General features: G+C 40.8%; 7 protein-coding genes and 1 pseudogene across 28 annotated transcripts; 2 read left to right on the plus strand and 6 right to left on the minus strand.

Moving 5' to 3' along the window:
• Positions 1-420: 420 nt before the first annotated feature.
• On the minus strand, positions 421-10,565 carry SUMO2 (small ubiquitin like modifier 2). Of its 2 annotated transcripts, XM_077163838.1 has the most exons (4): positions 10,371-10,560; positions 8,706-8,837; positions 3,039-3,110; positions 421-666 (listed from the first exon to the last, which is right to left on the minus strand). In XM_077163838.1, exons 1-4 carry the CDS (start codon positions 10,389-10,391, stop codon positions 604-606), a joined length of 288 nt encoding a protein of 95 aa, XP_077019953.1. In that variant the 5' UTR covers positions 10,392-10,560; the 3' UTR covers positions 421-603. The 2 variants fall into 2 exon arrangements, with proteins under 2 accessions (XP_077019953.1, XP_077019954.1); XM_077163839.1 differs by lacking the exon at positions 3,039-3,110 and having other exon boundaries at positions 10,371-10,565.
• Positions 10,566-21,435: 10,870 nt separating this feature from the next.
• Positions 21,436-52,406, plus strand: NUP85 (nucleoporin 85). Of its 3 annotated transcripts, none has more exons than XM_077163804.1 (19): positions 21,436-21,835; positions 26,375-26,468; positions 28,676-28,838; positions 30,889-30,959; positions 35,804-35,847; positions 37,310-37,379; positions 39,299-39,420; positions 41,620-41,754; positions 41,861-41,983; positions 42,205-42,336; positions 42,575-42,681; positions 48,333-48,416; positions 48,551-48,616; positions 48,819-48,970; positions 49,827-49,944; positions 50,048-50,148; positions 51,342-51,493; positions 51,793-51,894; positions 52,220-52,406. In XM_077163804.1, exons 1-19 carry the CDS (start codon positions 21,812-21,814, stop codon positions 52,319-52,321), a joined length of 1,962 nt encoding a protein of 653 aa, XP_077019919.1. In that variant the 5' UTR covers positions 21,436-21,811; the 3' UTR covers positions 52,322-52,406. The 3 variants fall into 3 exon arrangements, with proteins under 3 accessions (XP_077019919.1, XP_077019917.1, XP_077019918.1); XM_077163802.1 differs by having other exon boundaries at positions 21,436-21,777; XM_077163803.1 differs by lacking the exons at positions 21,436-21,835; positions 26,375-26,468 and adding an exon at positions 27,977-28,190.
• A 517-nt stretch (positions 52,407-52,923) lies between these two features.
• On the minus strand, positions 52,924-71,167 carry GGA3 (golgi associated, gamma adaptin ear containing, ARF binding protein 3). Of its 6 annotated transcripts, none has more exons than XM_077163799.1 (18): positions 71,064-71,167; positions 70,263-70,349; positions 63,280-63,364; positions 63,084-63,159; positions 61,530-61,628; positions 60,715-60,838; positions 60,310-60,413; positions 60,069-60,149; positions 59,550-59,687; positions 57,776-57,857; positions 57,552-57,668; positions 56,994-57,239; positions 56,577-56,647; positions 55,948-56,240; positions 55,498-55,721; positions 55,006-55,175; positions 54,783-54,893; positions 52,924-53,773 (listed from the first exon to the last, which is right to left on the minus strand). In XM_077163799.1, exons 2-18 carry the CDS (start codon positions 70,300-70,302, stop codon positions 53,609-53,611), a joined length of 2,226 nt encoding a protein of 741 aa, XP_077019914.1. In that variant the 5' UTR covers positions 70,303-70,349; positions 71,064-71,167; the 3' UTR covers positions 52,924-53,608. The 6 variants fall into 6 exon arrangements, with proteins under 6 accessions (XP_077019914.1, XP_077019911.1, XP_077019912.1 ...); XM_077163796.1 differs by having other exon boundaries at positions 52,924-53,776; XM_077163797.1 differs by having other exon boundaries at positions 52,924-53,776; positions 71,041-71,138.
• Positions 70,108-73,634, plus strand: MRPS7 (mitochondrial ribosomal protein S7). Of its 3 annotated transcripts, XM_077163821.1 has the most exons (6): positions 70,108-70,414; positions 70,549-70,674; positions 71,214-71,405; positions 71,521-71,584; positions 71,966-72,133; positions 73,012-73,634. In XM_077163821.1, the coding sequence occupies exons 2-6, from the start codon at positions 70,592-70,594 to the stop codon at positions 73,231-73,233; spliced, it is 729 nt and encodes a 242-aa protein (XP_077019936.1). In that variant the 5' UTR covers positions 70,108-70,414; positions 70,549-70,591; the 3' UTR covers positions 73,234-73,634. The 3 variants fall into 3 exon arrangements, with proteins under 3 accessions (XP_077019936.1, XP_077019937.1, XP_077019934.1); XM_077163822.1 differs by lacking the exon at positions 70,108-70,414 and having other exon boundaries at positions 70,491-70,674; positions 72,068-72,133; XM_077163819.1 differs by lacking the exon at positions 70,108-70,414 and having other exon boundaries at positions 70,493-70,674.
• Positions 71,269-79,361, minus strand: MIF4GD (MIF4G domain containing). Of its 6 annotated transcripts, none has more exons than XM_077163818.1 (6): positions 77,552-79,361; positions 76,356-76,487; positions 75,384-75,493; positions 75,027-75,182; positions 74,816-74,908; positions 71,269-74,328 (listed from the first exon to the last, which is right to left on the minus strand). In XM_077163818.1, the coding sequence occupies exons 2-6, from the start codon at positions 76,441-76,443 to the stop codon at positions 74,101-74,103; spliced, it is 675 nt and encodes a 224-aa protein (XP_077019933.1). In that variant the 5' UTR covers positions 76,444-76,487; positions 77,552-79,361; the 3' UTR covers positions 71,269-74,100. The 6 variants fall into 6 exon arrangements, with proteins under 6 accessions (XP_077019933.1, XP_077019930.1, XP_077019932.1 ...); XM_077163815.1 differs by having other exon boundaries at positions 76,356-76,661; XM_077163817.1 differs by lacking the exon at positions 77,552-79,361 and adding an exon at positions 77,254-77,364.
• A 114-nt stretch (positions 79,362-79,475) lies between these two features.
• On the minus strand, positions 79,476-94,811 carry SLC25A19 (solute carrier family 25 member 19). 3 transcript variants are annotated; one of them, XM_077163810.1, is made up of 9 exons: positions 94,618-94,807; positions 94,043-94,158; positions 92,337-92,417; positions 90,388-90,557; positions 90,048-90,203; positions 88,838-89,008; positions 82,295-82,478; positions 81,466-81,596; positions 79,476-79,890 (listed from the first exon to the last, which is right to left on the minus strand). In XM_077163810.1, the coding sequence occupies exons 4-9, from the start codon at positions 90,517-90,519 to the stop codon at positions 79,708-79,710; spliced, it is 957 nt and encodes a 318-aa protein (XP_077019925.1). In that variant the 5' UTR covers positions 90,520-90,557; positions 92,337-92,417; positions 94,043-94,158; positions 94,618-94,807; the 3' UTR covers positions 79,476-79,707. The 3 variants fall into 3 exon arrangements, with proteins under 3 accessions (XP_077019925.1, XP_077019926.1, XP_077019927.1); XM_077163811.1 differs by lacking the exon at positions 94,043-94,158 and having other exon boundaries at positions 94,618-94,808; XM_077163812.1 differs by lacking the exons at positions 92,337-92,417; positions 94,043-94,158 and having other exon boundaries at positions 94,618-94,811.
• A 9,331-nt stretch (positions 94,812-104,142) lies between these two features.
• On the minus strand, positions 104,143-105,300 carry LOC143686569 (N-acetylneuraminate-9-phosphate synthase pseudogene; annotated as a pseudogene).
• Positions 105,301-115,308: 10,008 nt separating this feature from the next.
• Positions 115,309-211,760, minus strand: GRB2 (growth factor receptor bound protein 2). 5 transcript variants are annotated; one of them, XM_077163827.1, is made up of 6 exons: positions 211,548-211,760; positions 206,017-206,216; positions 130,215-130,312; positions 121,143-121,265; positions 118,432-118,600; positions 115,309-117,581 (listed from the first exon to the last, which is right to left on the minus strand). In XM_077163827.1, the coding sequence occupies exons 2-6, from the start codon at positions 206,092-206,094 to the stop codon at positions 117,396-117,398; spliced, it is 654 nt and encodes a 217-aa protein (XP_077019942.1). In that variant the 5' UTR covers positions 206,095-206,216; positions 211,548-211,760; the 3' UTR covers positions 115,309-117,395. The 5 variants fall into 5 exon arrangements, with proteins under 5 accessions (XP_077019942.1, XP_077019938.1, XP_077019941.1 ...); XM_077163823.1 differs by having other exon boundaries at positions 206,017-206,236; XM_077163826.1 differs by lacking the exon at positions 211,548-211,760 and adding an exon at positions 210,855-210,979 and having other exon boundaries at positions 206,017-206,236.
• Between the last annotated feature and the right edge of the window lie 33,482 nt (positions 211,761-245,242).

A 245,242-nucleotide genomic window follows, 5' to 3' on the forward strand; every position in this document is an offset into this window, starting at 1 on the left:
AAACAAGAATTTTATTTAAACAACAAAGACACTTGACTTGAAGGGAAAACTATCTAGGATTCATTTCTTTTAGAGTAATTTATCCCTACTTAAAGACAGATTGCCCTACATGTAACAGCTACGTACAAAAAAGTTATAAAATTGTCCTTGGTTTTACAATGATAAATGAAAAACATTAAAATTCTCCAATCGAACAAGATATGCAAGGATTTTTTTTATGTTGTTGGTTTTTGTTAAACAGTGAGAGCAAAATAACTTACTGGAATATAAAGATAAGAGTTGAATGAGCATGCCACTAATGGAGAAAGGGGGTATTTTCACAGAACCAGTATTTTTCCCCATCCCATCTCCATTTGATGTCGATTAAAACATACCATTGGCCATTTAGTTAAAAAAAAAAAAAAAAAAAAAGCAATATGCTTGTGCACATACACCAGTTACTTTATGTACAATAAAGGAACAGGGAAGGGTAAAATAAAAGAATAGAGAAAACTATACTGTAGTAGTCAGGATGTGGTGGAACCAAATTGCGGTTTTTCTAATTGAGAATGTATTCTTGGTCTGTAGGAACAGAGTTCTGGAGTAAAGTAGCAGGCTCCCTTTTTAATAGACACCTCCTGTTTGCTGCTGGAACACATCAATTGTATCTTCATCCTCCATTTCCAACTAGCATAAAAGAGAAAACACAAATTTAGGACCAGACTCACTAATTACTCAGTTCTTAAAACTTACAATTTTCAGACTTAAATATCTTAAAGAAAGGCAAGAGATCTACTAAATTCCAGCATTCATTACTTCAGAAGACAGACTAAGCTTAAATAATTTTCCACTTAGCCTCCTTCTTTATGATGGATATAAAACACTAACTTATTGAAAACAGAAGGATGATGTGTGCAAAGGATCTCACTGAAATATTTTGATTAGTAAGACTGGAAATAACCTAAATAGCTCTAGCAATAGAACCCAAGGAAATAAGCATGGTATACCCATATATAAAATATCATGCAGCTGTTAAATAAAATTTACAATTGCAAAAAGAGAAATATCCATAGGAAACAGTGTTAGGCTAAAAACACAATAAAACTAAGCTACAAAACAGGAAACAGTATGAATACATTTGTGTTTCTAAACGTTTACATTTATGTATATGTATATATATGTGTATGTATATTTATGTGTGTGTATACATATCTATCTATCTACATATATATGTCCTTGCCTATACACAAAATATGGCGGTAATACAGGCAAGACTTGTGAACTGTTTACCACAAACATGGTTTAATTCTAAAATAAAAACTAAATTTTTAAATGCTGTTTGAAAACAAAGTTTTCAAGGTTCATTACCCATGCATTATACAAAAAGCAACTATTTTGGTAGTAAGAAGGTTGTGGAACATATGGTAACACGGCAAAATAAGTCAGCTTTGTAACAACAATTCACTATGCTGATAATTAACCTTGAAAAATTGTTTGAAAAGTGGTCATTCTGAAGATAAAACAGCAACACTGGGCACCTAAAGACAAAAAGAAAAGGAACTTTGTTTTGAACTAAGTTCAAATATACTAAAAGTAGGACTATGGCACTAAAGTATTCTAAGTTTCTTCATTTTCTCTTTTGTAATGGAAATAATATAATTTTCAATTATAAGAATTAAATGGATGGAGAAAAGTAAAGCATTTAGCAAAGTGGAGGGCACATACATTTTCTGCAAACCTATATAACATCTCTAATACATAATTTTTAAAAAGGATGCTAAGATGTTCTAATTCATCACAATTCTATTTAACAAATACTAGGAGAAAAATTCTAAAATTTTTAGAAATCTAAAAATAGAATTTTTAGAAAGTTTCTTTGAAGATCACAATTTTGAACTAATCTTCATGTTTCAATATTTGAAACTAGCATAATAAATAACCAAGAAAACTTTTTAGGTGGGGAATAGGTAAGGAGAATTAAAGACATGAAATAAATTCTAATTCTTTGAGAATTTAGCACAAATGGATTCTTTTACTTTAAAATCATCAAAACAAATCTATCACTGCATCAACTAAAATAAACCTACTGGAATGTTAAGTTTTACAGTAAAACTTTTTACATGCCTTCAAAGGACAGAACATTTCTTTCATTTATCAAGGGAGTTCAGCTCCTCCTTGTGGCTATGTACAATAATGCTTCTTAGGGACTCAACCAGTGGAAGTATCTTGCAAATATTCTTCTCTCAAACACAACTCAAAGGTTTCAAATCTTCGAAGATTTAACAAAACTACAACCTGGACGTGTTGCTTCATTCGTGCCATTATTTATCACCTAGTTTTTGGTGATAAAATTGAAATTAAAGTCTAAAGGCCTCCAATTTAAATATCTGCTTATCAAAATATTTTTAAAAATACATTTTACAAGACTGGAAGCCTTAAATTAAGTTTGAAAGGGTAAAAAGAAGCAAGGATAAGGAAGTTTCTGTCATAAGAGAAAGCCAAGTCTATCCCATACAAAGAAGTAGAACAAGTAAAGAATAAAAACATTAAGGGATCAGAGAACATCATCACTTTTTTTGCAGGTAAGGGTTTGGAAAGCCAGGTATTAGCAAGAGCACTCCCCATCAAACTAAGCTATCAATTGAGTAGCAGTTGGAGAACTGGACATGCGGGTCTAAGACTCAGAGACAACAGCCAATCACTTGTGGGTAACCTGATACGATCAAGGGCTACAGTAACAAAAACAAAAGGAAAATTTCACTCTGAAGAAACAGACAGGAATTTTAGTAATGTTGGTCTACAGAAAAAGTGGGACTTGATAAACTAAACAACCTATTCATTTCACAAGTGACAATCAAGATATTTTAAACCGCTGACACATCCTGAATCTCTTCCTATTTTTTTTCCTTTCTTTTCCCCTTTGGCCATATTTCACATAGCTTTGAATGCTGGTAAAGAACTATTTTCCAACATATAAAAGTTCACAAATTCTTAAAGAAAGCTGTTGAAAACAATACAAAAAAAATATTATTTTCTAATTAGCATGAAAGGATCTTTACCTGTGCAGGTGTGTCTGTTTCATTGATTGGCTGCCCATCAAATCGGAATCTGATCTGCCTCATTGACAAACCCTGAACAAGAGTTTTAAAAGTAAGAAGCATGTAAAGAAATGCTAAGAAGCTCACTTAAATAAAGCTACACGCATATTCTGCCATGAACATATTAAGTGAATTCTGAATAAATTATCACCATTACTTTAACATTTCTACACGGGTAAAAAAGAGTTGAGTGATTTTCACTTTCTTTGAACTATAACTTGTTTGATTTTTGAGGGCAAATAAAAGTCACACTTTTTAAAAAGTGTTCTTTATAAAGCCCTATTGCTTTTGAGACCACAGCTACTCCAATAATGAACAAATCATATCTTGAGTCAAATAACACTCTATTCAAATGAGACAGAAATTCACTGAAAGGAAATGTAAACACATGCAGAGCTACATTCCTCAAAAAAAAAAATCCTTAATAATAAAAAACAGAAGTCACCTAAAAAAAGGTGTAAATAAAATAAAACTTTAAACCAAAATAAAACTTTGCCTAATGTTACCTTGCCTTCATCTCTATACAGCAGTTCTACCACTATCCAATAGCAGTTGATGTCCCATTCCTAGCACGATGTTAGGCACACCACAGACATCTAACCAGTACATACTCCTGAGCAGTCAGGACATTTCCACCAGATCAAGACAAGAAGTAATTATTGTTCTAAAACTATCCATAGGACTACAATCATTACCCATGAAATTGCTAATATAGCTCAAAACCATATGCCTGTTTATTTACTTCATAGTACTTACCAAAACCTGTTATTATTAATTATTTGTCAACCTCTCACTAGAAAATAAGCTCCAGGAGGAATAGGAACCGGGCCTATCTCTGCTACACTGTACATAGTAGGTACTCAGTAAGTTCTGATGAAATAAATAGATGAAAAGCAATACCTGTCTAACCATGATGCACTTTTTAATTTAAAAGCCAAAAATAAATCTAAGGGTATTAAGAAGTTTGGGAGAAGTCTTACTACAAAAAATAATCTAAAATGCAAGTGAGGGGTAAGGGGCATGGTATGTATAATCTTTTTTTTTCTGTTATTGTTTTATTTCTTTTTCTGAATTGATGCAAATGTTCTAAGAAATGATGAATATGCAACTATGTGATGATATTGAGAATTACTGAACAGATATGTAGAACAGAATTATAAAAAAAATCTAAAAATTACATTTATTAGCGTTCAGCCTCAAGAAACTTTTATATGCATTTAAGGAACCTGAACACGTCTCATCTGCAAAAATAATTAGTGCTTTACTTAGCAAACATTATCTTACAGAGGGGTGGAGAGAGAGAAAAAGGGGAAAAAGTGTTGATAACTTTGTTCAGTACAGCCAAATGAACAAAAGATAGGAAAACAAAGCAGCTCTGGAGGTATGATGTGAATTATCTAACTTGAAAAATAGCTTTCTAGGAAGCATCTAACAAAAAGGCACGCTAATGCCATGTTCAAATTATAAACTATAAATATTGTTCACACAAATTTCCTGCTTCAATTGATATTCAAGAACAAATTGAATTGAGCTCCCAAGACTGACAAAATGAAAACAAAGCTCCCAATGAACACCTGTATAACACTTATTTAGCAAAGATTCACTCTGTCTTTAAAACTGCCCCCTTAATGTGAAGATCATATTGCCTTTTTAAAAAAAACTCTAGTAACTGACACATAACATGACACAGACAGTCCTTGCCAGAAGAATACAAGCAATCCTCTGCCAGGCAGGTGAAACCCATAATCTTAATCCATTGCTCGTATCATTCAAATTTAAATGTGGGACTACACAAAACCACCAACTATTCAAAGCCAAGCCATTAATTAATAAATATTACATACTGCAAATACTCCACTGAAAACTCCTTGCTTGAACAAAATACTAAGCATCTCCTAAATACAAAGTTCTTCTTTCACTACATTCACTGGTGAGGTCACTACTTCACTACATCCACTGGCCATCCAAAATAAAATAAAAGGCAGGGCCAGATGAATTAGAGGACCCAGGAAAATCTTATTTCTTTGCATATATATTTCGAAACATCGTAAAAATGTATGCATACACACACACACACACACACACGTGAATTACTAGAAAAGCTATGTTGAGAATTCTGAAAGCCCCAAAATGATAAAAATGTATCCTCAATAAGTCACTATACAACCATCAATTTTCTCTAACTCAGTTTTGTTAAATAATGCAACACGTGCTTTTGAGGCTTTTTCTTATCAATAAAAGCTCTTCAAACAAGAATTGCTAGAGATCAAAATCCAAAATTCAGGAAACTGGCCTTTAGGATTTTACATTTACATCAAACCAGTATTTGGGCACCTCTTCTGTGTAAATGACATCTCTGAGATCTAGGGCCACCACTGCCTCATGAGAACTGTGTGAGGTATTTGTGCTCATTTCTTCAATTCACATGTACCAATGAATCTGTGAAACTCCATGCAATGTTGGGTAAAGCCACACTAGAGTGGAACAGTGTGCTCTCAGCCAAAGGTTATGTGGTTTGTATATCATGGCCACACCAGAGACTTATACACACAAATGAAAAACAACCTCTAGGGATACTAGTTTACTGAAACTAATACTGGTTCTACATCTTTTTTTACAAGCATTTATTAGCACATTCTGTTGTCAGGGATTGGTCTATATGCTATAGATTGTTCAATATGCTGAACAACAGTGAACAAAAAGTCTCTCGCTTCATGGAGATTACATTTTAGTGGAATCAGATAAAAATAGTGATAGATGTAAAATAAAAAAAAGGAATGAGAGCCATGGGAACACAGGCACTTTGACTTAGACATACAGAGGCTCCAAGGGAGCAAGTGAACAAGACCAGAATAAAATGGTTGTAGGACAAGTGATTGTCTAGCTCAGTGCTGTCCCAGAGATATCTAATGCAAGTCACCCATGTAATTTTAAATTTTCTAGTAGCCTTATCAAAACTTAAAAAGTAGATAAACTTTTAATAAAACATTTGAGCCCAATATATATTTAAAACATTATCAATTCAACACATAAACGTTAAAAATGAGCTATTTTACTTTTTTTAATTACCAAGTTTTCAAAGTCTGATGTATATTTCACTTACATCAATCTCAATTTGGACTGGTGACATTTCAAGTGCTCAAAAGTCATATATGGCTTGGGGCTACTGTATCAGATAACACAGGTTTAGGTAAAGAATAATTTGCTGATAGATTCAGTGAGCTATGAGCATCAAGGATGACTCCAAAGCTTTTGACCTCAGCAACTGAATGTAGAATGGTGCCATTTACTGAGTGAGGATGCAAGAGGAAAAATAGATCTCGAAAATCAAGACTCTTCCTTTGCATGTTCAGTTTGAGATGTTTTATTAGACACCCACTGGAACTCCTCCAGAAACAGGATGCCAAGTGAGTTTCATTAGAAAGTAAATATGAAAATTCAATTAACCTTAATCAGGTGTCCCTGTTTATGAATTTTCAACTGCCAAAAAAACCTTTAGCTATGCAAAGTAGACTGGATAAATATTTAAGTCTTTCGATAGCCAGTATCCATTCTTCAAAAAGCAGAATATCAGCCCAATTATGTGACAATTTCTTAGACTTAGAGAAACCCTTCAAAAAGTAAAAAGGCATTTTGGTTCACTCAGAACTCCAGGGTTATTCCCAATTCAAAAGGAAAATGTGGATAGATAAAATCTTTCCAAGCTCTTCCTAGATAAGATCTTCAAATCATATTTACATACCAACAGATAAGTAGTAGACTTACATTTTTGGGGACTACCAGTATTTTTTCCTCCAATAGTACAGAGAATGGCCACAAGTTATTAATCAAATATAATCCCAATCTTAAACTTAATAAATAGTAAAGTTAAAGGAAAACTTTACATTGGGTCACACTGAATTGATTTTATCACAGCTGGAACATGTAAAAAAATCGTGATTGATCTGACAGTTCTTCATTTTATAGGACAATCCCCCGGAGCAGAGGATGCGCTGTCTTTTTTCTGGCACCTAGTACAACAGCACAAGCACATGGTAGGCACCTGGTAAGTCAATATCAGATAAATAAAAAGCTCCCTTGGGCACCCTAAAAGTAACAGGGAAAGTCTTAAAAAAGTGACCGTTTTAAGGAGGAGAATACCATAAAATGTATAGTAAAATATTAATGGTTAAATTTAAGTGGTGGGCAATGAGTATTTACTGTAAAATTCGACTCTGCTATACATTTGAAAACTTTTATAATATATTTTGGAAAATATAACCACGGATGGTAAAATTTTAGTAGAAATCAGTGAAAAGTGAAACAAGATATATTGAGAATTCTGTTAAAAAATAACAAATCTGAGTTTCTACTTTTATAAAGTTTTACTACATTATCTTTTAAAACATCCCCAGTAATCTGAAGGGGCACTAGTGTTCAAATACAGTAATATACAGATTACTTAGATCAAGAAGTACATATTTACTTATTCTTAGAGTGATTTCATGAAAATTCTTCAAATAATATATTTAAGATTCTATCCTTATAAGGAACTATAAGCTAACATGAAGATAGGGAATTACGAACACAGTATTCTCTTACTACAATTTATTTAAAACTAGACATAAAGTTTCAAACACACACCCCAAAAAGGTTTTTAATTTCAATATCTTCACTGTTTCTTTCATATGCCCTTAAGTTTCGTGCAGTATGCCCAAGTATCAACTCATCAACTCAGACTCAATTTCCGATTTATATGCTTAAGCCTTAATCTATTTTGAATCTATTTTTAAGACAATTCATATAGTAGATAAGCTTTTCCAGTCTAATAAAATAATTTTCCTAACATTCATTCAGAGTAGAGCAAGAAAAATATTTCTGCCAAGTTATGGAGGATTAACTAAGTTATCAGAGTTTTTGCTATACTTGCAAAAAGTCATCTTTAAAGTTGCCTTTGTTTTGTTATAGTCAACATCACAAAAGGGAACTCCTTTGTCTTAATAAAATCAGGATTTTACCTTCCAGAATCTGCTTAAAGAAAGAGGGCTGGACTTTCTACTTCCTCCCCTCAAAATCTACTTACTATTTTCTGAGTAAAAAAAAAAAATCCCTATAACATAGGAATGTTTATGCCTAGCTCAGTGCGGTTAAATTTTTCTGACCTCAACTAATAGTGTAAAATAGAAAAAAAAATTACAATTTGTGTGCAAGATGATAAGTGAAATGCCATTAAACTCATTTAAATTTCCAAGTTGGCTACAATACTCAAATCTGTTTTGACACAAGACAAATTTCAAATTATTAAAAAGAATCTGACAAGAAATTTTACCAAATTTACTCATTTTCTTACAAAAGTACAATAACATTCCCTTGAAAACAAACCAAATGTTGTGAATATAATTTGATACATTCCTGGCATAAGACTAGAAAATACATAATACTAATCAACCCATTATTGAAAAGGTTTTCATGAGGAATCGATATGCCGTGTATAATAAAACTGATAGGCCAAGTATGTAAGTACATATTCAGCCTACTAAAGATCATCATTATAATCACGCTAGTCTAGTTTCTATTCTCAAGAAAATAAGGTTTTGTTGGTTTTTGATATTGTTATTCAGTGGAAGTGTACATATATCAGTTCCTCACCTGTCGTTCACAATAGGCTTTCATTAGTTTACTAAGTGGTGTATGCCTCTTAATCTTAAACTGCACCACAGAACCATCCTGCCCCGCCACCTTCAAATTAATATGATCGTTGTTCTCAGTCTTGACTCCTTCCTGTTGAAAGAAAAATAAAAGTATAATTTGGAAGATGTGAAAAATAAGCACCTTTTAAAGCAGTAGCAGCCAAAGTTGCTTCAGAAATCAACAGGTTTCTCATTCTGCATGAGAAAACAGCACAGAACTGTTTTCAGCCTCAGAAAACCATCTGAAGGCTGAGAAATCCTGAAGCAACAACATTAAATAGCTGTCACAGGAACGGAAGAGTAGCCAAGACGCAATACTGTCAATGGCAACAATAGATTTTAAAAGATGGGTCCCACCCAATTCATCGCAGCGTTCTCTTGAAGCTTAATTTTCTAAAAAGGCATATTTTATATCACCCTCGAAATAGTTCCCCCCCCCAAAAGTTAAGAACAAGTGTCCTTTCTCTTTTGAAAATGTCTTAAATACAACTGCTGAAACCAGAGCGCAAGGAAAAAAAAAAGTCTAGAACGTGCAAGTCAAAACTCATTACAACTCTCGTTAAAAAGTTACCGAACTAAGTTTAATAATGTCTATCGCAATTTACATGAAACAAAATCTAATTGAAGAGTATTCTGATTCTCTCCAGAGCAGCGGTAATAACTCAGAACCACAATGAAATGTTCGCTTCTATTAGCAGCTTCATTTTTGTTTATTTTTAGTTAAGAGCGCTTATTCCCCTCTTCCCTTTCTCATGGGTCAAAACACTGTTTTACTCCGTCTTCCCTGTAGATTTCGATCCAACCAAGAAATTGACCATAATTTTTAAAAGGAACTCTTTACCCCCCAAACCACTTTGCAGAGGAACGGGGCTCACAGAACAAACCCAAAGAATGCGTGTCCTAATCCTCACAGGAAAAGCCTCCTGGTACCTCAAAAACCGCGTTATAAAGTTAAGCCCTACAACGTCTGCCTCCAACTTCTCGAACCACATGGTCTACTCGGCTTAGGGTTATTTGGCACGCAGGGAAAAACCGCGGCTTCTCCCCGGTCGGGCCCCGAGGCCAAAGTGGAAAATGCACCCCGGGAATTCCCCAACCGCCCAGGCCCCTCACGATGGCCCGACGGCCATCCGGCCTCCAACCCCAACGCACCTCATTGATTCGTCCTGCGTCGCCGCGGCTCTGGGCAGGGGTCTCGAGATGCGCGCGGCCCCCATCCCAAGAGGGGAAGCCCCGGACGGAGGAGGCGGCAACAGCAGGTACGGCGCGGGGTCCGCGGAGGGCGGGGACACCGCGCGCCCTAACGCCTCTCCTCACGCGCGCCGGGAGAAGACCCCGCCCGGGGCCGGTGGGCCGCGGGCGCCCGCGATCTGCCCGCCCAACTCGCGCCCGGCGCGCACTCCGAGGCAGCTGGGGGCGGGGGAGGGCGGCGGGGCCTCCTTCGGCGCGGGAGGGAGGAAGAGAGGGAGGGAGGAAAATGGCGCGGAGCGTCCGGGCCTGAGCCGCGGCCAGCCCCGTGGGGGGCCCGGGAAATGCCGACAGCCCGCGGAGGGCTCGGGCCGGACCCCTACCCGGGCCGTGACCCGGCCGCAGGGGGAGGTGAGAAGGCCGGCGCCGGACTCACCTTGGGCTTTTCGTCTGCCATAGCGAGAGCCGGAGTCTCCTCAGCTACCGCTTCACAAAAGAGGTACCAGGTCCACACCGAACGAGCACACAAGCAGCACCAGGAGCGGCAGAAGAAGGAGGCGGCAGTGGTGGAGGAGGGAGAGGGCGCGCGCACGTCGTGCGCTCTTTCCCCCCGCCTTGCGTGCGCGAGCACGAGCTGCCAGAGTTCCTCATTGGCTGCCGTCTCGCGGGAGCGCGCAACGCTTACATAACCACCCCCTCCCCCCGCCCCGCGCCGCCTCTGCCGGGGCCTAGCGCCCGCCAGGTCGGCGGGAAGAGGCGCGGACACGCGCACCCGGCCCGCCGCGGGGGCGCGCCTGGCTCTGGGCGGGGCTGTATTGTCCTCCTTCTGTGGTGGAGTATAATCAAAATGGCTTCCAGCTGGTCCTCAGTGGGGACAAGGAGGTTTGAGGTTTTAGACGTGAGACACAGGGCGGGGAAGACAGACTGATGAGAATAGAAAGGGGAAACCTAAATCAAAGGCCCAGCATGAGGTTCTGAGGAGAAAAAACCCTTGTTCAGTGTCTTCCGACGTGGACCAAACTAGGCGTTAGAGGAACATCACACTTCTTCTCAGACGGCCTCATCCTTTGACTTTCAAAGCTTCAGTGTAACTGGCTGCCCACTTGACTCTATTCTCTAGTGCAGTGACTGCCTATGTCCTGCTGAGAATCCTCTATTTTTGACTAACTGAGTAATATGTTCATGTATTTATTCAACCAACTCTTAGTGATGGCCTGGCTTCCAGCTTTCAAGAAGAAATAGAATCCATTAGATGAAAATTCGCTCAACTCCCCAATATGACGCTTCCAAACCATTCTGTCCTTGCCTCTTTCCATCCGCTTAAAAAAGAGAAGCAGGTCCCTCCTGTCTTAAGAACAATCTCAACATCTGTGTCCTGGATTCCATCAGGCCCCTATCAGTCACCTTTATTGAGAATTCCCATTGTTCCTGTATTTTCTTCCATTCCTTCTGTTAGCATAGAAAAAATTTTAAAGGACACTCCCTCAATTCTATTTCTCAACCCCCTGCCATATCTCTCTCCATTCTTGGCCAAACATGTTGAAAAAATGTCCATGCCAGCTGTCTCCACTCCCTCACCTCCCACTCACTCCTCAATCCACTGCAATCTGCTACTGTCCCCATAACTCCACTAAAACTGCTCTCCGCAAGGTCAGCAGCCTCCTTTGCTGAATCCCGTGTGCTTCCTAGATCTGCCCTCCTTTGATTCACTCCCAGTGACTTCTGTGACTTGCAGGAGGTAGGTTTTCTTCCCACCTCTCAGGCCTGTCCTTCTCAGTTCTCTTTGCAATTTCTTTTTCCTGAGCCTTCCCTTAGATATTCCTTGGGGTTTTGTTCTAGATCTTTTTCTTATTCTATTCCTTCTCCAGGGACAATTTCATTTCTTTACCATCTAAGACTGTCTCTAGTCCAGACCTTTCATCTGAGCTTCCAATCAATATATCCAACTGATTTCTAAACATCTCCACTTGAATGTCCCAGAGATACTTCAAAATCAGCAAATCCCCACTAAAATTCCTCAATTTACCTCCTTCTCTGACTTACTCCTCTTCCTCTTTCCCTGTTTCACTGAATGACCCACCATCGTGTCATTTGCCCCAAGCCAGAAAGCTGATGGCCACCTAGATTCCCTTTTCTTCTTCACAAACTCCCCATCCAATCAGTCTTCAAGTTTGGCCAATTCTACTTTCCAAAGGACTGTCAAGTCTACTTCTCTTCGGCCTCCAGCTCTAGAGGGGTCTGCACTGGCAAACTTCCACCTGGTCTTCTGTGGGGATGAGGAGGCTTCAGGCTTTGGAGGTGAGACAGGGGAAGGCAGATTGGAAGAGGAATCCTACCTCAGCCCACTACCTAGTTCAGGTCAGTTCTCCCCAAGGCTACTGCCATAACTTCCTAATGGGTCTTACACTTTCAGAGTATCTGCTATTCCTCTGAGTAAGATAAGTGAATCGGAATCACCTGGGGTGCCAGTTTAAATGCATACTCCTGGGCTCCACTACGGAGTGTGATTGTGGAATCTGAAATTTAACAAGCTTCCCTGGTGATTCTTATGCATACTAAAGTTTGAGGCCTGCAAGCCATTCTAAATACAAAGATGTTCCTGCCACTCCCTGGTTCAGTGGCAATCTTCTTCCTTGCAGGATAAAGTCCAAAGTTCTGATAAGACCTATAAAGCCCTCTGACAGATAATTTAGGCTACCTCATTTCTCATCATTTCCTCCTTGAACACACTACTTCAGTTATATTTGGTTCCTTGAGGTTCCTGAGTGTGCCTGCTCTCTCTCAACTCTAAGCTCTTGTCCACTGTGCGTTGCTCAAAGATTGGCTGAATGAGTGAATGACTCAAAGTGACTACTATGTAGAAGATCCTGTGCTATAAGGAATACAAAGAAGGATGGACGAAGTCCCTAGCTCAAATAATTTGTAAGCGGGGTGAAGGAATAGGAAGTACACAAGAAGTGAAAGGGAAACAGAACTAACATTTGTCAAATATGTTTTGAATTTTTGGACCAAGCTTCACCAATGTTAGTTCATTTACTCCTTATACAAACCCAGGTGGATTTGTCTCCTACCGGGACTCAGAGAGGTTAAATAACTTGCCAATATCATATAGCTAGAGGTAGTGTTGACTGATGTCCTGCTGTGCCTGGGAATGAATGCCCTGGCTGGTGTGCTAGGTAGAGGAGAGAGAATTTAACAAGATGCTATCCTTGCCCTTGAGATACTCCTGAACCCTGGCCCCTCTGTCACCACCACAATGCCTTTCCAGCTTTGTAAGTCTGCAGAATCTAAGAAGAGGAAAGTGCTGTGTTAGACTTACTCCAATAATCGAATGTTTAATTGTTGGCTTCTGGATGACAGGTGTATCTTTTAATATCCCACTTCTCTCAAGGTATGCTAAATTACAAAGTCACCTTCAAGCATATGAAGAGTTACATTAAAAAGCAGTTAAGTCAGTGAATAAAAAAGTATTTGCGAAGTCCCCTTGGGGGAATAGTGAGAAAGGGGGAAAATTCAACTTCCCCAAATGGAGAATTCTTGATATTCTCAGAAGCAGTGGGGACAACCAAAGCAATAGGCTGAGCCCCCAATCTTGGGGTTTGTTCATATGAAACCTGCAAAGGATAGGTTAAGGCTACTTAAAATTAGGCTGAAGAGTCACCCCCAAGAGAACCTCTTTTGTTGCTCAGATGTGGTCTCTCTCTCTCAGCCAAAATGACAAGCAAACTCATTGCCCTCCCCCTCTCTACATGAGACATGACTCCCAGGGGTGTAGACCTTCCTGGCAATGTGGGACAGAAATCCTAGAATGAGCTGGAACTCAGCACCAAGGGATTGAGAAAACCTTCTCGGCCGAAAGGGGGAAGAGAGAAATGAGACAAAGTAAAGTGTCAATGGCTGAGAGATTCCAAACAAAGTCGAGATGTTATCCTGGAGGTTATTCTTACGCATTAAATAGTTATCACCTTTTTAGTTAAGGTGTAACAGAGAGGCTGGAGAAAACTGCCTGAAAATGTAGAGCTGTGTTCCAGTAGCTATGTATCTTGAAGATGATTGTATAATGATACAGCTTTCGCAATGTGACTGTGTGATTGTGAAAACCTTGTGTCTGATGCTTCTTTTATCTACCTTATGGACAGATGAGTAAAACATATGGATTAAAAATAAATAATAAGGGGGAAAAAAGCAGTTAAGTATGCTCAATGTGTGAGCAATATATATTCCAGTGGCAAAGTGGAATTTTGTGAGCTGGGCCTCTGGATTCTACTATCGTCTTTTCTGTGGGTGGAGGGTGTGTGAAAGATGGACCTTTCCCAATATTAAAGTTCTTCCTCCATCATTTTTATGAGTTGGGGGAGGGGGGGGCTATGCATTGGAAAAAGGCACTTTGAAAAAAGAAAGTGCAAGTGGAAATATATATAGAAAAGAATAGCAGTGGCAGACATTTATTGAGTGATTAATACATATAAAGTTTGTACTAAACTTTTAATCCTCACAAAGCCCTATTATTATTATCCCTATTTTACATTGAAGGAAGGGAGACTTGGAGAGATTAGGTAACTTGGTCATTCAGCTTGAAAGTGGCATAGCCAGTAGAATTCAGGTCTTCTGACTCAGAGCCCAGCACTTAATTATTGTAGCATTGCATAGAGGCCTCTTGTAGAAGGCTGCAGAGAGGAAACATGCAGAAAAAAATCCTGGGATACTGCCAGGAGCACCAGTCAAGTTGTTTTGACTCAAATTTTTGTTTGTCTCTCCCAGAAGTATAGAAGTGCTGTGAAAGCAGACACCTGTATGTCTGGTTCATAGTTTTATTCCCAATACCCAGCAAGGCTTTCCCACATCCTTACCAATATATACAAGTTTTTTTTTTCCCAATGCAGTTTTATTGAGATATATTCACACATCATGCAAACTATCCAAAGTATACAATCAGTGGCCCACAGCCTTATCACATAGCTGTGGATATAACCCCATGATCGATTTTAGAACATTTCCATTGTACCAGAAAAGAAATAAAAATAAGAAAGGAAACCCAAATCCTCCCAAACCCTTTATCATCCCTATTATTGACCCATAGTGTTGGTGCAGTACATTTGTTACTATTGATAAACGATTATTAAAATATTACCGTTAATTATAATCCATAGTTTGCAATAGGTACATTTCTCCCGTAAACTCCTTTATTATCCTTGTAATAGTTTCATATATTTGTTCTAGTTCATGAAAGAATTTTAAAATATTTTTACAGGTAATCACAGACATCATCTACCATAAGATTCACTGTTTTATACATTCCCATGTCTTAGCCTCCAACTCTCTTTCTGGTGACATATAGGACTCCAAATTTTCTCTTTCCACCACATTCACACACCATTCATCACTGTTAATTACTCTCACAATAACATGCTACTGTCACCTCTGTCCATTTCCAAATGTTATGCAGTTCTTTTAAATAGGTGAATAGTATTTCATCTGACCTATTTACTTAGCCACTCCTCTGTTCCTCTTTGGGATATGAATATATAAGCCAGTGGTTCTCAACAGAGGTGATTTTGCCTCTAGGGGACATTTAGGACTATCTGGAGACATTTTTGGTCCTCACAATTGATGAGGGGTGCTGCTGGCATCTAGTGGCTAGAGGCCAGGGATGCTTCTAAACCTCCTACAATGCCCAGCACTTAAAACAAAGAATTATCCGACCCAAGATGTCAATAGCATGGGTGGTTAAGAAACCCTGGTCTATGATTTTGTTGTTTTCTTTAATTTTGGGTTGTACATAACACATACCAAAGTGTATCTTTTGACTTTTGGAAATTGAGATACATTTTAAAGAGAGGACTTATTGGGTCAAAGTGCATAAACATTTCTATGGCTCTTGATAATAGTTTTCTATCTTGTTTTCCAAAATAATTATGTCTCATGAAATGACTATGTATTTATTTCTCTGCAGGCTAGGGAGCATCGATTTTTTTATTAGAATATATTAAAATGCATGAAGTTAGCTATCCACTTAGCACTTCATCAGCCACATCTTTAGCACAGTTCCTCTGGCCTGATCCAGGACTGATTCTAAATCTGACATTGGAGTGACATTTTGTGCGATAGGTATGATTTGTTTTAGAAGATTTTTATTTGATTCCATTAGTATTTTACTCTTTTGACTCCCTGAGGTTCTGGTATATCTCAAACTATAGTCTGAAGACCTTCCAGAGTTACATACAGCAATTCAAGAGCAAATCAACAAATCCAGGGATAGAAAGAGGAAGAAGGGAATTAAGGAAAGGGAAGTGGAGAGAGAGGAGGTAGAGAAGTTGGAGGGAAGAGAATAAGAATTTGTTTGCTGATTAATTTAATTTGTTTTCCTAAAGGCATTCCTTTAGGTTTAGTTGTAAAGAGGAGGATACAGAAACGACTTCATTGAAATCTCATTCTAGTAAGTCCCAAGGGAGGGAAGAGAAAAGTCAGTATATAGAATCCTATACATGCTCAATATATAGAACCATAGCGGGTCCATTAGCTGTAATTTTCCCTTTTTAAAAAAATGAGCAAGTATTCAAATGACTGCGTAAAGTTTTTGGTATACAGTGCTATTTAGACCAAAGAATATTTCCAATATTTTTTCCAATATTATCTATGTCTTGGTCAGACAATTTCAGTATCTTTAAATAACTTTTGTCAGCCTTAAAACATCAATTAAGAAATCATAGCAGGGTGCACAGGTGGTTCAGTGGTAGAATGCTCACCTTCCATGAGGGAGACCCGGGTTTGATTCCTGGACCATCCACCACCAACCCCCCCCCCAAAAAAAAAGCATTATTGATGGATGAATGGATAAACAATATGTGGTATAGTCATAGAATGGGATATTATTCACCCATAAAAATGAATGATCTGATACATGCTACAACATGGATGAACCTTGAAAACATTAAGCTAAGTGAAAAAAGCAAGACACTAAAGGACAAATATTGCATGAGCCCATTATTCCAGATATCTAGAATAAACAAATTCACAGAGACGGAAAGTAGGTTAGAAGTTAACCTACTGGGATGGGGAGTTATTTCTCAATAGGTGCAGAGTTTCTGTTTAGAGTAATGAAAAAGTTTTGGTCATGAATCATGGTGATGGTAACACAGCATTGTAAATGTAATTAATACCACTGAATTGTACACTTAAAAATGGTTTAAAAAGCATTTTTTATCATAGTAAAAATGCTAAGAAAACCCACAGCATTGGTCTCCTGTTTTAGAAAAAACAACGTTTTATTTTGAAATAATTTCAAACTTATAAACAGTTGGAAAAATAAAAACTCATGTAGAGAACTCTTACCCCTCACCCAGATACCCAGATCCATCAACTTTTAACATTTTGCCACATTTACTGTGTCACCTATCTATCCATCTATTTTCTAAGTATTTGAGTTTAAGTTGTACATATCATGCTTCTTGAACACTTTATACTGCCATGTAATTTCCTAAGAACAAGGATAATCACTTATGTAATCACGCTAAGTAAAATTATTAAGTGCAAGAAATTTAACATGGATATAAAGCTTAGTCTATATACTAATTTTTTCATATGTCTCAATAATGTCCTTTTGGGCCTTTTCTCCTCCATTATTAGATCCAATCCAGGAACGTGTAATTTGGAACTGTACATGGAAGTATAAAGTGTTCAAGAATCATTATAGGTACAACCTATACTCAAAGGCATGTGTTTAATGTGATTTCCACATTAAATACATTAATGTGGAAATAGATATGCAACCATATGTAGTGTATATACTTTAGTGGATTAAAACAAATTCCCAGTGTTGTGTTACCCTCACCACCATTCATCACGAGATCTTTCTCATCATTCTAACAGAAACCCATTAACTCCTCATCCCTCCTTCCACAACCTCTAACCTGTATGTGCTGGTTTGAAAGGCTTTATGTGCCCTAGAAAAGCCATGTTTTAACCTTAATCAGCCTTGTGGGAGCAACAGTTTCTTCTAATCCCCATTCAGCACTGTATGTTGGAGACTTCAATTAGATTATCTCCCTGGAGATGTGACTCAATCAAGAGTGGTTGTTAAACCTGATTAGGTGGAGACGTGTCTCCAACCATTCCGGGTGGGTCTTGATTGGCTTTACCGGAATCCTTTAAAAGAAGAAGCACTTTGGAAAAAGCTAGAGAACAAGAAAGTCGAGAGATTCTGAGAGAGCAGAGAAGAATGATATAGCCAGGAGAAGCAGAGTCCACCAGCCAGTGACCTTCGGAGATGCAGAAGGGAAAGGCTTCCCGGAGAACTTCATGAAATAGGAAGCCGGAGAGAAAGCTAGCAGATGACGTGGTGTTCACCATGTGCCCTTCCAAATGAGAGAGAAACCCTGACTGTGTTCGCCATGTGCCTTCTCACTTGAGAGAGAAATCCTGAACTTCATTGGCCTTCTTGAACCAAGATATCTTTCCCTGGATGCCTTTGATTGGACATTTCTATAGATTTGTTTTAATTGGAACATTTTCTCAGCCTAAAAACTGTTAGTTTGCAACTTATTAAATTCCCTTTTTAAAAGCCACTGAGTTTCTGGTATATTGCATTGTAGCCAGCTAGAACACTGTACTCTACTTTCTGTCTTTATTAATTTGCATATTCTAGTTATTTTATATATCTCTCTAAGCTCTTTTGTTTTCATTTGTTCAAATTAAATTTTCCTTAAGTTATGTTTTGCAAAGGATGGTTTTTCTTTTTGGTCTTTTGTCCTGTGATCTTTTCCTTTCCTTCTACGCCCATCTTGTCTCAGAGAATTTTCTCTGAGGGAAATCAGGAATGATTTCTAAGTATCAATGTCTTATCAAACTTGGCTTTAACTTCTACTTCAAGAATTTTGAATAGCCAAAGCAGATACAAAAGCTATTTTAGGGTAAGCCATGGTGGCTCAGCAGACAGAGTTCTTGCCTGCCAGACCAGAGACCTGGGTTCGATTCCCCATGCCTGCCCATGCAAAAAAATAAAACAAAAAAAATTTCATCTATCTGCTACTGAATGTTTATTTTCCTTTTGGAAACATTGGACCTCTTTTTTCCCCTTTAAAACTGGACATAAATATATCATGCTCATACTTCATAAGCCCCATTGTGGTACCAGTTGTTTCGGAGAGGTTAAGAGTTAACAAATGATTATGATGACTGAATCATTATATAGATACCTTTTTACCTTCGAGTAATTGTAGAATAGCCAAAGTAAATATCTGAATCTACTGAGACTCCCTGAACCTTAACCCAGATGCCTTGATTTTTTTTATTAATTTAAAAAAATTAACAAACAAAACATTTAGAAATCATTCCATTCTACATATATAATCAGTAATTCTTAATATCACATAGTTGCATATTCATCATTTCTTAGTACATTTGCATCGATTTAGAAAAAGAAATAAAAAGACAACGGAAAAAGAAATAAAATGATAATAGAGAAAAAAAAACTATACGTACCACACCCCTTACCCCTCACTTTCATTTACCACTATTTCAAACTGAATTTATTTTAACATTGTTCCCCCTATTATTTTTTTTTCAGATGGGCAGGCACCAGGAATCGAACCCAGGTCCTTGGGCATGGCAGGCAAGCACTCTTACCTGCTGAGCCACCGTGAACTGCCCTGTTCCCCCTGTTTATTTTTATTCCATATGTTCTACTCTTCTGTTGATATAGTAGCTAAAAGGAGCATCAGACATAAGGTTTCCACATTCACAGAGTCTCATTGTGAAAGCTATATCTTTGTTCAATCATCATCAAGAAACATGGCTACTGGAACACAGCACTACATTTTCAGGCAATTCCCTCCAGCCTCTCCACTACATCTTGAACAACAAGGTGATATCTACTTAATGCGTAAGAATAACCTCCAGGATAACCTCTCGACCCTGTTTGGAATCTCTCAGCCATTGACCAGATGCCTTGATTTTGATGATTATCTCTTTATCTTATGATTGTAAAAGCCTTGTGATAATTTGTAACTGGCCCCGCTTATACCCCTTTATCCTGTTTTATAACATTTAAGTCTTGTGATAACTAGACAGCCTCTTAATGTTTATTAAGGAAGTAACTTAAGGAGCCCAGAACCCACCCCAATTCCTAAGCTATTTTACTAGACAAAACTGGATCTAACTAAAATTGGCCCATTTGCCAAGTGCAGTAGGGTAAGCCTTAACCTATGTGACCTATACCTAATGATAAAACTAAAAGTCATACCCATCATCATGTTAAAGCCACCACCTTCTTATATATATATTCTCTATCTAGGCATGTAATCAACTTGTGCATGCTTAATTAGATCATCTCTAACTTTGTCATTGTGAGCCATTCTACTCATTATCCTAAAACCTGCCTTTGATACTATAAAACTCTCAGAGTTATTGTAGTTTGGAGACAAAGATTTTGGGTACACAGGCCATCTGTTCCTTGCTTCGCACTTGGCAATAAATGCTTTCTCCCAGTGAAACCCTCGTCTCAGGAATTGCTCATTTGTGTAAATTGGGCAGAGAACCTCCCACCCCACCCCCCGGGTTTGATCACTAAGGCAGTCACAAAAAGATCAGTGAAACTTTGTGAACCATTTGGAATATGCAGCAAAATACAGATGGTAGAAACGCTGTGGAGTTTTGTGTAAGGCTATGCTAAATTTCTTCCTACAGATGTCTGACCTCAGTGACAGGGCTTTTGATGACACTGATTTTCCTTCTCTTAGTTAACAATCGTGTTCAAAACAAAAAACCCTTAAAGTTTTATTGGGGTGAGAGGATTTTCCTAACTCTCGAAGTCATCTTATTTCCACTAATACAAATAGATTATTCGGAATAACCTCAGGGAAAGAAGTTTTCCAGGTAGGGCACTCATACATTTGTCTGGTTTTCAAAATAATTTCTTTCCTAAATAAAGGAAGCTGCTACATTTTCAGGCATTCTTAAGTCTTTCAAATTTCAAATATCTTTAGTTCGTTCGAAAAGTCCTTTACATAAGAAATTCAGAAAAAGTACTATTCTCTTACTTGACAACTGTTATATGGCATTGAAAATAAACCAATTTCACAATTTGAAGTTATTGGGGGCACTTTTAAGTTTTCTGTAACAGAGGCACGGATTCCCTGATTGCTATTGTTTGGTCCCGGCCTTTATTTGCAGAAAGAAAACCAGTGTTTGTGCTTAATTAAACCAGCCTATCTGTCTCTGTTTCAGCGGCATCAGTTTCGTTCAAGTACGTCCTGTGTTTTGGGGTGGGAGTGGCGGCTACTGCCTTCGAACACAAGTCCGTTGGGCCGACGGGGCTCCCTTTCCTTGGACACCGCCAGGAGAAGCAGCGACTGTATCAAGGGGACTAGGAGGAGGCGAGCAGAGCCGGCCACGCGGGAAACCGCGCGCTCCACACGGCGGGGCCGGGACCCAAGCGCCAGGAGCCGCCCCAGGCCACGCACGCGCACCCGCGCCGCCTCCGCCCGGGGTGCCGCTCGCGCCGCGCTCGCGGGGCTGTCCTCGGCGGCGCCTGATCGGTGCGGAGAATTACTGTGAGGACAGAGTGGCCTTGGCTGTTTTCCCTGATGTGTTGTCGAGGCCAGGAAGGAGCGATAGTTTTAGAAGGCCGCAGAAGACGGGTTGTGACTGAGAAGAGAGGTGCCTGCCGTTTTGGAGGGTTTGGGCCTGAACGGCAGTGCAGGAGGCGCTCAGGCGGGGTCTTCTCTGCCAGCCGGACTGCGAGCAGGCGGGTCGAGCGGGAGCCTTGGAGCTTTGGCGTCCCTGCGAGTTCCGGGCGGCTGGGTCGCGGCGACATGGAGGATTTCGATGGCGAGCCAGTAGTCACTGTAAGGGCATCCCCGAATAGGCTTGTTTGCCCTCATGGTCCGAAGGCTGTGCCTGCTTGTACGTTTTGGGCTTTTTAACCTACGTACCGCCCTCGAGAATGTCGGCTTATTGGCCACGGTCGGGAGGTCTCGACACTAACTAGATGCCAGAGTTGGGTTTGCAGTGGTAACTGGGTTTTTGCTCTTTTATTCCCTCAGAAACCTGTCCCCTGAGGGCCTGCTCCCTCCCTAGGTCTCCGGTCCTTCCCATTTCCCCTGGCCTTTCCTCTTGGGTATTAGAGCAGGCTTGGACCAAGCAGAAGGAAGATTTTTTCTTCCAGCCGAACTAAACTCCACATCGTAATGCCGGGAGCTTGGACTCTGTCAGCTGTTTGTACAGTGTTGGCCCGAGGTTTATTAAACTTATTCTCTCGGGAGACTATTGCTAGTTTCATTGCTCTGTTTGCATTCAACTCCGTTTGAACTCGAGAACAGTGTCAACTGCGGATGATCTTAATGTTTATAAATAGATTCCTAGGTTTTAGATACTATTTAGTTACCGCTTTCTCTGCTTGGAATAGTCCCCCCTTTGGTTTTGGTTTATCTCTTACTCACTATTCAAATCCAAGCACCAGCAGCTTCATTTTCAGGAAAGCCTACCCTGACCTTGAGTAGGTGAACTATCTCCTGTCTGTTATAGGCTTTCAGAGTTCTGTACTTCTTAGCTGTTAACAAACTGTAATTAACTGAGCGTGTGTTTTTGCTTTTTAGAAAGTTGAAATGACAACAGTTTTCATCTAAAACCACCAGATTGCAAAGCAGTCTATGACAAACCAAACATTGAAAATAAGGATCTTTCAAAGCTAAATAGACAGAAATAAGACATGAGATATTAAGTAGGAGCAAACTAACATGGTTATTACTTTCTATTGAGCTTACTGCTGTAAAGTTTAAATATTTAATATGTATCAAGTATTTATATCAATGTTGGTGGTGTATGTAAGAAGAAGAATTAGAAAACCAGGATTACTGATATAACTTTTTGAAAGTATATGTCGTCTTTTCGTTTCACAGTCCACTTATGTCAGAATCTTTGAATGAGGGAAACTTCCCTGTCAAACCCTGGAGAACCTTTTCTCTGATACTGGGATATGCATTTTCAAAAGGGACAAAATGTTCAGCTAGGCCCCCTTCCTCCCCCAAGTGATGATGATTAATTTGTGGTAACCACATTCTGCATTGGTATTGGGGAGACCCGCTAGGAAGCTGGTTTGCCTGTGGACAGAGCCTCACTGCATGGCACCATCTTGGAAGAATTTCATAGTCCAAACTCTAAGCCTGGACTCTGCAAATTCAAATGAAACTGTTTTCTGTATTTGAGAGTTAATCTGTGCTTTGGGTTTACTCTAATCAGACTCTCAAGAGAATGATAAATAACCCTGAATACCTGAATAACATTTTATTAATATACCTCTTATAGTAGTTGTCTGCTGTTCAGGCAACTGCTTCTTATCAGGGCACATGAAGGCAATTTGGTAATTAGCACATTCAGTGATGTCTCAGCATAGATTAAAGAGAGTAGGATAGTCTTGGGTGGGTAGTTCATCTAGACCAGTGGTCTTAGCCTTTTTAATTTATTTTTGGGGTCAAGGACGCTTAAGAAATGTAAGTTATAGTCAAATTTTCCCTCCAAAAATGCCCCATGCATGTAATTACATGTAGTTCAAGGACCCATGGAAACCCAGACATGAAGCCTCATTTCCCTTTCCAGTCAGTTTCCACCATCCCACACATTGAGTTCTAGCACCATACATTAATTTTGCCTGCTCTTGAAATTTAGCTCAGTATTTGTTTTCTGTGTGTGTTTTTCAAGAACTCATTGTTTTTAGGATTTGTTATGTTGTATGAATCATGTTTCTTGTTGATAGATACTTGGGTTTCCATTTTTGGCTACCGTGAATAAAGCTGTTCTGTGTTCCTGTACAAGCTGGTAGTTTTTGTTTGTTTGCACATACACGTTCCTTTCTTCTGGGTAAGTGGAATTGCTAGGAGTTAGGGTAGATGCATATTTAGCTAGAAGAAGCTCAGTTCTTCTATACCATTTTTTTTTTCACCTGTACCAGCAAATTGTGAGAAATGCAGTTGCTCCATACCCTTGTCAACTCTTGGTATGATCAGTCATATCATTTTAGCCATTCTAGTGGGTGTGTTGTGGTATCTCAGTGTCATTTTAATTCATATTTCTCTAATGACAAATGATATTGAGAATCTTTTTACATGCTTATATGTCATTTGTATATCTTCTTTGGTGAACTGTGTTCAAATTTTTCTCCCATTCTATCTGGTTGTTGTTTTTCTTGAGTTGTAAGAGTTCTTTATATATTCTGGACCGAAGTCCTTTATCAATTAGATGCTTTACAGATATTTTCTCCCAATCTATGGCTTGCCTTTTCACTTTCCAATATCTTTTTAAGAGGGAAAGTTTTTAATTTTAATGAAGTCCTTTATAAATCTTTTTCTTTTATGCCTTCCATGGTTTGTGCTTTTTGTGTTCTAGGAAATCTTTGTCTCATTCAGAGTAAAAAAGATGTTCTCCTTTGCTTTGTCTATATGTTTTATAGATTCTGCTCTTACTTTTTAATTTTTATCCCCCCCCCCCCCCAGTGGATATCCATATGTTCCAGCACTATTTGTTGAAAATATATCCTTTCCCCATAAAATTACCTTGGCACCTTTGTTAAAAATCAGCCATATGCATGTGGGTTTGCTCTGGACTTTCTGTTCTCTTATATCGACCTCTATGTCCTTCGTCAGTACCACACTCTGACTTTATTATTGTAACTTTACGATAAATCTTGAATAAGAACAGAGTTCTCTAACTTGTTCTTTTTCAAAATTTCTTTCACTCTTCTAGGTCTTTGCATTTCCATATAAATTTTGAGTCAGTTTGCTAATATCTACCAAAAAAGCCTGCTGAATTGTTTATCTGGGATTGCAGTCAGTGGATAAATTTGGAGAACAAGGGCATCTTAACATTTAGTTCTCTCCACCATGATATGGTCTAGTCCAGTTTATTTAGGTGTTTTAATTTTACTTAGCAGTTTATTTCTAGTTATCAGTGTAAAGTTCTTTTGTTAGATTTCTTCCTTAGGTATTTGAACAGTTTTGATGCAGTTGTCAATGGTATTGTTTTTTAAATTTCTCTTTCTGATTTCTCATCACTAGAATTTAGAAATATCATTGCGTTTTTTATATATTGACCTTGTGTGCTATGACCTTTTTTAAAAGTGGATTTTATAGGGTTTTCTATATTCATAATCATGTCTCAGAGTGATCTTTTAAAATACTTATCTGATCACATGTTTCTTGTACTCCCCACTCCTGCCATTCTTAACTTCTGCAACTTTTCAACTCTAAACCTTTGCTTATGCTGCTCCTTGTATACAGTGCTTCCCCCTTGCCTGGCTAACTCCTATGTTTCCATTAAGATTGACTAAAGCAAATCTCCTGTGTGTCAGTATGTGCCTCTGCCTTAGCACTTACCCACTTTTCCCACAGCCTGTGTACCTATTGGTCTCCTTCAATAGACTGTAGCTTTTGGAGGACAGAGAGTGTTGTGTATGTTGTCATATTCCTAGAGCCCAGCACAGAAAAAGATTCAATAAGCTTTGCTTCGTTCTTGAATGGTTGCATTCATCCTTCCAAAGAACTGAGTATACTTGCATTAAGACCGGACTGTTTGCCAGCCAAATTTATTGTCTGCCAAAAATATTTATGGAGTGCCAACTATGACCCAGGGTCTCTTCAAGGCAGTGAAGGAGAATACTAGAGTCCCCCCTACTCTGTGAGCTTTCATCTATTCATGGGCAGGTAATCACCATGTAACCACAAAAGAAAATCATTTCAGGCACTGATAAATGCTGTTGCAGTAGTCCAGAGTTGATGCTGGTTTGGATTAGGTTTGTAGAAGTGGTAAGTAGTTGATTTGAGGCTTTAGAGTAGAGCAGGATGCACTGATAGATTGGGTATATATGGTGAGGAAAAGAGAAAATCAAGGATTACTCCAGTTGAGGAAGGCTTTGTCCTTGAGGGAGGATCTTCCTGAGGATGGGCATGAAGAGTTCTCTTTTGGCCCTTTTGAAAAGTTTGAGATGACTGTTAGGTTAACCTATGGAGGTGTGGATTAGACAGTTGAATGAATGAAATTGATGTTCAAAGGAATTGGTCTCATTTGTAAAGAAGAATTTAGTCATCAACATAGAGATGGCACACAGGCCTTGGGATTCGATATCTGTCTTTTCAGTTTTTAAATAAGATCTGGATTACAGATCTCTAATTTGCAATATACTGTTTAGGGTGTACTTTCTTTTTCATCAACCCTGGAGAGATGGTCAGTGGACTGAGGAGCCCAACAAAGCTCACTTGCTTATTCAAGGACTGCTGGTAGTCTGACAGACTGGGCTGATCTCAAAAACACATAGCTGTGTACATAGATGAGTACTTTATTACCTTCATTACCAGTGATTTCTAGGATTGTATTTGCAGATCAGTTGAAATGCAAAGCCTTTAGGTGTCTTACCTCAGTAAAGAACAGTTGTTATGCCTTATTTCTTACTAGATGATTCCAGGAGTTGATTCCAAGAAGAAGCAAATGTGTTTTGACTGGGGACCTGGGGAAATGCTGGTGTGTGAAACCTCATTCAACAATCAAGGTAGTTTTTTTTTCCTTCCAGATTATTTTGGCACATTGTTGGTTATTTTCTCTTTATTCTCTCAGATTTGACAAGCTGAGGCATGAAACAATTGAACTTATTTTGTACTGTTAGCATTTTTTGAAACCTTAGCTATCTTAGATTTTCATAAATTTATGAGGCCTGGAAGATACTGAGTCCAGGGAATAAAATTAATGGCATTCCACCTGGTGTTAAAGAAAAGTTTTCTTCATATTTAAACGTTTTATTTTTTCCCCCTTTCTTCTTGTCCATAGTGACTAAATTCCCTTCACAGCACAGTACCTTTCATATTGTGAAAATTTCCGGATTTCATGGCCGTTATTGTGTTTGCAGTGTGGACTCAGTTGAATGATAGTTTTGTACACTGCATCGATCTAGAGGAACAGGCAGGAAAATGAAATGGCTTGTCCTTGTCTTTTGTTCTCCTAAGCTTCATCAACTATTGCACATGGGTCAATTTTTTCTCATAAAGACTCCCTTTAGGAGCAAAATAAAACTAAAATGTTGAAATTCGATTTTCCTTTCTCTGTTTCAAAAGAGAAATGTTGGGAAATGTTGAAGAGATCTTGCAAATCCTTGATGTGTTTATTTTTCAAATGTGGAAGTTTTCCTCCTTTTATAAGAAGCAGGTTGAACTAGTGAAAGTCTTATAATATTGGCAGATTATGTGGTGTGCCGTTTATATAATTTTTTTAAAGAGATGTAGTTTTTCTTGATTTTATAGTTAAGAATTGTCCCTTCTGGTGCTAAATTCTTAAGGAATGTACAGGTGTCAAAGATCCCAAATTTTTACAGATGTCTAGGGATGCTCAGGAGAGACTCTTTGGTGAATATATCCAGATGGCAGTTTTTCATATTGAATGGGAAAGCACGCTGACATTTCTAGTTTGTCATAGATTGTTGGAAATACAAGGTTGTATTCATTTTTTCTTTATATTATGTTTTATTGAAATATTTTGCAGTAAATATTTTCATTATATTCATTTGAAATCATATTTAAGATGGATCATTGAACATCTTACCTGTGACAAAAACTATCATGTATGAAATTTCTACAGATTGGCTATTTATAATTTATTATTATAGAGTCTTTTCATTGCTCTTGAAAAATAATGATCAGTTCTTGATTTTTTTTTTTAGGGGTAATGGTAATACAAAGTAATATGAAAATAACTTTTATTTTGACTTTGAGGTTATATAAAAGTCTGTAGGTTTATCTTACTCATTGAGTTGACATAGGCTCATATTAATAACTGTATATATTTACATTATCATTCAGTTGATGGAGGTGACACATAGTCCCAAAATATCTTAGTGAGTTGAGGAGTGTTCTAGTTTGCTAGCTGCCAGAATGTAATACCAGAAATGGAATGGCTTTTTAAAAGGGGAATTTAATAAGCTGCTAGTTTACAGTTCTAAGGCTGAGAAAATGTCCCAATTAAATCCATAGAAATGTCCAATCAAAGGCATCCAGGGAAAGATACCTTGGTTCAAGAAGACCGATGAAGTTCAGAGTCTCTCTCTCAAGTGAGAAGGCACAAGGCAAACACAGTCAGGGCTTCTCTCTCAGCTGGAAGGGCACATGGCAAACACGGCATCATCTGCTAGCATCTTCTCCTGGCTTCCTGTTTCATGAAGCTCCCCCGGAGGCATTTCCTTCTTCATCTCCAAAGGTCGCTGGCTGGTGGACTCTGCTTCTTGGTGCTGCAGCATTCTCTGCTCTCTCTGACTCTCTCATTCTCCTCTTTTATAGGACTTCAGAAACTAATCAAGACCCACTCAAATGGGTGGAGACATGTCATCCCCTAATCCAATTTAACAACCATTCTTAACTAAATCACATCAACCAGGGAGATGATCTCATTACAGTTTCAAATCTACAGTATTGAATAGGGATTATTCTACCTTATGAAATGGGACTTATATTAAAACATGGCTTTTCTTAGGGGGCACACTTCCTTTCAAACCAGCACAAGGAGGAAAGTCTGAAATTGAACATTGTGTTTGAAAATTCATTTGTGGATAATTGATAAATGATATTCCATATCACTTATTTTTTTAAATGAAGGAAATTAGTAACAAAAAAACTAAAGTTTTTGTAATTAGGTACTTAATTAAAAATTTTGGAGTGGGTTCGTTTTGGGGGAATTGTGATGATGTTAAAATTTTTTCCTGTTTTATTTCAGAAAAATCAGTGACAGTGCCAAGCTGCCCCTTTATCTATATCATCCGGAAAGATGTAGATGTTTACTCTCAAATCTTGAGAAAACTGTTCAATGAATCCCATGGAATCTTTGTGGGCCTCCAGAGAATTGAAGAAGAACTGACTGGAAAATCCAGAAAATCTCAGTAAGTAGACAGCTGATAGGTACAGGAGTTCACAACTAAACTGAAAAGTCAAATGAAATGTGTCCTTGTCCTTTTGCATGGTGTGAATGACCTGGAGAAAGGGTCCCAGGTTCTAGTTTGTGGCCTCAGGACTGGGCAGTGTAAGTGGCCAGGGATGAAAATGGCTTATAGGGGTCATATGAATGGCTGGTGATTGACTGGATAACTTGATAAGCTTTCTTTGTTTCTATTCTCAATTATCTTTAAATAATAATTTTCAAGACCTTCTTTGGCAAGCAGTCAGAAAACTAGTGTTCTGTTTATAGACTAGGGTAATTCAAAGTGTGATTCATGAGTTAACTTCATTAACATCAGAGTAGTGCTTGTAACTGCAGATTTCTGAGCTCTACCTTAGAACATCAAAATAAATTCTTTGGGGTGAAACCTAAAAATCTTCAGGTGATTCTTAAGCACACTGTAATTTGAAGAACTCTTTGTTAGATTTTTTTTTATCAGTGTCCATTCATATGGTTAAGGAATGATAGTGCTGGTATTTTAATTCCTTGATAAGCTTTTTACAGAGTTATGATCCCAGACTATAACCCTGGTTAGCTTCTGTGTTTGTCCAATCATAGGTTTCAAGAGGCTCAGGTACAAAATATTGGAGACTGAGAGAAGTCTTTTGCCACTTACAGGAAAAATCAAGTCAAAAGTACTATATGTGCCCTGAAGATGGGGACCCTATTTCCCCATCACCATCCCTAGTGCCTCTGTATATAAGTGTTCTAAAATGTTTGTTGAATGAGTATGTGAATGTTTTCCTAATTGTGGAATGGTAGCTTAACTTCTTTTTGTGCATTGAGACAGCATATCACTTTGAGATTTTTTTGGCCAGGTGAACTACATATTTGGGCCTGTACCCTCTACTATAAGATGAGGTAACCACATTCACATTAGGCAGGGTTGTGAGGATTAGGTGAGATAGTGTGTACAAATGCTTAATGTCCTACCAGTCACTAGTCTAGGCTATATGCAGAAAGTAGCTGATTTGTTTTAAAATGTGGGTGAGGTGGCCTTTGGGTCTTTTGTCTAGGGTAAATATTTTCTTGCTAAAAGTCTGCATCTTGGTAACTAATAACCAGTTACTTTCTTCTGGATGTTTGTTTTGCTCTGTCGTTTCTAATTTTAAAAACTTTTCTGAACTAATTTTAGACTTACCGAAAAGTTACAAAAATAGTACAGAGATTTTCTGTTTATCTCTCACCAGCCTTCCCTGATGTTAATATCTGACATAAACATATTACAGTTATTATTAAAACTAGTAAATTACTATTGATGCTGTATGATTTACTAAAGACCTTATTAGAATTTCACCGATTTTTCCACTAATATCCTTTTTTCTTCTGTAATTAAATGAGTTTGCATTAAGGTTGTTCTGCCTAGTTTCTTGCAATCATTACTCGTCTTTCATGACCTTGCAACTTGAAGAATATTAATTAGTTATTTTTTAGTGTTCCTCAGTTTTGGTTTCTGTAATGTTTTCTTATGATTGGACTGTGGTTATTCATTTTTGGCAGGACTCCCACAGAAGTGATTATATGTCTCAGTGTGTCAGGTTATAGGATTCATGATGTCAATATTTTGACGATGTTAACCTTCATTATATGATGAAGGTGGTTTCTGCTGTATACGCTCTGTCCCTTTGTGTTATTAAGTATCTTGAGGGATACTTGGAAAATATCCAAACTCTATTGCTCCTCAAATTTTCACCCATTAATTTTAGTGTCTGTCAATGGATCTTGCCTGCAGCAATAATTACTGTGGTATTGGCTGCTGGTGTTTTCTATTTCCCTCTATCCTTCTGTGTATCAGTGTTGACTCATGGATATTTATTTTATTCTGTGGGTTATATTTTATATTTTGTTGTTCAAATTGTTCTGGATTTGAATACAGTTTGACTCCTGTATTTTTCCAACAGGCTCCTATCTATTTTGAGTACCTCCTTACTTTCCTTTCCTTCAGGAACCACTAGGTGTTCTAGGCTCATATTATGTCATTTCATTTTTTATAGATTGGTTCGAGTGAGTAAAAACTACCGATCAGTCATAAGAGCATGTATGGAGGAAATGCACCAGGTTGCAAGTAAGAATTTTTTGTATGTGTAGTAGAAATTCAAGTACTTATCTGACTGTAAATACTGTGTGGTAAAATCTGATCAACATTCCAACCCTAGACTCTTACTTTTCCATTTTACGTAATCCATAATTTTGGCAATTGTCTTCAGTATGTTTTTCAAGTTTAAACATATTGAATTGCTTGACTATGCTACTGTCTCTTCCATTTGTTACATGTTTTCTCTTCCTGTAGAACTGAATCTCTTTGGAGAAAGATTCCTGGGGCTGGAGTGGTGCCTTGTTCATTTCTGCTTTCCCTGCCACATATTCAGTACTCTGTAAATGTTAAATGAATGAGTAATCCTTATTTAAATACTCCTTTATTCCATAGAGAGTTTAAAGAGGCTGGAAAACAATCTAAAATGAGGGACAGTCGATTATTTGGAAGAAAATAAAGTTAGATTTCTGTATCAGATTTTATACAAAAAAAAGACCAGTTGAACTTCATCAAAATTAAAAACAGTTTTGCTTCAAAGGACAGTATTAAGAAAATGAAGAGAATGAACAAAATGGTAGAAAATATTTGGAAATCATATATCTGATAATGGTTTAATATTCAGAATATATAGAGAACAACCCAACAAGAAGATGGCAACCTAATTCAAAAATAGACCAATGGCTATTTCTCCAGAGAAGATATACACATGGCCAATAAGCACATGAAAAGATGTTCAACATTGTTAGCCATTAGAGAAATGCAAATCAGAAGCACAATGAGAGGATTGTGGAAAGAGCCTGGAGTAGGAATCTTTAGGAATCAGCCCCTCCACCAAAATAATCATTAAACTGGCAGGAACTGAGTCAACTATTTTGAAACTGTGGAATACTTTGCAACATCCAGGGAAGAGCTGGAGGAAGAGGCTGATAAATTGTAGTAAATGTGGGTGAATTTCACCCTGGTGCAGCGGCTACGAACCCCCATTTCCCAACCATATGGCAGGAAGCAGTGAGGACTGCAGCCCAGGCTCTTAGGGTAGCTTGCTAGTGCCAAAGTGGGCTATAAGGACCTCGTTCTCCAAATCTGGGAGTGTGGGGTCTGATCACTGGTCACAGCATTTGATCAGCTTTGTCGGATGGTGTGGCGCTGGCCCTGAGGGCTGTGTTTGTTTCAACACTCCTCAGGCAGAAGCGACTGAGGAATCTTAAAGAGGCAGTACTTATTTTTGTCCCCTCTTTTCTCATTCCATTCTTCGATTGGGAGCAACAGTAATTTGGAAAAGTCACAAATTGACAACCCCAGTCCTCAACAACAAAAACCCTAGCAAATTCAGAAGAGTGGCAAAACTAGATTTCCAGAATTAAAACAATATAATACTCAGAATTACAAAACACACAAAGAATCAGAAAAGTATGGACCATTCACAGGAAAAAAAGAATTTGCCAGAAACTGTCCCTGAGGAAGAGTATACATTGGAACTATTAGTCAAAGATTTTATTTTTATTTTATTATTATTTCATTTTTTTATTTAAGAAAACAGTACACTTAGAAACACCAGAAATGGATGTCTTAGTTAGCTTAACCATAGGCATATTTAAATAAAGTATCCATATAATCATTGTAAAGCCTGTGTTTGTGCAGTAAGTTTCATAAACCAATTTAAAATTAGTCAAAGATTTTAAAACAGCTGTCTTAAATGTATTCCATAAGCTAAAGGAATCCAAATACAAAGAAGTAAAAGAAATTGGAAAACCATTGTCTAAATAAAATTAAGAGGATGGAAATTATAAAAAAGGATCCAAACAGATTTTGGAGCTGCAAAGTATAGTAATTGAAATGAATAATGTATCAGAGGAATTCACCAGCTTATTTGAACAGTCAAAAGAAAGGACCAGTGAATTTGAAGATAAGACAAATTAAATTATCTAATGTAAGGAGAAGCAAAGAAAAAAATAATAATGAAAAAATGAACAGAGCCTGAGGGACCTGTGGGATACCATCAAAACATACCAACATACACATCATTGAAGTCCCAGAAGGACAAAAGAGAGGAAAAGATATAGAAAAAATACTTTAAGAAATAATGTCTGAAAACTTCCTAAATCTGATTAAACACATGAACATACACTCACTGCAACAAACTCTAAGCAGAATACACTATAAGAGATCTGTACCTAGACACATTATAGCAAAATTGTCAAAATCCAAAGAAAATGAGAGGATTTTGAAAGCAGTGAGAGAGAAGCAATTTATCATATAAAAAGGATCCCCTATAAGATTAATAGCAGATTTCTCATCAGAAACCATGGAGGCCAAAAGACAGTGAGATGGCATATTTAAAGTCCTTACTTAGGAGAAAAAGCTGCCAACCAAGAATTCTGTATCCAGCAAATTAACTTTCAAAAATGGAGAAATAAAAAAACAACAAACACCAAAAAACAAATAAAAAAATGAAAGAGAAATTAAGACATTTATAGATAAACAAAAGCTGATGGAATTGATTACCAGAAGACCCGTCCTACAAGACATTCCTAGGGGCTTCAAATTGAAATAAAAGGACACTAGACAGTAACATGAATCATGTAAGAAATAAAGGATATTGGTAATGGTAATTACATAGGAAAATTTAAAATCCTATGTTTTTTGATTTGTAACTGCTTCTTCCCTGCCCATATGACTTAACAGGCAAATATGTAAAATAATATTTTAAATCTGTGTTAATGGATGTATAATGCATAAAAATGTAATCTGAGACAATAACAATTTAAAGGGAGTGGAAGAGAGATATATGAAGATGTAGAGAGCTTATTTACTACTGAATCAGGTTGGTACTAGTCAAACTAAGTTCTTATTAGTTTAAGGTATTTATTGTAAATAAAAAAGTAATTATGAAGGGTGGGCCACAGTGTCTTAGTGGCAGAGTTCTCTCCTGTCATGCCGGAGACCTGGGTTCGAATCCTGGTGCCTGCCCTTGCAAAAAAAAAAAAAAAAGTAATAATGAAGAACATAACCAAAAATATAGAGAAAAGGAAGGAAGGGAGTAAAGAACATTATCAAGAAAGTGAAAAGACAACTTACAGAATAGGAGAGAATATTTGGAGACTATATATCTCATCAAGTTTTAATATCCAGAATATATGAAGAACTACAACTCACCAACCAAAGGACAAACAGACCTCATTACAAAATGGACCAGGCATATGGACAGAAATTTCTCCAGACAAGGTATTCAAATGGCCAATCAATACATGAAAAAATGGTCAACATCATTAGCCATTAAATAAATGTAAATTAAAAGTAAATTGAGTTATCACTTCACACCTACTAAGATGGCTATTACTAAAACAACTGAAAATAACAAGTGCTGTTGAGGATGTGGAATAATAGGAACCCATGTGCGTTGTTGGTGGGAATGTAAAATGGTGCAGCCACTGTACTGTGGAAGACAGTCTGACGTTTCCTCAGAAAGTTAAACATACAATTGCCATACGACCAGGCAATCCTTTGTCTAGTTATATACCCACAGGAATTGAAAGCAGGAACTCATACACCAGTGTTTGTATGCCAGTGTTTGTCACAGCATTATTCGCAGTAGCCAGAGCATCCCAAGTGTCCATCAACGGATGAATGGTTAAGCATTCATTATGTTTATGGTTAAACATAAAATGCAGTATATCCAATGGAACAATATTCTGCTGTAAAAAGAAGTGAAGGTGCTGGTACATGCTACAACATTGATAAACTTTGAACACATATTGAGTGAAATAAGACCGATACAAAAGGACAAATATCATAAGATTTTTCTTATAGGAAATACTTAGAACAAGCAAAGTCATAGAGACATAAAGCAGAATAATGATTACCAGGGGTCAGGTGGAGGTGTGGAATGGTGCGTTAGTGGTAAATGGTTTGGGATGATGAAAATAGATGGTGAAAGTCAGTGTATTTAATATCTAAGAATTGTTAACTTTAAATAGTTAAAATGATTTTTATGTTACATATATTTTCCTCAATTAAAAATAAATAATTTGGGGAAAAAACCCCACAAAATATCACCATACCCCCACTAAAATGGCTATTTTAAAAATACAAAATAACAAGTATTGGTGATTATGCAGAAAAATAAGAACCCTTGTACATTGTTAGTGGGTATGTAAAATGGCACAGCTGCTTTAAAAACAGTTTGACGGGGCCTCAAAAAGTTTAACATAGAAATTACCTGATGACCCAGCAATTCCACTTCTTAGGTACATACTCAAAGAATTGAAAACAGGTACTCAAACAGATATTTGCATACCAATGTACATAGCATTATTCATGATAGATAAAATCTGGAAGCACCCCAAGTTTCCGTCAACGGGTGAATGAATAAACAAAATGTTTTATATACATGCAATGGAATATTATTCAGCCATGAAAAGGAATGAAGCTCTTTACATATGCTTAAAATGAATGGATTTTGAAGATATTATGTTGGGTGAAATTAGTCAGACACAAAAGGAAAATATTATATGATTCCATTTAGACGAAATACCTAGATTATACAAATTCAAGAGACAGAAATTAGATTACAGGGGTGAAGGGTTAAGAAGTCAATGCTTAATGGGTTCAGAGTATCTGTTTAGGGTATCAGAAAAGTTTGGGTAATGGATTGTGGTGAAGGTAACATAACATTGTGAATGTAATTAATGCTACAGAATTGTATGCTTAGGAGTAGTTAAAATGGGAAATTTTTTTATGTATATTTTTTGCCACAATTAAAAAAAAAACTGGAAAAATAAAGAAATAAGGCAAAACCATAGCACCTGTACATAAGTTGTAACAGTAAGACTAGAAGTTCCACGGCTGACTTGGAATGTTTTGTGTTTTGTTAGTTGCTGCTAAAGATCCAGCCAGTGGCCGCCAGTTCAGCAGCCAGGTAATGAGGACCACTTTTGTTGCATTGGCACCACTACCATACCCTTCTGTGGCCTGGGCACCTACTTGGGCGGCTTTGCAATAACTCTTATGGCAGAAGTCTCTCTTCTTTCCAGACAGGCAGGTTCATGGAGTGGCAAGATTGTCTTGAGCTTCCTGGGCTCCTTCTAGGCCTAGCTCATTAGAGCATAAGGATGTATTTGATAATTTCCTGTATGAATTTTCAGTTCTTACAGGAAGTATATGTCCTAAACACATTGTGCTGATGCAGTTGTCACCTGAGATAGAGAGTTGAGCTTTTGGAACCACTGCTTAGTCTCATAAACCCTGTGAACACAACATTTTTGAGCTGCAAGTTTGTTGTTTTTTTTTGTTTGACATATTCCAAGTTTATTCTCGAATGTTGGTTCACATCAGTGGGACCATACAGTATTTGTCCTTTAGTTTTTTGCTAAGTTTGTTGTTTTTAAACATTTTTTTAAACTTTTTTATTAATTGAAAAAATTAACAAACAAAACATTTAGATATCATTCTATTCTACATATACAATCAGTAATTCTTAATATCACAGAGTTGCATATTCATCATTTCTTAGTACATTTGCATCGATTTAGAAAAAGAAATAAAAAGACAACAGAAAAAAAGAAAATGATAATAGAGAAAAAAAGACTATACATACCATATTAAACATTTTTTTGGTGAAGTATAACATGTTAAAAACAATTAATTTCAAAGTACATTGTAACTTATAGAACAGATTTCACAGTTTGGTGTGGGTTACAGTCCCACAATTTTAGGTTTTTCCTTCTAGCTGTTCTAAGACATTGGAGACTAAAAGAAATATCAGTATAGTGATTCTACAGTCATACTCATTTGTTAAATCCTACATTCTCTGTTATAACTCCTGCTTCTCCTTTGATCCTTCTCGCAGTCTTTAGGGCTATTTAGGCTATGCCCATTCTAACTTTTTCATGTTGGAAAAGGGTGTTAGAACTGCAAGTTTTTTTTTTTTTTTAACATGGGCAGGCACCGGAAATCGAACCCGGGTCCTCTGGCACGGCAGGCAAGCAGTCTTGCCTGCTGAGCCACCGTGGCCCACCCAAGGAACTGCAAGTTTTAATACTTGGAGCTGGAAGATGACTTATAGAACTCTCTTTGGTAGAATCTTGGTAATTTTCAAACTCAGTAGTAAATATAACAAATATACTGGCTCTGAAGGCAGCAAAGCATTTAATTTCCCCTTACATTCACAACCATTACAATTTTAACAAGGTTAGTCTGCATACCACCACTAAAATTCTCTTGCCTGCTGCTCTGTGGGAAGCCCTGCAGTAGTACTACCCAATAAATGTTGGCTTCATGAGTAAATATCAGGTGATTCAAGCTTTGCTTTGTCCTTTTGCTTTGAGAGCAGATCTCAGAAATCTTTGAAGACAAAACCTGTTCTCCATTTTTTTCCTTAGGTCTCCATTTTGTCGGCAATGGAGCTCATTTGGAACCTGTGTGAGATTCTTTTTATTGAAGTAGCTCCAGGTGAGCATGAAGTAATCCTGTCACAACATCAAAGGTGCCCCCTTGCCACCCTCTGCTCTTCTTTTTGTCTTTCCTATGTTGTGACAGATTTTTGTTGACTAGAATGCTCTTTTTGGCAGTTTTTATCAACGTAACTGTTATGCTTTGTTAATGGTACCAGAAGTGCAATATATTAGAAATGGGTTGGCTTTCATAAAGGGAATTCATTAAGTCACAAGTTTACAGTTCTAAAGCTATAAAAATGTCCAAACTAAGGCATCTAGAGAAAAATACCTTGACTCAAGAAAGGGCCAATGACATTTGGGTTTTTTCTGTCACCTGGGAAGGCACATGCTAGCTTTCTCTTCTGAATTCTTTCAAATGGCTTCTCTGGGGGCATTTTCTTTTTGCATCTCCAAGTCTCTGTATGTGTTAGATCTGAAGCTTTCCCAAGTGATTCCCTCTTAAAGTATTCCAGTAAGCAACCCCACCTTGAATGGGTGAAGACGCATCTCTGTGGAAACCACCTAATCAAAACTGGGTGGGTCACATGTTCATGGAAACAACTTAATCAAAAAGATCCCACCCAGCAATATTAAAGGATTAAAGAACTTGGCTTTTCTGGGGCACACAACAGTTTCAAACCAGCACAATAATCATCACAAAGCATTACCAGCTCCCAAAGAATCGTAAAGTCATTGTGCATTATAGAAGCCTAGAATGTTAGGCAGGCGATTCCTGAAAAACAGTGAGAAAGCAGACATTGAACTAGTTTGTGAAATGGGTAGGCATTATTTATATCATAAAAGATTCAGAACATTCACTAAATTTATAGATTAACTTGGGGAGAATTGACGTCTTTATAATATCAAGTCATCACATTTATGAACATGGAATATTTCTCCATTTATTCAGATGTTATTTTATATCCTTAATAGAGTTTTAAAACTTTTCTTAAATGGTTACTCTATACTATGTTAATTCCTAGAATAAAAGCTTTATTCTTTTGGAAAAAAAAAAAGATATTATTTACCAAAAAACAGTATGCTTATCTTGAGGTATTCTCACCATTATTGGGATTTAGCAAAATGTTTTTCCAACTATGCCAAATGATGGGAGGAAATGGTTGTTCTAACTATTAGGTTGTGCAAACTAATAAAGAAACTAAGTTTTTCATAAAAAAAAAAGATTCAGAACATTTTAGGGATGTGAGGAGGGATTTGATGATGGGAGGCAAAGTTGCTTTGAGAATTCTTTGAGTAGTGAAGGGGGTTTGGAGGCCCTGCACAGTAACTGTCTACTTACTGGAATTACTTCATTGATCTTGAATTGAGTTGAGGTCAGCCTGGTAGTCTGACTCAAGTGGGCTCTCTCCAGAGGTGCTGTGGTCTCTTTTGCATTTCTTTTAATTATTTGTTTGTTATTATCTACAAATATATGTTAATCTCTGTGCAATCTTAACATTTTACTGATACTCATACTAATGCATTGAGCAACTTGAAATTAAAAGTAATAGTTTTATGCCCACCTCTCCCAGTAGATTTTGGGGACTATCACTATGTTTTTTATTGTTGTGTACCTAACACCCAGTCAGTACCAGCTTCTAAATGGCCATTACTTAAATAGCCATTGAGTAGTGCATGATAGTGAAGAATCCAGCTGTGGGGGGTGGGGGCTCTGGGTCTACAGTTCAGTGAGAGGTGGAGCTGTTTTGCCCAGAAGGAGTGCCACTGTAAGTCAGTTTGCTTTCTCCTCACCCCATCCTTTATTCTAGACCCTGTGTATGCCCGCTTTAGTCAGGACAGGTGTGCCATCTTAGAAAGACCAAACCACCTCCTACATAGTCAGCTTGTCTGCCTTGCCATGCTCTGTGATATGGGAAAAGAAATTTGCTGCAGATAAAGCTGCAATTTTAGTGTGTGATGCAAATCTCCTTCCAGCTGGCCCTCTCCTTCTTCACCTCCTTGACTGGGTTCGTCTGCATGTATGTGAGGTGGACAGTTTGTCAGCAGATGTACTGGGCAGTGAGAATCCAAGCAAACATGAAAGCTTCTGGAATTTGGTAAGACTCGCGTGCAGGCTGGGCCTCCTTTGATTTCCACCTGGCATTCTGTCCTCCCTGTTGCTGTGAGGATGGGCAGGTCTGAGCATTACCTGCTGAGCCTGCATGAGGTCTGACTGGACCTTGGAGTCTGTGATTATGAAGACCCTCTTAGCTCTTTCTTTTCCTCCTCCATGGGAGAGTTTAGAATTAAATTGCCATGAAAGAAAAATAGTGTAGACTTTCCAGTGAAAAAGAAAATTTGATTTTTACATGTATCTTAGGAAGAGAATACATGGTGATAATACAGAAATGATGATGGGGCTGGGTGTGGAAACAGCGATTGGATATGAACGAGCATGAGGATCTTTCTTGAGTGATGGAAATGTTCTGAAACTGGATGGTGGTGATGGTTCACAGCTCTGCATATTTACTGAAAAATACAGTGAATTGTACACTTAAATGGGTGAATTTTTATGGTGCATAAATTGTCTCAGTAAAGCTGTTAAAAACAAAAAGATTGATAATCTCAAAGTCATTTTGGATTATCAATTTAGAAGTCAACCTGTGTGGGTAAGGTGGGTATCTTCTGGCTTTAAAAACAATACTTTTCTCCCTTCATTTCTATTGTCCTGTGACTAGGGAGATGACAAGTTGCTAGTTGACTTGAATAATGGAAAGTTGATTAAACTTTTAAAGTGTAAAATTCATCAGTAAGGAGTTATTGCCTTGGTACCGGGAGATCTGCTCAGGAAATACTGGGTAGGGATTTCGAGTCTGATTCATTCCTGGAGTGTTTATTGATTGCCTGCTGAGAAGCAACAACTGTGACCAGATCCCTGTCCTTATGGATTGAGAATAAACACCTGTACAAGTGAGATTTGTACTGCCACGTAGCAGTGTGCTGTGGAGAGGAGAACTGGAGTGGTTGACTGGGGTGGGACGTTCAAGAAAGGCCTTGCTGATGAGGTATCAAGAGACCTATGGGGTGGGGGGGCGGTACAGATTGAAGGAGAAGGATGGCTCCAGAGCACAAGCTCTGTCATCAAGGTGTATTCGAGGGACTGCAGGGAGGTCGGTGAGCACGGCAGCCTCTTGGTCGTCAGAAGGACTGGTGCTTTCAGCAGTGCAGTATCCCCTGGTGGTTAAGAGTGGGTCTCTGGGGCCTCCCAGCTTTGCCTCTCACTATCTGTGTGATAGCATATGAGTCAGTTAACAGCTTTACTTTCCTCATCTCTATAACAGATAAAAATAGGACCTAAACTTAGGGCTGTTATGACAGTTAAGTTAGTTATAGGGCATAAATGTGTGCAAATTAGTTAATTTGTTCGGTGCCTAAGAGCTACTCTTTTCCTCCTTAGTCAGATGGGATCCATGGGAGAGTTGAGCAAAGGAACGATATGACCAGCTTTGGCTTTCATAGGCTCTTCTGGCTGCCTGCCCTGTTGAGAATAGCCCAGGGAAGCAAAGGTGGAAACAGACCAGTTTAGAGACTGTTCAAGTAAACCAGGCAAAAGGTAGAAGCTTAGACAAGGACAGGAGCAGAGCAAAGGTGGTAAGAATTCATTTGACTCTGGATATGGTTTAAAGATGGAGTTGAGGGCTTTGCTGATGGATTAGATATAGGCATGTAAGAAATAGAAGAATGTGGGAGGATGGTGGTGGTGAGGCGGTGGTGACCAGGAGGCTGTTTTTAGCCATGTTACATTTAAGAGACCTAGGTGGAGACACTGAATAGACAAGCCTGGAATTGAGGGAAGGAAGTTCACTCAAGTCACAGAGAAAAATTTGGGAATTAATTCAGTATATAGATTTGTGGCATTTTTGAATATGACTTATTTTATTTTGTATATTTTACAAATATACTTGTATATAAGTGTTTATGTTGGGTGTATGTATATACACGTATATATTTAAAATAAAATTTTTATAAGCCAATACTTTGACACCCTGCACTCTGATATTTTCGGTTTTACTATGTTCAGTTCATTTTTGAAAGTTGGTCACAACCTATAGTGGGATGCAATCTGTAATTTGAGGACCCTAGTAGAAGTGGTAAAATCATGAGACTAGATGAGACCAGAACTCTTCCCCAGGGCTGACTTTTGGAGCAAAAGCCTGAGTCTGAGGAGTTGGAAAGCCACAGTGTAGACTGAGGGGACCAGCCACCCACCCCCAGCAGGGCTGGGCCTCCTGTGAATGCTCATGGTCTCCTCCCAGGTGACCATCTTGGTGCTGCAGGGTCGGCTGGATGAGGCCCGACAGATGCTCTCCAAGGAAGCTGACGCCAGCCCTGCCTCTGCGGGCATGTGCAGGATCCTGGGGGACCTGATGAGGACGATGCCCATTCTCAGCGTACGTGGGAGCAGCTATGCTTTGCTGGGTCACGGGAGATGGGTTAAGACATGAAGCATAAAGGGTTTGTGTGCAATGACATCTCACAGTTGGTGTCTTCCCTCAGCCTGGTAACACTCAGACCCTGACAGAGCTGGAGTTGAAATGGCAGCACTGGCATGAAGAGTGTGAGCGGCACCTCCAGGATGGTACATTCACCTCCAGCCCACACCTGGAGTCTCTCTGTAAGGTCTGTGGGAAGCAGGGTTGGGGGTCTTAGGTTGGCCTCCCCCAGGGTCTGGGGCATTGAGCATAGCGATAACAGGCACTTGGTCTGCCTTGGACAGACCTGTTTGTGGGCTCTCCTAGCCCACAAGTGGGAAAAGGAGAGTTATAGAGAAGTTGCCCTAAAATGAAAGTGAGCTAAGCTCCCATTGTCCCTAGAGCTAAGGGGGAAATGTCTCTCCTCAGATCATGCTGGGAGATGAAGTTGCCTTGTTGGAACAAAAGGAGCTTCTGAGTAACTGGTACCATTTCTTGGTGACTCGGCTCCTGTACTCTCATCCCACAGTAAAACCCATTGATCTGCACTTCTATGCACAGGTAAGTATGAGCTTACCGGGGCAGGCTGGAGCTGTGGTGGCTTAGCTTTCTGATGGTCATTTCCAGTGTGTGGTGTCTTTGAATTGAACCTCCTTATGGAAAAGGAAGGGGCTTTCCTTTGGCCCTTTTTGAAGAAACCCATCACCCTTCTCCAGGGTTCCCTACATGACAGCCCTGCTTGCCCTCTTGACTCTCTGCTTCCATTCTGGGGATTGAATGGGTCATCACCTTTCCACAGTCCAGCCTGGACCTGTTTCTGGGAGGTGAGAGCAGCCCAGAACCCCTGGACAACATCTTGATGGCAGCCTTTGAGTTTGACATCCACCAAGTGATCAAGGAATGCAGGTTGGACTCCCTACCTTTACCCTGCTGTCTTGTCCCTCCTTGCTGGCAGCTTACCCTTCCTTCTGCAGTCCTCTTCCCTGTTCAGCCAGATATAGGTGTAGGTGGACCGTGGCTTCTTTCTGGTTGGGGACTTAACTTAGGCTTGAGAGCCACCATGTTTATAACTATTTACATTTCAGGGATGTTTATTTAAAATAGCATTGCAGGAAATGACTTTGATTTTTAAATTCCAGAGTAAGCAAGCCTTTTCTTGGGACCTAATGGGCACATGGCAATTTCCAGCAGTCACACTCCTTAGGGGGTCAAGGGACCAGCAAGCTCACAGGGCTCGTGCTTGGGTATTTTCAGAATAGGAAATCCATACTCTAGCCCTCTACCCAAAAGGGTACCCTGTCATTGTACTGAGCCTAACCTTGAGCAAAGCCAAAAGGGGATGTCAAACAATGAATCAAAGGTAGAGCTTCCTAGAAATATCCACATACATTAAGTCAAAAGGAATTTACTCTTCCTTCTTATGCAGCCTGGACAAGTGAGTGTTTCCCCGAAGACTACCTTGAAGGGAAGCAAGTTGGGGCAGCATCCAGGTGCCTTCTCAAGTATTCATTTTACTCATCTCCACTGGATCATTTTAGTAGATGTGGGCAATGGGAAGTGTTCCCCTTATGCTTTACCCACTTTTCATGTTTAAGCCAAAAAGAAGTTAGGGTTTAAGAAAAATGACACCATATTTGGGGACAGAAGAACGAGCTCAGTGTCTATTCTTTCCATAGGTCTATACCCAGCTGGTGATGTGACAGGTTATTTACATGGAGCAGTTAATGAGAATAATGTACAAATGTGGTTATTTGGCTTTGTCAGTCTTTGCCTGTAGGTTTTCCTGAATTAATTGTTAGAGCAGTGGGCTGTTTCTACCAGGGCTGATTTTATAAGCCACCTCTGGATTTTAGGAACAAAACAGATTTAGAACAAGGAGGAGAAACTATAAAAAAGGGAAAGTTCCCCTTTGTTTGCAGTGACAGGAAAAGACAAAACATAGAGAAGTACCATTGAATGAGGAGTAGCTTTTCCACATTCCACAGGAAATGGCCTCTTCTTGTGCCAGTCATAATAAGGATTCTGCTCACAGTCCTTCGAGTTAGACACTTTCTCTACTCTCACAAGCAGAAAAGAACCTGAGATGTTTCTACTAGCTGTAGCTCTTGGTGCTTGGATTTTTCTGATCAGGAAGCTAACTCCTATCCCATTCTGAAAGAGGAGTAGGAAAGGAATCCCAAGAGTAGATCCCAGGAGTTTGAAAAAACACCTGAAATACTTTCAGAAATAGTATCAGAGTTTCATATGTGTGCCTCGGATAGTGAAGGACTGAATTTTAGGTCTGGCATAAACTTTATCTCTCATAGGTTGTGCCACTCAGGCCTGAGTACGGTTCCCCTGGGGACTCTGTCATTCTGGGTTTGACCCTGTTTTGGCCCAGTGGGCTGGTGGTATGGGGCAGCCTTGCTCCTTGGGTATGATGTCAGCAGTGTTCTGACTCTCCCTCATGAAAGGTAAATGGAGGGAGTCCTTTTTATAGGCTGTGGAAGAAGTTTCTAAATGGGCACCTGATGTGCCTGAACTTCAGGGACAGAGAGGGCTGCTGACACAGCATGAAGGCCCTTGGGGGCCACAGCTTGCTAGTCCCTGCTAAATGCCCACGTTTGCCTTTTATACACTCTAGGCATTCCTAGATTATACCATCTCGATCTTTACCATCTATCTTTCTTTCTGATTTCATTCATGTCCCCAGCCCTCCTCCCTCTATCATTCTCACGTGCAGCTTCATTCAGTGTTTTAACATAAATTACATTACAGTTAGGTAATATTGTGCTGTCCATTTCTGAGTTTTTATATTCAGTCCTGTTGCACAATCTTTATCCCTTCGGCTCCAATTACCCAATATCTCACCCTATTTCTATCTCCTGATGGTCTCTGTTACCAAGGAAATATTCCAAGTTTATTCACTAATGTCAGTTCATATCAGTGAGACCATACAGTATTTGTCCTTTTGTTTCTGGCTAATCACACTCCTTAAGGTCCATTCATGTTGTTACATACTTCATAACTTTATTCTGTCTTACAGCTGCATAATATTCCATCTTATGTAAATGTCACAGTTTGTTTAGTCAACTGTCTGTTGATGGACATTTTGGCTGTTTCCATCACTTGGTAATTGTTAATAATGCTGCTATAAACATTGGTGTGTAAATGTCCATTTGTGTCCTTGGCCTCGTGTCCTTTGAATAGAGACAGCATATAGTTGGGTCCTGTTTTTTAATCCATTCTGCCAGACTATGTCTTTTGATTGGAGAGTTTAATCCATTAACATTCAATATTATTACTGCATGGGTAGTACTTTCTTCTATTTTGCTTTCTGGATTTTATATTTCATATCTAATTTTCCTTCTTTTTACCTTTACTCATAGTCTTCCTTTCTACACTCTTCTCCACACCTTTCTCTTCTGTCTTCGTATCTGCCTCTACTGTTCCCTTTAGTATTTCTTGCAGAGCTGGTCTCTTGGTCACAAATTCTCTCAGTGATTTTTTGTCTGAAAATGTTTTAATTTCTCCCTCATTTTTGAAGGACAGTTTTGCTGGATATAGAATTCTTGGTTGGCAGCTTTTCTCTTTTAATAATTTAAATAATTATCCCAACGTCTTCTCGCCTCCATGGTTTCTGCTGAGAGATCTGCGCATAGTCTTATTGGGCTTCCCTTGTATGTGATGGATTGCTTTTCTCTTGCTGGTTTCAAGATCCTCTCTTTCTCTTTGACCTCTGACGTTCTGATTATTAAACGTCTTGGAGTATGTCTATTTGGATCTATTCTCTTTGGGGTACGCTGCACTTCTTGGATCTGTAATTTTAAGTCTTTCATAAGAGTTGGGAAATTTTCAGTGATAATTTCCTCCATTAGTTTTTCTCCTCCTTTTCCCTTCTCTTCTCCTTCTGGGACACCCACAACACGTATATTCGTGCGCTTCATATTGTCTTTCAATTCCCTGAGTCCCTGCTCATATTTTTCCATTTTTTTCCCCTATAGTTTCTGTTTCTTGTTGGATTTCAGATGTTCCATCCTCCAGTTCAGAAATCCTAACCTCTGTCTCTCGAGATCTACCATTGTAGGTTTCCATTGTTTTTTTCATCTCTTTTACTGTGTCTTTCTTCCCATAAGTTCTGTGATTTGTTTTTTCAGACTTTCGGTTTCTTCTTTTTGTTCTTTCCTTGCCTTCTTTATATCCTCCCTCAATTCACTGATTTGGTTTTTGATGAGGTTTTCCATGTCTGTTCGTACATTTTGAATTAATTGTTTCAGCTCCTGCATGTCATTTGAATTGGTTGTTCCTTTGACTGGGCCAAAGGAACTAGGAAATCTTCAATTTTCCTAGTGTGATTTGTTATTTTTTGCTGGCATCTAGGCATTTAATTACCTTAATTAGTTTATTCTGGAGATTGCTTTCACTTCTTTTATCTAGGGTTTTCTTGCTGGATGAATTTGTTGTCTATCTGTTCTTTGACATCCGTTCAGCTTTATCTGGACCTTTAGCTTAAGTTTTGTTTAACAGAGGAGAATTTTTCAGTTCTTATTTTCTTGTTTCTTGCCCTGCTTGTGTGGTGCCTTCCACACACACTTAGGAGGGTCTACTTAGATATTATATACCCCAGCCAGATTTTCCCAGCCCAAACTGGCCTCCTATCAGGAGGAAAGAGTCACCTGTGTCGGTTTTCCCTGAGGGTGAGACCCAGCAGGTTGAAAGACTTTCCTGTGAAGTCTCTGGACTCTGTTTTTCTTATCCTGCCCTGTGTGTGGTGCTTGTCTGACTGCAGGTCCTACCAGCATAAGATAATGCGGTACCTTTAACTTTGGCAGACTCTCCCTGCTGGGGGCATGGTGGAGACAGAGGAGAGGTTGTAGGCTGGTTTTAATGGCTTCAAATTACCAAGCCCTGGTGTCTGAATTCCTTGATGGAGGGATTCCACCTGAGTTGGGCTTCACCCCTCCCCTGAGGTAGGCACAGGCTCCAGACAAGCCCCCAAAAGAGCTCACTTCTGCCTATGCCTGGGGCAGTTGCAGCCTGAAAAGGCCTGCCACTGTATCCAGAGGCAGTCAAGCCTCTGTAGATACACAGCCACAAAAACCTCTGTTTCCTTCTTTCCCCCCCCCCCCCCCCTTTTTCTGTCAGTCCTGCCCTCTTGGCACTGGGGCAGAAATGAGCAACCTTCACTTTGATCAGGTTCCCCTAAGCTGGAGGCCTATTTTTAGTAGTCAGAACTTGTTAATTAGTTCCACAATTGGCGTTTGATTGTGCCCAGTCCCTGCTGCTGGTAAAGTCCTTCCCTTTCCCCTCTGGGAAGCGGCTTGTGGGGGAGGAGCGCTGGCCGCCACAGCTTTGGGAACTCATGGTTCTGGGGTGTGCTCGCAGCCAGTCCAGCTGGTCCAGACTGGGGTACGCTGTGTCTGGTCATTAACATGGCCCCAGGAGCTCTTCTGTACTGTTTCTGGTTATTTAGTAGTTGTTCTGGAGGACGAACTAAAACGTGCACGTTGTTAAGCTGCCATCTTGATCCGGAAGTCCACATGTTTGCCTTTTGACATGTGTGTAGCCAAAGAGAAGTCAGCAGGAATCTTCCATGGGCTTGTTTATTCTCCTTTTAGTTCTTACCTTCCTTTGAAGAGATGCCAAATCCTTGCTACTGACAGGACACAGGGACCAGCATGCAGTTTACTGAAAGTTAGGCAAGATGTTTGCAGCTACCAAGTGCCCTTGAAGTCCCCAAAAAATGTCAAACTGAAAGTGAACAGGTCTTCCTTCATGAACCAAGAAGAGGTCTAGTTTAATGTTTTGCCTAACACAGAATCTTCTTGCCGGTACTTTTTCCCATCCAGCAGCATGTGCAAACTCACGCCCCCTTTACAGAGGAGCAGCTCCACTGCCACCAGACCTTGGATGCTAAGGGTGGTGTTAATGCACAGCCACCAGAAGGCACAGCACTGAATGGGGTAAAAGTGTGACAGCAGTCCCAGTCCAGGGCCATCACTGCAGGGAACAGTTGTTTCCTGAGTGGTTACCTTCATGACAGAGTCCACCCTTGGCAGAGACCATTTGAGCTCTTCACTAAGCCCTTCTCCTGACCAGACTTTTCACCTGTTTCATGTAGAGGCTGCTTGATTATATGTGTTTGAAGATCCAAAATTTAACTGTGTCATTCAGAATTGTCCATCCTTGCAGAGAGACCTTGGGGCCCTGGTGTATTGTCCCAAGTCTCTCAGTTAGCTGAGCCATGCTGAGTTACCTGCCTTCTGGGGTCACTGGCCTCCAACGTCAGAGGCTGTTAACATCCTCCAGGGGAGAAACTGGAGGCGTGGTAACTTTTCACTCTCCTGGGTAGCACTGCTGCATAGACTGGAGCAGGCTCTGTCTACTGCTCAGGGGTCTTTTGGCTCCCTTAGCCCTGGAGTCCTCTGCCGACTCCGTGCTGACCCTCCGGCTGCATTTCTCCTCACCCATCCTGCTGCTGCCCATCTTTTTGAAGTAAAGGCCCTGTGGAGTTCCTGCTGAGGCAGAGAGTGGCCTCTCACCTGACTCCCTTCTCACCTTGGTGTCTGAATCCACAGCATCGCCCTAAGCAACTGGTGGTTTGTGGCCCATCTGACAGACCTGCTGGATCACTGCCAACTCCTTCAGTCCCACAACCTCTAGTAAGTGTGGCACAGAGTGGACAGTAGGCATTCTAGTGTGTTTTCTGCACACCTAGGTCCTGAGGGTGGGCTGAGGAATGGCGCCCTCAAAGGAACAGGCTGGTAGTCTTAGTCTTTGTTGTGTTTTATTCCAGTTTCGGGTCCAACATGAGAGAGTTCCTCCTGCTGGAATATGCCTCAGGACTGTTTGCTCACCACAGGTTGGAAGGCCCTCAAGGCCACAGGGTGGGAACATGGGGTGGCACGGGGTGTCCTTTGGCTTTTGGTATCATTTAGGCTTGGACTGTTTTCCCTCCCTGCTAGCTCTTGAAGACTACAGGGGCCTAGGGGAGTAGGAACCTTGGCAGGGCAGTACCTGGGCTCTCCAGCGTTTTTATTTCTGTCTTCTTCGGGCCTTTACAGCCTGTGGCAACTGGGGGTTGATTACTTTGACTACTGCCCAGAGCTCGGCCAAGTTTCCTTGAAACTGCACATCGAACGGGTCCCTCTCAACACTGAGCAGAAAGCCCTCAAGGTGCTGCGGATTTGTGAGCAGCGGCAGATGACTGAGCAAGGTGAGCTGGCCTGGCTTGTTTAATTGTGAATGTCAAGGAATTCTGAGGCCTAGATTTACTCTCAAAATGTAAGTGTCAAGGAATTCTGAGGCCTGGATTTACTCACACCATGCCAGCCTCTTCACCAGCCAGACTGAGAGAGGCTGGACCCTCCTGATAGCCAGCAGCAGATGCCAAGAGGTGAACCAAGTAAGACTCAGGAAGACTATTAGGGAGGGTCAGAAGAGCTAGGGATCCACTGGGACCTAAAAGAAATTGAGCAGGTTGGCTTTAAGAAAAGGTTGTGACCCACTGCTCCTTTCTCTCTTACTCCAGGAGGTCAGATGTGGGGTTAGTGCTGAGCTGACCCAGCACAGCGGGTACTCTGACCAGCCAAGCCTGACGTGAGGGGGACCTGTACAGGAGAAGCTTGGGGTCACAGATGGAGAAATGATTGTGGACAAGTTTGCTTCTCTTCTCCCTGAACTGTTACAGGATAAAAATCTACAGTATTCTTCCCAGATGCATATGAAAGCATATGGCTTTCAGGACCTATAGGGGGGTTAGATTTTAGGCATTCTGACAGATAACAGAGGAGCTTGTCTGTGGGGAGAAGCAAAAACTTTTTACCATCCCTGAAATCAAAGCCACTCATAAAGCCAGTCCTGCTGAAGTGAGTCCTTAAGCTGTTTGTAGAGCTGAGAGATGACATATAAATCCCAGTTTCCAGTTCTGCCAGCAAAGCTGTTTGGAGCCCATGAAGAGGCCTTGGGTTGTAGTGAGGCTGTGGGAAGCTCAAGGTAGGTGGTAAGGTTGCTCCTTCCCGAGCAGAGTGAAGGAAAGGATGATTTGTACCTTTTTTCTCTTTCCTGGCAAGTTCGCAGCATTTGTAAGATCTTAGCCATGAAAGCTGTCCGCAACAATCGCCTGGGCTCAGCCCTCTCTTGGAGCATACGTGCCAAAGATGCTGCCTTTGCCACGCTGGTGTCAGACAGGTGGGTCCAGCTGAGGTTGGCATTCCAGGGACTGGAAAGGTTGGGAGGTTCATCAGTGGACCTAGGACTGCTGTGCTGATCTCTTCTGGGCTGGGACCCACAGGTTCCTCAGGGATTACTGTGAGCGTGGCTGCTTTTCCGATTTGGATCTCATTGACAACCTGGGGCCAGCCATGATGCTTAGTGATCGACTGACATTCCTTGGTAAGTCACTAGACTCTATCCCCTGGACTGTGGGCACAAGCAGACAGTTGTAGAGATTTGAGGGCTCGTTCTCTAGCGTTTTCTCCCTCTTCAGCTCAAACTCCTAACCATGTAGAACACTGCATGCTGGACTCTGTGTATTTTTTATAACATTTTATTTTCCAATAATTTCTAACTTGGAGAAAAGTTGCAAAAAAGTGTAAGAAACTTCCATATACATTTCACCCAGATTTACCACTTACATTTTGCCTTATTCATTTTATCATTCCATAGCAGTCATTTTTTTCAATAGGCATTGTTCCTCTTCCTCAATTAATACTTCCATGTGTATTTCCTAAAATCAAGGCCATTCTCTTAAATAACCACAGTACAGTTCTCAAAATCAGGAATTTCACATCAATAAGATACCCTGAACTGGTCCTACACGCCCTGTTTTGATTACATCTGTTGTCCTGTGATGTCCTTTAGACCTGGTTTTCCAAATCCCTCAGGAGCCTGTCCCAGGTCAGGAGTTGCATTTAGTTGTCATGTCTCTATAGTGCCTCTGCTTTCCTGTTCCTTAACCTGGGGGTTTTTGAAAAGTCATGCCAGTTATTTTGTAGATCATCTTCTGTTTAGGTCTGTCTAATGTCTCCCGATTCGTTGAGATTCAGGCCCAGGGCAGTAGGGCTCTGAGTTGATGTGTGCTCTCAGTGTCTGCCCCATTACTGGGGGTGATAACTTTGATCCCTTAGTTCAAGTGGAATCTGTCAGGTTTCTCCTGCTTTTCCCTTTGTTTTATTAATTTATAAAGAGTGTCTTTGAGATTTAAATATCTTGTTCCTAATCAAACTTTCACCCACTAATGATTTTCTAACTCGTGTTGTTTTAGTTGGCATTCCTGTGAGACACATTATTCTTTCTTCCCACTTATTCATATGTGTGGACTCATGGATTATTTTATTTGTCACAATCCATGACTCAGTACTTTGATGCTTATATTTTTCCGGATTTGACTTTGAGCCCTCTCACAATGTGTTTTGAATCCCCCTGGTCTGCATCCAGTTGGTTGTGGGCTTGGATACAGCTCTGGAAGCTTCTCCCTCTGGATGGCTGGCTTGATATCTTTCTCAGGCCCAACGTGATTTTTATAGGTGTCACCTGGGGGCCATGTAAGGAAGCAGGGAAGTGACCCACTGCTCTCTTCTCAATAGGAAAGTACCGTGAGTTCCACCGATTATATGGGGAGAAGCGTTTTGTTGATGCCGCTTCTCTTCTCCTGTCATTAATGACTTCTCAGATTGCCCCACGTTCTTTCTGGATGACCCTCCTAACAGATGCCCTGCCCCTTTTGGAACAGAAACAGGTAAAAATGGAGTCTACAATGGCTTCTCATTTCTTAATCTTTGGCACTGCTTAATTATGTGCACACACACTTTCCCATAGCACCTACATTGAAAATCCAGTATTCACACAAGAACTGCTTAAGCCAGGCAGCTGACTGCCAACAGTACTGGCTCAGGCCCTGACTAGAAGGGCTGGGGGTGAGACAAGGAAGGTGCTCTGGCCTCCCAGCACTTCCCATACGAAGCACAGAAAGAAGAGCATCCTGGACTTTGGACTCGTGCCAGGGAACAGCTAAGTAATGCGGCCTGTCTGCCCTAGGTGATTTTTTCAGCAGAGCAAACATATGAGCTGATGAGATGTCTGGAGGACTTGACCTCAGGGAGACCAGGGTGTGGAGAGCCTGATGGCCCCCAGCTCCAGGTAATTTTAGCTTTCTGGGTTGGTTTCCCAGTGGAGAGGAGAAAGATTCCCTCTTTCTTGGGTGTCTTTCTTTCCTCTCCTCCCAAAGCGTTGGCTCCTTACAAACCCATTTAAGTGTCTCTTCATCTGTAACTTTTGAGAAAAAATGGCCGGCTCTAGTATTTTGGTCTCTAATCTGTTCATTAGAGAGCTCTTCCTAGTAGAACGGCCCTTTGTACCCTATGTCCTCCCCACCCCATCTACTTTAGCTAGAACAGGACCTGTGAGAGGCTGTAAAGGAGGTATCCCTCCTGGTGTGGCTCATGCTGGCTGTCTTTGTTTCTAGGATGATGACATAGAGACCACCAAGGTGGAGATGCTGAGACTTGCTCTTGCCCGAAACCTTGCTCGGGCAATTATAAAGGAAGGCTCATTGGAAGGTTCCTGAGGCCAGCCAAGAGCTGTTCCAGTGTGATAAATTTGTATGGCAATGTATATACATTTTTAAAAAAATAAATATTTGCTTTTGCAAATATAGGGCAATTTCTTATGGAATCCAGCAAGGGATTTTCTACCCACATCTACTCTGAAAATGAGATACCAAGAATTAAGAAAATGTTTTTTTGCCATGGATCTGACTTCCTTTATCTCCTTAAACAAGTCACCTTACCCTTAGAAGTTAGGGTGAGTGTAGTTATTGCCTTCCTGTCTGGATGTGATAAACAAGGGTGTAAAGTTTACTTGTTCTTAAATTTGGCCTCCCCTAGAATCATCAGGAACACCTGACTCTGGTTAACCAATCTCTTTTTAAAGAAAAGGTCTAGGAACCCATACTTTTAATGAAAACCTTAAGATAGTTGCAGCCAAGCCTAGCCATGCATTCACGTTTGGAAATCATAAGTGGCATTTCTATCCCCTCATGCTGAATCTGCCTCGTTAGAAGGATTCCAAGTAAGGGGGAAATGGTTTTATTTAACATGCAGCAGAACAAGGATGACAGACTCAGTATATCCAGTACAGCTGTCTGCCATGAAGCAATGACCTCAGGAGTAACAAGTGACACAAGTAGTTTTAATGTTTGAAGCTTATTATAAAGGTACTTCTCTACAGTTACCCCATAGATTTTCCCAGGGTGACAGCCTATCTCTGGAAAGCGCTTGGATTTATTCAGGTAGTGAAATAAATTCACTATTGACCTGTTCTAAGGAAGCAGTGAAACCTGCTTGCTCACAGTGACCTCTTAGTAGAGAATAAGAGCCTGGGGAAGAGCAGAAGACATAGGGAATATGGCTCGTGTCCGCTTTTTGAATGGGTGTCAGCAGCTCTGGGCCTGTCCCAGTGAGCTCAGATACTCTGTATACTCTGCCCCAGCTTCTCCCCTAGCTGGTAGCTGTTTCCTACTGGCTTGCTAGGCCCAGTGCTGTGTCTACCAGCTGGAGCAATCTAGCTGGGGCTGAGCTCTGAGCACTGTTGAAGCAATAGGGTTTGTTGACTTGCCTCAAGCATTGCCCCATTTTACCACTTTCAGACCCAGCATCTTGCTGATAGTGCCCCTTAGCAGCTGGGGAATAGCTCAGGTTTGGGGACAACCTTTGATTGAGAGAAGGACACAGTCTAACATAGTAGGTTTGGCCCTGCACTCTCCGGTGCCAGATACCATCTGGTGGTGGAAGAGGGAGGCCAAGCAGGAAGGTGCAGAGGGTACCCTTCAGAGACCCAAGAGGAGGACAGCAGTTTATTTCATGCCAAGCAAGAGGTAGTAAGGGGGTTGGGGAGTGGGCTGTCCTCTTCCCATGGCAGGATGCATACTCAGAAAGCTCCAGATGACTGCTTCCAGGAAAGGACAAATACTGGTTGTTCCTCTTCTGTTTTTCCTATCCCCAGTTGGGGAATCCAAATCCTGCTGAGATGTCCATAGGACACAGGCTGCCGCCACCAGGGACAAGCACATATTTACCATTCCAGGCTGTTCGATCAGCATCCATTCCAGGGGAATGTGAACCAAAGACAGAACAGCAAATTCCACAGCACATAGACTCCTTGCTCTGTGCCAAGGACCTTCTTGGGCCATTGGATTTTGCCCACCTCAGTGGAGGTGTTAGCAAGAACCCACCAGGCGAGAAGACCAGCTGCTGGATGCAGGAAGCACAGAATAGCATCAGGAGCTGAGGCCTTGCAAATCAGCCTTGGCAGGAGGACCACACTGTTCTTTAGGGGATGGGGAGCCTACCCCTCAGAGCATAGGGAAATACAGTAAAAAGGGAGGGAAATCTACTCTGGGCCTCAAGCCTATGTTCCCAGGAAAGCAGGGCAGAGTCGGGGGGCACTTTCCCACCCCTGATGGTACGTGGCCACTTCAAGTCACACAGGTAAATAAAAATACCCTTTTGGGGGGTCCAAAGAAGGAGATCGTCACCGCAGCAGGTTGGCTCCCAGCAGAATGCCCAGGGCCCCTGTTTCCACATCAAAGCTACAAGCACAGTAGTTGGAACTGGAGACTGACTGGACCCAAAGCCCCCGCCCAGCTCCTCTGAGGCAGTCTCTGCCTGGGCTTCAAAGTGGAGTTCACAGCACTCCGCAGGGTCATAGGCTCCCCCACTGCTCCACAGGTGGGAACTGGTCCACTTCGCCCACCTCCGTGCTCAGCTGTTCCCCCAGGGCGAAGGTCAGCCTATACCGAAGCCTCACCTTCTCCTGCGACAGAGGGAGCACATGAGACCCAGAACAGTGGTCCCCATGGCAAGACACCCTCTTCTCCACTGCCTTCAAGGTCCTTTCTGTGCTAGGAGGATGGTCACTGCTTCCACCCCTTGGCCTTGTCCAGCCACTGAGGCAGGGAAAATCATCGCACTTCATGTTTGGAGGTAGCCTCGGTCTCCCCCGACCCCACCCCTTCCTACCCTGCTCACCTTCAGTGGATTGGCTAGCAGCATAACCTGGGTAATGGCAGCAGGTGGCTGGATGGGGCTAAATGGAGAGAGTTCTGTCCCAGAGGGTGGCTGCAATTTCACTTTCATGGACTGAAGATAAAGAAAAGAGAAGCTCTGGTGTAAAGGGCCCCTGACCCAGGACCCAGTACAGTCACAAGGGATACCCGCCCCCTGGCCATATAGGCCCAGAGGAGGGTAGTACCTTGGGCACTGCAGCCTGGAGCATGATGCTCCTAATGGGCAGCGGGGCTGTATTCAGCATGGACACCACCACCACCAGCACGTCGGGCCGTCCAGGCGGACACTCCTTGGCAAAGTGGAAGAGGATGCGGAAGCCATTTTTATCATAGGCTGTCACAGGAAGGGTGCTGCCTACAAAAGGGAGCATATCGGTGTGGAAGGTAAGAGAGGTCCAGAGGTCCCAGAGTATCAGGCAAGTGGAAGAGGAAGGCTACACCACTTCCATGAGGCTCTGTTTAAGGACACTGCTCCCTCTAGGAGCCTAGGAGTGAACCTTTATCAGGACAGTCCGAAGTGTCTAAAGTAGCTGCAACCAGCAGAGGCTGCAGCAGCAGGCAAGGAAAGCAGGTTTGGCTGTAAGGATGCCTGCAAGGAGAGCCTATATCCACCCCTGTTGTATACCCTTCAGATTTATGGGCCCAACCTCCCCCCAACCCCAAACCTCCAAACCTACTAGGCTTGATACACTCCAGGGGGACGTGGACACTGGCCAGGGAGAGCTCGGGCCCCTTCAAGGGGCTGCCCTGGGCTGGAAAGGCAGGTGGTTGGAAGAGAGGGCTGCCAGGCCCACCGGAGAAGGGGAGGAGAGACCTAGGTGAGGTGGTAGTGGGGATCAGAGGGGATGTGGCAGTCCCTGGGAAGAAACTGGAAGAGATGGGTTTCACCAAGCCTGAAGTCCTAGGAGGTAGGAAGGAGGACAGAAGGTAAATCAGAGACCAGGCCAGAGCTGCTGGGCCAACCCCTTACAAAACGTCCTTCCCCTAGGCCGGAACCAGTGCTGATCACCTTCCCTAGATTCCTAGACCAAAACAAAAGTCCAAGACCCTCCTGAGGCTACCTCTCTAATTCTGCTAAAGCCCAGGCCTGACCCCCCCTCACGGCCCATTCTTCTCCCATTCATTACGCTTTGGCCTCTTCCAGAAGCTGATCAAGTGCATCTAGCTGGTGTGGGGCACTGTCACCCAGAGCCGAGCCATGGTGCCCAGGAACTGCAGGCTCAGCCTTTGTGGCTGAAGCTGTGGCTAGTCCAGCAGAGAACAAGGAGCTTGTGCTGGGGGTAGGAGCTGGGAAGAACTGTGGTGGCGGAGCATGTGAGGTGTTCGAGGGTAGAGCCGAGGGTCGGAGAAGGCTGTCTGCAGAACCACAAGCTGCAGGGCCCAGTTTGGGGCTAAAGAAGTCCAGGCCTGACTGTTCATTCTATTGGGAATAGAAGAGAACAAGTGAGCCAAGGGTTCTGGGTTCTACTGTGGGTACCTGAGGGTGCAGACCTGCACATCTGGAGTCCTCAGAGTTGAGCCCTACTGCTCCCCACTGGCCTCAGAGCCCTCCAAGAACAGGGCCAGAGAAAAGCAGTGGGAGGTGATCAAAGTTCCCTACTACAGCCAGGACCGTGCCCTGCAGGAGTTGGACAGCACTGCTCAGTTAACTGCAGTTGAGAATCAATCATGCAGTCAAGAACCAATCAGAAAAGAGAACTAGTAAGTTAAGGTTGTTGAGGGTCTTGGGTGATTCACTGTCAACTGCTGCCCCTACCTGGAACAGGTGCCACTGGCTATTTCCAGTTGTCTCTTTGGGAGGACCACAGGGGGCTGGGTCATTGAGGCCTGAGAACAGACAAGATAACTGGGATGAGGAGAGGCAGTGGGCTTCAGCAGCTGCAAGCCCCATCCACCCAAGGAAGGGCACATGACCAAAACATCAATGCTAATTTTGAGGTGGATTAGCATTGACAGCCTCCCAGGGAAAGATTCTTCTGTTCTTAGATTCAGAGGTGAGGAACATGCAAGGGAGAGGGGAGCAGATAAGGAAGGGAGCAGTCCCCAGAGTCGACCAGAAAGCCTGCCCTGGTGAGAGGGACATATTCCAGGGCACTTCCTTATTCTGCAGACCTATCTTCCTCTACAGGACCACCAGGAGAAGTTCTGTTACACCCTCCTTCAAGGACTTTACCCAAGCAGAGCAGCTCCTCGTCCAGCAGGGAGAGGGCGTTGTTGGTGCTGTTGGGCCCCAGGGAGGGCTCAGCCTCGCTGGCCGAGTGGCTGTGTGCAGGTCCTGAGGTCTGTGGGGGTGGGGGGAGGATAGGGATGCCTGATGAGGATAGGGCAGGCCCTGGGGCCAACACTGGGGACAAGCTGCTTGATGTGTCCAGTTCGGCAAGGTCGATGAGCGTGCCTTGGCTCCTGGAGAGGTTGTTTCCTAGAAGGGTGAATGTAAGAGTAACCAGAGTAGTTAGGGCCACTCTGGTGGCCAGAGAGCAGGAGGCAGAACCCTAAGCACACTGGCTAATTCTACAGCCTACGGCTTAATCCAAGCACAGGTCTATAGGGGAACACTGGAAAACAAGTTGGAGAAGGCAGTCAGGGAGAAAATCCTATCCGTATTTCCTGGCCTTTGGAAAACTGGAGGACCTGGAATGGCCCTTGGGCCCTGTGGGCTGACAGCTGGCTCTGAGGCGGGGGATTGGGGCTGGTCTGGAAGGGTCAAGAATGGGGAACCAGAACCTTTTACCTTCAGGGTCATGCACAGCTGAGGTGGCCACCTCACCATTGATGATCTGTCCTTCAATAACTGTTTTATAAGAGTTGATGACCCGGGAGAGGTTGTCACTGGCCTGCAGGATGTCCCCTAGAGCAAAAAAGAATCTTTACTCCTAGCTGTGACAACTCCCATCATCACACACACATCCAAATTCCTGGGTCATCTTTACCAATCACTCCTTCCTTCTCACTCACCCAAACTATTGTCATTGTCCTCTGTCTCACTGGCTAGCTTGAATAATGTTCGCCTCTTATTCTCACACCGATCAAATAGCTCCTGAAAGAGACCCAGACATAAAAAAGTTGGATATAGAGAAATAGGTACACTTGTTCAAGGCTGGTGCAAATGCAGAATGGTGCAGCCACTCCAGAAGACATTTTGGCAGTTTCTCAGGAAGCTGAAAACAGAACTGCCATATGATCCAACAATCCATTACTAGGTATATACTTGGAAGAACTGAAAGCAGTGATGCAAATAAACATTTGCACACTGATGCTTATAGCAGCATTATTCACAACTGCCAATAGATGGAAACAGCCCAAGCGTCCATCAGCTGGTGAATGGATAAACAAACATGTGTACTTAACAATGCAACTATAAGAAGGAATGAAGTCCTGATGCGTTTAACAACGTGGATGAACCTTGAGGACATTATATTGAGCGAAATATGCCAGACAAAAAAGGACAACTATTGTATGGTCTTACTAATATGAACTAATTATATAATGAACAAACTGGCAGTTTTATTCGAGAGTATAGGTTACCAGGAGATAGAAAGAGAGCAGAGAATGGGCAGATGATGCTTCATCTATAAAGAATGTTTAATAAGATTGACTATAAATGTTCAGAAATGGATAGCAAAAGACCTTGTGATGGTAGCACAATACTGTTGTAACTAACAATGCTGAGTGTGAGCATGGTTGAAAGGGGAAGGCTGGGGTCATGTAGGTCACCACAAAGAAAGCTAGAGGATAAAACACGAGTCTGTATAATATGGCAAAACCTATAGTGGACAATGACTGTGGTTAATTGTATAAATATAAGAAAGTTCTTATATGAAAGAACACTTAAAGGCCCAGAATTACAGGGTTCCCCCTAAGTAGCATGGTAAGTTACTGGCAGAGCTGAGATCAGAGCTCCGGTCTTCCTGCAGTCCGCTGCCCAATACTGGATTACCCAGGAGATTCTACTTGGACAGAAGTCTCCAAGACTGGGCAAATGAGGGGAAGTCCCTTCCTGACTCAAAGCTGGCATGTGCCTCAGAATTCAAAGTACCTGACCCTGATGGTCAGTCTTACATCAATTTGGCTACAGTACCCAGTTATTCAAATGATCATCTAGGCATTTCTGTGAAGGTATTTTGTAGAGGTGGTAAAATATCTATGTATCAGTTGACTTTAAGTCTAAGAAATTATCCTCAATGTGAGCGGGCCTCATCCAATCAATCAAAAGTTTTTATAAGAGCAAAACTGAGGTTCCCCTGAAGAAGACATTCTGCTTAAAGACCGTGGGTGGCACCACCTTCTGCCAAGAGTTTCCAGTCTCCTGTTCAGCCCTATAGATTTTGGACTTACCAGCCCCCACAATTGCATAAGCTAGCTGAAATAAGCTTCTGATTTTAAACATATATCTCCTACTAGTTGTTTTTCTGGAGAGCCCTACCTGATACTCTGACTTTGGCCTGAGGTATGACAACCACCATCAGGGTCACAGAGCAGGCCCAAGGGCCTTGGGGAGAGAGCGGGGCAAGCACGGAGGGGCCAATCCCTAGAATCACACAGATCTGAGTTTACCACCTAGCGTTCTCCAAGTTACTCAACTCTGAGGTGTCAAGTGGGGACACCACCATCTGGTCCCCTGGCTACTGTGCTGATTAATAAGTGAGGAGACACCAAGAACTTAGCCTAGGGTGTTAGGGCAGACACTCAGCAAATGTACGTCCCCTCCCTGCTCCAACACGGGCCCCACCTTCATGAGCTCTTTGTCTGCCTCTGAAGAGTCCTCCCTGCTGTAATGAAGGAGCATCTCGTGGAGCAGCTTCACATTGTTGTGGACCTCCTCCAACGTGTGCAGCCGCTGCGTCACCTTCTGGATGCGCGCCTCATCCTGCTCCACCAGAGGCCCAAGGGGAAAGAGCACTCAGCTGCACTGCTTTTCCCACTCCCCATACCTCACCCCAGAATAAGAGAGCGGAGACAAATCCCCCTCAGAAGCTCCTTTTGATGGCCTAGTTCTTGGGACCCACGAGCCTCTGACGTGAGCTATTTTTTTTCTTTTAAAATAACATTTTCCACCTTCCATAAATTTGAATCCATCAACTCTTGTTTCTCTATATCATGCTCTTCTTTCCATTATTTGGCCTTCCCAGGTGAGACGTTGTGGAGAACAAAATAGGCCTATCCATGGAAAAGAGACTTTGGCTTGTGGTGTGGGCCCAGGCTCCATGCCCTCTCCCCACCCCCCATCAAATGAGGAGGGGCCACTCACTTCCTTCACCATGGATTTGATGAGCTTGTTGGCTTCTTGCAGGTCATCTGGGTTTTTGCTTTTCAACAGTTTGGCTAAAAGCTAGAAGGAGGACACCAAAGGCAAAGTGTATAGGTGGCACCCTCTCTTGGAAGACTACAGGGTACCCGGAGCTCCCAGCAGAACTGAGGGAAACCACTTTTCACCCCTTACTGCTGCCACTTTTCATCTGGGAAAACCCCAGGCCTGGAAAGTTCTTTACCTTGGATTTCTCTTCATCATCAAAAACAGGGTTTTTGGGACGAGGTGGTGGAGAGGGGATCAGCGTCCTGTCAGCAGGAACTGGTGGGTCAGACTGTACAATGCCTGGAAGGATACAGGAGTGCAAGAGTTCACTCAGACTCGGGTCAGCACCTTCTTACCTGTCCCTCCTTGCACACCAAGAGGCACAGACTGGGATCCAAAGCAGTAAAGCAGGAGCAGGGGACAAAACAGGCTGCCCAGGACTCATCCCATCAAACCCCAGCTAAGTCCTTCCCCTGGGATAATGCCATTTCTCTTTAGGAGAGAGGGAAAGAGAAAAGGAGTGAGTCTGGCTAACTCCAACATTCCAGAACTCTCCCAGTCTTCAAGGTCTGCTGTGAGGCTGAGGGAAGGTAACACATACCTTGTCTCTTCAACATGTGGTAGGCATCCTTGATCTTTGATTCTTCTGGCAGGGCCACTGTCCAGCTATAGAGCAGCTCAATAATCTTGGTCTTCACTTTCTCAGACACCCTGTCCCCCAAGTACTAAGACGTAAGAAGAAACAGGAAAATCTAGTAACTGCAGTTTGGAGGAGAGAAAGTGGTAAGGCTCTCACCACAGCAATTAAATGGTTACTGATTAGTTACAGTTCTCAAGCCTACTCAAAACCAGCAGGTGTGAAGGTGTGCATGAGAAAGAGCAAGGGGAGAGGGAGGAGGGCACTACCTGTGGCATGGCTGTATCCATCTGGGATACAGTCTGTGGTTAGGCAGGGGGCCGGGAGCTCGTCACTGCATTTCCATGCACAATCTGCCAGAAACACAACTGCGTTTTATCTCGAAGGAGTTCATGAGAATGCCTTCAGTATGAAGAAGTATTCCTTCTGCTATAAGTGGGTGCCCAGAGTTAAGTGACACTAATGTGCAATACAACCTTCCCAGCTGAGCAACGGAGTCATGAAGGACACCAGCTCCTTATATCCACGAGACAGGCTGCAGAGCACTGGCTGCCTGCCAAGAACCTGTCTTGCATAGGGCAGGCACCTGCCAGAGAAGGCCCCTTGTCCCCATGGCCTGTATGGTCATCCCATTACCTCCAGGGCCTAGCCCTCTGAGGACAGGACAGAGAACTTAAGATTCACGAAGCTGCTGATTGTGTAGCAAAAGCCAGTACAGTGGGAAATGAGGAGGAACACAAAAGAAATTCCTAGAAGTAAGGAAACTGCCACTGACTGACCTTTGGGGAGACGACTTTGATTAACTCATTCAAAAACCGGAACTTTCCCACTTCGTTATGAAATCTCCTCCCACAGTTCTTCATACATGCCTCCAATACCTGCAGCCACACAAAGGAGAGGTGGCTCAGTAAGGACAGGGGTTTGGGCCAGGGCCCAGCAAGCCACCTGGCACCTGGTCAGCACTGAATAAATGTTACCAAATGAAAGAATCAATCCCTGAAAAGTAGTGCAAGCTGCCCCAGAGAACAGTACAAGTTTAGCAACAGAATCACTCACCAACTGTGGCCCCCACAGCACAAACCTCTTTTGGGGAAGCTAGGGATGAACTAAAGAGAGAAACACTTGAGACCCAGAGACCAAGAGAGACTGCATGCCAGTCCTGGAAGCTACTGGAAGATTCTGCTCTGGTATTTTACAGATGAAGAAACTGAGGCCAGAATTACAAAGTTTCTCTGACACATGGTCCGGGATTCTTTCCACAATCTGACCTACATTTAGGTAAGGAGGCTAATGCTTAAATCCTGTCTTCTTCTATTTAGATGATTTTTTTCCTCACTCCCCTCCCCGACCGATCTACTTTCCCTCCAGGACACAACTTAAGCCTTCTTGTGCTTCCTTGGTGGCCCTAGGTACCTGGAGAGTCTATACCAGGAAGAGTACCACCCCAAATGCTTCCCTTTTTTTGGCTGCTGTTTTTTTCTTTTTCCTGAAAAGTAGAGTTTCTCAACCTTGACGCTGACATTTTGGGCTGGATCATCTTTGTGGTGGAGGCTGTCCTGTGCACTGCAGGGTATTCAGCAGTGTCCCTGGTCTTTACCCACTAGAGGCCAGTAGCACCCCTCTCAATATAATGTCTCCAGCCACTGCCAAATGTTCCCTGGGGGCAAACTGACGCTAAAGTGAGAACCAGTGTTTATAAGTCTTAGCAATGCAGAGAATGAATGGACAGAATGGTACACCACAGCTAGGCCCTCTTTCATCTTTCCAGGACCAAATGAAGCTACTGAAAAACCCAATGCATCTGACCTCAGCTGCTCAGAGACTCCCTGGGTTCAAGAGAGAGCCTGGAAGTGCCAGAGTGCTTAACATGTGCCACATCTTGAATCTTCTTAGTCTGAGTAAACATTGAGATGTGCCACTGTGGCTGCGCCTGGAAGTGTGATGGCTTCACTAGTAATTGCACTGTTTTCGGCTATAGAATGAATGATACCTGACTCCTGAATGATACCTGACTCCCCTTTCTTTGGCTGGCCAGCTCTATCAGCATCTCTTCAAGAAGTCTTTTCTGCGCCCACCCTTAGCACCTCTGCCTCTCCCCCCAGAATGAGTGCACCGCACTGCGATGACATGTCAGCCATCTCTGGAGCCTCAATGCCTGGCACGGCTCCTGGCACAAGGGCACACACGTTGGTAGGGCCGTGGACTGAACATGTTTTAGACGGATCTAGTTTGAATCAAGGACTTTCTGTTGGCTTTGAGGATGAATCCTGAGAACCAACAGGCCCATGAGGACAGGCCTGGGTACACAGAGAGTCACAGAGCAAAGAACCTACCGTCAGGGCCTGGACTGCCTCCCATTCCTGTGGGGACTGGATCTTGTGGGCCAGCAATCGGACAGCAATCTGAGGCCTGGGAGACAAGCAAACACATACTTTCATTACACTGACCTGGAACCACAGGGCAGGCCACCGTTTTTTATTCTTCCAGTCAGTTTTCTCTCACCTACCCACTAACAGCTTTGAGACTCACCCTTCAAGCTCTTTGTTGATTTGATCACAGAAGCCAATAATGTATTCCCAGTCCTCCTGCCGGTTGGAAGGATTGGTGGCCTTATCTTAGGATAGAACAAAGAAGAGTACAAGAAGAGCAAGAAGGACAAAACAGAAGGTTTCATGTAAGATCCACTTTTTAGGCACAGAGGTAAAGTTAAGTTTGCTACCAAATTTCTTCTCTAACAGAGACCTTGTTCAGTCAGGAGCACATAAATACTGTTCTACAGTCCAGTATTTTGAAAGGCAGAAAGGTAAGAGAAAAACAAATTTTGGCCTCATGGAGCTTACTGTAGACTAAAATAGTCACAAATAAATTCTAAAAATACAAACAATGTACTTAAAGTTGCACTATAGCAAAACAGTGTAATATCCAGGGACTTGTATACTATTTTTTTGTACTGCTGGTCCTGTACCAGAAACATTTTCTTTTATTATTATTTGCTCTTTAAACTTTGTTTAGCCACTTAAAGAAAATGTGCTTACTGCACAATTTGCCTCAAATCCATTCCAAATTGTATATCTGTTTTCCAATAAAACCATTACAATGAAAAAATACAAACAGGACAAACAGAAACAGATAACCTCAGCTTTATAGAAATGAGCTAAAGTGTTAAGTAGGGACAACCAATAACTGTTTCCTGGAGAAAGTGAATTCAAGACCTAACTTTCCCATTGACACAGTTCCCTTTATCATTCATCAAAACAGCAGCAGTAGAAACTTACACTGACCGTTTACTATTTGCCAGGCACTGTCTGCAAGTGCTCTATATACATTATTTCATTTCATCCTCACATCAATTCTATGAAATGCCATTATTATTTCCATTTTTTGATGAGAAAACTGAGGCTAAGAGAAGCTGATTTACCCAAGTGTACACAAAGGAGGTCTGATTCTACCCTCAGAAACCCTGATACAATCTTATCCTCTATTCCTTCAGAACCTACTGCAAATGGTTAAAATAGTTTTATGATATGTATATTTTACCACAATAGTAAAAAACAATATGTAATTTTTTTTTAAAAAAAAGATCTAACCTTCCTAATGTTTTAAATGTTTTTAAAATAGCAAACCTTACCATCATAATATGTCAATTCAATGTTTGTTGAGCTGCTACTAAGCATGATCTTTGTGCTATCCCTGGGATCCCAAAAAAAGAATCTCAGCTTGATTATTCAGCACCCTCAAGGTTAAACAGTCTTCGCACAAAGACCAAAAAGTTCTCAGAAAGGCATTTGGGAGTTAAAACCAGGTGGTAAATATTAAGCCTCCTATTTGGCTTAGATATCTTTCCCCTGTTGTCCCCAGAAACTGCTCCAAAAGAGGATTGTCTCAGCTGAGAGCTGTTAAATATGTTCCCACTCAGACTCAGATTTGCAGTCTGTCTCTTCCAGAAAGCACCCCCAAGCTGTCTGCTAAAATTAAGGCTTCAGGTTCAGAAAACAAAGGGAAGACTGAAGATGCCCATCCTTTTAAAACATCCATGCTTTTCCCTGCAGATTTCCACAAGGGCTAAAAGCACAGTGAACCGTCCTTAAAACAAAAACAAAAAAACTCCCAATAAGGGGTCCTGCTGGAATTTCCTGAATTTTGATTTCTCCTGACTGGATATTTTCTTAAGTTCTTTTTTTCCTGGTTTAATATGAGCTTGGTCTTGGCACTGTGCCTTCCTGACCAAAAGGGGAAAAAGAATTGTAACAAAACAAGGTATCAGTGGCTGAGAGTTCAAACAGAGTCCAGTAGCTATTCTGGAGACTATTCTTAATGTAAGTAAGCTTCCGCTAGATATAGCCATTTACCAGACCCCAACCAAAACCATTCCTGCCAACCATGGGGAACACCTAGGGCTCTATCCGAGATTCTTTTAAGGTTCCATGCACGACGATTATTTTCCAGAAATCTAAAACCTCCAAATGGGTTCCTAGGCCAGATAAGTTCTGAAACCCAGAGGGACCAACCTCTCTAGAACACCAATTACTTCCATCCCCCCATCCCATATTGTTGACAGCTCTCTCCAACATGAAAAGTTAGTACGGGCATAGCCCAAATACCCCTAAAGATTGGGAGAAAGATAAAGAAGAAGATGGAGTTATAACAGAGAAGATAGGATTTAACAAATAAGTATGACTGCTGAATTATTATATTGATATTTCTTTCAGTCTCCAGTGTCCTGGAGCAGCTAGAAGGAAAATATAAAATTGTGGAACTGTAACCCACACCAAACTCTGAAATCTGCTCTATAACTAACTGTTGTAGCGTGCTTTGAAATTTACTGCTTTTTTGGTATGTTATTTTTCACAATAAAATTAAAAACTTACCTAGAGTTGCATGGCTCGCCAAAAAAAAAAAAAAAAAAAAAAAAAAAAAAATCACTGGTTTAGGAAAAATCATTAGCTTAATGACCAAATCCTAATAGGGCTCCCAGCACTCGGCTCTGAGTGACAAGAGGGCAGCAGATCCCCCTGGAGGCAGACGACAAGGGCCTGCAGTGCTGCTGTCACAGGGTCTGTGTCTGTCCCACCCAGTGGTAGTTTTGCTCTGGCTGCAAAATGGCTTGGGTTCATATTTGGAGGAAAAGAGAGGCGCCTGTCCTTAATCTTGAGAAGAAAATTAGTAGGCCCTTTAAAAATGGCAAATTTGAACAAAGGGGAATTCATTTAATCAAGGATGGCCATCTGGGAAAAAACACCCGGCAATCTTGCATTTATTCTCAGAAGACCTACCAGCTGCCCCCTTCCAGACAAACCCTATGGCCTGTCTGCCCCACCCCCAACACCCAGGTGTCTGAACTCTTTCTTCTCAAGTGTTAGTTTAGCTTGGCTTTGCTACTAACCCCTATCATTTGAGCTGTTTAAAGTTCTCCCTTAACACCAAAAGGCTGTAGGATACAAAAATAAGATGGCCTGAGGAGCCATTATCGACCCCCAACATTCTTACCATTTTGAGAACACTCATACACAGAATGGGGTAAGAAAAACTAGCTCATTCACTTCTGTTCACAATGAGAAAAGCATCTTCTGAATACAGAGTAAAATGTGGACATACCCTACCCTAAAATACGGAATAAGTTAACCAAACAACATATGCAGCAATATCCTTCCTAAGCCCAGCCCTAATTCCTATAGAGCTTCTGTTCTAAGAATATACCCACCTACTTTTCACTTGTGTTCAACTTTTCTAGAATCTCACTCTTTCACCTCAAAAAACCCTTCCATGGCAAATCTGGAGAGTATATTCTGCCCACACAGGGGCGCAGCAAGCCCTGGAGTTAGCATGGCCTAGCCCACTTCTGAGTACGTCCTCTAGCCCCCCACCCAGCTCAGAAAGCAGACCTCAGTCACCCACAGGAACTGGAAGAAGCTCTGGGAGTAATTTTGGATGACTGGCTCTCTCCACCCACCCACTGTCTCCCCAGCAGATGCAAACAACCTGCCACCCACTCACCAGTTTCTTTCACCTGGCACAGAGGTGACACCAGAGCCTCTGCCGCAGACCCTGCCTCACTGAACTAACCCTCCAGGGTCTGCTGACGCACGGTTTGTCTATTTTCAGGTCTCTGTTGAAAGCCTTATTTTCTTCTATGCTTGTGCCTCTAGATTTCCCGATATTTTCAACTTGATTTTATCACTAGCCTTGAATCTCATGGGACTTCAAAAAGTCAAACAGTGCAGGAATCAGCAGTGTTTGACACCCATTCCAATGTGGATCAGACCTTTCAGAGGTGACAAGTTCTATGTAGTAAATCATTCAGAAGCAAGAACACGGGCTAGGAAGGGAGTCAAGAGTCAACCTTAAGCGTTCAGCTCTTGAATCAACAGAGAGCTGGTCGACCAGCAAGCCTTTGTTAAGGACTTACAGAAAGCTGAACAGGCATGGGCCCGGGGTGGGGGTAGGGGGGATAACAAGCAAGAACCTCCCCCGAGGGGATTATGTTTCTCCTGGTGCCTCACAGGAGAAAAAAGATTCAGTGCCTAAAACAAGATGGTATATAATTCTAAGTGCTAATTTGAAAGAGAAAAACTAAATCACTTCTCCTTCCTGACTTCCCTATTTCTATAAATGGTACCATCATGCAAGAGCCTCTTCTGCCACACCCCCAGCACCCAGGGCTTGAAACCCTTCCAGTGACTCCCCCACCCCCAGTGCCCACCAGTCCCGTGGTCCTTTCTTCTCCTTCTCCGTGCCTTTTTTTTTTTGGCATGGGCAGGCTCTGGGAATCGAACTCAGGTCTCCGGCCTGGCAAGGGAGAGCTCTGCCACTGAGCCACTGAGCCACCATTGCACTGCCTCTTCTTCTTAACTTTTAAAATCTCTTCCTTTCTTTATTGTGCCTGTCCCTGACCCACCTCCTTACTTCTCACTGGCTTCCAGAACTTCCGTTCCAATTCATCCTATATAAACTCCCATGATCACTCCTCCTAAAGCACCCATTTCATCAGTTCATTCAATATGAATGGGAAGCTGGCCACTATAAAAATTTACATTTCTTAGGCTGGAATTCAAGGTTTTCCAGAATTCAGTTCTAACTTTCTGGCCTTCTCTCACACAGCACCCCTACAGAAACTCTTTGCTTGAAGAAGCCACACAACTCTGTTACTGTAGGCCCTCAGGGTGTGCTCCTTCCACACCCTCATCCAGTGTTTTCTTAGCCAATTTTCCCATCCTTTAAGACAGGGCTCTATCATCTCCTTGTTGAACAAAAGGAGAGAATTAATTTCTACTCACCATATCCCCAATTTTCTAAAGAAACTCTGCACTTTGCACTGAAAGCTCCTGCCTGGTATCTTTATCTTTTGTTGTTGTTGCAAAGAATCTATCTTTTTAAGAATGTCCAAATCACTCCCACACCACCTCCAACAAACTGATGGCAAAGACCACTTGAACCTAAGTTTCCTGATTCTTGTAATATCTCAACTAGCAGGTTGGTTGATTGATTGTGGTAATGACAGGACTTTAGAGAAGGCTGAAGAAATCAAGAGAAGCTTCATGGGGAAGGAAAACAGAATTTTGAAGCACGTGGTTGAGCAAAGGGGAGCAGGTCATCCCAGATAAGGAAAGCAATGTGTGCCAGTGGGACAAGAACATCGGACTGACCAAAACAGGGAAGAATATTAGGAAGCCACAGAAAAGGAGGCAGGGAATGACCAGGGCAAGACCACAGGGCATGGCACCAGAGAGGTGGGGTTCGGGGAGAAGGGGAGGGGGGCAGGGTGGTTTGTCAGCATTGGAATAACTTGTTTAAAACAGAAGAGCTGTCCTGGGAGCATCGTGTGGACAGACTAGAGACACTGGGCCCAGCAGAGACTTCTGCAGTAATTAAGGCAAACCAGGGGGATGGTGGCAAACCCTGAGCACTGGTTTGCTCAAATGGTTAAGTCAAAACACTTGTGAATATTAACAGAGGCTAAAAATGGAAGGAATCTTAAGCCTGCCCCAAATGTAACCCTTTAGCTAATGGGAAAGGGCCAAAGGTTAGTGTCAGAGGAGATCTACAGAGAACATTTCATTTCCTCCTCACCATCTTGTCTCCCTCCAAATCAGGTCTGTTCCTCTATTTCAAAATGCAACTCTAAACAACCCTAGCCTATAAACTCAGCTTAAGTCACTTAAATTACTCCAATATCCCCGGTAATATCTGTGAATCAAACCAATTCCAGTGTGACTACATACAATTGGGTGGCTCTGGGCAAGCGGTTTGAGAGACTCTGGGGCACTCTTTTTGTAAAAGTGTGGCAGTAATACCTGCCTCATTAGGATACTTGGGGAAGGAATGTGATGGACATCTGCAGAACAGTTTCAGTTCTGTGGAGATAAGCTCCGTTTATACAGAAGGATTTGTGACCTGCATACAACCACAGATTCTGCAAACGTAATGTTACTTTTTCTCCTTCTAGGGTGTTCCCTTCTTTAAACCTAATTTCAACCTCCTGAGGGGATATGTTTAGAAAAGGTCAGGCAATTGGAGAAAACAACCCTCACCTCCAAGGGCCTGGAAAACCTACCAAATAAGAGATCCCCGTAAAAGACTGTATCTAGACGTTTTACCTGCCTTATCACCCTGCCCATTTCCTTTTCCAATTAAGAGAGGCCTCCAGGGGTTCTAGCCTATAGGAAAGTTCACTTACTAACCCTTAACAGAGTCTCCTCTGCTAACAAGGTTAACCCGAAGTCCTTAATAACAAAATCTTTAACTTCTGCATGAGGCTGTGCCCCTAAATCTATACACCCTTTATTCAGGCTAGGTTATCAACTCGTTAACTGCTAGGGGAGGGGGTGTCACAATGTAGATTTCACTATACTTTGGTCACTGCAGGAGAAAGGGCAGAACTTCATTTTCTAGTCTATGGTGGCCCGTGCTTTACTTAGATGGAAAAAACGACTATCGCTCTCTTCGGAAAATCATTCTCACTTCAAACATTCTGCCTGAACCAAGTGATCACTTTTCCTTGAATACATGGGCACGATTTTGAAGAAGGCGTGTACGTGTATAGTCAGCAACACACACCACTCCCGGAGTTTCAGCCCAAATTCGGAGCGTCTCCCCTCGAGACACTCCTTAGCACAGCTGACCCAGAGGGTCTTCTTAGTACTCAAGGTTTGAGGCGCAGGGGTTCCCGGAGTGCAGCCGGGCGCGGTCCCACCTCAAGTTCCCCACAGCTCCGATGCATGTCCGCCCGGAGAAACTGGCCGGCGCTCTCCCCGAGCCTCCGGGGCCCAGAGAGGACCGCGAGCTCACGCCACCGCGCGCGAGTGCGGGGCGACGCGGCGCAGTACAGGGAGCAGGGCCAGGCGCGAGCCGGGGCGCCCGGCTGGGGAAGGGGCGTGATCGCAGAACGCTCGCGGAGGCAAGCCCGGGTACGGGCTGTCAGGGGACACCGCCGCGGAACCAGGGGAGGGGACTCAGGGGTGCGGAGCGGGGTAACTCGCGGCTCACGGACAGGAAAGGCGGCCGCGGCTACTCACTCAGCCAGGACTCCAGACTCTCCCCTTCCGCCTCCGCCATATTGCAGCCACCCGGGCGGGCCAGGCGCTCTCAAATCTCGCGAGGACCTACAAAAGACGAGCCGGGGCGGGGTCTGCATGGGGACCTGAGAAGAACGGGCGCAGCCACCGAGGTCTCGCCAGACGGCTACAGGGATTGGGAAGGAGACTGTTTCCCTTTGGCTTTGCCCTTTGAGCCTAGGAGTAAGAGACTCTAATGTCTAGATTAACGGGGTGAAATGTTTTTTTCCTGCCTCATGTTACTCAGGCATGCTGAGGGCAGTCCTTGTGGGTCCTCGTGGCCAGCCAAGATGGCTGCCCCCGTGCTGAGTGCTGTGCGCGGATGGTCGGGCCTGGCTCCCGGCGTGCAAGGGATTGTACTGCGGCTTCCAGGGTGAGAGAGCGGCCGGCAGCGGGGGGAGCTGTTTGGGTCCACACAGAGGGCCTGTGGGGAAGTGGGCCAAAGGCCGGCCGCGCGGGGCCCTGGAGCGAGTACGGCCCTGGGGGCCGGGACATCTGGGTTCAAATTTCCAACCTTGCACTATTGCTGAAGGTTTAATGACTGCTCCGGCTCGAGGAGGCGGGCTGTTGTAGAGTCTAACCTGGAGCTGGAAATGCGGCTCCACTAAAGAGTTTGGACCTAGGCTCTCCTGCGTATTGGGAGGTGTGGGGAGACATGCAGAAGCGGGAGCTCCTCCTCCTGAGGTTCATGAGCCTGTCCTTATCTCCTTGCACTTGACAAGGAGGAGAACTTCCTGACCTGTTTGGGGGAGGTCCTCCTACCTCTTCGGACGAGCGTCAGCACTATTGCGGTTCAGGTTTAGCTAGCGGTGTTCGCTCCTCTCTTGCCTGTCGGCGGGAGGCAAACATGCCTATTGTTAAGTCAGGTTTATTCACTTGTGGAGTCACCGCTTGCCCCCATCCCACCCTCAGTGTTACCCAGGTGAGGTGGAGCCGCTATGGCCCTGAATACCAGGATCCCAAGATTGACAAGGAGTACTACCGCAAGCCCTTGGCTGAGCTGACAGAAGAGGAGAAGTATGAACGGGAGCTCAGGAAGACTCAGTTCATCAAAGCTGCCCCATCCACGAAATCAAGCTCTGTGTTTGAAGACCCAGTGATCAGGTTAGACAGAAACAAACATTTTTGTTCCATGGAGTAGGACTATCCCAGGGAGGGTCTACACTCAGGGCTGACATCCAGCCTTGGAAAGCAAAACATGTTTCTTTTCTCCTTGAAGTAAATTCATCAACATGATGATGAAAGGAGGAAACAAAATCCTGGCCCGGTCCCTAATGACACAGGTAAACAGCCCCTCCCTCCTCTGTCGTCTTTCTCTTCCCTATAGCTTTGAACTTGTTTTTTCAGTTTAGCTTGAAAGAGTTTGTATTCCTATACCTGTCATTAAAATTCACTTCTCTGTATGTGAGAGTGTGTGTGGGGGGCGGGGGGGGGGAGGTTGTAATGAAGCCCTGTCAGAGTCAACTTCTCCATTCCTCCCCACGTTACAGATCTCAATCTATTCTTTCTGCCCTAGTCCTGGAAAGCAATTATCTTGGGTGGGCTAAGGGAGAAACTGCACTGCCAGAGAATGGGGTGATGGATATGAAGGGCAAGATACTTGCTGAGCTGGGTAAACCCTTTAGGGAACCTGGGGTAGCCTCCTTCACTGTATCCCTTTGCAGACTCTGGAAGCTGTGAAAAGGAAGCAGTTTGAGAAGTACCACGCTGCTTCTACAGAGGAACGGGCAACCATTGAACGCAACCCCTATACTATTTTCCACCAGGCACTGAAAAACTGTGAGCCTGTGATTGGGCTGGTACCCATCCTCAAGGGTGGCCACTTCTACCAGGTGAGCGGAAACAAATGGTCAGAGCAGGAAAACATGTGATACAGGATGGGGGTGGGGGGCACTGGGTACCAGAGTTAGGCCAGATTTGAATGCCTTCTAGGGACCAAGAACTGTCAGGATTTGCTCACTGATGTCTGTAATACCAAGTAGTAGGTGAGAAAGGAAGAGAACCAAAAAGAATCCAAATGAAATCTTCTGGAAGCCTACCCCACCCGCACCTCTACCCCCATTAGCTGTTCTCTGTACATCTAGCATCCTGTATCCTAAACTTTAAGCACTCATAGGAAGGGCCATGTTTGTACCCCATCTTTATAAGTCATTGTCTAGCATAGTACTTGACTGGTAGCTGATGCTCCATCACCATTAGCTGAACTTGGCTAGATGCCTCTGTCATAGCATTTAGTTGTATTTTATTGTCGTAAGTGGGTTTTCTTGTCTTCCCCCTTTTCAATGGAGACTCCATAAGGGTAGTACCACCCTCCATAAAGATGGGACTTTCTCATTAATCTTTGCATCCACAGTGCTTGCATGGTACCTGGCATATCATGAAGGGCTGGCAAATGGTTCTTGCTTAGAAAATCCTGCTTTTAGGCACCCATGGACCAAGGGGGCCAAGTCAATTGATTGTTGTATCAACGTGGCAGAACTTCTACTTAGGAGGGAAAGAAGTTGTGCTTGGTGAACATTTGCTGAATGAATGCTTATGTCTGTTACACTGAGGTCACTCGGGTTGGGGGAGCTTAATGAGGAAAAACAGGCCCCTCTCCCTAGGATCCTTAGCACAGCTGACCCAGAGGGTCGTCTTAGTACTCAGGGAAGGAGGAGGCCCCAGTCCTGGCAGGCCCCGGGTCAGCTTGCCTGTGTCCTATCTTGCCCAGGTCCCCGTGCCCCTAGCCGACAGGCGTCGCCGCTTCCTGTCCATGAAGTGGATGATTACTGAGTGCCGAGAGAAGAAGCACCGGCGGACACTGATGCCAGAGAAGCTGTCACATGAGCTGCTGCAGGCTTTCCACAACCAGGGTCCTGTAGTCAAGAGGAAGCAAGACATGCACAAGATGGCCGAGGCCAACCGTGCCCTGGCCCACTACCGCTGGTGGTAGCAAGAGCAGGGGAGAAGCTCCAGAAGGAGCTCTGGCCTTTTGCTGCAAGAAACAATGTGAGCCATTGCCATACTGAAAACTATCTGTGGGTTAAGGACACAGTTCCTTAAGGGCCTTATAGGAAGAATGGAGCAGAATGTTTGTTACTCTTAATCCTTTCTTTGGGGCTGGAAGTTGTTCCCCTGTGCCATCTCCTTGCAAAGGGTGGGATCATGTTGATTTGCATGGTTCCCTCAATTCAGTCCTCCCTTCCCTCAACTTAGAGTAGACCTTTGGTGGATATGAAAGGAAGCATTTTGGTATCAGATAAGATTTATTAGAAAATGTTCATCCCAAACTGGCAGTGTTAGCACATGATTCGTTAAAACTGACTGGACGAAATAGACTTATATTGAAAGTGGTCCGTGTATAAAAAACAGTTTCTAGTGTGACTTGTGCTCTGGCCTCTTCCCCTTGACAGCCCAAAGCATTTGTCAGTGGCTATGGGGAACCATTTTATAGCTGGGGAAACTGAGGCACCATAGTAGCTATTGCACCAATGGTTACACAGTGCAGTGGTTATTGGGAATTGCCAGTCTTTGCCTGACCCAAAGGCTCCAGGAAGGGAGGGAAGGGCTGAGGGGTCAGGGGGATGACACCGTCAGGAGTCTCAAGCTTGGGAGATCAGGTAGGTCTGATGTCTCCCCGAACCTCTGAGCTGGGGAAGAGAAAAAGTGTTCAGGGTAGGATCATGGTGTAAGTGGGAAAAACCTCAGGAGATGATAAAAGTCTAGAAGGAACAAAGTCTTTGGGGGAGGCGAAGACTCCAGCGCCAGGTAGGGAGAAGAGAGGCTGGTGCTGCTGGCAATGATCCCCCAAGCTGGAGGCTTAATCAGAGACCTCACTGTAGTAATACTTGTGGGCAGCCGGGGTGGTCTTCCAGCCAGCCGCCCTGAACTCAATGATCTCCAGCAGTAGCAGCTGGGCCAGAGAACTGAGCCCAGTCGGGAGCAGGAAGCCGTCCCGGATCAGGACAAAGAGTGCATCCATGCGCTGCCCATTCATCTTCTCCAGCTGCTCTCCAACCCGGTGCAGCTGCAGCACCAAGCAGTCCACCTTGGGTTGGGGGGGGGAGCCCGGTGAAACCAGCCATCCACTGAACAAGTGGCTCTTACACTATCCAGTGGGGAGCAGCTGCATCTTACGTAAAAGGAAACCACTTCAGGGGCTTGCCTAAGGTGCCTCACCTGGGTCAGGCTGGACTCAGGCTCTGCCAATAAAGCCCATTTAACCTCCCAGCTTTTCTCCCCCTACCCCCCAATCCATTTGGTCACTGGGCCATTTTTATTCACAGCTGGCTGTGGTTCTCACCGCTCCTACCACAGCTTGGCCAAGACTGAACCAGTAAGATCTGGCTGCTCTTTGTTCTGGATAAGTTCCACACCTGGCAGCTCATGCTCTAACTGTGACAGGCCTTAAGTGCTCCCACCAGGCTGCTGGCCCAACTGATGCCTTCACAGCTTCCAGAGTGGGGTGGGCTGGCACTCTGAGCTGGGCCAAAGACTGCCCACCTCTGTAGGCCTCCTGTGCCAGGGCCACCCACCTCCTCTTCCTTGTTCAGACTGTCGGGCTGGGCCAGACGGAAGAGGCAGTCGTAGACAGGATTCACCAAGGCCATCATGGGCATGTTGTTCACCTGTGGGGAGAAGGGAAGGGCCAGAGCACTGGGCTTAGCAGCAATGCAGGGAGTAGTCCAGCCTAGGCCTTGGGAGACAGGCCAGTTCTGCCGCACAGGGTGTCTACCAGGGCCTCACCCTCAAGTAGTCAAAGATGTTGCAGATGAAGGTGACATAGCAAACCCAGCCTCGCAGGGAGCGGGCTCGCAACTGCTCCCGAGCCTGATACTCCTGCTGCAGCCGGTTGAGCAGTCCACGCCGGAAGACACTCTGGCCTGCCTGCTTGCTCTCTGCCTGTGAGCCAGTGGGGAAGATGGTGAGTGGCAGGCGGATGGGGCCGTCACAACCCCCACCCAAGCTCCTGCAGCTGAGAGCCCACCTGTCCCACTTCTTCCTCTGCTTTTGAAGAAAGTCCTTTGGCCCTGTTGGCCAAGCCTTTTGCCCACCCCTGAAGCATCTTTCTTAAATCATTGCCTCTTTACAGCCCCACCCAACCTGAATGATGGCATAGCACATGCGTCCTGCTTCCTTGCTGAACACACAGTCCTGCAGAGAATGGTCCACAATCACGTTGGCCACTTTCTCCAAGTCCACAGCACCTGGGTCTAGGGGTAGAGGGAGCAGCATAGTCTAGGGTTTCTTATTAACCACATTTGCCCCACCTGCTTCTCTGAGTTTTTGAGCACATGTCCATTAGATTCAAACGTGATCAGAAAAATACAGGAAAGAGACAATAATCAGATGTGGCAACAGCTCTAGCTTGGGCTCCTTGGTTGCCCAATGAAAGCAAAAGCCAAAAGGGTTATTGGCTTTCACAGAATAATCAAAAAAAGAATCCTGGTTTTTTAGGACACTCATCTTCTGGCATGAGGTTGAGGGAGGCATTTCATGAGCATCTTTACGATGGACACCAGAGAATGATGACTTCAACAGCAGCGAAGCTGTGGAAGAAAGTGTTCTCCTATGACACACACACGATCCCCTGACAAAGGCAACCGTGTCGGGCCTTCCCCACCAGCCCACCACAGTGCCTCACACATAATGGCATTATTCATTCTTAGCTGAGTCTTCTCTCCTGAGTACTGGGCTGAGAAAGCATCAGTTCAGGAAAATTATCTCTTCCAACCCCCATCCCAAGTCAGTCAGTTCTGAGTCTGGGAGTTGCTGCCACAACACAAAACCAAGGATTCGAGTGAAGGGCTTAAGGGGTAGCAACTATGGGTTGATTCTCTGAGCCCACCCCCTTCCACAGGGGTGATTCTAGATTCATATTCCCCAATATTGGCTTAAATGTAGCACGCTGTTCAGATTACAAGTTTGGTTGCTGATGGGTTCACAGGAGGAAGAAGAGCGAGAGGGCTAGCATTCCCCTGGTCCCTAAACAGAGGCTGCACTCCTAGGCTCAGGGCCCTGGTCCTGACCTGACTTTACCCCAGCGCCTTCTCAGGAGGAGCTCACCATGCTCACCTTTGAGTGCTGTCTTCAGCAGCTGCTGGGTCTCTGCATCAAAGGACTGGATTTTATACTCCTCTTTACTGGGTTCCCCCATGACCATCCAACCCCAGCAGCTCCTGACTGGGGAGGGACTAACGACAGCACCTGGGAGAGAGGAGCAGCAAAGGGAGAGAGCAAAGCTCCCAAACCAGCAGGACTTGGGTGGGGCTGGCCAGACTTCAGGCTGATGCAACTGAGCTCTCCCTGGCATTCAGTGGCGTCCTGCCGGGTCGGGCACCAGCCAGGCACCTGCTGCTCATCTTAGGAAACCGCAAGCTTCTGAGATTACAACAGAGTATGGCGATGAAGGGTGACTGGCATCTCTCCTCCAGTCCTGGCAGGACGCAGGGTTATTCCCAGGTGATACCAAGGGAGGTTCAGGGCTGCGGGGAGCTAGGAGTGTATCCGAGACTTGTCCAGCCTGGATAAATGGGACTGGAAGCTGCTGGCCCAGCAAGAGATGGGGTTGGGGGCTTTAGTCTGGGTCCTCCGCAGTCCCCTCGGGTCGCCGGCCCGCACGGCTGGATGCAAGAGAGCCTTCCCGGCCGCCCCCGACCGTCCAGCGCCTGAGCTCTCCTTCTCTGGCCCGCTTCTCCCCGGGGACCCACGGGCTGCAGTGGCCTCCCGAGTGGCAGCGTCCGGACCCTCCACCCAGGACTCCTACTCCCTGAGCTCCACCCTGTGTCCTGCCCCTTAAAGGGGGGGCCCGGGATGCTATGTCCCCGAGAGACAACCCGCGTTGGGATCCCCTGCTGGACTTGGTGGCCACCTCCCCTGAGGCCAAAGGAGGCGCGCCTCAGGGCTCTCCAGACCTCGGCGGCTTCCCGGGCCTCGAAACGCCCTTTTCTGGCGGCACAGGGCCGGGACCCACCTGCCGGGGCCGCGCAGCTTTCGCGTGCCCGGGGACTGCCCGGTGGGCAGGGTGCGCGCGCCCCGCGTCCGCGGCGCCGTGGGAGCCGCCGCTTAGGTCATTTCCTAGCTCGGCGCCGCCGGCCCGGGGGCGGGGCCAGAGGCCGCCTCGCCAGCGCCACCTGCCGGAGCCCCGCTCTCGCAACCTCACCAGGCCAGAGGGCAGGATCCCCTTGCGTGGGGCCTAGCCGGTTGTCACGCGGGACATCCGGGACAACGACCCTGCCCCAGGATGAGGTCACCCTGCCCTGTCCTCTCACCCCGCCGCTCGTCGGCGTCGGGTTGGACAGGCTCGTTGGTGTGCGTGAAGCCCTCAGTGGCACTCCGGTCACCTCTCCCCTCCACTCCAAAGGCTCAGGTTAATCAGGTCTGAGGCCCAGTCTGCATGGCGGAGGAGGAGCCTGCGAAAGGCTTGGCAGAGATGGCTGGATGGGCAGGGACCTCACAGGGGATAGCCACATTGCCCCACTCCCACCCCCAAAGTAGAGAAGGCCGGGAGTTGGCAGGGCTGGATCGAATCCCATTATTCCCTTCTTCTACAAAATAAACAAAATAAGTTTAAAAGGGGCTGTCCTTGGCCAGGACTAAGAGAGGCCGGCTGACCTCAGTAAGGCTGCAGCCTGAGGTCTGCCGTGGATTGCACAAGGAGCACCCTGAAGGGTGGAAAACAATTGCTTCCTTTTCCCATCAGTTTAGACCAGATGTGCTGATGGCAGTTTCTCATGGTCTAAAAAGGCCAAGCGGTCACTGAGAAATGGATGCGGCTGCAAAATCTCAGCTGCAGCAAAAAAGCCAAGGAGCAGGAGAGATGAGAATAAACTTTACTTCAATCAACTGCCTATAATTTCATTTAAAAAAATACATTCAAGTCCCTGCCTCCCTACAACCCATGACCTAGGCCTGTTTGCCTGCTGCCCCATGTCATGAGAAGGGCCTTGAGCAGCAGCCTGGGTCCCCAGAATCAGGAGCCAAGAGCAGCAGAAGCTTCAGCATTCAGGATACCAGACATACCACAGACTCAGACCAGGCACGACAGCACAGGGACAACAGTGAAAGAAGGGGTCTTGCATCCATGGGGTCAAAGGCCCCGACACCCACCCCCAGGCCTGCTCCCAGCAGGAGTCTCGACTCCAAGGCAGTGTAGCTGCCAGAGTAAAGCTGAGCAAGGAGAGGTTCCCAACCCAGGGCTCCAGGGCTCAGGTCAAAGTCCTAGGCGGAAATCAGCTCTGCTCCCCATCCTGGCTCCCACCTTCAGAGCTCACCCTGCAGACCCAGCAGGCTCCCTATGGAGTTCCCCTTGAGGGTGTGGATGCTGGCACACCCCTTCCACTTCCTCCCAGGCCACTGCTATCTGCTTCCCTTGAAAACCCACCAAGGCCCATGCCTATGACCAGTCCTGGCCCCAGACACAGGGATCCAGGAGTGCGGGGGTGGAATGGGTTGAATAGAATCCCCCCCTAATTCACATCCACCTAGGACTGTAGACTGTGGCCTCATTTGAAAACAGGGTCTTTGCAGGTATAGTCACCTGCAAAGAAAAAATGAAGTCAGGCTGGGATGACTGGTGACCATATAAGGAGAGGACACACAAAGACACACAGAGGAGAAGCTCCTGTACAGGCAGAAGCAGAAACCCGAGTGCCACAGCAACAGACTAAAGAATGCCAGGGGCAGCCAGAAAATACCAGAAGCTGGAGGCGGCAACGAAGTATTGTTCCATAGAGCCTTTGGAGGGAGCCCAGCCCTGCCTACACCTTGATTTCAGGTTTCTGGCCTCCAGGACTGAGAGAATAAATTTCTGTTGTTTTAAGTCCCTCAGATTGTAATGATTTGTTAAGGCAGACCTAGGAGACGAATGTGGATTCTTCTCCCAGAACTAGAAGCAGAGCTATAGATCCTTTCCCTAATACTCTGTGAAGAGGGATGTGGCATGTGATCTGTCAGGACAGATGGAGGGGAATATAAGGCATGTGCCTTAAACTTTAATGTATATTAAACTGGTGGGAATAACTGCCCAAGTATGGGGACACACCCCTGCAAAAAGCCTAAACCCCCCTCCTCTGTATTTGAACTGTAGCCCCTTTCAGACCCAGGAGAGTTCTCCTGGCAGAGGCGGCTAAGAAGTATAGGATGGTATCCATTTCCTTTCAAATGTGGGTTAAAAAGAGGAGAAATGACAACATCAACCTTCTTCTGCGCTTTATATCACTGCGGCCCACACACCAATTCCTGCCTTCTCCCAGCAAGCCCCTGTCCTGGTGGTGTCCCAGCAGGGGGGACTAAGGCTGCATCCTGCTCCTAAAGGCTCTTCATTCCCCAGGCTGGCAGGGGGTGCCGGGCAGCACCTCTCAGTGTGATACCAGGTTGGAGACCAAGTCTTCCTTCTTTCAGGAGGTTGCCCTTCCTGCCCTCGAAGCTAGCTGTCTGCCTTCTTCAGATAGTGGAATAAGTTACAGAAGAGCTCATACCAGAAGAACACCAGGCCTGTGGAGAAAGCAGCCTTCAGAAGGCTGGGGGAAAGGCCCTTGAAGAAGCCCTGGGCACCTTCCTCTCGCAGCACCTGCGTGGCACAATCCAGGAGGCCCGAGTAGCTCCGTACCTGGAGAGAGAAGGGTCACTCTGGTTGAGGACAAGGAGGCAACTAAAGTATGGACAGCCAGCTCTATTATTCTGCCAACACAGCCGCTGGTGCATCATAGTTCTCAATAAATATTTGCTGGATGAAAGAATGAATGCAAAAGTAAAGAGAGTAATCCAGTGGAGTAACCCAGACTTACTGGTGTAGTGCCTGGGAATCAGCACCTGGACAGAGCTCCTTCTTATGGGGACAGGTGAGGACAGGCCCATAGCTCCGGACCCACATCCTAGAGGCATCTTGGCCTCACTTGGGCAACAAGTCTGAATCTGGTCCTCTTTACCCCTTAGCCTGGCCAGGGCTGCCCCTTCCATATTGCCCACCCTGCTGCAGTCTCACCTCTGGCAGCTGACTCCATAGTGAGCTTGCCAGTCCTGTGGCCCCCAAGTAGAGCCCCATTTTGTGCCTCCCTCCGGCCCAAAACCCTCAGTAACTCCTGACAACTATGAGGACATCATAAAGCATCAAGGACTTCTACCATTTGACCTCAACCTTACTCTTTCACCTCCCCCTGGTCCTGACCCTGCCTACCTCCAGCCAAGTCTGTTCTTACTATCTCCAGTAGGTGGGGGCCTCTCTCTCTCTAACCCTCTTCCCTGTCCAAATTCAAACTGTCTTTTCAGGACAAGTTGGTAAATGTAAAAAGATTACAAAACCTTGTATGCAGTATAATCCCACTTTCTGTTAAAACATACACGTGTTTATCTATGCAAATAAAAAAATTACTACACCAAAAAGTCCTGTGTGATTATCTCTGGGTGGTGGTTAGGTTATAGGTGATTTTATCTTTCCTTTTATTTGAGCTTTCTAAATTTTTCTACAAAGAAAATATTATTTCTGTGAAAACCTAAACACAATTATAAACCCAAATTCTTCTCTTTCCCAAGTGAAGTGCACTGTCCCTTCCCTGCCTCTCATTTCACGCTGTCCTCCTCTGGCATCTGGCAGCCTGTATTTTCATGCCCCCATGGTTAACTTCCACCCCTGCTGCCTCCTCCACCTGGCACAGATCATCACTGTGGTCTTTCACAAAATCAGAACAGGATAATATGAACACACTGAGCAGGACATGACTATTAACATTACAAAATGTACCTACCCAGGGTTTCTCTAAATGGCAAAGCCTTTTCGTGTATCTGAAATATAATTTAGTTGCTCAAATTTAATTTTCCCCTTTTCAGCATAAAAGAACACCTACAGCATAAAGGAAGGCACCCCATGTACTAGTGTGAGTTTCTTCAAGCACTTTAATATTTGGGGGACCCTTCTTAGGTGAGTGTATTCTATATTGTAAACTGGACTAGACACTTTTTAAAGGCAGAGATTGTGAATCTTTCTTCCCCTGGATCTTCCCACAGTACCGTATCAGATGGGGCTCTGCATGTGGCTTTCCCCTGGGCTCGGGGGTCCCTGAGGACAGGCTGGAGGTAAAAGGGCCATGGTGGCTAACACTGTACAACCAGGCAGGAGTTGACCTTGGCTCCTTCTTGTGGCCAGTGAGGAGCAAGGGTCAGAGTTGTCTGCAGGGGGATGGCTCACCTGGCCAAAGGTAGCTCTGGCCTGCTCAAAGCCCCTGACCTGCAGCCGTTTCTTGAAGAGGTCCAGAGGGTACGTCAGGGTCTTGCTGATAACTCCAGCTCCACTGCCACAAAGCAGGTTTTTGAGGTTCCCTGAACCAAAGAAGTGGAAGTGAGGGGAAAATGGAATGAAATGTAATCTCTGGAAGACAGCTTAAAGGTCATCAGGTCTGTCTAATCCTGTACCATAAACAAAACCCCCTGAGCAAGCACCCTTTGATATTAGAGGAGTTTAACCCAGAAAAGAGTGAACGCGACATAACCACCTTTGGCAAGAATGCTAAGGGACTGCAGACCGGACTGGCTGGTGGCAGGAGGATGTAAGCCTTTGCATAGTAATCTCCCCAGCTAGAGGCAAGGAATGGCCTGTATGCTCAGCAAGGTGGTACAAGTTTAAGACTTGAGAGGGAACAGGACCCCCATGCCCTGCCCCATCTGCTCAAATTAAAACAAAAACAAAAACAAATCCAGGCAATTTGTAAATTGGACCTCTTACAAAAGGAAAACCATGACCAATCCTAGGAACTGAATGCTGGTGAGGCCAAGATGGATATGGCAAGAGCTATAAGAAAAAAGGCACCTGCAGGTCACTGGGCTCGTATGTTTTACTGGCTGCATTACAAAGCCAGGTACAGAGAACAGTGGTGTTTCTCCTGACAAGAGTGGTGTTTCAGTGGTTTTCTCCTGACAAGAAAAATGTATTTCCTATGTGAGTCTGAAAGAGATTTTATAGCTTGTGGGTGGAGATGGAATGGAGACACAGATTCCCTTTCACCTGAGGAAGGTCTCACCATTTTTCTTTCCTTCAGCTGGCATGGCCCACTCGTATGCATGCTTCAAAGAGCTGTAAAATGAGAACTGGAACCCTGCGTAGGGGAAGATGGCGATCAAGGTGGGATTCAAGCCTTTGTAGAAGACCAAGGCGCCCTCAGTCCTGTACATCGTCACCACGGCGTCTCGGAGGGTTTTATACACCTGGACAGACAAACACAGGCAGTGTGAGCTAGGGCAGCAGCTTCAGCCCTAGAACACAACCCATCACATGTGCTTCCCCAACTCCAAAAACTCGACCAAGGGGACAGTGAAAGAAAACAATGGACAAAAATTTAAAGGACAGGGTTTTCCAGCAACTCCCTTTCTAGGAATTTACATGACTGAGAGACCCACATGTGCACAAAAGGACGTATCCAAAGATAGTCATGCAGCAGCCTGTGGAAGACAAAGAGGCCATCTCCATCTTTGAATGATAGGTTACATAAACTATCATTTTATGTAACCTATCATTTTATGTTCAAGTGTGCACCCACTTGAACATGAGGTAACTGCTAAAACAGGATGAAGTGACCTACGTGACTGATATAAAATAATCCCCAAAACATAGTTTAATGACATCAGCAAGATGCAGAAGAGTGGGCACATTGTATGTAGAGGAAGCAGAGAGATCTACAGACATGGCTGCTTGTGGACACTGGGATTATCCTCAGTGGATACACAGGAAATGAAGAATAGCTGATTATCTCTGCACAGATAAATGTGCAGGGAAGGAAGAGATTTACTATAAACCATTTTATGTTTGAAATTTTTGCCACATGTACATATTTAACCTGTCTTAACCATCAATAGGCAAAATCTACGCAAGAAGATCACAGGGCATTTGGTTATCTTTGTACCTTTCTATTAAGCATATATTATTTGAAATAGACCACAAGGGCTCTGGCTTCACCTAGCTGAGGGTGTGGTGAGGACCTCACTGAAGATGGGTGACTGAAGGCAGGTCTGCAACTCAACAGGGAGAAACCCTGACCCTTCGCCCCCACCTGGCTCCCAGAATGCTGCAGTCTAACTGAAGGATTCAGCCCCAAGGGGCACCATGAAAGGGATGGCCCCTAAGGAAAGGCCACTGGACACTGAGCCTGCCCATACACCCAAATCTCCCTTGCTGCTTTCTGGGATTGCACCAATGATCAGACACTTGAGGAAAGGCTTCATAAAAGGAGACCACATATGCTCACATGTGGCCTTTCTCTCTCCAAGTCCAACCCTACGAGGAAAATCATGACTCTCCCCTCTACGTGGGGCATGACATCCAGGGTTGAAAGTCTCCCTGGCATCATGGGACATGACTCCCAGGGATAAGCCTGGCCCTGATACCACGGGATCACCACCACCTTCCTGACCAAAAGGGGGGAAAGAAATGTAACAAAATAAGGTACCAGTAGCTAAGAGACTTCAAATAGAGTCGAGAGACTATTCTGGAGACTGATCTTACATAAGCTTTGACTAGGTATTACTAATTGGCAGTTTGCCAAACCCCAACCAAAACCATTCCAGTTAACCCTAAAGAACACCTAGGGCTCACTCTATCTGAAATTCTACAAGCGTTTCAAGTTTAAGTTTACTTTTCTGAAACCTATAACATCCAGAGGGTTCCTAGGCCATATAAATCCTAACACCCAGAGGGGCCAGCCAGCCTCTCTAAGAATATTAACCAGTTCCATCCCCCTAATCTATAGTGTTGACACCCTTTTTCAACTTGAAAAGGCTAGATACCACCCTAGATTGGGAGTAGGATCCAAGGAGAAGGAGGAGTTATAACAGAGAAGGTAGGGTTTAACAAATGAGTATGACTGCTGAATTATTATATTGATATTTCTTTTAATCTCCAGTATCATGGAGCAACTAGAATGAAAAACCTGAAATTGTGGAACTACCCATACCAAACTTTAAAATCTATTCTAGAGCGGGCCACGGTGGCTCTGCAGGTAAGAATGCTTGCCTGCCAAGCCCGAGGACCCGGGTTCGATTCCCGGTGCCTGCCCATGTTAAAAAAAAAAAAAATCTATTCTATAACTACTTGTTACAATGTACTTTGACATTTATTATTTTTTGTATATATGAATTATATTTCACAATTAAAAATGTTAAAAAAACCATTAGCAACACTGAAATATGTATTTGTGGATAAAAGGGGAAATTGTAGGTTATATGTACGGTATTAGACTAAATTTTTAAAAAATCCATGGAACTGTACAACACAGACAGTAAACCCTAAATTAAACCATGTTAATAGTATAATTATAAACAGGTACTTTCATCAATTGTAACAAATGTATCACACCAAGGTAAAGTGTTAATAATAGGGAAGGTATATGGAAATCCTGTATTTTATGCGTGATTTTTCTGTAAACTCACAATTTCTCTCATTAAAAAATAAATACATAAATAAACAAATAAATAAATAAGGCCATGTAGATCAAGTAGGGGGAAGAGGACTTAGAAGAAAGAGACAATACAGAAATCAGAAGAAAGCTAAAGAAAAAAGAATCCACCTGCAAAATTGTATCTAGTATTCTCAGACCACAAAGAAATTACTGCCTTCAATGGTAAAAGAAGAATCTATTTTAAAAAGAGAGAAGATTCAGAGAACAAGAAAGAGCTCCTGAGAAAATCTCTGAGATTTGGGGTTAGGCAAATATTTCTAAGATATAATACTAAAAACACAATCCATAAAGGAACAAAGTGATAAACTGTACTAAATCAAAATTTAAAACTTCTGCTCTTTGAAATACCCTTAAGGAACAAAAAGTCACAAACTCAGAGAAAGTATTTACAAAATACTTATCTGATAAAGGACTTGTATTCAAAAATATAAAATTTAATAATAAAAAAACAAACCACCCAATACAAAACTGGGCCAAAGATCTGAGTAGATATTTCACCAAAGAAGATACACAAATGGCAAATAAGCACATGAAAAGACATTCAACGTCATTAGTCATTAAAGAAATGTCAATTAAAACCATAGTAAATGATATTCCAAAGAATTATACCTCTTACTCAATTCTTAATGTAAGAATTAATAATTGTTTTCTAGAAAAGGTAAATAATTTCAAATTGTGCAAGTAAAATGGATGGTAAATTTAAGCTCTGCTTAAAATAAATTTTAAAACTGACAAATACTAAATATTAGTAAGGATGCAGAGCAATTAGAAGTGCTGATGGTAATGTAAAATGTACCATGTAAAATGGTACATCCATGCAGGAAACAGTTTAACATTTTTTTATTAAGTTACACATATTCTTACCATATAACCCAGCAACCCCACTCTTAGGTATTTACCCAGGAGAAATGAAAATCTATGTTCACACAGTAATTTGAACATTTATAACGGCTTTATTCATAATCGCACCAAACTGCAGAACAACCCAAAAATGTGTCCCTCAACTAGTAAATAGAAAAATCAAATCACAGGGCAGGCCATGGTGGCTCAGCAGGCAGCGTTCTCGCCTGCCATGCCGGAGACCCAGGTTCGATTCCCAGTGCCTGTCCATGAAAAAAATAAATAAATAAAATTACTTTAGAAAAGAAAAATCAAACCACAGTGCAACTGCACAATAGGATAGTACTCAGCAATATGCATAAAACATGGATGAGTCTCAAACGTATCATGCTAAGAGAAAGAAGCCAATCTTAAAAAGATACATAAAAAAAAAAAAGGCTATGTCCTATATAATTCCATTTATATGTTATGGAAAAGGCAAAACTGCAAGGATAGAAAACAAATCAGTGGCTAACAAGGTCTGGGGTTGGAGAAAAGGTGGCCACAAAGGAGTACGAGGGAATGCAGAGTTGATGGAACTATTGTTTTATATCCTGATTATGGCAATGGTTACACAACTGTATGTGTTTGTGAGAACACCCAAAACTGTACACTAAAAAGAGTAAACTTACTGTATATAAACTCTACTTCAATTAACCTGCCCAAAACAAATAAACCAATAAAAAGCTCTTAGAAACTAAAATTATGTTAGCAAAAACATTTTTTAAGTTCAATAGAAGGACCGATGATAAAGTAAGGAAACCCCCAGGAATCAGAACAAAAAGACAAAGAAAGCTGTACAATGACAGAGAAAAGATGTCAAAAGATGACCAACATTCAACAAACAGGAATTCCAGAAAGGAAGGAAAAAACAGAGGGTTTTTTGAATTATGAATTATAATATGAATTATTAATATGAATTCATAATTATGAATTATGAATTAATTCAATTATGAATTAATAATACATGAATATTTCCCAGACTGAAATGGTCTAGGAAATGCCCACCATACGAGTGGAGAAGACCTGCAACAAGGCACATCTCTGCTAGGTTTCTAGAATACTAGGGACCCAGAAAAGATCCTGAAAGCTTCCAGAGGTGGGGGTGGAAGGTGGGGAGATGGCTTCATGTAACAGATCAGTAATCAAAATGGTTCTGGACTTCTCCTCAGCAATGCTGAGATAAACATCTCTTGCCTGGAATGCTATACCCAAACCATCAGTCATGAGTATTTTTACACATAAGGTAACAAAAAAAAAGAGACACTTTCAGATAGGCAAAGCATGTTTCAGGAAGCTACATCTCAAGATGTGCTCCACCCAAATGAGGGACTAGTAAACAAAGAGGAGACCTGGGATCCCTGGAAGCTGAGAATTCCCAGAACAGCTGGTGACAGACCTAGAGCAAAGGGTCCAGACCGAAGGCAAAGGATGAAGGGCACAGGAAGAGGGTTCGGGGACGCATCAGGGGAGGTGCCGGGGAGGATACGGAAAAGGGGTGTCGGGAACGGTGTTCCATAATAACATGGGACTGCTGGCCACATGGCTGATCTATCGAGAAAAGATTTGGGGATGAATTAGTGACAAGTATATAGAAAGCCAAACAAATAAAACACAGGGCAATTGTTAACTTCAGGGAAGACAAAAGTTAGAAAAGAAATGTAATCATAATATATCAGAAACCATATCTGCATAATCTAAATAACACAAACACTGAGTTTTGTTTTAACCAAAATCTATTCTTTGGTTGCACTGCGAGGAGAGAGAAGGACAGGCATTCACGAGGGTGGTGGTGAAAGAGCAAATCCTCAACTTCCATTGTAACAGTCATTAGCTAACGTCTATAATTTCAAAAGAAAGAGGGAAAGAGCAGTATAAGCATGTTACTTACAATCAGAAAAACACCTATAGGTATTAAAAGTGGCTGCCTGCCTCTGGAGGACAGGAATCAGGAGTTACAATTCATGAAGAACTGTTTGTCTTTACAAACACATTACAATTAATGAATTAATTGTCTTATAAATTTTTTACATACTTTAACATAGATAAAAAAATTCTTTTACAGTTTTTTAAGGTTGAAGGCTTATAGTTTGGATGCGCACAGTCTAAGGAAGACAGGGAGTTCTGCAGTTTTTAAAAAGGATTCATCCCCTCACTTTCACACACAGACCATTTTCTAGTTATTCCAGCAACTTGAATAAAACATTTCGATTGCCAAAACTAGAGACATAACATGTATTTTCTTTTCTTAATGATATCTTCACTTTTTTTCCTTCTCTTAGTCCCTTACTAAAGGTCTGGATGTAACAGAACAGGATTATAGGAAGCTCAGAAAAGAAAAGTTAAAGGACTGTCCCAGCGGCCATATTACAGAGAGCTGTCTGTCCTCTCTTCCTATACTTCCTCTCTCTCCCCCACCTCGCTGCTCAGTTCCTGGGGCTCCTCATTCCATTTCACCCCCAGGGCACTCACCCCCAAACTCCGATTTTCTATGGAATTATCACATAGAGCAATTTAACTCTTATGCCCCAATTCTTTTCTTTAGGACTGTTTCCAGGGAACTTGGTTCTTTTCAACCAAGAGGTCTCCTCTAAACGAGAGTCTCCTCCCCACCTAGGGTATCCACCCTGAGCCACACAAAGAACTGGCAGAAACAAAACAACAGCTATTCTTAACTAGTTCCACTTCAAATTCTTAAGCAAAGTGTCCTTCCCCACCAACGGTTTCTTAAAGCAGAAGGGAGACAGGGACACAGAGAAGGGACACAGAGGAGTCTATTCTTAAATATGGCTATGAAACAGATTATGGTGGGGAGGGGTCTCTCAAAGTTTAATCTCCCACTTTCACGCAGTAAATTCTTCCTTTCAACTATCCCATTTCCTCTAATCCTTTCTTTGGGGAAACCAAAAACACTCTTCCAATAATACAGCAACATGTTCTCAAGCCTCTGTTTCCCTGGCATCTCCCAGACCCTGCCCACTCCCTGGTACTCAGTGGCTCAGTTTCATACCTTAGATTCCAACTTCCCAGTGAGATGTGAGCTCCCTGGCAGTAAGAACATGTCCCTCCCCACACCCCACACCCCCACAGTATCAAACATGGTGCTAAGTACAAACTGACTGATGAACTGTAAATCCGAGGCTCTCCAGCTCTGTTTCTTCTAAGGAACGGCTCCCCACCACTGTAACACCTTCCATCGTTCAGGTTGCCCTTCCTTGGCCCCTGACCACTCACCCTGGGCTCACCCTGAGCTGCAAAGCGTGTGCGCAGTACATCCACCGGGTGCACGGCAAGGGTGGCCACGCAGGCGGACAGGCCACCGCATACAAAGTGCACTGAGAATTCGCGGGCGTCGTACCCATGGGTTCTGTGGACCAGCTCGGTGAGCACTTCAAACGACAAAAACTGTAAGAGCGAGTGAAAATGTCAGTGGCCACCCAAAGAGGGAGCTGGGATCAAACACTCCTCAAACACTCCTCTGCCTGTAACTCAGCCAGAATGAGGGACAGGTGAAGCAATATTCTTCATGAGCAGTGACAGAATAGAATGAATATGTAGTTCTGTGCAAAAAACAGGTGCCATTCTATACTCTAATTCTGAGTGATACCAAACAGTCAAAGGGTTAAAAACTGTATCAGACAAATTCTACCCATTAACTAACTTTTCTGGGACCCGGGAAAAGATGGCCATTATCTGACTCTTGGCAGGGGACCCCATCAGCACAGCTGGCAACAGTGCCGTCTGAGAATCACTCTTCTCAGGAAGATTCTGTCAGAAGCATATTCCACAGTGTATCCATCCCCCTTGTACTCAGACCCTACTCCAGCCTACTTAAGGTGTCATGGCCTCCTAAGGACCCCACGAGGCTGTTTCTTTAGATACCGCAGCATATATCTGTGTGCAGGCGCTGAGACAGAACAACAGGGAGTGGCAAATGGATAAGCAACTGACCACATGGCTGTATGAGGGTTGGCTGTTGCAACCATTACTTGCCACAACACTCAGCTGAAGGAACGAATGATTAAAAGTTAAGGAGCCTGGATTCTAATCCTGCCCCATGACAAAAGAGGCTGTGTGACCTCAGGCAACTCAATTAACCTCTCTGAGATCCAGAGAACTCCTGCTCTACCTTCCTCACAATACTGCTGTGAAGTTTAAATGAATCACATATGTGAAAATGCCATTTTGAAATAGATGCATCAAGACTGTCTCCTATGTGCCACACCTAATAATCCATCTTTGCTAAACTGGTGTTTGCTGGGGGAAGGCAAGATCCAACTTCCTTTTCAGTATGCCAGGTGGGTTCCCAGTGAAGATGACCAAGAAATGTGCTCATTGCCTCCACCCATCTTATCCCAAGAGGCATGCCCTGTTTGCTTCACTGTCCCCGAGCTCCTCCACTAAGCGTGACCCCAGTAGCCCAGCTGGTTCCCCTGCCACCTACTTGGACGGCTCCATAACCTATAGAGAGAAGTTGGGCTGGGATGTGTCCTTTCCAGAATGCTGCTGGGCCCTCCTCTTGACAAATCTGTCTCGCAGCCTGTAGGATTCCATGGTATTTTGCATTGGGGTCGCTGCGAGACAGGCGCTCAATCTGAAGCTAGGAATCAAAATTTAAGAGGTCAGGACAATAGGAGTTGGAGTGAGGTGAGAAATAAATTTCAGAAAAGGCAATGAAGAAGTGCTTCAATTTGATGAAACAATTCTGCATTCTAGGAACTACTTTTGCAAGAAAGACTGAATTTGTCCTCCAACTTACTGCAGGGAAAAAGGGAAAACAGTACCTGGAAACGGATCTTGATGACATCTAAGGGGCTGATCAGTGCCCGAGTGACAAGTCCAGACACAGATCCAGCCACTGCCACCTCAAACTTGGAAATATTCCTGCCATCTGCCGTGGGGTCATAGCCGACCATTCCTGCCTCTCGCCCAAGCAGTGTCCATCAGGATCAAGCTAAACATGAGAGTCATGGAGTAAACACAAAGGCAAGTTCCTTCAGGCCCTCTACTCAAACATCACCTCCTCAGGGAAGCCCACCCTGACCAGCCTGTCTAAAATGGTGCCCGCATCATGATCTAGCCCCTTCAGCTATATCCTTCGAGCCATTCATACTGGATATTTGTTCCTTGCCCTTCTCCATTATCATATAAGCTCTGTGAAAACAAGGCCATGGTCTCATTTGTTCACCCCTGTGTTTCCGGGGCTCAACAAATGTTGATTGAATGAACAAACAGTTTGGTAGGAAACTGTTCCCTCCCAAAAATCAATAGGCTTTTCAATGACCTCTGGCTCTGTGGGCAAACCTCTGCCTGAGACAAGGTCCTAGGCTGCATCAGAGTGGGAGTAAGGCATCTGAGGAACAAACGACTCTAGGTGGACACTGAGGGGGATGGTCAGACACCCAACTGGGGATTCTCTAACGAACCCACATTAACCCAAGGAAGAGCTAAGTGATTCTGGGTCTTTCTGGGCACAGAGCCAGGCCCACCCACTGCAGTGGAACTGTGTTGCCTTAAGATGCTCCCAGGCCCTGCCGTTTCGGACACCGCTGACCTCTCTACCTTCATCCTGAGCTACCTTTACCTTCCCTCACATAACCAGTGTGCTCTGTGTTTCAGACCAGTTCCTAGAAAAGCCCTGATGGTGCACCCCTCTGCTGGCCTTGCCTTTGCACGTGCAGCCCCCCAGGTCTGAAATGCAGCCTCACTTGCTCCTCGGGTCTTCCAGGAGGCCATCTTGACTCCCCTCCCCAGCTCCAGCACAGGGTGGCCCTCACTTTCTTTCTAGCATTCACAGCACTAGCCAAAATGAATTCCCTGTCTCCTCTGTCCAAACAAGGAAGACTCCAAATCAGAAAGGAGTTGGTGGTCTAATTTACGGCTAAATCTCCAGAGATCAGCAAAGGTAATAAAAACATAATTAATGAATAAATGATTAAAATCCAAATAAGTTTTATATTATAGAATAATAACCTTTCAAAAACAGCTGAGAAGAGAAAAAAGCCCCACGACCTTAATATTTTTCACTTCACATATTGCCTTCCACTTTTCTCCCATTTATAGAGTTTTACCCAGTTCACACAATTCTGAATCCCAGCTTTTAGAGCTAAAAATGTCATAAGCACATTTCCATGTTGCTACACAGTCTTCCTAGATATCATTTTAAATGGATGAATAACATTCCAGCAAGTGGCTGTGCCATAATTTGTTGGGCCCTGTGGGGGCTTTTAAAATATATTTATTTCAAAAAACATGCAGCTCCATTTTTGTCTAGGTAGAGTCTTTCAACCTTCCACGAATGATAGCTGGAACAGATAATTCTTTGCTAGTGGGGTCTGTCCTGTGTACTGTCGGATGTTTAGCAGCATCACTGGCCTCCACCCACTAGATGCCGGTAGCCCTCCCCCCACCCCACCCTCCACTATCCCTGACAATCAAAAATGTCTGGGGGCAGGGGAAGGGCTGGGAAAGGGAGAAGGGAGAGCAGTCTCTCCCTTTCTCTTTACACAGTTCTACAGCGTTTGATTTTGTAAAGGCCAAAGTCAAAAAACAAACAAACAAACAAACAAAAAACACATATAAAATGATTTTGAAAGGGACCTCCGAGTTTACCTAGTACTTGAATACCTGTAGTCCTGGAGAAGTCACTGTCTACACAATGACAATCTCTAAGCAAGAGCATCCTTTCCTTCCCTCCCCACACCCCACCAATTCTTTTTCTCCTCTTACCCACCTTGAAGTTCTGTCGGGCACCAGTCCATCAGTCCCAAACCCTCATTTTTCTGAAAGAAGCAAAGTAGCACTCCAATCCAACCTTAAAATCAAGACATTTCTATGAGGCCCTGTCAGCAAAGTATTCTAAACTCGTATTTCACTAAAAGTCTAATGGTTTGAGACATGAAGAAAAATACCACTGCTTCATAGGTATCTTGATTAATTTAGAATTTTGGTCTACTTTCTAAAGGCCCCAGAGGAAAAAGGAATGGTGTTTCTTATTTGGGGTTTTCCCTAGGCAGCCCAGCTACTGCCTGATTTGGTAAATAAACTAACAGTTGTACTAGTTATTTAGGACAGTGTAAGAAACCATAGAGTACTAAAATGCAAAAGCATTAAAACTGAGATGTACTCCCTTCTACCTTTTGGCTTAAAGCTACAGATGATTCATATGATGTGTCAAGTGTGCAGCTAAAATGTTATTAAAAATTTCTCACATTTTTAAGAGTACTTATCACTGTTAGGTGAAACGAACAATGACAAAATTCCTCCACTCTTAATTGCATGTCGACTGCGAATAAAATGTAGCAGGATGAGACACAGCTCTTTACAAATATCAAGAATGAAAACATCTTCCAAGTTCAACGGAGAGTAAATGACTTGATGTCTCCTGCTTCTTGCCTGGGGTGGACTATTCACTATTTTCACAGAAAGATCCCAGTTCTGTCACTTTAGACTGTATATACAGCAGGTCAAAATTTGTTCTGTGAATTCAGATGTGCATGGAATACCTGTATCTCTTCACGGAAGTTGTTTGCTCTAATGGAGGGGAATGTACTCTCAGCCAGCATGAAAGTACCCAGTGTCCTGTTGCTTCTCCCTCCTGCCATGGGCCTGTCCATATTACTAACTTTAAAGATATATATTTTTTATCATAATACTTGGCCTGTCTTGTTTAGACTGTATATGTCATTATCATAACAATCTTTTAACAACTGTGCGATCAGTAAGTTTCCCGTAAGAAATATTGCTTCTTTACAAAAACAGAGCAAGAATACTATGCTGAGAGGGGTGACTTCTATCCCACATTAGTGGGTTGCCACTTTATTTACAGGATCTTTCAAACAAGTACATTTTTAATGAACTAAGGTGTATAAAGACAACTAAAAACTGTCACAACAAAAAGTCTAACAGTATGAAACCTCCTGACCCCTGCCAGGAAGGTACTCACTTCTTGGTACTTTCTTTCCATGTCCTAACATGAGGAGAAATAGCCTTTGCCATCTATTTCTCTGGGACTTAAGCTGCTCCCGCAGAGGGGCCTGTGAGGTGCAATTCAGAGCTGAGGCAGGGGACTGAGAGGCAAGGCCTCTCCTGAGGTCACCCAAGGGCTGCTCAGGTCACACTGGGTCCCTTACAGACGGGAGAAGGAGTGTCCTGCAGGTAGGAGAGGTAGCACTGCCCTAGCAGGAGATGCAGGACGTCAGGCACTTCCCTCCCAGCCCTACCTATAACTGCAGCACTGCCTGAGGTGGTAGGGGCGGCGAGTTTACCCCATATTTCTAGAAATAAGCAGCTTAGCACAGCAGACAAAATTTTAGGCACTTGAGGCTTCACATCAAGAAGCCTGAATTTTTAACCTGGGCTTGGTTTTCCCTTCCGGGAAATGGATAGGATGTCTGCCCTGCCTAGCCAGGAGAGCTGGGAAGAGCACGCAAGACGCACCTCAGTGACCAGCCTTCTGAACTGGGTCAAGCGAAAGGCCCTGTCAATATAGTCCAGTGGTGGCCGTACTTTTTCTGCTTGTTTAAAATTTCCTTCTTGTACCCCTTGTTATCTACCTGAAGACACAAAATAAGACGAGGTGTGGTTACATGCGATGCAGCACCCGAGACGTACGGTGTGTTCAGCCCCAGAGAAAAGGCACCCCCGCGTGAGCGGCGGGTGGCTGGGGCGTCTGCCGTCGCCACGTGCCCACGATGAGAGGGCTGGCCAGGGTCTCAGCAGGAGTCCCCGCGGGTGTACCAGGTGTCCAGGTGTGCGACACGAGGTGCTTTTACTCCCCGACTGGGGCAAGATGCCCGCGAAGAGGCGCGCAGGTGTCTCGGCTCCCCGCCAGGGGTGGGGGCTTCGCCCCCCGCGACCGTGAGGGCGCTTTTCAGCTCAGGTGTGACACGTGTGGTACAGACCCCGCCCCGGGTGGGTATCTGCACTCGCGTGCCTCCCCCGGCCCGCCCGGGGAAACGACGGTGTGGGTCCCCGAGCCGGTGGCGAGAAGGGCGGAGGCAGAGGTCACTCACCCGGCCCCACAGGCTCAGCCCAGCGCTCCGCGCTCTTCTCGCCAGCTCTCCTCACAGTGCAACATCAAAACCCAGTCGCGCTCGGCGGAAACTGACCGGCTCCTGGGCCAATCAACGCGCAGCTCTGGGCAGCGGCTGGACCAATGGTTGTACCCTCGGCGGTCCAGTAACCGCCTCTCGCGAGGTGTGCCTGGGTAATGTAGTCCCCCGATACCAAAGGGCGTGTCTCTCGGCGTGGCGCAAGGCCTCCTGGGAGATGTAGTCCCACTGCGCGCACGCGTACGTTCCCGACCCGGGGGGAAGTGGCTGGTCGGTATCCGGCGTCCGTTTTGAAGGTCGCGGGGAAATGTCGTGTTGCTCGCCGCGGGCCGGGTGCGATGTTGGGACTTTGAATTTGACCCGCTTTCCTCAAAAACACTTATAGTTCCAGAGCCTGGAAAATCTGAACTTGGAAGAGATAGCGGGGTAGCCGCGTAAAAACCGGGAGAATGTTGGGGAGAATCGATGATTTTTTGTTTTTAATAGTTACTGAGGTAACGTATCTATAATATTACAGTTCCCATAGTTGAGTTTTTAATACCAGGACGAGGCCGACAAAAATATGAAATTTTGGTTCTGTTTTAAAGTTTTGTTTTTACATAAGTTATCGTCATAAAAATAACAGTCACATTGCAGGAAGGGTAGACGTGAAAGGGGGAAATGACCCATCCCGCGGCTCTCACCCAGCTGCCATCAGCGTTTTTGCCGGGCAGTATTTCTTTCCTACTTTATGGTTGCAGTTTTTACACTAGTGTAATCAAATATTTTTATTGTGGAAAAGTCAAATATATGCAAAAGTAAAGAGAATAGACTAACAATTCAAGATCAACCTTGTTTTTGCTTCTATACCCTCCCCTACCTCGTGGAATACCCCAAACGCACAACGTTATTTTGAAATAAATATCAAACATTAAATGATTTCATTAGTAAACACTATGGTATGTATCAAAAAAAGATTTAAAGCACCTTTTATTCACACATCATACGATCCATCCAACGTGTACAATCAGTGGCTCTCCGTATGATCTAAGATGTGCTTTCCTTAACCACAGTCAGTTTGAGAACATTTTCATTACTCCAGAAAGAAAAACCCCATACATGTACTACCCCTCTGTTGTTGACACTTAACATTGGTCTGGTACCTTTGTTACAACTGATGGAAGGACATTATATTACTGTTAATTATAGTCCATAGTTTGCATTAGGTGAAGTTTTTCCCATATTTGGTATGTCTCTTTAAGTGGCAAGCATTCCCCCATTTAAACATATCCACAAAACTATCATCCCCCACTCCCCCAAAAAAGACCAAAATGATTTCCTAATATCGTCAAATATCCAATTCATGTTCACGTTTCCATGATTGGCCTATAAATGTCTTTTTTAAAAGACAGTTGTCTGACTTGAGACCCAAATAAGGCCCATTCGTTGCACTTGGGTAATATATCTCTTAAGACTTTTAAAAAAAAAAGCTTTCCCTCTTCCTCTTTTATTTCTTAACTTGCATTTTTTTCTCTATTTCCTTTCCTCTTTCCCCCCTCCTTTCTCTTTTTCTCTAATTTTATTTTGAAAGAAACTAGGTTCCGTAGAGTTGTCCTTAGTCTGGATTTTGCTGCTACTGTTTCCCTGAATGTGGTGAACTTCTATCTCTGTTCCCCGACTTTTCTGCAAATTGGCAAGTGGATGGAAAAGGGTTTCATTATTATTTTTTATTTTTTTTACGAGATGACTTGCATGGCATGGTATTGTGTATTTCTGGCAGGAGAATCGTGCCTGTTTGTCTCTCATTTTGTCGGGCTAGCAGCCATTGATGTCCACTGACTTGTTCTCTTCATTGACTGGGAGATGGAAACTGTGATGTCTTTGCTTCTGCACCTCGCTGGACCTCTTCTGTAAAGAGAAACTTCCTTCATTGGTGACTCCATTACAGTAGGTACTGTTCATATAGGAAAGGCAGAATAAAAGTAGGCTTCTTTACCTATATCAGTGTTCAAAGGTCATTTAGTTGATGGTGGCCCGGAGAGGCCAGGGTTTGTGACTGTGGGCCCTCAAGGTCAGATGACAAGTGTGCAGAGAAGGAGCAGAGGGGAACTCGCTCCCTTTTCTCTTAGTGACAAGTGCCAATGGGCTTGAGCTTGGGTCCAGGTTTTTGCATGCTTGAAATCTAGTCACTTCACTTTAAGTGAAATATACTTAGTAAAGCATGTTGGGTGAGAACAGAAACTGGAAAAATAACGGTTCCCTTTAGGTGAGGGAAGTGAATGCTTCTGTGACCTCATCAGCATTTGCCCGAAACAGACCTATTAAAAGCTTCTCTGGACTTCCCCACCTCTTGCAGTGGGAGTAAATCACTTGGCCTTGACCAAACTGTTGGTTTAACAGCTGCCTGCACTGAAGCTGGGGTGTTGAGGAGTTCCCTCCTCCCTGAGTGAATTTTCAGTCCTGCTCCCTGTAGAAGGCATGATAGCCCGGAGGCACCTTCCCTTCCCTAGGCTGCAGTTTCTCCATCGAAAAAGACAAGGCCCTCTCTACAGCCAACACAACAACCATAACTCACCACCCTCCCCCTGTCTACGTGGGACATGACTCCCAGGGGTGTGGACCTTCCTGGCAACGTGTGGCAGAAATCCTAGAATGAGCCGAGACTCAGCATCAAGGGTTTGAGAAAACCCCTAGAATGAGCTGAGACTCAGCAGCAGGAGATTGAGAAAATCTTCTCAACCAAAAAGGGGGAAGAGTGAAATGAGACAAAATAAGTGTCAATGGCTGAGAGTTTCCAAACAGAGTGGAGAGGTTATCCTGGAGGTTATTCTTACGCATGAAATGGATATCACCTTGTTAGTAAAGATGTAGTGGAGAGGCTGCAGGGAACAGCCTGAAAATGTGGAGCTGTGTTCCAATAGCCATGTTTCTTGAAGATGATTGTATAACAATATAGATTTCACAGTGTGACTGTGTGATTGTGAAAACCTTGTGCCTGATACTCCTTTTATCTACCTTGTCAACAGACAAGTAAAACATATGGAATAAAGATGAACAATAGGGGGAACAAATGTTAAAATAAATTTAGAGTGAAATGCTGGTGATCCAGAGGGGGAGGGGTGGGGATATGGTATGTATGAATTTTTTTCTGTTGTCTTTTTATTTCTTTTCCTGAATAGATGCAAATGTTCCGAGAAATGATCATGATGATGAATATGCAACTGTGTGATGCTATTGTGAATTACTGATTATATATGTAGGATGGAATGATAAAAAATTACAAATGTTTGCGTTTGGTGTTTTTTGGTATTTTAAAAAAAATTTAAAAATTAATAAATAAATCAATATAATGAAATAAATCTAAAAAAAAAAAAAAGAGAGCCAAGGCTTTGCACTACGTGGTGTCTGGCCCTGCAGCCCTGTACCTCCACAGGGCTAAAAAAAAATCTGCATTTTGAGCGGGTCTTCCAGGGGATTCAACTGCTGCAAGATCATCTGGGATGCTTATTTTTAAATGCTGGTTAGCCTTTCACAGGGGCAACGACTGGGTAAGGCGGGGCTGAGGCCTGGAGATAAGTATTTTGATTGATGGCTCCTACTTGTGGAAACAACAAATTAAGGGTGCACTTCCCGGTTATCATCCGAGGCTGCCTTTGATCCTTTCTCCTTTCTTATTACTTAGGATGAGATGAGGATGGGATTTCTGTTCCCCTACCCCCTTGCTGTTTTTTAAATAACAGGAAGCATTTTAGAGGTAACAATTCATTGGCATTTAGTACATTCACAATGTTATGGAACCACCACTTCTATCAAGTCCCGAAACATTTTCATCACCCCAAAAGGAAACCCTGACCCCATTAAGCAGTTACTCCCCATCCGCCACCCCCACCTCAGCCCCTGAGCCACCACCAGTCTACTCGCTCCTCTAAGGATTTGTCTATTCTAGACACATCATCTAAATAGAATCATATGATATGTGGCCCCCTGTGTTTGGCTTCTTTCACTCAGCATAATGTTTTTGAGGTTCATCTGTGTTGTAGCATAGATCAGAACTTAGTTCCTCCTTTTTTTTTTTTTTTTTTACATGGGCAGGCACCGGGAATCGAACCTGGGTTTCCGGCATGGCAGGAGAGAACTCTGCCTGCCGAGCCGCCGTGGCCCGCCCCACTTATTTCCTTTTTAATGGCTGAACAATATTCCATATTTTATTCTTCTGTTCACTTGTTGATGGACCCTTGAGTTTCCATCTTTTCCTATCATTCTCATTTTTATTTGCTTAAATTTTAGGGCTCTGTATCTGAGAAACAACTAGCATCTGAGGATTTTGGAGGAAGTTCTGACAGTCTTCAGGGGAAGGTTTAGGGGAGCTTCTAATCCAGTTCCTTTTTTTGTCCTTTCAAATTCACTCAGCAAATGACTCAACCACCAGCAAGCTAACCAAGAAAAGAAAGAAAGAGGATTTACTGTCCAGTAACTTTCAAGAGCTCACTTCTTTTGTTTCTCTTCTCGGAAGAGCCAAACTTCAAGGGGCCACAGGGTGTGTCGAAGTAATGCCAAAGAGAAGGGGTCTGCGTGTTTGCAGGAGGGGTCTCAGGCTTCCAGCTTTCTGGGTTTTGGCATTCGGTTTTCTCTGACCAGATTATCAACCTTTGTGGGTGACAAACATCCCACCCATCACTCAAGAGTCTCCCTGAGAAGGTATTTCCTGTTCTGTCTCTGGGAAGCCTTTCTTCACCTCACCACCAGCTGCGCAGGGGAACAGAGTGGGTGCAGCCCACATCACCAAAGAGGAGGGTTGAACTCACCCCTGGTCAACCACAGACTATATCTTCTTCCCCTGCCACTTCTGGTCCCGCCTTTCTCAAGGGTGACTAAATCTGAGAAGCAGATTTTAGAGAACATGGACCTGGAGACTCTTCAAACCCACAGGGAGCTAGGATGATCATGCTATCCTCCCAAGAGCAGACCAATCTTCTGGAGATGTCCTCTTCTCCTCTTCTGCAAGGCACTCCTGCCATCAGTCCCTGGAGGCTTGTCTTTTTTTTTTTTTTTTTTTTTTTTAATATCTTTGAAAAATATTTTTATTGGCAAATCTTCACACACATACAGTCCGTAGATGGTAGACAATGAATGGCTCACAATATCATCACTAAGTCGTGTGTTCATCACCATGATCATTTCTGGAACATTTGCATCACTCCAGAAAAAGAAAAAAAAAGAATAAAAGAAAAACCTCATACATCCCATATCCCTTACTCCTCCCTCTCATTGACCACTAGTATTTCCATGTACCCAATTTATTAAAACATTATTATAAAATATAATATATATACAAAGCAATGAAAGAAAAAAAGCATTAATTTCCAAAGCACAACTTCAGCAATAGTTACAGAGTAGATCCCACAGTTTGTCATGGGCTACCATTCCACCATCTCAGATTTTTCCTTCTAGCTGCTCCAAAACACTGGAGGCTAGAAGAAATATCAATATAGAGATTCAGCAGTCATACTCATTTTTAAAATCCTAGTTTCTCTGTTTTACCTCCTTCTCTCTTGATCCTTGTCCCAATCCATAGGGATCTTTAGGCAATGCCTGTTCTGACTTTTTCTTGTTGCGAAGGGGTGTCCACACTAAAGGATAAGGGCATGAAATTAATTGATAATCCTGGAAATGCTGGTCCCTTTGGGTTTCAGGATTTATCTGATCCAGGAACTAGGAGGCTTGTCTTAAAGGCCATCTTCTCCAAATATCATGCCCTCCCCCGTTTTCCCTCTGGCAAGGTCAGGCAGACCTCCTTTTTGGCTTCCCTCTGCACCTGTATTAAAGCACGGCTTACCTCATGCTCCAGCTGGATTTGATTATCTGGCTCCCCTGCAGACTGAGAGTTTCTTAAATGTAAAGACCATATTGCATGCATCTTTTTCTCCTAAGGCCTGATAAGGATGCTATGGGATTACTTGATAAATAAATGAGTGAACAGACTTCGTAGGAATAGTACTTTGGCTTCTTTCACAGGAACGTTTCACTTAGAATTTCAAATGATGGTTCTCTGGCTCAGTTCAGTTGGATTTTGCCATCAGTTTTTCCACTCTTAAGGATAAAAAAAAAAAAGATGTTTTCATTTGAAGAGCAATATGTCTCACTGTGGAAAATGTGGAAAATAAAAAACATAAAAGGTATGTCACCTGTGACCCCACCAAGATAGCCCACCTGCATTAACATTTTTTCATTCATTGCTCCAATTGGTAGCTACTATTCAGGTACAGTGGGCTTTAGCACACTGTTTTTAATCCCTATTTGTTACCCACATGTGCACTCTCAGATCTCCTGCACACACACATTCTTGAGACCAAAGGGTACAAACATGTTTGTATGATGTTTTTTTCACTCATGCCATTAAAAATTCCTACTACACATAAAAAATTTAATGGGGTAAATCTGCACTCTGAATTTATCATAATTCACATTTTCAAAAACAAAGTATTGAAACAGTTTATTTTAAACATTAATTGGCATAATGTTAATTCTTTTAGAAGTTCATTTGATTTTATTGTTACAGAAGAAACACGTGTTAAGCAATTCCGGAACATAACAAAAAGGTCAGAATAACAAGAAAAGAATAAAAAATCACCCCTAATCTCATTACCCAATCACAACCCCAGATGCAGTGTTGGTTTATTTCCTCCCACTGTTATTTCCTGACACTTAAATGATGCATTTTTGTTTTCAGTGTAATTAACTATCATCGCACTGTACGAATACAATTCTGTTTTTTATTTAATAAATATGGAGATGTTTCCATATTTTTACAAGTTCTTCATAAGCTATCATTTTTTATTGCTACATAATATTTTTTGTTTTTGTTTTAATTTTTTATTGTGGTAACATATACATATAACAGAATGTTTCATTTTAATCACTTTCAAGTATGCAATTCAGTGGCATTATTTACACTCGTAATGCTGTGCTACCATCACCACCCTCCCAAACAGAAACTCTGTACTCTTTAAGGTCATCTTTTTTAAAGCTTTTTTTAATAACTTTTTTTGTGGGGGGAGAGGGGTGCATGGTCCAGAAATTGAACCCAGGTCTTCCTGTATGGAAGGTGAGCATCCTACCACTGAGCCACCTGTGCACCCTAAAACTTTTTTTTTTATTTCTAGCATGGGCAGGCACTGGGAATCGAACCCGGGTCTCCAGTATGGCAGGAACTGCGACTCGAACCCAGGTCTGCCTGCTGAGCCACTATGGCCCACCTGTTTTTTTTTTAACTCATTTTTCACTCATGTAATTCACATAACATAACATTTCCCATAGCATAAAGTTCACCAATTAAAGTGTTCAATCCAGTGATTTTGGTAGATTGACAGAGTTATACAATCATCACCACAATCAATTTTAGAACATTTTCATCATCCCTGAAAGAAACCCCATACCCATTCTCACTTACTCTCTTTTCCTGCTTCCCCCAGTCCTTGGCAACTATTAAACTATATTCTCTCTCTATAGATGGGTGCAGAGTGAGCTTTTGAGTTTAGTTATTTCACTATTTTAGTCTTCTGCTGTTGGACAATTAGATGGTAAAATTGCCCTTTAAAAATAAGTGGATTCTATTGGGGGTAATAGAAAAGTTTTGGGTTTTTTTTTTTTTTTTTTTTGACATTTTCAGTTAATTTAATTTTTAAAATTTTTTATTAATTAAAAAAAATTACAAGAAAGAAACAGAAACGTTCCCAACACATACACTCAGAATAGAAAAGTTTTGTAATGGATGGTGGTGATGGTAGCACATTGTGACTGTAATTAATGCTACTGAGTTATATATTTGAATGGGGTTAAAGGGGGAAGTTTTAGGTTATATATATATATATATATATATATATATATATATATAAAACCTAAAACAATGCAATGAACCCCCTCGCCCAGATACTCAGATTTATCAACTTAAAGCATTTTGCAATGCTTTATGTGTGGGGGACATAGAGGATTTTTTAAAAATTTATTTTTTAATAAAAAAATATATATATGTGTGTGTGTGTGTGTGTGTGTGTGTGTGTGTGTTACTAAATAAATTTTTAAAAAATCCTCTATGTCCCCCACACAAAAAAGATAGTATTGGGACAACTGAAAAAAAAATTGGAATATGGGCTGTATGCTTTATATCAATGTTGAATTTCTTGAACTTGATAGCTGTACTTAAGGAGATTACATAGTGAATGTCCTTGTTTTTAAGAAATGTACCTGGAAGACGTGTTAAGTGTTAGAGAAGCATGATGTATGCCACCTACTCTCCAATGTTTAGATAGCTAGATAGAATGATATAATGAATGTTGTAAAATGCTTTAAGTTGATAAATCTGAGTATCTGGGTGAGGGGGTTCATTGCATTGTTTACGTTTTATTTTTGCAATTTTCCTGTAAGTTCTAAGTATTTCAAAATTTAAGCAAATAATAGTAAGTACAGTTTGTTGTTAAGTCGTCAGTTCTCCCAAGATCTAAAGAATTTCACAATCCCAGTCATAATCTTAGCCAGGGTGTTTTGGAGAATTTGACAAGTCAATTTGATTCTAAAATTTGTATGGAAATTCCAATAACTTAGAATTCAAAGGCATCCTGCAAAAGAACAAAGTGGGCGGACTGCTCCACCTGACTTTAAACTTAGCAAAATGCTGTAATAATCAAGGTCGTGTGGCACATTATCAGGGCAGACTGTGGACTGATGGAGCATAATAGATTGCCCAGAAATAGACCCAGACTTACATGGACATTTGATTTTTAACAAAGGAGCTGAAGTAATCCAAAGGAGGAAAGGAGAGTCTTTTTGACAAATGGCTTGAACAACTGGGTACCCGGGTAAGAAACAAACGAAAGAAAAGAACATACCAAACCCCTCTATTTTATCATACATAAAAAATAATTCTTTATTTAAATATGCCTATGGTTAAGCTAACTAAGATATCCATTTGGGGGGGTTCTAAGTGTATGATTTGTTTACCCAAATAAAATTTCAACATAGATCAAATATATGGAGAAATAGGAAGCCTAGTACAGTGTTGGTACAGATGTAAAATGGTGCAGCTACTGGGGAAAACAATTTGGCAGTTCCTCAGAAAGTAAAACATACTATTTGACCCAGCAATTCTCCTTCCAGGAATATGCCCGAAAGAATTGAAAACAGGAACTTGAACTGATACTTGTATGCCAATTTCATAGCATTAGACTTAAAACAAAAACAAGAAACTTTTTATTTTGAAATAATTTCAAACTTACAGGAGAATTGCAAAAATAAAATAAAACTCATATAGAGACTTTCAACATACCTCCCACCCAAATAAGCAGGACCACCACATTTAACTCTTGTCACATTTGCCATATCACTCTATCTACCCATCCATTTATCTATCCATTCATCACCTATCTATTTTTCTATCTATCTATCTATTTATCTATCTGTCTACCTATCTGTCTCTGTCTGTCTATCTGAATCTCATCCCTTAGGATCAACTCATTCACTAGTGTAGAATGAGGCATTGTCCTTGTGGGACTTTGTCTTTAGACTAACGTTTTTTGTTTTTTTTTTTCCAGAGAACAGCATTTTACTTCCCCCATGATTATCTACTGATTCTTCCAAGATGTTGTCATCTTCTTCAACAGTGACCAGGAGCTTCTTGCCCACTAAATTAAAGATGTCTTCTGGGGGATAACCTTTCGGCCCACCCACCTTCACAATGAACATATCCAGTGTTAGAACGGGGCCTTCTAGGACCTTCACTTGGGTTCCCTGCCCCAGCCCCAGGCTTGCCCAACTTCATGTTGCAGGCCATCTCATAGGGCTGCTTGGTCGGGGAGCCCAAGACCTTCTCCATGAGGCACACCGACTGCACCAGCTCGGCCAGCTCCCCAGGCTCCGGTGAGACTGCATGGTCACTTCCCTTCCAAGTCTTGTCCAAGGTGATGTGGCGCTTTAGCACCTTGGATCCCCGGCCACCATGGCTGCAGATGTCACTATGCCTGTCTCATGCCCAGAATAGCTAAAGGGAATGTCAGGAAAGAGCTTCTGATACTCTGAGATGACCTGCAGGTTGATGTCTGCAGGCTGGAGTGGGTACACGTGGTGCACTGGAGGAAGCGGAAGTTGGGGTTGAGGGGGTTCACGGTCTTGTAGACCTGCTTCATGGTACCCATGGACTGCATCCTACTGGAGAGCATCAGGGGGCAGCCTTTTTTTGGCTGTCTTCTCCAGAGAAGGGAAATTATCATGTCCCCAGATCCAGCTCTGAAAAACAGAACACTGAGCTCATGCAGAAATTCAGCTGCCATCTCACCCACGTCAGAGGCAGTGAAGCTCCCCACCACCGCGCTGTAGCTGCCAGCTCCCTGTACTGTGCATGGCTGAGCTCCAGATATCATCTATGCTCACCATGGGTTCTCCCCCAGGAATGTTTTGAAGGATATGGCCTTTCCAAAGCTTTCCAACTAAATTTGTATTCCAGCTCACTCTCCTGGAACTTGGCACAATCAGCCCTGCATTCCTTGGCAGTGCGGATCGTGCGGTTGGCCACATCCACGTCGCCCTGGTGGTTCTGGCCGATAGCGGCAGTGATGAAGCATGGGTGCTGCCAGCCCACTCAGCATCGGGACACAGCTCCAGCTCCCGTGGCATCGCGGCCCCTCAAGCTTCGGCCCCGCAAGGCCCACACGCTCCGGCCGTGGCTGCAGTCTCAGGCCTGCACAGTCTTTAGATTTTTATCCCCACTGTTCTAAGCACAGAGAGAGGGATGTTGAAAAGAGGTGGATGAACCTTCTTCGCTTTCTTAGTAATGGGGTTTAAATATGAGTTAGACAAAATTCTGTCCTTATGAGATCTATTGCCAAACCATCACATAGAGTAAGGTAAGTCCATAGGGAAGTGGGATTAAAATTAGTATAGAGAAACCAATACCTTCCATATACCAACAGGAAGGTCTTATTTAAAACATGTACAAAAAAGATTAACTATCTGGGAATAAACACCACAAGAGATCTGCAAAACCTCCCTAAGGAAAACTTTGCGACACTCTTGAAGGACATGTAAAGTCTGGAAAAGATGTACCACATTCTTGAATAGTAAGATAACATCATAAAGCTGTCAAATCTTAAGATAGTGTGTAAATTTAACATGATACTAATAAAAACACCACAAGCCACCTTCTGCAACTGGCCAAGTTGATTCTAAAACTTATTATGAAAAAATAAACAAGTGCCAAGAAAACTCTGAAAAGCAATGGCAATGAGGGGCAGAATTGCCCAATCTGATTTCAAAACATACTACGAAACCTAAGGAATCAGGACCCATGAGCAACCAAGAACAACGTAACAGAAAGTCCAGAAACAGGACCCAGTGGAAATTCAGGGTACAAAAAGCCATTATCTCAGTTAAACATAGAATTGCCATATGACCCAGCAATCTCACTAGGAATATTTGCAAAAGAAGTGGAAACTGGGACTTAGATATCTATACACCGGTGTTCACAGCAGCATTATTTGCAATAAGCAAAAGGTGTAAATAATTCATGCCCATCAACAGATGAATGTATAAACAAAATGGGGTTTATATGTATAATGGAATATTATTCAACCATAATAGGGAATGAAGTTCAGAAAAATGCTACAACACAGATGGACTTTGAAAACATGATGCTAAGGTAAATAAGCCAGACATAAAAGGTCACATACTACATGATTCCATTCATATGGCATGTTTAGAAAAGGCAAATTCAGAGACAGAAAGTAGATTAGAGATTACCAAGGGCTAGGGGAGGGGAGAATGGGGAGTTATTGCTTAATGCATTCAGAGTTTCTATATGCAAAGATGAAAAAGTTTTGGTAATGGGTGGTGGTGATGGTAGCACAACATATAAATATAATTAATGCCACTGAATTATAAACTTAAAAATGGTTAAAATAGCAAATTTTATGTTTTATATAAATATATATAAAAGTACAGTTTTTTTAAATGGCATCTCAAATCAGAGAGGTGACAATGAAACTTCTAATAAATACAATTGGACAACGGGGTAGGAATCTGGAAAAAAGAGAGCTGAATCATTCAGGGCAACCTTCAGATGGATCAAAGATTAAATGTAGAAAGTAAAAATATAGATGTGTTCTTTTGCCCTCAATAAAAACAAGAGTCACGGGTGGGCCAGGGGTTGACCAGGAGTCTTCTGAACTCAGGACAGTTTGGCGGTTGGGGAAACCAGCACTGACTGGCCTCCCCACACATGTAATCTCGTGTCATCGCCCAGTGGCCTGAGAACATTCCTTTGATCAACCTCAGTTTCTTTATCTGAGACTCAGGAAGGCAGATTGTTCAAGTTTCCCCAGGTACTCCCGCAGCATAGGAAGCAGCCTGTCCAGGGACATTCAGGGACTGTTAACTGTTATTCTACTTCTCCTGGCTGCAGATGAACCTCGGCCACCAAAAAAGAGCTCTGGGTGCAAGGCACTGGGCTTGATGGAGGCAAGGAGCCGTCCTGCCTCCAAGGACTTGCTGCTTCCTTGTGGGAAGCAACTACAGACACAAAACATGGAGGGGGGGTACTGGTGGTTGGGGTTTTGAGACTGCAGGGGAGGGAGAGCTCCCTGGAAGTTGATCAGGAAAGGCTTCTCTCAAGAGGTGGGGTGTGTAAAGAGGAAGGGCTGAGGGTCACGTGGGGAGAAGACTGACTGGAAAGTAGAGGCCACGTAGCAATAGGTGCCTTTGTCCAGGATCTAAGGGAAGGTACCTGTTGGGACTTAGTGCGCCAGAGAGTTGGAGAGGTGGGCGAGGCTCAGACTGTAAAGGGTCTTGAATGTCAAGGTCATGGTCAGTACCTGCGGCATGGCACTTTATAGTTTGCAAAACACCTACGTACATAGTCACACTGGATCCTCAGACCAACCCCCTGACAGATGAACAAAACCAGCCAGAGGGCAAACGTCCTTGCCCAGGCAGAGCTGGGGACAGAGCCCTAGATCTTGTGACTCAAGATCTTATGCTCTCCTATGGGTCAGGAGTTTCTGTCCTCTCAACTCCCTGGCAGCTGCAAGACGTTTATCAGCACAGGAAGGATGGCCAGACAGGGCATTTAACAAGCTGGGAAAAGACCGGGTGTGGTGGGTGGAGATGGAGGAGGATGCTATTGCAAAAACCCAGGGAGGGGCTGAGAGCAGGGATGAGGGTGGACAGGGAGTGGTTCTCTCCGCAGCGTCCCTGGACACAGGCTGCTTCTTGGTATGCCTCCCGTCCCTCCAAGTTCTTCTCAGTCTCCCTGCTGCTTCCTCCTCTTCTCTTGCTCATCCTTAGACAGCCTGGGATACTATGCTCTTGGCTGCCATGGCCTCAGGGCCACCTACTGAACTGGATCCCCTGCTGAAACTTGTCTCCTGAGCTCCAGGAGAACACATTCTGCTGCTTCCCAGAGATCTGTCCACAGCCCTCAACTTCCAAGATGGTATCTCCAAGTGACCCCTTACCCTGCTCTGTTCTAGCCATGGAGGCCACATGCTTTAGATCATTCAGGAAACGTCCACCCAAAACCTTGCAGCCAGATGTTCACAGCAGCCCTAGTCACAACAGGCAAAAAGAGGAAGCAACTCAAATGCCCATCAACAGCTGAATAGATTAACAAGAAGTAGCATATGGATACACTAGAATATTATTAGGCCATAAAAAGAAATGAGGGGCAGGCCACAGTGGCTCAGCAGGCAAGAATGCTTGCCTGCCATGGACCCGGGTTCGATTCCCCGTGCCTGCCCATGTAAAAAAAAAAAAAAAGAAATGAGGTTCTGTTATACACCACAACATGGGTGAACCTTGAAAATATTATGCTAAGTGGAAGAAGGCAGACACAAAAGACCACATGTTGCATAATTCCATTTATATGAAATGTCCAGAATAGGTAAATCCATAGGCAGGAGGCTGATTGGTGGTTGCCTGGGGCTGGAGGGCTTGGAGGGAAATGGGGAGGGACTGCTAATGGGTAGAGGTTTCCTTTTGGGGTGATGAAAATGTTCCAAAATTGACTGTGGTGTTGGCTGCAAAACTGTGAAAATATTAAAACACATTTAATTGTATGCTTTAAGTTGGTGAATTGTATGGTATGTGGATATCTCGAATTTTCTTTTTAATGCAATTTTGAGATATATTCACACACCAAACAGTCCATCCAAAGTGTAAAATCAGTGACTCACAGTATCATCACATGGTTGTGTATTCATCACCACAATCAATTTTAGAACATTTTCATCACTCCGAAACAAAAAAAAGAGAAAACCCAAAACATCTCAGACCCCTTATCCCCTTCTTCATTGATCCCTAGCATTGGTGTGGTACATTTGTTATAGAATATTAAGATATTACTGTTAATTATAGTCCATGGTTTGTAATAGATGCAAACTATGCTTAAATTGGTGAATTGTATCTCAATTAAATTTTTGTTTTAATGCCCTTCAGGGCCTCCCACTCCTGGCTCCTCTGCTGACTGGGGGCAGCTTCTCTGGGGCCCCTTTCCCCCACCCTCTGCCTTCCCTGGAACTTGCCCCTGGGCCTCCTCTGCCTGGACCACGCTCCTTCCCCCACCCTTGGCAGTCTCCTGTTTGGCTTTCAGAGTTTAACCCTTACCTTCAGCCGGTCTTCCTGACCTCTTGCCTAGGTAGGAGCTGCAGCGAACGTCCCCCGAGAAGTCCTGCACGCCCCTTGCAGACCCCTCTGCACCCCGTTCACGCCCCCGGCTGTCCCCCAGCCTGTGCGGGCCAGGAATGCTGGCACCGTGGCTTTGTCCACTGAGGTGTCTAGGTCAGCTGTTCTTAAACCAGGTGATAGTTTTGGAGCACCCAGGAGGTTTCAGGATCTCTTCTGGGCCTGAGGGTGCAACTGTGACCAAGTACCCGCCCTCAGAAGCTTATGGTGCAGTGGGGGTGGGGTGAGGAGGGGAGTGAGACGGTACACGTGGGGAGTGAGGGAGTGATGAGGGCTGTACAGAAACACAAAGCTGGGGAAAGGATAGAAGGTACCGGAGGCAAGGTACTAATTACAGGTAATTCCACATAGGAAAGACTTCCCTGTCGGGTCATCTTTGAGCAGAGGTCTGAATGAACAATTGCCAGGTGACCATCTCAATATATAGCTGCCTGTTCTAGTTTGCTAGCTGCCGAAATGCAACACACCAGAGACGGATTGGCTTTTAATAAAAGGGGATTTATTTTGTTGGTTCTTCAGAGGAAAGGCAGCTAACTTTCCACTGAGGTTCTTTCTTATGTGGGAAGGCACAGGATGGTCCCTGCTGGCCTTCTCTCCAGGCCCCTGGTTCCAACAACTTTCCCCCGGCTGACTTCTTTCTGCACCTCCAAAGGCCTGGGCTGAGCTGCGAGTGCTGAGATGAGGAATGCCGAGCTGCTTGGGCTGTACTATGTTGCGCTCTCTCATTTAAGCACCAGCCAATTAAGTCAAACGTCCTTCATTGCAGCAGGCATGCCTCCTAGCCGACTGCAGATGTAAATCAGCAACAGATGAGGTTCAGGTACCATTGACTCATGTCAGCAGCAACAAAACTAGGTATGCTCACCTGGCCAAGTTGACAACTGAATCTAACTACCACACTGCCCAATGGTTGAATGCACAAGGACAGATGAGGTGGGTGTCAGGGTAACAGAGAAATGGGCAGAATTGGGAAAAACTTGACCTGTGGAGCAGCAAGGCCTGGAGTGTGGAGCTCGGCCCAAAGAGCCCCACAAGCCTGTTAGAAAACTGGGAGGTGATGGTCTTGGGTCAGCTGCGCCTTTGTGTCATCACTGCTTCCTTCTATTTTAAATCATGGCAAGCAATTCCACTTCCTCCTGCCCCAACCTAACATTTTTACCTAGGCCTCTCAAGATTTCTCCATTCCTCACTATTCTTTAGTTGGGCCCGTTAGTTAGTTGGGGTAGGCTGGCTGCTGTAACCAAGAACCCCCTCACTCCAGTGGCTCCCAGTTCATCAGGCATTTTCTCACTACTGTCAAGTGTAGACTGGTGATCCCGAGGGCCCTGCTGGTTCTCCCACATCCAGCCAGCAAGCAGGGGGAGGACAAGTGGAGGACCACGCGGAGGTTTTCTGGGCCAACGCTCACATTCCAGGCGTTGGTCACATGGTCACCCAGAACTGCAAGGAGCCTGAGCAGGAGGAAGGAGAATCAGGGTAGGAGCTGGCCAGGCTTTGTTGCAGCTCCTTGTTTCCTTAAGCCAATGTGACCATAACAGCCTCTTATCAAATGGCCTGATTCTGTTTTGTGCACCACTGTTAAGTTAGGTCTTCCTAAAACTCATCTGTCATCAGGCCACTGCAAGATCTACGCAACCCTTCTGTACCAACAGATAAGGCCTGGCACTCAATGCCGCCCCCATATACACCTGCACTTTTCCTTCCTGCAGGAGGGGCCCAGGCTCTGGACGCCACTCTCGTTCCCACCACCCACCTTTATCGCCTGACTATGCCCACTCATTCTTTTTCAGAACAATTCCACCTAAAACCTACTTCAGGCTCCACCTGCCCCAATCCCCTCCTAGAGCTCGCTGTCCTCAGGCTGGTGTGCTGTGCATGCTTCCTCTCTGAAATCCCCTCATACCCAAGGGCTTGTGTAACAATCTGAGAATCACTGCTGAGGAACGCATTGGTATGCTTCTGTTATCAAGACAGTGGGGTGGTTTCCAGTTTCAGGATGACTCAGAGCAGTGATGCGGACGTGTAGAAATGGAAAGGGGCAGCTGATGGGCTGGGAGAGGGTAAAAATGGGCAAGTGGGCTCTCATCAGCTTCCAAGCAGACAAGGTCGGGGGGTAGGTAGGGGGCAGGGCCTCCAGTTCCAGTGTCAGAAAAGTAGAACATTAGAAGCCACAGAACAAAGTTCACTGTATAAATTGCTAGCACAAATCATGAAAAAGCCAATCAGGAGGTAAATAAAAAAGGGGATGTACTTGCCCTCTGATTCCTTAGCCCAGCATTGGACCAGGAGAGACTTCAATGCACCCACACAGGCTGGTAGCAGTTCTCTTGAAGGTGGGTACAGTTAAAGAGACTTTACTCAGACTCAGAGGGTGGCTTTAACAGCCATGCATTTCAAAACGCTAATTCAGGATGTATCTGACAAGGGAGCAGAATATTGAAAAATAAAACTCTGCTAGGAGACCCAAGACCAGTGTTCCATATGGATGGGCCAGAATTGGTCTTTGAGGGCTGTCTTGTAATTTCTTTTTGGGGAGGAACATAGTACACATTTTGAACAAGAGGGTTCCCCAGTTTTATGGGTGGCATTTGGAATCCCTTGAATAGGAACTGGGTTTCTCAATCACACTGTCACCTAGCATTCACCCACCGGTACTCTTGGTACACAGGACTGTACTCATCCTGAACAGTGACAAATAACCTAAAATGGAGGACCAAGTACGGACCTAGATGGAAGGATTTGGGGACTATGATGCTAGTCCTCCTGCTAATGAGTACTTAACTCATCTGCCTCAGGACTGCTGCGAGGCCTGTAATCTAAGGATTGGAAGTTAAGAAGCCCCCAAACAGATAGAGTCTACAAGTATCCCCTCTACTCAGTGTAAAATAGGGTTCTGTGGTAGTTAGTTAGGTTCAGGTGTCAACTTGGCCAGGTGAAGGTACCTAGTTCTGTTGCTGTGGCCATGACCCAATGGTACGTGAAGCTCATCTGTTGCTGATTACATCTGCAGTTGGCTAGGAGGTGTGCCTGCTGCAATGAATGATGTTTGAGTTAATTGACTGGTGCTAAATGAGAGAGCTCAACGTAGTACAGCCAAAGCAGCTTAGCCCAGGCCTTTGGAGATGCAGAAAGGAAATTGTTGCAACCCAGAGGCCTGGAGAGAAGGCCAGCAGAGATTGCCCTGTGCCTTCCGATTTAAGAAAGAACCTCAGTTGAAAGTTAGCTGCCTTTCCTCTGAAGAACTATGTCAACTAAATAAATCCCGTTATTGAAAGCCAACCTGTCTCTGGTGTATTGCATTCAAGCAGCTAGCAAACTAGAACAGATTTGGTACCTTAGAAGTGGGGTGCTGCTGTAGTTTGCAAGTACCAGATATGTTGGAATGGTTTTTTTGGATGGATAAGGGGAAGATTTTGGAGGAACTGAGAAATCCTGGAGTGCTTGAAGAGACTGTTGGTGTAAATGAAACTGGAGCCAATCTGGACAAAGGGGGACACAAAAGGGACAAATTGGAGTTTGCAGTGTGAGAATCATGGAAGCTTGGGTTAGAAGCCAAGAAACCTTGGCCAGGAGAGTGGACCCCACCCACATACATGGAGAGGATGAGTCTCCCACCTCATTGCAGTGGAAGAGTTGTACCGCCTCAGGCCTTGGAAAAGGTACAGCATGCTCCTTAGGGGCTGTGGGGAGCCTGGCTGCCGCCACATAGAGGGGTTGACGGTGTGTCCAGAAATGGCAGAGTCCAGGTGTGGCCCCGATGCCTGGAGAGGATGGAGCCGAGAAAAAGGTTGATTTGGAAAGAGGCGGGCCGCTGCATAGGCCCTTGGAAAGTGTGGGACTGCCACTTTCTTAAGCTGAAGGATAAATGACTTTCAGACTTTGAAATCCAATGGTGTTTGCCCTGCAGGTTTTCAAAACTGTTTGGGTCTTATGATCCTGTGTTCCTTCCAATTTCTCCCTATGGAAATGAAAACCTGTATCCTGTGAATGTCTTCCTTTGCATACTGGCACCAGATAACTTGTTTTGAGATTCATAGGTCCACAGCCAGGAGAGAATTTGTGCCACTTTAATATTGCTTAAGGTGATGCACATAGTTGCCAAGTTGACAAGGGATGGACATGTGGTAATTAGGTTCAGTTGTCAACTTGGCCAGGTGAAGGTGCCTAGTTCTGTCCCTGTGGCCATGAGCCAATAGTATGTGAAGCTCATCAGTTGCTGATTATATCTGCAGTCGGCTAGGAGGCGTGCCTGCTGCAATGAATGTTTGACTTAGTCGGCTGGTGCTTAACTGAGAGAGCTCAACATAGCACAGCCAAAGCAGCTCAGCCCAGGCCTTTGGAGATGCAGAAAGGAATCACCCCAGGGGAAAGTTGTTGGAACCCAGTTCTTCCTCTGAAGAACTATGTCAAGTAAATAAATTCCCTTTTATTGAAATCCAATCCATCTCTGGTATGTTGCATTCCAGCAGCTAGCAAACTAGAACAGGTTCTGAGGTGGAATTTAATGTAAACAAGTTTAGGAGCTAAAAAGTATTTCAAAGGTGCATAAATACGGCAGCAATTCCATTTTTGTTTCCCAGCTATTCAAGCATTCTCATAAAGCAAAATTTTCTGACTCAAAGATCACCTATTTCATAAGCGGGTCAGGGGGAATATAAAGCAATGTCAAAGAAAGATTGCCTTTTTTTCTTTCCAAGCATGTAAATACTGCCAATCAGCTTTTACAGTATGTACTTTTCTTCAGGTCCTTAGCAAGCTTCCACGTGGCTAAGTATGAATTAGTATCAGTGATCCAGGAGAGTGCATTCAAGCTCTAGCTGTGGCAGGGCCCTTCTGAGGAGCCAGCTCTGTAAGGGGGACCCTCCAGGCCACTCACCCCTAGATTGTAGTCATCAAATGTAACTGAACCATGAAACCCTGTGCAGCTGGCCAGAGGCACTATTCTGTGGCTAAACATCCTGCCAGGCCACCATCAGCTACCAAGGGAATCCTGGTCAAAGTCAGCATCTTCCCCAGAGGCTTTCCAGGAATTAAGGTCCATGGCAGGGAGAGGGTTACCGAGAGATCTGGAACCAAACTGATGTTCACATAAAAGCAGCAAGTTTCCAACTGATTCCGGGGCTATTTTAAAGCAGTGAAAGTTCAACAGAGAGGGGATGAATTGGGCAAAAAGCCTTGATGACGTTAAGTGACAATCACTAACTGGTCCTATTCTGGAAGCTCTGCTCTGCTTCAGAGTAGCTGGCCTAAGTGTGCCATTTCACCAGCAATCTGAGGCAGAACGGCATTGGGCCAAGTTGCTTCTCACATATGGTAACCGCATAAGGGGAGAGCTGTCAACTCCCTTTCACCTAAGCGGTGTAGCCACAAGGAGGCATGCTGAGGTCTACTGAAGAACTAGACCAAGAATACCAGTGAAAACTCCTTGGGTTCCAGTTCTGTTCCGCTCAATCTCAACAAATCTTATCTAGGCCCAAGCTTTCTCTAAAAGCAGCTGCTGAGCAATCAAGGATGTTTTAACTACTTAGCATATTGAAAGTACCTCTTCATACGTCATTCCTTTCAGCTGCTCCTTCATTTAATGTGCACATACAGACACTCTACTATGCCCTTCGCTTCGGGTCTAGACCAGTTTCCAAAATGTGTTCTGTGGTTTCTCGAAGTCAGAAACATCAGATCTGCTAAGCTGGGACCTCAACCAAAATCTCCTAAATATCTGAGGGTGGGGTCTGAGAGCTGGTATCAACGAACTTCCCAGGATTTCTGATCAAGAGCCAAGTGTGGGGATCAATCACCCAGAAGCCCCCAAGATCCACATGCTCCCAGGGGCCACTGGAAGTTTGGAAAGTTGGAAATAAGGACACAAGAGTCCTGACTTCCTGATCTGAAATCTTACATAATTTTAAGTTTTTATTTTAAGGCAAGGGGAAAACAGTAAAAATACAGAGCAAAGAATTCATTGTATGTTTATTATTCACAGTTAATCACTACCTATCAAATGCTATCCGCAGAGTTAAAGGATTACGTACATAGGTCTTTTTATTTAAACACTGATTTTTCTTTTTTAAATATATACACACAAAACTTAGTTCAGCAAGGCTTCATGATATACACCAATTCCAAAATAAAACAATCAAATGGTCCAGGTGTAGAATGCCAGAGATTCCTTTTATCATCAGCGAGGATAGAAGGAGAAGCAGAGGGAGGAAGGAGAGGCGGCCACAGGCTCGCCCAGAGGAGCTGCCTCTAAGGCCACCTCCACACTAGTCCAGAGGAGATGCCTACGGCTCCAGAACCCAAAGGCTCTCACCAACTCTGGTAGGAGAGAAATGTAAGCAGCTGCGAGGAGAATGGATTGGGCAGAGAGAAGTTTACAGTCACATGGCTACAAGGAAAAACATTGCTAGAGGACTGTTTTGCAATGAATTTAGCCTCCTCTAGATGTCCAACCTTCAACTTTTCCTCCCCCAACTCTCCCTGCTTGACAGAGACATTCCCTTTTTAGGGGTTGGGTGGAATAGCTATAAACACAGCCCATTGTGAACAGAAACATGAAAAACAATCCAGCTGCTTCTAGAATACCACCCTAACGCTCATGTGGGCAGGTTAGGGGAACACAAGAGGTAAAAGTTGTTAGCAGAAACCTCCTCTTTTTTTCTTGCATGGGTAGGCTCTGGGAATCGAACCCAGGTCTCTGGCATGGCAGGTGAGAATTCTGCCACTGAGCCACTGGTGCACTGCCCAGAACCTCTATTTTTAAGAGCAAGAGAAATGAAAATTGAATACTTGCAGTTCTTCCTCAGTGTAGAACACAGTATAACCTATTACAACTAAAATGTGATAGTTTAAATTCAAACAATATTTTCTCATCTGGCTTTCCTGTGTTTGAAAACCCATTGGCTCCAGGGATTCATATCTGGGGATCATGGTGCTTAAGAAGGGGCAGAGAACACCTGAGACCTTCAGATCAACAATTCTGATCCCCTAGTCAGCCAGATCCAGTCAGAGGTGGGAAGTTATTCACTCTGCCTGCCCTGGGCAGCCGGGCCCATGCAGACACCATGGGCACATGGCAAACTTACTTTGCAGGAAGGACCCACTGACATTAAAGCCGATCCTTCAAGACTTCAGGCCTACAGCAGGCAGGAGAACATCCTCACTCTCCACTTCTACTTGTCTCCTTTTCTCTACCCTGTTTCCCCTCCCCCTGAGGGAAAAATATTTACACAGAGTAGGAGACAAATCGACTGAAAAGCTCTGGACTGTTTTTACTTTAAACCAAAACAATTTTAAAACACCACACACAAGCAACCTTTGAAATAATAAGAAAAAAAAAAGGCACTATGAAAAACCAACATGCTCAATAATACCATTTGGAAGGGAAAACATGGTGGAAAAGAGATGCAGGGTTTTAGTTGGACTTTCTCAGGAAGCCACGTAATGTTAACACTCCCTCCTCTCATCCCTCTGTTCCCAACATTGACAAAATACACTGGGGGTCAAGGGCTGGAAAGCTCCTAAACGCCCTCCCCATCTCTAAAAAGAAACTAAACAAGGGAAGGCTTCGAGCTGCGCCCCCCTCCTTTTTGTGTGTATATATGAAGATAATAGAAACAGTTGTCCTTTTAGTCATTCCAACTAAAAACAGACATTTTTGCATAGAAAAAATACCAGCCCACTTGGTTTCTTTTCTTTTATTATTGGCATCAGCTAGGACTATATGTGGTATTAAATGTCATGCACTCAAAGACAGAAGAGAAAACGGACTAAAAAAACAAAAGATAGAAGAAATAGGAGCAGGGGTGAAAATTTGTAATAAAAACTCTTTTCTTAATTTATAGGTAAGTTTTGGCATTTTTATATCCAACTCCCCACCCCACCCCCAAAGTTCCAACCAAAGTAGAGGGTCACCAGGATGACCCAGCCAGGTGTTCTGAGCTCCCTCACAGGCTGCTGTTAGGGGCAGCTTGTGGGTTTTACTTCTTTTGTATGTGTTGTAAAATTTTCACTTTCTTTAAATAATCTCTTCTTGGTTCCTAGACGTTCCGGTTCACAGGGGTGACATAGTTGCGGGGAAACATGCCGGTCTGCCCATGGCAGGCCCCCTTCCACCAGTTGGGGTCTGAATTATCCATGACATGGATAAAGTCTCCGCGACGGAATCCCAGCTCTCCATCCTCCTGGGGATCAAAGTCAAAGAGGGCCTGGACGTATGTAGGTTGCTGCAAAAGAGGATCAGGGAAAAGTACACATACTGCATTTCTCATCATATACCAGGCATGCTGTGGCTGGACTGACTGGTCAGAAGGAGAAATGGACAAGGGCTAAATCTTTCGCATTTCCAGAAATAACCTCATATCCACATTCCTCAGCCCCTCAATTTATTGTTACATACTCTAAGTTCACTCTAAGTGGGCTTAGTGTAATCTTTTGCCAGTGTTCAAAACCCCCCCTATAGTCTATTTCACTGATGGTGACTAGCTGTGCCTTTTTATTAAATGGAGAGTGCTTGGAGGGGAAAATGGGCCCTCTGTAAATGGCAGGCTGGGTTTCATTCATAACCCCAGGATGGCACAACATTTTAGTTCCTTTCACTTACAACACTTTCAAGTTTTTATGGATTCAAAAAGTCTAGAGCTTGAATAACATATAACTAGAATATTAGGAATGGAACACAGGTAAAACAAAATAAATGATGTAGACCCCACTTCTTCGTCAGTATGATTTCCCCCCAAAATCTGCTCCCAGGGATAGAAAACTTGTCGGAGTATGTTTAAGACTGCCTCCCTAAAGAGATAGGTGGTGTGCCAGCAACACACTGCCTTGGGAAGCTTCTGGAAAAGGCACAATGAATGAAGAGGCACCTCAGTTGGGACTTAATTTGTCATTAAAAAGGCAGAAACATTTTATTTCAAATCAGACTCTCTTAATGTAAGTTAAGGATGACAGTTTGAATAATGAGCATAGTGCAAGAACCAGAAGCAATGCTTTGCAAGGCACCCAGATTGTTTAAGGACTACTCTTGATTGGTAAAAAAAAAATGACCATAAATCTCTCTTTGAGGACACTTACCTGTGGCACCTGTTCTATGTCCCGGAGGAATATCTGCTGGTTTCTGGAGACGGACGTAGATCTGTGATAATCTACCAGCTCATTCAAGGAATTAAATTTTACCACCCAGAGGAAATACTTTCCAGCTCCATCTCGGAGCACCTTGAAGTGCTGCACATCATTTCCGAACCTGGGAAGGGGCAGAGAATACACACGAACAGGTCAACAGGCTCCAAGCAACTGTTCTAAAGGTGGTAACTCAAGAGAACCAGTGTCCCTCATAACCTGCAGGGCCCAGGGAAGGGGGCACAACGTGGCTCCCTGGTAGGAAAGCTTCAGGACAGTCACCAATCTTCCCAAGACTCTACAGTGTGAATGATGAGTACTGGCAGCAACACGAAGAATCAATTCTGAAGAGGTCTGTAAAGCAGAAGAGAATGTCCTAACCTACAGCATTTTCTACATCTCTATATGCCCCACACTGAACCAAATAAAACAGCCTACTTGAGGCAAGATGTGTGACTTGAACTTTTCTCTGAGCAAAAATAATTAAAATCTTGTGATAATTAAAGATTAGAAGAGATGGGATAATACGGTGAGAAAAAGAGGAACTGGAAATACTTTCAACAATTTCATTGTAACTTGGGTAGGCCAAAGTCATGTTTTCCATTTAGGGATTTTAGTAAAAGTCAAACTAAAAGAGGGTAAAAGAGGCTCAGGAACCAAAAATAAAAAAAGCTTCTCTATCACCTGGTATATGCTTTCCCTTTTCCCTGGCCAGCAAAAATGGCAGGAATGTGGCTGACAGATAACAGCTCACAGGATTGATCACAACCATACCTAGTTGGAACCTAAGTTCAGTCAGGGCTCTCTGCCTGCCCTGCTAAGCCCTCAAAAGGCATTTTAGAAATACTGGCCAAATTAATGAACGATACTCTCTCCTCTCCTTCAGTCTTTTAACTTAAAGCAGCCAAATACTTCTTAAAAACAACCCAGCAGGTGGCAGCACTGAGCTTCAAGGGAGCCACCAAGGACAAGATTCCAACTGTTTAGAAAATTATGGCTATTCATCAAAGAAACAATGCGGACGGTGAGAAAGCTTTAGGAGGAAGAGTGACACATTCCAATGGCACTACTGCCCCACAGAAGTCCACCCCACCAGTGCAATGCAGATGGTTCCTAAAAGAGGCACAAGGACGGTGACAGTGGGCATGATAGCCATCAGAATGTTTTAATCACAGAATCAAACATCTAGACACTAGAGAAGCATCTCAGAGACTGTTAATTGTTGACCCCCTCTGCGAAGGTGTTTGTTAAAGGCAGCCATGATATCTGTTTTAATGGCATTTCTAAAACAATAAATACACTACCTCTTTAAAATATCTGATAAAGCCGAAAGGCCCTGGAGAACCCCAGGCCCAGAGGTGAGCAGTGCAGTGGTTAATTGCCTATTGGACAAACAAGACCACCATCAAAGTCAGTTGGTTTATGACGCCACACTAACTGCCCCTGCAGTTTTGGCGATCAGTTAATGGTTGTATTCCTTATTCCACACCATTTAATTTATACTCAGGTTAGTATAAAATGCAAGGAAAGTTACTGAGAAGCATAATGATGGTAATTCCACAAACCCATCCCAAGATGCTCTCCACCAGCATGTCAAAAGTCATTGTTAAAAGAGGAAAACAGTGATAATTATGTCCACTCAGACTTCTGTTTATGTTGGGAATAAAAACTAACTACACCACCACACAGTTGTGAGGTACTGAAAGAATTACCTGAAACCTTTTTTTCATATAGAAAAAGAACAAAAAAACCACACATTTAAATCTACATTTAAAAAAATTTAATTTTAACCATACATTGGTCCTAAAACAAAAACAAGATATTCATTTTTGAAATTGAAAAATTTTGTACTTATATCACTAGTAAATGGGAAATAAATCATCTTAGAATTTTATTAAGACAGTCTTAATGTAATCTATAATAAAATGGTGCTCTACATCTTTAATCTAATCACTTCTCTGCCACATAGTACATAAATGATGAAATGATTTGGAGATTCCTGGCAGAGGGGGTGCCTATAACATATCAGTATGAGAAGCACCAAGAGCAAAAAAACACAGAAATGTGAATTTAACAGAAAATGCCATAAAGTCCAACTTGTTCAGGCTCCTCAAAATTCCAATTTATATTCTTCATGATTTCTAAAGGCAGTAAAACTCCATCTTCCAGTTCCCTGGTTACTGCTCCCTTCTGCATTTAAAAATTTACCACTAGGAAAGTGAAAACATAACAAAAACAAAACCCTTGTGATAACATTTTTAAAGTACATGTGACAGCCCAGGATGAGGCTGGTAGCTTTAGGCTAGACTCATGGCAGCAGCATGCAAAGGCTGCTGCAATGGAGGAGGCCCAGCATGCAAGGGTACGGATGTGGGACACTAAGGAGTAGTGGGATTTAGGGCAAACTGGAAGCACAAGAGGAGGTGCTGCTGGGCTCCTCAAGACTGTTTCCACATAGGAATCTAATCCCAGGGCTGCTAGAACAAATTTTTAAGAGAGACCAAAACTAAGATTTTAATATAAAACATTCTGATTTATAAAATACTGTTTAGGCTAAACCTCCTCTCCAAGTGGCAACTTCCATGTGTGTAACCAGACACCTGCCTCTGGTTTCACTACTGATCAGTGAGACAGGACTGCAGGGAAATAAAACAGGAAATACTTACTTGACAGAGAGGGAGAAATCCCCAGGAGCACTCTCACTCTCTCGGATAAGAAAGGCCCCATCATGCCGCTGTTTGCTAAGCATTTCTTCTGCCTTTGCTCTGGGGATTTTGCCAAAAAACCACCTAAGGAAGGAAGGCAAGCCAGTCAACATCTGCTTCCTCACAAAGAAACGGGATATCCAGCCTCTAAAATGTGAGCAACGGAACACTCCTTAGTGCCAAAGGAAGGGGTCTCTCTTTTTACCCTCCAGTCTTAACATGCCCAATAATGACGTTTAGTCAGGTCTTCCCTAGAGAGATGCACCAACTTCCTTCAAACGGCCTCACCTCACTCCACTTTCCAAAAAATGCCTCATCGAGGCACTATTTTAGGCCAGTTTCTATGGAGAAAGACGTTTCAAGATGGGCCTCCTAGGCCAAAGCTCACTGGGGCTTTGACGCATCAGAAAGCCACCTGGGGAAAGTCCCCAGGCCTACTGATTTCAAGTACGGGGTGAACTACACAAGAACAGACCAGCCCTTTCTTGTAGCCATTTGATAAGTCTGCAGTGGAAGTAAGGTTGATACTGAGAGCCCAAAGGAAAGGGTGTAGGCCAAGAGTGAGCAGCTCCTACTATGAAATAGGTTGGTAAGCTGCTCAACATCCCTTTCTCTGGGGTCAATGCTCAGACGTTAGCTATTATGAGCCACCTGTAACTCCTGAATTCAACACTCATGAAGAGGCAGCTACTTGCAGAATAAATTTTTTCTCACTTGAAGCAAGCTATGGATTTCTCTGCTCCCACTATCAATTCACTTTGGTGAAAAAAAAAATAAGTGGTTGAATTAACTGAAAACTAGGTAATCACCACCTATCTGCTTACCTTAAGACTCCTTTTGTGGTAGCTAACATTTATTAAATATGAAAATTATAAGATCAAAACTGCTAAATAGTCCATTAAAGCTACAATCCTAACTTATAAATCTATCTTACTTATAACCTACAAGATGCTTCAAAATGATATACTATATTAAACACCCACACTGTTGATAGGAGCTGTTCCAATATATCCTGCTTCTACACATCACTCCAGGGTAAGACCTCTAGTGCCTGGAAATCAGGCCACAAGAGAGAAATCACACAACAAAAAAGAATGATCTCCAAATATAAAAGAACAACTGATGTTACAGAGACCACTAAAACGCTTCTATTTTAGCCTCTAATGCTCTCTAGTTTATAATGTACTGGGAGGTGATGACCACACAGCAGCCCTTTCCACTAACTCTCCCCAAAGTACACATGGACGAATGAAGCTACTCAGCAGCCACACCCTTTTTCCTCCCAGAAATCTACCTGCCAGGTAGGCATATTATCTTCCTTTCTTTGCCCCTTCCCCCCACCCCCTACCACTTTTTAGATTAGTGAAGTTGTGGGTTTACACAATTGCATAGAAAACAGGGTTCCCATATGCCATCCTATTTTTCTTGTCTAAATGCTCTGGCTAGAACTTCCAGTACAATGTTAAGTAACAGTGGTGACTGACAGTGGGCATTTCTGTCTTGCTCCTGATCTCAGAGGGAAAGTTTTCAGTCTTCACCATTAAGTAGGATGCTCAACATGAAATCTTCAAGGATCATCTATATTGTCACATATAGCAATTTGCAAATACATATGCAATTTTATGGCTGAATAATAATCCATTGTGTGTGTATACTACATTTTATTTATCCATTCATCAGATGATGGGACACTTGGGCTGCTTGTATCTTTTGGCAATTGTGAATCATGTTGCTATGAGTATCAATGGGAAAATATCTCTTCTAGTCCCTGCTTTAAAATATTTTTGGCATATACCTAGAAGTGGAATTGCTGGGTCATTTAGTCATTCTATATTCAAGTTTCTGAGAAACTGTCTTCCACAGCGGCTATACTATTTCACATTCCTATTCAGCAATGAATGAGTATTTCTATTTCTCCACATCTTCTTCAACACTTCTAATTTTCCATTTCTTTTCAATAGTAGTCATTCTAGTGGAAGTGAAATGGTATGTGGTGGTTTAAACTTGCACTTCCTTAATAACTTACAATGTTGAGCATCTTTTTATGTGCTTCTGATTATTTGAATATATTCTTTGGGGAAATGTATATTCAAGTCCTATTCTCATTTCTAAATTGGGTTGTCTTTTCCTTATTGAGTTGAAGGATTTCTTTATATATTATGGCTATTAAACCCTTATCAGCTGTGTGGTTTCCAATTATTTTTCCCCATCATGCAGGCTGCTGTCTCACTTTCATGATAAAGACTTCTGAGGCACAAAAGTTTTGGGGAGGTTCCATGTATCTATTTTTTCTTTTGCTGCTTGTCTTTGGATGTAAAGTCTAAGAAATCGTTCCCTAATACATGGTCCTGAAGAAGCGTCCTTACGTTTTCTTTTAGGGGCTTTATAGTTCTGGCTCTTTTATTTAGGTTTTTGATGCACTTTGGTTGATTTTTGGGTAACGTGTGAGGTAGGGGTTCAACTCCATTCCTCTGCAAATGGAGATCCAGTTTTCCCAGCACCATTTGTTGAAGGAACTATACTTTCCCAATTCAACAGTCTTTGCTTCTTGTCAAAAATCAGTTGGCCATAAATACGAGAGTTGATTTTGAACTCTTAATTCTATACCTCTGGTCTATATGTTAATCCTTGTGTCAGTTCCATACTGCTTTGATTACTGTGGCTTTGCAATAAGTTTTAAGACCAGGAAGTGTGTGTCCTTTAACTTCATTCTTTTTCAAGATGGTTTTGGCTATTCAGGGCCCCTTACTTTTCCATTTAATTTGATGATGTAGTATATTAAATTGTTTTGTTTTTTTTTTTGTCTGTCTGTTTGCATGGGCAGGCAGGCACTGGGAATCGAACTCGGGTCTCTGGCATGGCAGGTGAGAACTCTGCCTGCTGAGCCACTGTGGCCTGCCCTATTAAATTATTATGTTGACCCACCCTTGCATATTGGGGATAAATCATGGCATATACTTCTTTTAACATGCAGAATGGATTCAGTTTGCTAGTATTTTGCATCTATAATTATAAGGGATATTGGTCTGTACTTTTTCCTTCTTGTGGTATCATTATCTGGCTTTGGTATGAGGGTGATGTTGGCCTTGCAGAATGAATTAGGGAGTATTCCCTCTTCAAATTTTTGGAAGAGTTTGAGCTGAACTGGTGTTAATTCTTCTTGGACTATTTGGTAAAATTCCCCTGTGAAGACATCTGGTCCTGGGCTTTACTTTATTACGAGTTTTTTTTAAACTACTATTGTTTGTTGAGATCTCCTACTTCTTCTAGAGTCAGTGTAGGTAGTTTGCATGTTTCTGGAAATTTGTCCATTTCATCTAAGGTATCTAATTTCTTGGTATATAGTTCGTAGTGTCCCCTTAGAGTCCTTTTTATTTCAGTGGAATCAGTAGTAATGTCCCCCTTTTCAGTTCTAATTTTTAAAATTTGTGTCATCTCTCTTTTTTCTTTGTCAGTCTAGCTAAAGTTGTGTCAATTTCAAAGAGTCAACTTTTAGTTACGTTGCTGATTTTTCTCTATTGTTTCTTAATTCTCTATCTCATTTATCTCTGTACTAATCCTGATTTCCTTCCTTCTGCTGCTTTGGATTAGTTTGCTCCTCTTTTTCTAGTTCTTCCAGTTTTGAGGTTAGGTCTGTGGTTTGAAATCGTTCTTTTTTAATGTAAGCATTTAGGGCTATAAATTTCCCTCTAACCATTGCCGTTGTTGTATCCCATAAGTTCATTTGCTGTGAGATATTTACTAAGTTCCCTTGCGATTTCCTCAACCTACTGGTTATTTAAGAATATGTTGATTGTATGCTGTTAATTTCAACATGCTTGTGAATTTTCTACTTTTCTATTATTGATTTCAAGCTTCATTTCATTGTGCAGAGGACATATACTGTATTATTTCAATATTTTAAAATTTATCAAGACTTGTTTTGTGACCTAAGGTCTGGTCAATCCTAGAGAATGATTCATGAGCATTCGAGAAGAATGTATATTCTGTTTGTTGTTGGGTGAAATACTCTGATTCCTGTTTAAAGATATAAAGTAATGAATATAAAAATAAAAAGCAAGACTCTTCCCTCAAATTCCCCAGACAGAGTATGCTTTTTGGACTGTTCCTTATGGTACATAAATATACAGATATGGTTGCAGTATTTTCTTCCTCTCAGCCTAAATCGATTCAATTTTATTTTCAATTAAAAAAACAAAACAAAAAATTGTAGTGAAGTATAAATTACAGGAACAAAAGTATTCTAACTGGAATTTTTACTAACACACTCATACTACAAGTACCCAGATCAAAAAAAGAGAAAATTGGTGTGGAGAGCATTTCATTAAAAAGGGATTTCTTTTCTATCTGCCTCCCATTTCTACTAAACATACACACCCATCTAAAGGATGTCCCACATGACAAGGGAGATATGTGGGGATATGTGACCAATAGCTACGATTCTCAGTTAAAACACTCAAGTATCACCCACCTTAAATTTCTGCAGCATTTTACACAATTTAAAAATGCTTTTACTTAATTAGATTATTTTAATGGTGTTATTTGTGTGTAACTACATGGCCACAGTGAAGATGTAAAAAAATCTGTAAAAAAGATGGGTTTATACTACAATAGAAATAGCAAAGGAGAAAGCTCAGGGGAGAAGACTTATTTTCTGATTTAATTATTTGCTAAATCCCACAGACTCTAAACCATACGTATTTAATAAGTAAAAGCACATATTTGGATCCATTACCCTCCCTCACCCCATACAGTACCCAATCTGCAACAGCAATGCCAACAATTACTTCATAGTCTATGTTTAATTCGTTAATTTAAATGCTATCTTATTAGGTGAGGCCCTACTCCATTTTATACTTCCCTTTTCCTCCCTAACAAAAGGGGAGCAGGGAGGGAGAGAGAAGGGGAAGGGTAGGAGAATGGGAGAGGAAAGAAAGGGGAAAAGGAGGGGAGGGGACCTTAAACTCAGCTTCGCCACAGCTCCCACTAAACCAACACTGTTTCAATGCATGTCCAGTTGGAGAGCAGCCCTACAACAGGGAGTGTGTGCCTGTAAGTGTGCACAAAGGCAGAGAGTCACTGTCTTTTTTAGCAGTATAGTAGACTGGGATAAATAAGGGGTTTAAATTTTTAGTTTCTTCTTTCAGAGCTCAGAGTGAAAAAGCACTGCCTACTCTTCAGCTAGAATCTGCATAGAACAAAAGAGTGGCGCCTGAACAGGATGCTTCATGATCAATTATTACTCTAAAGTTCTGTAAAGTGGCGAAAAAGGAACCATTAGACAGTTACAAGAATAACTCTTTCCAAAGAGCTAACTAACCAATCTGGTTAGTAACTACAACTTTCCAAGGAAGGTGACCTTTTCCATCTTTTCTCAACAGTCAGATTCCAAATGCCCCTTTTAACTAAAACAATCTGAAGAAAACAAGGATTTAGAGCCACAGGCATTTTATTTAATGTAAGAATTTACAGTATTATGCTCTGCTAAATGTCCTCTCATATGAAAACTAAAAATAAGTTGATTTTGCTACTGTAGGATTTAGTGCAGGGCTAGGTGGACAAACTATAGCTTTTGGTCCAAATCCACTATTTTTGTATATGGCCTGCTACCGAAGACTGCTCTCTAAAATTTTAAAGGATTGTTTTTAAAAAGTATTACACAACAGGATTGAGACTGTATGAGGCCCACAAAGCCTAAAATATTAACTGTCTGCTCTTTCGTAAAAAAAAGTTCAGCCAGCCCATGATCTAGTGTTTAATGATTAAAGGAACAGACATGCACAAATTATATGACTATATTATATGGGACTCAGGGAGATGCATAAAAAAATGTAATCCAAAGGGTCCCTCCGACCCTCACCCTAGTAGCCACCACCCACCTGCTTCTCCATAAGAATGAATTTCATGATGCTGATGGTGAAAAACGCACAAATCCCCTAAAGCAAATACCAGCCTAAATGACACTAAGAACACAAAGCTGTGCTTAGTACACTTTACAGGAAACCTGTAATAACTTCCTGCTCAGCTTCTCGGAGCTTCCTAATTATCAGTACTTGTGCCTGAATTTTAGTAACCTGGGCATGGCTCTGTGTTAATCCATAATCTTATGTTATTGGGCCTCAATTGAGGGACATCATCAATCCACTGACAGGGTTCCAGGAATCTCTTCCATATAAGCTTTTGAAGATTTAATGCTTTTGGTTTTTAGTATATGAACAACTTGGTCCAGATCTTCATAGAAGTTGGGCCTGAGTAACAAGCATTTACTGAGCTACCACATGCAAAAGCAAGGTAAAAGTTACAATGGAATGTAGAAGTGGAAGAAATAAATTTTCAAGGAACCTAAACTCTTTTGGGGAGAGATTATAGATTCACAGGCTCATGAAGATACAAGGTAATACAAGCTTAAACAAACAAACAAACAAAACAAAAACCAGAAAAATATACTTTACAAATAAGACTGGTTTCCACCCAGTAAATCATTCAATGAGACACTTACTGATCTGATCCATCAAGAGGGGGCTGGTTCTGCTCAAACAAACAAACAAACAAACAAAAAAAAGAGAAGTTTCCTGAAGGACCTTCTAGTTTCTTCTTCATGGTATAGACATGTTCTCATCACTGAACTACAGAATAACCCAACCTTTTTTCTCCAAGCTAACACTTCCTGGATATAATCTCAAAGAGAGAGAGAGAGAGATATAAAGCTTACATGTAAACTTTATTATATCATAATTTAACTGTAGAAAATAAATTCCACCACCTAGCATAGTCCCTGCCAAAGTACTCTGGAAGAGTTTACTGATCAAGGCTTGAACCTAACAGATAAGTTTTATGTGAGGCTCCTGAATCATTGGTTTCATTTAACAGAAGGCAAATCATCCTTTTATAACATGTTTGGTTCATAAGGTAGCATATGGTTCACCTGTAAGTGCTACTGGTGGGTACCTCTGAAAAAGTTATGTGTGGGAGGAGAAACTCACATATTATAGCCTATATTTTTTCTGCTACGAGTCTTCTACAGTGAGAGACATATTTATAAATTACTGGCATTTAAATACAGCTACTAGATTGGACGATAAACAGCAGTGACCTAGATGATCCTAAAGGCCCCTTCTAGCTCTATGCCCTGAGACTCTGTGTAAGATGATGTGTTGGGCATCTGGGGGAATATAAAGAAGCACATGTGTTTAAAATCTTTGCTCTAACATTTGGGGGCAGAGAAATGGAGGAAAGCCAGTGATAACTGGGGAAAGGAACAAAAGACTGCTACACAAAGTCGGTCAAATCATCAGAAAGTGTTTTAAATCAAGTAGACAGAAAGAATCCATCATTTTTCTTTTCTCTCTTTTTTCCCTAATTAAAACTGTTTATTCAACAAGCTGAACTTGAAAAAGTAGGAGGAGAATATAATCACATGCTTTCTCCCACTGCTATTCGAATCAGAACTTCCGCACTGATCCCTGGGTGACATCCTAAGGAGGTCCCTTTGGATAACAGAAAGTTCTCTAGTTACTTTCAGTATGAAGAACAAGCTCATCTCAGTAATTAAAATGTCCACTCCAGTGTAATTACTAAAAATTCTTTGATTCATTATTGAAACATCTCCCCTCCCTCAACCTGAAGCCAGTTTAGGCTTTAATGCCTGGTGGGGGCTGAGCTCACCATTTTTCATGTCCCAGTGGCATTCTAGTCGGAGATGTAAAATCTCAGCTCCCCCTGAGACTCTGCTGCTTTGTTTACATACATAACCATGTATAAAAAGGCCTACTTTCAAGGTAGGATCATGGGTCAGTGAAGGAGGGGGTGGGTGAGGATAGGAAGACAGTGGTATCTAAGGGTCCCCTGAGTACCCAGTATGCTGCATATTAATATAAATCTGCCCTTGAATGTGTGGTGGGGTGGTGGTGGGGTTCTGAAAATAAATACTGGGTGCTCTCAGCAGACTGGAGCAGGACAGCATTAATTGTTTTCTCTGAATTGTTAACACTTAGATGGTGAGCAACAACGGTGACTATATTAAACATTTATTGAGAGCCAAATATACGCCAAGCATTGTGGCCTAAAATCACAAAGATTACCGAGACACAGTCTCACAGGGCAATCAAACACATATACTTAACAGAAAACAAAATGTGGCAAGTACACTGCAGGAGGGCAAGTGATACAGGAACAGAGTAGCAGCAGCTATCTGAACCTTGACACCTCTTATCAGAGCCTCTCCTCTGATGTGAAGACTATCTTATACACAGCAGGTCGTTCGGAAATGTCAAATTGAGAGAGCTGAAGAAAAGAGTTAAAGCAAAAAATGTGGTAACTGCACCAATATATACTACAGGCCACACACTTGCTATATCACTCACTAGATACAGCTAAAGTTTCTAACTCTCAAATTCAATAAAACCATTTCCAAAGAAAGGCAGCACAATTCCTCTTTCTCAAAGAATAGAGGCAGAGTCTAGGCTTTCGTTCTTCAGAGGGACAGGTCCATAACGCTTTACAATTCTGAAATCCACAGAGCTCTATAAATTGAAAAATTTTCACAACTCTTTGCAGCAAAATTTGACCTGAACTGTTATGAAGTTACAGTCTCTAGTTATTCCACTTGATATAAATATTATGCTGCAGAAATATTAATTTGTTTGACTATGGAGTGTTGCTCCAGATCCTGCTGTGTATGTTAGAAAATATTTGATAAACGTAGAGTTCTCCTTCCTAAAATTAAAAAATATAGTATTATGAAACACACTTGGCCTCAAAGGTCTCAAAGATAAAAGAATTATGGGCCTTCAAGACTCCTGTTTCATTGTTTGAAGATCACTGATAGCTATTATCAATCTAAAATATTTACCATGATTAACTATTATGCTATCATTATTATTAACATACAGAATCAGTATTTTTGTTTATTTCTTGAAAAGACATAATAAAAAACATGACATTTTTTCTAGCGATTTCAATTTAAAAAGAAAAAAATATTTGAAACAAGCAGGCAGGCCAGACCTTTTGGGAGGCCATTAGACCCCAACTTACGGATGTGGTTTCATTTCTATGTAATTCTTGGGAATGAAACCATCTTTTCCATTGAGCTCTGCCTTGTACCAGTTCTGATCACATTCTTCATTCAAAACCTGAAATGAAATAAAACAAGGAAAAATCAAACATTTCCTTTTCACTTTTAAAAGGGTAGCTACTAAGACAATTATTTTCTCTTTTAGGTTTGTTTGTAAAAGGTACTTATTTGAAGTACTATCAGTTACATGGATGCAATCATATAACTTAAAACAATCAGAATTACGTTAAACTCTGGTAGTTAAAATTTAAAAAAAGACAGTAATTGTCTTTGGAAATTAAAGTTCATGTTCTCAAACATCTAGTATTAAACCTTCAGTAGGAAAGCAGAAGGAAAATTAAAAGATTAACTTCAAAATAAAATTGAAAAGGAGATTCTGGAAGACCACAAACAATGTCATCAGAAAATAAAGCAGCTCAGAAAAGATTAAATAACCGTGCTAGTTAGAAGAGAGGTGTGTAATAGGAGAAAAAGAGCAGAATAAAAATAGTTTCTGGGCTTCTCTAAAGATCTCCAAGTCAATCTTCGAAATCCACAGACTGAAACCAATTCCAAAAAGCCACAGGGATCCATCTCTGGGATTCCTTAAGAGTTCTCTAGGTTATCTCAAGTAGGGGTCAGCCAGCAACAGCTCCAGGATACTGCTGGGCACACCCATATACCCTTGCACGTGGAAAACGCAGGACAAGTCCTGCTCACTTCAAAAACCCTCCAGGGTCACACTGTGTTCAAGTCAGATAAATGTGGTGGTACACACAACAACACAGTTCAGTCAGTGGAAAGACTTGGCTATCACATAATTGAGCTCTCACCACAGATGGAAAAAACACATCTAATACAGTGAAATGACTTACTATCCAAGGTTTAGTTCAGTGACCTTCATACAGCTGAGACTCACATCCAGATGTCAGATTTCAAACAAATGTTCTCTACACTTGCTACCCTACACTGCTTCCAGCGAAGGCTGTACTGACAGGCTGGGCCATAATACTGTGATTTTTATGGCATTATTAGGAGCACAACAGATTTGGATATCTACAAAAGCCATCATATGAGTTCTAGACTTCCAATAAAAGGCAAAGGGCAGAAGCATTAAAAAAAAGTCAGCTTAAGAGAAAATGGAAATGTGAGCACAAAAAAATGCTGACAGGCTGATCAGCGGTAGTTAATCCACTTTATATAAAAAGAAGTTGGTAAAATTTTTTACAAAATGATTTATTCAAGATGCTGAACAATGTTGTCCTCACAATTAAAGGAGACTCTGGATTGCTTCAGAGTGTGTAACATACGTGTTTCAGAGTGAGCAAAACCCTAGGGGGGGGCAGATGAATCCTGGCAACCACCCCAAGAGCCAAGCTACACAGATGACTCTGAGTTAATTCCCTTTTGAACAGAGGCTATGCCCTCGGGGCACTTCTGTGATGCTTGGTAACTTCTGGTCTACGAGGTGTCTTGCAGTCTGTGAGTTTCAGTGCAAGATAAGGGGGCAAATCCTGCAAGAGTTAATAAATATGACTGGTAAGTTCTCAAAAATCAGCAACTGGTAAATCCTCATCATCAAGTTTCCCAGCATCACACACATACTGGTAGCTTAGAGATGAAAACTTTTTCCCTATTCATCATTGTTCTGTTACCTTGTTTTAAAAAACATATTTTAAGATGATACAAAATAATATCTGTAAAATATTTTAATCATTTTTACACCTTTATTTTAAAAATGCCGAATTGCACTTTGGGCCAGCAAAGTTATTCTTTGCAAGACAATTATGAAGCACAATAAGAAGATTTGGCAGGGAGCATGCTATTTTACTGCTTGCCCTGATGGCATGGAGGGACAATGCAATGGCACAAATGAAGGTACCATTTTCAAAAAGTTGGTTAAGGCTAGGATTCCGTAACGATTTTATGAAACATTGTCTTCTAACAATTTTTTTTTTAATGTTGTAGGCTTATGAGTGAAGAGTTTTACAAAATATCACAAAAATTTCTGAAATGGTGGGGTGGAAACATACTCCAAAGATTTCTTGGAAGACTGAGGAGAGTCAAGCTGACAAGGAGGTGACTGTGGCCCATTAAGTATCAAAACAGAATCAAGGAATGATTTAGAAAAGGTCGGTTTTGATTTATGACAATAACCTTGTAGAATAAACCGACTGTATTACATGCCAGGGGTGCACAGAGTTGCATATTATTGCCCTTACTAAGGCAAATCCCCACTAAAAAGTCCCCACCACCCTTTACCTCCAAAAGGAAATTCCAGGGCAACACCCAGATTCAGCACAAATTTAGAACTACCGCTCTCTACAGAACAAAATATTTCTTGGTGTTTAGTACGCTTTTCTCCCCTCAGAAGGCAGAGATATGGAATAACTTAGCACATAAATGATTAAAATTCTGGTTATCTGGAAAATTCTAGAAATCAGACTATCACCGTGCCAGGTAGCCAACGTGTTTCTGTACATGCCTCTAAACTTTACTCTAGAATTTAAGAAATGATTGATTCTGGTGGAGGCAAGCACAGGACCACCACTGTATCTACTAACCCTGGTTTACACTGGAAGTCAAAGAGTAGGTCTTTCAACCTAATGGCTCTAGCAACCATGGCAACCGTCACATGCAAGCACTGAAAATGTGATGACATAATTTTTAAAATGCTTAAATCAAGTTTTATTCAAATGTTTAAATATACAAAACAGTAAAGGGTACTAATTAACATAAGTAAGCCTAAGGTCAAGTAGAGGAGCCCAGAACACTCTGTGGATGAGTTTGTATCCTACAAGTACTTTATTTGATTTGCTAAGCTCACATCCTCCACAAATAGTTGTTCTGAGACTGTGGAATCTGTTCTCATCACCATTTCCCCACAACAGAAGTCAGCTTATCATTTGCTCATTTATTACCTCTTAACAGATAGATGGTTGAGTTCAACAACCAAATTTTCATTCGGTTTTTAAAATTTCAAAGAATATTCTTCACAATTCTCTACAGCAGCATTTTTAATTTTCAACCCCCATATTCCCTCAAGATATGACTATGGGGCTACACAAAACCGTGTGGTTAAACGGAAGAAGACTGATCAAGAGATGAGATTGTGGAAGGAGGAAGAGAAAAGTTTCGATGAAGGTTTTTTTTTTCCTCCTGTGCAAAATACTCTGAAGCTACTGGGTATCGTTAATATTTCTTAACCTGAGTGCTGGTTACATGAGCATGTTCAATTTGTGAAAATTCATTAATTATACACTTATGATGCATGAACTTTTCTTCATGTATAATTCAATTAAACGTTAAGAAATATTTCAGTCAAGAGAGAATATTAATATCGCTTACTCCACACATTAAAAAAAAAAACAAAACTATCTATGCCTCAGAACATTTCAGGTACAAACTAATCACACCCCAGAAAATATATATAGGGAAGCAGAAAATAACACAGTGAGATCTCAGAAACCCCCATAATGATAACTTTCTATTGCTACGCTAATAAAGCAAATGTCACAAATAAAGCCACCTTCATCATGGACAACGCTGAGCACCCAAATACGTCCTACCTGTCTGCATTACCTAATTTTGAGGCAGCTCACTGGTCCCATGCCCCGCATCTCATCTGAGACTATTCTGAAGGTATTACAAGACTCCCACTTACAATTTGAAACTTTCTAAATAGAAGAAGGGAGGGGGAGGGGGAGGAGGGGAGGAGGGGAGGAGGGGAGGAGGGGAGGAGAAGGAAGAGGAGAAGCAGCAGCAGTAGCAGCAGCAACAGCAGCCAGATTTAGGTCTCAGATCTAATGAGGTATATAATACACCTCATCTGGTGGCAAGAACACAGGATTTAAGAGTCAGAACCCATGATCCAACACCAGCAATGAACTATGTGACCTTGGGGAATTTATTTTCTAATTTTGATTTCCTCACCTGTAAAGTGCTGATGATAATTCCTAGGATTATTACTGAGAGGATTAAGTGAGAAAATGTAATAAGTAGTATGGCAAGCAATACAGTACTACATTCCAACTGTTAGGGGGGGGCAAGTTACTTCTCAATAGTTATGCTGCTTTACATATTACCAGTAATAGATCTAAGAAAATTTGGTAATCTCAGAGGACTGATTTTTTACACCTTGGTTATATTCACTCAATTAGGTATCTTTGATATAATGCTGTCTACGAGCACCGACAATAAACAGAGAACTGGGATTCTTGTTTTATGCTGAAAACACATGAATGCACGACTTCTGTGCTTACTTCAGAAAAAGATTTTAAATGCAGAGCCCAAGAATTAAAGTAGCTAATTCCCTTGCCTGTCCCTTCTATAAAAACACTGGGAGATAGAAGAATTGCATTTAATTTTCTATGCCAGTTACAGAAAAAAAAAAAGCTTTTAGGAAAATGGTAGTATTTTGTTTATAGATTGCTGCATTGTGAAATATGAGGATACTTTCTTGCCTGAACATATTCAGTCAACTGTAAATGAACAACAACAAAAAGCATGATTTTTTTTTTAAAGAAATAAGCTAAGTAGTAATAGAACTGTCTCTTAAAACCTTTCAAGATACATTGCTAACTCTAAAAGTTTGCAATGGATTCAACTTTTCTTTAGGAATAATTAACCAAAGCTGTATCAATTTGTGAAACAAAAATCCAAAGTCAATCTACATAGGAGCATGAAAGAGAGGAACTTACATTTTTGACTCTTATACACTAAAACAACAACTACAACAAAACCACTATAGCTGGTCCCAGTAATTACTGAGATTCAAAGCCAGTGAGTTTTCCCATCTCTTCAAAGGTGTGACTCAGGAGTTAAATCAACCAACCAATCTATTCGAAAGCAGCAGTATTGGGGGAGTCATTTAAAATCAGCCTTCTTCAGTTATCTGTTAACTATTTTATTAGACTTATTAGAAGGCCCAATAAGGTCTGTAAGACTCCCTTGGTATGAATTACTGACTAGGTCTCAAGTTACACTGATTCATTACTAACACTTTAAATAACTGATTTACAATCACCACCTCCATCTGTTACATTTTTTGTTCAACACGAAAAACATCTTGGCTGCGCTGTTTGTTATGCTGTGTGCCAAATCATGAAAAACATCCACACTGTAGATAAGCTATTCTGAATTTTAATGACGAGATAATCAACGTAAAAGTAGTTCAATAATTAAGGTTCTTGGTCCCATAGAAACCATGAACTGCTTTACCCAAGCACATAAAGAACAGCAGTTCTCAAATTCATCTTACCAGGCCAGTCTCCATTCTGAATGACTACAAAAGGCCACAAACAACCCAGCAAAAACATACAAAAGACCTTTACCCAATTTATCCTACTTGGTCCTTAAAAAACGGGAAAGTTAAGAAGAACTGAAATGCATTTATCAAGTTTTCAAGGCTCTCCTAATGTTGACAAACTCATAAAATTGTGTATAAACATGCAACTAGACTGTTTTATTAATGGTTTAAAAGTATAGGTGAAATAACATCAAATCAAAAGGGTACTTTAACTACGGTGCTGAACCTTTTTCAAAAAAGTACAATGTCGGTGCCATGAAATACTAGTTTTAGTTTCCTCTGAAATAGATAATTTCCAGTAGCATTTCTTTGGGGATCCAGGAGTTCTAAATCTTTTATTTTTCACATGGTTTTAATTCTTTACCAAATTAAAAGGAACCCAAAGAGTATGTGTTGATTAAGTTTATCTTCTGATCATTAGCAACATTATGGTGAAAGGTCCTAGAGGTTTTGCCCTCTTAAAAATTTTAAAAGGAGGGTACATGGGTGGTTCAGTGGTAAACTGCTCGCCTGTCAAGTGGGAGACCTGGGTTTGATTTCCAGCCTATGCAACCCCTTCAATCAATCAATCAATCAATCAATCAATCAATACAAGAAAAGGAAAAGGAAGGAGAGAGAAAAAGAGAAGAAAGGAAAAAATCCCCAAATTTTCCAATTTCCCACTGATAACTATTCATCGCTTTTATGGTGCCCTTTGAAAATGATATGCCCACAGGAATAGTGCCTTAAACCAAAATAGGTTTCTCTACCCTCTCTGAGCAGCAATCAGTTTGAAAGGGGAAAAACGGATGAAGAGACCTGAATTTACTGACCTCAATCTATTTAATGCCCCAAGTCAGTTCACACACCACTGTTTTCTTGTTGTTGTTAAAACAAGGACAAACTTAAATAGCTCTCTCTAAATCCAAATTATCCCTCATAATTTTCGCATGAGCTTGGCATCACAATTTTCTTAATTTGGCTCTCACCTAATTATCCAACTGCCCACCCACTGCTTCTCTAAATGAAACCTTCAGTTCAGTAGAGCTAGTGACCAACCTCTACATACTGTGCCTCTTACATACCGCCCCCCTCGTTTGGACTGCCTTCTTCCTTATATTTCCAAATTCAATTCAGAATTTACAACCCCCCTGGCCACCTTTTTCTCTCCTTCATTTTCACAGTACTTTAATGGAGGGTCAATAACATAAGCTCTTGTGAATCTCACCCACTACTTCTTTATACTGGGTACTGGTATGCCCAGACCTTCCCCTCCGAAACCAAACTGCAAGCTCCCTGAAGGCTGGCCCCAGGCCTAGTTCTCATCTATATTCCCCATTGTGCTTAGAATAGCATCTAACATGATATTTTGAGGAACTGATCTGTAAATGGGGGCTTGGTGCTGAATAAATATAGAAATACACATACGTATATGTGTATATATATATATATATATACACCAAGATGGCTGGATCCAAGGACAACCCAAACAGCTACACACATACAATACTACCATCAAATTCCTTGGTAAGAAATAGTAACATGTTCACTAGAGCCTAAAAAAAAAAGACCATCTGTCCAGGGCACTTTAGATACCTAAGAGATACGAGTTTGCTCCCCTAGAGAAGGAGAGGCAACATGAACGAAGTTACAGAATTAGGCAACCAGCCTGCCTGTAACTTAAGCACTACTGCGAAAAGACTGTTGTGTAGAGTACATTAAAAGGGGGTACACACCAAGCATTTTTCACAAAACTGCCTATTTCTACTTTCTTCAGAATAAAAAGGTGTAGGAGTGGGGATATGGGGCAGGTGGGTAGGGAAGGGAGATTTTGGTAGGAAATGGATGAAAGGTGGTGAAGCCTCAGGTGGACTTGAGAGAGGAGGAATAGAGTTGTGTTTCTACCCACATATTTGTGTAACCCTCTTGGCATGGTGGCACGTCTTGGACCACTGAAGTGCCTTGTTCAGCCTGGGAACTTGACTTGTGACTGAATTTTGCAGGGTGTTGATTTTCACAGCTACAACTCTTCCAATAAATTTTTATAAAAGACAGCTGGAAGTCCTTGAACTTTTTGATTCTTTCATTGAATTGCAGCTACTTTGGTACAGAGTGATTTCAGGACCATTCATGCATTTTTTAAAAATTTAAGTAATCCTTTATAATGTTCATACATGTTGGGAGATGAACAATTAAGATGACTGACCAGACTGCAAGATATTTCTCTTTCTCTAAGAAAAATTTAGTACTCAAGAAGCAAAGCAGACCCTCAGCCTCTCCAGGTTCAGCTGTCATTAAGAAAAGCTGTTCATGACATTTTAACAAAACAGGAAGATAGTTCACAGTTATGTGATGTTACCCCACCCAGATAAAATCGGAGGCAGTGAAACCTAAATACATAGACAAGACCCCAAAATAAACTTTCTACCCAAGGGGTGAAAGAGTTTCCATTCAAAACAACTGCCTTCCGTGTTTTGTGACTTGTGGAAGGTATATTGCTTTGGTGAAGCTGATTGCTTAAGACAACAGTGACATACTGTCAGAATTTCAACTGATATAAAGAGATAGATGACAGAGCTAGAAATAGAGATACAGTAGATATAACTATATCTATCTCAGGGAGTTTCAAGAGAGAACATTCTGTACATGTGAGAAAAGTTAATCACATGATGGCCAGTGGCAGCCAAGTACTGTAGGACAAGAAGAAAGGCAAAACCTGAATAAGCTATGTATGCTGAGACAATGAATACTCCTCCTAAGGAGCTTAGAACCCAGTAAACTGACAGTGGCAACGCAGGTTGATAGATGATGCCACAAGAGTGGGGGTGGGGGGGAGTTAAGGGTACTATAGCAAGTATCAACTCAGTAGTAAACAACAAAAAAAGAAGACCTAATTGCAGTCCAGGGAACGTTAACTTCCTGGATGAAGTGTGAACTAGGTTAAATTCCTTGTTTGTGTCTTCTGTTCTGCAACCTATAAAGAACTGAGGGTGGAAGGGACATGGCAGGCTCTCCAACCTCTTATCAAGCAAACAGAGGGAGTTCTCTTAGCCACACTTGGTTGCTCTTAACTAAAAGACTAAATATGCTTCTTCAAAAGTTGGAAAAGTAAACCTTTACTAATTGTGTCAGAGCTTCCTAATTGAAACAATGAAGATAATCTCAAACTGTAGCTCATTTTTTAATATATACAACTAGATATTGTCCTTTGTATCTTCACTAACAGAAGGCTTTCAGTCTTAGATAAAATTCCACAGCACTCTACTTAAAATGCAAAATAAAATAAAAAATAAAGCCATCCACGCCAGGGGAGCACAGTTACATATGTTTTCTGATGACAAGGCAAGTCTGGTCACATTTATCTGTTCTACCCTCTAAAATCTATTCATGTCCCACTGATCCAACAAGATAAAACAGAAAACAAAAGCTGCCAACAAACCCCCTTCCTCCAAATTAACTACAAAAGAAAGTGTTTATTAATTTTACTTAAAACTATATTGATCCAGATTCGTTTCCCAGACCATGCATCGCACCCCCCCCACCCGCTTCAAAAGACTATAGTGATCTCACATGTGACCAACTAAAGGATCTACTGATTTACAGTCATCTGTAACCCAAGAGCCATTACAAAGAACGTAACTGAAAGAAAAAAAGCAATGACAGACACTGAACTAACCACTGACTATGAATAAAAACCTCCAAGCTAGGGTTGGTGTGGCCTACATCTAGAATCATTTTGAACAACAACAAAAACCCCTAGTTCCAAATGTATTTTACATTTCCGGAGCAGTTAATTTAGCTCCAAATAAAGAGGAGTTTGTAAGCACATGGTGCACAAAGAGAGACTGGTGGGGGGTGGAAAGGGTAGGTAGACAGGTAAGCTCCACCCTCATTCCCAGGTGGAGGTGAATGCAGGCAATTAAACAGACAATTACAAAACTAAAGTGAAAGTGCAATCAGTTAAATAAAAGTGATTATCTATAAGAGTAAGTATAGGCTCCCGGGTTGAAAACAAGAGACCTAGTCTGGGAGAAGGGATCACAGAGCCTAAGTGAATGGTGTTTTAGGGGAGATCCAAAGCATCTCCTGTGGGTGGTCTAGACAGAAGCTTATTGTGTGAAAATTGAGAAATTCAAACTTCCATACTAAGGATGATAACCAGAAGTGAGTGACATTCAATTTTGCATTTTTCTAGCTGCACTACAAAGAATGAACTGCAGGAAAGTAGCACAGGGGAAGGATGACAGTGCTTGGACTAGGGTAAGGAAGTGTGGTGAGAGTTGAAGACAGATATAAGACGTATAGATATTGCTTAGTGGTCGCCTTCTTAGTCACCGATTTTTTTCTGACAAGCCCTTCAGAAAATATGTGAGTTACTGGGCACATTTCTTATTCTCTCTTTTACAGTCAATACATGTATACTGCATTCTTATAAAATGGTAGGTGGTAATCCATAGAGTAAGAGTCTAGACTACAGGTTACCAGGGGCTGAGGTGGGAGTAGGAAATGGGAGTTAAGGCTTAAGTTGTAGAGAGGTTCTGTTTGGGTTGATAGTTCTGGTAATGGAGGTGGGGATGGTAGTACAACATTGTGAATATAATTAACAACACTGAATTATATATCTGAATATGGTTTAAAGGGGGAGATTTTTAAATAGAAAAACAAACACAGGACTGTAAAAAACAAACAGGAAACCTAATGTAAACCATGGAAAATTATAATAATATTCTTTCATCAACTGTAACAAATGTACCACACTAATGCAAGGTGCAAGGCGAGGGGGGAGGGACGACGACGACGACTCTATTTTCTGCATGATTTTTCTGTAAACCTATGGCTTCTTTAATAAAACTTAGGAGGAAAAAAAAGAAGGTAGATGGTACTGCTGTGCTGTATATCTTTCATTTGCTTGTCCAGGTGGGCTCAACCAATGGTTAGGTCTGCATAAGACTAAAGGAAGGGAGGCCAAAGTTGGGGTATCCATTCTCTTATCTCCATCCTTGGGGGTTTCTGTGGAAAGCCTTTGACCTTTGACTTAAGGTCTCAGCCCTCTCTACACAGCTCTCTCCTCCTGTAGGTCCTGGGAACTCTGCCCCCTTCCTTTGGACTCTTGTCTTTATGTCCTGAGATGGTAACCCTGCTACTAGTTCAGGTCAATGCACCATCCCCTGTGGTTTCTCTACACCCTGCCCACACCCTCTTTATTGTATCATTATTCAAATCTCAAGTTAGCTGACCTGAGTGTGTGGTGTTCTCCCTGCCAGTAACCTGACCAAAATTATCCCCCAATCAGTTGTACATCTTCTTTGGGACTCATTAAAGGCCTATTTCATTATATAAAATTATTTTTATGGAGCAAACAGAGTGCAGAAGGTGTACAAATTTTACCAGCCACGTGGAGATGAAAACTGTAAGGTCTTGCTCTAAGAGGCTCACCATACTTAAGCAACCAAGTACTTCTGTTAAGCTAGCTATTAAAACGGTTATGGAGCATTCAGAAAAGGGGTGAAGGTACGAAAATTTGGAATCCATAATCTAGACATTACTACACTAGCAGGTCTGTCATAAGGATTCACTGTAGGTTTCTCTTTAAATTACACTTTAATGTGTAAGAGTCTACTACATAGAAAGCATTGCAGGAGGGGAGGAGAAAAGATATGGTTGGTCCCTGTCCTCAGAAATGTTTATGAGCTAAGGAAGACATGTAAATAATGAGGGAATAAGTAATAAATGGGTTAGGAAAATTGCTGAGTGTGAACTGAATATGGAATTCATTGCTACATATTTGCAAATTAGCTGATAAAGAAAATTCAAATTTCCACGCCTGGAGGGATAGGAAAAAAGGGCAATTTTAAACAAACAGTACAGGTAGAGAACAAGAATATAATGGTAAAAATGAAAAACTTTTGTGTCTCAAAGGACTTTATCATGAAAGTAAAACGTGAAGTTACACAATGGGGGGGGAGATATTTGGAAACCACATATCCGATCCAAAATATATAAAGAAATCCCTCAACCTAACAACAAAAATACAACCCAATCAAAAAACGGGTGAAGACCTCTCCAAAGATACCTCTCTAAAGAAGGTACACAATGGCCAGAAAGCACATAAAAATATGCTCAACAGATGGGGGGAAAATTCAACTTCCCCAAGTGGAGAATTCTTGATATTCTCACAAGCAGTGGGGATAATCAAAGCACTAGGCTGAGCCCCCAATCTTGGGGTCTGTTCACATCACACTTAACCCCACAAAAGATAGGTCAAGCCTACTATAACTAAACCTAAGAGAACCTCTTTTGTTGCTCAGATGTGGTCTCTCTCTCCAGCCAACACAACAAGCAAACCCACCACCTTCCCCCTGTCTACATGGGGCATGACTCCCAGGGGTGTGGACCTTCCTGGCAAAGTGGGACAGAAATCCTGGAATGAGCTGAGACTCAGCATCAAGGGACTGAGAAAAACCCCAGAATGAGCTGAGACTTAGGGGATAGAGAAAACCTTCTCGACCAAAAGGGGGATGAGTGAAATGAGACAAAATAAAGTGTCAATGGCTGAGAGATTCCAAACAAAGTCAAGAGGTTATCCTGGAGGTTATTCTTATGCATTAAACAGATAGCACCTTGTTAGTCAAGATGTAGTGGAGAGGCTGGAGGGAACTGCCTGAAAATGCTGAGCTGTGTTCCAGTAGTCATGTTTCTTGAAGATGACTGTATAATGATATAGCTTTCAAAATTTGATTGTGATTGTGAAAACCTTGTGTCTGATGCTCCTTTTATCTACCTTACACAGACGAGTAAAACATATGGAATAAAAAAAAAATAGGGAACAAATGTTAAAATAAATTTAGATTGAAATGCTAGTGATCAATGAAAGGGAGGGGTAAGGGGTATGGTATGTACGCATTTTTTTCTGTTTTCTTTTTATTTCTTTTTCTGAATAGATGCAAATGTTCCAAGAAATTATTATGATGATGAATATGCAACTATGTGATGATATTGTGAATTACTGATTATATATGTAGAACGGAATGATATGTTAAGAATGTTTTTGTTATATATTTAAAAAAAAATAATAACAAAAAAAAATTACCATATGACCCAGCAATCCCACTGTTAAGTATATATCTAAAGAACTGAAAGCAGGGAGTCAACTGATGTTCATAGTGGCATTATTCACAATTGCCAAAAGATGGAAGCAACCCAGTTATTCAGCAATAAAAAAGGAATGAAGTACTGATACATGCAACAACAGAGATCAGCCCTGAAAACATTACGTTGAGTGAAATAAGCCAGACAAAAAAGGACAAATGTTGTATTATCTCACCGGTTTGAAATAATCAGAACAAGCAAACTCACAGAGTCAGAATCTAGATTATAGGTTTGCAGATATAGGATGGGGACTGGGGATGGGGACGGGGAATGGGAGGGAAGCTGGGGCGTGAAATGTGCAGGGTTCTCGTTTGGAATGGAGGTGTTTTGGTAATAGGTGGTGGTGATGGTAGCACAGCACTGTGAATGTAATTAACAGCATAGAGGTATATATCTGAGTGAGGCTGGGGGCGGGGGGAGGTGTCAGGTTGTATATATGGTAACATAATAAAAAAATTTTTTTTAAATCCATGGAACTGTACTACACGAACATTGAATCCTAAATTGAACCATGGACTATGGTTAATGGCACAATTATAAAGATGCGCTTTCATCAATTTATAGCAAATGTTTCATACTAATACAAGGTGTTACTAATGGTGTGGTATACTGGGATCCTGTATTTTATGCATGATTTTTCTATAAAACCGTAACTTCTCTAATAAAGAAAAAACATTTTTAAAAAAAGAGCTTAAAAGTAGAGCAACTCAGACTATGTTAGAGGGTGTGATAAGGAAAATTAATGTCCCTTTTATGTTTTAAATGTCTTTAAATAAAAGAGGGAGCCACGGCAATTTTTTTTTTATTTAATTTTTTATGTTAGTATTTGAGGAATCTCCCTGGGCTTTCTCTCTCTCAACATATATACAAAAATATATACTTTTTGTAAGAGAAGTTGTGGGTTTACAAAACAATCACAAATAAAACACAGGGATTCCCCTATATCACTCTATTATTAACACCTTGCATCGGTGTGATATACTTGTCATCAACTGAGGAAAGCACATTTTTATAATTGTACTAGTAACTACAGTCCATGGTTAGCCAGTGCTGTTTAATCACATTCTGTTTGCTCTCCTCTTTTAGGCTACACACTGCCTTTTTTGTATGGAGTTGCCATACGTTTAAATGACAAACACTATATATGATGTCACCAGCTGGATGTGGTTTCTGTTTCAATTAAGCAGAGTCACTCTGTACAGGTAAACACTCTGATAACATTAATCCACTGCCGGAAAACCACTGCCTAACAGATAAGACCAGCTATTCGCCCTGCCCTTCTCCATCCTGCTCAACTACCCCCAGGAAAGCTGAAGAGTTCCACAGTCCAGAACTCCTAACTTCAAAAATACACATCTGAAATGAATGGATCAAGGGACTCATTCCAGTCTTCTGTTTCTTTCTTTCGTTTTTTTACTTTGAAATAATTTCAAATTTATAGGAAAGTTGCAAACATAATAATAACAATAATAACTACAGAGAACTCCGATACCTCCCCTATTCAGATATCCAGATTTATCATTGTTTAACATTTTCATTTGGTCTATCTTCTAAATATTCGAGAGTAAGGTGCATATATCATGCTCCTGAACACTTAATACTTCCATGTATATTTCCTAAGAACAAGGATATTTGCTTATGTAACCATATTATGTACAAGTATCAAATACAAGACATTTAACATGATATAAAGCATAGAGCCTATATTCTAATTTTTTTCAGTTACCCCAGTAATGTCCTTAAGGTTATCTTATGCTTCTTTATTAGATCCAGGATCATGTATTTCAGTTAACTGTCACTGTTCCTTTAGTCTCTTTTTTTAAAAACTGTGGTAACATATAAACAACACAAAATTTCCCATCTCAATCACTCTCAAGCGTACAATTCATTGGCATTAATCACATTCATAAAGCTGTTAGAGTCACTACTATCCATTATCAAAACATTTCCATCCACCCAGAGATCCCATGCTCATTATACATTAACAACTCATTTTCCTCTTTCCTGCCCCGGTAACATGTATTCTACTTTCTATCACTATGAATTTGTGTATTCTAGTTATATTACACAAATAGAATCATACAATATCTGTCCTTTTGTGTCTGATTTATTTCATGCAACATGATGTCTTCAAGTTTTATCCTTGTAGCATGCATTACGCACTTCATTCCTTTATATGGCTGGGTGCTAATCCACTGTGTATATACCCCACATTTTGTTTATCCATTAATCTACTGATGGATACTTGGGTTGCTTTTACCTGCTGGGTAGTGTGAATAATGCTGCTGTGAACGTTGGTGGACAGAAACCTGTTTGAGTCCCTGCTTTCAATGACTCAAACTTTGATAGACACTCCCTCTCCTCTTTTTGTATGCTCAAATCGGCAAAGATGAAAAGTTCATACTCAGTGATGATCAGGGTGGTAGGATATTTCTAGGAGTACAAAAATGTATAAGGTTTTATGAAAGGCAATCTGGCCCAAGATCTAAACCCAGTTACGCTATTCCTAAAACTCTATGCTAATAAAACAACCAAGTGAATAAACAATAGCAAGTGTCCGTTTTAAGCCAGGGATTGTACTTGGTGGTGGGGATACATCAATAAAGAAATTATCTTTACTTTCAAGATGCTGACAGTGGGGAAGGCAAAGAAATTATTAAACTTCAGTTTTAGTAAGTTCTATGATGAAAAAAGTTCAGTGTGCTTTGTGTGAGAGCACAGTTTGGGGAGATCTACTCTAATTATGTGTGGAAATGGGTGTCAAGAAGCTTAACCGGGCAATGACATTTAAAGTGAAACCCTAAGGTGAGCAGGATTTATCTAAGCTTAGGTAAGGGATAGGAGGGCACAAGTGAGGGGGAGGAGAAATATTCCAAGCAGAGGAAAAAGCAAGTGTAAAGGTTTTTGAAACTTGAGGAGGTTTAGCATAGCCTGAGAACTGAAATGCTAAATCTAACAAGGTAGGTGAAACTGTGAAGCCCCTGGAGGCTGGACAGACAGAACTGGGTTAGACTGTGCAGAGCTTGGAAGACTACTGTAAAGATTTTGGGAAATTATGGATTGAATTTGCTTTTTAAGATGATGATTCTATCTTCTGTGTGGTGCATAGATATGAGGGAACAAGAATGATAGCAGGAAGAATGGGTGATTAAGAGTCATTCCTTGAATCACAAAGAAAGACAATAAAGACTGAGATGGTATAATCTAGGAATGCCTAGAGTGTATAATAATAGTGATTAAATGTACATATTTTAAAAATGTTCTTGCATGAGGAAGAACAAAGGAATATCATTAGTGCAGGGTGTTGAAAATAGATGGTAATTCATATTTTAAAATTTTAACTTATGTGTGAGACTAAAGCAAAAAATGTTTATTTGGTACAAAATTTATATTTTAACTAGTGCATTTCCTAATATAACTTATGTAGACAGCTTAACTAAACACCATAAGTACATGGAACCTTGAGTAGGGCATGAGATTTTGTGGGTTTGTCCAGAGTGATGCCCCGATAAATCCCAGAATGATTTGAACAGTGAATAAAAAAGTACTTGCAAAGTCCCCTTTGGGGAATGGTGAGAAAGGGGGAAAATTCAACTTCCCCAAGTTGAATTCTTGATATTCTCACAAGCAGTGCGGATAACCAAAGCTATAGGCTGAGCCCCCAATCTTGGGGTTTGTTCATATGAAAATTAATCTCAGAAAGGATAAGTCAAGCCTACTTAATATTAGGCCTAACAGTCAACCCCAAGAGAACCTCCTTTGTTGTTCAGATGCAGCCTCTCTCTCTCCAGCCAACATAACAAGTAAACTCACTGCCCTCCCCCTGTCTACGTGGGACAAGACTCCCAGGGGTGTGGACCTTCCTGGCAACATGGGACAATAATCCTATAATTAGCTGAGACTCAGCATCAAGAGACTGAGAAAACCTTCTTGACCAAAAGGGGATGAATGAAATGAGACAAAATAAAGTGTCAATGGCTGAGAGATTCCCAACAGTCGAGAGGTTATCCTGGAAGCTATTCTTACGCATTAAGTAGATACCACCTTGTTAGTCAAGATGTAATGGAGAGGCTGGAGGGAATTGCCTGAAAATGTAGAGCTGTGTTCCAGTAGCCATGTTTCTTGATGATGCCTGTATAACAATAAAGTTTTCACAAAGTGACTGTGTGATTGTGAAAACCTTGTGTCTGATCTTTTATCTACCTTGTCAACAGACGAGTAAAACATATTGAATAAAAATAAATAAGGGGGGAACAAATGTTAAAATAAATTTAGATTGAAATGCTAGTGATCAATGAAAGGGCGGGGTAAGGGGTACGGTATACATGAATTTTTTTGTTGTCTTTTTATTTTTTTCTGAACCAATGCAAATGTTCTAAGAAATTATCATGATGAATATGCAACTATATGATGATACTGTGAATTACTGATTATATATGTAGAACAGAATGATCCAAAGTTAAGAATGTTTGCATTTGTTGTTATATTTTTTAAAAAATTTAAAAATTAATAATAAAAAAAGGAATCGTTCCTTGAAACTTTGGGTATTTATGTGACACTTAAGACTCAGAGTTAGATCACTGAAACTATGAAACGCAGCATTACCCCATTCAGCAACTGTTTAAAAAGCTGAAAAAGTGATCAGACTTCATCTAGAGGTACGATTGAAGCTAATCAGGACAGGACTAAGGTAAATCAGAATACTGGGTAAAGGAAACGGCTCATATTTTCAAACTTCAACCTCTGTGTGAGACGAAAGGAAGAGATGTTTATTTGGTGCAAATTTTGTATTTTGGGTAGCATATTATCTAATTTAACTTGTATGGTCAGTTTACTTGAACACCATCATTACACGGAATCTTGAATACGGCATGAGATCTTGTTGGTTTGTACAGGTTAGTGTTACACCCTGATATAATCCAGAGTAATGTGGGCAGAGAATAAAAAAAGTACTTGCAAAGTCCCCTTGGGGGCCTGAGGAGAAAGGAAGAAATATTCAACTTCCCCTTCTGGGGAATTCCTGATATTTTTGAAAGCAGTGGGGACAACCCATTCAATAAGGCTGAGCCTTCAATATTGGGGCTTGCCCCTATGAAGCTTATTCCTGCAAAGGAGAGGTTAAGCCGTCTGATAATTATGCCTAAAAGTCACCTCTGGGGAGCCTCTTTTGTTGCTCAGATGTGGCCTGTCTCTCTAAGACAATCGGGCAGGCAAACTCACTGCCCTCCCCCCTACATGGGACATGGCTCCAAGGGGTGTAAATCTCCCTGGCAACGTGGGACTTGACTCACAGGGATGAGCCAGGACCCAGCATCATGGGAATGAGAAAGACTTCTTGACCAAAAGAGGTAAGAGAAATGAGACAAAAATAAAGTCTCAGTGGCTGAGAGATTTCAGAGTCAGGAGATTATTCTGGAGGTATTCTTATGCGTTATATAGATATCCCTTTTTAGTTTACGATGTATTGGAGTGGTTAAAGGAAAGTACCTGTTCCAGTGGCCTTGATTCTTTTTTTAATGCATTTTTAAAAATTTAATAAAACAAACAATACACTTAGAACCACTAAAAATGGATATCTTAGTTAGCTTAACCATAGGGTTACTTAAATGAAGTATCCATATAATCACTGTAAAGCCTGTGTTTGTGCAGTAAGTTTCATAAACCAATTTAAAATTAAGGCAGGGTGGGCCACGGTGGCTCAGCAGGCAGAGTTTTCACCTGCCATGCTAGAGACCCAGATTCAATTCCCGGTGCCTGCCCAGGCAAAAACAAACAAAAAACATAAAACAAAAACAATATAAAATTAAGGCAACAAGGACAAAAACCTACGAATTCAAATAGCAAAGTTCTTAAATTCTAATAATTAAACACTAACTTAGATACCATTTGATCAGCTGTCAAAACTGTGAATGTTCTCAAAATATCAAGTAGAAAGTTCTTACAAATATCTGCCCTGCTATAGTGATGACCTATGTTACTAAATATCTTCCTGATTTCAGGAAAATACGAAGATACAAATATTTTTACAATTGACATATGGAAATCTTAACCAACTGAAATGGACATCTTATTTGGCTTATCCATAGGCATATTTCAAAAAAATATCTAAGCAATCACCATAACACCTGTTAGTACAATATGTTTCAAAAACCACTTTAAAATTAAAGCAAGTAGCCTTGATTCTTGAAGATTGTGTAACTATATAGCTTTTACAGTGTGACTGTGAGATCATGAGAACCTTGTATCTGAAGGCTCCTTTAATCCAGAGTATGGACAGATGAGTAAAAAATAAATAAGGATAAAGAATGAATAAATAATAGGGGGAGATAAAGGGTAAAAATTGGGTGGACTAAATACTGTGGATAAATGAAAGGGCGGGTTTGGGATGTATGAGTTTTTTTTTCTTTTTATTTTGTTTTCTGGAGTGATGCAAATATTCTAAAAATGGTCATGTGTGTAAATAATACACAACTATGTGATGATATTGTAAGCCACAGATTGTATGATATGGTTGGACTGTAAGTATGCCGATGTTTCTCAATAAAAATATGAAAAAAGAAAGAACGAAAGAGACCACAGTAAGCCAGACAAGAGAAGAAATTTAGAGGAGACTAGAGGGATTTTTGACTGCCTTCAAAAGTCTCTAAAATGAACATTAAAAAAATCTAATTTACTCCCCTAACTCTGTGACAAGATCCTCCCTGAATGTTTGCAGGAACAGGGAACACAATACAGTACAGAATGAGATATCAAATTTCATGTCATATATTTCTCACGGTGCCTTAATTTAAAAAGTTAGGGAAGTTCAATTATTCTTTACCATAAACAAAAAAGAGAAAATGTATGAAAGAGATGCTTCCTCAACTATGAAGAATGATCCCATTTTTTGAGGGGAAAACAGGTGATGTTTTAATTGTGCAATTAAAAATAGCTAAACAAAAATGACTTTCAACACCTTTTCATAAAACCAATTAGAACATATAATGAGCAGGAAAATTTTAAAATCTATGAAAATATTCCATTTAACCAATATACCCTGATAACACTTACTACTCATACTTTCTTTACTTTCAAAGTGTTCATTAGGAGACATAAGACCCCAAATCCCTTTCATCAAGAAAATGGGATTTAGAGTTCAGAATATAACAATTTTTTCTAAAGCACCCAATTCTAACAGAATTGGAGACAGATATAACGGTGACTAACAGACAAGTAAATTAACTAACCCTTCATTTACTGTTGGAATGGAGGCCTCTCTAATAATTAGCTAGATTTCATGGCCTCCTTCAAGCAGCTGCACAGCTCGGGAGTAGGTTCACAGTGAGGGCTAGGGGGGTGGTGTGGGGGCAGTCAGAGAACAACCACACTGCTCTCTGTATGTATCATCAAAAGACAAGCCTAGCCTTGCTCCGCCTATTAGTTTTATCTAAGCACCTACACACTGTTCCATGTAGAAAATCAGCACTTTCATCCCACAGAAACATCACAACCTGCAGAGAATAGAGGGACTAAGAGAATTAAATAATAGGCTGTATTAATACAAACAAAGGGTTTGTCAGACTCTGAATTTCAGAATACAAGAACAACTTTCTGATTTCCAGTAGCATTTAGTGAGCAATTGTGCCGCTCCAACACTCTGGGTCAGCTGCAGTACTTACAGAGCAAGCCCCGTGCTGCCTGGCAATGGAAGGGGCAACCAGACAGGCGGGGTCACTTCCTTGCAGGTGGGGTCACTCCCTTGCTCACAATAACAAGCAGTTTCCCAATTCTCAAAATTGATCAGACATATTATTAACTAAGATTTGACTACTTTTTGCAGCTACAGAATGGTATTATCATTAGACCTTTATAATGCCCCCTTCATCTAATAAAAGGGTTTTAATGCCATGAATGTTTATGTATGACAGATCTATGATGATTAAGACCATCAAATCTGACCTAATAAAAATTTCCTGTTTTCTTCAAATGAATTTTTATCATCAACTACCAAGTTCTGGAAGAGAATTAAAATTTTTTTTCCTTTATTGGACAGCCTATTTTTCCTCAGTTTCTAACTGCCTTCAAACAACTTTACTTCTGCTTTATTGCACTCTTAAGTTATTACAATTTCTCAAGGACGGTATAAAATGTCCAGAATATCCTTTTCTCCCAGATTTCCCTTTGATCCAACTTGATCAACTGCTCCTGAGGCCCATTACTCTGGGATTTTCTTCCAATACTCTCTGCAGTTGGGCATACTAAATTCTAGATATCACACCTTCCTCATTCTTGGTTGTTATGGGTAGTATACCATTAACTACTTTCCCAGGAAAGGGTGCTTGAGAAACAAACTTTGTGAGCTTGAAAATGTCTTGATTCGATGTTCATATTTCAATGTTAGTTTGGCTAGGTACAGAATTCTAAGATGAAAAGCATTTTCTCTCAGAACTTAGGAGAATTTTGTTGGTATTCAGAGTTGCTCATGTAAAGTCTGTCAGCAGTCTGATGAACATTTCTTTAGAGGGACTTGTTTCTTTTCTCCAGAGGCTTTTAATATCTTCTTGTCATTCTGAAATTTTACAAGAATGTACCTGGGTGTTGACCTGTTTTTGATTCACTATACTGGGCACTATCTGAAAATTCATATCCATTAACTATGAGAAAGTATCTTCCATTTTTTTTTTCTATTTGATTGTTTCTTTCCCTGGAACTTTAAGGATTAGTCAGTTATTAGATCTTTTGAAAGCTCTCAGCGGACTCTTATTGTACCTTCCCAGTCAGTTTATTTCCCCACTCTCCTACAAGACTATTTGCAGACCTTCTCGTACCCCCTTAAGCATTACCAGCCCCACCCTGTCCTTCACAGCAGATGGTCTTACCTCTTATTTAACTGAAAACATAGAAGTAACCAGAAGAGATTTTAAATACGCTCCTGTCACATCAACACCACTTATATAGGTATCTTTATCCTCTGTCGTCGGTTAACTTTTGTATATGTTCCAAACCACAAAAAATCCACTTCAGTGCTAGATTTCACCTCTCTTGCCTGATACTCAAAGACATTATTTCATTAATTTCCCTCTCTTTCTTCAGATCATCAATATTTACCAGATTTTTTCCCTATGAGTAATGAAAAATGGTGTTGTCTCTGCCATCTTTCGGGGGAGAGTAGGGTGAAAAGACTTCGACTCTACTGTCTCATATTTCTCCTTTCCTTTACAGCCAAAGTCCTTGGAATAGTTGTCTATCCTCTGATCTCCAATTTCTTTCCTCCAACATTTTTTCACGAAAGCTTTCAAACATTGAGCAAAATTAAAAGAGTTTTACAATGAATGCACCTAAAATATATTGGTTTTATCATCTATCTTTCCATCTATGCGCTCCTCCTGGATCTATCCACTAATCCATCTTGTTCTGTGATGCATTTCAAAGTTGCAGATAACAGAATCCTTTCCCCAATATACTTCAGCATGCACATTATGAACTGCAGTTCAGTATTAGTTTGCAGTCTTTTCTCTTGGTGCAAAATGTACCTACAGTCTTCTCAAGGTATAGAATGTTACCATCACCCCAGTGGGTTTCCTCATGTTCCTTTTTCTGTGTCCTGCATTCTCTTTTTGACAAAACTCCAAGCATGCTATTGCTTCTACTAGTCCACCGAAATTACTCGTCATCAAGGTTACCAATGATCTCAGGTCCCTAAACACCAAGGGTGATTCACAGCCCTCATCTTATCAGTAGCACATAATACAGGTGATCATTCCAAACATTTTCTTGGCTTCCAGAACATACTTCACAGGTTTTTTCCCTACTTAACTAGCCATTCTAGTTCAGTCTCCTTTGCTAGTTTCTTCTAATCTCATTAACGACTAAATGTTAAAAGTACCCAAGGGTTTCATCTCTGGACGTGTTTTCTTCTTCAGCTATACTTCATTTTCTCACCCAAGACTCACAGCTTTTCTATTTTTCCAGCCAGAACACTTCTGTCCACTATCATTATTACCTCTTGTTCAGATTACTGAAATGGCTTCTAACTGGTTTCACCACCTCTCCTTTTGTCCTTTTCAGGATGTTCTCAATTCTGCAGCCAGAATAACAATCATTAAAATGTAAGCCAGATCTGTCAAAAGCAAGAGGACTCTAAGGAGACATGAAGACTAAATGAAAAAAGGAACAACTGGGTAAAAACTAAGAAAATTTGAATAAAGTACAGACTTTAGTTAATACCAGTATATCGATATTGGTTTATTTCTTACAACAATTTTAAGAAATACGACATGTTAATAATAAGGGAAATTGGATTTGGGGCATAAGAGAACTCTATTAACTTTGCAATTTTTCTGTAAATCTAATACTAATAAGTAAGGTTTTGTTTACAAAAAGTATGTTAGACTGTTATTCCTCTTAAAACCCTTCAGTGGCTTCCCATTTCATTCAGATTAAAGTCAAAGCCCTATCTTAAAGTCTGCAAAGGCCATGATTGACTGACATGTAACCCATACATTCCGCCCTATTTCTCTGACCTCTTCTATCACAGCTCACCTTTGCCCACCACAGCATATGCCACCAATCATTTTGGTACTGGTCCACGGTATGTTTTAGAATGACTGAAATAACAGCACTTGAACATCAAGCTCCAGTTTCTGGTCCTTGACTCTCTCTAGCCTCACCACTTTCTGCTTCTTTCTGCCTTGAACTTCATGTTCCAAAAACACTGATGCTACTTGCAGTTTCCTAAATGCCAAAACGTTCTATGATTTTTCAAACTGTAGGCATGCTGTTTCCTCTGGTTAAAATGCTTTACCCTTGGCCATTAGAGAAATGCAAATGAAAACCACAATGAGATATCATCTCACACCCACCAGAATGGCCATTGTCAACAAAACAGAAAATGACAAGCACTGGAGAGGATGTGGAGAAAGAGGCACATTTATTCTAGTTGGTGGGAATGTCAAATGGTGCAACCGCTGTGGAAGGCAGTTTGGCGATTCCTCAAAAAGCTGAATATAGAATTGCCATATGACCCAGCAATACCACTGCTAGGTATCTACTCAAAGGACATAAGGGCAAAGACACAAACGGACATTTGCACACCAGTGTTTATAGCAGCATTATTTATAATTGCAAAGAGATGGAAACAACCAAAATGTCCATCAACAGAGGAGCAACTAAACAAACTGTGGTATATACATACGATGGAATATTATGCAGCTTTAAGACAGAATAAAGTTACGAAGTATGTAACAACATGGATGGACCTCGAGAACATTATGCTGAGTGAGACTAGCCAAAAACAAAAGGAGAAATACTGTATGGACTCACTGATATGAACTGACATTAGTGAATAAACTTGGAATATTTCGTTGGTAACAGAGACCATCAGGAGACAGAAATAGGGTAAGATACTAGGTAACTGGAGCTGAAGGGATACAGACTGTGCAACAGGACCGAATACAAAAACTCAGAAATGGACAGCACAATACTACCTAACTGTAATATAATTATGTTAAAACACTGAATGAAGCTGCATGTGTGAATGATAGAGGGAGGAGGGCTGGGGACATATATGAAATCAGAAAGAAAGATAGATGTTAAAGATTGAGATGGCATAATCTAGGAATGCCTAGAGTGTATAATAATAGTGACTAAATGTACACATTTAAAAAATGTTTTTGCATGAGGAAGAACAAAGGAATGTCATTATTGCAGGGTGCTGAATACAGATGGTAATTAATATTTTTAAATGTCACTTTACGTGTGAGACTAAAGCAAAAAATGTTTATTTGGTACAAAATTTATATTTTGACTAGTGCATTTCCTAATATAACTTATGCAGATAGTTTGATTGAACACCATAAGTACTTGGACATGAGATTTTGTTGGTCTGTCCAGAGTGATGCCCCAATGAATCCCAGAGTGATTCAATCAGTGAGTGGAAAAGTATTTGCAAAGCCCCCTTCGGGGAATGATGAGGATGGGGAGAAATGCAACTTTCCCAAGTTGAATTCTTGATATTCTCACAAGCAGTGTGGACAACCAAAGCTATAGGCTGAGCCCCCAGTCTTGGGGTTTGTTCATATGAAACTTAACCCCACAAAGGATAGGTGAAGTCTCCTTAAAATTTAGGCCTAAGAGTCACCCCCAAGAGAGCCTCTTTCATTGCTCAGATGTGGCCTCTCTCTCCAGCCAACACAACAAGCGATCTCACCACCCTCACCCCCTGTCTACGTGGGACATGACTCCCAGAGGTGTGGACCTTCCTGGCAACGTGGAACAGATATCCTAGAAGAGCTTAGACTCAGCATCAATGGATTGAGAAAACCTTCTCAACCAAAAGGTGGAAGAGAGAAATGAGACCAAGTGTCAATAGCTGAGCGATTCCAAACAGAGTCGAGAGGTTATACTGGAGGTTATTCTTATGCATTAAGTAGATTTGTTATTCAAGATGTAATGGATAGGCTGGAGGGAACTGCCTGAAAATGTAGAGCTGTGTTCCAGTAGCCATGTTTCTTGATGATGATTATATAACGATACAGCTTTCACAATATGACTGTGTGCTTGTGAAAACATCGTATTTGACGCTCCTTTTATCTACCTTATCAACAGACGAGTAGAATATATGGAATAAAAATAAATAATAGGGAGAACAAATGCTAAAATAAATTTAGTTTGAAATGCTAGTGATCAATGAAAGTGAGGGGTAAGGGTATAATCTTTTTTTTTTCTTTTCTGTTCTTGTTTTATTTCTTTTTCTATTGTCTTTTTATTTCTTTTTCTGAATTAATGCAATGTTCTAAGAAATGATGAATATGCAACTAAGTGATGATACTGTGAATTACTGATTATATATGTTAATGTTTTATGTGGTTTGTTAATTTTTTTAATTAATAAATTTTTTAAAAATGCTTTACCGTATCTGGAGAATACAAGACCAATTTAAGAAGCACTTTTGTGTTATCACTGAACGCTGCATTATTAAATTTCCATCATACTTACTTCAATATATTGTAATTATTTGTGTTCTCTATTAATTGAGCTACTGAGGACAGGACCTTCATCCTATTAATCTTGGTACATTCACAGCAACCATTAAGTGTTTGGTAATTTAGATTGCAAAAAAAAAAACCTTTGATGGAGAAACAGTATACTACAAAATATTTCAGTTCTTTCTCTTACAAGAAACAAACTACTTCACAAATGTAAAAGTAGTGATTACATAATGAATTTTACTGCCTAATTTTCTTTTAATCTGTAGTAAGCAAATGCATCAATAGCCTAAATCTCAAAAATAGTGTTTCAACAGATTGCAATCACTTAGTTCCTCTCTTTCTCTACCATCTTAGAAAGATAATTCTGGACTAGAAGGACCAGTTTTATATGTGTTTGGAACAATTCCTGGTAATTATAAGTCCTTTACACGTGAAATAAAAGGACCAGATGGGATTTCATACAGTTTCATGTTTTATCTTCTTTCATTCTAGTAACATACATGACCCAAAATTTCCCCTTTCAACCACACTTACATAAATAATTCAGTGCTGTTAATAATAATGTGCTACTATCGCCACCATCAATTTCCAAACCATTACAATCAACCCAAATAGAAATTCTGTACAAATTAAGCAAGGAAGAGGGCTAAGATGGCGGCCTAGTGAGGTGTGGGATTTAGTTCATCCTCCAGAACAGCTAGTAAAAATAGTTGTTCTGAACAGTACAGAACTGTTGGGGCCATGTCAGTGACCGTACACACAGTGTACCCCCAGTCTGAACCAGCTGCGAGCCCACCCAGAACCATGAATTCCCCAAACCGCTGCAGCTGGCACCCTTCCCCCACAGGCTGCTTCCCAGAGAGGAAAGGAAAGGGGCTTTACCAGCAGAAAGGTTGACCTAAACCAAGCTCCAATTGTGGAATTAATTAACAAATTCTGACTACTAAAAATAGGCCCCCAGCTGAGCTGAAGCTCCAGTCAAAGTGGAGGTTGCTGGTTTTTGCTCCGGTGCAGAGGAGGCAGGGCTGACAGAAAAAGAAAAAAGAAAAAAAGAAACAGAGGTTTTTTTCGATCAGACAGCACATAATACTTGAAATGGTCTGGGCCCCGAAGGAAAGGAACGTCACATAGGACCTGAAGGTACACAAAGTAACATACCAACTTAAGCTCTTGATGGGAAAACCTGAGGAATGGGGGTCCTGCTCTGAAAAGGATTTTTCTTTTTTGCGGCTGTATTTCTACGGCTTGACTACTGTTTGGATACAGCTGTAAGGCTTCTCAAGACTCCAACCGCCCCAAGCATAGGCAGAATTAAGCTTCTTTGAGTGTCTGTCTAGAGCCTGTGCCTTTCACAGGACAGAGGTGGGGCCCAGCTCAGATGGATTCCCTCCCTCAAGGAATTCAGACCCCAGGGTCTGGAAAACGGAAGCAATTAGAGCCAGCCTACAACCTCTCCTCTATCTCAACCACGCCCCCAGCAGGAGAGTCTGCAGAAATTATAGGTACTGCATCAACTTATGCTGGCGGGACCTGCAGGCAGACAAGCGCCACATACTGGGCAGGATAAGAAAACGCAGAGTCCAGAGGCTTCATAGGAAAGTCTTTCAATTTGCTGGGTCTCACTCTCAGGGAAAACTGATGCAGGTGACTCTTTCCTCCTGAGAGGAGGCCAGTGTAGTTTCAGAAAATCTGGCTGGGGTCTATAATACCTAAGCAGACCTCCTAAGGGGAGAGAAAAAAGGCACCATACAGGCAGGGCAGGAAACAAGAACTGAAAAATTCTGATCTGTTAAACTAAACCTAAGTGAGAGGTCCAGAATAAGCTGAACTGAATGTCAAAGAACAGACAGACAACAAAGCCATCCAGCAAGAAAATTCTAGGTAAAAATGTGAAAACAATCCCCAGAATAAACTAATTAAGGAAATTAAATGCCTAGATGCCAGCAAAAAAATAACAAATCATATTAGGAAAAGTAAAGACATGGCCCAAAGGAACAAACCAACAATTCAAATGAGACACAGGAGTTGGAACATTTAATTCAGAATGCTCAAACAGACATGGAAAAGCTCATAAAAAATCAATAAATGACTTGAGGGAGGATATAAAGAAGGGAAGGAATGAACAAAAGGAAGAAATGGAAAGTCTGAAAAAACAAATCAGAACTTACGGGAATGAAAGGCACAGTAGAAGAGATGAAAAAAAGAATGGAAACCTACAATGTCAGATTTCAAGAGGCAGAAGATAGGATTAATGAACTGGAGGATGGAACATCTGAAATCCGACAAGCAAAAGAAAATATAGGGAAAAGAATGGAAAAATAGAAGCAGAGACTCAGGGAACTGAATGACAAAATGTTGCGCACGAATATACGTGTTGTGAGTGTCCCAGAAAGAGAAGAGAAGGGAAAAGGACGAGAAAAACGAATGGAGGAAATTATCACTGAAAATTTCCCAACTCTTATGAAAGACTTCAGATCCAAGAAGTACAGCGTACCCCAAACAGAATAGATCCGGATAGACGTACTCCAAGACACTTACTAATTAGAACGTCAGATGTCAAAGAGAAAGAGAGAATCTTGAAAGCAGCGAGAGAAAAGCAATCCATCACACACAAGGGAAGCCCAATAAGACTATGTATAGATTTCTCAGCAGAAACCATGGAGGCAAGACGACAGTGGGATTTATTTAAATTACTAAATGAGAAAATTACTAATTTATTATTTAAATTACTAAAAGAGAAAAACTGCCAACCAAGAATTCTATATCCAACAAAACTGTCCTTCAAAAAAAAGGGAGAAATTAAAACATTCTCAGACAAAAAATTAGTAAAAGGGAGCACTAGAGACATATGAAAAGACAGGAAAGAGAAGAGTGGAGAAGAATGTAGAGATGAAGACTAACAGTAAAGGTAAGAAAAAGAAAAATTAGAAATGATATATAAAATCCAAATGGCAATGAAAATGTAGAGCTGTGTTCCAGTAGCCACGTTTCTTGAAGATGACTGTATAATGATACAGCTATCGCAATGTGACTTTGTGACTATGAAAACCTTGTGTCTGATGCTTTTATCTATCTTACGGACAGATGAGTAAAACATGTGGATTAAAAATAAATAAATAATAGGGGGAACAAATGTTAAAATAAATTTAGTAGACTGAAATGCTTGTGCTCAATAAAGGGAGGGGTACAGGGTATGGTATGCATGAGTTTTTTTCTGTTTTCTTTTTATTTCTTTTTCTGAATTGGTGCAAATGTTCTAAAAAATTGATCATGATGATGAATACACAATTATCTGACGAAAAAGAAGAATGTTCATATTGTATGTTGACTGGTTTTATTAATAAAAATAAAAATATAAAAAATCCAAAAGGCAAACTGGTAGAAGAAGGTTACTGCCCATACAGTAATAACACTAAATGTTAACAGATTAAATTCCCCAATCAAAAGACACAGACTGGCAGAATGGATGAAAAAACAGGACCCATCTATATGCTGTTTACAGGAAACACATCTTAGACCCAAGGATAAACATAGGTTGAAAGTGAAAACTTAGGAAAGGATATTTCATGCAAATAACAATCAGAAAAGAGCGGGAGAAGCTATACTAATATCCAACAAATTAGACTTCAAATGTAAAACAGTTAAAAGAGACAAAGAAGGACACTATGCATTAATAAAAGGAACAATTCAACAAGAAGACATAACAATCATATTTATGCCCCGAGCCAGAATGTTCCAAATACAACAGGAAAACATTGAAAAGAGAAATAGACACATCTACCATAATAGCTGGAGATTTCAATTCCCCACTCTCATCAATGGACAGAACATCTAGACAGAGGATCAATAAAGAAACAGAGAAGTTGAATATTACAATAAACGAGCTAGACTTAACAGACATTTATAGAACATTACACCCCACAACAACAGGATACACCTTTTTCTCAAGTGCTCACGGATCATTCTCAAAGATAGACCATATGCTGGGTCACAAAGCAAGTCTCAACAAATTTAAAAAGATTGAAATCATACACAACACTTTCTCAGATCATAAAGGAATGAAGCTGGAAATCAATAACAGGCAGCATGCCAGAAAATTCACAAATATATGGAGGCTCAACAACACACTCTTAACCAATGGGTCAAGGAAGAAATTAAAAGTGAAATCAGTAAATATCTTGAGGCAAATGAAAATGAAAACACAACATATCAAAATTTATGGGATGCAGCAAAGGCAGTGCTAAGAGAGAAATTAATTGCCCTAAGTGCCTATATAAAAAAGAAGAGCAAGAATGGAGGAATTAACTGTCCACTTGGAAGAACTAGAGAGAGAACAGCAAATTAACCCCAAAGCAAGCAAAAGGAAAAAAATAATGAAGATCAGAGCAGAAATAAATGAAATTGAGAACATGAAAGCAATCAAGAAAAATCAACAAAACTAGAAGTTGATTCTATGAGAAAATCAATAAGATTGATGGACCCTTAGTGAGGGTGACAAAAAGAAAAGAGAGGATGCAAATAAATAAAATTAGAAATAGAAAACAGACATAACCACTGACCCCGCAGAAATAAAGGAAGTAATGAGAGGATACTATGAACGACTTTATGCTAATAAACTTGATGAAATGGACAACTTCTTAGAAAGGAATGAACAACCAACTTTGACTCGAGAAGAAATAGACAACCTCAACAAACCAATCACAAGTAAAGAAATTGAATCGGTCATTAACAAGCTCCCCAAAAAGTAAAATCCAGGACCAGATGGCTTCACATGTGAATTCCACCAAACATTCAAGAAAGAATTAGTACCAATCCTGCTCAAACTCCTCAAAAAATTGAAGGGGAGGGAAAGCTACCTAACTCATTCTAGGAAGCCAATATCACCCTCATACCGAAGTCAGACAAAAGATATTACAAAAAAAGAAAACTACAGACCAATCTCTCTTATGAATATAGATGCAAAAATCCTCAACAAAATTCTTGTAAATCGAATCCAGGAGCACATTAAAAGAATTATACACCATGACCACGTAGAAGTCATCCTAGGTATGTAAGGATAGTTCAACATCAGAAAATCAATTAATGTAACACATCATATCAACAAATCAAAGCAGAAAAACCACATGATCATCTCGATTGATGCAGAAAAGGCATTTGACAAAATTCAACATTCTTTCCTGTTGAAAACACTTCAAAGGGTAGGAACAGAAGGGAACTTCCTCAACATGATAAAGGGAATATATGAAAAACCCACAGCTAATATTGTCCTCAATGGGGAAAAACTGAAAACTTTCCCCCTAAGATCAGGAACAAGACAAGGATGTCCACTATCACCACTGTTATTCAACATTGTGTTGGAAGTACTAGCCAGAGCAATTTGACAAGAAAAGAAATACAAGGCATCAAAATTGGAAAGGAAGAAGTAAAACTCTCACTGTGTGCTGATGATATGATACTATCTATCAAAAACCCCAGAAAATTCACAGCAAAACTAGTAGAGCTAATAAATGGGTACAGCAAAGTGACAAGTTACAAGATCAACACTGAAAAATCTGTAGTATTTCTATATACTAGTAATGAAGAATCTGAGGGGGAAATCAAGAAAAAAATTCCATTTACAATTGCAACCAAAAGAATAAAATATATAGGAATAAATTTAACTAAAGAGAAAAAAGATCTATACAAAAAAAAAAAAAAAAAAACTACAAGAAATTCTTAAAAGAAATCACCAAAATAAATGGAAGGGCATACCGTTTTCACATACTGGAAGACTAACTACTAACTATTGTTAAGACGTCAATTCTACCTACACTGATTTACAGATTCAATGAAATACCAATTAAAACCCCAAAAGCTTACTTTTTAGAAATAGAAAAACCAATAACCGAATTTATCTGGAAGGGCAGGGTGCCCCGGATAGCTAAAAGCATCCTGAGAAAGAAAAATGAAGTTGGAGGTCTCACACGACCTGACTTTAAGGCATATTATGAAGCTACAGTGGTCAAATCAGCATTGTACTGGCATAAAGAAAAACCTACCGACCAAGAGAACCAAATACAGTGTTCAGATATAGACCCTCTCATATATAGACAACTGATATTTCATAAGGCAACCAAGCCAATTCATCTGGGGAAGAACAGTCTCTTTAATAAATGCTGCCTAGAGAACTGGATATGCACATGCAAAAGAATGAAACTGGATCCATATCTCACACCTCTATACAAAAATTAACTCAAAATGGATTAAAGACCTAAATATTAGATCTAAGACCATAAAACTGTTAGTAGAAAATGTAGGGAAATATCTTATAAATTTTATAATAGGAGGAGGTTTCCTAGACCTTATACCCAAAGCACGAAAACTAAAGAAAGAAAGAAAGAAATGGGAACTCCTCAAAATTAAACACATTTGTGCACCAAAGAACTTCGTCAAGAAAGTAAAAAGACAGCCTACACAATGGGAGACAATATTTGGAAACGGTATATCAGATAAAGGTCTAGCATGCAGAATATATAAAGAGACTGTTCAACTCAACAACAAAAAGATAGACAACCCAATTATGAAATGAGCAAAAGACTTCAACAGACACTTCTAAGAAGAGGAAATACAAACGGCCAAAAGGCACATGAAAAGATGCTCAACTTCCCTGGCCATTAGGGAAATGCAAATCAAAAACACAATGAGATATCATCTCATACCTACCAGAATGGCCATTATCAATAAAACAGAAAACAAGTGCTGGAGGAGGATGTGGAGAAAGAGGAACACTTATTCACTGTTGGTGGGAATGTCAAATGGTACGATCACTGTGGAAGGCAGTTTGGCACTTCCTCAGGAAGCTCAGTATAGAATTGCCTTATGGCCCGGCAATACCATTGTTAGGTATCTACTCAGAGAACATGAGAGCAAGGACACAAACGGACATTTCCACACCAACGTTTAAAGTAACATTATTTACAATTGCAAAGAGATGGAAACAGCCAAAATGTCCATTAATAGATAAGTGGCTAAACAAGCTGTGGTATATACACATGATAGAATATTATGCAGCTGTAAGACAGAATACAGTTATGAAATATGTAACAACATGGATGGACCTTAAAGACACTATGCTGAGTAGAGATTAGCCAGAAACAGAAGGACAAATACTGCAAGGTCTCACTGATATGAACTAACATTAATGAATGAACTTGGAGAATTTCAGAACAGAGACCATTAGGAGATAGAAATAGGGTAGATATTGGATAACTGGAACTGAAGGGATACAGATTGTGCAATGGGACTGATGGGAAAAACTCAGAAAAGGATAACACAATACTACCTAAATATAATATAATAATGTTAGAACACTGAATGAAGCTGAATGTGAGAATGATAGAGGGAAGAGGCCTGGGGGCACAAATGAAATCAGAAGGAAAGATATATGAAAAAGATTGAGATGGTATAATCTAGGAAGGCCTAGAGTGTATAATGATAGTGGCTAAATGTACAAATTTAAAAACGTTTTTGCATGAGGAAGAACTAAGGAATGTCAATACTGCAGGGTGCTAAAAATAGATGGTAATTAATATTTTAAAACTTTACCTTATGTATGAGACTAAAGCAAAAAATGTTTATTTGGTACAAAATTTATATTTTGATACTGCATTTCCTAATAGAACTTATGTGGACAACTTAACTGAACACCATTAAGTACATGGAACCTTGAATAGGGCATGAGGTTTTGTAGGTTTGTCCAGAGTGATGCCCCAATAAATCCCAGAATGATTTGAACAGTGAATAAAAAAGCATTTGCAAAGTCCTATTGGGGGAATGGCGAGAAAGTGGGGAAAATTCAACTTCCCCATGTGGAGAATTCCTGATATACTCACAAGCAGTGGGGACAACCAAAGCAATAGGCCGAGCCCTCAATCTTGGGGTCTGTTCATATGAAATTTATCCCTGCAAAGGATAGGCTAAGCCTACTTAAAATTAGGCCTTAGAGTCACCCCAAGAGAACATTTTTTGTTGCTCAGATGTGGCCTCTCTCTTCAGCCAACACAACAAGCAAACTCACCACCCTCCCCCCTGTCTACGTGGGACATGACTCCCAGGGGTGTGGACCTTCCTGGCAACGTGGGACAGAAATCCTGGAATGAATGGAGACTCAGCATCAAGGGATTGAGAAAATCTTCTCGACCAAAAGGAGGAAGAGTAAAATGAGACAAAATAAGTGTCAATGGCTGAGAGATTCCAAAGAGTCAAGAGGTTATCCTGGAGATTATTCTTACGCATTAAGTAGATATCACCTTGTTATTCAAGATGTAATGGAGAGGCTGGAGGGAACGGCCTGAAAATGTAGAGCTGTGTTCCAGTAGCCATGTTTCTTGAGGATGACTGAATAATGATATAGCTTTCACAATGTGACTGTGTGGTTGTGAAAACCTTGTGTCTGATGCTCCTTTTATCTACCTTATCAACAGACGAGTAGAATATATGGAATAAAAATAAATAATGGGGAGAACAAATGCTAAAATAAATTTAGTTTGAAATGCTAGTGATCAATGAAAGGGAGGGATAAGGGGTATGGTATGTATAATTTTTTTTCTGTTTTTGTTTTATTTCTTTTTCTGAATAGATGCAAACATTCCAAGAAATGATTATGATGATGAATATGCAACTATGTGATGATATTGTGAATTACTGATTATATATGTAGAACGGAATGATCAAAATAGGAGTTTGCATTTGCTTTGTGTTTTTTGGTATTTAAAAAAAAAGTATTTGCAAAGTCCTCTTGGGGGAATGGTAAGAAAGCGGAAAATTCAACTTTCTCAAGTGGAGAATTCTTGATATTCTCAGAAGCAGTGGGGACAACCAAAGCAATAGACAGAGCCCCCAAACTTGGGGTTGTTCATATGAAACTTATCCCCACAAAGGACAGGCTAAGCCTACTTAAAATTAGGCCTAATAATCACCCTCAAGAGAACTTCTTTTGTTGCTCAGAGGTGGCCTCTCTCTCTCAGTCAACACTACAAGCAAACTCACTGCCCTTCCCCCCTCTCTACATGGGACATGACTCCTGGCAATGTGGGACAGAAATTCTAGCATGAGCTGGGACTCAGCATAAAGGGATTGAGAAAACCTTCTCGACCAAAAGGGAGAAGAGCAAAATGAGACAAAATAGTCAATGGCTGAGAGATTCCAAACAGAGTGGAGATTATTCTTACGCATGAAATAGATATCAACTTTATAGTTAAAGTGTAATGGAGGTTGGAGGGAAGTGCCTGAAAATGGAGAGCTGTGTTCCAGTAGCCGTATTTCTTGAAGATGATTATATAATGATACAGCTTTTTCAATGTGACTGTGATTGTGAAAACCTTGTGTCTGATGCTTCTTTTATCTACCTTATGGACAGATAAGTAAAACATATGGATTGAAAATAAATAAATAATAGGGGGAACAAATGTTAAAATAAATTTAGTACCTTGAAACACCAGTGATCAATGAAATGGAGGGGTAAGGGGTATGGTATTTATGAATTTTTTGTTTTCTTTTTTTTTTAATTGATACAAATGTTCTAAGAAATTATCAGGATGATAAATACACAACTATGTGATGATATTGTGAATTACTGATTATATATGTAGACTGGAATGATCATATGGTAAGAAAGTTTGCATTTGTATGTTGGTATGTTTAATAAATAAAATAAATTAAAAATAAATTAAAACAAAAAAAAATTAAGAGAGGACCAGACAGAATTTTGAGATTTTCCAATCTATTATCTCTACTATAAAACTGAAGTAACAAATACAGGTAAGGTAATTATTCTATTTTAGGAGGCTTTCCTAGAACTATACTTAGGAAGCTATACAAACATGTGCTCCTAGAATCTAACTACCCTCCCTACATAGTATTTTTAAATTCCCTACTCATGTCATTTAGCTTAAACTCAGCATTAGTTCATATAGGATAACAGCATAATGCATTAACAGGTCTGGACAGAAAGGAATCTGACACAAAAGGAAGGTGTGGTAGGACAAAAAGAATACCAAAACACAGTAGTATCAATTCTGCCACTACCTCCAACCTTGTTAAAGCCACATGACATCTCTGGGCCTCAAATGACTTCCCTGTAAAACAGAGTGCTGGGCTGGAGTTTTATAATGCTATTTCTGTTCTTCCTTCTTTGAAGCCAAATGTGAAAGTTAAATGAAACAAAAATTTCAATGGCTGAGAGATTTCAAATAGAGTTGGGAGGTCATTCTGGAGTTTATTCTTATACAGTAGGTAGAGATTCCTTTTTGGTTTTTGGTGTACTGGAACAGCTAGAGGGAATTACCTGAAACCACTGAACTATATCTAACAGCCTTGATTCTTTTTTTTTTTTTTAACTTTATTAATTAAAAAAAATTAACAAACAAAACATTTAGATATCATTCCATTCTAAATATACAATCAGTAATACAGCCTTGTTTCTTAAGACAACTGAATAAAAACAGAGCTTTTAAGGTGTGACTACGATTGTGAAAACCTCGTGACTGACACTTCCTTTTTATCCAGTATGTGGACAGATGAGTGGGGGTAGGGGGAGAGAGACCAAAATAAATAATAAGAGGAAGAGGGACGTTATGGGTATTTTTTTAACCTTTACTTTTACTTTTATTCTTTTTTTTGAGTAATGAAAATGTTAAAAAAAATCAACTGTGATGATGAATGCACAGCTATATGATGATATCATGGGCCACTAAACTGTACAATTTGGACGATTATATGATACGTGAATATATCTCAATAAAATTGCATTTAAAAAAAGCTAGAACTTTAAAACTGCACAATTTATAGTGAACTTGTTATGCGATATCATATATTAAGGACATATATATTAAGGGAAACACCAGAGAGGGTACTTCTTTATTTTACAGATAAAAAACTAAGGCTCAAAGACATTATTAAGTGCCTTAACCACAAACAGATAACAAAAAGTGAATCTGCAACCTCAAATTCAGGTCTGTCTTGTCCTAAAAAAATTCTGCTAACCAGTCTAAACGAGATTTAAAAACCTACAGGGTAGCAAAGATACAAATACATACCTTTCAGTCAGGCAGTATAGGGACAGAAAAATAAGTTAAGCTCTCATACTTGACCACCGGAAGGGACAGAGAAATCTTAAGAAAAATGGGTCAAGCATTTGGCTCTTTTATGTCATCATGAAATCTTTCATCTCTTACCAACTGCTTAATTTATTAGTAAATACCATCACACCATTTCTCATACACCCAGACTTATCATGTTATACAGGTACTGAATTATCTACTTGCAAAATAATAAACACTTTGAACACAGGTAAGAGAGAAATACTCTAAACAGTCTGAGGAACTATACCAAATGGAGGAGCGGTATGATGACAAAAAACACAAGCGTTACAGCGAACTCCAAATTAGAAAAAAAACTCCCCAATTTAATAGGTCTTAACATTTCTAAAAACAACCTTATGATATCACAAGTAAACTATATTATGCTCATTAAATATGTTACTAAATTAGCCACTCAACTCGCAAAGATTAAAATACTGCGAATTATAACATAGCAAATATTTTAGGATTCATTTTTCCCCCACCCCAGAATTTCTTTCAGCTTATTTTCACGTTTAAATCAACCTCATAATAAATATATAATTTTTGCATTTATTTCTGTTAAGTATTACAATGGCATATTTTGCCAGAAATTCTAAAAATTATCTATAAGCCTTTCTGAAGCACTTCAGATTAGTGACAGTTTATCACTGTGAGACCAGTTTTACAGATGGGAGGGCAAAAGCAAATAAATAAGGGTCACTAATACCCTTGGACAGCAAACCGACTTTGGGCATAAAATGTCATCCATTGGTGAAGCCCAGTGTTTCTCAGCATCCCGCACCCTGCCCCTCCCATTACTGCTTCCCTAAGCAGCCTTCTGGGTATTTTTTCCTTAATCATCACCTTTCCTAAAATGTTAATACACAGATGTACAGTGATCTGTTAATATACTTTAAGTCTATTCAAGCATATATTACGCCTAAAAAGAGTAAGACTTTTTGTCCTCTAAGAACCAAATTTCATCTTCCAGGGGGAAAAACTGCTCTTACTGAGAAGCAGAAGTCTAGCACCTTTAATCCACTGTATTACCCAGAATACAAGTATTAGGAATTAAGAAACTGGCACTTTTTTTTTTTAATTAAAAAAAATAAACTAACACAACATTTAGAAATCATTCCATTCTACATATGCAATCAGTAATTCTTAATATCATCACATAGATGTATGATCATCATTTCTTAGTACATATGCATCGATTTAGAAAAAGAAATAAAATGATAATATAGAGAAAAAATAAAAAATACAAAAATATATAAGAAAAAAATATATAGCTCAGATGCAGCTTCATTCAGTGTTTTAACATAATTACATTACAATTAGGTAGTATTGTGCTGTCCATTTTTTTTTTTTTTTAGAAATCATACCATTCTACATATGCAATCAGTAATTCTTAACATCATCACATAGATGCATGATCATCGTTTCTTAGTACATTTGCATCGGTTTAGAAGGACTAGCAATATAACCGAAAAAGATATAGAATGTTAATATAGAGAAAAAAATAAAAGTAATAATAGTAAAATCAAAACAAAACAAAACAAAACAAAACAAAAACCTATAGCTCGGATGCAGCTTCATTCAGTGTTTTAACATGATTACTTTACAATTAGGTATCATTGTGCTGTCCATTTTTGAGTTTTTGTATCTAGTCCTATTGCACAGTCTCTATCCCATCAGCTCCAATTACCCATTATCTTACCCTGTTTCTAACTCCTGCTGAACTCTGTTACCAATGACATATTCCAAGTTTATTCTCGAGTGTCGATTCACATCATTGGGACCATACAGTATTTGTCCTTTAGTTTTTGGCTAGACTCACTCAGCATAATGTTCTCTACGTCCATCCATGTTATTACATGCTTCATTAGTTTATCCTGCCTTAAAGCTGCATAATATTCCATCGTATGTATATACCACAGTTTGTTTAGCCACTCGTCTGTTGATGGACATTTTGGCTGCTTTCATCTCTCTGCAATTGTAAATAACGCTGCTAAAAACATTGGTGTGCAAATGTCCGTTTGAGTTTTTGCCCTTAATTCCTTTGAGTAGATTCCCAGCAATGGTATTGCTGGGTCGTATGGCAATTCTACATTCACCTTTTTGAGGAACCGCCAAACTGCCTTCCACAGTGGTTGCACCATTTGACATTCCCACCAACAGTGGATAAGTGTGCCTCTTTCTCCGCATCCTCTCCAGCACTTGTCGTTTTCTGTTTTGTTGATAATGGCCATTCTGGTGGGTGTGAGATGATATCTCATTGTGGTTTTGATTTGCATTTCTCTAATGGCCAGGGACATTGAGCATCTCTTCATGTGCCTTTTGGCCATTTGTATTTCCTCTTCTGAGAGGTGTCTGTTCAAGTCTTTTTCCCATTTTGTAATTGGGTTGGCTGTCTTTTTGTTGTTGAGTTGGACAGTCTCTTTATAAATTCTGGATACTAGACCTTTATCTGATATGTCATTTCGAAATATTGTCTCCCATTGTGTAGGCTGTCTTTCTACTTTCTTGATGATGTTCTTTGATGCACAAAAGTGTTTAATTTTGAGGAGCTCCCATTTATTTCTTTCCTTCTTCAGTGCTCTTGCTTTAGGTTTAAGGTCCATAAAACCGCCTCCAATTGTAAGTTTCATAAGATATCTCCCTACATTTTCCTCTAACTGTTTTATGGTCTTAGACCTAATGTTTAGATTTTTGATTCATTTTGAGTTAACTTTTGTATAGAGTGTGAGATACAGGTCTTCTTTCATTCTTTTGCATATGGATATCCAGTTCTCTAGGCACCATTTATTGAAGAGACTGTTCTGTCCCAGGTGAGTTGGCTTGACTGCCTTATCAAAGATCAAATGTCCATAGATGAGAGGGTCTATATCTGAGCACTCTATTCGATTCCATTGGTCGATATATCTATCTTTATGCCAATACCATGCTGTTTTGACCACTGTGGCTTCATAATATACCTTAGGTCAGGCAGTGCGAGACCTCCAGCTTCGTTTTTTTTCCTCAAGATGTTTTTTAGCAATTCAGGGCACCCTGCCCTTCCAGATAAATTTGCTAATTGGTTTTTCTATTTCTGAAAAATAAGTTGTTGCGATTTTGATTGGTATTGCATTGAATCTGTAGATCAGTTTAGGTAGGATTGACATCTTAATTATATTTAGTCTTCCAATCCATGAACACGGTACGCCCTTCCATCTATTTAGGTCTTCTGTGATTTCTTTTAACAGTTTTTTGTAGCTTTCTTTATATAGGTTTTTTGTCTCTTTAGTTAAATTTATTCCTAGGTATTTTATTCTTTTAGTTGCGATTGTAAATGGGATTCGTTTCTTGATTTCCCCCTCAGCTTGTTCATTACTAGTGTATAGAAATGCTACAGATTTTTGAATGTTGATCTTGTAACCTGCTACTTTGCTGTACTCATTTATTAGCTCTAGTAGTTTTGTTGTGGATTTTTCAGGGTTTTTGACATATAGTATCATATCGTCTGCAAACAGTGATAGTTTTACTTCTTCCTTTCCAATTTTGATGCCTTGTATTTCTTTTTCTTGTCTAATTGCTCTGGCTAGAACCTCTAACACAATGTTGAACAATAGTGGTGATAGTGGACATCCTTGTCTTGTTCCTGATCTTAGGGGGAAAGTTTTCAATTTTTCCCCATTGAGGATGATATTAGCTGTGGGTTTTTCATATATTCCCTCTATCATTTTAAGGAAGTTTCCTTGTATTCCCATCTTTTGAAGTGTTTTCAACAGGAAAGGATGTTGAATCTTGTCAAATGCCTTCTCTGCATCAATTGAGATGATCATGTGATTTTTCTGCTTTGATTTGTTGATATGGTGTATTACATTAATTGATTTTTTTATGTTGAACCATCCTTGCATACCTGGGACGAATCCTACTTGGTCATGATGTATAATTCTTTTAATGTGCTGTTGAATTCAATTTGCTAGAATTTTATTGAGGATTTTTGCATCTATATTCACTAGAGAGATTAGCCTGTAGTTTTCTTTTTTTGTTAATATCTTTGCCTGGTTTTGGTATGAGGGTGATGTTGGCTTCATAGAATGAATTAGGTAGCTTTCCCTCTACTTCAATTTTTTTGAAGAGTTTGAGGAGAGTTGGTACTAATTCTTTCTGGAATGTTTGATAAAATTCACATGTGAAGCCGTCTGGTCCTGGACTTTTCTTTTTAGGAAGCTTTTGAATGACTGATTCAATTTCTTTACTTGTGATTGGTTTGTTCAGGTCATCTATTTCTTCTTGAGTCAAAGTTGGTTGTTCACGTCTATCCAGGAACCCGTCCATTTCATCTAAATTGTTGTATTATTAGCGTAAAGTTGTTCATAGTATCCTGTTATTACCTCCTTTATTTCTGTGAGGTCAGTGGTTATGTCTCCTCTTCCATTTCTGATCTTATTTATTTGCATCCTCTCTCTTCTTCTTTTTGTCAGTCTTGCTAAGGGCCCATCAATCTTATTGATTTTCTCATAGAACCAACTTCTGGTCTTATTGATTTTCTCTATTGTTTTCATGTTTTCAATTTCATTTATTTCCGCTCTAATCTTTGTTATTTCTTTCCTTTTGCTTGCTTTGGGATTAGTTTGCTGTTCTTTCTCCAGTTCTTCCAAGTGGACAGTTAATTCCTGCATTTTTGCCTTTTCTTCTTTTCTGATATAGGCATTTAGGGCAATAAATTTCCCTCTTAGCACTGCCTTTGCTGCGTCCCATAAGTTTTGATATGTTGTGTTTTCATTTTCATTTGCCTCGAGGTATTTACTAATTTCTCTTGCAATTTCTTCTTTGACCCACTCGTTGTTTAAGAGTGTGTTGTTGAGCCTCCACGTATTTGTGAATTTTCTGGCACTCCGCCTATTACTGATTTCCAACTTCATTCCTTTATGATCCGAGAAAGTGTTGTGTATGATTTCAATCTTTTTAAATTTGTTAAGACTTGCTTTGTGACCCAGCATATGGTCTATCTTTGAGAATGATCCATGAGCACTTGAGAAAAAGGTGTATCCTGCTGTTGTGGGATGTAATGTCCTATAAATGTCTGTTAAGTCTAGCTCATTTATAGTAACATTCAGATTCTCTATTTCTTTACTGATCCTCTGTCTAGATGTACTGTCCATTGATGAGAGTGGTGAATTGAAGTCTCCAACTATTATGGTATCTGTGTCTATTTCCCTTTTCAGTGTTTGCAGTGTATTCCTCACCTATTTTGGGGCATTCTGGTTTGGTGCGTAAATATTTATGATTGTTATGTCTTCTTGTTTAATTGTTCCTTTTATTAGTATATAGTGTCCTTCTTTGTCTCTTTTAACTGTTTTACATTTGAAGTCTAATTTGTTGGATATTAGTATAGCCACTCCTGCTCTTTTCTGGTTGTTATTTGCATGAAATATCTTTTCCCAACCTTTCACTTTCAACTTATGTTTATCTTTGGGTCTAAGATGTGTTTCCTGTAGACAGCATATAGAAGGATCCTGTTTTTTAATCCATTCTGCCAGTCTATGTCTTTTGATTGGGGAATTCAGTCCATTAACATTTAGTGTTATTACTGTTCGGATAATATTTTCCTCTACCATTTTGCCTTTTGTATTATACATATCATATCTGACTTTCCTTCTTTCTACACTCTTCTCCATACCTCTCTCTTCTGTCTTTTCGTATCTGACTCTAGTGCTCCCTTTAGTATTTCTTGCAGAGCTGGTCTCTTGGTCACAAATTCTCTCAGTGACTTTTGTCTGAGAATGTTTTAATTTCTCCCTCATTTTTGAAGGATAATTTTGCTGGATATAGGAGTCTTGGTTGGCAGTTTTTCTCTTTTAGTAATTTAAATATATCATCCCACTGTCTTCTAGCTTCCATGGTTTCTGCTGAGAAATCTACACATAGTCTTATTGGGTTTCCCTTGTATGTGATGGATTGCTTCTCTCTCGCTGCTTTCAAGATCCTCTATTTCTCTTTGACCTCGGACATTCTAACTAGTAAGTGTCTTGGAGAACGCCTATTTGGGTCTAATCTCTTTGGGGTGCGCTGCACTTCTTGGATCTGTAATTTTAGGTCTTTCATAAGAGTTGGGAAATTTTCAGTGATAATTTCTTCCATTAGTTTTTCTCCTCCTTTCCACTTCTCCTCTCCTTCTGGGACACCCACAACACGTATATTTGTGTGCTTCATATTGTCATTCAGTTCCCTGATACCCTGTCCAAATTTTTCCATTCTTTTCCCTATAGTTTCTGTTTCTTTTTGGAATTCAGATGTTCCATCCTCCAAATCACTAATTCTATCTTCTGTCTCTTTAAATCTATCATTGTAGGTATCCATTGTTTTTTCCATCTTTTCTACTTTATCCTTCACTTCCATAAGCTCTGTGATTTGTTTTTTCAGTTTTTCTATTTCTTCTTTTTGTTCAGCCCATGTCTTCTTCGTGTCCTCCCTCAATTTATCGATTTGGTTTTTGAAGAGGTTTTCCATTTCTGTTCGTATATTCAGCATTAGTTGTCTCAGCTCCTGTATCTCATTTGAACTATTGGTTTGTTCCTTTGACTGGGCCATATTTTCAATTTTCTGAGCGTGATCCGTTATCTTCTGCTGGCATCTGGGCATTTAGTCAGATTTCCCTGGGTGTGGGATCCAACAGGTTGAAAGATTTTTCTGTGAAATCTGGGTTCTGTTTTTCTTATCCTGCCCAGTAGGTGGCGCTCGTGGCACACGTTTGTCTGCGGGTCCCAGCAGTAAAAGGTGCTGTGGGTCCTTTAACTTTGGAAAACTCTCGCCGTGGGGGAGGCTTGCCAGCCGAAGCGGCTTGGAAGAGTGCCAGCCGGCCCGGGGGTCCGAACGCGGGGAGGGTCGCCGGCCGCCGCAGCCCAGGAGAGCGCCTGTCCGAATTTCCTAATCGACCCGGGGCGCCAAGCATGGGGGGAGAGCGCCAGCTGCCGCAGCTCAGGAGAGTGCACCGTTCCCAGCCGGACCTGGGAGTCACGTGTTTGGAAGGGACCCCCCCCCCCGGTCACCGTTCTCCGTGGCCTGGGGATTTCCAATCCAATTCTCTCAGTTGGTTCGGGGGGCTGCGCGTGCTGGGGGCGCAAGCCGCCGCGGCTTGAGGGGACCGCCTGCCCAATTCTGCCAGCTGGCCCGGGAAGGAGGAGGGGAGGGACTCCGGCTGCTTGCCGCCCCGCCCGGGGAAGCCCGCGCCCCTCGGCAATATCACCGGAGCGGGTTCTCCCAGCCAGTCAGCCATTCCAGGATGGGGTACGCTGTCTTTTTTATCTCTGTCGTGGTTCCGGGAGCTGTTCTGTATCATTTCTACTCCCCTAGTAGCTGTTCTGGGGGGGAGGAAAGGTGAGGATGGCAAGGCTGTCGAGGACGGTGGCGGAGGAGCCGGTGAAGGCGGAAGAGGCCACGGTGGTGGTTGGAGAGCCACTGGAGTAGGAGGAGAAAGGGAAGGATAAGATGGCGGATGGAGCGCCACTGGAGCAGAAGGGGAAAGAGAAGGGCAAGATGTCGGCGGGAGCACCGCCGGCGGAGAAAGAGGAAGAGGAGGGCTAGATGGCGGCGGGAGCGCCTGCGGAGAAAGAGGAAGAGGAGGGCTAGATGGCGGCAGGAGCGCCGGCGGAGAAGGGGGAAGAGGAGGGCTAGATGGCGGCGGGAGGGCCGCTGGTGGAGAAAGAGCGAGGGTTTTTTTCTAACGTTCTTTATTGTAAAATATAGCATTATACAAAACAAAGACAGAAAAAGCAGTAACTTTCAAAGCACACTTCAACAAGTGGATATGAACAGATTCCAGAGTTTGTTATGGGCGACTATTCCAACATCTCAGATTTTCCCTTCCAGCTGCTCCTGAACATACTAGAGGCTAGAAGGAATACTGACACAATTACTCAGTAGTCATACTGGTTCTGATCTTAATACGGATTTTGTATATGCATTTGGACTGGAGCAACCAGCTTTTAATAGATGCACAAAGAATGTGATCCCCCAAAAAGGTTAAGAACTACTGCAAGAGATTCAAAAAACAGCATTAAATTAATGACTGAACACACCACCAATAAGCCAAAGAGTCCCAAATAAAATACCTTGTGATATACAACCAGTCAGTACAAGCAAAAGACTTATTTCTAATCACATTTTTTTTTTTTTTAGGTGCATGGTCTGGGGAAAAAACCCGGGTCTCCTGCATGGAAGGTGAGCATTCTACAACTGAACTAACTGTATACCTTTAATCACATTTTCAATGTATTCTAAGGTTTTAGGAACCTTAACTTTTAAAATACAGTACACTGATGAAATGGGGACAGACACAGAACTTCCCACTGACAGGTGACAGCGGTTAATGGTTCCTTTCCTCTGAATGTATGAAGAATGCCTGTGCATTTGAATTCATTTCTAACCTGAAATCATTTTAACCTAGTCAAGAAGTTTTTCCTTGGCCAACAAAATCAGTATAGTAGCATAATGGGGCAGATGATGAATATAAAATTAATACAAGGTTTTAGTACTTGAGGGCCTTATAATTTAGATGTGGGAATTCTCACTTGGATCTAGCATTTATAGGGCCACACTATTCTTACTATAAGCCATAAAATAAAACTAAAAACTAAATTTTATTGTACTCAGAAAATCTACAGCAATGGAATCTAGTATTTGCCACAGTCATGTAATCCTATCCATTACTCTGTTTTAAAAGAGATATGATAAAATGTTAAAATAGATTTAGTTTGAAATGTTAGTGATCAGTGAAAGTGATCAGTAAGGGGTATGGCCTGTAAAAATTTTTTTTTCTGTTATATTTTTCTGTTGTCTTTTTATTTCTTTTTCTGAATTGATGCTAATGTTCTGAGAAATGATCATGATGATGAATATGCAACTATGTGATGATATTGTGAATTGCTGAGTGTATGTGTTGGGAACGTTTGTTTCTTGCAATTTTTTTTAATTAATAAAAATTTTTTTAAAAAATAAGAGATATGATAAATAGGAACTGCCTAAAGCAATAAAGTCTCAGGAGTAACATATTTCTCAATATTAAGGCTGTGTTTTTTTTTCCTGTGCAATATGGAGAAAGCTGTTACCTTGTGAGGAATAAACTGATTCCTCAGAATCTAACAAAAGGTTAGAGTATACTTTTATTGTTTACTTTATGCTTAGCAGAGAGGAAAGATACTAAACAACTGTCCACAATATTTTTTTGTCAAATCTCTTCCTTCTGGTTTAGCATTCAACCTCTTCCTTCCCCTATTAGGTCAATCCTAACTTTCCTCCAGTCTGAAAACTTTGGAATTCTCTACCTCAATTGAATCCCTCATCTAATCACCAAATTCTGTTACTTCTTACCTCTTCTTCCTGATGTTAATGAGATGTGTATTATAAGAATACAAATATATGTATACATACACATACACACACACAATAATATCACCCTCTAGATTTTGACTCTTCTCCATTTCCACTTCTACCAACTTATTCTATCAGCCCACGTGGAACAAAACTATTTACTATTTCATAATAATTCATACAGTGTTTACTATATTCTATTTAAAGAGTTTACGTATTTCAATTAATTTAATCCTCACAATAATCCAATGAAGTAGGTACCTATATCATCCCCATTTTTTTCACTGAAGAAAGTTAGACACAAAGAAGTTAAACTGGCCCAACATCTGCTCATGGTAGGCAAAGGGCAGAGATGAGGTCTGCACCCACAGAGTCAAGCTCCAGCCTGGGCTCTTAAATTCCTATGATGTTATCTTACCTCCAACCTTTACCTCCTTAAGCTACACTACTTAAAGTCAAAAAATCTTTCTAAACTGCAGCTCTGGTGGGTTCACTGTTACAAAACCTATTATGAAATGATGTCTGTTTTATGACAGTAAATGCTTTCCTAGTCTTCTGGCCAGCTCACAGTTCAAATCTGAGGCAAGATAAAATAATGGTCAAATACTGCTCTCCCATTTCTTAGCCATACAATTTTACACAAGTTACTCAATATCTAAGCCTCTGTTAACTTGTTTAAAAATGCTCTCTCATAGAATTGTTAAGTGAACTAAATAGGGAGTAGACAAGGTACATGAGTCAGGGCCTGGCTGTCTCCCAACAGTAAAGGAGTTCATTAAGATATGTATGTCTGTTTCAATATACATATATACACAATACATATTGCCCCACATGAAAGCTCTACTGCAGTAAGGCATCTCCATGCTTGAGTCCATCTCCATACTCATGTTTCCTCCTGCCTAGAAGGCTCAGATTATTCAGAAAGCAGCTACCATTTGAGAGCTAACCTAAATTTCTACTTCTCCTCAAAGAATTTCTTAGTATCTCCAGTCTTTCATCTTACATAACCTCCACATCTCAGCTGGTTAGTCAGAATACCGACTGAGACGGGTGCAATGACTAGTGTGGGCTGGGGTGGTCAAAGGCTGAGCTGCTGGATTAGCACTGGTCATGACAGACTTGACTCTTCGAGGTAGTTTTTTAATTTTTGGTGCATGGGCCTGAAATCGAACCTGGGTCTCCATACGGCAGGTGACCATTCTACCAGTGACCCACCTATACACCCTCCCTGAGGCAAATTTACCTACCGCTACTAGAAAAATAATTAAACAAACAAGTTCTCCTTTGCTTTAAGGACAGTATTATTTACTCAAAACATGAACTCTCTTATTACTAATGAACAGGCAGAGACGCTCAAAATTAATGCATGCTTAAAGCTGAGGCTTGGACCAACTCTTGGAATCAATAGCTAAAGCAAGGTGTCACTAGAGGTGCAAATTTCATCATTTTTCCATTAGCATGTGGACAGAGCGTTAACAGATAACTGATGCAATGTTCAAACCTCTAAGTTTATCACTAGTTGTACATTCTAAGAGCTGGCTTCTAGGAGCAAACTGAAAAAGAAAACTAGTGCCTTGTTGACTGAAACAAACTAGTCAGGGTCTAGACGAAAAGAAATGTCAGTTCATGAACAGGTTTTTAGAAGTTTGTCATATCTGCCTTGTATTATAAGATCACTTTTAAGATGAAGACTTTGCACACTGACTAAGAGAATATTTGTACCACTTGTTCACTCTGACTTCACTATCTTGTTCAGTTTGGATACATTCCAGGTTGGCTACAGCTATGTTTGGCACCACAAAGCATGCCAGCCAGTCCTAACTATGTTGCTAATAAGAGGTCAAAAAGCATCCCTGGAGATACAGGGAGGCAATTATAAATTCAAACAGCTGTTTGTAAGCTAAGTGTCTGGCAAAGCTTGAAAAACAAGAAGAAATTCTTCTCCTCAATCCACCTACCTCACTTTTAAGTAGCAGAGCAAATTCAAGAGAACATCTGATAAGAAAAGACTCCGCCTCCTAAAATCTAGTCCTTTGTGAAGCTGTTCTTGGGCACCTTCTCTAAAATTAGGGGCTGTATAAACTGCCTAAATCAGATCAAATCATCAGTATTACTTCAAACTACTCCCGGATTTTTTTTTCTTGTTCCTTCTATACCTAAGACTAAAGAACAAACTCAAGCAAGAAAGTCAAAGTGATTACAAAATGGGAAAAAGACTTGAACAGACACCTACCAGAAGAGGAAATACGGATGGCCAAGAGGCACATGAAGAGATGCTCAATGTCCTTGGCCATTAGAGAAATGCAAATCAAAACCACAATGAGATATCATCTCACACCCACCAGAATGGCCATTATCAACAAAACAGAAAATGACAAGTGCTGGAGAGGATGCGGAGAAAGAGGCACACTTATCCACTGTTGGTGGGAATGTCAAAGGGTGCAACCACTGTGGAAGGCAGTTTGGCGGTTCCTCAAAAAGCTGAATATAGAATTGCCATACGACCCAGCAATACCATTGCTAGGTATCTACTCAAAGGACTTAAGGGCAAAGACACAAACGGACATTTGCACACCAATGTTTATAGCAGCATTATTTACAATTGCAAAGAGATGGAAACAGCCAAAATCTCCATCAACAGAAGAGTGGCTAAACAAACTGTGGTATATACATACGATGGAATATTATGCAGCTTTAAGACAAGATAAACTTATGAACCATGTAATAACATGGATGGACCTAGAGAATATTATGCTGAGTGAATCCAGCCAAAAACTAAAGGACAAATACTGTATGGTTCCACTGATGTGAATGGACATTCGAGAATAAACTTGAAATATGTCATTGGTAACAGAGTTCAGCAGGAGTTAGAAACAGGGTAAGACAATGGGTAATTGAAGCTGAAGGGATACAGACTGTGCAACAGGACTAGATACAAAAACTCAAAAATGGACAGCACAATAATACCTAATTGTAAAGTAATCATGTTAAAACACTGAATGAAGCTGCATCTGAGCTATAGGTTTTTGTTTTGTTTTGTTTTGTTTTGATTTTACTATTATTACTTTTATTTTTTTCTCTATATTAACATTCTATATCTTTTTCGGTTATGTTGCTAGTTCTTTTAAACCAATGCAAATGTACTAAGAAATGATGATCATGCATCTATGTGATGATGTTAAGAATTAATGATTGCATGTGTAGAATGGTATGATCTCTAAATGTTGGGTTAATTTCTTTTTTTCCGTTAATTAAAAAAAAAAAAAAGAGAGAAGGGATAATTGGAGATGAAGGGATACAGACTGTACAACGGGACTGGATATAAAAACTCAGAAATGGACAGCACAGTACTACCCAATTGTAATGCAATTATGTTAAAACACTGAATGAAGCTGCATGTGAGGTATAGGTTTTTTGTTTTTGTTTTTTTTGTTTTTTTTTCTTTCTATTATTGTTTTAATTCTTATTCTGTTGTCTTTTTATTTCTTTTTCTAAATCGATGCAAATGTACTAAGAAATGATGAATATGCAACTATGTGATGTTATTAAGAATTACTGATTGTACATGTAGATTGGAATGATTTCTAATTGTTTTGTTAATTCTTTTTTTAATTAATAAAAAAAAAAAAAAAGAAAGTCAAAGTGTTTTAGGCCCTACTTTTACATTTCTTTGGGCTATCTGCTGAAATAAAATGCCACCATGACTATGGAGGGAATAAATATCCAAATCCAAATACTGGCAGAAATTAGGAATTTTTTTTAGCCAGTAACTTATAAAAATTTCAAACTGATTAAATACCTAGATCATATGCACAGTAAAAGTACTCAAACTACAAATAAAATTCAAGAGTTCCTATTTCTGGTCTATATCACCTAAATAAATGTATCAAGAGCCCAGGCAACCAAAGAAACAACCCTATACTGTGACAGGGCAATGTTGGGTGACGGAAAAATAGTATCAACAATGAACTCAGTTCATGCTGAGAAGGATGAACATGGTATAGATTTAAATGTTTCCTCCCTTTCAACACATGAAACCACTAGCTGCTAGGCACCGTGTAAGACACACGAATCTACTGTGATTTGAGGAAACAGATACACCACGGCAAGAGAAACACCATGTGTGTGCAGGACAGTGCAAGGTACTTGAGGGATTACTTCCTGGAGTTTGGGTTTGCTCTCAGGAATGAGAGAAGAATAGGGGGTGGTCATGGTAAACAAATGCTAAAGGTTGTACACCAGGCAAAAGGAACAACATGACAGAACACCAGAAGAAGTGAAAAAGTTCAGTGTTCATGGAAACTAAGCAACTAACTGAAATGACCAAATTTTGTTTAAATGTAGCTACTAAGGTTACTTGACCCATTATGTCTAACATCACTGGCAAAAAAGTTGATCAATGAAACACTGTAGAGTCTTTCGGGTAAGGATATTAAATTGTATGAAATTTTGGTGCAAGTTAACATAAAGAATCAAAATGACTCTATAATAAGGTTAAGACTTTGCCTAAGATTTATTTACATAAAACAGAGTTCTGGAAAAAAAAACACAGCAATTATGGTTTTGCTGAAGTCAAAGAAGTGCTGTTTATGCTCTCTGTATGTGCCTCAGATGCTGCTGCATGCACATTTCGCTCTAAACCACATTACACATCCAATGACACAAGAAACCCAAATTAGAAGAGACAGCGCTTGACTCAACATCTTAACAGGCCACCCCAGCAGATGATTCTAAGATACTCTTCTAGTCCTTCGATTTCCACTGGTAAAGATGCAGTACTAGGTGACAACAGGTCCCTAGAATCTGTCTTTGCACAGGATGGAGGAGGGAAGGTGCAGTGCAATGGGGAAGGGGAAGACACCCCCCCTTCCATGAATGGCTTGTAGCCCAAAGGGGTGATACGACTCCTGGCATTTCAAACATATACCACTATTATTCGGTGTTATTAGCACTATGCAATACATGTGCTATTGATCATTTAAAATATGGTAACTGTAACTAGGAAATGAATTTTATTTTAAATAGCCATATATGGCTAGTGGTTACAGTACTATCTGCCACCTAACAAGGACTATAAAAAAGTCAAAAGAACAAATACTCAGCTTTAAATATATATTTAATCTATGTTCAGCTGTCACAGACAACATGATACTTAAGGAGATATGACTAAACATAATGTGGTCTCCTGACTGGGATCCTGGATCAGAAAAAGAACACGGTAAAACTAAGGAAATCTGAATAAAGTATGGATTTATTTAATAATAATACTGTATCAATGTTGGTTCATTAATTATAAAAAATGTACTATACTAATGTAAGGTTTTCACAATACTGGAAAACTTTGGGGAACTCAGTACTATCGTCACAATTTTCCACTAAATTTACAAATGTTCTAAAATAATTAATTACTTCAAAGATACAGTAGCAGATTTACTTCTATCCTAAGGAGGGGACCCTGGTTGAAAGAAAACTAGCAGAAATATCTTGTTCTACCCACCCTGTACTGAAAAACAGAACATTGACTCTTGGGGCTCCAATACTTATACCTGATAAACAATACTAACTGAGTAATGATTTCAGGTCTTTGAAGAGGAATCTTGAAATTCTTTATTAACTTGAACAAATTTTCTGTCAAAGGCATCATGAAATGGCATTCATTTATTCCACTTCTTTGGATATCGAACTTTTTATAACTTTAGAAACATCTCTGACTAGCAGATTCCTAGTATACAACCATCTATGCTATACACAAACTTGTAGACTATAATTCACATTCTGGTGATGGAGAAAATAAAAAGGCTAATCATTTGCATCTGTGAAGTTACTAAACACTGAACTTTAGTTCAGGCCGTTTTCAATACATGGAAAGTTTAGTTAAAAATCACCCCATTTAACCGAAAAAGAGATCAGCCCTCAATTAGAGTTTAAAACAAAGCCAATCTGACTGGGTCTGAGGTAAATTAGAATGCAGGGTAAAAGATGATAGTGTATGTACTCTAGAACTTCAGCTACGGTATGAGATCAGAGGAGGGGAAGTTTATTATGTCTAGAACCTACAATTTTCTATAACATATCATCTAAATCAGCCTCTCTGGATAGTTCATTTAAACCCAAATTCTTGGGAGTCCAGAATGGGAACAAGGCCTTGCAATTCTCTATAGCTTAACATAATACCAGGATACATCTCAGACTATGGTGAGATGCTGATAATTAAAAGGTATTGGTAGACATTATTTACAATTGCCAAGAGATGGAAATAGCCAAAATATCCATCAACAGATGAGTGGCTAAACAAACCATGGTACATACATATGATGGAATATTATGCAGCTGTACGACAGAATAAAGTTATGAAGTATGTAACAATATGGACAGACCTTAAGGACATTACACTGAATGAGATTAGCCAGAAACAAAAGGACAAATACTGTATGGTCTCACTGATATGAATTAACATTAGTGAATGAACTTGGAGAATTTCAGTTAAGAACAGAGACCATCAGGAAATAGAAATAGGGTAGATATCGGGTAATTGGAGCTGAAGGGATACCAACTATGCAACAGGACTGATGGGAAAATCTCAGAAATGGATAGCACAACACTACCTAAATGTAATACAATAATGTCAGTACACTGAATGAAGCCGAACGTGAGAATGATAGAGGGAAGAGGCCTGGGGGCACAAACGAAATCAGAAGGAAAGATAGACAGTAAAGACTGAGATGGTATAATCTAGGAAGGCCTAGAGTGAGATGATGATAGTGACTAAATGTACAAATTTAAAAACGTTTTTGCAAGAGGAAGAAGAAAGGAATGCCAATACTACAGGGTGTCGAAAACAGATGGTAATTCATATTTTACAACTTTAACTTATGTGTGAGACTAAAGCAAAAAATGTTTATTTGGTACAAAATTTATATTTTGATACTGCATTTCCTAATACAATTATGTAGACAGCTTAACTGAATACCATAAGTAGATGGAACCTTGAGTAGGGCATGAGATTTTGTGGGTTTGTCCAGAGTGATGCCCCAATAAATCCCAGAGTGATTTGAACAGTGAATAAAAAAGTATTTGCAAAGTCCTCTTGGGGGAATGGTCAGAAAGGGGGGAAAATTTAACTTCCCCATGTGGAGAATTCCTGATATTCTCACAAGCAGTGGGGACAACCAAAGCAATAGGCTGAGCCCTCAATTGTGGGGCTGTTCATATGAAACTTATCCCTGCAAAGGATAGGCTAAGCCTACTTAAAATCACCTAAGAGTCACTCCAAGAGAACCTCTTTTGTTGCTCAGATGTGGCCTCTCTCTTCAGTCAACACAGCAAGCAAACTCACCACCCTTCCCCTGTCTACGTGGGGCATGACTCCCAGGGGTGTGGACCTTCCTGGCTACGTGGGACAGAAATCCTAGAATGAGCTGAGGCTCAGCATCAAGGGATTGAGAAAACCCCCACAATGAGCTGAGACTCAGCATCAGGGGATTGAGAAAACCTTCTCGACCAAAAGGGGGAAGAGTGAAATGAGACAAAATAAGTGTCAATGGCTGAGAGATTCCAAACAGAGTCGAGAGGTTATCCTGGAGGTTATTCTTAGGCATTAAATAGATAGCACCTTGTTAGTCAAGATGTAGTGGTGAGGCTGGAGGGAACTGCCTGAAAATGTGAAGCTGTGTTTCAGTAGCCAAGTTTCTTGAAAAGATGATTGTATAACGATATAGCTTTCACAAAGTGACTGTGTGACTGTGAAAACCTTGTGTCTGATGCTCCTTTTATCTACCTTACGGACAGATGTGTAAAACATATGGAATAAAGATGAATAATAAGGGGAACAAATGTTAAATAAATTTAGAGTAAAATGCTAGTGACCTGTGGTGGGGAAGGTTTGGAGGTATGGTATACATGAATTTTTTTCTGTTTTCTTTTTATTTCTTTTTCTGAATAGATGTAAATGTTCCAAGAAACGATCATGATGATGATGAATGTGCAATTATGTGATGATACTGTGAATTACTGACTATATATGTAGAACGGAATGATCAAAAGTTACAAATGTTTGTGTTTGCTTGGTGTTTTTTTGGTATTTAAAAAAATAAGAAAAATAATAGATTTAGATTGAAATGTTAGTGGTCAATGAAGGGGGGGTAAGAGTTATGGTATGTATGGATTTTTTTGTTGTCTTTTTATTTCTTTTTCTGAATTGATGCAGATGTTCTAAGAAATGATCATGATGATGAATATGTAACTATGTGATGATACTGTGAATTACTGATTATATATGTAGAAGGGAATGATTATAAGTTAAGATGTTTGTGTTTATTGTTATATATTTTTTAATTAAAAATTAATTTTAAAAAAAGGTATAATAGAGAGAGGCTGGACAGAAGTGCCTGAAAATGTGGATCTGTGTTCCAGTAGCCATGTTTCTTGAAGATGACTGTATTAGATACAGCTTTCACAATGTGACTGTGTGACTGTGAAAACCTTGTGTCTGATGCTCCTTTTATCTACCTTATGGACAGATGAGTAGAACATGGGAATTATAAATAAATAATAGGAGAAACAACAACAAAAAGGTATCGGTAGAGTTCCCTGAGGATCTGAAAAGGAAAAAAAAATCTCTCTCAATCCATATATATATATATTAAACTCTCCCATCTGGGAAACTGCAGATTCCCTCTCAACCATCGGGGACTCCCAAGAAAATGGGCCAGGCTATGGATTTTAAGACGTGTCCTTATAAAATTTATTTTGGTAGCTGAGAAGCTGAGACTACCCATAACAAGGTATCAGAGTTGCTTCCAGGAAGCCTCTCTGTTGCTCAGATGCGGCCTCTCTAAGTCCAACTTAGCAAGGATAATTGTTGCCCTTCCCGCTATGTAGTACAAACCAAAATCTCCCTGACAACGTGGAACATAACTCCTGGGGAAGTCTGGCCCTGGCACCTTGGGATGACAAGCTTTCCTGACCAAAAGAAGGAAAAGAATTGTAATAAAATAAGGCATCAGTGGCCAAGAAAAATCAAATGGAGTCAAGAGGCTATTCTGCAGGCTGCTCTTATGCAAGCTTCAGTTAGATAGTGCGAATTGCTGTGGTATGTTAAACCCCAGTCAACATCACTCCTGTTGATCCTTAAGAACACCAAGGGCTCGAACTGAGACTCTATGGATTAGGTTTGCCTTCCTGGAACATAAATTCCTTGAGTGTTCCTAGGCCAGATAAATCCTGAAACTCAGAGGGACCAATCTCTCCAGGATTATCAATTAATTATATCCCCCCATCCTTTAGTGTGGACACCCCTTCTCAACATGAAAAAAGTCAGAACAGGCATTGGCCAATGATATTGGGAGAAGGATTAAAGGAGGAGGAGGCAGTGTAACAGAGAAAATGGGATTTAACAAACAAGTATGGCTGTTGAATCACTATAATAATATTCCTTCTAGTCTCCAGAAGGAATAAGTTGAGATGATGGAATGATAACCCATGACAAACTCTCTAGGCTCTTTTTTTTTTTTAATTAATTAACGGAAAAAAGAAATTAACCCAACATTTAGAAATCATACCATTCTACATATGCAATCAGTAATTCTTAACATCATCACATAGATGCATGATCATTGTTTCTTAGTACATTTGCATCGGTTTAGAAGAACTAGCAACACAACAGAAAAAGATATAGAATGTTAATATAGAGAAAAGAAATAAAAGTAATAATAATAGTAAAAAAAAAAAAAAAACAAACCTATAGCTCAGATGCAGCTTCATTCAGTGTTTTAACATGATTACTTTACAATTAGGTATTATTGTGCTGTCCATTTTTGAGTTTTTGTATCTAGTCCTGTTGCACAGTCTAGGATCTTTTATGTAGCTACTTGTTGAAGTGTGCTTTGAAAAGTATTGCTTTTTTGTTTTGTATACATGTTATATTATACAATAAAAAATACTTAAAAAAAAAAAATCACCCCACTTAAAAACGCTATATTTTCTACATACAAACATGTAAGAGAAAACCATTCCCATAAAGTATTTCCTTAAGGGGGTGGGGGACAAGGACATGAAGTTTGAGTTTGAAGGCACTTCCCTAAAATTTTTTTTTACAAAATGTTAAAGAAGTTTCATAATTCCATTGAACCTTCATTATCAATACAGAACATGTCTGCTTTTAAAGCTGTGTCAACTACACTGACAGGCAATTTAACTTCCAAATGTTGTAGGGCAACCCCAGCACCTCTTCAGGGCTGACAATATTAGAACCAAAGTCCTCAGCAAGTCAGTTTTATCTGGATGGACAAAGCCACCACAAGTGCCAAAAACTTTTCAATGTCTTATTAAGTTTTTTCATTCAGAACTAACACATATACCTCTAGCATAGCTCTTAAAGCAGTACATTATTAAATATTATCTATATCTTAAATCCTAGTTTCAGTATCACTCTGTGTACTAAGCATAGCATCCTTCAGGTAAGAGATACTTAAAAATTCACACCAAGGTACAGTATAAGTAGTATTAAGAAGTCATCAAAATGCTACCACTATCAAAGATAGTATGGTAGCCCATAACAAACTGTGGAATCTGTCCTCTATTTGTTGAAGAGTGCTTTGAAAACTATTGCTTTGTATATTATACAATACTAAAGTTAAAAAAAAAATGCTACCACTAGCATGACATACATACATAAAAATGGGAAAAAATTTACCAACTAGACCTAGTAGACATCCATAGAATAAACAACAGTAGAATAAACATTCTTCCCAAGCACAAAGTGGAACATTCTCCATGACAGACCATACACTAGGCCATAAAACAAACCTTAAAAAATTAAAAAAGACTGAAATCATAGAAATTATGTTCTGCAACCACACAGAATTAAAACAGATATCAATGGAAGAAATTTTGGAAAATTCACAAATATGTGGAAATTAAACAACACTCCTAAAAAAAGCAATGGGCCAAAGAAGAAATCACAAGGCAAATGAGAAAATACTTTGAAGTGAATGAAAACAAAACCACAAACATACCAAAATTACACACCAAAATTTACAAACCCAGCTAAAGCAGAGTTTAGAGGGAAATTTATAGCTGTAAACACCTACACTAAAAGGAAAAATATACTGTAATTCATTTCACATTGAGGCTGCTATTCTGTTATATACAATCAAATCTCAAAGAAGGTAACACAGAATAATTTTTCACCAGTTTCCTAAGACTATTCAGACGAGCGCATGCCCTTTATATGAGTCCTTTATTATCTACTAGGGAAGGGACCAAGTGAGGGAAAGAACATGCAGAAATCATTCATTTTACCATACAAGACCAACAAACTAATAGAAAATTCACTGGTCTTTAAAGGCTGTTCTGGTGAATGTAAGTCTAATAGGAGTTCAGAGAAGGCAGATAAGGGACTTCTGAATAAAAAATGCTTTCCAAGTTTATGAAAACTCAAAGTATTGGATCTTCTATAACACTAACCTAAATTTAGGAGATCAGGTAAGTAATTCATCTCAAGGAAAGATCTGTCAGATGTAGCAGTGTTCACTTTCAGTACTAAGGAGGCCTGTGGTCACAAAGTGACTTGGAACTCTAATGAGGACTATATCAACAAGACTTTCCAAAAAATTAACTCTCAAATTTCAGGTTCAAGATTCACTCTGACTCAGATTTAACATGTAACTCTAAAAAAGTCTTATTAATCACTACAATCTTCTCTAATAGCCTAAAATACAAATCCAATGAGCTAGTCTGTTCTCTAAAGACATAGGCATACTTAAAACAGAAACCCTTCTCTTCAAAGATGAAAAGTGCCTTACTTCCATTATTAAAATACTGAATTGGAGTCATTGTTTTTCTTCTGTATCCAGAAAGTATAATAAAAGTAACTATGACTATATGGAGTAAAAATTTTTTTTTTCTGGAAAGGTACAAAAAAATTGAACAGCAATTTTCTTTGGGAAAAGGGAATGAAGATTACCATATTTATTTCCTAAAAAGGAGCACAGCATTGTTACTGAATTTCAAAGGAGTTATCTGGGTAAAAGGAGGCAGTATGGCCTAACTTTCTTTCATACTTTTCTAATAAATGATCCTAACACCTATTTAAAAAGAATAAAATGAAGGCACAATCGGAAGCCAAAGATAACTTAAAACCCATCAATAATTTCAAATCTTTATTTTGTCTCAATTTTACTTTTCAACTCTAAACATCTTATGGAAAGTGACGTAAAATGTAAGCTCAACTACAGCTAAAAATAGACAAAGGCAAAGGAAAAAGAGAGATGGAAACCTCTAGAAAACTGCAATTTGGCTGCATTACTAATTTTAATCCAATCTGGAGACTGACAAGTCAAAATTAAATAAATACATAAGAAAGCACATAACTACTTTCATATCAGATGCAGGGAAAAGATAAGGTAGGTATAATTAGAAATCTGGGCAGCAACATCAGTTTTAGGGCCAATCTACTTATTCATAAGGAAAAAGGCTTCTTGTGATCTAGTTTATCATCATAGTATGCATAAAGTCTATATAACAGTTCTAGACAATCTGGAGGATGCCTGCACTTCCAGCACCAAGAAAAGTCTTAAATGAAACAAGTGTGTGACATGATTTTTTTTTCCTTGTAAAAGAGCTAAATTGGCACAGAAATATTTATTGACTTGTAAACTGAGATCTGGAAACCTATTTTACTGTCTTTTGTTTTTAGAAGGATATATCTTTATTGCTTTTCTGATTAAAAAATGAATATATGCTTGTAAAAACATTCCATTATAGAAATGTATGCTGTAAAGAGTGAAAGTTCTCCATGTTACCAACATTCAAGGAAAACCAACTGTTAGCAGAATGACAGTTTTCTTTTTTCTGTAGCAGTACATGTGAGAATATTTCAATGTCACTAGCTTTATCTCAAAAAGTCTTAGCAGACTTAGCAGAGCTAAGACTTTAATTAGAGAGACGAATGAAGCTGATCTGGTTTGGACTACGGTAATCAGAATACAGGGCAAAGGATGATACTAACTGTATTTTAAAACTTCAACTTCTGTGTGAGACCAAACAAAGAAATGTTTATTTAGTACAAAATTTATATTTTCTGTAGCACACTATTTAATTTAAATTGTATGGTCAGTTTATTCAAACAACATAATTACAAAGAATCTTGAATAGGGAATGAGAGCTTGTTATTTTGCACAGGTTAATGCAATACCTGTTACATTCCAGAGTAATATGGCAAAAAATAAACAAGTATTTGCATAGTCTCCTTGGGGAAATGGGGGAAAATGTGGAAATATTAAACTTCTCCAACTGGGGAATTCTTGATATTCTTGCAAGCATTACGGACTACCAATTTAACAAGTCAAGCCCTCAATCTTGGGACTTGCCCTTATGAAACTTATTCTGCAAAGGAGAAGCTAACTACTTACAATTATGCCTAAGAGTCACTCCCAGAGAACCTCTTTCATTGCTCAAAGTACTCTCTCTAAGCTAACTCTGCAAATAAACTCACTACCCCTCCCCCACGTGGGACATGACTTCCCGGGGTGTAAATCTCCCTGGCAATGTGGGACATGACTCCCACATTGACCCCTGGCCCTGGTTTCATGGGACTGAGAAAGTCTTGACCAAAAGGGGGAAAAGAAAAGAAGCACAATAAAGTTTTAGTGCCTAAGAAATTTCAGAGTTGAGAGGTCATTTTGAAGGTCATGCATTATTTAGATATTCCTTTTTAGAGTCTAGTGTATTAGACTAGCTAGAAGGAAATACCTGAAACCACTGAACTGTAATCCAGTAGTCTTGATTCTTAATGATGACTGTATAACGATATGGGTTTTACGGTGGGACCAGGTGACTAAGAAAAACCCTGTAACTAACACTCCCTTTACCCAGTGTATGGACAGATGAATAAGAAAACACAGACAAAATAAATAAATAAATAAATGAGGGAGGATAAGGAGTATGGAATGTTTTGGGTGTTCTTTTTTATTTTTTGGAGTAATGAGTAATGAAAATGTTCCAAAATTGTGGTGATGAATGCACAAGTATATAATGGTACTGTGAGCCACTGATAGTATACTTTGGATGATTAAATGGTATGTACACATATCTCAATAAAATCGCATTTAAAAAATAGTTTCAGCAGAACCTTCTTATTTTTAAAGCTAAACATTCACAGCATAAACAAAACAAAATCTTGTCTTCTCATCTTTTCTAAATATGATTTAGGATGGATAATCTCTCTCTTGAACAGATTTATTTAGTTCAAAATAAAACTATATCTATGAATATACACCAAACATTTTAGCTATCAAAATTACTTACTAATGTATTCTGACACACTATAAAAGTTAGTCATCTGAAAGAACAGTAGGTAATTAAACATGCCTCAGGAAAAAGGGATACAGGCTTTAAGTGTCTTAGCTATTGAATAAAGATGCTTAATCATTTTACAAATCTGGTTACCACAGTCCTGTAAAACCCTGTCAAACTGAAATAATGCTCTATGTTAAAACAGATTAGAGAATGCAGCAAACATTAGCTGTGCTATTATCATGTATTCTGGCCAGGGATAATGGGACAGTTACATTTAACTTTGTGTCCAGTATTTAACCATTTGTTCAACTCTTTGGGACAATAGGGCAATATATATATCAAAAGCATCCCTCAAGATTATGAAATAAATCATTAATAGAAACAAGCAAAACATCCAGCAAAAGAGAAATAGTTAAACCAATTATAGAATGTTAACTTGATATATTTATGCAACCATTAAAAATAATTAGTAAGGGGGTGCAAGGGTAGTTCAATGGCAGAATTCTCACCTGCCATGAAGGAGAACCAGGTTCGATTCCTGGCCCATACCCATCTCCCCACGCCCACCTCCCCCCAAAAAATTAACAAATATGCTGCAATAATGGGATAGTCACATGTAAAAAGAACAAAATGTGACCCCCACCATGCAAAAAATAATAATAATCAGTAAGACTAATATGGAAAAATGTTAATGTATATTGTATTTTATTAAGCTCACTACCATTACAGTATTAAAGAATGTGCACATAATGATAAAGCCTAGAAGAGATCTGAAATAATAAAAAATACTAGAGTTTATGATTTATGCAGGATTTTGAGTTTTCTTTTTTCTATTAAAATGTGTTTAAAGTAATTTAAAATGTTAAAATGATATGAAAGTATTGCCAATAAAACGATACATTTTTCCCCAACTCTCCTTTTCAAACCTTATATATTTATTTACTTGCAAAAAAATAAAAAATTTCTGATAAAACAATATGAAGAAGACATTTATCAATACTCCATATGCAAATGCATACTCCTTTCTTGTTCTCTGGGTACCATCATGTTTCAAGGTCTAAAATCCATTTCCTTTCACTTTATAAGTAAACTGATTCTAGACACCAAGCAAAATGTTACAAAAGGCTTTTATCATTTTGCCAAATCTAAATTTTAAAAATTTACTGTTGAAATAAAAAATAAATTAATCAAAAATAAACGCCAGTGTTAAGATGAAAAAGTTTTCAGTATTTTATTGCCAATAATCAATAACTGTTCTGATAAATATGTCAGTGCAAAAAACACAAGAACAGCTGCTAGATATGGGCCCAAAGCAGGCTCGAAGCTTTCCTATAAGGTAAAGAAGAAAACATATTAAAACATTATTTATAGCAGCTGTGCCGGTTTGAAGCTATTATGTACCCCAGAAAAGTCATGTCCTTTAATTCTCATTCAATATTGCTGGGTGGGATCTTTTTGCTTGTTTCCATGGAGACGTGACCCACCCAACTGTGGGTGGTAGGAGATGTGTCTCCAACCTATTCAAGGTGGGTTGCTTACTGGAGCCCTTTAAGATGGAACCATTTTGGAAAAAGCTACAGAACTAACACAGCCTGCACAGCCAGAGATCTTTGGTGATGAAGAAGGAAAATGTACCCCTGGAATCCTTATGAAACAAGAAGCCAGGAGAGAAAGCTAACAGACATCACCATGTGCCTTCCCAGCTGGTAGAGAAACCCTGACTATCATCAGCCTTTCTGAGCCAAGGTATCTTTCTTTGAATGCTTCAGTTTAGACATTTTATATAGTTATGCCTTAATTTTGGACATTTGCACAGCCTTAGAAATGTAAACTTGCAACTTAATAAATTCCCTTTTTAAGTCATTCCATTTCCAGTATATTGCATTCTGGCAACTTCTACTAACTAAAACATCCTTTAGACTTAAAAAACTTGTTTGGAGGGATGCTAGGGTAGTTCAGTGGTAGAATTCTCATCTGCCATGCAGGAGACCCAGATTCAATTCCCGGCCCATGTACTTCCACCCCTCCCCCACCACCCCCAATTTTTTTTTTCAACAAATGGTGCTGCAATAATAGGACAGTCACCAGAAAAAGAATGACATGTGACCCCCACCATAACACATATCAAAAAAAAAAACTTATCTGAAGAAAATATGCCTATTCTTGGTTTGATCAGACAGAATGTTCTCTCATGAGTTCTCACAGAAGACATTATAGATAACAAAGAGTCTTCAATATCCTTGCAATAAATATAAGGAATTTTTCCTAGGGCTGTTTCTTCTAACATATTTTAAAACCAACAACATAACCCTAAAGCTCCACCCAGCCAGAAAAATTTACAAAGAGAGTCCCCACCACGTGATACAGGGCAGGTACCCATCTCTCTAATTTCAGGTTTAATCCTGAGAGAAACTAAAGACTTCTAAGATTGGAGAAACTACTGTCTTCCAAACAATCCTTCATCAATACTGTGCTTTAGGCTGAGCTGTGACAGGCTATGAACAGTTCTGAGTTTGAGGTAATGTCAGGACAATCATCTGGCCAATTTTATGTGTAGTTTAGTGACATAAGTCAGCTGAATGGGGACTGGAATGACATCCTCTCATCAAGACTGTACATCTGATCTTTCCCAGAAATTTCGGGTATTTATGTGACACCTGAGAGTTAGATTTAGAGCTCTGAAACTATGAAAGCCAAAAGTACCCCATACAGGATCTGTTTTAAAAAGTGATCAGGAAAAAATCTTTCAACCTGCGGGGTCTTACACCCAGGGAAATCTGATTAAATGCCCAGACGCTGGCAGAAGATAACGGATCGCGCTCAGAAAATTGAAAATACGGCCCAGTCAAAGGAACAAACCAATAGTTCAAATGAGATACAGGAGCTGAAAGGACTAATGCTGAATATACGAACAGAAATGGAAAACCTCTTCAAAAACCAAATCAATAAATTGAGGGAGGACATGAAGAAGACATGGGCTGAACAAAAAGAAGAAATAGAAAAACTGAAAAAACAAATCACAGAACTTATGGGAGTGAAGGACAAAGTAGAAAAGCTGGAAAAAACAATGCATACCTACAATGGTAGATTTAAAGACAGAAGCTAGAATTAGTGAATTGGAGGATGGAATATCTGAATTCCAAAAAGAAACAGAAACTATCCAGAAAAGAATGGAAAAATTTGAACAGGGTATCAGGGAACTCAAGGACAATATGAAGCGCACAAATATACGTGTTGTGGGTGTCCCAGAAGGAGAGGAGAAGTGGAAAGGAGGAGAAAAACTAATGGAAGAAATTATCACTGAAAATTTCCCAACTCTTATGAAAGACCTAAAATTACAGATCCAAGAAGTGCAGCGCACCCCAAAGAGAATAGACCCAAATAGGCGTTCTCCAAGACACTTACTAGTTAGAAAGTCAGAGGTCAAAGAGAAAGAGAGTATCTTGAAAGCAGCAAGAGAAAAACAATCCATCACATACAAGGGAAACCCAATAAGACTATGTGTAGATTTCTCAGCAGAAACCATGGAAGCTAGAAGACAGTGGGATGATACATTAAATTACTAAAAGAGAAAAACTGCCAACCAAGACTCCTATATCCAGCAAAATTATCCTTCAAAAATGAGGGAGAAATTAAAACATTCTCAGACAAAAAGTCACTGAGAGAATTTGTGACCAAGAGACCAGCTCTGTAAGAAATACTAAAGGGAGCACTAGAGTCAGATACGAAAAGACAGAAGAGAGAGGTATGGAGAAGAGTGTAGAAAGAAGGAAAGTCAGATATGATATATATAATACAAAAGGCAAAATGTAGAGGAAAGTATTATCCAAACAGTTATAACACTAAATGTTAATGGACTGAATTCCCCAATCAAAAGGCATAGACTGGCAGAATGGATTAAAAAACAGGATTCTTCTATATGCTGTCTACAGGAAACACATCTTAGACCCAAAGATAAACATAAGTTGAAAGTGAAAGGTTGGGAAAAGATATTTCATGCAAATAACAACCAGAAAAGAGCAGGAGTGGCTATACTAATATCCAACAAATTAGACTTCAAATGTAAAACAGTTAAAAGAGACAAAGAAGGACACTATATACTAATAAAAGGAACAATTAAACAAGAAGACATAACAATCATAAATATTTACACACCGAACCAGAATGCCCCAAAATACGTGAGGAATACACTGCAAACACTGAAAAGGGAAATAGACACAGATACCATAATAGTTGGAGACTTCAATTCACCACTCTCAACAATGGACAGAACATCTAGACAGAGGATCAATAAAGAAATAGAGAATCTGAATATTACTATAAATGAGCTAGACTTAACAGACATTTATAGGACATTACATCCCACTACAGCAGGATACACCTTTTTCTCAAGTGCTCATGGATCATTCTCAAAGATAGACCATATGCTGGGTCACAAAGCAAGTCTTAACAAATTTAAAAAGATTGAAATCATACACAACACTTTCTTGGATCATAAAGGAATGAAGTTGGAAATCAATAATAGGCGGAGTGCCAGAAAATTCACAAATACGTGGAGGCTCAACAACACACTCTTAAACAACGAGTGGGTCAAAGAAGAAATTGCAAGAGAAATTAGTAAATACCTCGAGGCGAATGAAAATGAAAACACAACATATCAAAACTTATGGGACGCAGCAAAGGCAGTGCTAAGAGGGAAATTTATTGCCCTAAATGCCTATATCAGAAAAGAAGAAAAGGCAAAAATGCAGGAATTAACTGTCCACTTGGAAGAACTGGAGAAAGAACAGCAAACTAATCCCAAAGCAAGCAAAAGGAAAGAAATAACAAAGATTAGAGCGGAAATAAATGAAATTGAAAACATGAAAACAATAGAGAAAATCAATAAGACCAGAAGTTGGTTCTATGAGAAAATCAATAAGATTGATGGGCCCTTAGCAAGACTGACAAAAAGAAGAAGAGAGAGGATGCAAATAAATAAGATCAGAAATGGAAGAGGAGACATAACCACTGACCTCACAGAAATAAAGGAGGTAATAACAGGATACTATGAACAACTTTACGCTAAGAAATACAACAATTTAGATGAAATGGACGGGTTCCTGGAAAGACATGAACAACCAACTTTGACTCAAGAAGAAATAGATGACCTCAACAAACCAATCACAAGTAAAGAAACTGAATCAGTCATTCAAAGCTTCCTAAAAAGAAAAGTCCAGGACCAGACAGCTTCACAAGTGAATTTTATCAAACATTCCAGAAAGAATTAGTACCAACTCTTCTCAAACTCTTCAAAAAAATCGAAGTAGAGGGAAAGCTACCTAATTCATTCTATGAAGCCAACATCACCCTCATACCAAAACCAGGCAAAGATATTACAAAAAAAGAAAACTCCAGGCCAATCTCTCTAATGAATATAGATGCAAAAATCCTCAATAAAATTCTAGCAAATCGAATCCAACAACACATTAAAAGAATTATACATCATGACCAAGTAGGATTCATCCCACGTATGCAAGGATGGTTCAACATAAGAAAATCAATTAATGTAATACACCATATCAACAAATCAAAGCAGAAAAATCACATGATCATCTCAATTGATGCAGAGAAGGCATTTGACAAGATTCAACATCCTTTCCTGTTGAAAACACTTCAAAAGATAGGAATACAAGGGAACTTCCTTAAAATGATAGAGGGAATATATGAAAAACCCACAGCTAATATCATCCTCAATGGGGAAAAATTGAAAACTTTCCCCCTAAGATCAGGAACAAGACAAGATGTCCACTATCACCACTATTATTCAACATCGTGTTGGAGGTTCTAGCCAGAGCAATTAGACAAGAAAAAGAAATACAAGGCATCAAAATTGGAAAGGAAGAAGTAAAACTATCACTGTTTGCAGACGATACGATACTACACGTCGAAAACCCGGAAAAATCCACAACAAAACTACTAGAGCTAATAAACGAGTACAGCAAAGTAGCAGGTTACAAGATCAACATTCAAAAATCTGTAGCATTTCTATACACTAGTAATGAACAAGCTGAGGGGGAAATCAAGAAACGAATCCCATTTACAATTGCAACTAAAAGAATAAAATACCTAGGAATAAATTTAACTAAAGAGACAAAAAACCTATATAAAGAAAACTACAAAAAACTGTTAAAAGAAATCACAGAAGACCTAAATAGATGGAAGGGCATACCGTGTTCATGGATTGGAAGACTAAATATAGTTAAGATGTCAATCCTACCTAAACTGATCTACAGATTCAATGCAATACCAATCAAAATCCCAACAACTTATTTTTCAGAAATAGAAAAACCAATAAGCAAATTTATCTGGAAAGGCAGGGTGCCCCAAATTGCTAAAAGTATCTTGAGGAAAAAAAAACGAAGCTGGAGGTCTCGCGCTGCCGGACTTTAAGGCATATTATGAAGCCACAGTGGTCAAAACAGCATGGTATTGGCATAAAGATAGATATATCGACCAATGGAATCGAATAGAGTGCTCAGATATAGACCCTCTCATCTATGGACATTTGATCTTTGATAAGGCAGTCAAGCCAACTCACCTGGGACAGAACAGTCTCTTCAATAAATGGTGCCTAGAGAACTGGATATCCATATGCAAAAGAATGAAAGAAGACCCGTATCTCACACCCTATACAAAAGTTAACTCAAAATGGATCAAAGATCTAAACATTAGGTCTAAGACCATAAAACAGTTAGAGGAAAATGTAGGGAGATATCTTATGAAACTTACAATTGGAGGCGGTTTTATGGACCTTAAACCTAAAGCAAGAGCACTGAAGAAGGAAAGAAATAAATGGGAGCTCCTCAAAATTAAACACTTTTGTGCATCAAAGAACTTCATCAAGAAAGTAGAAAGACAGCCTACACAATGGGAGACAATATTTCGAAATGACATATCAGATAAAGGTCTAGTATCCAGAATTTATAAAGAGACTGTCCAACTCAACAACAAAAAGACAGCCAACCCAATTACAAAATGGGAAAAAGACTTGAACAGACACCTCTCAGAAGAGGAAATACAAATGGCCAAAAGGCACATGAAGAGATGCTCAATGTCCCTGGCCATTAGAGAAATGCAAATCAAAACCACAATGAGATATCATCTCACACCCACCAGAATGGCCATTATCAACAAAACAGAAAACGACAAGTGCTGGAGAGGATGCGGAGAAAGAGGCACACTTATCCACTGTTGGTGGGAATGTCAAATGGTGCAACCACTGTGGAAGGCAGTTTGGCGGTTCCTCAAAAAGCTGAATATAGAACTGCCATACGACCCAGCAATACCATTGCTGGGTATCTACTCAAAGGACTTAAGAGCAAAGACACAAACGGACATTTGCACACCAATGTTTATAGCAGCGTTATTTACAATTGCAAAGAGATGGAAGCAGCCAAAATGTCCATCAACAGACGAGTGGCTAAACAAACTGTGGTATATACATACGATGGAATATTATGCAGCTTTAAGACAGAATAAACTTATGAAGCATGTAATAACATGGATGGACCTAGAGAACATTATGCTGAGTGAGTCTAGCCAAAAACTAAAGGACAAATACTGTATGGTCCCACTGATGTGAACGGACATTCGAGAATAAACTTGGAATATGTCATTGGCAACAGAGACCAACAGGAGTTAGAAACAGGGTAAGATTATGGGTAATTGGAGCTGAAGGGATACAGACTGTGCAACAGGACTAGATACAAAAACTCAAAAATGGACAGCACAATAATACCTAATTGTAAAGTAATCATGTTAAAACACTGAATGAAGCTGCATCTGAGCCATAGGTTTTTTTTTTGTCTGTTTGTTTGTGTCTTTTTTTTACTATTATTATTATTTTTATTTTTTTCTCTATATTAACATTCTATATCTATTTCTGTTGTTTTGCTAGTTCTTTTCCTAAATCGATGCAAATGTACTAAGAAATGATGATCATGCATCTATGTGATGATGTTAAGAATTACTGACTGCATATGTAGAATGGAATGATTTCTAAATGTTGTGTTAATTTCTTTTTTTTCTTTAATTAATAAAAAAAAAGGAAAAAAAAGTGATCAGACATCGAGTAGAGACATGAATGAAGCTGATCTGGATAGGACCAAGGTATATCATAAGACGGGGTAAAAGATGATATCATCCATGTTTTAAAACTTCAACTTCTGTGTGAGACTAAAGGAAGAGATGTTTACTTGATGCAAAACATATTCCGGGTAGTGCATTTCCTAATTTAACTTGTATAGTCAGTTTAGTTAACACCATAAGTGCATGGAATGTTGAATGAGGCATGAGATTTTGCTGGTTTGTCCAGGTATATACTCGATGTTTGATCACTTTTTCAGATGCTGCAGAAATCGGAAGACAGAGATTTGCTTGTGCATGGAGAGGCCATACAGGGTAGTGGTTAAAATCATAGAATTTGTACTCAAACAGGCCTGGATATGAATCCTGACTCTATTTCTTAACTTAGAAGGGTGAACTTGGGCAAGTTATTTTACCCAAGTCACAGACTGCAAGTCAGTAAGACGGAGATAACGACTGCCCTTATAGGAGGATTAAAAGAAATTGTAAATAAAACACTTAGCTTAGTACAAAGACAGAAGAAGTACTCAATATGTTAGTTATATTATCATATTAAAAAAGAATTCGTTTACACATTTCATTCTGTGTAGACAGAGATTTATACCAACATTTAAAACTTCCACAATATTCCGTATTATAGGTACTATAATCTGTTTATGTAGCCCCCTCTGATGTGCTACTTAGTTGTGTTTTTTTTTTGCTAATATGGTAATTCCATTAATTCCAAGATGCCAATCGTTACATTATTTTAAAATCACTGAAATCAGGATGCATCTTACAATTTATGGTCTTTAAAAATTTAATCGACAGTAGTTTTTTCCAAGTGGCACATATTTGGTTCATCTTAAACAGCATATCTGATTCGTTGAAATAAACATCCTTATGTTTACTTTTTTTTTAAATGAGAATTTTCTTAGAATACATTTTTTAAAATGAAGTGGCTGGGTCATTTTATGTTCTGATGCACATCACCAGGCTATCCTTTGGAAAGGCTGTATCAGTACAAACTTGCACTGACAGGGAACAGGGGTACCCATTTCAACAGAGAGTAGGGTCAATTGTCATCATGATCTTTTCTAATCAGATAGGCAAAATGACTTCTTTTTAATAACTTCTTAAATTGAGAAATATAACATATGCAGAAAAGCGACAAATTTCAAAGTACAGTTTAATAAGAAGTTATAAAGCAAGTTTCAAAGTACAGTATAGGTTACAGTTGCACAATATCAGCTATTTCCTTCTAGCTGTTCAAAAAGCTAGAAACTAACCAAGAAATACCAATGTAATGATTCAGTAGCCAAACTCATTTGTTAAATCCTATCTTCTCTGTTACAACTCCTCTCTCTCATTTGATCCTTCTTCCAATCTTCAGGAATATTTGAGCAATGACCATTCTAACTTCATGTTGAAAAGGGGTGCCATCATTACAGGGTAGGGAGACGCAACTAGTTGATGTTCTTGGAGAGACTGGTACCTCTGGATTTCAGGGTTTATCTGGCACTGGAACAATTTAGAGGTTTTTACATTTCTGAAAGATAAACTCAGTGAGTGAAACTTTCATAGAGCCTCAGATAGAGCCCTGGGTCTCTCTCAGAGTTTTCAGGAATACTGTTGGTTGGGGCTGGTATACTAGCAGTCTGCGACATCTAGCTGAAGCCAGAACAGCTTCTTGACTCTATTTGAAATCTCATGTTTTTTAATGTGCACTTCTTTCATTACCAAAGTCACCGTGCTTCAGGCAGGGCGCCCAATAGGTCACCCAACTATAATCAATGCCAAGGGGTATCTGTCCCTCACCTGGTGTTTTATTTTTGTAAGTTGCTGGAATGCAATATACCAGAACTGGAACAACTTTTAAAAAGGGGAATTTAATAAGTTACAAGTTTACAGTTCTAAGCCTATATAAAAAAAAAATCATCCAGGGAAAGATAACTTAATTCAAGGAAGGCCAATGGGTGTGGAACAGCACTGTTAGCTGGGAAGTCACGTGGCTGGCATCTGCTGGTTCCTTGCTCCTGGGCTCCATTGCTTTCAGCTTCTATTCCTGTAGGGGTTCCTCACTTTGCTTCTCCAGGGCTGGCTTTCATTTCTTGGCTTTCCTTGGCTCTCTCCAGGTTCTAGCTTGCTTAACATCTCATGGTAATGTCTGCTGGGCTCTAAGCATCTCCAAACATTCGTGTCTCTGTTCTCCAAATGTCAGCATCTATGTCAGCACTGCTTTGAAGTTTCTGTCAGCTTTCTCTGTTAGCTATGTCATTTCTGAGGTTTCTCAAAAATGTTTCCCCTTTTAAAAACTCTAGTAAACTAATCAAGAGGGCTGGAATGGATGGAGTCACATCTCTAATCAAACGATCACACCTACAATTGTGCCAGTCACATCTAGTGGAGATAACCTATTCAGAGTTCTCAACCTACAGTTATTGAATCAGGATTAAAAGAAATAGGTGCCCCCACAAGATTGGGTCAGGACTGAAACATGGCTTTTCTGGAGTACATTACAGATTCAAACTGAGACACCTGGTAAGTAAGCAAAGCAGGACAACTAATAAACACTTCTGATTTACTCATTTGTAATGTTGCAAGGGGCATCACAGATTATAGAGGGAGCCCCACAGCCAGACCTAAGATCAACTCTGGCTCTGCCACTTACATTAGACATGTGAACCTGAGCAAGTTAACCTCTCTGAATCTGTTTCTGCACCCATAAAATATGGCTAATATTACAAACCTTTCCATGCTGGCAAGGTCAGAAATAAGGTATAAGTTAGTAGCATACAGCAAATGCTTCATAAACGACAGCTATTCATTGATAACTTCAAATCATAATGATTTACACAGATGAAACTGGAAAGACTCCAGAGGAACATGGGGGGATTGGAATTTCCTTCCTCATGTCTTTCCTCAAACAAGGATGACCAGTCTTCAGCCAGACAACCCCCCCGCCCCCACCAAAATAGTCCTGGAAAGGAACTGAAACCTATTTGGAAATAGTCCATTCAGCTGGCAGGGGTGGGGATGATGTGGGAAATAAATATAATGAAAGGCAAATAAATTATTTGCTGTAAGAGAAAAACAACAAATTGTCCTCATTCTTAAAGATTAAATACAATATTCTGGGTTTAATAATCAACATTAGTAAGAATTCTTCAATACGCAAAAAAATGCTTCTACAAAGTGTACTAAGACTTCAAAAACAAAACACTCTGACCTATTATTTTTTTGGTTTGGTAATTCAAATACCTAAAATTAGACACCTTGGCTGACATTCAACCATTATGAAAACTATAACCAACCAAATCCTACTTCAGAATCCTGGCTCTCAGGATCATAATCAATGGGTATTCTTTTCTCAGGTATGCAGGAAACGTATTCAAATGTCCCTAGCTGACAGGCAGAAACCCTATTCTTTCTCCTTTCAGCATCTCTCAAATCAACCCCTCCTTTGTTCCTAGTATTCAACACCTATACAGACAAAATAATCAATTCTCACAACCGGATTATTTTACCCTTCCTAGCTCTAACTCTAGGCTTCCCTCCTTTCAATCTAGTACCCGCACATCATTTCATCATTAGCTTAAAAACCTTCAGAGGCTTCATAAGGACCAAATTAAAATTCTTACTGGATTTTTCTTTTTGGACTCCAATTCTTATTTTCTATCATGGCCCAGTCTATAACTTTATTCTGGCATTCCTATCTCACACACAACAAGAGCAACGTCCCCTCCTTTTGGAATGCCCTCCCTTCTCTTCATCTAGTTCTATTCTATTATTCATTTCACAAGGTCCAGTTCAAGTCACACCTCTCCAACATGGTTTTCAGCTCCTGCCAAGCTCTTCCCTTCCAGAATTATTCTAGCAATTACAGTGTGTAACAGAACTTAAACATTCCATTAAATACTACTTAGTATTTTTATTGTTTACTGAGTGTAACAGAACTTTAACATTCCATTAAATACAAAGTACTATTAACAGTTGTGCCATCTTGGAGAAATCATTTAATTTCTACGGTATGGACCATCATTTCCTCATCTATAAAGTAATAATAGTGCAGATGAAGAGATTTTTAAAGGTTTTTCCTGTTTCAAAAATATTCTAATCATTACTGCTTAGTAAGTTTCATTTGATTTTATAGTTTCTTAAGGAAGAAGACATTTCTATTTCTTTCCCAATTCAAGAAGCAACTAATCCCAGGATGAGGCTCAAGGAGATGCTGAGTGAGTATGACTGATATGAAACATCAATCAGAGTGAGCAACCCTGAGATAAAAGAACGCTTCAAAGATCCAAATGTGAGGTCAAGTCCTACTTCTAAGTACTTTAGTAGTTTAGGAAACTGGTTAGTGCTAGACAGAGTAGGAGCCATCTAGATGAGCCTTCCTAGATCCAAAGGTCTGCCATGATAGAAAACCAGAAGCTGGCTCTAGGATGAAACGATCAGAGGTCTAAGAGCTCAAAAACGGTCTCAATTCCTGTGCAGCACTGTTTGAAGTACATGTACATAAGCCCCTAAGTGGCAGGTGCAACTCCTGGGTAAGCTCAGGTTTTATGTGCTTTAGGATGGATTATTCAGGAGTCTTGTTCAGAGGAGAACCCCTGGAACTATTGAAGCTTGTCCTATATCAGTGGCGAAATTTAGGTTCATTTTAGCCAGGCAAGAACTGAAACCTGCAACAGAAGAGCAATTCCTCCCATTTTATTTATGCCCATGTGCTCTCTCCCTCCCACCCATCCTAATCAAGAGAAAACCAAGAGAAGGTAACATTCTATTCAACTTTAGGCTTCCAGTAAAATGCTTTCCTTTTTCTCTTCCCTGAGGGCAGGACAGGTTAATGTGTAGCTACAAAGTACAGAAGTGGTCTGCTGGAGGATAGATGTCAACATTAAGAGTTAATCAGGATATGGTATATACGAATTTTTTTGTTTTGTTTTATTTCTTTTTCTGAATTGATGCAGATGTTCTAAGAAATGATGGTGATGATGAATATACAAAAAAAGTAATCGAACTTAAAGATGGTGAAAGGATATAACCCTTCTGAATACCTCTACCTGTGATCTAAGCCCCTCTCGATTTCACTATCTTCAAATAAAAGCCTTTCAAAATCCATGTTGGGGGGGGAACCCATATGCACACGTCCCCTTTATCAGGAGAGGTCAAATATACACCTATTGTAATCAAGTTAAACCAGTCAATGCTACTTCAATCACCTCTGAACATCCTAAAGAGTTATCAAATCAAAGCCACTCAAAAGCAGCCAGTGACTTCTTGAAGAATTAGCTCTTTTTTAATAAAAGCTTTTCAGATAAAGCATTGTACCTCCTCTTCACTCAGCTGTTTCACAGTTATGAGACAAAGGGCCACTACTGTATTGTCATTCTTTTTTTTTTGGAGTGAAGCCACAAGATTACTAACCAACAGCTAATGGCCACCGGTGATAAAGCAATAATGGCCTTATGACTTCACTCCCAGTTATCTACCAAATTAGAAAAAACCGAATACATGTATTTTTCTCTCTCCCTAAGGAAAATTTAAAACCAAATGTGAGTGCTGTGATTGATTCACTTTCTCACCCACCATAAATAGTTCTGAAAAATCTATGCTATATGGGGGAAACGTTAAACAATATCATCTTCCCTAATTACAGGACGGAAGAGAAGGGTTTTATACATGCTCAAGAGTTAGCCAATCTTATAATTTGGAAAATTTATAGAATGCTCATGGTCTAGGTTGGTAATCAGGGAAAGTTCTAATTTAAAAATTCTTAAGATGGAACCATAAACCCCTGGTTTTATTTTAATTTGTTGTTCTAGTGATAACTATAACACGATATACTTAGAAAAAAAGATGACCTTCCAGCCTTTCAGGTTCAAGTTTCTAGGGTAAACTCAATAGAGAAATCAATGTTTAAAAAAAACTGGTCCCAAAAGGGCTTTTGTACAGGCTACAATACTGGGGACTTGTGAAGCCAATCTTATGATGACATCATGAACAGATTATCTGCTGAAATCAGTAATCGCCTATGAAATCATCAAATTATCCCCCATGTGCATCAATCACACAGGGTAATTTAGTAGTCTAAGTTACATTCGCTTTGATTTCTAGCTCTGTTAAGGAAAGAGAAACAGAAAACCTATGTCATTCTAAAACCCAAAGCTGGTTCTGTCTGCTTTCTGACAATTTAGGACTGACTTTGAGAATCATCTCAAAAAGCTTAGGGTCATATAAATAATTCTGAAAAGAATACGAACACCCAAACACACACAAACACACAGAGTTTTCTTCTCGTTAAAGGGCTCCTCAATATCACGTTCTATGAAGATCGACCTAAATTTCTAACATTAAGAAACTACTGTGCAAGCAGGCTCAGAGTAGAACTCTACAGCTTGGCCAACAAGAACAAACTGGTCTCCACGTAACTTAAAAAAAATAATAAGTCTTTTTATGTAGGATCATATTTCTTCATTTCCACATTCTTCCTCTTTCTAAAATTCTAAAAATTTCATTTAGGGATAGTAAGCAAATAGGTGGCAGATTCCCAATGATCGTCAAACTAAAGCCTAGAGGGGAAAAGGTCAAAACGAGTCACAGTAAACACTCAAAATGTTAAACTTGAGGTTTTCCTCATTTAAAACTGACTCAGTGTTCAATAACACCCACCCTTGTAAAAATAAATTACATGTCCAAGAAGGGCAAACTGCTCCAGTCAATTGGGTAAACAACATAATTAACATGTGCCAGGTGGAGAGCAAATCCTAGGGTAAATAGTGGGGCTCAAAATGAGCTACAAATGCTAAAAGCAGCTTATTTTTAAACTGTCAGCAGGTTTCTTTTCTGCAATTAGAGTTTAATATGGCCTAATTGCTTCTCAAGTCTCTTTTAAGAAAATCAAAATTTGATTTGTACAACATTATAGTGAACCTAATTATTTATTTAGAAGATTCTTTTTTTTTCCCCAAAGAAAATACACTGAGGTTCGATAACGAATTTTGGCATATACTTCTAACCTCTCTAAGCTAGGTGAAATTAATTTCTAACCTACCAGGATCACATTCCAGAAGGGAAACATCTTTTGGCTATGTAAAATAAAGACTTATTGAATGCTCTTACATAAATACTTCAAGTTAGATCTTTAAGAAAAAATCCTCTAATGTGCTTCAGGAAGATTTTTTTAATAAAACGCCACCAGATGAATCAATTTACTCATATACTTCTTTACAAACCCTAACTTTGCTTGAAATATCACCAATATCATCAACAAACAAATGGAAATACTTCAGGCATTCACACAAAGGCTGTTAAATCGTCCCAACTCTCTTAAGTCAGATTTAATATTCTACTCAGCATCTATCTCAAGCTATCGAGATCAAACACAATGGTAAATGCTAAAAGTGCAGAATTTAAAAAGAACGAGCACAGCTTCTTTGTGTGTTATTAAGGCAAAGAAAGACAGGTGACTACAAGGAGAGGCGAGCTCAGCATTGTGCTAGGCATCAACACTTACCTTAAGAATGTCCCCCCTTTTGAAGCTCAGCTCATCGTCTGCAGTAGCTTTGAAGTCATATTTGGCGATGGCTTCCATTCTGAGAGCTGCTCAGTGCTCAGCAGCCTGAAGCAGGGAAGGGGGAGGGAGTCTTCCCTGCTTGAAGCAACCCAGCACTCTGGGCTCAGCCTTGTCTCTCTTCTGGGACTTGCTCCTGCACCCTGGGACACACAATGCGGCCCTGAATCAGAAAAGGGACCATTAAGGGAAGTGGCCAGGCTGGAAGGCAGCCCCGCCCTGCCAATCTGTCTGCAGTCCCAGCCCCCACGCCCCCTGGCTCAGCCCAGCTCAGCCCCCCTCCCTCCCTTTCAGGCAGTAGCCCAGATCTCCTTCCTTCTTTTAGCTTCAGCCCCCAGGCGACTGACAGGCCTGCCGGCCAATGGCAGTAACTGCTTGAGCTATTCCAGAACATACTTCCTCTTCCTTCCCGCTGGGTGTGCGCACCGGGCTGGAGTCCCGTTCAGTCTCCGCCTTTCCTCCCTTACCCCTTACACTCTCTTCTGGGGCACAAAAAAAGCAGTCCACTGAAAGAAAGGCCTCACCCTGGGGAGGAGGACACCTGGCTTTTCTCAATTAAATAGCCCATCTCCCTCCTTTTTCCCCACCAACCTTTCCGTTTTCCTAAGAACACTGGCTCCCCTACTCCACAGTCAAAAACAAGCAATGAAAGCTTTGGGCTTGAGCAGCTGCTTTAGGCTTTTATCAGAAACTAAACCTCCATCTGCTCCTAGGAAAGCAGGAGAAAGTGAACAGAGGAATTATTTTGTCATTCAATTTGCTACAATGAGCACATGCGCCTCCCTACCCACCACCACCACTTCCAAACTGTGATTGTCCCACAACTAGAGACAAGAAATCCAGCCTCAGAGCTTTTAGTTGGCATACATCTCTTGTCTAAGGCTCCCTCTCCCCGAAAGACCCCCAAGACAGTCTTAGGGACCCCACTCCTCCACACCTGAAACAGATGACCAAGGCTTAGTATTCCAGAAACAGCCTCCATGTTATTTCTAAATCTCCTAAGTAGCAAAGCTGAAGTCCTGATCTACACTCAAAAGGAATTCCATTTTCAGAATCTGAGCGGCCAAATATCTCGTCAGGAGAAAGAAAGAGCAGAGATAGTAGGAGGTCAAACAGAAGCCTTTCATACAGTTATCCTGAGAAGAGCTGCTTTCCCAGAGCAAGAGAAGCATACTAAGCTGATTCAGGCTGCATCTTGCAGATAACCCTTTGGTTATCAGGGAATGATGAGCTGTCATTGTGCAGACAATCCCTGCTGGAGCTAACTCTGAAGTCTTTGACTATGAATAGGGGGGACTCAACCTAGGCCTTTGTTTAACTAAAGGAAAAGAAAGCCACCTTATAGCTTGCTCAGTCTCTATTTTCATACACGCTAAACAAAAGCAGAAAACAACACTGGTACTGGCAGAATGGGGACAGATATTTTCAGTGACACCTCTCTTGGATAATTACTACCTAGCAGAGAATTTATCTGAGGGGCTTGAGTGATTATTATTATTCTGTCCTGAAGTCTAATTTGATTATCTCTAAAGTGTTAGCAGCACATATCTCTATATAGTCCATCACAGGGAGGGAATTTCAAGAAAGGCAAGTATAACTTTAATTGTTCATTTCAAGCCACATACATTGTATTCTAAAGTGTTGTCTTCTAAAGACATTTGTAGGATTTTCTTTTCTTTCTTCCATTTAACTTTATTTCCCCCAAATTCACAGAAAATGAAATACGTCACTTAACTGGCCCAAGACAATTTAGTGTCAAGAATCCATATGATCGCTGGTGCTGGCTGAACTGGGTTCAAATAATGACCCAGATATAAACCTATAAATTTTGGTCAAGTTTTTTTAAACAAGCCCCAGTTTTCTCATCTTTAAAATGGGGATAATGAAATCTGCACTATATATTTCACTGAGCATTAAATTAAACATTATAGATTAATATACATGAACAGCCTAATATAGGACAGGAACTCAAAATTAGATCTTAAAATCTGAAAAGATACCCAACCTCACTATTAAAAACTGCAAATTAAAATGAGATTTCTTTCATCTGCTAATATGCAATTTTTTTTTAAGATATACAATACCCAGTCTCTGTCATAAAGTAGGTAAACAGCCTATCCTACCCATGTTCATTTATTCAACATAAATTTAGGGAGCCAGACAATGTGCTTGTATCCAGGTTATAATAATAAAACCATCACTTAACCCACATTCTGCCAAGTACTCTTTTCTGAGAGTAAGTTGGTAATATCTACTGACAATTTTTAAATACGTACCCCTGATCCAGCAATCCCACTTTGAGGATTTATCTCACTCACTGAAACAGTTTCACAAAACAATGCACAAAATACATATCTATTTTATCAATATCCATGAGTGTATCTAAAAAATATCTTTCTACATATGTAAAGCAAATAATGTATCAGTGTGTGCTAAAAAAAAGTTCAGAAAGTTAATGATAGTCATATGTGGAGCAAGAACAAAGAATACTTTTACTTTCTACACTATACATACACCTCAATTGTATTTCATTGTTTTTACAATAAGCATGTATTACTTTTGCTAACTGATGCTCTAGAATTAGACCTGGATTCAACAGTCACTTCACCACTTAGTAACTGGGTGGGGACACTGGAGAAATAATTTACATTCCCTAATCCTCAATATATCCTCAGCTGGAAAATGGGGATAACAACAGCACCTACCTTAGAAAGTTATTCTGTTGATTAGAAAGTACAGTCTCTGGCATAAAGTGCTCAAGAGATGCTAACTTGCAAGATCAGACCCTTTTCAAAGAGGGGTCCACATGTTATCACATTAAATCTAAATCTTCCATTTATATATAGACTTAGAAGAACTCTGAAAAATTAAGAGCTCTTTCAAATATAAACTTTAAAATTAAATTATTTCACATCACAGTCCTAACAATAGTCAAATATTTACACATTTAAAAATGAATCACATCAGACAGTCACTTATTCTACTAGGCTTCTAAATATTTACTTTGTATATAGAAGAGCTGTACTTTCGGTTGAGTAACTTTAAGCCACGCTCAGTCTCATTCTTTACCATAAGCAAGCTGCATCCTGGAAGAAAAGTTTTGGTTCACGGATCATCTGCATCAAAACTACCCAAAATTCACAGACAGATTCAGAGTGGTAAGGGGCCCTGGAGTTCTGCAATGAAAGGGCCTTTTGCCCAGAACCTGATTTTAAATAAGAGCCCCAGATGCTTCTTACACATACTAAACTTTAAGAATTACCGCTGTACAATAAAGGCATCTTAAGATTTAAAAATTTACATGCCAGACAGTGAACTACAATGTTTTGTATAAAATGAAAATAACACACATTCACTTGGCACAACTAGAAAAAAGCCATTTTGGACAAAAAAAGAAAGAAAAAGAATCTAAATGGTCATTCAATAATGCTGGAGAGTTCTTCTAATTTAAGCAGGTAACTATTAATTTCTTTTAAATTATGGTAGCTCTCTATTCTGTATTACTTCATTTCTTCAAACATAATGCAATTCTCCTGCTGCTGCATAATATCTGACATGATAACAAGAATTACTGGAAAAAATCTCTAAGTACCATGAAGTATTCAAATCCTAGTAATCCTCCCAAACCTGAATACACTTGCTGAAACTACCTAAAACCATTTATTTAAATGCTTGTTTTCATTATGAAAGAAGGCTGATTATCAAGAACTAATTTCTTTCATCTTGAGATTTGGAAAATTCTGACTATGGGAAGAGGCAACAGAGCAAATAAAGTTATCTATTTCTACCCTCTCAAAAAGGATGCTATCACAAACGTAGGGAAAAGACACTGAGAAAAAATAGTATTTCAATGGGTTAATAATAATTTAACTACCTCATCAATGGTCTAAATAAGTTCTATTCCCTTAAATTTTTCATGTCATCTTAAGGCCATTGCATAATAAGTTTAAATGATTTTCATTTTTTTAACATTAACCGTTACTCCCATTAAAAGTTAAAGTCATACAAGCCCCAAATTGACCCAATCTCCCTAAATATAAATGATACAGGGAAAAAAGCATAAGCAGGCCCAAAAGCACTATCTTAAAGCAAAGAAAACACCAGAACACAAATAACACAAGCAAACTACATTTGTGACCTAGTGGCAGTATCGATTACTTACGGATGAATTCAATCCTTTGAGCCTCCCAGTTCCCAGAGGGACAACTTAAGCTTCCCGTGGAATTCTAGCAACCCTTCTGGCTGGCTGAAGGAACACAGTGACCGCTTAAACGTTAAGGAATGGAAGCCGGAATGAGGGTATCTTCCCAAGAAAGAAAACGGAACCTTTAAATGAGGGAGAGAATGTACAGCCTACACCAAACTGCAGAAGAGGCTTTTGAGACAGGACACTAAGGAGGAAGGGGAAATAGACTGGGGGGGAGGGGAAGGGGAGGGAAGGGAAGGGAAGGGAGGGGGGGAAGTAGATGGGGGGAAGGGAAGGGGAGGGGGGAAGCAAATGACTTGCATTATACAAATAATGCATTTAGTGTCTATGCTAAAATGAAAATACCTAGAGATAGACAGGGAAAGCAATAACTGAAGAAAAAAGTGAAAGAGGGACAAGAGAGCCAAAATAGACAAATGCCAATTTCTTCATGTGTATTTCAAACTATTTTCTGCGTCCACAGAACCAAGTTAGACCTCGAGTGAACTTCAGCTCCTCTGCCAATCGTACTTTTATAGCACTTTAAACCAACCTAGAATAACTTTCTACATAAGCCGAGACTCACAATGCTTACGATATATATTCGTAGAGCTCTGCAAGTGAAAAATCCGTGTTTCTTGCCGAAATCGTTCCTGGGGCATTCCACCCAATTACCCAATTTTTCAGAGTAGCTCCCCCCAACTCCCTCCCCCCCCAAAAAAAACAGCGACAGAAATAATGGCATCTCTCCCGGCTCCGAGAGTAAACGTTCTAACGCACGGTACTGACAAGGTTGGAGGATTCCCTCATGAAATTCGGGCCCCGAACACCAACACTTGGTGACGTGGTGGCCGTGCACGTCGAAGAAGCATCACATTTGCAGCCTGCCCCGAATCCCCCGCCTCCTGGGCTAAGTCAGACTGACTCAGAAAATGAGCACCCAGCGCCTCTCGGGATTCTCCCGAGCCCCTTCAGAGCAAACCCTCAAGATAAACGTGGACTTTCAAGGAGAATCACCCCAAGGGGCCCCCGGGGTCCCAGGCTCTGCCTGAGAGCCGCGGGCGAAGGAAGACAGTCCCCAGGAAGGAAGCGTCCGAAAAGAGGAAACGTGGAGACCCGAGCCCCGGAGACTCCGCTCCTCGTCCCAGGCCTCGCCTACCCGACCCGAGATCCGCGGCCGGCCCGGCGGCCCGGGGCGGGCTCGGCTCGACCCCCGGGGTCGACTCCCGCCGCGGGGCCGGGAGGAAGAGGCACCCGAGCAGCGCCGAACGCCGCCGCCCGCACTCACCGTGGCGCAGCTGTTCTGCTCCGCGCCGGGCCGGCCCCTCCGCAGCGGTGCGAGCGACCGCCGACCCTGCTGCTGCTCCCCTAGGGCAGCGTCTGTGTCCGCCGCCGTCAGAACCAGCTTTCGTGACCGTTGCCGCCGCCACCGCCGCCGCCCGGTTGCCGAAGCACCTCAGCCTCCTCGCTTCCGCTCCTCGTCGGGGTCCCGCGAGAACATCTCCGCGTGGCCCCGCCCCACCCCGCCTCCGCGAGACTTCCCCCGGAGGAAAAGGCCCAGAGCGCAAGCGCTCCTTTTAGGCCGGGCCCTCGCAAGGTAGACACCATCTAGGTGCCAAGGCGCACGCGCCAGGCCGGTCCGCAGCAGGTGGCACTGGGAAGGCTCCGCCCCCTGGTGGCCGTAACCCTCTCGGTGCCAGAGCTAGTAAAGTACGCCGCAGACCCGAAGGTGTAACTCTTTCCAAACCATAGTCATTTTCCCTTCTCCTTACACCACAGCAAGGGAATGAGGGAAGAGGGGATACCTCTCCAACATGAAGCACGCTAAATAGAGGACCGTAACATGAAATGTTTGAGAACCGGTCCATACAAACGCTGCATTGTAAGATGAAATAACGGATTCGTTCGTTCATTAATCAAATCATGCTCCTAATATGTATTAGGTCTAAAAGATCCTACGACGGTCCCCTTGAAGGTGTGGGGAGAAAGAAGGAAATATTCAACTTCCCTATCTAGGGAATTCCTGACATTCTCGCAAGCAGTGGGGACAGTCAAATCAATAGGCTGAGCCTTCAATCAAACTTATTCCTGCAAAGGAGAAGCTAAGCCTACTTATAATTATGCCTGAGTCTCCCCCCAGAGAACCTCTTTTGTGGCTCAGATGTGGGTCTCTCTCTAAGCCAATTCGGTAAATGAACTCACTGCCCTCCTCCCCAAGTAGGATATGACTCCAAGAGGTGTAATTCTCCCTGGTGAAGTGAGACATGACTCCCAGGGATGAGCTGGGATCTGGTCTCATGGAACTGAGAAAGTCTTCTTGACCAAAAGAGGAAAGAAAGAAGTGGAACAAAATAAAGTTTCAGTGGCTAAGAGATTTCAAACCGAGTTGAGAAGTTATCTTGGAGGTTATTCTTTCGCATTATACAGATATTGCTTTTTAGTTTATGGTGTATTGGAGTGGCTGGAGGGAAGTACTTGAAACTGCTGAACTGTGTTCCATTAGTCTTGATTCTTGAAGATGATTATATAACAATATAGCTTTTACAATATGACTGTGTGATTGTGAAAACCTTGTGTCTGATGCTCCTTTTATCCAGGGTATGGGCAGATGAGAAAAAATAAGTATAATAAATAAATAATAGGGGGAGGAGAAAGGGTAAAAAATTGGGTAGATTGAAATACTGGTGGTCAATGAGAGAAAGGAGTAAGGAGTATGGGATATATGAGTTTTTTCTTTTTATTAATTTTTCTGGAGTGATGCAAATGTTCTAAAAATGATCATATTGATGAATACACAGCTATGTGATGATACTGGGAACCATTGATTGTACACCATGTATGGACTGTATCTGTGGGAAGATATCTCAATAAATATGTTTTTAAAAGATAATGAATACTTGGTTAAAGATTAAGAAAAAAGGGTATAACAATGAACAAATATCCCAGCCCTCAAGGAATTCACAGTCTGGAGGAGTAAGACAAGTAAACAATCATATAGCTATTGTTATAATTATTTGGCAAATGTTGAAGATGCTACAGAGATGGAGGGAGGGTTACTTTGCCCATCACAGAAAAGCCCTGGCTGAGAAGGTGATGTGATGATGTTTGGATTGAGTCTTGGAGGATGAGTAGGAGTTCGCCAGGCATAGAAGCTGGAGCAAGGCATTCCACATAAAAAGAACGGTGCCTACAAGGGAACTGAGGCATGAGAAAAAAGGAAGCGTTCTGTGCAAGGCTAAGTAGTTTGATGTCTGTACGTGACTAAGGGGAGTGGCAGAAGACGAGGCTTGGAGAAGTAACTCATTTTTCAGTTCCAAAAGCTCTTTCAATTAAAGGAGAGAACAGAATGCATCTGATGTTAATGTACTTTCTGGAAGCCAACAAAATAGCATTGTAATGAGACTAACCAAACATCTGATTCTGTAGAGAAAGCAAACCCTTTGGAATAAGGGAGGTTTGTTCTTTCACCAAGTATTTATTGGTCATCAACAGTGGGCAAGGTCCTGGGCAGTAAAAGTTGAACCTGACAGAGCCTCTGCTTTCAGCAGTTTGTGATCCAAAGAAACTTGCCTAGTCTGCAAGGCAGAGCAGTTGGCCCTAAGAACCAGTGAACTACATCTAGGACTGCAGAGGAAAGAAGCATTACTTGGAACTGGAACTTGAAAGCAGGGATGAAAGAATGACTGAACCAGTCAATATTTCAGATAGGCCCAGGATTTGGGGGAGAAATTAGATGCAAGGCCAAGATGCACAGCTTAGGTTTCACAGTCAGGTGATGTGCAACCTGCTCTGAAAACTTCTGAGTAGGAGATGTCTAATATGAGGGGACAGTAGAAAGTGGACCATCTATTTAGCATCTGCTTGTACTAAAATTGTAGCTCCTCTACAGCCTGGATAATATCCCTGTTTTACAGATTTGGAAACTGAGGGTCAGAGAGGTAACTAACTTATCCAAGGAAACCCAGATATTGCAGTCCTAAGATTTGAGCCTGTCTTATTCTAAAACCCATGTCTCTCCCCACCATGACACTCTGTTCTATATTGGTGGCCAGTAAAACAAAAATGAAAGGGAAGGACTTGGCAGCTGAGCCAAGAGGAAGAGGGAAGAGAGACAGTTACTTATTTCGTGGAGGCCCTGGGTGACAGAAGAAAACAAATTTACAAATCAAGAGTAGCTGATGGGGCTGGGGGTGGGGGCCATATACCGGGGTGCGGCAGGGGAGTGGGTAAGGAGGTGATGATGATGCCCTAAGTGTGGAAATGTGGAGTCCAGCACTCCAGGAGACATCCAAGTGGAAATATCCAGTATACTGATGAAAAGCTCAATGCATTCAATGATTCTCTGCACCATTTGCTGAGCATCAATTTGACTGAGAACAGAACAACCCCTCTGGGAGTTTGCAGCTTAAAGGGTATAGATGTCCCTCTGGGACTATAATAGGCTATTACTGGTGGTTTTGGCAGCCCACAGGAGGGGACCTGACCTAGTCCAGGATCAGGGAAGGCTGAGGAAGTAGGGTTAAGCTGAGAGCTGAAAGGAGAGTATTCAGTAGGGTAGCCAAACTGAGAGGGAGAGACTGTTTTAGGCAGACTTCACGTGCAAAGATCAGTAAGAGAGAACTCAAGGAAGCCAGTATAGCTGGGACAAGGAGAGAAAATGGGAAGAAGGATGTGGCATGTGGCTGAAACAGTTAGAGCGGCTCATGTGCCTTTTCAACATTGCTCAAGACTTGAGACTTGATGCTGTGAGATACTGAAGCAGGCGTGACCAGCGGTCAGATTTCATTTTCAAAATACTTTATCACTCTGGCTGCAGAATGGAAAATCGATTGGAACTAAGATACAGAGTGCCTACAAGATAAGATCTCCAGTCCTTTGCAAGACTTTTAAAGAGCTGGCCTCTGCTTACCAGCGCCCACCCGCTTAGTCCCCAGCCAACGCTCCCCATCCCCACCCCCATTCCAACACACACTTCACCAGTACTAAACCATTTGTGGTTTGCGGAAGATGCCATGATCTTTTGAGGGTCCATATCTTTATACTAGCTGTTTCCTCTGCCCGGTTGGCCTTCTCCCCTTTGTTAGGTCCCCAAGTCAATTTTAGAGCTCCTTCTCCAAAATTCCTGCCTTACCTCCAATCTCATTGCATTAACGTTTATTTGCTTCTTGGTTTCCTAATAGTCTCCAGGCTTCAGGACAGATACGACCATGCCTTTTCACATTTGTATTGCCAGCACCCAATACAGTGAGTAGCACAAAATAGGGTAAATGAAGTGAATAAATGGATGGATGGATGGATGGATGGATGGGTGGATAAATGGATGAATAAATAACAGAGATACAATGCTGTGGCTGTTTATTTTTTTGCACAGTGGTGATATTTGAAGCTAAGGAAGTGGCTGATATCTCAGCAAAGGTTAGATGCCTAAGAGAACAGAGAAGAAAGTTATATACTTCCTTTGAAAATGCAGCATTAATAAAACAGATTCTGAGTATGCCTATGCATTTGCATAGAGAACAGTTTTGGAAGAGAACATTTAAAAATAAAAACAGTTATCTTGAAATGGTACCAATTGTGGATGAATTTTTAATAAAATCTTAAAGCAGTTACACTGTCAGCTCGATAATTTGTTTTTCTAGACATAGAAATTTGAGAAAATGTTGCCCAAGATTGTTCAATGCAGAGAAAAAAACACAGGAGAGGCATAATATTTGGAATTTATGTATGTGGCTAATGTTAATTAGGGAGATGAAAGTGGAAGAAGGAGCAAGCTGTGAAGTAAAAGTCACACCCTGATATGAAAACCTGTTGTAACTATAGCAAAACTTGCTAATCACAGACTGGTCATCTCAGTCATTTCAGAATAATGAAATTAATCCTCAAAAAGTCTCTGGGGACAACCAAAGCAATAGGGTGAGCCCCCAGTCTTGGGATTTGTTCATATGAAACTTAACCCTGCAAAGGATGGATTAAGCCTACTTAAAATTAGGCCTAAGAGTCACCCCCAAGAGAATCTCTTTTGTTGCTCAGATGTGGCCTCTCTCTCCAGCCAACACAATAAGCAAACTCACTGCCCTCCCCCTCTGTACATGGGATGACTCCCAGAGGTGTGGACCTTCCTGGCAACGTGGCACAGAAATCCTAGAATTAGCTGGGACTCAACACCAAGGGATTGAGAGAACTTTCTCGACCAAAAGGGGGAAGAGTGAAATGAGACAAAGTGGCAATGGCTGAGAGATTCCAGAGTCGAGAGGTTATCCCGGAGGTTATTCTTACGCATTAAGTAGATATCACCTTGTTAACCAAAATGTAATGGAGAGGCTGGAGGGAACTGCCTGAAAATGTAGAGCTGTGTTCCAGAAGCCATGTTTCTTGAAGATGATTATATAATGATATAGCTTTCACAATGTGACTGTGTGATTGTGAAAACCTTGTGTGTGAGATCCTTTTATCTACCTTATGGACAGATGAGTAAAACATGTGGATTAAAAATAAATAAATAATAGGGGGAAAAAAGTCTCTCTCTTTTCCATTGGGGCGTGTAGTTAATTTTAGACTTTGGAAAGTGTTTCTCGTTTTGCTTCCCGGGAGTTATGGTGCTGCCACTTGCCGGTGAAGAACTGGACACTACCCTGGAATTTACGAAACCCTAACCTCGCAGGTCCGGCAACTCTGCCCTGACAGTTGACCCCGTTCCCTTAGGAGCTGGGCTCAGACCATCTCAGGTATATCCTCTGGGCCAAGATTTCTGAGTTTTTCTTTAATAGGATGAACCATATAGCCGGTGACAGCCTAAACTTGGTCATTTGAAATTCTACTCCCACTTGCCAGATTGATCTTGGAAGTTCTCACCTAGAATTTCCCTTGCTCAAGCTGTGAACGTGGGCTGCAAAAGCCTCTCAGGCTTTGAGGGTCTTCCTTGATGCTGAACCCCACCATTGGGGCACCAAGTCCTGTGACCCTCCCTCCTCAACATCCTGCCACCATTTCCATCACCTGACCTGGTCCACACCACTGTCCTTCCAAGTAGTTACTACACCTTCTGATCATCCTGCCAGCCTCGGAGTCATTATCTACATTACAGCCATCCTGGGCTTTCTAAAACACAAATACACAAATAGAATCAGGAGGTCACAGATAAGGTTCAAAGTCCTCAGCATACCATATAAGGCCCTCACACCTCGGCCCCTGCCAACAACGCCAGCCTCAACTGATAGCCACCTCCTTTTTAACTCTTTTCCCACTACCACCTCTGAACTACTTGCTGTTTTCCAAATAACTCCATAATTCTCTTACCTCCAAGTGTTTGTACATGCTGCTCCTTTGAGCTGGAATGCCTCCTTTCTCTGCCTCTCCCCAACTTCAGTTGGCTCATGTCTGTCCTACAACACTTAAGTCAGGTGCTGCCTCCTCCAGGAAGCCTCTCCTAATGCTCTATTCCTCTGATGTGTTCTCATAGCACCCTCAGCATATTCCATCGCAGGTCTTTTCATACAACATATGTTGGTCATCTACTTACTTGTCCTTCCTCCTCTCTAGGCTATGGACAAGCAGCATCCCTCATTTTTCTTGGCTTCCCACATTTAGCCTAATGGCTGGCAGGAGTACACCCCAATAAGCATTTGGCAACCATGACTGGCTGACCTGAGCATGCAAGGAGGATTGAAAGAGCATTAAAGAAAGCTAAATGGGTAAATGAAAGTGAGGGGTAAGGGGTATGGTATGTATAGTTTTTTTTTTCTCTATTATCATTTTATTTCTTTTTCCGTTATCTTTTTATTTCTTTTTCTAAATCGATGCAAATGTACTAAGAAATGATGAATATGCAACTATGTGGTGATATTAAGAATTACTGATTATATATGTAGAATGGAATGATTTCTAAGTGTTTTGTTTGTTAATTTTTTTTAATTAATAATAATAATTTTAAAAAGCTAACTGGAAAAGTAAGAGAGAGGAAGACTAGATGAAAAGGACTGAAAAGTTGTCTTGAAGAACAGCTAGCATTCCAATAGGTAGAGCCAGATTGAAGCTGTTCTTTAACAGCAAGTTTTTTTATTTTGTTTTGTTTTTTAAACTTTTTTTATCATACAGTATAACACATATACAAAGCAAAGAAATAAAAGAGCAATAATTTTCAAAGCAATCTTCAAAAAGTGGTTACAGGATAGATCCCAGAGTTTGTCATGGGCTACCATATGATCATCTCATATTTTTCCTTCCACCTACTCCAGAATATAGGAGGCTAGAGGACTTAAATACTTTATCATCACAATCGACTTTTTTTTCCTTCTTTTTTTGTGAACAATAACAAATACAAAAAAGTATAAATTTCCAAGCACAGCACCACAATTAGTTGTAGAACATATTTCAGAGTTTGACATGGGTTACAATTTCACAATTTTAGTTTTTTTACTTCTAGCTGTTCTAAAATACTGGAAACTAAAAGAGATATCAATTTAATGATTCAGCATTCATATTCACTTAAGTCCTATCTTCTATATATAGTTCCACCATCACCTTTGATCTTTCCATTTCTCTCACTGGGGTTGTTTGGGCTATGGCAATTCTAAATTTTTGATATAGGAAGGGTCTGTCACTAATGTGGGGTAGGGAAATGTAACTATCTGATGTTTGAGAGAGGCTAAGCTAGGTTTCAGGACTTATCTGGACCAGGGACCTATCTGGGGGTTGTAGGTTTCTGGCAAGTTACTCTAGTGCCCGGAACACTTGTGGAATCTTATAAATTGCCCTCGGTTTTCTTTAGGATTGGCTGGAATGGTCCTGGTTGGGGGTTGGCAGGTTGGCAAGGTCTACTTGAATCTTGTGTGAGAGCAACCTCCAGAGTAGCCTCTTGACTCTATTTGAACTCTCTCTGCCACTGATACTTTATCAGTTATATTTCTTTTCCCCCATTTGATCAGGATGAACAGCAAGTTTTTTAAAAAGAGAAAAGGGCCAGTAATTTTTCTCTAATGGAGCAGTTCTCAAATTTTAATACCCAAGAGAATTATCTGGGGACCTACTTAAAATGCAAGTCCCAGGATCCCTGAGACATTTGACCCATTGGTTCTGGGATAGGGCCCAGGAATACACATTTTAAGTAAACAATTGCAGGTAATTCTCAGTCTGTTCATCTTTAGCCATACGTTGAGAGACAATGCTCACTGAATGATTGAGCTTGGGGATTCTGGGATCTTCTCCATGTGTCCTAGCTTAGAGGAATCAGAAAGTATATTGCTATGGTGGGGTGAGAAAGGTGAGAACCTGGGGACATGTTCCCCAATGCAGTTCCCAGAATTTTGTGCTTCCTGAGGTTAAGAAATACCAATAAAATGTGTTGGTGTAGCCGGGGTCTGGATGTTGGTGCTGCTCAGTGCCACAGTATAAATAAAAAATAAAGGTCCAGATAAGAAAATGGACTCTGGAACTATTGGTTCTCTGTAGCCATGCCAGGGTCAAGTTCAGAGAAGGCTGGCCCTTCTCCATTCCTTCTGCTTTAGTTTTAACATCTCTTTCATTAGGACGGATTCTATTTATCAAGGAGATGAAGTCAGTTCAATTTTGGCCAAGAGCTAAAATGTGAGTGATGTGTCCAAAGGGTGGAAATTTCCCCATTGTTCCTAAGCCTGTGAGAAAAACAAAACCCAGCTTCAGAAGCTTAATACTGGGAAGTTTCTCCATTGTTGATTTTATTATATTTTAAATATAATAAAATATTCTACATTTGAGATTCTCCCTATTCTTCTCCTTTAATATCTATCATTTTAAAAATTCATTTGAGCCTTTTATGTCCTTTTGCTTTTTTATTTGGGAATTCCCTTTTGAATGATGAAAATGTTCTGGAACTAGACAGAGGTGATGATTGTGCAACATTGTGAATGCACTAAATGTTTCAGAATTGTGCAGTTTAAAATGGTTAAAATGGTGAGTTCAGCTACTAAATTTTTGTGTGAAATATTGCTAATATATAATAAAAAATAATGAAAAGAAATGAATACCCGACCCCATCCCAGACCCATTAAATCAGAATCTTTGGAGGTGGGGCCTGGGTGTCGATATTTTAGTGGACTATGGGATTGAAGAATGAGCATGCTTTCTTTCACTCGTTCATTCAATAAACGCATATTAACAGTGCATTATGGGGTGGGCAATGGTGGCGCGGTGGCAGAGTTCTCACTTCCCATGCCAGACACCCAGGTTCGATTCCTGGTGTCTGCTCATGCAAAAAAAAAAAAAAAAAAAAGAGTGTATTATGGGTCAGGCACTGCAGTAAACACTGTGGGGGGAGGTACATTGATGAATTAATAAAGGATGCATGGAGTGGGAAGAGGCATGGGTAGCGCAGAGGTAGAATTCTCGCCCACCATGTGGGAGACCCGGATTCAATTCCCGGACCCAGCACTTGCCAAACAAAACAAAATGGATAGAGGGTGGGTGCAAGAGTGGTTCAGTGGTAGAATGCTCACCTTTCCTGCGGGAGACCCGGGTCAGATTTCCGGACCATGCACCACCCCCTCCAAAAGGATACAGGGAACCTAAATAATGTGATAAATGAATTAGATCTAACAGACTTATATAGACCCTGTACCCCAACAGCAGGATACACATTCTTCTCAAGTACTCATGAACATTCTCTAGGATGGACTATATTCTGGGGCACAAAACAGGTCTTATTAAATTTAGAAATATTAAAATTATTCACAGCACTTTTTCTTATCATAATGAAGCTGGAAATTAATAACCACTGGAGAACCAGAACTTTCTTATATAAATGGAGGATAAAAAACAAGCTCTTATATAGCCAATGGATCAAAGAAGACATTGCAAGAGAAATCAGTAAAAGTCTTGAGATGTATGAAAACAAAAACACAACACATCAAAACTTATAGGATGCAACAAAGTCAATGCTGAGAGGGAAATTTATAACCCTAAATGCCTACATTAAATAGGAAGAAAGAGCTAAAACCAAAGACCTAACTGAACAACTGAAGAAACTACAGAAAGAGCAGCAAACTAACCCTAAAAGAAGCAGAAGGAAATAAATAACAAAGATAAAAACGGAAATAAATGATTTGGAGATAAAAAACAAACAGTAGATTCAAAAAAGCCAAAAGTTTGTTCTTTAAGAAGATCAATAGGATCGGCAAACCCTTAGCTAGACTGACAAAGTAAAAAAGATAGAAGATGATAATAAATAAAATCAGAAATGAGAGGGAGTCATTAACCACAGACACAGAAGAAATCACGAAAAATCACAAGATATTATGAACAATTGTATGCCGAAAAACTAGACAACTTAGATGGAATGGACTTTTTTTTTTTTTTTTAGAAATACATGAACACCCTATACTGACTTGAGAAGAAACAGAAGAGCTCAACAAACCAATCACAAGTAAAGAGATTGAATCAGTCATCAAAAATCTCCCTACAAAGGAAACCCCAGGACCAGATGGCTTCACAGGGGACTTTTACTAAACTTTACAAGAAGAATTAACACCATTCCTGCTCAAACTTTTCCAAAAAATCAAAGTAAAAGCAACACTACCTAACTCATTCCATGAAGCTAATTATCACTCTAATACCAAAACCTGATACAGATGCTACAAAAAAGGAAAACTGTGCCAGTTTGAATGTGCGGTAGATCCCAGAAGAGCCTTTCCTTTAATCCTCATTCAATATTGCTGGATGGGAGCCTTTTGATTGTTCCCATGGAGATGTGACCCACTCAATTATGGGTGGTAATTTTTGATTAGATGATTTCCATGGAGGTGTGTCTCCACCCATTGAAGGTGGAGTTGCTTACTGGAATCCTTTAAAAGAGGAAACATTTTGGAGAGAATCCCTTTTTGGTAGAGCCATGAGAAAGCCAGCAGATGCCACCATGTTCTCCATGTGCCCTTCCAGCTGAGAGAGAAACGTTGAATATCATTGGCCTTCTTGATCCAAGGTATCTTTTCCTGGATGTCCTAAATTGGATATTTCTATAGACTTGTTTTAATTGGGTCATCTTCTCAGCCTTAGAAGTGTAAACTAGCAACTTATTAAATTCTTCTTTTTAAAAGCCATTTCATTTCTGGTATATTGTATTCCAGCAGCTAGCAAACTAGAACAACTACAGACCAATCTCCCTAATGAACATAGATGCAAAAATTCTGAACAAAATACTTACAAATTGAATTCAATGGCACATTAAAAGAATTATACACCACGTCCAAGAGAATCTTATTTCAGGTATGCAAAGATGGTTCAACACGAGAAAATCAGTTAATATACTACATCACATTAACAAATCGAAAGGGAGAAATCACATGATTATCTCAATTGACGTTGAAAAGGCATTCAACAAAATTCAGCACCCTTTTCTGATAAAAACACATCAAAACGTAGGAATCAAAAGAAACTTTCCAGTATAGTAAAGGGCATATATTGAAAAGCCCACAGCTAACACAGTCTGCAATGGTGAGAGACTGAAACCTTCCCTCTAAGATCAGGAACAAGACAAGGATGTCCTGTCAGCACTGTTATTCAGCATTGTGCTAGAAAAAAGCAGTTAGTCAAGGAAAAGAAATAAAAGGTATCCAGATTGGAAAGGAAGAAGTAAAATTCTCATTATTTGCAGATGACTTGATTCTATATTTGGAAAATCCCGAGAAAACTATGACAAAGCTACTTGAGCTGATTAACAAATTGGGCAAAATGGCAGGTTACAAGATCAGTAGTGTTTCTATACATTAGTAATGAGCTATCCAAGGGGGTAATTAAGGAAAAAAATTCCATTCACAATAGGAACTAAAAGAGTCAAGTATATAGGAATAAACTGAACCAAGGATGTAAAGGACCTGTACACAGAAAACTGCAAAACATTGCTAAAAGAAATCAAAGGGACCTAAATAGGTGGAAAGACATTCCATGTTCATGGATTGGAAGGCTAAATGTCATTAAGATGTTAATTCCACCCAAATTGATGTACAGATTCAATGCAATGCCAAGTAAAATTCCAACAACCTATTTTGCAGAGTTGGAAAACTTAGTTATCAAATTTATTTGTAAGAGAAAGGGCTCTCAAGTAGCCAAAAACATCCCGATAAAGAAGAATGAAGTAAAGAGGACTCATATTTCCTGATTTTAAAGCTTATTATAAAGCTATCATGGTAAAACAGCACGGTACCGGCATAAAGATAGACATATTGGTCAATGGAATTGAACTGAGAGTTCAGAAGTAGACCCTCAGACCTATGGTCAATTGATTTTTGACAAGGCCCCCAAATCCAATGAACTGGGACAAAATAGCCTCTTCAATAGATGGTGCTAGGAGAACTGGATATCCATATTGAAAGGAATGAAAGAAGATGCCCACCTCACAACCAACACAAAAATGAACTCAAATTGGGTTAAAGACCTAAATATAAGAGCCAGTACCATAAGACTTGTAGAAAAAAATATAAGGAAACATCTTCAAGACCTAGTGATAGGAGGGAGCTTCTGAAACCTTATACCCAAAGCCCAAGGAACACAAGAAAAAAATAGATAAATGGGAACTCTTCATAAATGGGAACTCCTCAAGACTGAATACTTCTGCGCTTCAAAGGACATTGCTTAAAGGGTGAAAAGGCAGGCAACTCAATGGGAGAAAATATTTAGAACCACATATTTGATTAGAGTTTGATATCCAGTATATGTAAAGAAATCCTACAACTTAACATTAAAAAGACAAACCCAATTATAAAACAGACAAAAGACATGAATAGACATTTCTCCAAAGAGTAAATACAAATGGCTAAACAGCATGGGCTAAAAAGCATATGAAAAGATGTTCATCTTCACTAGTTGTTAGGGAAATGCAAATCAAAACCACAATGAGATATTATCTCACACCTATAAGAATGGCTGCTATTAAACAAACAGGAAACTACATGTGTTGGAGAAGAAGTGGAGAAATAGAAATACTTGTTCTCTGCTGGTGGGAATGTAATATGGTACAGCCTCTGTGGGAGACAGTTTGGCAGTTCCTCAGAAAACTAAATACCGAGTTGTCCTATGACCCGACAGTTTGCTATCTGGACACAAACAGACATCCGCACACCAATGTTTATAGCGGCACTGTTTACCATTGCTAAAAGATGGAAACAATCCAAGTGTCCATCAACTGATGAATGGATAAACAAAACGTGGTATATACTTAGGATGGAATACTATTCAGCAGTAAGAAGGAATGAAGTCCTGAAGCACGCGACAACATGGATAAACTTTGAGGACATAATGCTGAGTGAAGTAAGTCAGACACAAAAGGACAGATGCTATGCGATTTCACTAATATGAACTAACCAGACTATATAAACTCATGGTCGTAGATATAAGTTACCAAGAGACAGATTGAAGCTAGAGAATGGGGAGTGGTTGCCTATTATGTACAGAGTTGGTTTTTTCTTTCTTCTTTTTTTTTTTTTTGCAGGACCGGCACCAGAAATCGAACCCGGGTCTCCAGCATGGCAGGCTAGAATTCTACTACTGAGCCACCATTGCACTGCCCTGTGCAGACTTTTTAACAAGGTTGAACTTTAAATGTTTGGAAATGGATAGAGGGGAGGGTACACTCATTATTGGGATTATAAGTAACAGTGCTGTCTTATAGGTGAATTTGGTTGAAAGGGGTTGTTTAGAGACATGTATCCCACCAGAGGAAAGTTCGAGGTTAAAATCTGGGATGGCATATCACAGTAAACCTTGAGGTGGGTGTTGTTCAAGATTAGCACTGTATATATAAATAAGTTATTTCATGAACTAGTACAAATCTACGATACTTGTACAAAGTGTTAATAATAAATTGGTTTATGGGAAAAGAGTACCTATTGTAAGCTACAGACTGAGTTAACAGTAATATCTTAATATCCTTTCATCAACTGTAACAAGTGTACCAGACCAATACTAGGGGTCAATAATGGGGGGTGGTGGCTTAAGAGGTATGAGGTGTTTTGGGTCCCTTTTTTAATGTCTGTTTTTGGAGTAATAAAAATGGCTTAAAATTGAACGTGACAATGATTGCATGGCTAGCTGATGACACTGTGAGACACTGTATACTTTGGATGGATTATATGGTATATGAATTTATCTCAATAAAATGTGCAATAAAAAAAATACTGGGGTGGGGGTGGGGGTGGGGGTAGTATGGCATAGGTGAATCACAAAAATATGCTTTCTGCCCTTGAGGAGCTTACCATCCCTTGGGGGTAATGATGGACAACAAATCAGTAAACAAATAAATATTTAACTGCAAAGTCAAAAGGGCATTTCGACTGTGTAAGTGCTACCGCTTGGACTACGATGGCAGATTGCAGGGGGATGGCGTGTCAGCCGAGATGGACAGACCTGAGATATTTACCATAGGGAGAAAAATCACAGCTCACAGTGGGGGCAGGGAAGAAATATCTAGTTGCTTATTCCTGATGGATCATGTTCCAGTTTGCTAGCTGCCGGAATGCAATCTACCAGAAACAAAATGGCTTTTAAAAGGGGGAATTTAATAAGTTGCTAGTTTACAGTACTGAGGCTGAGAAAATGTCCCAATTAAAGCAAGTCTATAGAAATGTCCAATTTAAGGCACCCAGGGAAAGATACCTTGGTTCAAGAAAGCCGATGAAGTTCAGGGTTTCTCTCTCAGCTGGAAGGGCCCATGGCGAACATGGTGGCATCTGCTGGCTTTCTCGTAGCTCTACGAAAAGGACTCTCTCCAAAATGTTTCCTCTTTTAAAGGATTCCAGTAAGAAACTCCATCTTCAGTGGGTGTAGACACACTTCCATGGAAACAATCAAAATGCTCCCACCCAGCAATATTGAATGAGGATTAAAGGACATGGCTTTTCTGGGGTCCACCACAGATTCAAAAAAGCCCATTCCATCCTTTGGACCCCAAAAAGACATGCTCTTTTCAAATGCAAAATACATTCATTCCATAACAATGTCAGAAAGCCTTAAACCATTTCAGTAACAATACAAAGTTAGAAACAGTAAAAAACCTCATCAACTCAGTTACAGGCATGGTCTGTCCTGCGGCAGAATTCTCCCCTGGCTCTGGACCTGTAAAACTCAGAACACGTTATTTACTGCCAACATATAAAAGAGGAACATTCATAGGATACATATAGCCATTTCCATAGGGAGGAAGGAACACAGGGGTCACAGGACCCACACAGTTTTCAAAACCTGCAGGGCAAAGTCCATTGGATTTCAAAGTCTGAGAGTCATTCATCTTCAGGGCTTTAGAAAGCGGCAGTCCCACCCTTTCCAAGGCCTTTGCAGTGGTCAGCCTCTCTCGGAACGCAACCAACCGTGGGGGACGTTGGGGAAACCACCTTTTTCTCAGCTCCACCCTCTCCAAGCATTGGGGCCACACCCAGGATTTCTGCCATCTCTGGGGCATATGCTCAACCCTTCCATGTGGTGGCAGCCAGGCCCTCCCCAAACACCAAGGAATGTACTCCACCCTCTCCAAGTCCTGAGGCGGCATGACTCTGCCACTACAGCAAGGTGGAAGGCCCATCCTCTGCCTTCAGGCCAAACTCACCCTCTCCACGGGCTTGGTGGGTCCGGTGGGTCCGCTCTCCTGGCCCGAGGCTTCTTGTCTTCAGACCTCAGCCTCAATTGTTTTGCCTCTGAAGTTACTTTTCCTCCAATGTGTCCCTTCTCTGTCCCTCTCAGTCCTGACTGGCAGGGGTTCTCTTTATGCAGATCCCACAACACTCTTGTTGGCTTTCTATGCAGTAGCCTTGGATCATGCCCATCAGACATAAGGAGTTTCCACAATTCCTTCTTGGATAACTCCATGTCCAATTCTGGCTTTCTCTGAAATGGCTGGCTGGTTCCACATTTGCTTAAATCCTCACATGGGGCACTTTTCTCTGGGGTCTCCCTTTCTGGAGGCCCAGAATTTTCCAGAACTTTAATTTCTGGTTTCTGTGTATCTAAGAGTCCAGTTCTCAGCTTATCTCTTTCCTGTCACATTTTACTATAAACTGTGAAGAGAAACCAGGCTTCACTTTTGACATTTAATTTGGAGATCTCTTCTGCTAAATATTCAAGTTCATGGCTTTTAAAATCAGCCTTCCAGCCAAAGCCACTAGTCAATTTTGACAGATCATCTGCCATTTTAAAACAAGGCTCGTCTTCCTTCCTGTCTACAATAACACGTGCCTCATTTCTGTCTAAGGCGTTATCAACAGTATTTTTAGAGTCGACATTTCTACCAATAGTCTCTTCAAAACATTCTAGGCCTTCTCTATCAGGCTTCTCACAAATCCTCCAGATTCTTCCCCTTATCCATTTAAAAACCCATTCCAACATGTTTGATATCTGCAAACTGCAGCAGCACCCCACTCTCCGGTACCAAAATCTGTTCTAGTTTGCTAGCTGCTGGAATACAATATACCAGAAACAGAATGACTTTTAAAAGGGGGGATTAAATAAGTCACTAGTTTACAGTTCTAAGGCTGAGGAAATGTTGCAATTAAAACAAGTCTATAGAAATGTCCAATGTAAGGCATCCAGGGAAAGATACTTTGGTTCAAGAAAGCTGATGACATTCAACATTTCTCTCTCAGCTGGAAAGGCACATGACGAACATGGTGGCATCTGCTGGCTTTCTCCTAGCTCTAGAAAAAGGATTCTCTCCAAAATGTTTCATCTTTTAAAGGATTCCAGTAAACTACTCCACCCTCGATGGGTCAAGACACACCTCCATGGAAACAATCAAAATGCTCCCACCCAGCAATATTGAATGAGAATTAAAGGACATGGCTTTTCTGGGGTCCACCACAGATTCAAACCAGCACATATTGGAAGTGGGAGAGAGAGAAATAAAGGCTGCCTCCCAGGTTTCCACTTGACCAACTGGAAAGACACTGCACAATAAGGACAGCCTTCAATGTAGAAGAGATGGTTCCAGGGCTAGCCTTTCTGCCAACTGGCTGTGTGATCACTGACATGTGATGTCACCTGTTTGTGACTTCATTTCGTCATCTGGAAAAATGGGGATAATGATATATCTCAAAACAGAATGGGGAGTTAATGCTTAACTAATGCTTTCTATTTGGAGTGATGGAAAAGTTTTGGTATTAGATGGTGGTGATGGTATCACAACATTGTGATTGCAATTGTGAATGAATTATATATTTGTATGTGGTTAAAAGGGGAAATTTTATTTGGATATATGTTACTAGGATTAAAAAAAAACATTTAAACCCATGGATTGTACAACAGAAACAGGAAATCCTACTGTAAACCATGGACTATAGTTAATAGTGCAATCATAATAATATTCTTTCATTGTAATGAATGGTCCACAATAATGCAAGGTATTAATTAAGGGGGGCGGGGATAATATGGGAGTTCTATATTTTCAAAAACAAAACAAAACAGAATTGTCATGAAAATGAAATGCAATAAGAGAAGGCATCTGGGTGGGCCGCGGTGGCTCAGCGGGCAAAGTGCTTGCCTGCTATGCCGGAGGACCTCGGTTCGATTCCCGGCCCCAGCCCATGTAACAAAAACGGAGAAACAGAATGCAATAAAACAAGAAAATGTCTAAAAATGTTTCCCTTTCTTCCTTCCTTCCTTCCTTCTATCCTTCCTTCCTTCTCTCTGTCTTTCCTTTAAAAAAAAAAAAAAAAAAAAAAAAAAAAAAAGAGAAGGCATCTGAAAGGTGCTGTAAAGTGTTGGATATTCATAACCTTTGAGACAGTCATGTCTTAATCATCCCACATTGGAGCCATCCCTACAGTTGTTAAAAACTTATCTTATAGGTTTTGTCTCTTGAGCATAACTATATTTCCAATTGCTCAATAATCTCGAAAAACATTTTAGATTATCACCATTATTTCTATAAAGTCTTAAGGCCCCTGTAGAGAGGAAATGTCCCTCTGCCAACCTGTAACCAAGCAAGAAGAATCTCTATAAGACGAGTAACTCACTCAGAATCCAGTACAATCACTGTCAAAGCCAAGAAGTTGGGCACATCCAAACATATTCATTTGTTTCGTGTTTACATGAAAGCACAGCTCCCGTTTTAATTAGAAAGTGAAATAACTTCAACCTGCTCATGTTGTCAACCCCACTTGTCATCATTAACTGCAGGGTAATTAATGAGGGAAAGAATCAAGGGGCTTCTGCTCTGAGAAGGAATCCAACATCCTAGGGCATTCCATCCTAGGGCATTCCATAGGCTGGAAAATGGGGCAATCCCTTTTGTTGCCAATAGATGTCACCCTAGACAGGCAAGAGCGCTCTCAGCGGAAACTACAGAACTAACTAAAGGAATGCTGGCGTTTTGGCTCCAAAAATGGATTCAATTTTGCTGCCGGGACTCGCTGCTTAGGAGAGTGCCAGGACATTTTTTTTCCCCCCAGGTCCCAGTGCTGGAGCGTGGAGGAAATATCCAGTTGCATCCTATGTAATGGAAACCCCTACTTCCCTGGAATCCAAACAGAAAGCAGGAAGGAACAAGACTGTCCGCTCTTCTCACCCTCCCTGACCCCTAAATCTTTACTAACCCCAAGTTTCGATTCTTTGTGGTTATCAAAGAGCAGAAGTGGCATGTTCTCATTTATTTAATGAATGCCAAAGCTGCATTTTCTCTGCCTTCCTCTGTGAAACAAATCTTTCCTCTCTGTTAGACTATTCTTTTCATTTTATGGCACAATAGTAAAGAGCTGTGAAATGTATTTTCTCTTCGCTTTCCAAATTTTTTCAGATTTAGGTAGTTCTGTGGCAAGGTTTCTGCTGTTCTCCTACTTCGCAAGGATCTTCCACATTGAACATTTTGGCTCAGGAGGTTACATGAAATAAAGTACGTGGTGTGCTTAACGCACAGCCTGGCCCGCAGTAAGCGCTTATGAAATGTTAGCTATAATGAGGATGATGGTTTTGAAGAAGATGATAATGATATTAATGAAGTCTGGACCATGACTGGTTGCAGGGATGCAATGTCACCCCAAGACCCCTGCCAAAGTGTCCCCACCACCTAAAACAGGGCTGTCACCGGCACAGCCCCTCCCCGGAGCATTCTGACCACAGAAGATGAGGTAGCCTGTCCTAATGAAAACCAATAGTTTCGGTGTTTATAAATGCCATCCACTGGCTGTGTTTTATATGACACTACACTAAGGGTTTTAATTAGCAACTAGAATAATGTCAACTCGATAGCCCCTTTAATCCTTCTTATGGTCAGCAATACACTTAGGAAGAGAGTCAACTTGTGCTGAGTCTCTACTATGTTTTGGGCCCTGGCTAGACATTTGGCCTAATATATCTCATTTAACTTCACAAAGCCTCCGTGTCCTCATCCGTAGTAACAATAGAGTGTTGTGAGACAGTTGAAATGAATATTTTCTTGCTGTCTTTAGGCTCATTTTATTTAAGAGATAAGATCGAATTGCCTGCAAATCAATTCTAACACTTTTGACTTTTTCCATCCAGACGTTTTCTTTTTTTCTGGTCTAGCCAAGTGTTTTATGAGACTTTGCCCCATCCCAAAGTCCCAGGAAATTTACTCGTATCCCCTCTCTTCTTCTGTTCTGAGCTCCAAAGAAATAAAGCAACTTGCTCCAAAGTCTTGGTAGCAGTACTTTGTGACGCTAGGAACCAACTCCGTTCGTGAATGTTTGGCGCAGCTTAAGAAATCAAATCTCCATCCTCTTTCAAATTAATAAGTGTCTTTGGTCTTTTGGGGGAAAAAAAATCATGAGCATTATGAACTAAGGTCAACACAAATAGCAGAACTGCCTGAAGACCAGAAGGAAGTGTGATTACTCACTCCCTTGGGCATTTAAGTGTGTTTTGCTTTGTATAGCTGTGCTTATACACAAGTTGGAAGTGCATCACGCGAGCAGTTCCAGAGGCATGTAGGATTTAAGGGAAGTGAAAAAAAAAAGAGTAAAGGATGCTATGTCAGGGGTCCTTCCCGATAGTCTGCACATGTTCTTCACTGACCTCTGGCCTCATTTGAAGGCCATAAAAGGAAAGGACACAGACCCGGAGCCACGGAAATAGCTGAGGAGTTAGACATTGAATGTACATGGAAGATGTATTCAAATGAATGGGAGAAAAAGATTCAATGAATGTCTGCAAGGACAGGGATTATAATCACGATTTTTTTCCTTATTTATTGGCCACCAGACAAATTCTAGCTTAGTGAATTCAGCTTAGATCCAAATGGGGATTTTTTTGGGGGGGGGGATTTTTTTATATGACAAATTAAGCACTGGAATGTGTTGTTGAGGTCACAGAATCTCTTTCAATTGGGGGTAAATAAATACCCGTTTGTTTGGCAGAAAATTGGAGGCAAGGGAGTAAACTCACTTAGCTCTCTATATATACACAGTTACCCTATCAACAGGCTGGCAACAAACAGCCCTGTTTATCCAATAAACAGGTGCACTCAGGGCTTGAGCACATTAAAATGCACCAAGTTGGTCCTAGATAAATATAAGATCTGTACATTTACAGAGCAGAAACTGTACTCCAGCAGACCTAGGCGAGAATGCAGAAAGGCGGCCCCTGCTCATTTCGCATGGATTCTGGTCGTCGTCTCCCCTAACCTGTAATCTGGACCTTCCAGCAGCTGAAGACAAAGCTATGTGACCCCAAGTATCTCTGTCCACGAGGAAAGAAGAGAACAGGGGCCTAAGTCCTGGGGGAATGTTGGAAATGTGGGCTTGGCCAATGGGGAATGCCGGGAATGAGACCACAGTCTAGAGTTCAGATCTCGCAGCTTAGTTTTACTCTGCCCTGCCATCCTCCGTTAAAGAGTGGCTGCTTGCGGACAGGGTCTTTGCTTTAGGAGCCCTGAATTCCTCTGCTGAATCATATTGCTTTTCTGAGCCCACGTGTCTTATTATAGCCAGAAGGACTTCATCAAGCCTGATTCAGGTTGCCGAGAACGAATATATGCTGTCAAAATACTGCCTAAACTTGGGGTTCAACAAGACCGCCCGGACAGCTGTTTTTCTTATTAAAACATTCTGCCTGATGCTTAGCGAAGCATTTGAGATGAGTGCTTCCATCACAGTGCTCTTCCAAAATAATTTTCTTCAGAAGTGGTTGTTTTTTAATTAATGAGGATTTCTGGAAGGTACTCAGGAAACTGGTAATATTAATTGTCCCTAGGGAAAGCAACTAAGACAGAAATGTGTGTGTACGTGTGTGGGGGAGGGGAACCACTTTTTTGTATCTTTTGAATTATCTGTGTCTGCATTGCCTATTCCAAAATAGATGTGATAATTTTTTAAAACATGAGTTTTGTAAAATTCTGTGTGGAATTTAATTTAGCTGCTACTCTTCCAAATCAGATTTATTTCATTTTCTTATATGAGCTCCCCATTTCACTGATAGCACAAAGACCAAATCTACTTTTTATTGACCACTTAACATGCTCAGAATTTTCTGTTCATCAGCTCGTGATTTCCTTGAACAAGCCTATGAGAGGTTTCTAGTGTTAACCTTCCCAACCAGATGAGGAAACTGAGGCTTAGGAAGAGGTCCCATAGCCAGGAAGTACCCTATCTGAAATCCAACCTCGGGCCTATCTGTCCAGCCTCAGCTCGTGACCCCCACAGCAGACTGGCTCAGTTGCTCTAAGAACACCGAAGTATTAAACTGCATCAACCATATTAGGAACTTGCAAATTCCTTTGTCAACCAAACCCGTAACAGGCAGTAAAGTGATGAAACACATTTAATGCAGATCATCCCTTGTCTGACAGACAGTGACTCTCCTGGGTTTTCAGCGGAGAGTTTTCAGCATGTGCCGGGAACACAGATCATTCTGCAGAATGACTAGCTGTCCAGCTTCTCAAAGTATGGGGCTTCTGATCCCCCAAAACCAAATCCCAGCAGGGACCCTCTCAAGTGGAAGGCATCGTAAAGCAGCTTTCAAACAGAAAGGGGCTCCTTTTGGTTTGAGTTAGAAGACACCGTCAATAGACACAGCCAGCCTTATTTCTGGTTTAAGGGGGAAAGCTCTCAGGCTCAGAGCAATGCAGGGAGAATCTTAGAGGTCTCACGAAAGGACAATCTCCCACATTACTGGCAGTTTCTATGGACACAAGAAGAAAGGACAGGATTGCAATGAAAAAATAACTAGGCGGCCAGCAATTCAAGGCCAGGCTGAAGAAGGCCAGGTGGAACAACAGCTGATAATATATCACACATTGTCACAAAACCCCTGTCACCCAGAGATAGAAAAGAATTTTTATAAACAGCCATCAATGATCATAGCTTTTTATGGTGAGAATCAAGTAGGGGAGCTGGTCATCATCCCCAAATAAATCTGCCTTCCTTCAAGTAGATTATTAACACTTCTAGGGGGTGGGTTTATAAGAATATGCTTTATATTTATATGCTTTGCAGTCCAAAAGCATCTTCACCTGCAGCATGTCATATGATCAAGTGAAGGTCCTGGTCCTTCTTTTGTCCCAGTGTCCAGCTCTCTCCAGCCAGCCCCAGCCAAGCGACCAAGTGCGGTGGGCCACTTCTGAAGAGCAGTCCTGGAAAGCAGCGCTAGACCCTGGAGAGCAGAACCCTAGCAGAAAATTCTAGGGCTGCAGGCTCCATCCAGGGTTAAGTATTTTTGGACATGTTCTCAAGTCCCAGTAATTCAATATTGGCACTAGAACAAAATTCAAGAGAGAATTCTCCCACCTTACTCTTCAAAGTTTGCATTCATAACTCTCTTGAAATTAATTAAGTCAAACACAAGCACCCACCTGAGTGAGCCACCTGGCAGAGAAGCCCAGGTGGCGGAGAAGCCCAGGTAATGGAGCACGTTGCTGTTCCCCAGAGAGCACCTCTGGATGAGGACGGCTTCCCCCGCCTCCACCCAATACATCTCAACAGAATGCCAAATTCCAGATTATGCAAAACTGTCATGATTCCAACAACATAACCCGGAAAATCCAAATCCCAACTAATAGTTGAGAATTTTAGAAAAGACCATAAATAAAGCTGTACTGTTGCTGGCAGGGGTTTCCTAAGAGCAAACTTAATCTTCTCATAGAGTGATGCTCTTAACCTTTTGATTTTTTTTCACTATTGCTCCTCCCCCCTAAAACAAGACGAGAAATTAAATTTAATTTAAATTCTCCTTGGTGAAATTCCATACTAGGCAATGAGATTTTTTGGGGAAGAATTGAGCTTGGAAGACCACAAACTATTTTAATACCTAAACTTTTTGTTTCCCAAGAACCAATTTTTCTTCCCTTGGGGGGGGGCGGCGGGCGGTGGTTAATATCCATCCCCCCTCCCACCCCCATTGAGAACACATCAGAAAGGAAATTCAAACTTTTATCTGTTAGGAATATAATCTTTCTTCTTAGATGGCCACAGATGCATCATTCTTAACTTGAAAATTATGAGCTGTATCAAGCAACTGGCATTTACAGTACTGAACAGAATAAAAAAATCTGCTGTGCATTTTTTCTTTGTTTGCCCATCCAGCAAATTTGGTTTTCATCACTTCGTTCAGTTTTAAAAGCCGTGGCTCGCAGTTTGACATCTTCAGCCGAGGTGAACTTCTGCAGCTCTGACCTACCCCAGCTGTTTATGAAGGATAAAGAAAACAAGATTGCATACTGTACCTTTGGATTAAGCTTGGATTTTCCCTTCTAGTCTAGAAGCTGGCATGGCACATTGGAAGCGGCTGGAATCCCTAGGGATATGTGCTTCTTCCTGACAAACTCAGATGATTGTGGACAGGCAGCTTAATCCCTGCTGTGGAAGGGAGTGGTGAATGACAAGCGTAGGATTTATTTTTGGCTTCAGCTCCAGCCCATTTATTATGTGATCCTGAGCAAAACCACTTAGCCCCTTCATTCCACATTTCTGCCTTCTAGAATACGGACCTGATGTTACTATATCCACAGCCACTTCCCGGGGATGTCATAGATATAAGGGGGATTACCGGTAAAAAAGGTGTGAGTGCCCAAAGGAGAGGTGGCAAGGGCTTAATCCCACAACATCACATAGACCTGAACTTCAGTCCATTAAAGACGTCCAGGGAGTTCTAAAGTTCACTCGGTTCTAAATAATACGCTAACCACACCCCCATGATAAAATAGAAATAAAACCAAGTAGCAACCTCTTTGTTGGCCTTTTCACCCAAGACAAATTGCTTCGCCGCAGGGTTGTCTTCTTCCATTCCCCAGAGTGCTTTCCAGGGAGGGTTCCTGTGTTTATTAGCTGATGCTGATCACACTGAGTCCAGCCACCTCGGGTGCAGGAGGGTGGAGAAGAAGGAATAGCGACAGTTTGGCATCAGTCTAGCATCCAGCACCAGCAACCTGGCAAGGGATTGTCAAAAGCATCTCTGCCTCCTGTCCTGTCACACGGTCATCTCCTTCTCCTTGTGTCCACTCTTCCTCTGATTTCTGGCTTCTTCCTCCTCTGGCTGGGTCCTAATTTCCTCTCTTAATAAAGCCTCCAGGCATATGGATTAAGGCTCGCTTTCATTCAGTTGGGCCACACCTAAATAGGATATCAGAAGATCTTAATTCCAAATGAATCCACACCTTAACTGATAATGCATCTTAAAAGGGTCCTGTTTAGAAAGAAGTTCTCAGTCACAGGAAGGCAGATTAAGATTGAGAACGTGACGATGGCAGTTTAGCAATGTGTGCGTTTTAGTTTGTCCTCCAAAACAACTACTAAATAACCAGAAACAGTACCAAACAGCTCCCGGAGCCACGTCAGTGACCAGACTCACAGCGTACCCTAGTCTGGACCAGCTGGACTGGCTGCAAGCCTCCCCAGAACCATGAGTTCCCCAAGCCCAGGCGGCTGGCGCCCCTCCCCCACAGGCTGCTTCCCAGAGGGGAAAGGAAAGGAACTTTACCAGCAGCAGGGGCTGAGTCCAACCAAACACCAATTGTGGCATTAATTAACAAATTCTGACTACTAAAAATAGGCCCCCAGCTCAGGTGAACCTGGTCAAAGGGGGCGGGTGCTCATTGGGCTAATGGAAAAAGAAAGAAAGAAAGGAAACAGAGGTTTTTGTGGCTGTGTTTCTACAAAGGTTTGACTGCCTCTGGGTTAAGCAGCAGGACTTCTCAGGCTGCAAGTGCCCCAGACATAGGCAGAAACAAGTGGCTTTCAGGGCTTGTCTCCCGCCTGTGCCTTCCACAGGGGAGGGGTGAAGCCCAACTAAGGTGGAATCCCTCCATCAAGGAATTCAGAACCCAGGGCTTGGTAATTTGAAGCCATTAAAACCAGCCTACAACTTCTCCTCTGTCTCCACCATGCCCCCAGCAGGGAGATTCTTCCAAAGTTAAAGGTGCCACATCATCTTATGCTGGTGGGACCCTCAGGCAGACAAGCACCATATACTGGGCAGAATAAGAAAAACAGAGCTCAGAGACTTCACAGGAAAGTCTTTTAATCTGCTGGGTCTCATCCTCAGGGAAAACTGATGCAGGTGACTCCTTCCCCTTGATAGGAGGCCAGTTTAGTCTGGGAAAACCCGGCTGGAGTCTATAATACCTACATAGACCCTCCTAAGGGTGGGGGGCGGGGAAAGGCACCATACAAGCAGGGCAAGAAACAAGAAAACAAGAACTGAAAAATTATCCTCTGTTAAACAAAACTTAAGCTAGAGGTCCAGATAAAGCTGAATGAAATGGCAAAGAACAGATAGACAACAAATTCATCCAGCAAGAAAACCTTAGGTAAGAGAAGTGAAAAGTAATCTCCAGAATAAACTAATTAAGGTAATTAAATGTCTAGATGCCAGTAAAAAATAACAAATCACACCAGGAAAATTGAAGATATGGCCCATTCAAAGGAGCAAATCAATAATTCAAATGAGATACAAGAGCTGAAACAATTAATTCAGACTATACGAACAGACATGGAAAACCTCATCAAAAACGAAATCAATGAATTGAGGGAGGATATGAAGAAGGCAAGGAATGAACAAAAAGAAGAAACCGAAAGTCTGAAAAAACAAATCACAGAACTTAAGGGAATGAAAGACACAGTAGAAGAGATGAAAAAAACAATGGAAACCTACAACGGTAGATTTCGAGAGACACAGCATAGGATTTCTGAACTGGAGGACAGGACATCTGAAATCCGACAAGAAACAGAAACTATAGAAAAAAATGGAAAAATATGAGCAGGGACTCAGGGAATTGAAGGACAATATGAAGCGCACAAATATACGTGTTGTGGGTGTCCCAGAAGGAGAAGAGAATGGAAAAGGAGGAGAAAAACTAATGGAGGAAATTATCACTGAAAATTTCCCAACTCTTATGAAAGACCTAAAATTACAGATCCAAGAAGTGCAGCATACCCCAAAGAGAGTAGATCCAAATAGACGTACTGCAAGACACTTACTAATCAGAATGTCAGAGGCCAAAGAGAAAGGGAGAATCTTGAAAGCAGCAAGAGAAAATCAATCTATCACATGCAAGGGAAACCCAATAAGACTATGTGTTGATTTCTCAGCAGAAACCATAGAGGTGAGAAGACAGTGGGATGATATATTTAAATTACTAAAAGAGAGAAACTGCCAACCAAGAATTCTATACCCAGCAAAATTGTCCTTCAAAAATGAGGGAGAAATGAAAACATTTTCAGACAAAAAGTCACTGAGAGAATCTGTGACCAAGAGACCAGCTCTGCAAGAAATACTAAAGGGAGCACTAGAGACAGATACGAAAACACAAAAGAAAGAGGTGTGGAGAAGAGTGTAGAAAGAAGGAAAATTAGATATGACATATAAAATCCAAAAGGCAAAATGGTAGAAGAAAGTACTACCCGTACAGTAATAACACTAAATGTTAATGGATTGAACTCCCCAATCAAAAGACATAGACTGGCGGAATGGATTAAAAAACAGGATCCTTCTATATGCTGTCTATAGAAAACACATCTTAGACCCAAAGATAAACATAGGTTGAAAGTGAAAGGTTGGGAAAAGATATTTCATGCAAATAACAACCAGAAAAGAGCAGGAGTAGCTATACTAATATCCAACAAATTAGACTTCAAATGTAAAACAGTTAAAAGAGACAAAGAAGGACACTATGTACTAATAAAAGGAACAATTCAGCATGAAAAAAAAAGATTGAGAAGGCGTGTTTCTTGGAGTACATAATTCACTCTACCACACCTGCTGTATCTAGATAGCAGTACGTGCAAAAGGCATTAAATTAGGTGTTTGCTCAAATACACCTCCTCGGTGAGATCTTCCCTATCTCAAGTCACCCCAATTCTGGATCCTCCCTGTCCACCTACACCCCCCACCTCTGACTTCTTTCTCTGACATCATCTAACATATTAATTATTTTACTTAATTGATTATATCTGTCAGCAGCTCTCCCCACCCACTCCCACCCCCAACTAACATGTGAGCCCCATAACGGGAGTGCTTTTTCATCTACTTGCTCATTGCTGTATCTGCCATACACAAACACACATGTACTATTTTGGAATTATTTCCTAAGGTTGTGCTACCATAAAAAGAAATAATCAAAAGCAAAGAGTTGATCATTTAATGGTTTTTAGTACCTTCTGTTCAGATTGCCCTGTAAAATAATTGTAACAATTTACAGCACATTCAATAGCAATATATAAATATATCTGTTTCACCAAAGCTTCACCATTATTAAATTTTATTATTGTATCTGACTAGGTGGGAAATGAAAGCTCTATGTTCTTTTTTTTTAATCTTTTTACTGAGAAATCTTCATACACATACAGCCCATATGTGGTGTACAATCGGTGGCTCACAATTTCATCACATGTTGTGTAGTCATCATCATGATCATTTTTAGAATATTTGTATCACTCCAGAAAAAGAAAAAATAAGAAAAATGAAAAAATCAAATATCCCATACTCCTTACTCTTCCCTCTCATTGATCACTAGTATTTTCACTTCCCAATTTATTTTATCGCTTATCCCCCCTATTATTTATTTTTTATCCATATCTTTTACTCATCTGTCCATACCCTGGATAAAAGGAGGATCAGACACAAGGTTTTCACAATCACACGGTCACATTGTAAAAGCTATATTGTTAACAATCGTCTTCAAGGTTCAAGGCTACTGGAACACAGCTCAACAGTTTCAGGTAATTCCCTCCAGCCACTCCAATGCATCATAAACTAAAAAGGCATGTCTATATAATGAATAAGAATAACTTCCAGGATAACCTCTTCAAACTCTGAAATCTCTCAGCCACTGAAACTTATTTTGTCTCATTTCTCTCTTCCCCCTTTTGGTCAAGAAGACTTTCTCACTCCCATGATGCTGGATCCCAGCTCATCCCAGGAGTTCTGTCCCACATTGCCAGGGAGATTTACATCCGCAGGAGTCATGTCCCACATAGTGGGGAGGGCAATGAGTTCACTGCCTAGTTGGCTTAGAAAGAGAGGCCACATCTGAGTAACAAAGGAAGTTCTCTGGGGATAACTCTTTGGCTTAGCTTCTCCTTTGCAGGAATGTTTCATAGGGGTGAACCCCAGGGTTGAGGGCTCAACCTATCGATTTGGTTGTCCCCACTGATTGCGAGAATATCAGGATTTCGTCATATGGGGAAGTTGAATATTTCCTACTTTCTCCCCAGTCCCCCCAAGAGGACTTTACAGACATTGCAGATACTTTTTAATTTATTGCCCAGATTACTCAGGGATATATCACGGCATCATACTAACTTGGAGAAACCAACAAGATAAGATCTCATGCCCTATTCCAGATTCCATGTACTTACGGTGTTCAACTAAACTGACCATACAAGTTAAATTAGACAATGTACTACCTAAAATTTTGCACCAAATAAACATCTCTTCCTTTGGTCTCACACAGAAGTTGAAGTTTTAAAACATGAACCATATCATTGTTTACCCTGTTTTCTGATTTGCCTTAGTCTTATCTAGATCAGCTTCATCCATACCTCTAGCCAAAGTCTGATCACTTTTTCAACTTTTAAAACAGTTTCTGTCTCTATGTTCTTTTTAATTTAATGTCCTTTACTAATTAGGGAGATTGGACCTTTTCCCCCAAAATAATCCCTTGTAGTTGTGTTTCTTCTCGTGTAAATGGCCTGCTCATGTCCTTTGATTATTCGGATGATTCTCTTCCCACGGACCCTGCAGTACCTGTAGGCGAGTCTGAAACATTTGCCATGACAACAATAGATAAGGGGTCTGCCAGTTGCAGAGTGCAGTCCTGGCACTGTCATTTCTGTTATTTCTCATTTTGATTGTGGTGTTTTCCTCAGCTGAGTTAAAAAGAATTTCAGCCCAGGAACCTTCAACTGTCACCATTTAATCCTGTCACCTTAAAATGATTAAACCCAGAGCATGGTGTTATGACGGAGATGCTCAGGTGGAATGTAGGAGCTGTCTGCTTCTGTCGGTCGGTGACTCAGCATTTCACGCTTGTTAAAAAAAATCTGAATCAGTCCTGCTGAACACATATGCTGACTCACCTCTCTTGTCTTCATCTAGATGGACTAAAGTCAGAGAGATAGACGAGAATGTCTTCTGGATGATGCTCTGTTCAGAACGTTGCTCTCAATTAGCCTTTTCTAGGTACCCTAGAGCTGGACAAGGGCAATGTCTTCATTACAACTGAGGTCATGTGAGGTCCAGGCTGCAGAAACTTAGGTGTCATCCCTCTAGAAAGATTCTCACTAAGCTTCAAATCCAATTCATCACCAAGATTTGCCTATTTTACCTGCTAAATATGTCTTGAACAGAAAGACCATAGATGATGGTGGAGTTATACAGAGAAGGTTGGGTTTAAGAAATGAGTATGAGTGCTGAATCATCATATTGATATTTCTTTTAGTCTCCAGAACCTTCGAGCACCTAGAAATAAAAACCTAAAATTGTGGAATTGTAACCTGCACCAAACTCTGAAATCTGTTCTACAACTAATTGTTGCAATGTACTTTGAAAAGTATTGCTTTTTTGTCTATAGGCTATTTTTCATAAAAAAAGAAAAAAAAGAGAAGGAAGAGTATAATAAAGTAGGATTTAATAAATGAATATGACTGCTGAATCAATATATTGATTTTTTTTGGTCTCCAGTTTCTTGGAGCAGCTAAAAGAATAGACAAAATAATTGCGGAAGGGTATCCTGTACCAAACTTTAAAATCTGTTGTATAACTACTTGTTAAAATCTGCTCTTTTACTACTTGGAAATTTATTGCTTTTTTGTATATATGTTATTTTTCACAATTAAAAAACTGTTAAATGTGAAAAAATATATATATGTCTCAAACATGTCTACTTCTCACCACCCACACCGCTACCACCTTAGCAGATGGTCTTGATTACTCAGAACACTGCAAAGCCTCCTTTCTCACTTCTCAAACCTGCTCTCCCTTCTTTACAAACCACTCTCTACCCAGCAGTCAGACTGAGTATTTTTGTAATCACAGCACTCTCACTTAAAACTCCTCAACAATTTTATTTGCTGTTGTTGTTGTTGTTCTTTTTGTCTTTATTTTATTAATTTGCTTGTTTGTTTGTTTTCTCCGTCCTTCCTCACATCCTTTGCACATGTTGTTCCCTCTTTCCAGAATGTTCGTTGCCTTTCTTTTGCCTGGCTAACTTGTAGTCATCCTTCAAGATTTCAGTCTAAGCAGCATCATTCTTCGCCAACCACGCAAGACTAGGTCATCAGGTCAGAATCCGGTTTAGATGCTCCTTTGCAGCACGTCACACTACTGATAACAGAATGGTGTGTGTGAGTTCTTGTCTTCCCCACTAGAATACTAGCTACTCTCACTTTTGTTCACCACTGTATTCCCAGCATCCAGCCCCATGCCTGGCACACAGAAGGGACTCGGTAAATACTTGTTGATTGATTGGCAGGTGGGCCACTGCGTCATCACTGTTGTTCTATAAGTGTGGATCCTAAGCTGATTTGACAACATATGAAACATGCATCTTATACCCATGTGACATCAAATTTTCCAGCTATGTCTCTTAAATATTCCACAAGTCACAAAATGAAGGAAGCAATAATTCTGTTTTTTGTAACGGTCAAGGTGAAGTCACTGAAGGTTGCTACCTTGGCTAGTATAACAGAGACATGACATTCCAGAGGGCTGATTCATCAGCTAGATGGCAGGGGAGTGTCAAGTAAGCTGGGGATTCAATGTTGAAGGTCTCCTCCTCATTCTGTTCCTTCCTTTTCCTTTTCCTCCACCTTCTCCTTTTGCTATAAGGAGAGAGAAGTATGAATGTTTATACAACTAGGGGGGAAGATACAATGGAAAGGAAGAAACTAAAGATCCTAGAAGGGGGATAATTGAGTAGCAGCTCATTTATTCAATAAACATTAATGAGCTCCTACTGTGTACCAGTACTTTGCCAATCAATAGTAACACAAAGATGAAAAAGATGGACTTTGAATTCAAGAGGGTTATGGCCTAGTGGAGGAGAAATGACATATAGATAATTGTATGAAATATATAAAGCCTCACCATGATGGGTCCAGTCGCTACACAGAATCACATACAAAGAAACATTAATTGACATCCAAATACAATTGCAATGCAACTTCAAGTCTTATTGTAGTCTCTTGAGAAAAATATCAAAGGAGAAATTACATAAATATTTATAAGAAATCTTCTAAAAATTCTATTCTCCCCCCCCACACACATACCCGACCCCCCTCTCACCTCCTGCCTGTTCAGGAGGATTCTGTCTTTGCCTATTACAGCATTAGAAAGGTGGAAGGTATTTCACCTAAGGTATTTGTGCCCTAAAGTCTCCTTTTTTCTCTCCTACCATACTTTCCACAATTCTTCACCCACCCAGCCTATCCGGGCTCTTCTCTTTTGGATTGTCTCCTTGCCCTCTTTTAAAATCCATCTGTATTAGTCAGGGTTCTCGAGGGAAACAGAATCAACAGGAGCAATCTATAAATATGAGATTTTATAGGTTATCTCACACAACTGTGGAGATGTATGAGTCCAAATTCTGTTGGGCAGGCTGCAAACAGGCAACTTCGATGAAAGGTTTCAATGAATTCTCCAGGAGAGGCTGGGTGGCTGAAGTAGAGATAAAAGTTCTCTCTTCTGACTGCTGAAGTCATCACCTCTCCCTTAAAAGTCTTCAACTGATTAGATTAAATCCAACTGACTGGATTCTCTCATTGCAGAAGACACTCCCCTTAGTTGATCACAGATGCAATCAACTGACTGATGATTTAAGTCCACAAAATGTCCTTGTAGTAATGGTTAGGCCAGTGCTTGCTTGATGAGACAACTGGGCACCATCACCTGGCCAAGCTGACACATGAATCTAACCATGACACCACTTCTCAGCTCCTGGTAACTCTCCATCCTGTCCAAAGTAACTCAAATCACTCAAGATTCAATCTGCCTCAACTCTATCTCTTACCTCTTAGCCTGATACTGTGCAGTGACCTAGAAACCTAATATGCACAGACAGAATCCTCCTTAGCAGGCAGAGAAGGGAAAGAGACAGTGAATATCAATGCATTCGTAACATTTTCCCGTCAAAGAGAGAAAAACAATATGGGAAATGGAGAGACACCAACTTCAGGGAATTAGGAGAAAACAGAGCAAGGACAACCCAAACCGATCTTAAAGGATAACAAGAAGTTAGGGGGAATGGAGGTGAGGACATTCAGGCATAGGGAACACCCTAAAATAAGAGCTAGAGGCGGGACATAACACTTTTAGGCTTGAGAGACAGGACTGGGAACACAGATGAGGAGTTAGGTTTGAAAAGGAGGAGGAGTATCTCTTCCTTGAAGATACGTTGATAGGGAGAGAAAATTAGATGAAGTTGATGAGAAATTTCCGCCGGGAGGGCTTGGTCTTCTTAAATCCACCTTTGAAGGGGGTGACCAGAGAAGCTTCTGGAAAATTAAGGATTGGTATAGCTGTGTAGGTTCCTGGACAATCAACAACACACAGCTAAAGGCACCATGGGATTGCAGGAAGGCTAACTATTGTGAATTTAGGGTGGGCCGGCTTGCATATGTTACTAGCTTCCTTCAGCAACACTTCATGGCTGGTGGGAGAATAAACAGAATAGACAGACAAGGGGTGTAGGAATTTTGCACAGCCCCTGAAACTGGTAGGCATTCAGTTCAAGTCTGTTGAGTGATAGTCATGAAGTCCAATGGAGTAGAGAGGCAAGGTGAAGGCCAAAGGGGACTGAGGTACAAGGTGGGACAGGGCAGGGTGACTCATGCAATGCATCTGTTAATCTTCCAAATGTAGCCGTGTAAATCTGGAATGAAATGGAAAAGCATAAGATGTAGATGACTGACTACTTCAAGTCAACAAGCATTTATTGGGTACAAAGCACCAAGTAAGGCGCTATGGCAACTGTAAGGATAAACCAGCTGCCTTCAGGGAGCGTGAAGTCTTACATAAATGCCGATGCTGTACAAAGCATATTTTTGTAAAAGTGGCAATGGAGGTACAAAGAAAGGGGCACAGCAGTATATATATATAAAGAGAGAGAGATTCAATGATAAAGCAAGTGGATACTTTCAGGAAGGTAGCATCTGAGGTGGACCTTTAGGATAGGCATATATTTGAACGTTGGCTTTATCGGTAGGAAATAATCTCACAGCCTGATATTCAAATCACACAGAAAGGCTTTAACAAAGGAAGATGCCTTTAAGGATTGGCAATGAATCCTTGCAACTGTGTAAGTAGTTTGGCCTCTGGGGAGTTAAACCTGGAAATGCACATCTGAAGAGCTTTAAACATCAGGCTGAGAGATTTGGACTTGTCTGTTTACAAACATGAACCACAAAAGATTTTTGTGTGCAGGGTAGTGACATAATTCTGTTAGTGTTTTAGGCAACAGCTAAAATGGCTTAAGCAAACTGCACAAGAATCAGAGCTAAAATGGCACCTTCTGTCAGCAGAGAAGAAAGAGGAATTTTTAATTATGTTCCTGTTAAAATTCATTAATAGGAGAAAGGGGCTGTCACT

This window comes from Tamandua tetradactyla, chromosome 6 (genome assembly GCF_023851605.1).
Source record: "Tamandua tetradactyla isolate mTamTet1 chromosome 6, mTamTet1.pri, whole genome shotgun sequence".
Classification (NCBI taxonomy): Eukaryota; Metazoa; Chordata; class Mammalia; order Pilosa; family Myrmecophagidae; genus Tamandua; species Tamandua tetradactyla.

What these genes read in the sequence shown, in the direction of transcription:
- SUMO2 (XM_077163838.1), bottom strand. Translation starts at nt 10,391, where the DNA reads ATGGCAGACGAAAAGCCCAAG. An exon ending in TGGCAGACGAAAAGCCCAAG is followed by an intron (nt 8,838 to 10,370) that starts GTGAGTCCGGCG and finishes TTCTTTCAACAG; the next exon opens with GAAGGAGTCAAGACTGAGAA. An exon ending in AAACAGACACACCTGCACAG is followed by an intron (nt 667 to 3,038) that starts GTAAAGATCCTT and finishes CTTTTATGCTAG; the next exon opens with TTGGAAATGGAGGATGAAGA.
- NUP85 (XM_077163802.1), top strand. Translation starts at nt 21,517, where the DNA reads ATGTGTTGTCGAGGCCAGGAAGGAGCGATAGTTTTAGAAGGCCGCAGA. An exon ending in GGAAATGCACCAGGTTGCAA is followed by an intron (nt 30,960 to 35,803) that starts GTAAGAATTTTT and finishes GTGTTTTGTTAG; the next exon opens with TTGCTGCTAAAGATCCAGCC. An exon ending in ACCTGGAGTCTCTCTGTAAG is followed by an intron (nt 41,984 to 42,204) that starts GTCTGTGGGAAG and finishes GTCTCTCCTCAG; the next exon opens with ATCATGCTGGGAGATGAAGT.
- GGA3 (XM_077163796.1), bottom strand. Translation starts at nt 70,302, where the DNA reads ATGGCGGAGGCGGAAGGGGAGAGTCTGGAGTCCTGGCTGA. An exon ending in ATGATGAAGAGAAATCCAAG is followed by an intron (nt 60,150 to 60,309) that starts GTAAAGAACTTT and finishes TCCTCCTTCTAG; the next exon opens with CTTTTAGCCAAACTGTTGAA. An exon ending in CCTGGAGTGTATCAAGCCTA is followed by an intron (nt 55,176 to 55,497) that starts GTAGGTTTGGAG and finishes TCCCTTTTGTAG; the next exon opens with GCAGCACCCTTCCTGTGACA.
- MRPS7 (XM_077163819.1), top strand. Translation starts at nt 70,520, where the DNA reads ATGTTTTTTTCCTGCCTCATGTTACTCAGGCATGCTGAGGGCAGTCCT. An exon ending in ATTGTACTGCGGCTTCCAGG is followed by an intron (nt 70,675 to 71,213) that starts GTGAGAGAGCGG and finishes TCCCACCCTCAG; the next exon opens with TGTTACCCAGGTGAGGTGGA. An exon ending in TTTGAAGACCCAGTGATCAG is followed by an intron (nt 71,406 to 71,520) that starts GTTAGACAGAAA and finishes TTCTCCTTGAAG; the next exon opens with TAAATTCATCAACATGATGA.
- MIF4GD (XM_077163815.1), bottom strand. Translation starts at nt 76,593, where the DNA reads ATGCCAGGGAGAGCTCAGTTGCATCAGCCTGAAGTCTGGCCAGCCCCA. An exon ending in TGTGCTATGCCATCATTCAG is followed by an intron (nt 75,183 to 75,383) that starts GTTGGGTGGGGC and finishes ACTGGCTCACAG; the next exon opens with GCAGAGAGCAAGCAGGCAGG. An exon ending in ACATCTTTGACTACTTGAGG is followed by an intron (nt 74,909 to 75,026) that starts GTGAGGCCCTGG and finishes TTCTCCCCACAG; the next exon opens with GTGAACAACATGCCCATGAT.
- SLC25A19 (XM_077163812.1), bottom strand. Translation starts at nt 90,519, where the DNA reads ATGGTCGGCTATGACCCCACGGCAGATGGCAGGAATATTTCCAAGTTT. An exon ending in TCATCAAGATCCGTTTCCAG is followed by an intron (nt 90,204 to 90,387) that starts GTACTGTTTTCC and finishes TTTGATTCCTAG; the next exon opens with CTTCAGATTGAGCGCCTGTC. An exon ending in CAGCTCAGGGTGAGCCCAGG is followed by an intron (nt 82,479 to 88,837) that starts GTGAGTGGTCAG and finishes TTGTCTGTCCAG; the next exon opens with GTGTATAAAACCCTCCGAGA.
- GRB2 (XM_077163827.1), bottom strand. Translation starts at nt 206,094, where the DNA reads ATGGAAGCCATCGCCAAATATGACTTCAAAGCTACTGCAGACGATGAG. An exon ending in AAAGGGGGGACATTCTTAAG is followed by an intron (nt 130,313 to 206,016) that starts GTAAGTGTTGAT and finishes ATTTCATTTCAG; the next exon opens with GTTTTGAATGAAGAATGTGA. An exon ending in ATAGAAATGAAACCACATCC is followed by an intron (nt 121,266 to 130,214) that starts GTAAGTTGGGGT and finishes TTCCTTCCTTAG; the next exon opens with GTGGTTTTTTGGCAAAATCC.